The following is a 288,358-nucleotide window of genomic DNA, read 5'->3' on the forward strand; positions in this document are numbered from 1 at the left end:
TGTGACAGTTTTTGATCGCATTTTATTCCGATTTTTGTGAGGCAGATTGACCAAAAACCAGCTATTCATGAATTTCTTTTGGGGGAGGCGTTTATACCGTTCCACGTTTGGTAAAATTGATAAAGCAGTTTTATTCTTCGGGTCAGTACGATTACAGCGATATCTTATTTATATTTTTTTTAATGTTTTGGCGCTTTTATACGATAAAAACTATTTTATAGAAAAAATAATTATTTTGGCATCGCTTTATTCTCAGGACTATAACTTTTTTATTTTTTTGCTGATGATGCTGTATGGCGGCTCGTTTTTTGCGGGACAAGATGACATTTTCAGCGGTACCATGATTATTTATATCTGTCTTTTAGTAGTCCACTTTTTGTTTGGCAGTATGATAATAAAGCGTTGTTTTTTGCCTCGTTTTTTTTTCTTTTCTTACGGTGTTTACTGAAGGGGTTAACTAGTGGGACAGTTTTATAGGTGGGGTCGTTACGGACGTGGCAATACTAAATATGTGTACTGTTATTGTTTGTTTTTTTTTATTTAGATAAAGAAATGTATTTATGGGAATAATATTTTTTTTTCTTTATTTAGGAATTTTTTTTTTTTTTTTTACACATGTGGAAATTTTTTTAAAAACTTTTTTACTTTGTCCCGGGGGGACATCACAGATCGCTGATCTGACAGTTTGCACAGCACTCTGTCAGATCAGCGATCTGACTTACAGCACTGCGGGCTTACCAAGCGCCTGCTCTGAGCAGGCACTTGGTAAGCCACCTCCCTCCCTGCAGGACCCGGATGCCGAGGCCATTTTGGATCCGGGCCTGCTGCAGGGAGGAAGGTAAGAGACCCTCGCAGCAACGTGATCACATCGCGTTGCTCCGGGGGGTCTCAGGGAAGCCCGCTGTAATGTATTGTACATAGTCTGTTAAGAGTCTTGTGCTTGGGTGCGAGGAAGACACAGGAGACAGAGGTTTAGTTATAACTTGCTTGTATTACTTCATACAAGTAGGTCACAGGGAAAAGGGCTTCACACAATTGCAGGTACACAGGCAGGAGACACGGCAGATGGCACGGCAGGTCGGAGTAAACATTAAGTCCAACATTTAGCACAAACTGGTTCCAAGTCTCTCTCTGTTACTTCCCTTGCAAATGTAGATCAGCATGCAGTAGAGTTCCAGTGTCCAGAGATCCTCAGTAGTAGATGGAGAGTCCAAGGCTTCCAGGAGTAGGTAACAGGCTGACTGCAGACATGATTCAGAAGCACTGACTGAACAGCTGAGGCTGCTTAAAAAGGCAAGAGGCTGAGAACAGGGCGGAAACACAGAAGCTAGAAACTCCATACTGACTCAGGGCAAAGTAGCTGCAGCAGGACAAAGCAAAATGGCCGACAGAAAAACCAGGTTACAATAACAGAAAATCACAGCAGATATAACAAAGAGACCGAGAACCTTACACCCGCAGGGAGCCCCCTCCCTGTGCGATACTTCCCTGTACCGCCGGCACACTGCGATCATGTTTGATCGCGGTGTGCCGGGGGTTAATGTGCCGGGAGCGGTCCATGACCGCTCCTGGCACATAGTGCCGGATGTCAGCTGCGATAGTCAGCTGACACCCGGCCGCGATCGGCCGCGCTCCCCCCGTGAGCGCGACCGATCGCATATGACGTACTATCCCATCGGTGGTCATACGGGCCCACCCCACCTCGACGGGATAGTACGTCATATGTCAGAAAGGGGTTAAAAAAAAAACAAAAACAGAAAAACTAGCAACCTAGTAATACATATGCAAATCAATATAGGGAAAAAACTCTGGTAAAAAAAAACAACACAATATAATTTGTAGTTAATCACTTAATAACCACGCCATTGCTACAATTCCCCTGAGGCTGGAAACCTGCAGGGTGTGCAGGGCCTTCTATGATGGAGATGAATCTTGAGCATTAGACCACGTGCACATGTTCAGTATTTGGTGAGGTTTTTACCTCAGTATTTGAAATATTAAGCAATAAAGGCCCTTGTTTCTGTCTTTAACATGGCATCTCCTCAGTATTAGGCCGGGGTCACACTTGCGAGTGCAATGCGAGAAACTTGGATGAGTCTCTCGCATCAATACCCGGCACTGCCACCGACACTCGGGAACGGAGTGTTCAGCTGCATAGAAATACATGCAGCCAGACACTCTGGTCCCGAGTGGCAGCGGCAGTTACGGGTATTGATGCCAGACATTCGTGCGAGTTTCTCGCATTGCACATGCAAGTGTGACACCGGCCTTACTAACACATCCAGCCTAGAGGATACTATTAAAAATTAACTTTTAATTAAATGATAGCTAAAAATGTCAGCTGAGCAGCAAGAGCCCAAATCAATACTTCACTCTGCCCTGTCGTGCCCTCTGCAGTGGCTCCTGCCCTAACCCTAATTGGGAGGCACCAGCAGAGTGTTGTTACCCAGAGGGCACGACAGGATAGAGTGAGGGATGCTTCTACCCATATGAACGTGACTCAGATACGATAGCTAGCATTCTTACTAAAGGATAGGAAATTTTTTTGTGGTTTGTAGTACGGTATATTGATAGTAGGTGTTAAGTTTGGATTTAGGCTGTTGCTGATCTACTGAATTTTTAAGCTGTGATTTAAATAAAAGTTAATTTGTAATAGTATCCTCTAGACTGAATGTCTCAGTATTTGTAAGCCAAAACCATAAGTGGGAGAAAAATACAGATGTGGTGAATGTGATGTGTTTCTATTAGACTTTTCCTCTGATTGTTCCACTCCTGGTTTTGGCTTACAAATACTGAAGTAAAACACTGACCAAATACTGAAAGTAAATGTGGCCTTAGGCTGGGTTCACATTGCGTTAATAGCAGCCCGGTCAACACATACGTTAACGGGCTGCTGTTAACGCAAGTACAGTTATGGCAGCACGCTAGCGCAGATAGAGCATCTGCTAGCTCTATCTGCGCTAGCGGTGACAGACCCGGAAACACTGCAGCCCGCGTCTCGGGGTCCGTCACTCAATGACGGCACATTGCTAGCGCACGGCCATTGTGGGCGTGCGCAAGCGATGCCTCCGACATTGGACTCAATGGCGGTGTTAACGGACTACGTTACACCGCGTTAATGCCGCGGTGTAACATAGTCCGTCTAACGGACGCGCCCAACGCAATGTGAACCCAGCCTTAGAGTTGTTCTGGTGTTGCAAGGGTTAAGCTGTGCAGCTTTCCCTTGCTCTGCTGTTGCAAGGGTTAAACAGTCGTTTATCTCCTTGAGCTCTTGGTCCTGAGTTATTTCAGCTGTTATGAGTTCTCCACTCCCCTCTGGTATAAATACTCACCTCTTAACTTGAGTAGTTGCCAGTGATAGCTTGCTATGACCTGGTTTGGAGCTGGAGTTGTGAGTTGTGTGAAGAGAGATCATCTAGTTTATTTGAGTGTCTTCCTTTACGTTATCTCCTATTTGGTTTGCCTCAACTTACCTTTATACTAATATTTAGTTTGGGTGCGTGTTGAGTGATTGTCGTTTCTTTTCCCCTTGTCTGTTTCCTTTTCATGCCTTTATCTCAGAGCAGGACAAGTGCTCCTGCTGCCCCATGCACTAACCAGGGCCTTGCTTAGGGATAAACAGGGATAGGAATCCATGTACCACGTGGGGTGAATCAACCAGTCTAGAAATGTCAGGGAGCACAGGGCTGCGCACGGCAAGTTTTAGGGGTTGCCCTTCCTATCTCTCCCTAGTGGCAGTGTTTCCCTTCCTAACCATCTTGCTGCGCATCATCTGGCTCCTTGGTGGAGCATGACAATTACTTACTGTCTACTTCTCCAGCTGTTCTCCCTGCCTCTGGTCTATATTGCAGTGGTGGTTTCACATCAACAGCCAAATATTGGGCTTAGTAATTCTGTCAATGCAGATAGCATGAGCCGCTGAGCCCAATAATTGGCTGCAGCACTGATGACTTGACAGCACTACTCCAACCTGACGAAACTGGAGAGGATTTGCAAGGAAAAAATGGCAGTGGATCCCCAAACCCAGGTGTGAAAAATGTGTTGCATCACTCCCAAGAAGACTCATGGCTGTACTAGCTCAAAAGGGTGCTTCCACTCAATACTGAGCATACAGTCTGAATACGTATGACCATGTGATATTTCAGATTTTCTTTTTTAATAAATTTGCAAAAATTTCTACATTTGTTTTTTTCAGTCAAGATGAGGTGCAGTGTGTAGATTAATGAGAAAAAATTAACTTTTTTGAATTTACCAAATGGCTGCAATGAAACAAAGAGTGAAAAATTTAAAGGGGTCTGAATACTTTCCGTACCCTGTGTATGACTTATTGATGTTAACTCCTTTGTTCCACTCACTGTACAGAATAACATGTTGCTTGTTTTTCTATGGGTTGATACTATTATACATTCTCAAATATATATGTTATTTTTGTCACTACCACTTTTTTCATAGAAAAACTTATTTTCAGTGGTTGCAAATTTAATAACTTTTTTCATTTTTCTGCCTGTTACAAGTTTGAGTTAACGAACTATTGTGTTACCATCTCGATCTGTGATTCATGGTCTCTATTGTACCAATGGATTTAGTCACAAATCTGTCACTCTTATTTATATGGTAATATTATGTTTATGATTATGTGCCTTCAATAAAGTTTATATAATTTTTTGTAAATTTTGCTGGCTACTTTTTTGACTCATGGTTCTCCTATTTTTGATACTTACATTCCGGTGTCTGTCGTGTCCCCCGGCGTCAGCTTCCCTGCACTGTGTAAGCGCCGGCCGTAAAGCAGAGCGGTGACGTCACCGCTGTGCTCTGCTTTACGGCCGGCCGGCGCTGACACAGTGCAGGGAAGCTGACGCCGGGGGACGCGACAGACACTGGAATGTAAGTATGTAGTGTTTTTTTTTTTTACATTTACAATGGTAACCAGGGTAAACATCGGGTTACTAAGCGCGGCCCTGCGCTTAGTAACCCGATGTTGACCCTGGTTACCCGGTGACTTCGGCATCGTTGGTCGCTGGAGAGCTGTCTGTGTGACAGCTCTCCAGCGACCACACAACGACTAAACAGCGACACTGCAGCGATCGGCATCGTTGTCTATATTGCTGCAGCGTCGCTAAATGTGACGGTACCTCAAGAGTTGGGCAGATATCTGTCAGAGTTTGATCTGAGTGTCATCTGAGTGTGATCTGATTCTCTCGCATGTGCAGGTGTGGAGAAGATCTCAATTTCTCCATCTTCTCCTTTGTCTGTGTCTGCGGTAATTGTACTGTACGCCGATGACATCCTAGTGCAGTCCAATGTTTCACATTTACCCATACACTTATATCGGTGAGTGCAATCCGAATATTGGAGCCACTGAGGCCCGGGTGTTCATCTGAGAACCTATTGGCCCTCCAACGATGCAATTGTGTGGAGCTGATGGGTTGCCATTGCATCCAGGGACCAGCTGAAAGCCCCAGTCACTGCCATGTTTGTTCTCATGTGAAGTCCAGCCACAGGCTGGGCTTTTTAAGAGAACATGATTATTACTACTGTATAAACAGCAATATTAAAAAAAAATGTTGTATATAGTACAAGCGATTGCAGCTTTGCAACCCCTACAGTGACTGGGAAAAAAAAGAAAAAAATTAACTGAAAAGGTTTTAAAAAATGTTTAAAAAATATAAAATTGGAAATCACCTCCTTGTTCAACAGTGAAAAATAAAGAAGGGTAAAAAATAAAAAAAATAAGTTTGGTATTGCCGTGTTCGTAAAAATCCATTCCATCAACACATAAAATTTTTAACCCCTGCAGAAAATGTAAAGAAAAAACATCAAAACACCAAAATTGCGGCTATTTTGTCGTCTTATCTCCCACAAAAAAATGCAATAAAAAGAGATCAGTATGTACCCCAAAATAAAATAATTAAAATCAGCACAGTACGCAAAAAAAAGTCTTTATACAGAGTTATCAACGGAAAGATGAAAATGTTCTTATGGGTCTTGCAAAAAGGCATTGGAAAACAGTAAGAAAAACCTTACACATGTTTGGTTTGGCCGTAATCAGATCGACTTAGAGAATTATGTTTTCAGGTTATTTTACTAAAAATTAAATACTGCATCCAAAAATGAAGGAGTTACATTGTTTCCACCATTTTAACGCATTTGGAAACATGGTTTCTCCTTTTTTTCACTATATTATAAGATAAAGTAAATGGTGGAAAAATGAAAACTTGTCCCGCAAAAAAAAACAGTCCTGATTTCTATGTTGATGGAAAAATTTAACCCCTTCAACCCGAAGCCTGTTTTCAATTTCCTGACAGTGTATTTTTTTCAATTCTGACCACTGTCACTTTATGAGGTTATAACTCTGGAACGCTTCAACGGATCCCGGTGATTCTGAGATCGTTTTCTCGCGACATATTGTACTTTATGGTACTGGTAAAGTTTCTTCGATATAAATTACGTTTATTTGTGAAAGGAATGTAAATTTGGCAAAAATTTAGAAAATTTCGCAATTTTCAAATTTTGAGCTTTTATACCCTAAAATCAGAGACATGTGTCACACAAAATAGTTAATACATAACATTTCCCACATGTCTACTTTATATCAGCACAGTTTTGGAAACATAATTTTTTTTTGTTAGGAAGTTATAAGGGTTAAAAGTTGACCAGCGATTTCTCATTTTTACAACAAAATTTGCAAAACCATTTTTTTAGGGACCACCTCACACTTGAAGTGACTTTGAGTGGCCTATATGACAGGAAATGCCCCAAAGTGACACCATTCTAAAAACTGCACCCCTCAAGGTACTCAAAACCACATTCAAGAAGTTTATTAACCCTTCAGGTGCTTCACATGTATTTTGGAAATGTTTTAAAAAAATGAACATTTAACTTTTTTCACAAAAAAAAAAAAATTCAGATCCAATTTGTTTTATTTTAATAATGGTAACAGCAGAAATTGGACCCTAAAAGTTGTTGTACAATTTCTGCCGAAAACGCTGTTACCCCATATATGCAGGTAAACCACTGTTTGGGCGCATGGCAGAGCTTGGAAGGGAAGGAGCACCATTTGACTTTTCAATGCAAAATTGTCTGGAATTGAGATTGGACGCCATGTTGCGTTTGGAGAGCCCCTCATGTGCCTAAACAGTGGAAACCCCCCACAAGTGACACCATTTTAGAAATTAGACCCCCTAAGGAACTTATCTAGATGTGTGGTGAACACTTTGAACCCCCAAGTGCTTCACAGAAGTTTTAGAATGTAGAGCCGTAAAAATAAAAAATCATATTTTTTTTCACAAAAATTATTTTTCGCCCCCAATTTTTTACTTTCCCAGGAGTAACAGGAGAAATTGGACCCCAAAAGTTGTTGTGCAATTTGTCCTGAGTATGCTGACACCCCATATGTAGGGGTAAACAACTGTTTGGGCACATGGCAGAGCTCAAAAGGGAAGGAGCGCCATTTGAATTTTCAATGCAAAATTGGCTGGAATTGATATCAGACGCCATGTCGCGTTTCGAGAGCCCCTGATGTGCCTAAACATAGTAACATAGTTATTAAGGTTGAAGGAAGACTAAGTCCATCTAGTTCAACACATAGCCTAACCTAACATGCCCTAACATGTTGATCCAGAGGAAGGCAAATAAAAACCCATGTGGCAAAGAGTAAGCTCCACATTGGGGAAAAAAATTCCTTCCCGACTCCACATACGGCAATCAGACTAGTTCCCTGAATCAACACCCTAACAAGGAATCTAGTGTATATACCCTGTAACATTATACTTTTCAAGAAAGGTATCCAGTCCCCTCTTAAATTTAAGTAATGAATCACTCATTACAACATCATACGGCAGAGAGTTCCATAGTCTCACTGCTCTTACAGTAAAGAATCTGCGTCTGTTATTATGCTTAAACCTTCTTTTCCTCTAGATGTAGAGGATGCCCCCTTGTCCCTGTCTCAGGTCTATAATTAAAAAGATCATCAGAAAGGTCTTTGCACTGTCCCCTCATATATTTATATATTAAAATAAGATCACCCCTTAGCCTTCGTTTTTCCAAACTAAATAGCTCCAAGTGTAATAACCTATCTTGGTATTGCACACCCCCCAGTCCTCTAATAATCTTGGTCGCTCTTCTCTGCACCCGCTCTAGTTCAGCTATGTCTTTCTTATACACCGGAGACCAGAACTGTACACAGTATTCTAAGTGTGGTTGAACAAGTGACTTGTATAGAGGTAAAATTATGTTCTCCTCATGAGCATCTATGCCTCTTTTAATGCATCCCATTATTTTATTTGCCTTTGTAGTAGCTGCCTGACACTGGCCACTAAATGTAAGTTTGTCATCCACCCATACACCCAGGTCTTTTTCATTGACGGTTTTGCCCAGAGTTTTAGAATTAAACACATAGTTATACATCTTATTACTTCTACCCAAGTGCCTGACCTTACATTTATCCCCATTAAAGCTTATTTGCCATTTGTCATCCCAAGCTTCTAGTTTACATAAATCATCCTGTAATATAAAATTGTCCTCCTCTGTATTGATTACCCTGCAGAGTTTAGTGTCATCTGCAAATATTGAAATTCTGCTCTGTATACCCCTACAAGGTCATTAATAAATATGTTGAAAAGAAGAGGGCCCAATACTGACCCCTGTGGTACCCCACTGCTAACCAGTCCGAGTGTGCTCCATTAATAACCACCCTTTGTTTCCTATCCCTGAGCCAGCACTTAACCCACTTACACATATTTTCCCCTATCCCCATTATTCTCATTTTATGTATCAACCTTTTCTGTGGCACCGTATCAAAAGCTTTTGAAAAGTCCATATACACTACATCCACTGCGTTCCCTTAGTTCAGTCCGGAACTAATCTCTTCATAGAAATTGATCAGATTAGTCTGACAGGAACGGTCAGAGGCGTATCTAGGGTTTCTGGCAACCGGGGCAAGAATTCATTTTGGCGCCCATCCCCCCCCCAGGATATATGTGATTTGCACACTTAGGCATGTACCGACGAGCTCCTCTCCCTAATGCTCTCAATATTCAGTGAAAAACTGAGAGAAGTAAAAGAGAAGCTCGTTTTCACAGGACCATAAGTATGAAAGATGCATATGAGTGAAGTGTCCATGTGACGACTACTGGAACCTGCAGAGCGGAATCCTGACATCGCAGCTTCTGAATTCTCACAACTAATGCACTGCACACTTTTATGATTCTCCCTTGCCGGTGGACAATCATGTCAGCACAAGCATGCGATTTGTATACTTCTGATCACATTCCGACTAGACGTGCTCGGCCTCGCTCAGTTCATTTTCATTGAGTGAGGCCACACATATCTAGTCAGCACGTGACTGTACGTATGTAAAATCACCATCACGAGAGAATTCTGACAGTGTGCAGTGCGCACTGTGAGAAGTCAGAAGTCTGCAGTCACAAATAATGACTGCAGACTCATTACAAACCTGGACATCCCCTTTAATACTCCGAACATAAATAAAAACATGAGAGTTAGTTAGTATCACAAATAACATTTACATCCAGGTACCTTGTAGATGACGTAGTCTCTGGAGTCATTCTCCTTTTCTTCATCTTGTCCAGATCCCATGATGAGTTTTCTCATCCACAGCCGTCTCTGCAGACCTCCATCTTCTAAGCTCTTTTGCAGAAAATCTCCACATGATGCCCTTAAAGATACAAGTGTCATTATAATGCTCCTGAATAAAAAATTGCCCCTCACTATATTGTCTGCACAAAATATGACCCCCACACTTTTCCTCTTATGGTACATGCTATTCACACTGACCTCTCCTTTCCATACCGGCCCCCTCTTCACACTGTCCTCTCACCCTGTGTCCCCCCTATAGGGCCCAGTATTTATACTGTACTCTCATCACACTCCTCCTCCTTGGTATACTGTCCGCTCCTGACTGTGCCCTTACACTGTCCCCCCATGCTACGAACCCACTACTCAGTTTCTATTCTGTGCCCACTCACTTTCTCCCCATACTGTCTCCTCACACTATTCCCCTCCCTCCTCATACTGTCTCCTCTCACATCCCTCCTGTTCACCAAACTGTCTCCTCATATATTTACCCCCTCACTTTCTATACTGCCTGCTCACCTGACTCCCTATACTGTGTCTGCACACATCCCATCACCCTCACTCCCCATACTCTGTCCAAAAACATTTTTCACATCGCTACTCATACTGTGTCCACATACATTCCCCCGTTCGCTCCTCATACTGTCTGCACCCATCCCCCATACTGTTTCCTCAGATATGCCCCCCATTCTACTGTACTGTTTCCTCATACATGCCCCCAATTCCTCAGTACTGTTTCCTCGTACATGCCCCCCTGTTGTGAATTCTGTGGTCAGGCTCCCTCCTGTGGTCATGAGTGGTACTTCGGCTGGTTCTGTCCATGAGCTTCCTTTGGTGGATGTGAGTGGGGCTGCGGCTTCTGAGTTTCCTTCCTCAGGTGACGAGGTTAAGTCGTTAGGTGCTGCTCTATTTAACTCCACCTAGTTCTTTATTCCTGGCCTCCAGTCAATGTTCCAGTATTGGTCTTGCTCTCTCCTGGATCGTTCTTGTGGCCTGTCTGTCCTGCATAAGCTAAGTTCTGCTTGTGTTACTTTTGTTTGCTATTTTTTCTGTCCAGCTTGCTATATTGGTTTGTCTTGGCTTGCTGGAAGCTCTGGGACGCAGAGGGAGCACCTCCGTACCGTTAGTCGGTGCGGAGGGTCTTTTTGCGCCCTCTGCGTGGTTGTTTGTAGGTTTTTGTGCTGACCGCAAAGCTATCTTTCCTATCCTCTGTCTATTCATTAAGTCGGGCCTCACTTTGCTAAAATCTATTTCATCTCTGTGTTTGTATTTTCATCTTTACTCACAGTCATTATATGTGGGGGGCTGCCTTTTCCTTTGGGGAATTTCTCTGAGGCAAGGTAGGCTTATTTTTCTATCTTCAGGGCTAGCTAGTTTCTCAGGCTGTGCCCGAGGCGCCTAGGTCTGGTCAGGAGCGCTCCACGGCTACCTCTAGTGTGGTGTGATAGGATTAGGGATTGCGGTCAGCAGAGTTCCCACGTCTCAGAGCTCGTCCTATGTTATTAGTAACTATCAGGTCATTTTCAGTGCTCTTAACCACCAGGTCCATTGTGGTTCTAAATCACCAGTTCATAACAGTACTGGAGGCCCAAAGTACTAATGCTTCTCAATAGAGGGAAAAGAGAAGTTCTGAGACCATTTTTTTTCTCTGCACTGTGTTTTGTCTTTCTTTTCCCCTAGACATTTGGGTGATTCAGGACACAGGTGTAGTGATGGACATTAAAGGCCTGTCTTCTTGTGTGGATCATCTCACTGCAAGAGTACAAAATATTTAAGACTTTGTGGTTCAGAATTCTATGTTAGAACCTAGAATTCCTATTCCTGATTTGTTTTTTTGGAGATAGAGCTAAGTTTCTGAGTTTTAAAAATAATTGTAAACTATTTCTGGCTTTGAAACCCCGCTCCTCTGGTGACCCAGTTCAACGAGTTAAGATAATTATTTCTTTATTACGTGGCGACCCTCAAGACTGGGCATCTTCCCTTGCGCCAGGAGATCCTGCATTACGTGATATTGATGCGTTTTTTCTGGCGCTCGGATTGCTGTATGATGAACCTAATTCAGTGGATCAGGCAGAGAAAAATTTGCTGGCTCTGTGTCAGGGTCAGGATGAGGTAGAGATATATTGTCAGAAGTTTAGGAAGTGGTCTGTGCTCACTCAATGGAATGAATGTGCGCTGGCAGCAATTTTCAGAAAGGGTCTCTCTGAAGCCCTTAAGGATGTCATGGTGGGATTTCCTATGCCTGCTGGTCTGAATGAGTCTATGTCTTTGGCCATTCAGATTGATCGACGCTTACGTGAGCGTAAAACTGTGCACCATTTGGCGGTATTATCTGAGCATAAACCTGAGCCTATGCAATGTGATAGGACTTTGACCAGAGCTGAACGGCAAGAACACAGACGTCGGAATGGGCTGTGTTTTTACTGTGGTGATTCCACTCATGCTACCTCCGATTGTCCTAAGCGCACTAAGCGGTTCGCTAGGTCTGCCACCATTGGTACGGTACAGTCGAAATTTCTTTTGTCCGCTACTTTGATCTGCTCTTTGTCATCCTATTCTGTCATGGCATTTGTGGATTCAGGCGCTGCCCTGAATTTGATGGACTTGGAGTATGCTAGGCGCTGTGGGTTTTTCTTGGAGCCTTTGCAGTATCCTATTCCATTGAGAGGAATTGATGCTACACCTTTGGCCAAGAATAAGCCTCAGTACTGGACCCAACTGACCATGTGCATGGCTCCTGCGCATCAGGAGGATATTCGCTTTTTGGTGTTGCATAATCTGCATGATGTGGTCGTGTTGGGGTTGCCATGGCTACAAGTCCATAACCCAGTATTGGATTGGAAATCTATGTCTGTGTCCAGCTGGGGTTGTCAGGGGGTACATGGTGATGTTCCATTTCTGTCTATTTCATCATCCACCCCTTCTGAGATCCCAGAGTTCTTGTCAGATTACCGGGATGTATTTGATGAGCCCAAGTCCAGTGCCCTACCTCCGCATAGGGATTGCGATTGTGCTATCGATTTGATTCCTGGTAGTAAGTTTCCTAAAGGTCGACTGTTTAATTTGTCTGTGCCTGAGCACGCCGCTATGCGGAGTTACGTCAAGGAATCCTTGGAGAAGGGTCATATTCGCCCGTCGTCGTCGTCATTGGGAGCAGGGTTCTTTTTTGTGGCCAAGAAGGATGGTTCGTTGAGACCTTGTATTGATTACCGCCTTCTAAATAAAATCACAGTCAAATTTCAGTACCCCTTGCCACTGCTGTCTGATTTGTTTGCTCGGATTAAGGGGGCTAGTAGGTTCACCAAGATAGATCTTCGTGGTGCGTATAATCTTGTGCGTATTAAACAGGGCGATGAATGGAAAACAGCATTTAATACGCCCGAGGGCCATTTTGAGTACCTGGTTATGCCATTCGGGCTTTCCAATGCTCCATCAGTATTTCAGTCCTTTATGCATGACATCTTCCGAGAGTACCTGGATAAATTCCTGATTGTATACTTGGATGATATTTTGGTCTTCTCGGATGATTGGGAATCTCACGTGAAGCAGGTTAGAATGGTGTTCCAGGTCCTGCATGCGAATTCTTTGTTTGTGAAGGGGTCAAAGTGTCTCTTTGGTGTTCAGAAGGTTTCATTTTTGGGTTTCATTTTTTCCCCTTCTACTATCGAGATGGACCCTGTTAAAGTTCAGGCCATTTATGATTGGACTCAGCCGACATCTCTGAAGAGTCTGCAAAAGTTCCTGGGCTTTGCTAATTTTTATCGTCGCTTCATCAATAATTTTTCTAGTATTGCTAAACCGTTGACTGATTTAACCAAGAAGGGTGCTGATGTGGTCAATTGGTCTTCTGCTGCTGTGGAAGCTTTTCAGGAGTTGAAGCGTCGTTTTTCTTCTGCCCCTGTGTTGTGCCAGCCAGATGTTTCGCTCCCGTTCCAGGTCGAGGTTGATGCTTCTGAGATTGGAGCAGGGGCTGTTTTGTCGCAAAGAAGTTCTGATGGCTCGGTGATGAAACCATGTGCCTTCTTTTCCATGAAGTTTTCGCCTGCTGAGCGTAATTATGATGTTGGCAATCGAGAGTTGCTGGCCATGAAGTGGGCATTCGAGGAGTGGCGTCTTTGGCTTGAAGGAGCTAAGCATCGCGTGGTGGTCTTGACTGATCACAAGAACTTGACTTATTTCGAGTCTGCCAATTGGTTGAATCCTAGACAGGCTCGTTGGTCGCTGTTTTTCTCCCGTTTTGACTTTGTGGTTTCGTACCTTCCGGGCTCTAAAAATGTGAAGGCGGATGCCCTGTCTAGGAGTTTTGTGCCTGACTCTCCGGGTTTGCCTGAGCCGGCGGGTATTCTCAAAGAGGGGGTAATTTTGTCTGCCATCTCCCCTGATTTGCGGCGGGTGCTGCAAAAATTTCAGGCTCATAGACCTGACCGTTGCCCAGCGGAGAAACTGTTTGTCCCTGATAAATGGACGAGTAGAGTTATCTCTGAGGTTCATTGTTCGGTGTTGGCTGGTAATCCTGGAATCTTTGGTACCAGAGATTTGGTGGCTAGATCCTTTTGGTGGCCGTCTCTGTCGCGGGATGTACGTTCATTTGTGCAGTCCTGTGGGATTTGTGCTCGGGCTAAGCCCTGCTGTTCTCGAGCCAGTGGGTTGCTTTTGCCCTTGCCGGTCCCGAAGAGGCCCTGGACACATATCTCTATGGATTTTATTTCGGATCTCCCCGTCTCTCAAAAGATGTCGGTCATTTGGGTGGTTTGTGATCGCTTCTCTAAGATGGTCCATTTGGTACCCTTGTCTAAATTGCCTTCCTCCTCTGATTTGGTGCCATTGTTTTTCCAGCATGTGGTTCGTTTACATGGCATTCCGGAGAACATCGTTTCTGACAAAGGTTCCCAGTTTGTTTTGAGGTTTTGGCGAGCCTTTTGTGCTAGGATGGGCATTGATTTGTCTTTTTCCTCGGCTTTCCATCCTCAAACTAATGGCCAAACTGAACGAACCAATCAGACCTTGGAAACATATCTGAGATGTTTTGTTTCTGCTGATCAGGATGATTGGGTGTCCTTTTTGCCTTTGGCTGAGTTCGCCCTTAATAATCGGGCCAGCTCGGCTACTTTGGTTTCGCCGTTTTTCTGCAATTCTGGTTTCCATCCTCGTTTCTCTTCAGGGCAGGTTGACTCTTCGGACTGTCCTGGTGTGGATACTGTGGTGGATAGGTTGCAGCAGATTTGGACTCATGTGGTGGACAATTTGACATTGTCACAGGAGAAGGCTCAACGTTTCGCTAACCGCAGGCGCTGTGTGGGTCCCCGACTTCGTGTTGGGGATTTGGTTTGGTTGTCGTCTCGTTATATTCCTATGAAAGTTTCCTCTCCTAAGTTTAAGCCTCGTTTCATTGGTCCGTATAGGATTTCTGAGGTTCTTAATCCTGTGTCTTTTCGTTTGACCCTCCCAGCTTCTTTTTCCATCCATAATGTATTCCATAGGTCATTGTTGCGGAGATACGTGGCACCTGTGGTTCCATCCGTTGATCCTCCTGCCCCGGTTTTGGTTGAGGGGGAGTTGGAGTATATAGTGGAGAAGATTTTGGATTCTCGTATTTCGAGATGGAAACTCCAGTACCTGGTTAAGTGGAAGGGTTATGGTCAGGAAGATAATTCCTGGGTCTTTGCCTCTGATGTTCATGCTGCCGATCTGGTTCGTGCCTTTCATTTGGCTCATCCTGGTCGGCCTGGGGGCTCTGGTGAGGGTTCGGTGACCCCTCCTCAAGGGGGGGTACTGTTGTGAATTCTGTGGTCAGGCTCCCTCCTGTGGTCATGGGTGGTACTTCGGCTGGTTCTGTCCATGAGCTTCCTTTGGTGGATGTGAGTGGGGCTGCGGCTTCTGAGTTTCCTTCCTCAGGTGACGAGGTTAAGTCGTTAGGTGCTGTTCTATTTAACTCCACCTAGTTCTTTGTTCCTGGCCTCCAGTCAATGTTCCAGTATTGGTCTTGCTCTCTCCTGGATCGTTCTTGTGGCCTGTATGTCCTGCATAAGCTAAGTTCTGCTTGTGTTACTTTTGTTTGCTATTTTTTCTGTCCAGCTTGCTATATTGGTTTGTCTTGCTTGCTGGAAGCTCTGGGACGCAGAGGGAGCACCTCCGTACCGTTAGTCGGTGCGGAGGATCTTTTTGCGCCCTCTGCGTGGTTGTTTGTAGGTTTTTGTGCTGACCGCAAAGCTATCTTTCCTATCCTCGGTCTATTCAGTAAGTCGGGCCTCACTTTGCTAAAATCTATTTCATCTCTGTGTTTGTATTTTCATCTTTACTCACAGTCATTATATGTGGGGGGCTGCCTTTTCCTTTGGGGAATTTCTCTGAGGCAAGGTAGGCTTATTTTTCTATCTTCAGGGCTAGCTAGTTTCTCAGGCTGTGCCCGAGGCGCCTAGGTCTGGTCAGGAGCGCTCCACGGCTACCTCTAGTGTGGTGTGATAGGATTAGGGATTGCGGTCAGCAGAGTTCCCACGTCTCAGAGCTCGTCCTATGTTATTAGCAACTATCAGGTCATTTTCAGTGCTCTTAACCACCAGGTCCATTGTGGTTCTAAATCACCAGTTCATAACACCCCCCATTCTCCTGTACTGTTTCCACATATATGCCCATTATTTTCCTCTACCCCACCCCATCACTGCTCTCTTCACCACCTCCATCTTTGCCTTCTCCACCACCACTATCATTGGTTTCTCCCCCTCCCCTCCATCATTTCCTCCTTTGCCTTTTCCACCATATCCATCATTTTCTCTTCTCCAACCATCCCCATCTTTGCCCTTTCCACCACCATGATCATTGTCCTTTCCGCCGCCATCACCATACTTGCCCATTCTACCACCTCCATAATTTTCTCCCTCTCCAATTGTCACGGGGAGCCTAGGTGGGCTAAAGCTAATAACCCGGGCCCCTGCGATATCCCTCAGACTAGGAAACCCTGTCTGTCCCTCTCCCAGAGATTACACTGATGGTGTGCTTGTCTGGGCCGCCAGGCCTGCCCCTGACTCCTGTTTAAGTACTAATCTGAAACGTCCACCCACCACCCAGTGATAATTCCTCACACCAACCCCTACAGAAAGCACAGACAGGGAAAACCAAAAATGCACCACGCCGCAAACACACTCAGGAAAATACTATAATGTGCACAGGGCAAAACAAAACACAAATAGGAAGGAGAAATATGAGAAAGGATCATACACCACCAGATATGATATTTCCACTCCAAGACCACCACTCCGAACCGAGATCACCAGGTACAAGACACAGGCTATAATCGGCGACGCCCAAAGTTCAGAAGAACTATTTAAAGGCCGTGGGCGTGACCCAGTCTCCAATCCGAGTACCAGCTAGATTAACCCCGGAACAACCTAGATAAAATTTAGCCGGCGCCACTGAGTGCATAGTGGACGAATGCAGAATTACCGCTGTCTGTTGGACGCCCTAGTGTGAATAGCGTCCGACATGACAGTACCCTGCCTTCTACGAGTGACCCCAGGGCCCTCACGACTTATAGGACCCGGCTTGTCCGGATGGCGGCGGTGAAACATACTGACCAGCCAGTCCGCATGTATGTCCGAAGCTGGTACCCAAGACCTCTCCTCTGGCCCATAACCACGCCAGTGTACCAGGTACTGTAATGTGTGGCGCACTATACGAGAGTCAACCACCTTGGAGACTTCAAACTCCAAATTGCCATCCACGAAGACAGGAGGTGGCATCGGCGCCGCGTCCACGGAACCCACCACCTTCTTTAACAGAGCTCTGTGAAACACGTTGTGTATTTTATATACAGTAGGAATCTCCAATCGGTAGGCTACCGGGTTAATGATGGCGGCGACCCTAAATGGACCAATAAACCTAGGACCCAATTTCAGGAATGGTACTTTGAGCTTTATGTTTTTTGTGGACAACCACACCCAATCACCCACACTCAGGTCCGGACCTGGCACACGTCTACTGTCAGCCACTCGTTTGTACCTAGCACCCACACTCAGCAAGCGCTGTTTCACTCTCCTCCAAACAGATGACAGTTGTGCTCCTATCTGGTCCTCCTCAGGAACGCCAGAAGCCACCCTGATGCAGAGTACAAAATTGAGGATGGTACCCGTAAACACAAAAGAATAGGGACTCCCAAGACGATTCCTGGTGGTGATTGTTAATGGCAAACTCAGCCAAAGGAAGGAACGTCGACCATTCCTCCTGGTTGTCAGAAACAAAGCAGCGTAAGTACTGCTCCAAATTCTGGTTCATACGCTCAGTCTGACCATTTGACTGAGGATGAAACGCCGAAGAATGCGACAACTTGATCCCTAGCCATGAGCAAAAAGCTTTCCAAAACTTCGCCAAAAAATGAGTACCCTTATCAGACACTATGTCAGACGGGACCCCGTGAAGTCTGACCACCTCCTGCACAAAAACCTGAGCCAGAGTCTTTGCGTTAGGCAACGAAGGCAAGGACACAAAGTGCGACATCTTTGAGAACCGATCAACAACCACCAAGATGACCGTGTTCCCAGCAGAGGAAGGTAGGTCTGTAATAAAATCCATGAAGATCTCTGTCCATGGCCTACTGGGTACCCCTAGAGGATGTAATGAGCCAGCAGGACGGGAGCGAGGCATCTTAGCCCTAGCACACGTGGTACATGGTGATATGTACGAGACCAAGTCCTGTCGGATTTTGGGCCACCAAAACCGACGTGACACCAACTCCAAGGTACCCCTAACCCCTGGATGGCCAGCCAGAACAGCATCATGATGCTCACCCAACACCTTTAGGCGAAGATGGAGCGGTACAAATGATTTGTTAACGGGAAGCTCTGGTGGTACTTCCTCCTGAGCCTCAGCAATCTCTGCCTCAACCTCTGTCGTGAGAGCCGAGACCACTACACCCTTTTGGAGGATGGGTACCGGATCTTCCCGAGGTTCTCCCCCCGGAAAACACCTGGATAAAGCATCTGCCTTAGTGTTCTTAGACCCCGGACGGTACGTGACAAAAAAGTTGAACCGCGTGAAAAACAATGCCCAGCGAGCCTGCCTGGGGGACAGACGCTTGGCTGACTCTAAATAGAGCAGATTTTTATGGTCGGTGATAACTGTAACCTGGTGGACTGCCCCCTCCAAGAAGTGTCGCCATTCCTCAAAAGCCAACTTGATAGCAAACAACTCCCTGTTGCCGATATCGTAGTTACGTTCGGCGGACGACAGCTTCTTGGAAAAGCAGGCGCATGGATGCAACTCGCCCAAGGATGAGCCTTGTGACAGCACCGCCCCCACTCCAACCTCAGACACATCGACTTCCACGGTAAATGGTTTTGATACGTCTGGTTGCACCAGAATGGGGGCCGAAGCAAAATTGTTCTTCAGAAATTCGAATGCACGCACAACAGCCTCCGAAGGCCTGATGTGCCCTTTGCTCAGACTCTCAGCATTGTAGTCCTTTAGGGCTTGCCTCTCAGGACCAGAGATGTTAAACATCCTAGCTTTCGGCAACTTGGCCCCTGGTTTAAACCTAATAGTACAGTCATAGGGTCGATGTGGTGGCAATTCAGAGCAACCCTTCTCAGAGAACACATCTGCGAAATCCAGCAGTGACTCAGGAATGCTGGAAGTCACAGCATATTATACTATACAGTATAATAGGCCCCACACAGAGGCAATTCTCCTGGCAAAATCCGCTCCACTGAATAATATCCTGAGTTTTCCAGTCAATCACCGGGTTGTGCATAGACAACCATGGAAAACCCAGAACCATTTGTGCAGGAAGATTACGGAGCACCCTACATGTAACTTGCTCAGAATGTAGGACCCCAATGTGGAGTTTAACCTCAGCCACAAACTCAGTAATCTCCCCCTGTGGGAGTGGAGTAGCATTGATGGTGACCACCCGGATAGGATGAGGCAGTTTATCGACCGTGAACCCGGCCGTGCGTGCAAGCTCCGCATCAATGAGATTAGTGGCCGACCCACTATCCACAAAAACAGTGATTGGCAGCTCTCTGCCAGCGACAATAACTCTGGCAGGGAGCATACATTGAGAGACCCCCATGGAGGATATGCATAAGCTCAGATTGGCCTCCTTCACACCCTCTGAGCTTAGAAGTTTTCAGCCGTTGCGCTTTTCTTAGAAAACAGAGGGCAAGCATTTACATAATGCCCTTTTTTACCACAGCAAAAACAGGCTCCCTGCTTCCTGAGTGAGGAGGCAAGATGGTGTGATACCCCTGAGATTTGCATAGGCTCCATGGGCTCACCTGCAGCAGCCACATGTGCACCTACGCCCTCCCCCATAGACGGCGTCTCTTGCGCCCCCTGACACAAACGGCGATCAATGCGGACAACCAGACTCATGGCAGACTCTAGAAAAGCAGGAGTCTCATACATCAGGAGGGCTTGTTTAACCCTTCTCGAAACCCCATGTACAAATTGACTCCGCAGCACAGGGTCGTTCCATTGTGTGTCCACTGCCCAGCGGCGAAATTCAGAACAGTAATCCTCCGCCATTCGCTCCCCCTGGCGGAGAGCGCGCATTTTAGACTCTGCTAGAGCCAGTCTGTCAGGATCATCATATATGAGTCCAAGAGCAGAAGAAAAAAAATCTCCACTGAGTTAAATGCAGCTGAATCAGATGGTAATGAAAACGCCCATGCTTGGGGGTCTCTGTTCAGTAATGACAATACCAGGCCCACACGCTGAGCCTCATTACATGAGGAAACCGGGCGCATACGAAAATATAATTTGCAAGCTTCACGAAAAACAACAAATTTACTGCGTTCCCCAGCAAACCTCTCAGGTAAAGGGATCTTTGGCTCTGCAACTCTACCTGCAGTTTCAGCTTGCACATTAAGGTACCGTCACACTAAGCGACGCTGCAGCGATACCGACAACGATCCCGATCGCTGCAGCGTCGCTGTTTGGTCGCTGGAGAGCTGTCACACAGACAGCTCTCCAGCGACCAACGATGCCGGTAACCAGGGTAAACATTGGGTTACTAAGCGCAGGGCCGCGCTTAGTAACCCGATGTTTACCCTGGTTACCATCGTAAAAGTAAAAAAAACAACCACTACATACTTACCTACCGCTGTCTGTCCCCGGCGCTGTGCTTCTCTGCACTCCTCCTGCACTGGCTGTGAGCACAGCGGCCGGAAAGCAGAGCGGTGACGTCACCGCTGTGCTTTCCGGCCGCTGTGCTCACAGCCAGAGCAGAGAAGCAGAGCGCCGAGGACAGACAGCGGTAGGTAAGTATGTAGTGGTTGTTTTTTTTACTTTAACGATGGTAACCAGGGTAAACATCGGGTTACTAAGCGCGGCCCTGCGCTTAGTAACCCGATGTTTACCCTGGTTACCAGCGAAGACATCGCTGAATCGGCGTCACACACGCCGATTCAGCGATTTCAGCAGGAGATCCAGCGACGAAACAAAGTTCTGGACTTTCTTCCCCGACCAGCGATATCACAGCAGGGGCCTGATCGCTGCTGCCTGTCACACTGGACGATATCGCTAGCCAGGACGCTGCAACGTCACGGATCGCTAGCGATATCGTCTAGTGTGACGGTACTTTTAGACACTACAAGACTTTGTTGCTGAACTGCCCCTTCAACTCAGTGACCTGTAAGGACAACGCCTCCAACTGGCGGGTTATAGAAGTCATGGGATCCATGGCATCCAAAATTTATTTGGGCCGATTATAATGTTACAGGGGTATTGGGTAGACTAAAGGTGATTACCGGGGCCCTGCGATATCCCTCAGACTAGGAAAAACCCTGTCTGTCCCTCTCCCAGAATTTACACTGATGGTGTGCTTGTCTGGGCCGCCAGGCCTCACCCTGACTCCTGTTTCAGCCCTATGCTGAAACCTCCATAATGACTATTATTATAATATTATATAATATATATATATAATATAATATTTGACAGTTTTTTTATTATCGCCCCCATTGTGTACACTTTTAAAAAGTGAAATTATGATGTGGATTTTATATGTAAAGTTTTTTTTTGCTGCGCAAGTGTGAAGATTTTTTTTGCCGGCACTGTACATCCGGGGCTTTTCCTGGCGCACTCAGTTGGCTGGTGGCACCTGCACCTGACTGTGGGAGGATACACGAGTGGGGTGAAGGCATGGTGTAGTGCTGAGCGGCACATCAACCAATCACATCACTGTTTGCATTTACTAACCAGGACAGAAAATGAGAGCTGGAATGTGATTGGTCGCTGCGGGCAGCTGCTATAAGGCTACGTTCACATTTGCGGTGCGTAGGGCGCAACCGCGGCGAAACATGCGCCCCTATATTTAACATGGGGGGGCGCATGGACATGCGTTGTGTTGCGTTTTGTGACGCATGCGTTTTTTGGGCGCAGAGGACGCTGCTTGTTGCATTTTTTTTGCGCTATAAAAATGAACGCATGCGTCACAAAACGCAGCGTTTTGCATGCGTTGTGTCGCAGCACACAACAACGCAAATGTGAACGTAGCCTAAACTCGCACTGAGGCAGACTGGCAGCAGCATGAGGTGACGCCGCGCCGTGTGTACACTGCTGACACCGACCCCATCCATCACCGCCGCCGCCTCCCCTGTGACTGAGGGAGAGCCGCCGCGGTGCATGCTGGGCCGGGACAACCCCCATCCCGCGCCGCCGTGTGAGCCGCAGAGTCTGCGCTGCCGCCGCCATGTTGCCAGCAGCCGCTACCGCCAGGCTCTAGCTGTGCCCCCGCTTCTGTCCTCCATTCCCCCCCTCCCTTCGCCTCTCCCTCCCTGAAAAAGAGCCGGAGCCACTAGGAGGAGGCCGCCGCGGAGTCACTACAGCCGGGAGAGGCCCCGCAGCCTGAACCATGTCCACCAAGGACGGTAAACACTCCACCACCGAGCGGGCGGTTAAATGTGAGTCTCGTTTGTGTCGGTGTGCCCCCCTACTATGTCCTGTCCCCTCCCGTCCGATGACAGCTCTCCCTCCTCAGCTGTGATAAAGATGGCGGCCCCGCAGCCGAGACCGGACTGGGGGAGACGGAGCGGCGGCGGCCTGGGGTCTCCGGGAATCCCCCACATCGTGTCACTGGGGGCTGCCCGGCACCGCAGGCGTTAATCTAGTGACAGGTCCATCCAGCAGGCAGTAACCATGACAACAGCGGCCCAGTGTGCGAGTCCTGGACGGAGGGGATTCCTCCGTGTGTTATTATTGGTGTCATCCTACCCGGGGAAACTGGAGACGGACGGATGGCTGGGAGTCCAGCAGCTGCGCCCGGGGGGCTGTCAGTGCTCCCCTCCCCCTGGGGGGCAGATAGTGCTGGGATCAGACTGGTGTCTGGGGCAACCACTACGAATCCGCACCGTCCTTTATTTTATTGGCTGCTTTTTTGCGGTTTAATATGACTATAATTAATATATATATCCACAACTCCTGGCTGCTGTTGTCTCCCACAGTGCTAGACATGTGAAGTGTGTCGGCGTCTGCAAGTTAACGCATTTGTTTCTTTTTTGGCTCAGGCCGTACACGTTATTCTAAACTTGATTAAAATGTTTGATTTTAACCTAAAACCATTTTTTTTAAGACACCCAAAGACTTTTATTTGTCAACTAGATGGTGGCCCGATTCTAACGCATCGGTTAGTCTAGTATATTGCCCAGCCGCGGAGTGTATTGCACAGCGACGGAGTATACAGCACAGAGCCATGTAGTATACAGACTTAAAATAAAAAATAAACATATACTCACCCTCAGTTGAAGTCCTGGCCCTGTGTGTGCTGCACGCGGCAGCTTCCGGTCCCAGGGTTGGTATGGGCGCAGGACCTGTGATGACGTCACGGTCACATGACCGTGACGTCATGGCAGGTCCTTGTTGCATACCATCCTTGCCACCGGAACCTGCCGCTTGCATGGAGTGGTCACCGAAGCGTCGCGAGGAGCGGGAAAGGCGCCGGAATGTGAGTATATGGGCGGCACGGTGGCGCAGTGGTTAGCACAGCAGCCTTGCAGCGCTGGAGTCCTGGGTTCAAGCCCCACTAAGGACAACATCTACAAAGAGTTTGTATGTTCTCTCCGTGTTTGCGTGGGTTTCCTCCGTGCACTCCGATTTCCTCCCACATTCCAAAGACATACTGACAGGGAATTTAGACTGTGAGCCCCAATGGGGACAGCGATGATAATGTGTGTAAAGCGCTGCGGAATATGTTAGCGCTATATAAAAATAAAGATTATTATTATTATATGATGATATTTTTTTTTATTTTTTATTTTTAACATTAGATCTTTTTTTACTATTGAGGCTGCATAGGCAGTCTCAATAGTAAAAAAGTTGGTCACACAGGGTTAATAACTGCGTTAATGGAGTGCGTTACACCGCGGCATAACGCGGTCCATTAGCGCTGCCATTAACCCTGTGAGGGCTGACTGGAGAGGAGTACGGAGCGGGCAATGACCGTGGGGAGGAAGGATCGGCCATGTTGCCGCCGGACTGCGCCCGTCGCTGATTGGTCGTGGGCGTTTTGCCACGACCAGTCAGCGACTTGGATTCCATGACAGACAGAGGCCGCGACCAATGAATATCTGTGACAGAAGGACAGACAGAAAGACGGAAGTGACCCTTAGACAATTATATAGTAGACTAGATGGTGGCCCGATTCTATTGCATCGGGTATTCTAGAATATGCATGTCCACGGAGTATATTGCCCAGCGACGGAGTATAGAGCACAGAGCCACGTAGTATAGAGACTTTAAAAAAATAAATAAACATATACTCACCTATAGGCCGTTGAAGTCCTGCTATACTTACCGTCCGCCGCCTTTCCCGCTCCTCGCCACGCTCCCGGGACGGCTCCATTGCAAGTGTCAGCCTCCGGTCCCAGGGCTGGTGTGAGCAGGACCTATGATGATGTCATGGTCACATGACCGTGACGTCACGGCAGGTCCTTGTAGCACACCAGCCCTGGGACGGGACCGGAAGCTGCCGCTTGCAATGGAGTGGTCCCGGGAGCGTGGCGAGGAGCGGGAAAGGCGGCGGTGGGTGAGTATAGCAGGTTTTTTTTTTAATTATTATTTTTTTTTAAATGACATATTTTTACTATTGATGCTGCATAGGCAGCATCAATAGTAAATAGTTGGGGACACACAGGGTTAATAGCAGCGGTAACGGAGTGCGTTACACCGCGAGCCGTTACTGCTTCCATTAACCCTGTCTGAGTGGTGAGTGGAGGGGATTACAGAGCGGGCGACGGGCAGTGAGTGCAGGGTAGTAGGGGAGGGACTAATCGGACTGTGCCCGTCACTGATTGGTCACGGCAGCCATGACAGGCAGCTGCCGAGACCAATCAGCAAACGAATAACCGTGACAGGACAGACAGACAGACGGAAGTGACCCTTAGACAATTATGTATATAGATGTTTATCGTTTTGCCTGCTGTCATTTAATCGTGTGTGTAATAGAGATAATACACACACACACACACCCTTAAGGTACCGTTACACTAAACGATTTACCAACGATCACGACCAGCGATACGACCTGGTCGTGATCGTTGGTAAGTCGTTGTGTGGTCGCTGGAGAGCTGTCACACAGACAGCTCTCTCCAGCGACCAACGATCTGGGGAAAGACTTCGGCATCGTTGAAACTGTCTTCAACGATGCCGAAGTCCCCGGGTAACCAGGGTAAACATCGGGTTACTAAGTGCAGGGCCGCGCTTAGTAACACGATATTTACCCTGGTTACCATTGTAAAGGTAAAAAAAAACAGTACATACTCACATTCTGATGTCTGTCACGTCCCCCGGCGTCCACAGGGTTAAAACTGCTTTCGGCAGGAGCACTGCTAATGCACGCACTGCTAATGCACGCGCTGCTGCAGAGAGCTTTCCTCCACTGACTGTCAGTGCTGGCTGTAAAGCAGAGCACAGCGTTACAGGTTAACACATCGCTAGATCGGCGTCACACGCCGATCTAGCGATGACAGCGGGGTGATCAGCGACCAAAAAAAGGTCCTGATCATTCCCCACACGATATCTTTAAATGTGGCAGCAACCACTGTCGCACATAAAGATATCGTTAGCGGGATCGTTTCTACGTCACAAAAAAGCGTGACTTTGCAACGATATCCTTAACGATATCGTTGTGTGAAGGTACCTTAATTGTGCAGTACTTCTCTTCCTCCAATCCCACGCTGCTTCACTCCCACTGATGTTTACTTTGGCTTGTTGTGAGGTCATCGCTGCAACCAAAGTTCTCGTGACCGGTGCAGCCAATCACCGGGTTCCGCAATTCATGCCATCTATGTCGGCATAGACCAGTAGAGAAAAGGCAGGGCTGTACCTTTTTTATGAGTGGGGTATATCTGACTTTATATTCTAAGATTCTATGAACAAACGCCTGTTTACGTAGCGTTTTTTTATCCGCATCAGCTTACGCACGACTGCAAAAAAACGCTGCTTGTGCATGCGTTTGTATTAGTTTTTTTTGCCTGCGTTTGCATTTTTTTTTATGCGCATGCGTTCGATATTTCCAGTAGGGCGAGTCTCAATCAGTTCCTGGACATGCGCAGTCCGAAGTACGAACGCATGCGTACGCAAGAACATGCATACATACGCATGCATTCCCATAGACAGTAATGCATTTTTTTAACACACTCGTCCGCATGCCTGTGCATATTTGACAGATTTTTGACGCCTCCAAAAATGCAACATGCTACGTTCGTCGCAAAAAGATGCATGTGTACGCAAAAGTATGCGTACACCTAAATATACGTACGCTTGACGCATGCGGAAGTATGTGGATCAAACGCTGCGCACACAGACACAAATGTGAAACCAGCCTTAGTTGGCATCTGTCTCTTAACAGCAGTTGCTGGAGCCCCTTTCCGATCTATTTGGATCGTGCAGTCAATCACTGACACCACTGTGATTGTGTTGAGCTATGGGTTGTCATAGCAGCCATTTATTTTACTCACATAGCGCCATTCCATAGCGCTTTACAGACGACATCCGCATCATCACTGTCCCCATTGGGGCTCACGATCTAAATTCCCTATCAGTATGTCTGGAGCATGGGAGGAAATCTACACAAACACGGGGAGAACATACTAACTCCTTGCAGATGTTTTCTTTTGGTGGGATTTGTCTTCCTATGAAGCTCGGCCAGAGTATGGGCTTCATAGAAGAACTGGAATCACACTATTTTCAAAATACTGTTGCATTATAGTATAAGTGATTGAACAGTCACAGGAGGTTTAAGTCCCATAAGGGGCGCTAAAGAGTTTTGTGATTCTTTTTTCATAACATATTGTACTTTATGATGGTAAATTTGTCAATATTTTCTGCATTTATTTATAAAAATATCAGAAACTTTACAAAAATTTAAATTAACATTTTTTTGAAATTTGAATGATTATTCCTTTTAATACAGGTAGTCACACAAAAACACTAATAAATAACATTTCCCTCATGTCTGCCTTACATGAGCACCATTCGTAAAATGTTGTTTTATTTTGTTACATTTTTAAACATTCTAAAATTCTAACAGTACTTTTACATTTTTTCAATGAAATTTACTAAACTTACCGTCTCTTTTGGATTATAAGACATACTTTTTTCCTCCAAATTTGGGGGGAAAATGGTGGTGGGTCTTATAATTCGAACATATCTTACTGGCTGTGGTGGAGCAGGGTCGCTGCTGGAGGAGGCAAAAGTGGCACGTTGGCGCAGGCTGGGATTAGGGGGTGTTTGAGGTGCGACACTGCCGGTGTTAGTTGGTGCTGGGGCCCCACTGCCATTTTGTGAAAGCCTGAGACCCCTGCATTTCCATGATTTACTTTGCGGTGGACTCCGGTAAAGCATGCACAGATGGAAATCTCGGCACCAAGATCTCGGGAGATAAAATCTCAGCACCAAGATCTCCATCTGCGCATGCGCCGCCCCATCAGCCATTTTCCCAGAGTCCACCGCAAAGAAAACCATGGAAGTACGGGGGCTCCCAGCTTTCACAGAATGTCGGTGGAGCCCCCTCACCACCGAACACCTGCAGTGTTGGACATACGAACACCCCTTTCTCCCAGTCTGGGGTCCGCAGCATCGCCCCACTTCTGCCTCAGCTAGCTGTGACCCTGCTTCACTGCAGCTACCACCCCTGGTAAGCAATAAGACGCATGGATTGTAACAAGCACCACCATTTTATTTAAAAAAAAAAAAAAAAAGTGCGTCTTATAAACCGCAAAATACAGTATTTTTTTAGGGACTTATTAACCCCTTGATGACCCAGCCTATTTTGACCTTAAAGACCTTGCCGTTTTTTGCAATTCTGACCAGTGTCCCTTTATGAGGTAATAACTCAGGAACGCTTCAACGGATCCTAGCGGTTCTGAGATTGTTTTTTCGTGACATATTGGGCTTCATGTTAGTGGTAAATTTAGGTCAATAAATTCTGCGTTTATTTGTGATAAAAACGGAAATTTGGCGAAAATTTTGAAAATTTCGCAATTTTCACATTTTGAATTTTTATTCTGTTAAACCAGAGAGATATGTGACACAAAATCGTTAATAAATAACATTTCCCACATGTTTACTTTACATCAGCACAATTTTAGAAACAAAATTTTTTTTTGTTAGGAAGTTATAAGGGTTAACCCCTTAATCCCATATGACGTACTATCCCGTCCAGGTGACCTGGGACTTAATTCCCATGGACGGGATAGTACGTCATATGCGATCGGCCGCGCTCACGGGGGGAGCGCGGCCGATCGCGGCCGGGTGTCAGCTGCCTATCGCAGCTGACATCCGGCACTATGTGCCAGGAGCGGTCACGGACCGCTCCCGGCACATTAACCCCCGGCACACCGCGATCAAAGATGATCGCGGTGTGCAGGGAAGCATCGCGCAGGGAGAGGGCTCCCTGCGGGCTTCCCTGAGACGATCGGTACACGGTGATGTGCTCACCGTGTACCGAGCGTCTTCTCCCTGCAGTCCCCGGATCCAAAATGGCCGCCGGGCTGCATCCGGGTCCTGCAGGGAGCACTTCCGGGTCAGGATCAGGCTGCAGCTGCAGCTCTAATCCTGCCCGGCTGTATGTCAGATCACCGATCTAACAGAGTGCTGTGCACACTGTCAGATCGGTGATCTGTGATGTCCCCCCCTGGGACAAAGTGAAAAAGTAAAAAAAAAAATTTCCACACTTGTAAAAAAAAATAAAAAAAAAATTCCTAAATAAAGCAGAAAAAAAAAAATATTATTCCCATAAATACATTTCTTTACATAAAAAAAAACAAAAAAAACAATAAAAGTACACATATTTAGTATCGCCGCGTCCGTAACGACCCGACCTATAAAACTGGCCCACTAGTTAACCCCTTCAGTGAACACCGTAAGAAAAAAAAAAAAAAAACGAGCCAAAAAACAACGCTTTATTATCATAACGCTGAACAAAAAGTGGAATAACACGCGATCAAAAAGACGGATATAAATAACCATGGTACCTCTGAAAACGTCATCTTGTCCCGCAAAAAACGACCCGCCATATAGCATCATAACCAAAAAAATAAAAAAGTTATAGTCCTGAGAATAAAGCGATGCCAAAATAATTATTTTTTCTATAAAATAGCTTTTATCGTATAAAAGCGCCAAAACATAAAAAAAATGATATAAATGAGGTATCGCTGTACTCGTACTGACCCGAAGAATAAAACTGCTTCATCAATTTTACCAAACGCGGAACGGTATAAAAGCCTCCCCCAAAAGAAATTCATGAATAGCTGGTTTTTGGTCATTCTGCCTCACAAAAAATCGGAATAAAAAGCGATCAAAAACTGTCACATGTCCGAAAATGTAACCGATAAAAACGTCAACTCGTCCCGCAAAAAACAAGACCTCACATGACTCTGTGGACCAAAATATGGAAAAATTATAGGTCTCAAAATGTGGAGACGCAAAAACTTTTTTGCTATAAAAAGCGTCTTTTAGTGTGTGACGGCTGCCAATCATAAAAATCCGATATAAAAAACTCGCTATAAAAGTAAATCAAACCCCCCTTCATCACCCCCTTAGTTAGGCTAGGTTCACATTGCGTTAATGGGTTAACGCTAACGGACAGCGTTGCACGGCGAAAATGTCACAACGCCGTGCAACGGGTCCGTTAGCACAACCATTGACAGCAATGTGATTTTCGGGTGTAGCGCATCGCTAGAGCGTGCCATTTTCGGCTCGCGCTAGCAAGGTGCCGTTCTTTTGTGGCGCGCCTCAGACGCTGCTTGCAGCGTCCGCGGCGCGCCCGAGGTCCGATCCCCGATCTTCCAGAGCGGGGACGTTAACGCGACCACTAAACACGACACCTAAAAAGACATTGCGTTAGCGCAATCCGCTAGTGCTAAACGGATTTCCCTAATGCAATGTGAACCTAGCCTTAGGGAAAAATAATAAAATTAAAAAAAATGTATTTATTTCCATTTTCCCATTAGGGTTAGGGTTAGGGCTAGGGTTAGGGCTAGGGTTAGGGTTTGTATTACATTTACGGTTGGGATTAGGGTTGGGATTAGAATTAGGGGTGTGTCAGGGTTAGGTGTGTGGTTAGGGTTACAGTTGGGATTAGGGTTAGGGGTGCGTTTGGATTAGGGTTTCAGTTATAATTGGGGGGTTTCCACTGTTTAGGCACATCAGGGGCTCTCCAAACGCGACATGGCGTCCGATCTCAATTCCAGCCAATTCTGCATTGAAAAAGTAAAACAGTGCTCCTTCACTTCCGAGCTCTCCCGTGCGCCCAAACAGGGGTTTACCCCAACATATGGGGTATCATCGTACTCGAGACAAATTGGACAACAACTTTTTGGGTCCAAGTTCTCTTGTTATCCTTGGGAAAATAAAAATTTGGGGGGCTAAAAATCATTTTTGTGGGAAAAAAAAGGATTTTTTATTTTCACGGCTCTGCGTTGTAAACTGTAGTGAAACACTTGGGGGTTCAAAGTTTTCACAACACATCTAGATAAGTTCCATGGGAGGTCTAGTTTCAATATGGGGTCACTTGTGGGTGGTTTCTACTGTTTGGGTACATCAGGGGCTCTGCAAATGCAACGTGACGCCTGCAGACCAATCCATCTAAGTCTGCATTCCAAATGGCGCTCCTTCCCTTCCGAGCTCTGCCATGTGCCCAAACAGTGGTTCCCCCCCACATATGGGGTATCAGCGTACTCAGGACAAATTGGACAACAACTTTTGGGGTCCAATTTATTATGTTACCCTTGTGAAAATACAAAACTGGGGGCTAAAAAATAATTTTTGCGAAAAAAAAAAAAAAATTATTTTAACGGCTCTGCGTTATAAACTGTAGTGAAACATTTGGGGGTTCAAAGCTCTCAAAACACATCTAGATAAGTTCCTTATGGGGTCTAGTTTCCAAAATGGTGTCACTTGTGGGGGGTTTTAATGTTTAGGCACATCAGGGGCTCTCCAAACCAACATGGCGTCCCAACTTAATTCCAGTCAATTTTGCATTGAAAAGTCAAATGGCGCTCCTTCCCTTCCGAGCTCTGCTATGCACCCAAAAAGTGGTTTACCCCCCACATATGGGGTATCGTCGCACTCAGGACAAATTGCACAACAACTTTTGTGGTCTAATTTCTTCTCTTACCCTTGGGAAAATAAAAAATTGGGGGCGAAAAGATCATTTTTGTGAAAAAATAAGATTTTTTATTTTTACGGCTCTGCATTATAAACTTCTGTGAAGCACTTGTTGGGTCAAAGTGCTCACCACACATCTAGATAAGTTCCTTAAGGGGTCTACTTTTCAAAATGGTGTCACTTGTGAGGGGTTCCAATGTTTAGGCACATCAGGGGCTCTCCAAACGCAACATGGCGTCCCATCTCAATTCCAGTCAATTTTGCATTGAAAAGTCAAATGGCGCTCCTTCCCTTCCGAGCTCTGCCATACGCCCAAACAATGGTTTACACCCATATATGGGGTATCAGCGTACTCAGGACAAATTGGCCAACAATTTTTGAGGTCCAATTTCTTCTCTTACTCTTGGGAAAATAAAAAATTGGGGGCGAAAAGATCATTTTTGTGAAAAAATATGATTTTTTATTTTTACGGCTCTGCATTATAAACTTCTGTGAAGCAATTGGTGGGTCAAAGTGGTCACCACACATCTAGATAAGTTCCTTAGGGTGTCTACTTTCCAAAATGGTGTCACTTGTGGGGGGTTTCAATGTTTAGGCACATCAGTGGCTCTCCAAACGCAACATGGCGTCCCATCTCAATTCCTGTCAATTTTGCATTTAAAAGTCAAATGGCGCTCCTTCCCTTCCGAGCTCTGCCATGCGCCCAAACAGTGGTTTACTCCCACATATGGGCTATCAGCGTACTCAGTACAGATTGTACAACAATGTTTGGCATCCATTTTATCCTGTTACCCTTGGTAAAATAAAACAAATTGGAGCTGAAATAAATTTTGTGTGAAAAAAAGTTAAATATTCATTCTTATTTAAACATTCCAAAAATTCCTGTGAAACCCCTGAAGGGTTAATAAACTTCTTGAATGTGGTTTTGAGCACCTTGAGGGGTGCAGTTTTTAGAATGGTCTCACACTTGGGTATTTTCTATCATATAGACCCCTCAAAATGACATCAAATGAGATGTGGTCCCTAAAAAAAAATGGTGTTGTAAAAATGAGAAATTGCTGGTCAACTTTTAACCCTTATAACTCCCTAACAAAAAAAAATTTTGGTTCCAAAATTGTGCTGATGTAAAGTAGACATGTGGGAAATGTTACTTATTAAGTATTTTGCGTGAGATATCTCTGTGATTTAAGGGCATAAAAATTTAAAGTTGGAAAATTGCGAAACTTTCTAAATTTTCGCCAAATTTCCGTTTTTTTCACAAATAAACGCAAGTTATATCGAATAAATGTTACTACTAAAATGAAGTACAATATGTCACGAGAAAACAATGTCAGAATCGCCAAGATCCGTTGAAGCGTTCCAGAGTTATAACCTCATAAAGGGACAGTGGTCAGAATTGTAAAAATTGGCCCGGTCATTAACGTGCAAACCACCCTCGGGGCTTAAGGGGTTAAAATTTGACCAGCGATTTCTCATTTTTACAACGAAATTTACAAAACCATTTTTTTTAGGGACCACCTCACATTTGAAGTCAGTTTGAGGGGTCTATATGGCTGAAAATACCCAAAAGTGACACCATTCTAAAAACTGCACCCCTCAAGGTGCACAAAACCACATTCAAGAAGTTTATTAACCCTTCAGGTGCTTCACAGCAGCAGAAGCAACATGGAAGGAAAAAATGAACATTTAACTTTTTAGTCACAAAAATTATCTTTTAGCAACAATTTTTTTATTTTCCCAATGGTAAAAGGAGAAACTGAACCACGAAAGTTGTTGTCCAATTTGTCCTGAGTACGCTGATACCTCATATGTGGGGGTAAACCACTGTTTGGGCGCACGGCAGGGCTTGGAAGGGAAGGAGCGCCATTTGACTTTTTGAATCAAAAATTGGCTCCACTCTTTAGCGGACACCATGTCACGTTTGGAGAGCCCCCGTGTGCCTAAAAATTGGAGCTCCCCCACAAGTGACCCCATTTTGGAAACTAGACGCCCCAAGGAACTTATCTAGATGCATAGTGAGCACTTTGAACCCCCAGGTGCTTCACAAATTGATCTGTAAAAATGAAAAAGTACTTTTTTTTCACAAAAAAATTCTTTTCGCCTCAATTTTTTCATTTTCACATGGGCAGTAGGATAAAATGGATCATAAAATTTGTTGGGCAATTTCTCCCGAGTACGCCGATACCTCATATGTGGGGGTAAACCACTGTTTGGGCACATGGCAGGGCTCGGAAGGGAAGGCGCGCCATTTGACTTTTTGAATGGAAAATTAGCTCCAATTGTTAGCGGACACCATGTCGCGTTTGGAGAGCCCCTGTGTGCCTATGCATTGGAGCTCCCCCACAAGTGACCCCATTTTGGAAACTAGACCCCCCAAGGAACTTATCTAGATGCATATTGAGCACTTTAAACCCCCAGGTGCTTCACAGAAGTTTATAACGCAGAGCCATGAAAATAAAAAATAATTTTTCTTTCCTCAAAAATGATTTTTTAGCCTGGAATTTCCTATTTTGCCAAGGATAATAGGAGAAATTGGACCCCAAATATTGTTGTCCAGTTTGTCCTGAGTACGCTGATACCCCATATGTGGGGGTAAACCACTGTTTGGGCGCACGGCAGGGCTCGGAAGGGATGGCACGCCATTTGGCTTTTTAAATGGAAAATTAGCTCCAATCATTAGCGGACACCATGTCACGTTTGGAGAGCCCCTGTGTGCCTAAACATTGGAGATCCCCCAGAAATGACCCCATTTTGGAAACTAGATCCTCAAAGGAACTAATCTAGATGTGTGGTGAGGACTTTGAACCCCCAAGTGCTTCACAGAAGTTTATAACGCAGAGCCATGAAAATAAAAATAAAAAAATATTTTCTCAAAAATGATCTTTTAGCCTGCAATTTTTTATTTTCCCAAGGGTAACAGGAGAAATTTGACCCCAAAAGTTGTTGTCCAGTTTCTCCTGAGTACGCTGATACCCCATATGTGGGGGTAAACCACTGTTTGGGCACATGCCGGGGCTCGGAAGTGAAGTAGTGACATTTTGAAATGCAGACTTTGATGGAATGCTCTGTGGGCGTCACGTTGCGTTTGCAGAGCCCCTGATGTGGCTTAACAGTAGAAACCCCCCACAAGTGACCCCATTTTGGAAACTAGACCCCGAAAGGAACTTATCTAGATGTGTGGTGAGCACTTTGAACCCCCAAGTGCTTCATAGAAGTTTATAATGCAGAGCCGTGAAAATAATAAATACGTTTTCTTTCCTCAATAATAATTATTTAGCCCAGAATTTTTTATTTTCCCAAGGGTAACAGGAGAAATTGGATCCCAAAAGTTGTTGTCCAGTTTCTCCTGAGTACGCTGATACCCCATGTGTGGGGGTAAACCACTGTTTGGGCACACGTCGGGGCTCAGAAGGGAAGTAGTGACTTTTGAAATGCAGACTTTGATGGAATGGTCTGCGGGTGTCACATTGCGTTTGCAGAGCCCCTGGTGTGCCTAAACAGTAGAAACCCCCCACAAGTGACCCCATTTTAGAAACTAGACCCCCCAAGGAACTTATCTAGATATGTGGTGAGCACTTTGAACCCCCAAGTGCTTCACAGACGTTTACAACGCAGAGCCGTGAAAATAAAAAATCATTTTTCTTTCCTCAAAAATGATGTTTTAGCAAGCATTTTTTTATTTTCACAAGGGTAACAGGAGAAATTGGACCCCAGTAATTGTTGCGCAGTTTGTCCTGAGTATGCTGGTACCCCATATGTGGGGGTAAACCACTGTTTGGGTGCACGTCGGGGCTCGGAAGTGAGGGAGCACCATTTGACTTTTTGAATACAAGATTGGCTGGAATCAATGGTGGCGCCATGTTGCGTTTGGAGACCCCCTGATTTGCCTAAACAGTGGAAACCCCTCAATTCTAACTCCAACACACCCCTAACCCTTATCCCAACTGTAGCCGTAACCCTAATCGCAACCCTAACCCCAACACACCCCTAACCCTAACCACAACTCTAATTCCAACCCAACTCTAGCCCTAAGGCTATGTGCCAACGTTGCGGATTCGTATGAGATTTTTCAGCACCATTTTTGAAAAATCCGCGGGTAAAAGGTACTGCGTTTTACCTGTGGATTTACCGCGGATTTCCAGTGTTTTTTGTCCGGATTTCACCTGCGGATTCCTATTGAGGAACAGGTGTAAAACGCTGCGGAATCCGCACAAAGAATTGACATGCTGCGGAAAATACAACGCAGCGTTCCCGCACGGTATTTTCCGCACCATGGGCACAGCGGATTTGGTTTTCCATATGTTTACATGGTACTGTAAACCTGATGGAACTCTGCTGCGGATCAGCAGCGGCCAATCCGCACCGTGTGCACATAGCCTAATTCTAAAGGTATGTGCACACGCTGCGGAAAACGCTGCGGATCCGCAGCAGTTTCCCATGAGTTTACAGTTCAATGCAAACCTATGGGAAACAAAAATCGCTGTACACATGCTGCAGAAAAACTGCACGGAAACGCAGCGGTTTACATTCCGCAGCATGTCACTTCTTTCTGCGGATTCCGCAGCGGTTTTACAACTGCTCAAATAGAAAATCGCTGTTGTAAAACCGCATTGAAATGCGCAGAAAAAACATGGTAAATCCGCCATAAATCCGCAGCGGTTTAGCACTGCGGATTTATGAAATCCGCAGCGGAAAAATCCGCAGAGGACCAGAATACGTGTGCACATACCGAAACCCTACCCCTAACCCTACCCCTAACCCTAGTTCTTACCCCAACCTTAGTGGAAAAATTTTTTTTTTAAATTTTTTTTATTGTCCCTACCTATGGGGGTGACAAAGGGGGGGGGGGGGGGGTCATTTACTTTTTTATTTTATTTTGATCACTGAGATAGGTTATATCTCAGTGATCAAAATTCACTCTGGAACGAATCTGCCGGCCGGCAGATTCGGCGGGCGCGCTGCACATGCGCCCACTATTTTGGAAGATGGCGGCGCCCAGGAAAGAGGACGGACGGTCCCCGGGAGGCCAGGTAAGTATAAGGGGGGGGAGATCAGGGCACGGGGGGGGGGGGGGGCATCGGAGCACGGGGGGGTGGATCGGAGCACGGGGGGGGGAATCGCTGTGCGGGGGGGATCGGAGTGCGGGGGGGTTTGATTGGAGCACGGGGGGTGTGATTGGAGCACGGGGGGAGCGGGCATGAGGACGGGGGAGCGGAGCACAGGACCGAGGGGAGCAGACCACAGATCGGGGGGCTGGGGGGGCGATCGGAGGAGTGGGGTGGGTGCACATTAGTGTGTCCAGCCATGGCCGATGATATTGCAGCATCGGCCATGGCTGGATTGTAATATTTCACCATTTTTTTAGGTGAAATATTGCAAATCGCTCTGATTGGCAGTTTCACTTTCATCAGCCAATCAGAGCGATCGTAGCCACGAGGGGGTGAAGCCACCCCCCTGGGCTAAACTACCACTCCCCCTGTCCCTGCAGATCGGGTGAAATGGGAGTTAACCCTTTCACCCGATCTGCAGGGACGCGATCTTTCCATGACGCATATGCTGCGTCATGGGTCGGAATGGCACCGACTATCATGACGCAGCGTATGCGTCAAAGGTCGGGAAGGGGTTAAAGCAAACCTGTCACCAAGTTTGGCTAATAAGAGATACGGCCATCACTAGTGTTGAGCGATACTTTTCCGATATAAGGAAATATCGGTATCGGATTGGATCAGCCGATATCCAAAAAATATCGGATATCGCCGATACCGGAAACCAATGCAAGTCAATGGGACAAAAATATCGGAAATAAAATAAGCCCTTTCTTTCCTTGTAGGTTAATTCTACATGAAGGAAAACAACTAAGAATAATGTAGGATGTATTGGGGGAGGTGGAGACATTAAAGGCATAGAGGTTTAGCCCAATCAAATGGAATAGCAGGAATAATTTTTTTTTTTTTTTTTAAAGAAGTTCGGAGTTACAAAGATATTGACTATGTTAAGCTTTTTTATATTTTGTCAGATATTTGTTTCACTACTTCCATGCTCTTCACCTTCTTTTTTACTTCTCCCACACTTTCTTCTTCATCATCCTCAGCAGCAGCATCTTTTTCATCTACATCTTCTTCACCTTCTTCCTATTATTTTTTTTACATTCTTCATATTCTTTTTATTCAGCTAGTCTTCTTCATATTCTTCTTCATCAGATTCTTATTTGTGACAGGCATTCTTGTAGTTATCTATAAAAGATTAAAGATTACACCTTCCGTTCTGCCTGTCACAAAAGATTTACAACAGGATTTGTCTGCGTTCAGTTTGGCCAGCAGCAGGTTTTTTCCAGGGGCACCACAAGGAGGAATGGACTCACCCCCATACACTGCTTAGTCATCTTCTGCTTATAATTTAGATAATATCTTTTGCTCTGATTTTTAGTCTTATGCTTAATGTTCTTCTGCTTTTTGTTCTGCAGCTTCTTGTTCTTCTGTATCTTGGTGGTTGTCTTCTTGTTCTTTGTCCTTTTGGTCATCTTCTTCAGGGTCATCTTCTTGGTCTTCATCGGGGTGGTCTCCGGGGTCGACTTCTTCGGGGTGGTCTTCAGGGTCGTCGTCTCCAGAGTCGTCGTCTTTAGGGTCGTCGTCGGGGTGATCCAGAGTGATTACCAAAAACCATTTCAAAAAGCTTGAACTTGGAAATGTAGCAGAAGGTACAAGAGCCAATGGAACTACAGAGGACCAGCTGACGGTACTGGAACCCGGTTACTAAGCAGGAGATACCCATGCCAGAAAGCACTACCAAGTACCACCAGACATTGGTGGAACTCGAATACCGAGAAGGAGGCACATAAGCCAAAGGCTCTGCCTGGAACCAGCTGATGGTACTGGAACCCAGGAGGACCTATTCAAGATTAACTTCCAAAGAACCAACTAATGGTGCTGGAACTCAGATAGGCAGCAGAAGGTCCACATGAAAAAAAAATAGTAAGGCCGCGAGCTGGCCGTAGTTACCGAAAACCCACAGTCCTACAGGGGGAGCTTGTCCTATTGGCACTACTGAACCAGCCTTGATTGCCAGATCCCGCAGCCCACATAGGAAGCACCTAAACTGCAGGCACCATAGTCTGCTAACCCAACCGCAACCCGACAGGACAACGTATTGGAGACAAAGTAACATAGTAACATAGTAACATAGTTAGTAAGGCCGAAAAAAGACATTTGTCCATCCAGTTCAGCCTATATTCCGTCATAATAAATCCCCAGATCTACGTCCTTTTACAGAACCTAATAATTGTATGATACAATATTGTTCTGCTCCAGGAAGACATCCAGGCCTCTCTTGAACCCCTCGACTGAGTTCGCCATCACCACCTCCTCAGGCAAGCAATTCCAGATTCTCACTGCCCTAACAGTAAAGAATCCTCTTCTATGTTGGTGGAAAAACCTTCTCTCCTCCAGACGCAAAGAATGCCCCCTTGTGCCCGTCACCTTCCTTGGTATAAACAGATCCTCAGCGAGATATTTGTATTGTCCCCTTATATACTTATACATGGTTATTAGATCGCCCCTCAGTCGTCTTTTTTCTAGACTAAATAATCCTAATTTCGCTAATCTATCTGGGTATTGTAGTTCTCCCATCCCCTTTATTAATTTTGTTGCCCTCCTTTGTACTCTCTCTAGTTCCATTATATCCTTCCTGAGCACCGGTGCCCAAAACTGGACACAGTACTCCATGTGCGGTCTAACTAGGGATTTGTACAGAGGCAGTATAATGCTCTCATCATGTGTATCCAGACCTCTTTTAATGCACCCCATGATCCTGTTTGCCTTGGCAGCTGCTGCCTGGCACTGGCTGCTCCAGGTAAGTTTATCATTAACTAGGATCCCCAAGTCCTTCTCCCTGTCAGATTTACCCAGTGGTTTCCCGTTCAGTGTGTAATGGTGATATTGATTCCTTCTTCCCATGTGTATAACCTTACATTTATCATTGTTAAACCTCATCTGCCACCTTTCAGCCCAAGTTTCCAACTTATCCAGATCCATCTGTAGCAGAATACTATCTTCTCTTGTATTAACTGCTTTACATAGTTTTGTATCATCTGCAAATATCGATATTTTACTGTGTAAACCTTCTACCAGATCATTAATGAATATGTTGAAGAGAACAGGTCCCAATACTGACCCCTGCGGTACCCCACTGGTCACAGCGACCCAGTTAGAGACTATACCATTTATAACCACCCTCTGCTTTCTATCACTAAGCCAGTTACTAACCCATTTACACACATTTTCCCCCAGACCAAGCATTCTCATTTTGTGTACCAACCTCTTGTGCGGCACGGTATCAAACGCTTTGGAAAAATCGAGATATACCACGTCCAATGACTCACCGTGGTCCAGCCTATAGCTTACCTCTTCATAAAAATTGATTAGATTGGTTTGACAGGAGCGATTTCTCATAAACCCATGCTGATATGGAGTTAAACAGTTATTCTCATTGAGATAATCCAGAATAACATCCCTCAGAAACCCTTCAAATATTTTACCAACAATAGAGGTTAGACTTACTGGCCTATAATTTCCAGGTTCACTTTTAGAGCCCTTTTTGAATATTGGCACCACATTTGCTATGCGCCAGTCCTGCGGAACAGACCCTGTCGCTATAGAGTCCCTAAAACCTTGACAATATCCGGAAACTGGCGTGGTGGAACCAGGCTGGGCAGGAAGGGAGTACCCGTGCCAAAGACACTTCTGAGCAGCAACTGGCGGTGTTGTAGCCCAGGGATTACAGGAGAAACAGAGTGTAGGCAGAGGCCTAATTGGAGCAAGTTGAAAGGGAACCTGTCACCCTCCCAGGCGTTTGTAACTAAAAGAGCCACCTTGTGCAGCACTAATGCTGCATTTGGACAAGGTGGCTCTTTTAGTTATGCTCCTTGCACACGCTGAACTAAACAATTATAAAATGTGCCCCCTCATACCGTGAAACCGTCCCGGAGGCGGGACTTTCCTTTTTAATCAGACGCAGCACAGCTGTCATTCATACCCCCTTGGCGCCGGGTGCCGCCTCCTGAGCATTGTTTGAATCTGTCCCAGAGCCTGCGCTGTTATGTTATGCCTTGGGCATGCGCAATTAGCTCTGCCTGTCTTCTGACATCATTTGATGTCAGGCTGACTGGGTCTGTGCGGCCGCGCTGCCCGAGATCCCGCCCCGCAGTGTTTTCTGACTTATTCTCACTGCCTGGGATTCATGGGCATGCGCAGTGCACATCTTTGCCTCTCACTCCTCTCCCTCCGCCTTCTTCAGACTGTGCGGTGTCAGCTGATCCCTAAGCGCATGCCACGGCAATAAAAACAAAACAAAAAAAAAATCGCTTTGCATTCGGACCAATGTTAAGCTATGGGGCAGCTCCCAGCAGCCGACTTTGTCGGCCGTTTTCATCGGTCCGAGACTATCGCAGCATGCTGCGATTGTCTCGGACCGAGGAAAACTCTCGGCTCACTCGCACCCATATAAGCCTATGGGTGCGAGTGAGACAGCGCACACCACTCGGATAACATCCGAGTGATGTGCGTTATAAGCGGACCCCAGCAATGGAGGAGATGGAGAAATTCATTTTTCCGCCTCCGCAGCTGTGCTCCGATGCTCCCTGTGCGAGAGAATCGGAGCACAGACGCATGATACTCGGCTCCTGCTCTGCTGCGAGCAGGAGCCGAGTGTCCTTAGCATATCACATCCAATGATCTCGCATCGGATGCAATACACCAGCCTAAATTGCATAATTAAACAGAGCCCAGGGCAGGGCTGCTGTATGTGTGTACAGCAGCCTATCAATCACAGGAAACACAGAAAGAATGGTGCACGTGACCAGGCGCGCACGGCTACAGTGGTGGTCAGCCACGGACCAATATCGAAGCAAAAAAGGGGAGAAGCCACCGCTGCCTATAGTCAGAACGCAATACATAAAGTGCAAATGCACATATTGATTTCTAACTGTATTTCAAAATGAGACATTTAGCAAACAATTGATCAATTCTTTGAGCTACCCCGCCACGGATGTGAGTGAGGTTGCCTCGGCCTAGAGCTGCCACCAGATTTCGGCCATTGTCACACACTACCATGCCTGGCTGGAGATTCGTTGGCACAAACCACACGTCGCTCTCCTGCTTGATGGCATTCCAGAGCTCCTGTGCTGTGTGGCTTCGATTTCCCAAAGAAATTAATTTCAATACGGCCTGTTGACGTTTGGCCACAGCTGTGCTCATATCGGTCGTAACAGGTAAGCGTTCACGGATCCATGTGGAGGTAGACTGTGACGGCTCCTGCAGCGCTGATTCAGAGGAACTGGAGTATGAGGAGGAGTCAATGTGTACAGACCGGATTCCTGCAATCCTTGGAGTTGGCAGAACACGTACAGCGCCACTCTCAAGATCTGTACCCGGCTCCACATCATTTACCCAATGGGCAGTGAGGGAAAGGTATCGTCCTTGGTGACTGGTCCACGCATCGGGGATCAAGTGGTCCACGCATCGGGGATCAAGTGGTCCACGCATCGGGGATCAAGTGGACCTTGCTACTGACGGCGTTTAGTAGCGCGTGTTTAATGTTTGCCTCCACATGCTTTTGCAGGGCAGGGACTTGCCTGCTGAAATAAAAGCGGCTGGGCACGTTGTGTTGTGGGACTGCCAATGCCATGAAGTTACGGAAGGTGTCAGCCTCCACCAGCCTGAATGAGAGCATTTCAAGGGACAGTAGTTTTGCAATGCCAGCATTCAGAGCCTGTGCTCGGGGGTGGTTTGCAGAGTATGGGCGCCTTTTCTCCCATGTCTGTTCTACCGATGGCTGTAGACTGGGCTGGGAGTGTGAGGATGACAGGGAACGTGGTGCTGTGGGTGGAATTACACTGTGTCTCTGTACAACAGTGCCAGAGGTTCTTCCATGGCGATCCTGTGAGGAAGCCGAACAAGCTGTGTGTGAGCTGGAGGAAGAGGCTACAACACGAGCTGAAGAGGTGGTAGGTGGCGCTGTAGGTTGGCCTAGGTCTTCAGTGTGTTTTTGTAACTCCACCACATGCTTGGTCCGCACATGTTTCCACATATTTGTGGTATTGAGGTTGGTGACACTTTTCCCTCCTTTGACTTTCTGATGACACAGCTTGCATTTGACAAAGCAAATGTCATTTGCAACTGTGTCAAAAAAGGACCAGGCACTGCAAGTCTTGGGAGTGCCCGTTTTGGAAGATGCATGCTCCTAATGGGTGTTGAAGTGGAGGCTACAGGCAACCCAGTCTGCTCCCTCCCTCTACCTCTTTTTAGGGCCGTTCGGGGAATCTCTTCCTCAGAGCTGCTCCCACCACCTTCCTGTACCTCACGCCATGATGGGTCAAGGACCTAATCATCTACACTACCCTCTTCCAACAACTGCTTCTCCTGGGTAGTCTCGGCAGCACAGTACGCACCAGAAAGTGGCACCTGAGTCTCATCATCAGATGCGTACTGAGGTGTGCTGACCGTAGGCACTGGCCTACCCGCCTCTTCACATTCAGAGAGACAAAGCAGTTGCGCATCACTGCATACTGCCGCCTCTTCCATTTCTCGAATGCTGCTTGGCTGGCCCCCTCTTTCCAAGCCAAGAGATTCAGAGAACAGAAGTAGAGATGGCTCCTGTCCAGGGCTCTCTGACTGCCTGGGCAATTTGGCAGGTGGTGAAGAGGCACATGGGTGCTCTTCAGTGCTCTGGACCTGAGAGGATGTGGCACTAATTGAAGTCGATGCGTTAGCTGCCATCCATCCGACAACGGCTTCAGTTTGTTTGTCCCACAGCAGTGGGGTACGGCAAGCTCCTACAAAGCTGTGCTTAACCCTGCTGTTCTGTTGGTCAAAAATGACCGACTTTGAACTTCAATATTCTTTAAAATATTCAAGATGCGGCTCTGAAACCCGTGGCCGACCGACCCATCCTCATTTAAGTCAATCAACCACAAGTTTCAGAACCGCATCTTGAACACCCCAAAAAATACCAAAGTTCAAAATAGGTCTCCCCAGACCGAACAGAACAGCAGGGTTAAAGGACTGTTCCCTGGTAAAACTGGGGGATGCTGAGTCACTGGTGCTCGCAGCAGGCACAGAATCCCTACATCCTCTCCTTGCAGAAACTCCACGACCACGTTCCTTACTCACTGCCTTCTTCAAGTGGTAGACTGATAAAGATAGGCAGAAAAGAACTAAGGGCTTAGTGTGCTTATTCCTGAACAGCTGCTAACAGGTATAAGAAACACTAATTTTAGAAAGTGTGGACTAGACTTTAATATGAGCTAATGTGGCCTACACAACTGTAAAGTGGAGTGTTTGGTGAACTGTATTTGTTTTTTTTTTTGACAAAAAAATGGATGTGCCCAAAGATGTAAAATGAGAATGGGGATAGGGGAAAATATGTGTAAGTGGGTATAGGCTACGTTCACATTAGCGTTTCGCTAATGTGCGTCGCTGTTGCGTCGGCGACGCAGCGGCGACGCGCCCCTATGTTTAACATGGGGGACGCGTGCGTTTTTTTGGTAGCGTTTTCCGACATATGCGTCGTTTTCGACGCTAGCGTCGGACGCAAGAAAATGCAACAAGTTGCATTTTTCGTGCGTCCGATTTTCGTCAAAAAACGACGCACGCGTCGCAAAACGCAGCGTTTTTGCCCGCGTTTTTGGTGCGTCGTGCGTTGCGTCGCCGACGCACCGGCGCGCAACGCTAATGTGAACGTAGCCTAAGAGCTTGCTCAGGGATAGGAATCAAAGGGTGGTTATTAATGGAGCACACTCGGACTGGGTCGCGGTTAGCAGTGGGGTACCACAGGGTTCAGTATTGGGCCCTCTTCTTTTTAACATATTTATTAATGACCTTGTAGGGGTATACAGAGCAGAATTTCAATATTTGCAGATGACACTAAACTGCAGGGTAATCAATACAGAGAAGGACAATTTTATATTACAGGATGATTTATGTAAACTAGAAGTTTGGGCTGATAAATGGCAAATGAGCTTTAAAGGGACACTGTCACCTGAATTTGGAGGGAGCAATCTTCAGCCACGGAGGCGGGGTTTTTGGGTTTTTGAATCACCCTTTCCTTACCCGCTGGCTGCATGCTGGCTGCAATATTGGATTGAAGTTCATTCTCTGTCCTCCATAGTACACGCCTGCGCTGTGCAAGATTGCCTTGTGCAGGCATGTACTACGGTGGACAGAGAATGAACTTCAATCCAATATTGCAGCCAGCATGCAGCCAACGGGTAAGGAAAGGGTGAATCAAAACCCCCCAAACCCCGCCTCCATGGCTGAAGATTGTTCCCTCCAAATTCAGGTGACAGTGTCCCTTTAATGGGGATAAATGTAAGGTCATGCACTTAAGTAGAAGTAATAAGATGTATAACTATCCGCTTAATTCTAAAACTCTGGGCAAAAACCGTCAATGAAAAAGACCGGAGTGTATGGGTGGATGACAAACTCATGTTCAGTTGTCAGTGTCAGGCAGCTGCTACAAAGGCAAATAAAATAATGGGATACATTAAAAGAGGCATAGATGCTCATGAGGAGAACATAATTTTACCTCTATGCAAGTCACTAGTTCGACCACACTTAGAATACTGTGCACAGTTCTGGTCTCCGGTGTATAAGAAAGACGAAGCTGAACTGGAGCGGGTGCAGAGAAGAGCAACCAAGGTTATTAGAGGACTGGAGGGTCTGCAATACCAAGATAGGTTATTACACCTTGGGCTATTTAGTTTGGAAAAACGAAGACTAAGGGGTGATCTTATTTAATGTATAAATATATGAGGGGACAGTACAAAGACCTTTCTGATGATCTTTTTAATCATAGACCTGAGACAGGGACAAGGGGGCATCCTCTACATCTGGAGGAAAGAAGGTTTAGGCATAATAACAGGCGCGGGTTCTTTACTGTAAGAGCAGTGAGACTACAGAACTCTCTGCCATATGATGTTGTAATGAGTGATTCATTACTTAAATTTAAGAGGGGATTGGATACCTTTCTTGAAAAGTATAATGTTGCAGGGTATCTATACTAGATTCCTTGATAGGGCGTTGATCCAGGGAACTAGTGGGATTGCCATATTTGGAGTCGGGAAGGAATTTTTTTTCCCCCAAAGTGGAGCTTACTATTTGCCACGTGTTTTTTTTTGCCTTCCTCTGGATCAACATGTTAAGGCATGTGAGGTTAGGCTATGGGTTGAACTAGATGGACTTAGTCTTCCTTCAACCTTAATAACTATGTTACTATGTAAACCGATAGTATCACAAACTTTTTGTAGCTATTACAATGCAGGAAGGTAACCTACAATACAATAGATGAGGCTCCAAAAAATAGGCTAATACTAATCTGGCTGGGGCTGCAGGGCACAAGGCTGCAGAAAGGCTCCTCTATCTACTCCTGTATAGTGCACGCAATCTAGCTGGATACGGATGGAAACACACCACTAATAGGAGAAATCAGGAAAAATGGGCTGGACTAATGAAGAAAAAGGACCATGTATGAGGCAGTGACGCACGCTGAGCGGACTACAACCAGATGTGGCTGCAGAACACACTGCAGCTAGAGCTGCACTCACACACAGACCTTGCAGACAGCCGTGAACAGCGCTGCAAGGCTGCAGAAAAGCTCCTCTATCTACTCCTATATACAGGTCCTTCTCAAAAAATTAGCATATAGTGTTAAATTTCATTATTTACCATAATGTAATGATTACAATTAAACTTTCATATATTATAGATTCATTATCCACCAACTGAAATTTGTCAGGTCTTTTATTGTTTTAATACTGATGATTTTGGCATACAACTCCTGATAACCCAAAAAACCTGTCTCAATAAATTAGCATATTTCACCCATCCAATCAAATAAAAGTGTTTTTTAATAACAAACAAAAAAACCATCAAATAATAATGTTCAGTTATGCACTCAATACTTGGTCGGGAATCCTTTGGCAGAAATGACTGCTTCAGTGCGGCGTGGCATGGAGGCAATCAGCCTGTGACACTGCTGAGATGTTATGGAGGCCCAGGATGCTTCAATAGCGGCCTTAAGCTCATCCAGAGTGTTGGGTCTTGCGTCTCTCAACTTTCTCTTCACAATATCCCACAGATTCTCTATGGGGTTCAGGTCAGGAGAGTTGGCAGGCCAATTGAGCACAGTAATACCATGGTCAGTAAACCATTTACCAGTGGTTTTGGCACTGTGAGCAGGTGCCAGGTCGTGCTGAAAAATGAAATCTTCATCTCCATAAAGCATTTCAGCCAATGGAAGCATGAAGTGCTCCAAAATCTCCTGATAGCTAGCTGCATTGACCCTGCCCTTGATGAAACACAGTGGACCAACACCAGCAGCTGACATGGCATCCCACACCATCACTGACTGTGGGTACTTGACACTGGACTTCAGGCATTTTGGCATTTCCTTCTCCCCAGTCTTCCTCCAGACTCTGGCACCTTGATTTCCGAATGACATGCAAAATTTGCTTTCATCAGAAAAAAGTACTTGGGACCACTTAGCAACAGTCCAGTGCTGCTTCTCTGTAGCCCAGGTCAGGCGCCTCTGCCGCTGTTTATGGTTCAAAAGTGGCTTTACCTGGGGAATGCGGCACCTGTAGCCCATTTCCTGCACACGCCTGTGCACAGTGGCTCTGGATGTTTCCACACCAGACTCAGTCCACTGCTTCCTCAGGTTCCCCAAGGTCTGGAATCGGTCCTTCTCCACAATCTTCCTCAGGGTCCAGTCTCCTCTTCTCGTTGTACAGCGTTTTCTGCCACATTGTTTCCTTCCAACAGACTTACCATTGAGGTGCCTTGATACAGCACTCTGGGAACAGCCTATTTGTTGAGAAATTTCTTTCTGGGTCTTACCCTCTTGCTTGAGGGTGTCAATGATGGCCTTCTTGACATCTGTCAGGTCGCTAGTCTTACCCATGATGGGGGTTTTGAGTAATGAACCAGGCAGGGAGTTTATAAAAGCCTCAGGTATCTTTTGCATGTGTTTAGAGTTAATTAGTTGATTCAGAAGATTAGGGTAATAGGTCGTTAAGGGTACCGTCACACAGTGCAATTTTGATCGCTACGACGGCACGATTCGTGACGTTCGAGCGATATATTTACGATATCGCAGTGTCTGACACGCTCCTGCGATCAGGGACCCCGCTGAGAATCGTACGTCGTAGCAGATCGTTTGAAACTTTCTTTCGTCGTCTAGTGTCCCGCTGTGGCGGCATGATCGCATGGTGTAACATATATCGTATACGATGTGCGCATAGTAACCAACGGCTTCTACATCGCACATACGTCATGAAATTATCGCTCTAGCGTCGTACATTGCAAAGTGTGACAGCAGTCTACGACGCTGGAGCGATATTGTTACGATGCTGGAGCGTCACGAATCGTGCCGTCGTAGCGATCAAAATTGCACTGTGTGACGATACCCTTAGAGAACCTTTTCTTGATATGCTAATTTATTGAGACAGGTTTTTTGGGTTATCAGGAGTTGTATGCCAAAATCATCAGTATTAAAACAATAAAAGACCTGACAAATTTCAGTTGGTGGATAATGAATCTATAATATATGAAAGTTTAATTGTAATCATTACATTATGGTAAATAATGAAATTTAACACTATATGCTAATTTTTTGAGAAGGACCTGTAGTGTTTGCACGCTATCTAGCTGGATACGGATGGAAACACACTATTAGGAGAAATCAGCAAAAATGTGCAGCAGCACAAATGCAAAAAAGGACTATGTAACAGTATGAGGCAGTGACGCACGCTGAGGTAACTACAACCAGATGTGGCTGCAGAACAGACTACAGCGTGAGCTGCACTCACACACAAAGACCTTGCAGACAGCCGTGAACAGCGCTGCAAGGCCAAAAAAGGTTCTCACACAGTGGTTGCTACAGTAACCTGGGTAAAGCACAATGAAGCAAATCGCTATCTCAAACTATCCTTCAGTCAGAACAGCAGCGTCCTGTCCCTAACTGAATTCACAGCAGAGTGAATCCAAAATGGCGGCGGCTTTAATAGTACATCATGACATCATTTCAGCAGCCAATCACAGCCATGCCAGTAGTTATATGCCTGACATGCATAACATGATGTGCCCACACTTCTTAGGATTCCTCATTGGCTGAATTAAATCAAACTGGCTCATAGCATTATGGGAACTTCCAATTCCGGTATCCGATATTGCAAAAGTATCGGAATTCTGATACCGCGAATATTGGCCGATACCCGATATTGCAATATCAGAATGCTCAACACTAGCCATCACCTTTCAGGGCTTATATAATGCTGTATATCAGCCCCCAACCCGACCTGTAAGAGAATAAAAATAACTATTCTACTCACCTGCGGGTCGGTCCGGTCTGATGGTTGTTGCAGGTTTTAGTCCAGCGCCTCCCATCTTCTTACAATCCCTGTTGTCCTGCTTGCTTTTTGTGGATGATGCGTCCCTTCATCATCCACACAGTCTCCTCGGCACTGCGCTCCTGCGCAGGAGTACCTCTCTGACCTGTCAAGGGCAGAGAAAAGTGCTGCAGTGCGCATGTGTTGGGGCTCTTTGACCTTTCCCGGTGCCTGCGCACTGCAGTTCATTGCTCTGCCCTCAACAGGTCAGAGAGGTACGCATGCGTTGGTGCCAAGGAGACGTGTCATCCACACATAGCAAGCAGATGGGAGTCGCTGGACCAAACATAGCGACACCCCTCAGACCTTACCGCCCCCCAGGTGAGTATAAGTTATTTTTCTTCTCTTGGAGGTCAGGTAGGGGGCAGATATACAGCATTATAGAATGCTGTATATCAGCCCTGAAAGGTGATGGCCAATGCTGACAGGTTCCCTTTAAGTTTTGAAATGACTTTGGGGGTCCTATATATTGGGTTTCCCCTCCAAAGTGATACTATTTTAAAAACGGGTCCCCTTAATATATTCAAAATTGCTTTCAGGTAGTTTATTAGCCCTTCAGGTACTTTTCAGGAATTAATGCAAATTTGCATAACAGGAATGAAGAAGTTTATTTTTATCATCTAAATGTTGATAACTTCTGAACAGGCTGCTAAAGCCAGCAGACTTTATTTGGCCATTAATTGCCAAAGCAAACAGGACCACAAGATCAAGATATCAGGGTGCCCATGGGGTTAAAGAGGGAGCCCTCACACTGTTAACCATCTAGATGCTGTGGTGATTACTGACAGCAGCATTTAAGGGGTTAAACGACCATAGTCTGTACCAACACTGATTGTGAGTGATGCAGCAAGTTGTTGGCTATGGGGTACAGCACCAATAAAAAATTGGATTGCATTCAGACCAATGTTATTCTATCATTGTGTTCACCTGCGTTTTTTTTTTCCAGCTCAGATCACAATCGGACTGGAAAAAACTTGCAGCATGCTGCGATTGAAATCGGATTGCATCCCGCAATAGAAGTCAATGGGTGCGAGAAAAAAATCACACAACACTCGAGCATGCGAGTGCTGTCCGGTTTTTACACACCGATCTCCTTTGAAGATATATTTATTACATGGATAAAAGAAAGACAGCAGTTTAGCAGCCACGTACTGTAAAATCACAGCAGGAGCCGACAGGCTAGAATAGATGGATTACATAAAGTATATACACACAGTATAGATAGTTTATTTAAATTTATAGCCTCAACCCCCTGACGAAGCCAGTCAAGCTGGTGAAACATGTTGGTGAGGCTTAGGAGCTTGTTTTAATTGCTAGTTAGAATGGTTTTGGGGAATTTTCAAATGGGATTATATGATTATCGGTAACACCATTAAATCCTAATCCTAAAATGAGATATTAGATGTCGGTATTTATTTATGGTCCCAGTATGATGTGATCTCTGCATATCAAGAAGACTTCCTTGTCAGGGTATAATACCTAATTGAGATATTAAGATAAGAAGCAGTATAATCATAAGACATTACTGACTAAGCAGATTTTAAAAGTTTTTTCCCTTTAAATAGTCTAATAAAAAGTTAATTTTTATAGCCTTTAGATGGGGTTTATTTACCTTTGGCAATCTTAATAATTGCTCTATGTAAAAGCTCATGTTAAAATCGCATTGCAATCTGATGGCAATCGCACTGCATTTGGATGTAAATCAAATTCTAGGTGTGAAAAACGCATTACACTTGTCTGACTTTCCAGGAACAAAATCGGACCAATTTTTTAAATCTCTAGTGTGACTACCGTCTTTTTTTTTTTTTTTTTACTGCAGAAAAAGGCCTCGTGCTGAGTGACAGATTGTAGCATGAGGCCTTTTTCTGCTGAAAAACAGCTGCATTTTGCAATAAAGGCATAAGTCCTGACTTTTCATGACTGAATTCGAGCGCTGCATCATTTTTTTACAAATTTGTAGCATGTAAGTTCTTTCAGTAATTTTGCAGCTGTTTTCACACCGATTTAAAAAAAAAAAAAAAAAAAAAAAAATGCAGAGTGCAAAAAACCTACCAGAACTTTTGTGCTTTTTTTGCGGTTTTTTTTTTTTTTGTGAAAAAGAATATGTTCACACTGCGTGTTTTTGCTGCTTTTTGTTATGCTAATTTTCAGCTGAGTGAGAAAACTCACTCCGTCCAAAGCGCCGCCCTCTTCTGAATGCGTGGTGATTCCGGATGTGTTCATTGCACACATCTGGTATCTCTGCACCCCATTCATAGGGCCCTGTGAATTACCTTGCAGCAACGCTGCTTCGCCGCAAGGTAAACAGACATGCTGTGTTCTAAAAAGACGCGCCGCATGTCCGTAAACGCACGTCCGCCGGGTTCGTGTTTGCACGCATAGTGAAGAAGGGATTTCATAAAATCCCCTCCACTATGCTGTAACATCTGGACGCTGCGGGTTGAACCCTGCGGCTGTACACAGCGTCCAACCCGCAGCTAATCCGGATGTAATCCGGACAGTGGACACGCACCCTGAGAGTACCAGCAAAGCCTATGAGATTGCAGAAATATCATTCACACAGTTTTTCTTGTCATCAGTATTTTGTGCTTTGTATGTTTTTTTTGGACAATAGAGTACCTTATGTCACTTTTTTAGCGGTTGATTTGAATGAGTGTTGAAAGGTATCATGTTTTGCTGCGTTTTTTTTTTTTATGCTAAAACCTGATTATATGAAATAGGACTTTTTTATTTTTCTTCAACACTAAACTTTCAGTGTACAGGTTCCAAACTTGCATGCCAAGACTGCTGCAAAAAAAAAAAAAAAAAAACTGGAGAAAAACATGCTTAGTGTGAAATTGCCCTAAAATTATATATATATATACATACTAGATTGTGGCCCGATTCTAACGCATCGGGTATTCTAGAATATGCATGTCCCCGTAGTATATGGACAATGATGATTCCAGAATTCGCGGCAGACTGTGCCCATCGCTGATTGGTCGAGGCAACCTTTATGACATCATCATCGCCATGGCAACCATTATGACATCATCGTCGCTGTGCCCGCTGCTGATTGGTCGAGGCCTGGCGGCCTCGACCAATCAGAGACGCGGGATGTCTACGTCGATGCTGTGCCGGTCTCTGATTGGTCGAGGCCTGGCGGCCTGGACCAATCAGAGAGCAGGGATTTCCAGGACAGACAGACAGACGGAAAAACCCTTAGAATATATATATATATATATATATATATATATATATATATATATATATATATATATATATATATATATATATATATATATATATATATATATATATATATATACTAGATTGTGGCCCGATTCTAACGCATCGGGTATTCTAGAATATGCATGTCCCCGTAGTATACGGACAATGATGATTCCAGAATTCGCGGCAGACTGTGCCCGTCGCTGATTGGTTGAGGCAACCTTTATGACATCATCGTCGCCATGGCAACCATTATGACATCTACGTCGATACTGTGCCCGTCGCTGAATCAGAAACGTGAGATTTCTACGTCCTTTATGACATCATCGTCACTGTGCCCGTTGCTGATTGGTCGAGGCCTGGCGGCCTCGACCAATCAGAGACGCGGGATATCTACGTCCTTTATGACATCATCGTTGCTGTGCCCGTCGCTGATTGGTCGAGGCCTGGCAGCCTCGACCAATCAGAGACGCGGGATTTCCTGGACAGACAGACAGACAGAAAAACCCTTAGACAATTATATATATAGATCAGGAGGACTGATCAATATAGAAGTGTCAGGAGGACTGATCAATACAGAAGTGTCAGGAGGACTGATCAATATAGAGGTATCAGGAGGACTGATCAATATAGAAGTGTCAGGAGGACTGATCAATATAGAAGAGTCAGGAGGACTGATCAATATAGAGGTATCAGGAGGACTGATCAATATAGAGGTATCAGGAGGACTGATCAATATAGAGGTATCAGGAGGACTGATCAATATAGAGGTATCAGGAGGACTGATCAATATAGAATGTCAGGAGGACTGATCAATATAGAAGTGTCAGGAGGACTGATCAATATAGAAGTGTCAGGAGGACTGATCAATATAGAGGTATCAGGAGGACTGATCAATATAGAGGTATCAGGAGGACTGATCAATATAGAAGTGTCAGGAGGACTGATCAATATAGAAGTGTCAGGAGGACTGGTCAATATAGAAGTGTCAGGAGGACTGATCAATATAGAGGTATCAGGAGGACTGATCAATATAGAAGTGTCAGGAGGACTGATCAATATAGAAGTGTCAGGAGGACTGATCAATATAGAAGTGTCAGGAGGACTGATCAGTATAGAAGAGTCAGGAGGACTGATCAATACAGAAGTGTCAGGAGGAATGATCAATACAGAAGTGTCAGGAGGACTGATCAATATAGAAGTGTCAGGAGGACTGATCAATATAGAGGTATCAGGAGGACTGATCAATATAGAAGTGTCAGGAGGACTGATCAATATAGAAGTGTCAGGAGGACTGATCAATATAGAAGTGTCAGGAGGACTGATCAATATAGAAGTGTCAGGAGGACTGATCAATATAGAAGTGTCAGGAGGACTGATCAATATAGAAGTGTCAGGAGGACTGATCAATATAGAAGTGTCAGGAGGACTGATCAATATAGAAGTGTCAGGAGGACTGATCAATATAGAAGTGTCAGGAGGACTGATCAATATAGAAGTGTCAGGAGGACTGATCAATATAGAAGTGTCAGGAGGACTGATCAATATAGAAGTGTCAGGAGGACTGATCAATATAGAAGTGTCAGGAGGACTGATCAATATAGAAGTGTCAGGAGGACTGATCAATATAGAAGTGTCAGGAGGACTGATCAATATAGAAGTGTCAGGAGGACTGATCAATATAGAAGTGTCAGGAGGACTGATCAATACAGAAGTGTCAATCAGAGACGCGGGATTTCTACGTCGATGCTGTGCCGGTCTCTGATTGGTCGAGGCCGCCAGGCCAGGTCCTGTGTGTGGCACCACTGTGTGGTGGTCAGTGTTAGATTGTGGCCCGATTCTAACGCATCGGGTATTCTAGAATATGCATGTCCCCGTAGTATATGGACAATGATGATTCCAGAATTCGCGGCAGACTGTGCCCGTCGCTGATTGTTCGAGGCAACCTATGACATCGTCGCCATGGCAACCATTATGACATCTATGTCGATACTGTGCCCGTCGCTGAATCAGAAACGTGAGATGTCTACGTCCTTTATGACATCATCGTCGCTGTGCCCGTTGCTGATTGGTCGAGGCCTGGCGGCCTCGACCAATCAGAGACGCGGGATTTCTACGTCGATGCTGTGCCGGTCTCTGATTGGTCGAGGCCTGGCGGCCTCGACCAATCAGAGAGCCGGGATTTCCAGGACAGACAGACAGACAGACAGACGGACGGAAAAACCCTTAGGCAATTATATATATAGATATAGATATATATATATATATATACTAGATTGTGGCCCGATTCTAACACATCGGGTATTCTAGAATATGCATGTCCCCGTAGTATATGGACAATGATGATTCCAGAATTTGCGGCAGACTGTGCCCGTCGCTGATTGGTCGAGGCAACTTTTATGAGATCATCGTCGCCATGGCAACCATTATGACATCATCGTCGCTGTGCCTGTTGCTGATTGGTCGAGGCCTGGCGGCCTCGACCAATCAGACGCGGGATGTCTACGTCCTTTATGACATCATCGTTGCTGTGCCCGTTGCTGATTGGTCGAGGCCTGGCGGCCTCGACCAATCAGAGACGCGGGATTTCTACGTCGATGCTGTGCCGCTCTCTGATTGGTCGAGGCCTGGTGGCCTCGACCAATCAGAGAGCCGGGATTTCCAGGACAGACAGACAGACAGACAGACAGACAGACAGACAGACAGACAGACAGACAGAAAAACCCTTAGGCAATTATATATATAGATATATATATATTCCAGCTGCAAAATCCAATGCTGTCAGGAAATACGTTGCTTAACCCTTTCACCCCCGCAGCTTTTTCCGTTTTTTCATTTTCGTTTTTCGCTCCCCTCCTTCCCAGAGCCATAACTTTTTTATTTTTCCGTCAATATGGCCATGTGAGGGCTTATTTTTTGCGGGACGAGTTGTACTTTTGAACGATACCATTGGTTTTACCATGCCATGTAACAAAAAACGGGAAAAAAATTCCAAGTGTGATGAAATTGCAAAAAAAGTACAATCTCACACTTGTTTTTTGTTTGGCTTTTTTGCTAGGTTCACCAAATTCTAAAACTAACCTGCCATTATGATTCTCCAGGTCATTTCAAGTTCATAGACACCTAATATGTCTAGGTTATTTTTTATCTAAGTAGTGAAAAAAAAATTCCAAAGTTTGCAAAAAAAAAAAAAAAAATTGCGCGTTTTTTCCGATACCCGTAGCGTCTCCAATTTTCGTGATCTGGGGTCAGATGAGGGCTTATTTTTTACGTGCCGAGCTGGCGTTTTTAATGATACCATTTTGGTGTAGATACGTTCTTTTGATCGCCCGTTATTGCATTTTAATGCAATGTCGCGGCGACCAAAAAAAAGTAATTTTGGTGTTTTGATTTTTTTTTTCTCCCTACGCCATTTAGCGGTCAGGTTAATCCTTTGTTTTTATTGATCGGGAGATTCTGAACGTGGCGATACCAAATATGTGTATGTTTGATTTTTTTTTTTTTTGATTGGTGCGAAAGGGGGGTGATTTGAACTTTTATATATTTTTTATTTTTTTTAATATTTTTAAACACTTTTTTTTTTTTTTTAATTTTGGCATGCTTCAATAGCCTCCATAGGAGGCTAGAAGCATGCACTACACGATCGCCTCTGCTACATAGAGGTGAAGTACAGATCACCTCTATGTAGCAGAAATGCAGGTGTACTTTGAACGCCGACCACAGGGTGGCGCTCCAAGCAATCGGCCATCAACAACCATAGAGGTCTCAAGGAGACCTCTGGTTGTTATGGCAATGCACCACTGACCCCCGATCATGTGATGGGGGTCAGCGGTGCGAGCACCTCCGGCCGCGCGTCCGGGAGCGCTAGTTAAATGCCGCTGTCAGCGCTTGACGGCGGCATTTAACTAGTTAATGGGCGTGGGCGGATCGCGATTCCGCTCGTGCTCATTGCGCGCACATGTCAGCTGTACAAAACATTTTTCACATTCATTTGAATGGTTGAAAGAGCTGACTTGCTTCAGATTTTTAAACACACATTAATTCAAATCTCCAAGGAAGCAGCATACAGTGGGGCAAAAAAGTATTTAGTCAGTCAGCAATAGTGCTAGTTCCACCACTTAAAAAGATGAGAGGCGTCTGTAATTTACATCATAGGTAGACCTCAACTATGGGAGACAAACTGAGAAAAAAAAATCCAGAAAATCACATTGTCTGTTTTTTTAACATTTTATTTGCATATTATGGTGGAAAATAAGTATTTGGTCAGAAACAAACAATCAAGATTTCTGGCTCTCACAGACCTGTAACTTCTTCTTTAAGAGTCTCCTCTTTCCTCCACTCATTACCTGTAGTAATGGCACCTGTTTAAACTTATCAGTATAAAAATACACCTGTGCACACCCTCAAACAGTCTGACTCCAAACTCCACTATGGTGAAGACCAAGGAGCTGTCAAAGGACACCAGAAACAAAATTGTAGCCCTGCACCAGCCTGGGAAGACTGAATCTGCAATGGCCAACCAGCTTGGAGTGAAGAAATCAACAGTGGGAGCAATAATTAGAAAATGGAAGACATACAAGACCACTGATAATCTCCCTCGATCTGGGGCTCCACGCAAAATCCCACCCCGTGGGGTCAGAATGATCACAAGAACGGTGAGCAAAAATCCCAGAACCACGCGGGGGGACCTAGTGAATGAACTGCAGAGAGCTGGGACCAATGTAACAAGGCCTACCATAAGTAACACACTACGCCACCATGGACTCAGATCCTGCAGTGCCAGACGTGTCCCACTGCTTAAGCCAGTACATGTCCGGGCCCGTCTGAAGTTTGCTAGAGAGCATTTGGATGATCCAGAGGAGTTTTGGGAGAATGTCCTATGGTCTGATGAAACCAAACTGGAACTGTTTAGTAGAAACACAACTTGTCGTGTTTGGAGGAAAAAGAATACTGAGTTGCATCCATCAAACACCATACCTACTGTAAAGCATGGTGGTGGAAACATCATGCTTTGGGGCTGTTTCTCTGCAAAGGGGCCAGGACTACTGATTCGGGTACATGAAAGAATGAATGGGGCCATGTATCGTGAGATTTTGAGTGCAAACCTCCTTCCATCAGCAAGGGCATTGAAGATGAAACGTGGCTGGGTCTTTCAACATGACAATGATCCAAAGCACACCGCCAGGGCAATGAAGGAGTGGCTTCGTAAGAAGCATTTCAAGGTCCTGGAGTGGCCTAGCCAGTCTCCAGATCTCAACCCTATAGAAAACCTTTGGAGGGAGTTGAAAGTCCGTGTTGCCAAGCGAAAAGCCAAAAACATCACTGCTCTAGAGGAGATCTGCATGGAGGAATGGGCCAACATACCAACAACAGTGTGTGGCAACCTTGTGAAGACTTACAGAAAACGTTTGACCTCTGTCATTGCCAACAAAGGATATATTACAAAGTATTGAGACCAAATACTTATTTTCCACCATAATATGCAAATAAAATGTTAAAAAAACAGACAATGTGATTTTCTGGATTTTTTTTCTCAGTTTGTCTCCCATAGTTGAGGTCTACCTATGATGTAAATTACAGACGCCTCTCATCTTTTTAAGTGGTGGAACTTGCACTATTGCTGACTGACTAAATACTTTTTTTTTTTTTTCTGTGGCAACAACTCAACATGTGAACAAGCCCTAACAACTGCATGCTTTAGGTGACAGCCCAGCACTCATGTGACATTAACTGTGCAGCCAGAACCCACGTTTTTAATGGTGTTTTTACGTCATAGTAACCTTAAGTAGCATTTTTCTCTACCAGTGAAAACATATGTGGCTTCATGAAACATATGGATGCTGAATGCACAATTTTTGTATGTGAATATACAGCCCAAATAGGAGTAAAGTAGTGGTTCTTTTGCTGTTGACTCTGCAATTTATTACTCCTATTGGCCATCAAGATGACAATTTTAGCTTGTGTTACACATACACTGTTATTGAGAAACAACTTAAGAAAACTATTTTTTCTTATTATTCATAGGCTTCTTTTTGAAGCAATCCTCTTTGGTTGTACCATGATCTCGTGAGTGAGCCTGCTTCTACGACTAATAGTTATATAGTAGGGTCATAGGGAACAAATTTTTACTAGCACATGCTATAGAGATAACGCTGCAATCGCACAACCATGTTTTGTCGTGTGAGTACGTACTCTGACGCACCCTCCGGCCACAGGTCTGTACTCCGAAACTCAGCAGGCTATTGGGCATGTAGAAGCTGTCATGTTTGTGTCAGGGTATTCGAGACTAGTCCGCACTTGTACCATGACAATCTGATGTGTGATGAACGCCAGTGTAATGAGGACTTAAAGGGTTGTACAGAAACTAGCTGCCTCCCCCTCCCCCAGGAACAGGGATGTTTTTTGTCCTTGAGTAGGATCTTGTGTTGCAGCTTATCTTCTTTAAGGCTGTGTGCACATTTTGCGTTTTTTTTTTTCGCGTTTTTTTCGCGTTTTTCCCGATAAAAACACTATAAAACCGCAAAAAAAACGCATACAATAAGCATCCCATCATTTAGAATGAATTCCGCATGTTTTGTTCACATGATGCGTTTTTTTCCGCGTAAAAAACGCAGCATGTTCATTAATTTTCCGTTTTTTTTGCGGATTTCCCACTACAAAATGCATTGGGAAGTGTCCGGAAAAAAACGCGGCAAAAAACGTGTGCAGTTTTTTTTGCGGATTTCTTGCAGAAAATGTCTGGTTTTTCTCAGTAATTTTCTGCGAGAAATCCTGAACATGTGCACATAGCCTTAAAATGTGAGTTTGGCTGTGGGAAGATGTTGCTGCATGCTGAAAGAGAAGGGCCACATAATGCTTATGAACAAGAATGGTGTAATGTTTGGGGAAATAAAAAAGCTGATCCTTTTTTTGTCTTTGAAACAAACCTCTTTAGGGCCGTGATCACAAGTTGTAGAATATTTCTGTTGCATATTTATTTACATATTCACAATGAATTCTCTGACAAAATCTACATGTTACTTTGCGGGCTTAGTTCTTAGTGCAAAATCTGCAACAGATACATGAAATTCCTCAGTAGGAATGCCTTCATATTTTGATTTATACTGTAGCTCCATATCGCCACAACAAATATGTGAACATACCCTAAGCAGGATGTTATGTCAGCCCACATGTCATACTGGTTTTTGCTGCCCTTTATATGGAACAGTCGTTAAAAAACCACTCGTACACATAACATGTCAAAATAAGCTGGGATATATATATGTGTGTGTATATATATATATATATATATACACACACACACACACACACACACACACACACACACACACACACACACACACACACACACACACACACACCCACCAAAAGCTTGGACACACCTTTTCTGTATTTTTATGACCATGAATATTGTACATTCACACTGAAGGCATCAAAACTATGAATTAACACATGTGGAATTATATACTTAACAAAAAAGTGTGAAACAGCTGAAAATATGTCTTGTATTCTAGGTTCTTCAAAGTAGCCACCTTTTGCTTTGATGACTGCTTTGCACACTCTTGGCATTCTCTTGATGAGCTTCAAGAGGTAGTCACTGGGAATTGTCTTCCAACAATCTTGATGGAGTTCCCAGAGATGCTTAGCACTTGTTGTCCCTTTTGACTTCACTCTGCGGTCCAGCTCACCTCAAACCATCTCGATTGGGTTCAGGTCTGGTGACTGTGGAGGCCAGGTCATCTGGCGCAGCACCCCATCACTCTCCTTCTTTGTCAAATAGCCCTTACACAGCCTGGAGGAAATGTTCCCGGAGGCGGGTCTTTCCCTCCTAATCAGACGCAGCACAGCTGTCACTCCGAACCTGTGAGCGCCGCCTCTTGCTGCATTATCGTCCCCGGCGCCTGCGCTGTAAGTACGAAGGGCAGCGCAACTGCGCGCATCAGGAAAAAAAACCTTAATGCGCAGGCGCCGGGGACGATAATGCAGCAAGAGGAGGCGGCGCCCGGCGCGCACAGGTCCGGAGCGACGGCTGTGCTGCGTCTGATTAGGAGGGAAAGACCCGCCACCGGGAACATTTCACCGTATGAGGGGACACATTTTATAAACGTTTATTTCAGCGTGTGCAGGCATCATAACTAAAAGACCCACCTTGTGAGAATGCAGCATTTGTGCTGCACAAGGTGGCTCTTTTAGTTACAAACGCCTGAGGGGGGTGACAGGTTCCCTTTAAGCCCCAAAGGTGGTTTGCACTTTAATGACCGGGCCAATTTTTTCAATTCTGACCACTGTCCCTTTATGAGGTTATAACTCTGGAACGCTTCAACGGATCCTGATGATTGTGACATTTTCTCGCGACATATTGTACTTCATGATAGTGGTAAAATTTCTTCGATAAGACTTGCGTTTATTTGTGAAAAAAATGGAAATTTGGTGAAAATTTTGAGAATTTCGCAATTTCCCAACTGAATTTTTAGGCCCTTAAATCACAGAGATATGTCACATAAAATACTTAATAAGTAACTTTTCCCACATGTCTACTTTACATCAGCACAATTTTGGAACCAATAATTTTTTTTTTTTTTGTTAGGCAGTTATAAGGGTTAAAAGTTGGCCAGCAATTTCTCATTTTTACAACACCATTTCTTTTTTTTGGGGGACCACATCTCATTTCAAGTCATTTTGAGGGGTTTATATGATAGAAAATAACCAATTGTGACACCATTCTAAAAACTGCACCCCTCAACGTGCTCAAAACCACATTCAAGAAGTTTATTAACCCTTCAGGTGTTTCACAGGAATTTTTGGAATGTTTAAATAAAAATGATCATTTAACTTTTTTTCACACAAAATTTACTTCAGCTCCAATTTGTTTTATTTTACCAAGGGTAACGGGGAAATGGACCCCAAAACTTTTACAATTTGTCCTGAGTACGCTGATACCCCATATGTGGGGGTAAACCTCTGTTTGGGCGCATGGCAGACCTCGGAAGGGAAGGAGCGCTATTTGACTTTTCAATGCAAAATTGACTGGAATTGAGATGAGATGCCATGTTGCGTTTGGAGAGCCACTGATGTGCCTAAACATTGAAACCCCCCGCCATTTTGGAAAGAAGGCCCCCTAAGGAACTTATCTAGATGTGTGGTGAGCACTTTGACCCACCAAATGCTTCACAGAAGTTTATAATGCAGAGCTGTAAAAATAAAAAAAATTTTTTTCTCAAAAATGATCTTTTCGTCCCCAATTTTTTTTATTTTCCCAAGGGTAAGAGAAGAAATTGGACCCCAAAAGTTGTGCAATTTGTCCGGAGTACGCTGATACCCCATATCTGAGGGGGAACCACCGTTTGTGTGCATGGCAGAGCTCGGAAGGGAAGGAGCGCCATTTGGAATGCAGACTTAGATGGATTGGTCTGCAGGCGTCACGTTGCGTTTGCAGACCCCTAATATACCTAAACAGTAGAAACCCCCCACAAGTGACCCCGTATTAGAAACTAGACCCCTCAAGGAACTTATCCAGATGTGTTGTGAGAACTTTGAACCCCCAAGTGTTTCATTACAGTTTATAACGCAGAGCCGTGAAAATAAAAAAATCATTTTATAGTGACAGATCGCTTATCTGACACTTTGCACAGCACTGTGTCAGATCAGCGATCTGAAATGCAGGGCTGCAGGCTTACCAGCGCTTGCTCTGAGCAGGCGCTGGTAAGCCACCTCCCTGCAGGACCCGGATGTAGCCCCGCGGACATTTTGGATCTGGGCCTGCAGGGAGAAAGAGGTAGGAGACCCTCGGAGCAACGCGATCACATTGCGTTGCTCCGAGGGTCTCAGGGAAGCACGCAGGGAGCCCCTCCCTGCACGATGCTTCCTTATGCCGCCGGAACACTGCGATCATGTTTGAGCGCAGCCGATAGCATATGACGTACAATCCCGGCCCTGGGAATTAAGTCCCAGGTCACCTTGACTGGATTGTACGTCATATGGGATTAAGGGGTTAAAGGGAGGGGGGATAGCATGAGTCAGTCATGCTACTGAGTCATGAACCACTCTGAGAATAAGGGTATGTGCACACGTCAGGATTTTTTCCTGACAAAATCCTGAGAATTCTGCCAGAAATCCGCGTGCTTTTTTCGCGCGGAATTTGCGCGTTTTTTGCGCGGATTTTTTGCGTTTTTTATTTTTATTTTCCGGAATGACCTTTTTGATAGGAAATCCGCAAAAAATCCGGAAAAAGATAGAGCATGTCCGGATTTTTTGCGGTATGCGTTTTTTTTGCGGAAAAAAAGCTAACATCTGCACAAAAAATGCGGAATGCATTCTAAAAGATAGGATGCATAATGTTAGCGTTATTTTACCGGATTTATAGCGTTTTTATAGCGAAATTCTGCAAAAAAAAACGCTAAAAATCCTGACGTGTGCACATACCCTAAAAGTTAATGAATACTACAAGACAAAAAAAGCCCCCCTCCCTCCAAAACAAACAATGAATGTGGCTCTATGGAGCCATGTGCTGTTCATTTATTCCTTTAGTGACCACCAATACATCTTTTTACTGACCTGAGAATAGCAGCCTCCAACAGGTGACGATCCAGCAGCTTTCTGCTGCACACGATATCTGACAGCTTGCTGCATCAGCCATGATCAGTGTTGGCACAGTCTATGGTCGTTTAACCCCCTAAATGCTGCTGTCAATAGTGACTACGGCATCTTGATGGTTAACAGTGTGGGGCTTCCTCTTTAACCCCATTGGCACCTTGAGATCTTGATCGCGTGGTCCTGATGTTTCCCATGGCAGTTCACTGCCAAATAACTGACTTGGAGTCTGCCAGCTACAGCGGCCAGTTGAAAAGTTATCAAAATTTAGGTGGTAAAAATAAACTCTTGCATTAAATCCTGAAAAGCACCTGAAGGGTTAAAGAACTAGCCAAAAGCAATTTTGAATACGTTGAGGGGTACGGTTTTTAAAATGTCCCTTTTGGGGGATTCCAATATGTAAGACCCCCAGAATCTCTACAGAACAGATCCCTAGAAAAAAATGTTTAATAAATTTCCTTGAAAAAATGAAAAATTACTGCTACATTTTTCAGGGTATGTGCACACACTGCGGATTACTCTGCTGATTTTTCCGGACTGATTTTGGTAAATCCGCAGGTAAACCTCACTGCGGATTTCCTGCGGAATTACCGTGGATTTACCGTGATTTTTTTTTTTGCGGATTCCACCTGCGGTTTTAGGCTAGGGTCAATTTGCGTTTTAGTGTGAGCGCTAATGGACAGCGTTGCACGGCGAAATTAACACCATTCAACGCGCCCGTTAGCGCTCCCATAGCCCGCAATGTAACCAGCGCATTGCTAGCGTGTGTCCTTTTCGGCACGCGCTAGCGATGTGCCGGTCTTTTGCAGCGCGCCTCGGATGCTACTTGCAGCGTCCGCGGCGCGCCCCAGGTCCGTTCCCCGCTCTCGCAGATCGGGGATCTGCGAGAGCGCGGACGTTCACGCGACCCCGAAATGCGGCCCCTTAAAAACATTGCGTTAGCGCAATCCGCTAGCGCTAAACGGATTGCCCTAACGCAATGTGACCCTAGCCTTACACCTGAGGATTCCTATTATGGAGCAGGTGTAAACTGCTGTGGAATCTGCACAAAGAGTTGACATGCTGCTGAATAAACAATGCTACGTTTCCACGCGTTTTTTTTCCGCAGCATGTGCACTGTGGATTTTGTTTTCCATAGGTTTACATGGTACTGTAAACTCATGGGAAAACTGCTGCGAATCCGCAGCGGCCAGTCCGCTGTGGATCCGCAGCAAAATCCGCAACGTGTGCCCATAGCCTCAACCTTCTAAAATGCTAACAAAATAAAACATTTTACAGATGGTGCTGAAGTGATGCAGACATGAGGGAAATGTTATTTATTAATGTTTTTTTTTCTGTGGTATGACTATCTGGGTTAAAGGGATAATCATTCAAAGTTTGAAAATTGTTTTTCTTTAGTTTGTCAAATTTCTGCTATTTTTATAAATTAATGCACAACATATCAACCTAAATTCCCCATTATCATAAAGTACAATGTGTCGCAAAAAAAACAATCTCCAAAATATGTGGGGTATGTTGAGGCTTTCCAGAGTAGTTATTTCATAAAGTGACACTGGGCAGTTTGAAAAAAAAAAAAATGTTCAGGTCACTAAGGGGTTAAGAATGGACACAATATGGACATGTTCAAGGGATGTGTGAATGCAGCTTTTTTCTGGCCGTTTTGGACATCCACTTGTCAGACAGTGATTAATTATTTATGAGGTTTCTATTTGTCCTGTTGGTGGCCACAAGTAACCATCCTCAGTGTTGTGTGTTCTCATTGTACATGTGTCTTAGGCTACGTTCACATTTGCGTTCTGCCGGGCTGCGTCGGGCGCAGCCGCGGCGACGCATGCGCCCCTATATTTAACATGGGGGCGCATGGACATGCGTTTGCATGCGTTTTGCGATGCATGCGTCTTTTTTGCCGCAAGCGTTAGGGCGCAGAGGACGCAGCAAGATGCATTTTTTTGCGTCCAAAATCCGGCAAAAAAAGGACGCATGCATCGCAAAACTATGCGTTTTGCATGCGTTCTTGTTTGCGTTGCGTCGCCGACGCAGCCCCGCACAACACAAATGTGAACGTAGCCTTACATAACACACAGTTTGTGCTGTGAGCTGGTGATAGTAAAGCCTTTGGCTCATCCGTTTCTATCACAGAAATGTCAGCACATGGCATATTCATCTATATGGGGCAGACATCTCTGTACGTGCTGCGGAGTAGCCCTTTTCAAATGAAGCTGAGTTTGTCCCATACATTTCTGCAACTAATCAGCCACATGGGATATGTCTTAAATACGGTGTATTGTGCTTAGAATCAGACAACTTCATATTGTGACACAATGTTGCTCCTGTTGCAGTCTGTGAACGTGGAAACTCGCATATCAATTTGCATGAGTAATTTATGACATTCCAAAACCGAACTATTTTACATTGAATCTATTTATAGAATCCGAAGTCAAACATCAAAGTGAATAAAACATGGCATTTCTTAGCGAATGAAGTAAAATATGTTTACTAATGTAGTAATGCCGGTACTAAAAAAGCAACTTTCTCTCCATACCTTAGGAAATGCTCATGTTGGGCTTCGTTCAGATGACAGTGATTTTAATTTTTTTTTTTTTTCGCGCATAAAGGCCATGTTCACACGATCCTTTTTTTCATGCGGAATTGCCGCGATTTTCCCGCTGCGGGTCCGCAGCTGTTTTCCATGCAGGGTACATTACATTGTACCCTATGGAAAACAGGAACTGTTGTGCCCACAATGCGGAAAATAAAAAAAAAAAACGCGCTGAATAGCTGCGGGAAAAAAGAAGTACCATGTCACTTCTTTTTTCGGAGCCACAGCGGTTCTGCACCCATTGACCTCCATTGTGAGGTCAAACCCGCAGTAAAACCCGCAGATGAAAAAAATATCTGCGGGTTTTACTGCGGTTTGTGGTGCCGAACCGCTGCAGCAGGAAGTGCGGGGAAGCGGGCGGAAGTGCGTGGGCGGAGTGTGGCTGCCCCCCCGTGCTCCGATCCCGCCCCCCCGTGCTCCGATCCCGCCCCCCCGTGCTCCAATCCCACCGCCCCGTGCTCCGATGCCGCCCCCCAGTGCTCCGATGCCCCCCCCCTGTGCCCTAATCTCCCCCCCTTATACTTACCCGGCGTCCCGGTGTCTGTCCGGCCGTCTTCTCCCTGGGCGCCGCCATCTTGCAAAATGGCGGGCGCATGCGCAGTGCGCCCGCCGAATCTGCCGGCCGGCAGATTCGTTCCAAAGTGCATTTTGATCACTGAGATTATATCTCAGTGATCAAAATAAAAAAAAATAGTAAATGACACCCCCCCTTTGTCACCCCCATAGGTAGGGACAATAAAAAAAAATTAAGAATTTTTTTTTTTTTCCACTAAGGTAGGGGTAGGGGTAGGGGTACGGTTAGGGGTAGGGTTAGGGTATTTTCAGCCATTTTAACTGCATAGAAAACTGCATAAAAAAAAGGATCAAAAAAAGGATCAAAAAACGCATCAAAAAAGGACAAAAAAAGGACCAAAAAAAAGGACCTGCGTTTTCTGCCAAGAGCTGCAGTTTTTTAAAAAACAGTCCTGAAAAAAAAAGGATGGAAATCAGGAACGTGTGAACATACCCAAAGACTGTTTGCGTGTCATCAGGGTTTGGTAATTGTTTTAGTTTTTATCACCACTGATTTTCCTGCATGAAAAGATAAATTGCAACACAGACATTACCCGAGATGTCTGGGAGCAGTGTTTTCCCTCTTCTGCCTTAGGAAACGTGTACGTAGAGCTTTTTGTTTTTTTGTCAAGACACAATTTTGTTGTGTGCGTGATAGTAAATTTCTAGTCTAATCCCAGTATCTGAATGGAATTTAGTTAGATCAATATTGTTATGCCTTGGTAGTAAAAGTGTTAGTCCCGCATGTTTTCACATTTTTGGTAAAATTGGAAGGACTGTGTCTTTACACTCAGTGCTGTAGAGTCTGTAAAACAAACCACTGTCTCAGACTCTGACTTCTCAATGTCATTGACTTCTGACTCCACCACCCTGGTCACTACTGAGCATGTTCATAATGTGCAGCACAGATTCATCTCAACTAAAAGCTGAGATCCTTAGATGAGGAACGGAACAGACATTTATAGGATATTTCATAACTTACCCAAATTCTTATGAAAACCTTAACAGCACATCCTGCTTTGTACTACTGTACCCAATTTATTATACAGGATGGGCCATTTATATGGGTACACCTAAATAAAATGGGAATGGTTGGTGATATTAACTTCCTGTTTGTTGCACATTAGTATATGGGAGGGGGAACTTTTCAAAATGGCTGCCATGATCACCACCCATCTTGAAGTCAGCCATTTTGGATTCAGCTTTATTTTTTCCAATGGGAAGAGGGTCATGTGACACATCAACCTTATTGAGAATTTCACAAGAAAAACAATAGTGTGCTTGGTTTTAACGCAATTTTATTCTTTCGTGAGTTATTTACAAGTCTCTCTTGGTTTACAGCCATCGACATGTCGCAGAGGTTAATTTGAGGAGTGGATATAAATTGTGTTGAAGTCTGGTGAAAGCAGTACCCGGGTCATTGCAGCAGCCTTCAGTGCAAGATACCCTATAAAAGAAAGCCGTCACCATTTCCATTTAATTTAGGTGTATCCCTATAAATGGCCCACCCAAAAAAGTTTTCCTCATCACTGAACATAATGTTCTGTGTAAACTGAGGGTCCTGTTCCGTTTTTTGTTTTGCCCATTTAGGTCGCCGATCTGGGTCACTAACCATTCCCATTCCATATAAATGGCCCACCCGGTATAGATTTTAGGAGCGGTCCATTTTATACCAACACAGATTCCACAGTCCTGTTTACACTGTACACTACACTCAACATTCATGGCTGAAATGAAAATCTGTCTACAGTATTTTGTCAGCCACGTTTGCCTAGGACCACAGAAACAGGCTGTTCTTGCCATTGCTGAAACTAAAGGTACCGTCACACTAAGCGACGCTGCAGCGATACCGACAACGATCCGGATCGCTGCAGCGTCGCTGTTTGGTCGCTGGAGAGCTGTCACACAGACAGCTCTCCAGCGACCAACGATGCCGGTAACCAGGGTAAACATCGGGTTACTAAGCGCAGGGCCGCACTTAGTAACCCGATGTTTACCCTGGTTACCATCGTTAAAGTGAAAAAAACAACCACTACATACTTACCTACTGCTGTCTGTCCTCCGGCACTGTGCTTCTCTGCCCTGTGTGAGCACAGCGGCCGGAAAGCAGAGCGGTGACGTCACCGCTCTGCTTTCCGGCTGCCCGGCGCTCACAGCCAGAGCAGAGAAGCACAGCGCCGGGGACAGACAGTGGTAGGTAAGTATGTAGTGGTTGTTTTTTTTACTTTAACGATGGTAACCAGGGTAAACATCGGGTTACTAAGCGCGGCCCTGCGCTTAGTAACCCGATGTTTACCCTGGTTACCAGCGAAGACCTCGCTGAATTGGCGTCACACACGCCGATTCAGCGATGTCAGCGGGAGAGCCAGCGACTAAATAAAGTCCTGGCCTTTCTGCCCCGACCAGCGATATCACAGCAGGGGCCTGATCGCTGCTGCCTGTCACACTGGACGATATCGCTAGCCTGGACGCTGCAACGTCACGGATCGCTAGCGATATCGTCCAGTGTGACGGTACCTTTAATGTTTGTGGAAACATCGTAGCGCAAGCCGCTCACCTGATCGTATAATTGTGTTCCTCTCTGGTTGGTTTAGGAACAATTTTGGCAAGCCTGACCTAAGCAGGGTCTTTGCACATAGAACGTTCAATGGAAGCTGTAATCGGAAAATTATGACTTGTTAAGATGAGGTGTTTGTTAAATGTATTTTTGAGTACAAAATAGAATTCTTGCAATTTTCACAGTGGCCACACTTTTAGACTCTAACTTCCTGTAGTTTCAGGAAACACGTGTACGTAGCCACAATGGTCAGGCCCCAACTTTGTTTTGTTTTGAAGTGACTAATGAGCCTGTGCAAGGGCCATTGTGAAAGGATGGAGAGCAGGGTCTGCTGTGACTGCCTATTGTGAATGTTGGATACTGTGCTATCAGTTGTCTCATTGATCTAGCACATCTGAGTGTGATTACGAAGTCCGGGTGCACACGATTTGGAATTAGCAGCCTTTTGGATGCAGCATGTGTTTGCTGCATCCAAAGCGCTGCCGTCTATGCAGGTGAATCTGCATGTGATAACTGAGTCCAATACATTCTATTGGTGAAATTTCTCTTGCGTAGACTCGTGTCTCCGCAAGAGAAATTGACATGCTGTGGTCTGGCAAGACACAACGCATGTCTGTCTCCGTGGGTGATCTGCGGGTGTCAGACACATAGTGGACATGGGATTTCTCGAAATCTCATCCACTATGCTGTAACATTTGGAAGCTGCATAAGTATACGGCGCCAAATCCGCAGCGATTTCTGATCATGTGCACATACCCTTACACTTCTTCAGATTTCACCTCACATCAGCCAGTGTGGTGGAGGGACAGTAGAGCAGAACTGACCGCACTCTTGAGAGAAGAGCTGCAGAAGTGTTTGTAATGAAATTAAAAAAAAAAAAAAAAGCTGTGCTGTACCACCCCCATCTTCTGCCCCGTACACACACCTGTGCTCCTGGCACCCTGTAATCACACACATCACTAATGAGCAGACTGTCATTACATGTCTCACACTGAGAAACCTGCTCTAGGCTATTGTGGAAGTGTGTTGCTGCCTGCTTATGATTGGTCGTCCTCATTCAGGGGAATCAGTACACGCCCCCTAACGTCCCCTTGGAAAATATGACCTAAACGTTACAAGTTAATGTCTTCATAATTTAGGGGAGAAATGTAAAACATGTTTTTTTTTACTTGTTTTTGCAGCCACTATTCCATGATTGAGTCAGTTTAACATGCTCAAACTGGTATATAGTCCTCTTTATTATATAGCACTGTGTACTTACAATTGCTCATTTTACCTTTCTATCCAGCTAATTCTTCTTTTCCATTAAATCTAAGACCACAGTGATTTAAAAATTGACGAGCTGAATCCTACTAAACTCTTAATAGAAAAATGAAGTCAATTTCACTGTCTTCAAAAACACTTGCAGGTGGGAGGGAGCAACTGGGTCAGGAGTTGACAAGGGAATGATTTTTGCAAGATAAAAAGACTTCTGGTTTAGAGAAACTAACTGGGCAGAAAGGCAAAATTGGCAATTGTAAGTCCACAGTACTATATAAAGTTTGTATATTCTTAGTATATGGCAATCATTAAAGGGCCACTGTCACCCCCTCCAGCCGTTATAAACTAAAAGAGCCACCTTGTGCAGCAGTAATGCTGCATTCTAACCAGGTGGCTCTTTTAGTTTTTGGTGCATTTATTCCCAAAATAAAGCGTTTTATAACTTCTCCAAAATACCTGTCTTTAGACAGGGAGGCAGGTCCTCACCCCCGTGCTTGAAACGCCACACTGCCGTCACTCAAATCTTCAGGGGCGCCGCCCCCTCCGCACTGTTTTCCCATGAAAACCGGCGCCTGCGCTGTGTAGTACTGACCGGTGCAGGCGCAGTGAGCTCTGGCCGTCTGACGTCACAGCCAGGCTTGCAGACTGCGCCAGTATGGCCACCCACCTTGGGAATCCCAGCCCCGCAGTGTGCATAATGCATAACACACTGCGGGGCTGGGATTCCCAAGGTGGGTGGCCGCACAGGCCCAGTCTGCAAGGCTGGCTGTGACGTCAGATGGCCAGAGCTCACTGCGCCGGCACCAGACAGTACTACACAGCGCAGGTGCCGGTTTTCATGGGAAAACAGCGCGGAGGTGGGCGGCGCCTGGCGCCCCTGAAGATTCGAGTGACAGCAGTGTGGCGTTTCAAGCAGGGGGGTGAGGACCTGCCTCCCTTAAAGACAGGTATTTTGGAGAAGTTATAAAACGCTTTATTTTGGGAATAAATGCACCAAAAACTAAAAGAGCCACCTTGTTAGAATGCAGCATTGCTGCTGCACAAGGTGGCTCTTTTAGTTTATAACGGCTGGAGGGGGTGACAGTGGCCCTTTAATGGGAGGAGGGCTTCTTTAACCCCTTTCTGCTCTCGGATGGAATAGTACGTCCGAGAGCAGAACCCCAGGTTTGATGTGGGCTCCGGCGGAGAGCCCGCATCAAAGCCGGGACATGTCAGCTGTTTTGAACAGCTGACATGTGCCCACAATAGGCCTATTAACTAGTTAAATGCCGCTGTCAAACTCTGACAGCGCATTTAACAAGCGCATCCGGCTGGAAATGCGCGCATCGGTGACCCCGTCATGTGATCGGGGGGTCATCGGCGAATTGGCATAACAACCAGAGGTTTCCTTGAGACCTGTATTGTTGTTGATGCCGGATTGCTATGAGCACCACCCTGTGGTCGGCGCTCATAGCAATGCTTTTCTTCTGCTATATAGGGGCGATCTGAGCATCGCGTTCATGTAGCATAGCCAATCAAGTTGTGAAGCATGACAAAATTTAAAAAAAAAATAATAATAAAAAAAAAATCTAAAAGTTCAAATCGCCCCCCCCCTTTCGCCCCATTCAAAATAAAACAATAAAAAAATACAAACATACACATATTTGGTATTCCCGTGTTCGGAATCGCCCGATCAATAAAAAAGATTATCCTGATCGCTAAACGTCGTAGAAAAAAAAAAGTCGTAAAATAAAAAAAAAAGTTCAAAACGCCAGAATTGTTTTTTTTTTGGTCACCACAACATTGCATTAAAATGCAATAACGGGCGATCAAAGGAACGTATCTGCACCAAAATGGTATCATGAAAATCGTCAGCTCGGTACGCAAAAAATAAGCCCTCGCCCAACCCCCAGATCATGAAAAATGGTGACTAGTGATGAGCGAGTATACTCGTTGCTCAGGTGGTCTCCGAGTATTTGTTGGTGCTCAGAGATTCAGTTTTCGTTGGAGAATTAGTTTTCGTTGCCGTAGCTGCATGATTTACGGCTGTTTGTTAGGGAATTCTCACAAGTATTCAGGCTGTGCAGCAGCTGTAAATCGTGCAGCTGAGGCACTGAAAACTAAATCTGAGCACTAACAAATACTCTGAGACCACCTCGAAAACCCGAGCAACGAGTATACTCGCTCATCACTAATTGAGACGCTATTGGTATCGAAAAATGGTGAAATTGTTTTTTTAAAGCAAACTTTGATATTTTTTAGGTAAAAAAGAATCTAGAAATGTTTGGTGTCTATGAACTCGTAATTAGTGATGAGCAAGTGTACTCGTTGCTTGGGATTTCCCGAGCACGCTCAGGTGGTGTCCGAGTATTTTCTAGTGCTCGGAGATTTAGTTTTCATTACCTCAGCTGCATGATTTGCGACTGCTAGCCAGCTTGAATACATGTGGGAATTCCCTAGCAATCAGGCAACCCCCACATGTACTCAGGCTGGCTAGCAGCCGTAAATCATGCAGCTGAGGTAATGACAACTAAATCTCCGAGCACTCACAAATACTCGGGGAAAACCCGAGCAACGAGTATACTTCCTCATAACTATTCGTAATGTCCTGGAGAATCATTATGGCAGGTGAGTTTTAGCATTTAGTGAACCTAGCAAAAAAGCCAAACAAAAAACAAGTGTGAGATTGCACTTTTTTTTGCAATTTCACCGCACTTGGAATTTTTTCCCGTTTTTGAGTACACGCCATGGTAAAACCAATGGTGTCGTTCAAAAGTACAACTCATCGCGCAAAAAATAAGCCCTCACATGGCCAAATTGATGGAAAATCAAAAAAGTTATGGCTCTGGGAAGGAGGGGAGCGAAAAACGAAAATGCAAAAACGAAAAAAGCTGGGGTCATGAAGGGGTTAAAGGGAATCGGTCAGCTGATCAGTTATTTAAGATAGTAATCATTGGAGTATTCTAGAACCAAGAACTTGTGAGCTAAACCTAATACCCTAATTTCTTTGTAAATGTTTGTTTTAATACCAAATCCAAAACCCATGACCGTGAAATTTATATAAAACACCTAAATATTACAGAAACACACACAATAAAATCTGTAGGAAAGACAAGAAAACCTTATGTTGCCTTGGAAATAAAATAACTCCTCTACTTATCAAAGACCATGATCACCAATATGTGGTACTAGATGGTGGCCCGATTCTAACGCATCGGGTATTCTAGAATATGCATGGCTACGTAGTATATTGCCCAGCCCACGTAGTATATTGCCCAGCCCACGTAGTATATTGCCCAGTTACGTAGTACAGTTATATGAAAAAGTTTGGGCACCCCTATCAATCTTTTTTTTTTTTAAATTTGTTTATTTATTAATCACAATAAAATACAGTATAAATGTTTGTCTTTGTTATTGACTTGCACGGTTACATTTACAAAAAAGAAAAAGACATCAGAGCATACATATACCAATCATTTGTATATATACGGAATAAGACATATACGTGAAATTATGGAACTGTCAGTATGCAGAGTTCCTAAACTATAATCAAACTAAACTAAACTAAACTAGACTAAGCCTCCAAAACTATTACTACGTCGCCTTTTAGCAGTAACATTATACTCTCCATTGCGCAATATCTGCAGAACAAGAAATCAAATAAACTGTATCTTTATCAATCGGTTAGATCACAAAGTGAGATGGGAGGCATTCCACCTATCCCAGATTTTATTGAATTTGCCCGGGCAACCCCTATTCTGGTAGAGTGTGCGTTCATATGGGACAATTGTGTTCACCAGCTCAACCCAGGACCTAAGTGTAGGGGGTGACCTTCCCATCCATCGCAACGCCAACATCTTTCGTGCCAAAAATAATACTTTTCGTAAAAAAATCCCAACATAATGTTCCCAAACCTCCTCATCCCACACTCCAAACAGACAGATCAGGGGTTCAAGAGGGACCGGGATTGACAATAGTGAAGTCAATAACGACGTTACCTCTTTCCAATATTGAAAAATAATTGGGCACTGCCATATCATGTGTATGAAATCAGCATCCGGTGAGTGGCAACGCAGACATTCCGACGTCGAGTATCGACCCATCCGAAAAAGTCTCACTGGGGTCAAATATGACTGATGAATTATATATAACTGAGTCATCTTGTTATTAATTGACGGGGATACTTTAAGGGGAGAGTCAAGAACGTCCTCCCACGCCTCACTCTGCATATCAGGGATAAGTCCCTCCCACTTGCCCTTAACCAAGTCTATAGCTGAGTTCGCTCCCATTGACAACAGATATGTGTATAAGGATGAAATAAGACCCTGAGGTCCCTGTGATTTAAGAATGCCTATCAGTGGCAAAGATGAGATGTTGCGGTTTGACCCCTATCAATCTTAAGCTTAATGTTTTATAAAAATAGTTTTTTATGCAACAGCTATTTCATTTTCATATATCTAATAACTGTTGGACACAGTAATGTTTCTGCCTTGAAATGAGGCTTATTGTACTAACAGGAAATGTGCAATCTGCATTTAAACAAAATTTGACAGGTGCATAAGTATGGGCAGCCCACCAGAAAAATAACAGCCTCTAGTCACTTCCTGTAGCTTTTAATGAGTTCCTGGATGAAGATATTTTTGACCATTCCTCTTTACAAAACAATTCCAGTTCAGTTAAGTTTGATGGTCGCCGAGCATGGACAGCCCTTTTCAAATGATCCCACAGATGTTCAATGATATTCAGGTTTGGGGACTGGGATGGCCATCCCAGAACAGTGTAATTGTTCCTCTGCATGAATGCCTGAGTAGATTTGGAGCGGTGTTTTGGATCATTGTCTTGCTGAAAGATCCATCCCCTGAGTAACTTCAACTTTGTCACTGATTCATGAACATTATTGTCAAAAATCTGCTGATACTGAGAGGAATCCATGCGTCCCTCAACTTTAACAAGATTCCCGGTGCCAGCATTGGCCACACAGCCCCAAAGCATGATGGAACCTCCACCAAATTTTACTGTGGGTAGCAAGTGTTTTTCTTGGAATGCTGTGTTTTTTTGGCCGCCATGCATGACGCCTTTTTGTATGACCAAACAACTCAATCTTGGTTTCATCAGTCCACAGGACCTTCTTCCAAAAAGAAATTGACTTCTCCAAATGTGCTTTGCATACCTCAGCCGACTCGGTTTGTGGCGTGCTTGCAGAAACGGCTTCTTTCGCATCACTCTCCCATACAGCTTCTCCTTGTGCAAGGTGCATTGTATAGTTGACCGATGCACAGTGACATCATCTGCAGCAAGTTTATGCTGCAGCTCTCTGGAGGTGGTCTGAGGATTGTCCTTGACTGATCTCACCATTCTTCTTCTCTGCCTTTCTGATGTTTTTCTTCGCCTGCCACTGCTGGCCTTAACAAGAACTGTACCTGTGTTCTTCCATTTCCTTACTATGTTCTTCACAGTGGAAATTGACAGGTTAAATCTCTGAGACAGCTTTTTGTATCCTTCCCCTGAACAACTATGTTGAATAATCTTTGCTTTCAGATCATTAGACAGTTGTTTTGAGGAGCCCATGATGCCACTCTTCAGAGGAGATTCAAACAGGAGAACAACTTGCAAGTGGCCACTTTAAGTAGCTTTTCTCATGATTGCATACACCTGGCTATGAAGTTCAAAAGTTAGAAAACCAAAAAAAAGTGCTTTAGTAAGTCAGTAAAAAGTAGGTAGGAGTATTTAAAACAAGAAAATAAGGGTGCCCATACTTATGCAACTGTCAAATTTTGTTTGAATGCAGATTTTTTGTTGGTACAATAAACCTCATTTCAAGGCAGAAACATTACTGTGTCCAACAGTTATTAAATATATATAAAACTGAAATAGCTGTTGCAAAAAAACAACAATTTTTTATAAAACATTATGCTTAAGATTAATAAAGGTGCCCAAACTTTTTCATATAACTGTATATTGGCCAGTGACGTAGTATATTGCCCAATGACGTAGTATATTGCCCAGTGACGTAGTATACAGCACAGAGCCACGTAGTATATTGGCCAGTGACGTAGTATACATCACAGAGCCACGTAGTATATTGCACAGCGAAGTAGTATACAGCACAGAGCCACGTAGTATGATGGCCAGTCACGTAGTATATTGCCCAGTTACGTAGTATATTGCCCAGCTAGGTTTGTCACAGGTTAAAAAATAAACATATACTCACCTTTCCGAGGGCCCCTTGTAGTCCACGGCAGCTTCCAGTCCCAGGGTTGGTATGAGCGCAGGACCTGTGATGACGTCGCGGTCACATGACCGTGACGTCATGGCAGGTCCTTCTCCCATACCATCTTTGCCAACGGAACCTGCAACGGACGATGGCGGCCAGCGCGAGCGACCACGGAGGGTGAGTATAGCAGGTTTTTTTTAAAATTATTTTTAACATTACATTTTTTACTATTGATGCTGCATAGGCAGCGTCAATAGTAAAAAGATGGGGACACACAGGGTTAATAGCGGCGGTAACGGAGTGCGTTACCCACAGCATAACGCGGTCCGATACCGCCGGCATTAACCCTGTGTTAGCGGTGACCGGAGGGGACTATGCGGGCGACAGGCACTGACTGCGGGGAGTAAGGAGCAGCCATTTTCTTCCGGACTGTGCCCTTCGCTGATTGGTCGCGAGACCAATCAGCGAATGAATAACCGTGACAGACAGAAGGACAGACGGAAGTGACCCTTAGACAATTATATAGTAGATATATAGATTCCTAGATTTTAAGGGCAGGGTATATCTATATACTTGAGGGAATCTCTGTATATTATCGAAAAGGTGAAAATAGAATTAAAAATATTTAGAAATATGTGGTATTCCCAAGTTACAAATAAACTTTTCTCGATGAGAAAGAGAGATGCCATATACCCCTATTCACAGCAGAAGTTCTCGCACGAAAATACAATGCGGTGCTTTAGAAAACCCTAAAGCTAATATGCACTGGGAAGAATGTTGATATATCAGTCGATCAAAGCGAACCATCCGTATAGTGCATGTAATCTGCAGTGTATCACTTGCACCGTAATATAGATAACTTATGACTATTTATGGTGGGTACAAAAAGGTATGCAAGTCCTGGAGCTTCAGTTAGGCTAGGTTCACATTGCGTTAGTGCTGTCCATTTTAGCGCATATGCTAACGGACTGCGTTAACACAATTGCCAAAAACGATCGTGTTATGCGATCGCGCTAGCGCAGATGCTCTATCTGCGCTAGTGGGAACAGACCCCAAAACGCTGCAGACAGCGTTCGAGGGTTCGTCACAAAATAACGGCACATCACTAACACATGCCAATAATGGCATGCGTTAGCGATGCGCTACATAATTGCGGTCAATGGGTGCGCTAACGGATCCATTACATAGCGTTAGTTCCGCTATGTAACGGATTCCGTCAGCGGACACCCACTAACGCAATGTGAACCTAGCCTTACTTGTGTTCTATCCCATCATATTTCCATCTCTTCCTTTCCTTCAAGGAGATCATCAGTGGGTTCAATGAGGGTTAGAAACCTCTCGGCTTATTCCGACTCCGGCTGCGTTATTTGAGTCCTGTGTGTTTTTCTTTGAAAAGCTTCAGCCTTTTCAGAGAAAACCTACTTTGAAAAGCCAGATGGTGATGAGGCATCTCGGATGTCCCATTAAAGGACTTTCTCCTACCGGCTCCACTACACTAACAGGTATATCCCTATGTATGTGTATAGTGAGAGACCCTTCAGTCATATGGAGCAAAGCCATCAGGGAACTGCTTTGACTTAGTCATCCGAGAAGCATCTTCCATGGCTTTTTTAACAGTGATTTCTCCGAAACGTCTGCGTAGTTTCATAGTAAAGCATACTGCTGGAATACCGCAGCCAGAATTTGTCTCCTGCTGCCTGTGGCTTCCCTTCTAATGGTTTGTGCAGCTGTTTTATTGGTGAAAAGCCTAGTGCTAAATCCTGGGGAGTACAGGCATAAATGAAATCTCTGAACAGAGCCCAAATAACATCACCTGGTACCTGGCTTCAGATGGCTGAAGCTGCTGCGCTCTCCTTTCCTTAGTAGTTTTTGTTTTTCCTGTGTTTTCTGTTGGTAAGTTAGGTTTAGTCCTGTGCTTTTTGGGTGTTTTACTATAAATTAACAGCCACTTTCTTTTTGCAGCTGTCCCTTTTCCTCCAACACACCGATTAACATCCGAAGAAGTATTTGATGTTGATGGAAAACCTAGAGTGGACGTTTTGAAGAACCACTTAATAAAAGAAGGTCGGGTAGATGAAGAAATTGCACTTCGGATCATCAATGAGGGTGCCGCAATATTACGGAGAGAAAAGACGATGATAGAAGTTGAAGCACCTATAACAGGTGAAGATTTTACTTTTGCATGAACCAACAGTCAGGGATTTCCATGTATTTTCTCAATCGCTTCATTGGGGGACACAGGAACCATGGGTGTATGCTGCTGCCACTAGGAGGCTGACACTATGCACAAAAAAGTTAGCTCCTCCTCTGCAGTGTACACCCCACAGACAGGCAATCAGGAATTCAGTTTAGCTTAGTGTCAGTAGGAGGTGGACACAGGTCTTACCTTGGACCCATATCTACCTCAATGTGCGTTGTTCCTTTTTGGGTACCCGGAGGGATACAGTGTGAAGTCACAACTGTACTCCCACAAAAGACTGAGTACGGCGTGTACTGCCACCCCGTATCCTCATAGATCTGGCCGGCAGGACCATGGACCCTAACACAGAAGCGTGTTTAGGATATTTGGATGGTCCTAGCCCCGTCTCTTACCCACTTGCCCACCGGAGCCTGTCGGTTGGAGGAGATGAGGATGTCCATCAGACAGGTTTTCTTCAGGACTTCCCTACTTTTCCTGGATGATGAGGTAGTCTTCTCTTTCCCCAGGTGTGTTTTTCCACGAGTTAAGTGCACAGATGAAGGTGAGTATCTGCCCCCTCCGGAAGGTCCCTCTTCCCTTTCTGCTACTATCTCTCAATCCCTCTCCTATGAGGGGGTAGACATCTCCCACTCAGCTGGGGGTCCAGGGCTCTTACCTCACCCTGGATCTCTTTGGGTTCCTCAGGTAGGGGGCGATCAGGTGCAGGGTGCAATGTTCCTGTACACTTCTTGCGGCTTCCGACTCCTAATCTAGGCCTAATCTTATTCCCCCCCTGTCCTTTTTCTCGGGCGGGCGCGTCTCCAAGGCCGCCCATGCTGCTTCCTCCCCCCCAGTCTCCGGATTATAATCTAGGCCCCGGCTTTTGTCGGGTGGGCGGGTGCGTTCTAAAGGCCTCTGCGCAGCTCCCTCCTCCCTGACGGTCACCGGACGCTAATCTAGGCCCCGCCTTCCGTCGGGGCTTAGTTCCGGTCTGGCTCCGCCCATCTTTTTCTCAATAGAGCAGGCTTTTCTCCCACCCGTTCTCCACCTTCCCGCTCCAAATCGCGCGATTGAGAAGGAGACTCCCCGCCCATGACTACTCCTGCCTTCAGCGCTGGTTTATTCAGCACTATCTTTTCCACCCTGCGTCGCTCGATGGACTCCACCCCCCTCAGAGAGCGGGCTTCTCTACACAGCAGAAAGCTTTTTTTTTTTTTTGCCGTGAAGCTGCTGCAGTCGCCATTTCCGACTTTTTTTGGACCCGGTGGTGATTCTACTTCAGGGCCTGTCCCATATACCGATCTTCACAGCCTCTACTGCCGGAAGCTGACTTCAGGACATCTGCTGTGAGTAGCTCTGCTCTGCAGACTGACACTCTCCTTGGCTATTCTGTCCCCCAACCTTCTGGCATGTTTCAGGGGTCTGTCTATCACGTATAATTCTAAGGGACAATGTTCCCGTCCGCCTGCTTCTTCCTCTTCCCCTGCTTTGGTCAAACACTTTGCGTGTTCGTCTTGTAAATGCAGGCTTCCCTGAGGTCAGTCCTCTCCCCTCTCTCAGGACTGCAGCAACCCCACTGTACCCACCGCTCAAGAGCCCCCTTCTGTCCCAGGTGATAGTGAGACCCCTATCCCAGGGTGGGCTTCCTCTCTGTCTCAATCTGTGGCGGATCTCACCAGGGTATCTCAGACCCTGGTGTCCGTACTTGATAAGTTGCCCCTGCAGACTCCCGTGGTAGCCAACGGGTCACAGGATGCCCCGTCTGAGCCTGCCAAGATAAACCACAAAAGATCTAGACAGGAACGCCGGTCTGAGTCCTCTTCCCGTTCCATCTCGTCCGTCGCAGCGATCCGTTTCTTCTCGATCCTCCTCTCCCGAGTCAGGCGAAGCTTTCTCGGGCGTGCCTTCAGAGGATGCTTTGGAGCTGGACTCGGACCAAATTGCTTACATGAGAGATATGGTCCAGAGCCTCATTGGAGCAATCAATCAGACCAGTGGCATCAAAGATTCTGCCACGGAACCCGCGGATCAGGAGGTTTCATTTAGACGGTCTAGACCTCCTTCCAGGGTCTTCGCTCCTCATTCCGAATTTGAGAAGCTTTTGGCCAGAGAGACAGAGAATCCGACCAGACGTTTTCAAAGAGGAAAACACCTTGGTGTATTATATCCCTTCTCTCCGGAACTCCCCGCCAACTGGACCGCTTCTCCCTCCGTGGACCCGCCAGTTTCTAGACTGTCTACCAATACGGTCCTTCCTCTTTCAGTTGCAGCATCTCTGAAAGATTCTAATGACAGAATTATAGAATCCTTTGCGAAGTCAGCCTTTGAAGCAGCTGCGTCTACCCTGTGTCCGGCCTTCGCTTCCACTTGGGTTTCAAAGTCCGTAGCCAAATGGGCCAGACAACACCTCCAGGGTATTCTGGCTGGGGCTCAACCACAACAGCCAGCGGAGCTGGCCGACCAGATTTCTCACGCAGGTGAATATTTGGTTTCTGCCTCCCTGAATGCTGCATCTTGCGCAGCTCAGGCGTCCAGCAACGTTGTTGCCATCTGGCGGACCGTCTGGCTTAAGGCCTGGCAGGCTGACTTGTCATCAAAGAAGTCCCTTAGCAACCTGCCTTTTCAGGCATTACGTCTTTTTGGTTCCAGGCTGGACCAAATTATCAAGGACGCCATCGGGGGCACAAGTTCTCTCCTTCCCCAGTCCAAACCTCGCCGGCCTCCTCCGTAGCGGCAGTTTCGGCCCTTTCGTCGCTTCGCGACAGACTCCTTTTCCCACCAGCACAGGCCGCAAGCGGGCCAAGATAGGAATGTCTCCTTTTGGCCCACCTCTTCCTGGCGCTCTCACTACCCCCAAGGTAGATCCACCAGATCTAGATCTGGAAGGTCTGCCTTAGCATGACTCGCGACGGGCCCCCAGCGCACCTCCCAAGCTGGGCGGCCGTCTTCTTTTCTTCAAAGACGCTTGGATTGCCTCAGTGGAGGACTCTTGGGTCAGGGAGGTTGTATCTTCAGGATACAAAATAGAGTTCTCTTCTCGGCCCCGGGATCGATTCTTCGAATCCCGCCCTCCAAGAGACCCCGCTCTGGTTCCAGGGTTCTTTGCGTCCATCGCTTCCCTCCTGGATTCTAGAGTAATCGTCCTCGTTCCAGCAAGAGAACGTTTCACAGGTTTCTATTCAAACCTGTTAGTGGTGCTGAAAAAAAGACTGTAAGGTTCGTTCCATCCTCGACCACAAGTTACCGAACAAAAGGGTTCGTCTGCGACATTTCAGGATGGAATCTCTTCGTTCAGTAATCCCTTCCATGGAGGCACAGGAATTTCTGTGCTCCATAAACATCCAGGACGCCTATCTCCATGTCCCTATATTCCCGGGACATCACAGATTCCTGCGTTTTGCAGTAAATCAGGAACATTTCCAGTTTGTCGCCCTGCCGTTCGGTCTCGCAGCCGCTACCAGGGTTTTCACGAAAATCATGGCAGCATTGATAGACATTTTGAGGATCAGAGGTCTGGTGCTCTTTCCGTACCTCGACGACATTCTCATCAAGGCTCCGTCTTTGTCTCTGGCCCACGAAAGTCTGGCCATGGTACTCGACACCCTAGCCCGTTTCGGGTGGCTTGTCAACAGGTCGAAGTCCTGTCTTGTCCCCTCTCAGCACCTCGATTTCCTGGGCATGCTTTTCAACACCCGTCTGTCAAGAGTCTACCTTCCCGAAGAGAAAACAGCCGCTCTCCGGGAAGTTTCCTTGCTTCAGGGGCCTCGGCTTCCATCCTACCAATCGGCCATGAAGGTCCTGGGTAGAATGGTGGCAACAATTAAGGCGATTCCTTTCGCCCAATTTCATACAAGACCCCTTCAACAGGGGATCCTCTCCCAGTGGGACAAGTCTCCCTTTTCCCTGGATCATCTGATTTTGTCCCGCGTCAAACGCTCTCTCAGATGGTGGCTGACGTCATCTCTCATCTCCCAGGGCTGGTCCTTCCCATCCACTGGCAGGTGATTACGACGGACGCCAGTCTCCTCGGCTGGGGCACACTCCTTTCTTGGAAGGTGGCCTTTCTTGTGGCCATCACCTCCATCCCCGCGTCTTGGAGTTGGCGGCCCTTTCTTGTCGACCTCCTTTCTTGCTTATTCACCAGGATAATGTGGTCTTGCAGCCTCCACCTTCCTTTCTCCCTAAGGTGGTATCCTCTTTCCACCTCAATGAAGACATTGTGCTACCTTCTTTTTGTCCTCCTCCGACTCATCCTCTAGAGCGTTCCTTGAACAATCTCGATCTGGTCAGGGCACTGAGGATCTGTCTAGAACGGCTTCCTTTTGGAACATGGACTCTTTGTCATTCCAGATGACATGCGTCGAGGTCTGCCGGCATCAAAGGTGACAATTGCTCGCTGGATCAGAACGGCAATTTTGGAGGCTTACCGGGTCAAGAACAGAGTGCCCCCTCCTGGGATTAAGGCTCACTCTACCCGGGCAGTCAGTGCCTCCTGGGCATTGCATCACAGGGCTCCCGCCCTACAGCTTTGCAAAGCGGCAACCTCGACTTCCGTCCACATGTTCGCCAAATTTTACAAGGTCCATACCTACGCTTTGGCGGACGCCAGCCTAGGCAGAAGGATCTTGCAGGCGGCAGTGGTGAGTCCCCTGACCTGATGGAAGTCTGTTTTTTCCCACCCCAGGGACTGCTTTGGGACGTCCCATGGTTCCTGTGTCCCCCAATGAACCGATAGAGAAAACAGGATTTTTAATTGCTTACCATAAAATCTGTTTCTCGGAGCCTCCATTGGGGGACACAGCACCCTCCCATGTTTCTCAGTTCCTCTGTGTTCTGTTCTTTGTTCTATGTTTACAGTTTATTATCTGTAGTTGTTTCTCCTACTGCTTTCTCGCTAACTGATTTCCTGATTGCCAGTCAGTGGGGTGTACACTGCAGAGGAGGAGCTAGCTTTTTTTGTGCATAGTGTCAGCCTCCTAGTGGCAGCAGCATACACCCATGGTTCCTGTGTCCCCCAATGAAGGCTCCGAGAAACAGATTTTACGGTAAGCAACCAAAAATCCTGTTTTTTTTTTTTTTTTTTTGCCTGCTTGTTTGATCACAATCTGACTTTGTTTCTTGCCTTTTCTCCAGTTTGTGGTGATATTCATGGGCAGTTTTTTGACTTGATGAAGTTGTTTGAAGTAGGAGGATCGCCAGCGAACACGAGATACCTCTTCTTGGGCGACTACGTAGACAGAGGGTATTTTAGTATAGAGGTAAATCTTTTTGTATCTCAATATGACTTTATAAAATTCAATATTGGCATGCATGTGTTATGATAAATTGTACTTTCTATACCAGCTTAACCCCTTAATGACCAAGCCAATTTTTACAATTCTGACCACTGTCAATTTGAGGTTATAACTCTGGAACGCTTCAATGGATCCCACTGATTCTGAGATTTTTTTTTTCTCTCTCGACATATTGTACTTCATGTTAGTGGTAAAATTTCTTCGATAAAACTTACGTTTTATTTATGAAAAAAAATTGAAATTTGGCAAAAAACTTAATTTTTGTGCCCTTAAATCAGTCATGTCACACAAAATAGTTAATAACATTTCCCACATGTCTACTTTACATCAGCATAATTTTGGAAACATAATTTTTTTATTTTTTTTTTGTTAGGACGCTTTAAGAGTTATAAGTTGACCAGCGATTTCTCATTTTTCCAACAAAATTTCCAAAACCTTTTTTTAGGGACCACCTCACATTTGAAGTGAGTTTGGGGGGTCAATATAACAGAAAATACCCAAAAGTTACACCATTCTAAAAACTGCACCCCTCAAGGTGCACTTCACAAGAACTAAAGCAATGTGGAAGAAAAAAATGAACATTTTACTTTTTTCACAAAGAATTACTTTGGAACAATTTTTTTATTTTTACAAGGGTATCAGGAGAAAATGGACAAGAAAATTTGTTGTGCAATTTCTCCTGAGTACGCCAATACCCTGTATGTGGGGGGAAAGCCACTGTTTGGGCGCATGGTAGGGCTCAGAAGATAGGGAGCACTGTTGGACCTTTTGAACGCAAAATTGGCTGGAATCAGTGGTGGCGCCATGTCACATTTGGAGACCCCCCCTGATGTGCCTAAACAGTGGAACCCCCCACCAATTCTAAAGGTACTGTCACACTTAGCGACGCTGCAGCGATACCGACAACGATCCGGATCGCTGCAGCGTCGCTGTTTGGTCGCTGGAGAGCTGTCACACAGACCGCTCTCCAGCGACCAACGATGCCGGTAACCAGGGTAAACATCGGGTTACTAAGCGCAGGGCCGCGCTTAGTAACCCGATGTTTACCCTGGTTACCATCGTTAAAGTAAAAAAAACAACCACTACATACTTACCTACTGCTGTCTGTCCCCGGCGCTGTGCTTTCCTGCACTGACTGTGAGCACAGCGGCCGGAAAGCAGAGCGGTGACGTCACCGCTCTGCTTTCCGGCTGCCCGGCGCTCACAGCCAGCGTAGAGAAGCACAGCGCCGGGGACAGACAGCGGTAGGTAAGTATGTAGTGGTTGTTTTTTTTTACTTTAACGATGGTAACCAGGGTAAACATCGGGTTACTAAGAGCGGACCTGCGCTTAGTAACCCGATGTTTACCCTGGTTACCAGCGAAGACATCGCTGAATCGGCGTCACACACGCCGATTCAGCGATGTCAGCGGGACGTCCAGTGACGAAATAAAGTTCTGGCCTTTCTTCCCAGCGATATCACAGCAGGGGCCTGATCGCTGCTGCCTGTCACACTGGACGATATCGCTAGCCTGGACGCTGCAACGTCACGGATCGCTAGCGATATCGTCTAGTGCAGGGGTCCCCAACTCCAGGCCTCGAGGGCCGCCAACAGTGCAGGTTTTCAGGATTTCTTTAGTATTGCATCAGTGGTAATGTGATCATCTGCACAGGTGATGATTCCAACCCCTGTGCAATACTAAGGAAATCCTGAAAACCTGCACTGTTGGCGGCCCTCGAGGCCTGGAGTTGGGGACCACTGGTCTAGTGTGACGGTACCTTAACTCCAACCCTTACACACTTCCAACCGTAATCCCAACCCTATTTCTCTCTCCTGGGAAATCTGACTTTTTTTTTTTTTTTTTCCCCGAGACCCTGGAGAAATTCAGAGTCTGGGGGGTGCTACACCCTTTGAAAAGCGGCGCTGTGGTTTAAGTACCCTTAACTGCTGCTGTTAAAAGGTGTATCGGTGGTCATTAAGGGGTTAAAGTGGTAAGTTTTCAGATCCTGTTGATTACTGTATTTGTGTAGTATAGGATATTAGTCGTGGTGACTATGTAGCGGTAAGCAGTGTACACTCTGCCAAGCATTCTTTTATTTGAATGCAGCTTTGCATATATAGTGGTGTACTACAAATGTCTCCCCCTAGTATATCACGGAAAGCTTTCTTTGTGGGCTTAGACCACGGCTACACATGAATCCTGCTATTACAGGGGCAATCTTTTTTTCAAATGTCGCTCTACTGGAAAGAGTGAATGATCCTTCAGGGCTTGAAGCGCTTTTTGGTGCAGTGATAGATTTGGGATAATTACAGAACACATGTTCAGGCGTTTTAAGTAAATAATGCTTACAGGGCATATACCTTACATTACAACTTTATATAAAAAGATCTACTCAACATCGGTGTTTTTTAAACTTTTTATACTTTGTCCTAATTATTTAATTCATTTAGATGCCATCGAACAAATACTACTGCCATACATCACATACCATTGTGTCTCCACCGAAGCATTAAACAAAATCTATAGTACATTACCACTGGCCACAGCATTATCCCCCTTCCCACCTGCCCCCCACCGGTAGCTGCTGATCATGGCAGGGAGAATCCAATGAAAGTATGCCAGGTTTACCGCATGGTCATGATGTAAGTGTAGGTCTTTCTCCTCCTTCTGCACTGACAAAACACAGCCGGTATTATCTGCACAGTCCCTGACTTGTTTGTGCGGACCATCAACAGGGATCCGTGCCTCTCTCCATAACATGCTGAGTAGCCTTCTAAATGTTGTATTTTTCTGACTATAGGACACACCTGGGTTTATACATGAGAAAATGGGAAACATACTCCTTCTTGGGTCGGATTCACACATTCGTGCTTCACGGTTTGAGTACTGACCGCGATGAACAAAAGGGCTGTGGGTAACCTGACTGAGAAGAACTATATACGTTTATATTTGAGGGTGTTGAGTTGGGGTTAGAAGACCTACGCCAAATGCACCAAAGATCCCAACTGGTCTACAGAAAACTGTGTTAATAATTTTGAGAAAATTACGTTGGATGGTTTACTCTTTTTCTTTTCCTAACAGTGCGTGTTATATCTATGGGTCCTGAAGATTCTGTATCCCAATACGCTCTTTCTTTTAAGAGGCAATCATGAATGCAGGCACCTTACAGAATATTTCACTTTTAAACAAGAATGTAAGTAAGAACCCCCTGCGGTATGTTACTTTCTTTTGGGATTCATGTTATTATTTTTGAATATTAGACTTTGGGTCATTCCATGTCAAGTGAACCAATGATTTTTACCACTATATTTTTAATTCTTTTGAGATTTTGTTATTTGGTAATAGTGTGTCAGGGAATGCAAAATATAAAGAAAAAAAATTCTAGATTTTTTTTTGAATTTTTTTTTTATTGATTTTCAAAGTTTGGAAAAAGTGCGAATTTCGATGTTGCCTGCCTTTACCTTTCTCCCCATAACTCAGGCTAGAAAAAAAGAGAAACAAAATAAACACCATTCTACTCAGAACTGTACAGGCTTTCACCAGATATGTCACAAGAGTATCTTTGATTAAAAAAACGTTTAATTTAAAAATTTCAAAAACTGCACAGGTGGCTGCTGTGCTCTTAGCCCCATCTGTACCAAAATACAAGCTGGGATCATGATGGGATCATATTTTAAAAAATAAAACTATTACAGTGTCAATTCGAAAATCTCGCATTCAGATCTGTTCAGCCTGTGGTGTAACAGTGTGGGGTCTATATTTACCAAATAATCCATGATTTTTAGATATTACTGTATTATGTTACAGCTTAGAAGCAGGAGAGGACAGAGGAGAAAGCTTTGTTAGGGCTGAGAATGAGCAGGGATAGACAGTGACTGCAGAGCAGATGATCGGCCGGCAGCTCCAGCCTCCAGAGGCCACATTCACACCAAATCTTATCACCCAGGAAACTCCTCAAATGGAGGGAGAAAAAATACCGTATATACTCGAGTATAAGCCGACCCCCCCCTAATTTTGCCACAAAAAACTGGGAAAACTTATTGACTCGAGTATAAGCCTAGGGTGGAAATGCAGCATTTACCGGTGAATTTCAAAAATAAAAATAGATCATTATTTCCCCATAGCTGGGCCATATAGTGCTCTGCACCGTTCATATTGCCCCATATCTGTGCCCCATATATGCTCTGCACCGTTCATTTTTGTCCCATAGCTGTGCCCCATATAGTGCTCTGCACCGTTCATATTTCCCCATAGATGCTCCACATAAATCTGTGCCATGGCTGCTGCTGCTGCAATAAAAAAAAAAAAAAAAGCCATACTCGCCTTTCTTGCTTGCAGCTCCCGGCGTCCGGTCCCAGCGTCTCTCCGCACTGACTGATCAGGCAGAGGGCGCCGCGCACACTATATGCGTCATCGCGCCCTCTGACCTGAACAGTCAGAGTGCAGAGACGCCGGGAAGATGGAGCGACGCCCGGCGTGTGGAACGCGGACAGGTGAATATGACATACTTACCTAGTCCCAGCAATCCTGGCGCTCCCCGCCTGTCCCACGGTCTTCGGTGCTGCAGCCTCTTCCTCTATCAGCGGTCACCGGCACCGCTGATTAGAGAAATGAATAGGCGGCTCCACCCCTATGGGAGGTGGAGCCGCCTATTCATTTCTCTAATGAGCGGTCCCACGTGACCGCTGAAGAGGGGAAGAAGCTGCAGCACCGAAGACCGTGGGACGGCAGGGGGAGCGCCAGGATCGCTGGGACTAGGTAAGTATGCCTCAGCGCCCTCACCCCCTCACCCGCCGACCCCACCGCTACCGTGACTCGAGTATAAGCCGAGAGGGGCACTTTCAGCCCAAAAATTTGGGCTGAAAATCTCGGCTTATACTCGAGTATATACGGTATTCTTAGCATCCAGTTCATATATTGTACAAACCAGGACTAGGAAGAGGAGGAGAGTTTGTGAAAACCTCGGTTACAGGAAGCAGAAAGGGGACTCGGCAATACCCACTGTCATCCCATATAGTGACACAGAAATAAAAACAAGGGTTTTTTCATTCAGCAAAGAGGGTGACGTCCATGACGTGGTAGAAGGCGGCACAAGATCGGCAATGGATGGCATAACTGGTGATGTGACATGTGAATATGATCGGCGCTGATGGCGGCTACTGGACTCTCCAAAGATTGTGAAAATGAAGAAGTAGAAAGGACTTTTCTGCAGCTTGTGGTCCAGCGCCGTCCTTTGTGTATCCAAGGAAACCAGACATTGTAAGAGTTACAAAAATCAGATATTGACTCAGGTGGAGCCGAACACCATGACAGGCCGTACATACTGACACAAAAGGAAACGGCCATTGCTAGTAAGCGCTGATGGGACAAGATCACATTTCACCCACTAGAAGGGACACATTGATGATAACAGGCCGTGTAAAAACCTACTATTAATTATTTGATTAGTTCATATTTTATAAAACGAGGATTTAACTCCTGGACTATTCTTCTTAAACACTTCATAAATGACCTGTTTAGTGATATAATAGAAAAAAAATTGTTACATGTATAAATAGGTGGTAGAAATATTGGTTCTTTTAATCTTGTTTTTAACATATAATTAGGATGAGACTGTATTTGGAAACTCACACTTGAGGATGTGATCACCGTTTTTCTTTTGCCTTGTTCAATGAATTCAGGTTGAAAATGCTGAACAAGTTGTGTTATGATGATTAAGATGTATTTATTCTGGCACTTCGGTATTTGTTTTTTGTGTTTCTTTATTGTTACATATAAATGTTGAATTCAATAAGTTGTAATTTGAAAAGAAAAGGGGAAGAAACTCACACAAACATAAAATCAGATAATTCAAGGCTTAAAATATCACCCAAATATGATGGGTCCCAAGTTGAATCCCTGTGCAAATATAAACAAGAACACAAGTAACACACATGCATGTTTTCACAATTTTAAAACCTACGTTTTTTTCACAATTGCGCATCAAAATGTTGAATTTGATTTCTCCAAAACAAAATATCAAGAAACAGTCTTGTGACATATCAAATGAAAGTTGGTACCGTTCTGAGAACAATGATGCCTCTCCGACCTCTATATCTTAATTCTAGCCCGAGATATGATAAAAAATGTAAAGCCATACCAGGCCAAAATCCGCACTTTTTCAAAACTTTAAAAATCTGTAAAAAATTAACTGATGAAGAGAAAAATTCTAAACTTTTAATTTGTAATTAACTAAAGTTGTACTTCATAAAAACAAAAAATAAAAAAAATCTAAAGACGTCAGGTAAAAAAAAAAAAATTCATATTTGGATCACTTGATATGGAATGACCCCTTTGCAAACGTCTCAAGTCCTATTATAAGCACTGTTGTATTAATGATCACCTACAGCAGACATGGCATGCAACATCTTTGAGTGATTTGCTGTAATAAAGGATAATCACAAACTACACAATTATAATTGTTTTTGTGTTACTTGGAGCTGAAAATGTGTTGCGCTTTTCTTAGTACACTGCTCAAAAAAATAAAAACACTAAAATCCCACATCCTAGATATCACTGAATGAAATATTACTGTTGTAAATCTTTATTCATTACATAGAGGAAATTGATTGTCAATCACTGTTGCTTCCTAAGTGGACAGTTTGATTTCACAGGAGTTTGATTTACTTGGAGTTATATTCTGTTGTTAAAGCGTTCCCTTTATTTTTTTTGAGCAGTGTATTTGCAGGATTTCCTACATTGTTGGAGGCTCACTACTGTGGGTAGTGGCTGTATCCGGTATTACAGTTTACTGCCACTTCATCCTTTTCAAGTTAGTGTGACTGAACTGTATTGCCAGGCACAATTGCGTCTGAAGTATGGAGCTAAACTTGGTAATCATTAAAGCATTGCCACTTACCGAAGTGTTACAACCCCTTGGATCAGCTGATCATGGGAATGTTTAGAGTCTGAATCCTGACGATCTAAGGGCGCAGTCAGACGGTTGTATTTCTTGTGCTAGCGTAGCATATAGCTCCTCTCCTCGAGAACTGATTGCCAGTCCAAGGATTGCAATGGAGGAATATGGCCATCTGACTATTTCCTAATACTGATAGCCTATCGTACGGATGGGTCATAAATTTTAAAGTCCCAGGCAAGTCTTTCAAGATTACATTCTGACAACACAAAATCGTGGCTGTAGCTGCCTCATCTCTAGTGTGTAGGATGGAGCTGAATGGTTACATATACCCTGCGTCTCAGATGTCTACACTGATGCAGTGTACAAAGCATGTGATTCTGCAGCACAACAGGATGCAGCATCGCTGTGTCACTGCATTGCATTCACTGTTCAACCTTAACCCTTTCAAGAAGTTTTTAAATGACATTAACCCCTTAGCGACCGCCGATACGCCTATTAACGGCGGCCGCTAAGGGTACTTAAACCACAGCGCCGTTAATTAACGGTGCTGTGGAAAAAGTCCATAGCGCCCCCCAGAGGCCGATTTTCTCCGGGGTCTCGGCTGCCGAGGGTAGCCGAGACCCCAGAGAACATGATTCGGGGGGTTTTTAACCCACCCCGCATTTGCGATCGCCGGTAAATAACCTTTTACCGGCGATCGCAAAAAAAAAAAAAAAAGCGATCTCTTTTTAATTTCTCTGTCCTCCGATGTGATCGCACATCGGAGGACAGAGAAAAGGGGTCCCAGGTGGCCCCCCAACACTCACCTAGCTCCCCCGATGCCCCTCGTGTCTCCCGGTGGGCGCCGCCATCTTCAAAATGGCGGGCGCATGCGCAGTGCGCCCGCCGGCCGGCACCGGGAGAATCTTTGGGGTCTCGGCTGCCGGGGGTAGCCGAGACCCCAAAGAGCACGATCGGGGTCGGTATTACCGACCCCTGTTTTGCGATCGCCGGTAATTAACTGTTTACCGGCGACCGCAAAAAAAAAAAAAAAAGTAAAGTGTAATTCTCTGTCCTCTGATGTGATCGCACATCAGAGGACAGAGAAATGGGGGGATTCGGGGACCCTAGCATACTCACCTAGGTCCCTGGATCCTCTTGCTGCTCCTCCTGGCCGCCGGCAGCAGAACATGGCGGACGCATGCCCAGTGCGCCCGCCATCTGTCTCCATCTGCCGGCCGGCAGGAGAACAGCAGTTGGGGCTAAAATTAGGGGTAGGGTTAGGGGTAGGGTTAGGTTAGGGGTAGGGTTAGGTTAGGGGTTAGGTTAGGGGTAGGGTTAGGTTAGGGGTAGGGTTAGGTTAGGGGTAGGGCTAGGGTTGGGGCTAAAGTTAGGGTTGGGGCTAAACTTAGGGTTAGGCTTCTTTCACACTTACGTCGGTACGGGGCCGTCACAATGCGTCGGCCCGACATACCGACGCATGTTGTGAAAATTGTGCACAACGTGGGCAGCAGCTGTAGTTTTTCAACACATCCGCTGCCCAATCTATGTCCTGGGGAGGAGGGGGCGGAGTTACGGCCACGCATGCGCGGTCAGAAATGGCGGATGCGACGTACAAAAAAACGTTTCATTGAACGTTTTTTTGTGCCGACGCTCCGCCAAAACACAACTGATCCAGTGCACGACGGACGCGACGTGTGGCCATCCGTCACGATCCGTCGGCAATACAAGTCTATGGGCAAAAAACGCATCCTGCGGGCACATTTGCAGCATCCGTTTCTTGTCCAAAACGACGGATTGCGACGGAATGCCAAACGACGCAAGTGTGAAAGTAGCCCTAGGGCTAGGGTTAGGGTTGGGGCTAAAGTTAGGGCTAGGGTTGGGGCTAAAGTTAGGGTTAGAGCTGGGATTAAGGTTAGGGTTTGGATTAGGGTTCGTATTAGGGTTAGGGTTGGCATTAGGGTTACGCTTGGGATTAGGGTTAGGTTTGGGATTAGGGTTAAGGTTAGGGTTGTGATTAGGGGTGTATTGGGATTAGGGTTAGGTTTGAGGTTAGGGTTGAGATTAGGATTAGGGGTGTGTTGGATTTAGGGTTTTGATTAGGGCTATGGTTAGGGTTGACATTAGGGTTGTTTTGGGGTAAGGGTTGTGATTATGGTTAGGGTTAGTGATGAGGTTGGGATTAGGGTTAGGGGTGTGTTGGGGTTAGGGTTGGAGCTAGAATTGGGGGGTTTCCACTGTTTAGGTACATCAGGGGGTCTCCAAACACGACAGCCAATTTTGCGCTCAAAAAGTCAAATGGTGCTCCCTCCCTTCCGAGCTCTGCCGTGCGCCCAAACAGTGGTTTACCGCCACATATGGCGCATCAGCGTACTCGGGATAAATTGGACAACAACTATTGCAGTCCAATTTCTCCTGTTACCCTTGTGAAAATAAAAACTTGGGGGCTACAATATCTTTTTTGTGGAAAAAAAAATATTTTTTATTTTCACGACTCTGCATTCTAAACTTCTGTGAAGCACTTGGGCATTCAAAGTTCTCACCACACATCTAGATAAGTTCCTTGGGGGGTCTAGTTTCCAAAATGGGGTCACTTGTGGAGGGTTTCTACTGGTTAGGTACATCAGGGGCTCTGCAAACGCAACATAATACCCGCAGACCATTCTATCAAAGTCTGCATTCCAAAACGGCGCTCCTTCCTTCTGAGCTCTGCCGTGCGCCCAAACAGTGGTTTACCCCCACATATGGGGTACCAGCATACTCAGGACAAATTGGACAACAACTTTTGTGGTCCAATTTCTCTTGTTACCCTTGTGAAAATAAAAATTTGGTGGCTAAAAAATCTTTTTTGTGGAAAAAAAAAATATTTTTTATTTTCACGGCTCTGCATTATAAACTTCTGTGAAGCACTTGGGCATTCAAGGTTCTCACCACACATCTAGATAAGTTCCATGGGGGGTCTAGTTTCCAAAATGGGGTCACTTGTGGGGGGTTTCCACTGTTTAGGCACATCAGGGGCTCTCCAAACGCAACATGGCGTCCGATCTCAATTCCAGCCAATTCTACATTGAAAAAGTAAAACGGCACTCTTTCTCTTCCAAGCTCTGCGGTGCGCCCAAACAGTGGTTTACCCCCACATATTGGGTATCGACGTACTCAGGAGAAATTGCACAACAACTTTTGTGGTCTAATTTCTCCTGTTACCCTTGTGAAAATAAAAATTTGTGGGCAAAAATATCATTTTTGTAGAAAAAATGCAATTTTTTTTTTTCACGGCTCTACGTTATAAACTTCTGTGAAGCACTTGGGGGTTCAAAGTGCTCACCACACATCTAGATAAGTTCCTTAAGGGGTCTAGTTTCCAAAATGGTGTCACTTGTGGGGAGTTTCCACTGTTTAGGTACATCAGGGGCTCTCTAAATGTGACATGGTGTCCGATCTCAATTCCAGCCAATTCTGCATTGAAAAAGTCAAACGGCGTTCCTTCACTTCTAAGTTCTGCGGTGCGCCCTAACAGTGGTTTACCCCCACATATTGGGTATTGGCGTATTCAGGAGAAATTGCATAACAAAATTTATGGTTACATTTCTGTTTTTACACTTGTGAAAATAAAAAAAATGGTTCTGAATTAAGATGTTTGCAAAAAAAAGTTAAATGTTCATTTTTTCCTTCCACATTGTTTCAGTTCCTGTGAAGCACGTAAAGGGTTAATAAACTTCTTGAATGTGGTTTTGAGAACCTTGAGGGGTGTAGTTTTTAGAATGGTGTCACACTTCATTATTTTCTATCATATAGACCCCTCAAAATGACTTCAAATGTGATGTGGTCCCTAAAAAAAAATGGTGTTGTAAAAATGAGAAATTGCTGGTCAACTTTTAACCCTTATAACTCCCTAACAAAAAAAAATTTTGTTTCCAAAATTGTGCTGATGTAAAGTAGACATGTGGGAAATGTTATTTATTAACTATTTTTTATGACATATCTCTCTGATTTAAGGGCATAAAAATACAAAGTTTGAAAATTGCAAAATTTTAAAAATTTTCGCCATATTTCCGTTTTTTTCCATAAATAATCGCAAGTAATATCGAAGAAATGTTACCACTAACATGAAGTACAATATGTCACGAAAAAACAATCTCAGAATCAGCGGGATCCGTTGAAGCGTTCCAGAGTTATAACCTCATAAAGTGACAGTGGTCAGAATTGCAAAAATTGGCCTGGTCATTAAGTACCAAATTGGCTCTGTCACTAAGGGGTTAAAGCACCACTCCAACGTTTTTTGTTTTTTTTTCTAGTTATTTTAATATATACAGTTGTGGCCAAAAGTATTGACAACCCTGCAATTCTGTCAGATAATACTCCGTTTCTTCCTGAAAATGATTGCAATCACAAATTCTTTGGTATTATTATCTTCATTTAATTTGTCTTAAATGAAAAAACACAAAAGAGAATGAAGCAAAAAGCAAAACATTAATCCTTTCACACAAAACTCCAAAAATAGGCCAGACAAAAGTATTGGCACCCTCAGCCTAATACTTGGTTGCACAACCTTTAGCCAAAATAACTGCGACCAACCGCTTCCGGTAACCATCAATGAGTTTCTTACAATGCTCTGCTGGAATTTTAGACCATTTTTCTTTGGCAAACTGCTCCAGGTCCCTGATATTTGAAGGGTGCCTTCTCCAAACTGCCATTTTTAGATCTCTCCACAGGTGCTCTATGGGATTCAGGTCTGGACTCATTACTGGCCACCTTAGAAGTCTCCAGTGCTTTCTCGCAAACCATTTTCTAGTGCTTTTTGAAGTGTTTTGGGTCATTGTCCTGCTGGAAGACCCATGACCTCCATGGTCTCCATGAGGGAGATTCAGCTTTCTCACACTGGGCCCTACATTATGCTGCAAAATTTGTTGGTAGTCTTCAGACTTCATAATGCCATGCACACGGTCAAGCAGTCCAGTGCCAGAGGCAGCAAAGCAACCACAAAACATCAGGGAACCTCCGCCATGTTTGACTGTAGGGACCGTGTTCTTTTCTTTGAATGCCTCTTTTTTTCTCCTGTAAACTCTGTTGATGCCTTTGCCCAAAAAGCTCTGCTTTTGTCTCATCTGACCAGAGAACATTCTTCCAAAACGTTTTAGGCTTTTTCAGGTAAGTTTTGGCAAACTCCAGCCTGGCTTTTTTATGTCTCAGGGTATGAAGTGGGGTCTTCCTGGGTCTCCTACCATACAGTCCCTTTTCATTCAGACGCCGACTGATAGTACGGGTTGACACTGTTGTACCCTCGGACTGCAGGGCAGCTTGAACTTGTTTGGATGTTAGTCGAGGTTCTTTATCCAACATCCGCACAATCTTGCATTGAAATCTCTTGTCGATTATTCTTTTCTGTCCACATCTAGGGAGGTTAGCCACAGTGCCATGGGCTTTAAACTTCTTGATGACACTGCGCACAGTAGACACAGGAACATTCAGGTCTTTGGAGATGGATTTGTAGCCTTGAGATTGCTCATGCTTCCTCACAATTTGGTTTCTCAAGTCCTCAGACAGTTCTTTGGTCTTCTTTCTTTTCTCCATGCTCAATGTGGTACACACAAGGACACAGAACAGAGGTTGTGTCAACTTTAACCCTCCGTCACATACAACTGATCTGACAGGCGCTTCTCTTTTACTTTCATTTCTCCTTCCTCACCAGATTGTGAGGAAACCCCCTCCCTCCAGGTAGTCTCCTGTCTCTTGAAGGTCTGTGAAACCTGATATCACAGTTGGATTTCAGAGCTTCAGGGGAGAGGATATAGCTGCACAGATCTCTCAGGCTCATTGTATGTGAATACGTCACATTCAGTAAGGTTGGTATTTTATGTTTTTATTCATCACAATAGTTTTAGCTTGTTTTATGAATGTATAGCACAAAATGTGAGGATATTTCATAGAAATAAGGGAGATTTTATAAAAGAAAGTGTGCTGCTCAGGCATATACAGTAGTTCCCTAACATATTCCTTCTCTTGCTTCAGATTATCTGCTGAAATGGAGAGGAAAATGTACAATTTATCCAAACAACTTAATGTTGAGGAAGTAACAAACATGCTGTTAGATGATAGAGACCTCACACTGAATGAGGATTTAGGAGAGTAAAGTGGTTTACAAGTTGTGATCTGATTGATTATCTGAAAATTCAGAAGCTGTCATATGTGGGAACTGTAAGAAAAAACAAAAGGGAATTGCCGCCACAGTTTGTAAGTGTGAAAGAGAGACAACAGTACAGCAGTATGTTTGCATTCCATAATGGAAAGGCTTTAGTTTCCTATGTACCACATGCCAAAAAAATCGTACTTCTTCTATCAACACTTCATGATGATGCTGCCATCGATCCTGGGACTGGGGCAGAAAAAAACCCGGAGATAATTACATTTTACAATGCCACCAAAGGGGGTGTGGATACAGCAGATCAGATGTGCTCCACTTTCAACGTCAGCAGAAACATCAAACGCTGGCCAGTGGTCATATTTTTTGCTATGTTGAATTTGGGTGGTATAAATTCACAAGTAATTTATCTTGAAAACAAGCTTGAACCACTCCGTAGACGATTGTATCTGAAAAAATTGGCCCATGAACTAGTACTTGGAGAGCTACGCAGGAGAAGCGTGAAAACAATCGGTATCCCCTCTCGCCTTCAAGTTCAGCTCAAAAGGTTCCGCCCAGAAGATGATGGTGAAAAGTCACCATCTGCACCACCTCACAAAAGAAGGAGATGCACCACCTGCCAAACGGAAAGTGGAACCAGAAGGCTTTCAAATTATGAATGTCTCAAATGTCATAAAGCAATTTGCCTGACACATGCAAAAATGGTGTGTAATTCTTGCTATTTGCTCTGCAAGTGTGACTTTTCTGGGGAAACCTCAGCATCTACTTCTGATTGAATATGTTTTTAATAGTACTTAAGGTACCTTAAAATTAAGTTTGTGTTCAAAAATTTTCTTTGTACATTTTTTTGAGAGAGTCGAACTGGGGACTATTTGGCGGGAGTTTTGAAAAGTTTGTATTTCATAGTTATTAGTTTTATGTTAAGTAAATGTTTTTTTTTGCAACTGATTGTGTAGTCTCTTTTATTACATCCCTATGAAGGTCACTGATCACTTTTAGAGCACTGAAATTGCAAACATTAGATATTATAGGTATTTTTCCAGCAGGCGCCTGACAGGCACATTGTATGTGAACTCGTTAGTCCGAATATTGTATGTGACGGAGGGTTAATCAATATCAACTGGCTGCAAGTGTGATTTAGTTATTGCCAACACCTGTTAGGTGCCACAGGTAAGTTATAGGTGCTAATAATTGCACAAATTAGAGAAGCATCACATGATTTTTCGAATAGTGCCAATACTTTTGTCCACCCCCTTTTTTATGTTTGGTGTGGAATTATATCCAATTTGGCTTTAGGACAATTCTTTTTGTGTTTTTTCATTTAAGACAAATTAATTGAAGATAATAACAAAGAATTTGTGATTGCAATCATTTTCAGTAAGAAACTGAGTATTATCTGACAGAATTACAGGGGTGTCAATACTTTTGGCCACAACTGTATTTTACTGATGTAGTGGTGTCAGTAATCTAAGTTTTTCATCTTTTATGAGTGCCGCTGCTCTGGTCGATCTTTTTCAGGTTCAAAGTAGTAATTACAGCACAACTTGGGTACATTTTTAAAGAGCTTAATTTTGTGTGCAGGCCATCCAAAAATGAAAGACATTTCGGTCTTCTAATGACCTTCATCAGTCAGACAGATGTTGGTGCTTTAAACGGAGGAAGGGAAAACGTAAAAAATTGTCTTCATAATAAATTTTTGTAAAAAAACATGGATCTCTAAGAGATGCTTATGCATGTCAAGCCTGCTGCATGGGCTCCTAGGCCAATTTCACAGTAAGTTTTAATCTGCTTTCTGATCTACATCAAGGGGTTTGGAATAGCACTGCATAAAAAGATTCAGAATAGGCAAAAAAAAAAAAAGTAGGAACAGCCAGCTCACGCAGTTGCCTGGTCTGGCTGGAGCATGAAATCAACATGGCTGCCACCAGCGATGCTGATCAGAAGTAAGTAGTGAGGAATCCAGCTCAATGGTATAAACGCTTCAGCCCAATTTGTATTGGATTAACCTCTTCCTGTGCATGCATGTCAAGAGGTTTTGATTGTCTAGAAATAAAGCTGAAGATTTTATACTGTTAAGCAGGATTCCTCCTACTGCATTCAGATTGAGCCCCCTACAAAGCCATCGAGTCCAAAGGGTGCAACGTCGGACTCGAGTTGACTTTTTTTCCTAGAGTGTTCATCTTTTAGGCCATTATTATCAAATTGCCAAAGGCAAAAAAAATCCCTAACTAAAGACTATGAAAATGTAACTTTTATTTACATTATTAACCCCTTCATGACCAGGGGATTTTTCGTTTTTCCGTGTTTGTTTTTCGCTCCCCTCCTTCCCAGAGCCATAACTTTTTTATTTTTCCGTCAATTTGGCCATGTGAGGGCTTATTTTTTGCGGGACGAGTTGTACTTTTGAACGACATCATTGGTTTTAGCATGTCGTGTACTAGAAAACGGGAAAAAAATTCCAAGTGCGGTGAAATTGCAAAAAAAGTGCAATCCCACATTGGTTTTTTGTTTGGCTTTTTTGCTAGGTTCACTAAATGCTAAAAATGACCTGCCATTATGATTCTCCAGGTCATTACGAGTTCATAGACACCAAACATGACTAGGTTATTTTTTATCTAAGTGGTGAAAAAAAATTCCAAACTTTGCTAAAAAAAAAAAAAAAAAAAATTGCGCCATTTTCCGATACTCGTAGCGTCTCCATTTTTCGTGATCTGGGGTCGGTTGAGGGCTTATTTTTTGCGTGCCGAGATGACGTTTTTAATGATAGCATTTCGGTGCAGATACGTTCTTTTGATCGCCCGTTATTGCATTTTAATGCAATGTCGCGGCGACCAAAAAAACGTAATTCTGGCGTTTCGAGTTTTTTTCCCGCTACGCTGTTTAGCGATCAGGTTAATACTTTTTTTTATTTGATAGATCGGGCAATTCTGAGCGCGGCGATACCAAATATGCGTAGATTTGATATTTTTTTTATTGATTTATTTTGATTGGGGCGAAAGGGGGGTGATTTAAACTTTTATGTTTTTTTTATTTTTTTCACATTTTTTTAAACTTTTTTTTTTAACTTTTGCCATGCTTCAATAGCCTCCATGAGAGGCTAGAAGCAGGCACAAGCCGATTGGCTCTGCTACATAGCAGCGATCTGCTGATCGCTGCTATGTAGCAGAATTGCACGTGTGCTGTGAGCGCCGACCACAGGGTGGCGCTCACAGCGACGGGCAATCAGCAACCATAGAGGTCTCAAGGACCTCTATGGCTACAATGGAGACGCATCGCCGACCCCCGGACATGTGACGGGGGTCGGCGATGACGTCATTTCCGGCCGCCCGGCCGGAAGCGGTAGTTAAATGCCGCTGTCTGCGTTTGACAGCGGCATTTAACTAGTTAATAGGTGCGGGCAGATCGCGATTCTGCCCGCGCCTATTACGGGCACATGTCAGCTGTTCAAAACAGCTGACATGTCCCGGCTTTGGTGCGGGCTCACCGCGGAGCCCTGCATCAAAGCAGGGGAGCCGGCATCGGACGGTATAGTACGTCCGATGCCGGTAAGGGGTTAATATGAATACTAGATTAAAATTTGCAGAGGTCAGTACCTGGTTTGGACACATTGGGGGATAACAATCTTTATCTTACTTCATTGGTAGACTGATATGTTCCCCAATTACGCAAATTTGTATTTACATGCAGATCAGTGTAGCCGCGGACCTACACTATCCTATATTTTTATATTCGTTATCCTCATAACTGACTAGCGCTATTAAGAAACAGTCCTAAGTCTGGAGGTTCATGTTTTGGTTTATGTAGGGGAGGGAGGGTTTGGGGATACAATATCATTAATATTGTTACATTACTGTATTATCAACATTGGACATGTATGATTTGTACTGTTTTATAAAACTCTAATAAACAGATTTTCAAAAAAAAAGAAACAGTCCTAAGCTTCCCCTTGTACAAGGAAATTTGTGTGATTGGACCACCAATGAAGCAATAGAAATATATTGTTGTTATTCCCTAATTTGTCCAAACCAAATACTGGCCTTTGCAAATTTTAATCTGTTATTCCTGTTAATAGTGTAAATAAAAGTTAAATTTTAATAGTCTTTAGGGATTTTTTTGCCTTTTGGCAATTTGATAATTGTCTTTACCCTACCGGGGAATACACCTAGGCCGGGGAATAGCGGGTGGACAGGTGGATTAGTCGAGCAGCTGAGTTTAGAATAGATTGGATGGGTGCGAAAGTGTTCGAGGGGAGGCCGCAGAGCAGGAGGTTGCAGTAGTCAAGGCGGGAGATGATGCGTTTTAGTTAACCAGGATTCCTTGCTGTCTTCTTGTAGGCCTCTTTCTCCAAGTATGGATAATGGTGAGTGGTTCTGGAATATGTACATGAACTCTCCTGCTGTAAATGGGGGCATCCTATGTGATAGACATTTTAAAAATTGGCATGATGTGATTGGTGGATACAGATAAGATGAAATTCTGGAAACTCCTGAATGGTGGTCTTTTAAATTTGTTTGCAGAAAATTCCTTTTATGTCAGTGCAAACCCTATTCTTTTTGTTTCTTGACAGAAATTGTGTGATAACTCGTGGGTTTTTTTTATTTTTAGGTAAAATAAAATATTCAGAAAGAGTTTATGAAGCCTGTATGGAAGCATTTGATTGTCTTCCCTTAGCTGCACTTTTAAACCAACAATTTCTTTGTGTCCATGGGGGACTATCTCCAGAAATACACACGTTAGATGACATTAAAAGAGTGAGTATCTTCAGTGAAATATTATGTATGCTATAACAATAATTGAATGTGGGTTTATGTGTATTTGTTTGTTTTTTGTCTCTTGCACTCAAGAATGTTGTCTCCTACCCTTATCTCCAAAGTATAAGGGTACCGTCTCACAGTGGCACTTTTGTCGCTACGACGGTACGATCCGTGACGTTCCAGCGATATCCATAAGATATCGCTGTGTCTGACACGCAGCAGGGATCAGGGACCCTGCTGAGAATCGTACGTCGTAGCAGATCGTTTGGAACTTTCTTTCGTCGCTGGATCTCCCGCTGTCATCGCTGGATCGGTGTGTGTGACACCGATCTAGCGATGCGTTCGCTTGTAACCAGGGTAAACATCGGGTTACTAAGCGCAGGGCCGCGCTTAGTAACCCGATGTTTATCCTGGTTACCATCGTAAATGTAAAAAAAAACAAACACTACATACTTACATTCCGGTGTCCGTCAGGTCCCTTGCCGTCTGCTTCCCGCCCTGACTGACTGCCGGCCGTAAAGTGAAAGCACAGCACAGCGCGCTGTGCTGTGCTTTCACTTTACGGCCGGCAGTCAGTCAGGGCGGGAAGCAGACGGCAAGGGACAGACACCGGAATGTAAGTATGTAGTGTTTTTTTTTTTTACACTGGTAACCAGGGTTAACATCGGGTTACTAAGCGCGGCCCTGCGCTTAGTAACCCTATGTTTACCCTGGTTACCCGGGGACCTCGGCATCTTTGGTCGCTGGAGAGCTGTCTGTGTGACAGCTCTCCAGTGACCACACAACGACTTGCCAACGATCACGGCCAGGTCGTATCGCTGGTCATGATCATTGGTAAATCGTATAGTGTAATGGTACCCTTAGTCACCTGGCAATTCCAAGTTTGTAAACTTGGGTGATGCTGACTCTCCCAGTGTCCGGTGCTGTGCCTCTGTCACAACTAGAGATGAGCGAATTTGCTCGAGACCCTGCAGCTTATTTGGTAAGCTATAGAACTTGCCGAATAAGCTGCAGAGGAAACTCTGTTTCCTGCTGATCGTCTGCACAGCTGCATGTGTCGTGGCTGTGTGACAGGCATGACACATGCGTAGAGATCCTGTGTGTTGGGCTCTCTATGTATGTGTTGTGCCTGTCACGCAGCTGTGACACATGCAGCTGCGGAGCCGAACAGCTGATCAGCCGGCGCGCTCCAGATATCCGGGTTCCCTCTGCAGCTTATTCGCTAAGTGCTATAGCTATCCGAATAAGCAGAGACCCGAGCAAATTTGCCCAACTTTAGTCACAACTACAGCACGCGTCTGAGCTCTGTCACTGGCTGAAGCGGTCACGTGTGCCATAGTTGTGATGTCATTGCTGGATTCTTAATCAAGGCAGCAGTGAGCAATAATAAGTTATTTTTACTTAATGGAATCTGATGGAAATGTAAGTCCAAGAAAACCTTAACTACATTTGCATGATAAAAATATACTTAAAAAAAAACAAAACAAAAAAAAAACTATTTGTAAAGTTACACCCTTTTTGCAGGTGCAGCTGTCCGGGCTTTTTTTTTTTTTTTTTTTTGTGGGATGAGCACTTTGGGGTGCATATAAATTTGGTTTTAATTATGCTTAATAGAGCAATATCCAGGAGCAGCCACTAAACTCAATGATGGAGTGATGCTGCTCTGTGCGCTGTTTTACATCTGGCCCAGTGCTGGACCTGCTTGCTGGTGATCGATGGGTGTCTGACACCACGCACGCACACACCTCTACGCCAGTGTGCTATTTTTTACTTTATGCTAGGACATGGACATTAAAGCAGTGGAGAACCTTCTTGAGGAGTTGTTTGCCAACTTCATCGTTCCAGTCACACAGGTTTGGCTAATCTAATCGTAAACTGTATTTTGGTTTCTAGTGGTAAACAGCATTTTGGTTGACAAAATAGACGACCTTTCTCTATCACAATAATGAAGAAAGTCTGCGTGACTGATAAAACCTCTCAACCACGTACCATCTGCCCTGCTTTTGGTCTTTATTTACCCCAAGCCCTGTATGTAATAGATTGTGTGCCTGTGCAATAAGAACCCATTTGCTGACTCGTTAACTCTAATGCCGCAGTATTGTAACACGCATGCCCTCTAATCTGGTTGTAGTTAGACAGGTTCAAGGAACCTCCAGCGTTTGGCCCCATGTGTGACTTGTTGTGGTCGGACCCTTCCGAAGATTTTGGTAATGAGAAGTCGCAAGAACACTTCAGTCATAACACGGTCAGAGGATGCTCTTACTTCTATAGGTATGTTACCTTTTAAGAATGTTTAGGGGCTTCATAATGTGGACTGAATATCATTAAATTATTAATATTCTTATTTCAGTTACCCAGCTGTTTGTGAGTTTTTGCTGACTAACAACCTGCTGTCAATTATCCGGGCGCATGAAGCACAAGATGCTGGGTAAGACTATGGAGTGTTAGCTTGTTTTTTTACTGATATGGTTTCAGTTTTTGCTTGATCTCATGTTTTTTTTTTGTTACTGCAGTTATCGAATGTACAGAAAAAGTCAAACGACGGGGTTTCCTTCTTTAATAACGATATTTTCAGCTCCTAACTACTTAGATGTCTATAATAATAAAGGTATGCTTATGTTTTTCTGTTTTCAATGTTCATTTTTTATAATTTGCTAAGTGAGTGGAAAAGTGATTAATATCATTAGTGCCAGTAACGGTTCTAGCTTTCACCCACATCCAGCATGATGGAACTAGTGCCATTTTTTTTTTTTTTTAAAGATGTTGTCCAATACCCGGGTAACTCCTCTTTTAAATAAAGTGGGTCCCATTTTATGAAATATAAAATCAGAGCATAAACTGTCCTCCCGTGCCGATGCAGTTCCAGCCATGTTGGCGCCGGGCCTCGCGTGACAGTCACGTTACTTTAGCTCTGCAGCCAATCAGCCGCTGATATTGAACTGCTGTGCACTCGATCTTTCGTCCGAACCTCGGACACATTGAAGTTGTGTGAGTGCATCAGCCTAATGGCGACTGTTGATTTGTTGCAATCCCCATGTATTATAACCATGCCACGTGAGCCCCAGCAACAACGTCGCTAGAATGGCACCAATACATGGGAGGTGAGTATGTTGTTTTTATTTTATAAGTGTGGTTGCTTTATTTAAAATTTTGTTGTCCAGGTAGTGGATAACCCCTTTTAAAACTTTCTACTGCTTATTCCTTGTCCAATGATAAAAGTATAAAATTGAATAACCTAAAAACAAGCTATAACAATGATTGTCTTTAATGATTTTCCCCACTCACATTATAGCTGCTGTATTAAAATATGAAAATAATGTGATGAATATCCGACAGTTCAACTGCTCCCCACACCCGTACTGGCTGCCGAACTTCATGGATGTCTTCACTTGGTCCTTGCCATTTGTCGGTGAAAAAGGTATAGCACTTATTTCTGCATTTTAAATAACCACAACATTGTGGGTGAAAAATGTCAACCAATCCATCTATATATAACAGATCTAATTATTTCAATTCATCTTTATCTCTGATTGCCTATTATCTGCTTTTATGTCCTCACCATTTACTTAATTCAGGCAGATACTATGACTTGCAAATCTTCTTTTACCTTCATGGCCTTCTGCATGTTCATATTATTTCATTTTGATAGCAACCCATGTAATTGCAGTATGTCCTTTTACCTGGATAGTTTGCAAAAAAGGCACACAGGATCCACTCTATATAGGGCAGGGGTCCCCAACCGGTAGCCCAGAAGCCACATGACCTTTTTACACCTGCGGTTTAGCTGTGGATTTGACTGACTCAGGGTAGAAACGCTGCAGATCTGCAAAAAGAATTAACATGCTGCGGAAAATAAAACGCTGAGAATCCGTGCAGAATTTTGCGCAGCGTGTGCACACCAATTCTGGATTCCTATTGATTATCATTGCCTGAGCTGTATTTGCGGATTTGGTGCAAATCCGCACGGAAAAAAACTCTCCAGATCCGCAGCAAAATCCACAACGTGGCACATAGCTTTAGTCTCCTCCAGACCTGGCAGGTCGCTCTCCACAATGACAAAACCTGCTCCTTATATATCTTGGTCTGATGTAGAAAGACATAAATCCATGGGCCACATTCTTTCTTGCACTGAGTGTGTTAAAGGTTGTTAGAAGTTTATACTTTTGTGTCTCTGAGGACTCTCAAATCTTAATATTTTCCTATCTACTGGAATATATACAGTTGTGCTCAAAAATTTACATATCCCTGCAGAATTTTTGCTTTCTTGGCCTTTTTTCAGAGAATATGAATGATAACACCAAAACTTGTGCTCCACTCATGGTTAGTGTTTGAGTGAAGCCATTTATTGTCAAACTACTGTGTTTTCTCTGTTTAAATCATAATGGCAACCCAAAACATCTGAGAAAGCGAAAAAATTTGGGATAAACTTATAACAACCTTTGACAGACCGTGTAAGAATGAATGTGTCCCATGGATTTATGTCTTTCTACATATACCGTATATACTGGAGTATAAGCTGACCAGAGTATAAGTCGAGGCACCTACTTTTGCCATGGAAAACTGGGTATGTATTGTCCCCTCATCCCCGTCCTGGTATGAATGCCTCTCAGTTCCGTCCCTGTATGCATGCCTCCTTATTCCCTTTCCCTGTGTGCATGTTTCCTATTGAAAAAAAAAGACATCATAGTCAACTACCTGCGCGCCCTGGGCGCTGGCACTGCATCTCGTTCCGGCCCTATGGGAGTGGAGACGTGTCCATATTCATCACCTTAATGAGCGGTACCACGTGACCGCTGAGCACAGGAAGAGCTGCAGGCGTTGGCGGTCGGAACGAGATGCAGTGCCAGCACCCAGGGCGCGCAGGTAGGTGAATATGATGTGTGCGCCGGCTCCTGGCATTTCTATTGCTTGTTGGGTCTTGTGTGTGAAGTTTTTTCACTGTTTTGCAAGTGAAAAGCCACCTATCCGCGTACACAGACTGCGGTGTTTAAGAGAAAACCTACTTGGAACCTACTACCTGTGCACCTTTGCATCATCTCCCTATAAACACACATAAGGGAGAGTACGAACCGTCTGAAGGAGCGGGGCAGGGAGAATCCATTGGGAACCTGCCTCGGACCGGTAATACGAGATGCATAGAGAACAGGCAGTGCTTTCTCTGAAACGCTGCGGCTTCTCTGAATGAGGCACCCAAGGCCGTAATATCGCAGCCAGTGTCTGATCCATGCCCATATTCTGGCAGCAGGAATCAGATGACGGCTACCCTTTCATTATACTATTCAATTTGTATTGTAATGTAAAATAAGCAAAGTTTCATGTAGCAAACAGTCCTGCAAACTGCTTTTATTTCATAGTGATCTATGGTGATCGTCTGACTAATTGCATGTGATTTTTGGATAAATTTTTTAAAATGTTTGAATTATTACTTTTTTACTGTATTTTTTTTTTTCTCTTTAAACAGTAACCGAGATGCTTGTAAATGTCTTGAGTATTTGCTCAGATGATGAGTTAATGACTGAAGGAGAAGACCAATTTGACGGTAGGAACTTTGTAATATTCCTAGTTGCTAATTCTTTTTATACAGGCAGTCGGTGCATGTGTGCAAGTCATCGCCTTAGAAAACTGTAACCATGAAGCAAAGGGCAACATCATAAATGATTTTATTGATCATTACACTTAGCATTTTTATGGTAATATTGTGTAGTTGGGGTTTTCCTGGAGCTCAGGTTTCAGTGCACGAAAAATTGTTTTGATTTTCTTGAAACTTTTTTTTTTTTAAATCTAGGAATGTGAAAGGTTACTGTTCCCCATGGTGAATGTCACCATTTTAAGTGATTTCCAAAGTTTAACGTGTCATTTAGTTACTTGAGAATATCTCCACATTGGGAGTGTGTGAGCTGAGAATTTGCATGGGAATGATGGGAAAACCCCTGTCCATAAATTAAAGAGATATTTACCCCCTCCACCCCCTTGTCTGTTCTCCGCCTGATCTGTCCACTGTTGATTACGTTGTGAGAGTGAAGTGGAAGGCGCTTGTGTCTAATAGGTTGACTCTAGCTGTGGACAAATTTGGGAATTTTCTGAATTTTCTGAAGTTCTCTAGGTTTTCACTTATATCATTGAACTCATTGGCAAGTGCTTCTTGTTCCTGATTGGGGTTAAGAACTAGTGTCCCCGTCTTTTTTTTGTGGGATAGGCATGGCTTACTCATTGGCTGGAATTGTGATCACTGGAATTAAAGGGACCCTGTCAGGTCAGATAACGCTATTAAAGGGATTGTCAATACAGAATGACCAAACGAGGTCCCGACCATCGGTGCTTCCCACCTTCCTCCTTGCTTATTTTCCTTCTATTTCCCGCAAGAGAATGGCGGAGATGGATGGAAACAAAGCAGATGAGAAGGTGTATATACATGATTGGCCTTGCCGTGAAGCGCCGAGCGTCTGTACTTGGTTTGAACAGGAATTTTGTGCTGACAGTCCCTTTAACCTGCTGGTATATAGCATTAGGAAAGTGCCAGATACTGTATTGAAAGTGTGGCACCCGGCAGAAATGTATTCCTCCCGGGAGTTGCCAGCTTTCAGTCACACAGGCGTGCCGCTCACATACGACATTCACATGAAATCTACACCGCTAGAAATACTGTTGACTGACAGCCGTTTCTGTGCTGCTGCGCTAGACCGTGCTGAGAGCAGTGACTGTATCTGTGCCTGTAGGACTAAAAGCCGGCACCTCCCTGGAGGAATAATGGCTGCCGGGCACTTTCCTAACGCTATTAACCTGCATGTTAACCCTATATTTCTAGGTTAATAGCTGTATCCGTCGTGAGAGGTACGGTATTCTTGAAAGGAACATTAATAAGTCATATATAGTTCGCTTCTCTGTATGTTCCTGGAAATGAGATCTTACCTTTTCCCTTTTTTCTTCACACTGGCTTGTTTGGCTGTAATTCAACGGCCTGCAGCAGGAGCCTCCCCCCTCTGCTCTGTATATAAAGATGTGAATGCCTCAGTTGCTTGTCATTGAGGAATTGTAATACCCAACTCAACTATAATGCCTATGTTCTCCACAGGATTACCACAAAATTGTTAGGTTTAAGGAAATGTAAAAAATCCTGCAGGCTGATCAGTATGGGCAAATGTTTTATCATTTCTAGGCTTGGTGTTGTTTTTTTTAATTTTTTTTTATGTAAAGTGATTGCATTCTTAATAAACGCGCAACCACTTCTCCGTGCTCCATGCCTTCTCTGACTCCGTGCAGGTACTTTACTTGTGTGATGTTGCAGCATCTATTGAGGAGTGACATTGGGCAGATGGAGTACCAAATTGGCTTTAGCACCTTCTTGGGTAGGGGTCCCAGAGTTCGGAGAGCCACTCCTCAGTGCTTTGCGGTACATTTCCCAGCTCTTGCTACTCCCTGGGTGTATTCTTGATGACAAAATGACCTTTCATTTGTGTTTGTAGTATTCACATACTTTGGATATTCACATAGTTATTTGATTAAAAACTTTTATGCTTCTAAACAAGAAATTCAAGACGTTCTAGTGGTGATAAATAAAGCCAAAAGCTCTAAGTTACGTCTATTACTACTGATTTTTCTTTTCTAATGTAGATAAACTAAGAATGATCAGTTAAACCTGCTTTTGTCCGATTTTCATCAACTAAAACGTCTTCTGCTATTGTCGCTTCTGGCCGTGCTGTAGAGGTGAAATATTTTCCTTTGGATGTGTTGATTCCGTTCATAGGAAAAATGTCAACACCATGGAAGTGCAATGTGTTGTATTCTGTCAGGTGCCTCGCAGCCAATACATCTAGAAATGGCTGTTGGGTTATTTTTTTTTATTGATGCTTACTCAAGTTCTTTTTTGCATCATTGCTAAGAGGAAAAAAAATCACTAAAACTGTCTCTTCAACAATGATCTACGCGACTTCTAAAATCTAAATGTATTTGTCCACCGCTGATGCATGGATTAGCATGCACTGTAGAGCCAGAAACTTCAAAAGTGGAGTTGTTCCCTCCCTTCAAAGGTAACCTCTTATGTTGAATATGTAGTTTGATCTACACCGTTTTAGAGCAGGAGGAGCTAAGGACATTAATGTGCAATTTTGTGGAAAGAGATTCAGTATTTTATGCATTTCGATCCATTCTCCTTCACTGCTTAGGAGTCTGTGGGTGGTCCTATTGCTTGATTGACCGTTTCCCCCATTTGAATGTGCATTTAGAGGACGCTGTCAATCACCTCGTAGAACCGCCCACTGGACTCCTAACGCAGAAAATTAGCAAGGATTTAATTTCATGTTCTGCTTAATCTTTTCCCACAAAGCTTTACATGAGTCTGCTCAGCTGTAACTTGTTTCCCCACAGATCAGACTGCATGTTGGCATTACGGGTTCCCGATAAAGTATCTCTTGATAAGCTATTGCTGCTCAATCAGCAACCAAATAAAGATGATTTCTTCACTGTTATGAAGGAGTAGAGCGAATTTGATCGGGTCCCTGCTTATTTGGCACGCTATAGCACTTACCGAATAAGCTACAGCGGGAACCCGGATACATGGAGCGCGCCGGCTGATCAGCTGTTCGGCTCAGCAGCCGCATGTGTCGCGGCTGTGTGACAGTCATAACACATGCATGGAGAGCCCAACACACAGGCTGTGTTTTGACAGTGACAGATGCAGCTGCGGAGCCGATCAGCCGGCGCGCTCCATGTATCCGGGTTCCCGCTGTAGCTTATTCGGTAAGTACTATAGCGTGCCAAATAAGCAGAGACCCGATCAAATTCGCTCATCTCTCCTAAGGAGTCTCTTTTGGTTTTCACATTTGAACTAAGTCTAAATAGCCATAAAATCTAATTTGTTAAATCTATCTTTTTTGGATAACTTTTTTTTTTGTTTGTTTATTCCTCTTTTTATGTTTGAATTACCCAATTGTATAATTCAAAAGATAAAAAAAAAATCTTTGACTGTAAAGTTGTTTGTTTTTAAATCCTATCGTTTATGCCATCAGTATTTGTATCTTTTTTTCCCTATGAGGAATGGAAGAATGTGACCATTTATTCTATTCCTGTTGATCGGCTAATGTAACTATCTTAACATCTGTCTAAACTTCGGATCACAGTATAAACCTATGTGCCCTCGGTAATCTCTGACTGAAGAGTGGATGAGCTCGCAGTATTTCTGATGAGTTGTGAAAAGTTACCTTTCACTGGAATTCATTTTTTTAAATTTATTTTGCAAACCATTGCCGCCAATGAAGTACACAGCTCCGTGCACCTTCTGTCTGTCACACATTCACACTTTTTTAGTGAAATATTGTAAAGCACAAATGCCTGCTTGACTTGCTGCGCTGATGTATGATGCTTATCCCATTCTTTTGTGCAACCACATTTATCTGCTCCGTGATCATTGTACTGTTACCTGCATTTACTGTGATAACCTATTTAATAAGTATTTGCATTTCTAGGATAGTCATCGTTTTGTTATCACACCTGAACTTTTTCATTTCCCATGCCCCCCATCCTCTATATTTTTTTACACAGTTTATCTTCTTTCCATATTACAGTGGCAGGCAAGTGACGCAGGCTGTCAAGATGTTTCATAGAGCAACATTGGGTGTGGGTTTTTTTTTTTTTTGGGAAATATTATCCCGTGATCCGAAATCTTGTGCTGCTGATGGCATGTTTATATTCTTAACCTTACAGCGTCTAGAGATCTGTCCTTTTTCTTGCGTTTTTTTTTTCACTTAACCCAACTGCAGCACACCTAACAGCACGTTGATGGCTCTGTGGCCAATAAGGGGTTAACAACTTGTAAAACACTCCTGCCCGGCACCAAGTTCAATATCTATACATTTATTGCCACCATTATAGAGTCCCAGAGTTGCAGCATTTCTCTATTCCTTTTTTTTTCTTCTTTTTTTTTGCCAGTCCACCCTCATTCATTCTTGCTGCTGCCGAGTAAAATATCTTATTTTTTTTTAATTTGTCTCACTCCCCTCTTTCTCCATCGTTCACTTCCTTTTTTTCTGGACTCTCCATCTGAAGAACGACTCATATATGGCAATAGAAAAGGTACAGACCAGACAGAGCACCATTGTTTTGAAATATGACTTCCCAGATTTTTTTGAAGTTGCTACACGACACATTTAAACAATGTTACACGTCAGTTAAGTGTAGCATTTTCTTCCTTAGATGTCTTTTTCTTTCTTTCTGGCTCACACTTTTTAACCATGAGCATTAAATATAATTTGCGTTTTGCATTGTTAGAAGTCATATTCCTAGACATCTGTCTTTCTGTGCATGGCATTTTCTCTTATGTTTCTTTCCATTCCTTCCATTCGTAGAGTCCATCCTCTTTGTCAGTGTCTTAACATTCCGTATCATTGGCCCTGCATGACTGGGGGGACGCTTTCATTTGTGTGTGTTTCTGCTTCATGGTTTTAGTACCATTTTTGTTTTCCTTTGACATTTCTGCATGTGATGTGTTTTCAAAGAATACGATCACTTTATATTTAGATTGTTGTGCGAGAGATTCTGGGGGGTAAAGACTGGATGTGTTGCCAATATTTTAGTTGATGATGAGTAATGTAATTTATGTGGTATGTTAAAGGGAATCTCGGCACAAAGTGATTGTTCAAACCAAGCACATCTTTGGTGTACTCTTGGTATGGGGAACAGCTCTGTGCTCCTTCCCACAAACTTTTTTTTTTCATCCATCCTCCGTTTCCTCTGGAAACACCAGAGTTGGGCAGAGATGGGTGGAAAACAGGTAGGTGGGAAGATGCACTAAACCTTGGGTATACCCTTGGTGCACAGATCACATTTACTTTATTTGAACAGTTTGTGCTGACACTCCACTTTTTCTTTTCATGCAACTTTTAATTAGGTATTTGACTATTTATGATAAGTAAGACATAAGCATTTCTTCAATTGCAGTTGATAATACATTTTCCATGTGTATTTTTTTTTCTTGGCCAAATAGCAGTTTTGTGAGAGAGTTCCTAAAGGGTTTGTTTCATGAGCAAAATACAATCAATAGACCTTAAAATGCAAATGTTTCTCAATCGGATGTGTTTAAAGAAAAAAATAAAGAATGTTCCTGTGCTGAGATAATCTTAGAAATGCAGCTATCTGTATACTCTTTCACTTTCTCTTTGGCCAGATGCTGTTGTATGTTAAGACTAAGTTCTTGCACAGACAGTCCTATGTAATACATAGCAGGGGAAATATATACACACGCACACTCTCACTCACACACACGCTCTAAAACAGGGGTCTCAATCACGCGGGCCGCATGCGGTCCCTCCGACTGCTTCATGCGGCTCGCAGGCATATAGGTCCCGTAACGATCGCGCTCGCTCCGGCAGCCGCCGACATCCGCGCTGTAGTGCAGTGTATTGCCGCGCAGAGACCGGCTCTCGGCACAGCAATACTAGTGTCAGCCGCCGGCCTATCAGAGGCCAGGAGCTGAAATCTGCGCATGGCATTGACGTCATACGCCGCTGCGCCGGGACACAGATGTCAGCTCCTGGCCTCTGATAGGCCGGCGGCTAACACTAGCATTGCTGTGCCGAGAGCCGGTCTCTGCACGGCAATACACTGCACTATAAGGCCACATTCACACGTTCCTTTTTATCCTGTGGGTTCTCCCGCAGCGGATTTGATAAATCTGCAGGGCAAACCCGCTGCGGTTATCCCTGCAGATTTATCGCGGTTTGTCCTGCGGGTTCCGCTGCGGGTTCCGCTGCGGGATTTTACCCCTACTATTGATGCTGCATATGCAGCATCAATAGTAGTGTTAAAAATAATAAAATCATGGTATACTCACCCTCTGACGTCCCGATCTCCTGGGCGCTGCAGGCGGCGGTCCGGTTCCAAAGATGCTGTGCGACCAGGACCGCGACGTCACCGAAGGTCCTGGTCGCATAGCAAACCTGAGACCGGACGGCCGCGTGCAGCGCTGAGACTTCAGAGGTGAGTATAGCATTATTTTTTATTTTAATTCTTTTTTTTTTTTTTTACTCAAATATGGTTCCCGGGGCCTGGAGGAGAGTCTCCTCTCCTCCACCCCGGGTATAACCCGCACATTATCCGCTTACTTCCCGCATGGTGTGCACAGCCCCATGCGGGAAGTAAGCGGATCAATGCATTTCTATGGGTGCAGAATCTCTGCGATTCTGCACAAAGTGACATGGTCCTTCTTTTTTTCCGCAGCAATTCAGCGCGTTTTTTTTCGGGTTTTTCAGCATCATGTGTAACATTGTACTGTACCCTGCATGGAAAACAGCTGCGGACCCGCAGCGGCAAAATCGCTGCAGTTCCGCATAGTGTGAACATGGCCTAACGCGGATGCCGGCGGCTCCTGGACTGGGCAGCGATCATCAAGGGGTCTATGTGCCTGCGGGCTGCAGGAGCAGAAAGGAGGACACCAAGGGAATGGAGGACAGAAGAATCTTTTTTTTTTTTCTTCTTCTTCTTCTCTGTTATGTCTATGTGAAAATGGGGGGGACCTGGATGGGGGACCTGTCTGCAATATATGGGGGGGACCTGGATGGGGGACCTGTCTGCAATATATGGGGGGGACCTGGATGGGGGACCTGTCTGCAATATATGGGGGGGACCTGGATGGGGGACCTGTCTGCAATATATGGGGGGGACCTGGATGGGGGACCTGTCTGCAATATATGGGGGGGACCTGGATGGGGGACCTGTCTGCAATATATGGGGGGGACCTGGATGGGGGGACCTGTCTGCAATATATGGGGGGACCTGTCTGCAATATATGGGGGGACCTGGATGGAGTGCCCGTCTGCTATATAAGGGGGGGGGGGTCCTGTCTGCAATATATGGGGGGGGGACCTGGATGGGGGACCTGTCTGCAATATATGGTGGGGACCTGGAAGGGGGACCTGACTACAATATATGGGGGGACTTGTCTGCAATATATGGGTGGGACCTGGATGGGGGACCTGTCTGCAATATATGGGGGAGGGGCCTGGATGGGCGACCGGTCTGCAATATATGGGGGGGACCTGTCTGCAATATATGGGGGGGGGGGGCCTGGATGGGCGACCGGTCTGCAATATATGGGGGGGACCTGTCTGCAATATATGGGGGGGGGGGGGGGCTTGGATGGGCGACCTGTCTGCAATATATGATAATAAACTATTTAAAGAATAAAGTCACCGCATCAGTCATACTAGAATATAAACCGCTTTGATCAGTCCCTCTGTTATTTATTTTGGGAATGTGCGAATATATTGACATGTGGGTGTTGCCTTTCTCCTTGTCCGGTGCTTGTGAACCATCAGTCTGATAATGTTAGCCCTGACTGGGCAATGTACGAGTGTTCCAGGACAAGCTCCTTTGAATGAAATTAAGGAATAAGTAATTGCACGAAAACTGGATAGAATAGAAGAAAATAACTGGAAGCCCTTTTCACTTCTGGAGATACAAGCTGTAGGCTAGTGCGTCAGTGAGCTTGTGGTGTTTCATTGTGACATCAGACCTATAGACTGTCTATGGTTTCACATTGCAATCTACCACAACATGGCGACCTACCACTGTAGCAAATGTTTGATTTTCTGTCCCTGATTGCAAGTCCACATGCAGAGACTACAATGCCAGAATCATGTGACTGCGTCCCGTAGTAAAATGCATAACGGGGTGGGGGTAGATTGATGTTGTGCTAGTGGCACATGATCAAAGTGCACAACCAATGCATCACCGCTGTAGGCAGTTGGCTATGATGTACATATTAGGCTTTGACGAAAAAAGAAAAGTGGAAAAAAAATTGGGTAAACTTATTTTTTCCTTAGTATTACGTTCAGTTTTCTGAATCAGAATAGTGCAATGTGTTTTGTAGCCTCTGGTGTTTTCCATAGGTCACTTTGACACCAAACAGTGTAGGTTTAGCAGCAGATTACTGATCCTGCTAGAATATAAAGCCTCTGTGTGCTGCTGTTTAGGCTCTATACAGTGCGGTATTTACAGAGGTATTCTCCCATAGCATCAATGCTTTTACACGGGTTTGTAGAGAATGGAACAGAAAAACTATATACAGTCATGGCCAAAAGTTTTGAGACTGGCACCAATCTTGCTTTTCACAATTTGCCGCTTCACTATTTTTAGATGTTTTATTCAGATGTTTTCTACTCTTAGTTATAATCATTTCATAAGTTTTTACACTTTTTTGACAAATACATCACATTTATGCAAAGACTGAATATTTACAGTGTTCTCCCTTATTTTTCAAGATTTCTGCAATTCTCCCTGGCAGCTGGATTTCAGCTTCTGGGCCAAATCCAGACTGGTGGTAACTAGTGATAAGCGAGTGTACTCATTTCTCGGGTGGTCACCGAGTATTTGTGACTGCTCGGAGATTTAGTTTTCGTTGCCACAGCTGGATGATTTACGACTGCTAGACAGCTTGATTACATGTGGGGACTCCCTAGCAACCACGCAACCCCCACATGTACTCAGGCTGGCTAATAGCTGTAAATCATGCAGCTGTGTCAACAAAAACTAAATCTCTGAGCAGTGACAAATACTCGGAGGACACCCGATCGTGCTCCGGAAAACCCGAGCAACGAGTATATTCACTCATCACTAGTGGTAACCCATTCTTGTTAAATCAGTGGTTGGTATTTATCACAATCGGTGTATTTCTTTATCTACCCGCTTTTTGAAGATTGACCACCAGTTCTGATTTGGATTGAGATCTGGGGAGTTTCTTGGGCACGGACCTAAAATTTCAATGCTTAGGTTCACCAAGCCACATATTTTACCTTGTGATTTGGTGCTCCATGTTGGGGAAAAACATTGTTCATCACCAGATTGCTCCTGTGTTATTGGGAGAAATTTCTCTTGAATGATTCATATGATTCTTAGACAAAATTGTGAGTGAGCTCACTGGATGGAAAGTCATCCCATACATGAATGGCCTCTGGATACTTTACTAATGGCATGACATAGGACTCATGCTTGGTCTCATCTTTTGTTCTTCAATCATTCTTCAAGATGTTCCTTATAATCTGTGTCCTTGATGCCTTTCTTGGAAAGAAGTGGCTTTCCTGTCACCAGGCCACTCTCCAAAAGGTTTTGCCTCCCTTTGCGTGCAGATGCACTGACACCTGTCTGCTGCCATTCTTAAGCAGACTTTGCACTGAATTCTTGAGACAGTGCTACCACTTGCTGGACTTTCTTGGAGCCGTGAAGCTTTCTTCACATCAATTGAACCTCTCACTTTGAAGTTGTAGATCAGCATTTCACAAACTCCAGTCCTCCCGACCTCCAACACATCATGTTTTCAGGCTTTCCTTACTATTGCACATCTCTGAAAACACTCGTGATGGGGGCATTCACCCCTTCCCTCCTCTTGTCGCACACAGATTTCTAATAGCAAAAATAGTTTACAGTCTGAGTCTCTTAGAAGTAGACTGGTACAATAGACATAAGGAAGTAGGAAATTGGGCATAGTTGGATAGTGGCAGTCCTAATTAACATGCAGGTAGCTCCTTTTTGAAGTAACAGACCCCCCGGCAGTGGCAATGAGGATGTCTATTGTACATAGACAAGGGTATATAGATTGGACAGGAAATTAAGGCAGCATACCTATTGTCTCTCCAAAAAGAACATCCTGCAAAGCTTTTTTCCCTCATGGGAAATGTTAGATCTTCAATACCCAGATTTGGGGTCGCTAAAAGAAAATTATGAATATTGGGGCTTGTATAGATCCGAAAGTGATGGGACATACATTTTCAGCTTCAAGACAAATCAGGGAAGAAGATGCATATTTTGTAATAACTGTAACCCCTGACTGTAGACCTCAAGTCAATAGTGGGCAGATGACTGGCAACAGCCATGTCATGCTTGGTCTCTGGGGAAAGGTAAAATCCCAATAAAAAATATGCCGATCATCTCGAATGTCTGCAGTCATCAGAGGACTGAGGACTGGACTTGGGAATCACTGTTCTAGATTATGAAATGGTTGATTGATAGGCAATCTTGCAAGCAGCAATGTCCTTACCTGTAAAGCCCTTTTGATGCAAAGCAGTGATAACTGCAAAACAAAATATATTTAGTCTTAAAAATTTTGCAAAAAAAAATAAAAAATTTCCAGCATACAGAGAACAAAAATTAGTATAGGTGTCATGTAGTGGTTCTGTACAGAGCCTTAATATGGTCTTGTACGTGACCTCTATTATGAGCTTAGTTTGCATCACTAGTTGTAAGAAGCCAGCATGTACAAAGTCAGAAAAAGCTTATACCTGTGGCGTGTTGTTTTATTTTTTCTTATCATTTTCTTGACTTGTGATATCAGCTAGCTTCAGCGTATAATTTCCATGAATGGTGGACAAATTAGATTGAAGTATTTTTAGTTTTCTTCTATTTTGTATGTAACAACTGAGCTCACCTACAATGTTGTGGTTTTAGTCCTCAGAACAGGTGAGTGGAATAGAAAGATGAAGGGGAAAAAAAATCCAAAAACTTAGTTTTTCTCCAAAACATGTAAGAGCCTAAGGTTGTATGTTCCATGTAGTCCTCTACACATACCTTTCTACGCTTCTCTCAGATCATTCAGTGTTTTAACGCCTTATCTGAATGTCACATGTTCACATCTACAATTGACTTAAAGCTCTTAACAGCAAGAATGCTTACAGTTCAGCAATCCTTTTTCCTCTGGTTTGTATTATATCTTGCTTTATCAGTGTACTTAACCAAAAACGATTGTAAGTTTGTAAAAACAAACTTTATAAAGCGTGTGGTGGTGTGTTTTGTGTAAGATTTGTTGTAATCTGTGAACTGTCTATTCTTGAGCTTGAGATTCTTTTTATTCCATTGAAAGTAGGTACAGCTGCAGCTCGTAAAGAAATAATCAGGAACAAAATACGGGCAATTGGAAAGATGGCGCGAGTCTTCTCTGTGCTCAGGTAAGTGGAAATGTGCCTCTCATGCAAATACCACTATGATCGGGACAAGTTGGACATATTTTCTTTCTCGCTTGGTTATTCAAATTACTATGGCATCTTTTTTTTTTTTTTCTTTTTTTCCGTGACACTTCCCCATTCTTTAGGGTATGTTCACACGTTCCTGATTTCCATCCTTTTTTTTTTCAGGACTGTTTTTTTTAAAAAACTGCAGCTCTTGGCAGAAAACGCAGGTCCTTTTTTTGGTCCTTTTTTTGTCCTTTTTTGATGCGTTTTTTGATCCTTTTTTTTTATCCTTTTTTTGATCCTTTTTTTTATGCAGTTTTCTATGCAGTTAAAATGGCTGAAAATACCCTACCCCTAACCCTACCCCTAACCCTACCCCTAACCCTATTCTAACCTTGGTGGAAAAGAAAAAAAATTCTTAATTTTTTTTTTTATTGTCCCTACCTATGGGGGTGACAAAGGGGGGGGGGGGGGGGGGTGTCATTTACTATTTTTTTTTATTTTGATCACTGAGATAGGTTATATCTCAGTGATCAAAATGCACTTTGGAACGAATCTGCCGGCCGGCATGCGCCCGCCATTTTGCAAGATGGCGGCGCCCAGGGAGAAGACGGCCGGACGGACACCGGGACGCCGGGTAAGTATAAGGGGGGGGAGATTAGGGCACGGGGGGGGGGGGGGGGGAGGGGCATCGGAGCACTGGTGGGGGGGGGGGGGGGGCATCGGAGCACTGGTGGGGGGGGGGGGGCATCGGAGCACGGGGCGGTGGGATTGGAGCACGGGGGGGCGGGATCGGAGCACGGGGGGGCAGCCACACTCCGCCCACGCACTTCCGCCCGCTTCCCCGCACTTCCTGCTGCAGCGGTTCGGCACCACAAACCGCAGTAAAACCCGCAGATATTTTTTTCATCTGCGGGTTTTACTGCGGGTTTGACCTCACAATGGAGGTCAATGGGTGCAGAACCGCTGCGGCTCCGAAAAAAGAAGTGACATGGTACTTCTTTTTTCCCGCAGCTATTCAGCGCGTTTTTTTTTTTTTATTTTCCGCATTGTGGGCACAGCAGTTCCTGTTTTCCATAGGGTACAATGTAATGTACCCTGCATGGAAAACAGCTGCGGACCCGCAGCGGGAAAATCGCGGCAATTCCGCATGAAAAAAAGGATCGTGTGAACATGGCCTTAAACTATTTCCTATACAGTGCTCATCATAATTGAGTACACCTCCTTTGAAAAGTAATATTTTAATCAGTATCTCACTGAATACAAGAACAATTTCTCAAATTTTGCAAGATGGAGTTTCATAACTTTTTTTTAACCCATTACCCCTTAACTCCCGGAAGTAGTTTTGGTTTTGCATTTTCATTTTTTTGCTCCCCTTCCCAGAGCCATAACTTTTGTATTTTTTTGCGGGACGAGTTGTACTTTTGTTAGACACCATTGGTTTTAACATATCGTGGAATCGAAAATGGGAAAAAATTCCAAGTGCGGTGAAATTGCAAAAAAAAAGTGCAATCCCACAGTTTTCTTGTTTTTGCTTTTTTTTTTTTTTTTTTTTAATACTAGGTTTACTAAATGTTAAAACTGACCTGCCATTGGGATTCTCCAGGTCATTTCGAGTTCATAGACACCAAACATGTCTAAAAATTCCAAATTTTGTTAAAAATTGCTCCATTTTCCGATATCCATAGCGTCTCCATTTTTTGTGATCTCAGGTTGGGTGAGGGCTTATATTTTGCGCACCGAGCTGACATTTTATTGATACCATTTTAGTGCAGATACGAACTTCTGATCGGCCATTATTGCATTTTAATTAGTGATGAGCGAATATACTCGTTAAGTATTTTTTATTGCTCGGGGATTTAGTTTTGCTTGCCGCAGCTGAATGATTTACATCTGTTAGCCGGCATAAGTATGTGTGGGGATTCCCTAGCAACCAGGCAACCCCCACATGTACTTAGGCTGGCTATCCGATGTAAATCATTCAGCTGCTCGAGAAATCTCGAGTAACGAGTATATTCGCTATTCGCTAATCACTAGTATTAATGCAACTTTGCGGCGACCAAAAAAACGCAATTCTGACATATTGACTTTTTTCTCGCTACTCCATTTAGCGATCGTGTTAATCCTTTTTTAGATAGACAGATCGGGCGTTTTTGAACGCGGCGACACCAAATGTGTTTTGATTTAATTTTTTTTGAAAGGGGGGGTGATTTGGGAAAAAATCACGTCTGTTCCCTGACGCCGGCAGCTTCTTCCTGTAGTGAGCGGTCACGTGGTACCGCTCATTACAGTAAAGAATATGGACCAGACTCCACACCCATAGGGGTGGAGTCTGGTCCATATTCATTACTGTAATGAGCAGTACCATGTGACCGCTCACTACAGGAAGAAGCTTCCGGAGAATCAGGGACCTGCAGGGACAGCACCAGGAGCAGGTGAGTATTATTACACAGCTGCTGCTCCCCCTCCCCTGCCGACCCCAGGGTATGACTCAAGTATAAGCCGAGAAGGTTATTTTCAGCCCAAAAAAGTGGGCTGAAAATCTCGGCTTATACTCGAGTATATACGGTATATATTTATATATATAAAAAAAAGTTAAGCTTTTTTTTTTCCTTTTTTTTTTACCTTTTGCATGCTTCAATAATCTTCATGGGAGTCTAGAAGCTGCCATGACCCGAACGCCTCTGCTACATACAGGTGATAATGATCAGAGCGCCTGTATGTAGCAGAATTACTCACTTGCTGTGAGCGCTGACCACCAATCTCGCAGAGGTCTGCAGGAGACCTCTGGTTGTCATGCCAAACCATTGGTGACCCATGATCACGGATAAGTGGATTACCGGCATGCTTACAGGAAGCGCGTGTTAAATGCCGCTGTCAGAGTTTGACAGCAGCATTTAACGGGTCAACAGCGGTGGGAGGATCGCTATTCCTCCCGCGGATGTTAGCGACACATGTCAACTGTTCAAAACAGCTGACGTGCCGGAAAATATGTGGGCTCACATCAAAGGGAGGATATCCGACATCGGTCTGTTATTACGCCCGGTGTCGGAAAGGGGTTAATTTAACTTTCATTGCAAATTATGGGGTAAAAAATGATCTATGAAACGGTCTTGTCAATTTTGGAAATTGTTCTTGTGTACATTAAGAGTGATTCAAATCTTCTTAAACTGGGAGTACTCATTTATGCTCCGCACTGATCTCATATATATTTTTATTAATATTATTATTATTATTACTGGAGATGGTCATGGTTCTTGTAACAGTGGTTCAGATTGGATTTTTTTTTCTTTTTATATAAAACAAGAGGGGATTATAGGGAGAGAAATGGGAAGCGTAGACTTATGAGTGTAGCAGTTAGTTTCCAAAGGGGTATACTCAGTGTGAATCCACTCACCTTTTTAGTGTCTTGAGATACTGCGTATAGATCCAATCCATGGATTACTCCATTCTTCTTTGCATTCAGTTTGCCGCAGAGATCTGGGAACTGATGAGCGCACTGAACAGTGCTTTTATAGGCGATAACACTTTGTAAATATTTTTCCCAGCAATATGTGGTCCTGAAGGATGATGATGGAACTCGATATTCTGATTCAAGGATGATTTTTATTTCAAACTAGAACAAAAGCGTATATTACTGGGAAAAATATTTACAAAATGTTTTTTTTTTTTTTTTTTTTTAATATAAATTTATTGCTGCTGCCCTCTGTTATAAACCTGTCCTCCTGCTTTTAAGATGGCCAAATCGGTTAATGTCATGGTGAGTGCAATGGTAAGTCTGAACCAAGGCTCTCCTGCCTTTCCTGAGCTATGGGATCAGTAGTGTAACTACAAAGTTATGGGCCCCAGTGCGAACTTTCAAATGCCCCCCCCCCAATGCCAAAATATTTTCCACCCAAATTCACGTTTTCCCTATTCATTTTGCACACTATAGCTTTGTTGCGATGTTGTATAGTCTGACGTCAGTGGTGTAAATATCCGGTGCCCCATCCTGTTATATATTTGTCCCCCGTACAGCCGTTGTTCTGTAATGCATAAAAGAAAATAAACCATTATACTCATCAGGGGCTTACATTGAAGTCATGGGGATCCATATAAGAAGTATAATGCACCCCCATAGTCCTCCATATAATATTATGGGTGTCGTGGGCAGATGCGGCCCACCACCAGACCACCTATCTGGCATTTGCTAGTATTTCCATATTTCCAGATGACCAGTCCAATGTTGATGGGAATGGAGCGGTGGTCTCTTGTGTGCTACCGCTATACCAATATCTATGGGACTGAAGGAGGTAACCAACTACTCTTCCCCATGGACTGCCCTGTGTGAGGACCCCTAGTCTAGAGATCAGTGGGAACCTTGCGATCCCACATATGTCACTGTGTGGAGGGGAGATGCAGGTTACCATTGGCCCACCTTATTGAAACATCCAAAAGAGAATGAGTTACAATAACGGTATATTCCACGTTCCAGCCCTGCAGAACATATAAGAGATCACAGCACAGTTACAGATGGTGACTTGCTGCTGACGTTCTTTCTGATGAAGTTGTCCACTTTTCCAGTCTTTTCCATCTGGCCCAGACCGACACAACTTCTTCCATCCAGGACTCGTCTGCAGAGAATACAACAAAGACACATTTCACTACTCATATTCCAGCCATCACCATCTATTCCAAACCTGCATAAACTCCTCATCCTGCTGATATCCCAATACTGAGCAACTACTGCCGTATGTGTCCCTATTACTGCACCTGCTGTGTGGTTCTCTGTGCCCTCTAAATTCTAAAGCAACCCTCTAGAATGTAGTAATGCCGGGTGCAAGTGCCCTAGAAAACAGTGCCCATATTTTGCTCCCTAGAAAGTAATATTGGCCTATGTGCCCCTTTGATAGTCACAGTAACCTGAGTTCCCCTATAACAATAAGTGCCCACGTAATATTGAATAATGTCCCGAGTCTCCGCCCTGAACAGCTCCCTTATACACAGCATGATGCTCTCTTATACATAACATGATGCCTCCTCACTGTAATGTACCCCCACACAGTATACTGACTCCTTGGTAGCCCCCAAACTGCGTGATGGCCCCTTCACTGTAATCCCAACACTGTATGATGGCCCCCTAGATAGCCTCCATATAGAATAATGTGCCAAATAGTCCTCAATATAGTGTAATACATTCCCCATAGGCCCGTATAGTATAATGCATTCCCCACAGGCTTGCATAGTATAATGCACTCCCCATAGGCCTGTATAGTATAATGCACCCCCATTAGACAGCCTGTATAGTATATTGCACCCTCATTAGGCAGTCTGTATAGTATATTGCACCCTCATTAGGCAGTCTGTATAGTATATTGCACCCTCATTAGGCAGTCTGTATAGTATATTGCACCCTCATTAGACAGTCTGCATAGTATATTGCACCCTCATTAGGCAGTCTGTATAGTATATTGCACCCTCATTAGGCAGTCTGTATAGTATATTGCACCCTCATTAGGCAGTCTGTATAGTATATTGCACCCTCATTAGACAGTCTGCATAGTATATTGCACCCTCATTAGGCAGTCTGTATAGTATATTGCACCCTCATTAGGCAGCCTGTATAGTATATTGCACCCTCATTAGGCAGCCTGTATAGTATATTGCACCCTCATTAGGCAGTCTGTATAGTATATTGCACCCTCATTAGGCAGTCTGTATAGTATATTGCACCCTCATTAGACAGTCTGCATAGTATATTGCACCCTCATTAGGCAGTCTGTATAGTATATTGCACCCTCATTAGGCAGTCTGTATAGTATATTGCACCCTCATTAGGCAGTCTGTATAGTATATTGCACCCTCATTAGACAGTCTGCATAGTATATTGCACCCTCATTAGGCAGTCTGTATAGTATATTGCATCGTCATTAGGCAGTCTGTATAGTATAATGTGCCCCCATAGGCAGTCTGTATAGTATATTGCACCCTCATTAGGATGCCTGAAGTCCAGTGTCAAGTACCCACAGTCAGTGATGGTGTGGGATGCCATGTCAGCTGCTGGTGTTGGTCCACTGTGTTTCATCAAGGGCAGGGTCAATGCAGCTAGCTATCAGGAGATTTTGGAGCACTTCATGCTTCCATTGGCTGAAATGCTTTATGGAGATGAAGATTTCATTTTTCAGCACGACCTGGCACCTGCTCACAGTGCCAAAACCACTGGTAAATGGTTTACTGACCATGGCATTACTGTGCTCAATTGGCCTGCCAACTCTCCTGACCTGAACCCCATAGAGAATCTGTGGGATATTGTGAAGAGAAAGTTGAGAGACGCAAGACCCAACACTCTGGATGAGCTTAAGGCCGCTATTGAAGCATCCTGGGCCTCCATAACATCTCAGCAGTGTCACAGGCTGATTGCCTCCATGCCACGCCGCATTGAAGCAGTCATTTCTGCCAAAGGATTCCCGACCAAGTATTGAGTGCATAACTGAACATTATTATTTGATGTTTTTTTTGTTTGTTATTAAAAAACACTTTTATTTGATTGGATGGGTGAAATATGCTAATTTATTGAGACAGGTTTTTTGGGTTATCAGGAGTTGTATGCCAAAATCATCAGTATTAAAACAATAAAAGACCTGACAAATTTCAGTTGGTGGATAATGAATCTATAATATATGAAAGTTTAATTGTAATCATTACATTATGGTAAATAATGACATTTAACACTATATGCTAATTTTTTGAGAAGGACCTGTATAGTATATTGCACCCTCATTAGGCAGTCTGTATAGTATAATGCACTCCCCATAGGCCTGTATAGTATAATGCACCCCCATTAGACAGCCTGTATAGTATAATGCACCCTCATTAGGCAGTCTGTATAGTATATTGCACCCTCATTAGGCAGTCTGTATAGTATATTGCATCCTCATTAGGCAGTCTGTATAGTATAATGCGCCCCCATTAGGCAGTCTGTATAGTATAATGCAGCCCCCATAGGCAGTCTGTATAGTATAATGCACTCCCCATAGGCCTGTATAGTATAATGCACCCCCATTAGGCAGCCTGTATAGTATATTGCACCCTCATTAGGCAGTCTGTATAGTATATTGCACCCTCATTAGGCAGTCTGTATAGTATAATGTGCCCCCATAGGCAGTCTGTATAGTATATTGCACCCTCATTAGGCAGCCTGTATAGTATAATGCAGCCCCCATAGGCAGTCTGTATAGTATAATGCGCCCCCATTAGGCAGTCTGTATAGTATATTGCACCCCCATTAGGCAGTCTGTATAGTATATTGCACCCTCATTAGGCAGCCTGTATAGTATAATGCAGCCCCCATAGGCAGTCTGTATAGTATAATGCGCCCCCATTAGGCAGTCTGTATAGTATATTGCACCCCCATTAGGCAGTCTGTATAGTATATTGCACCCTCATTAGGCAGCCTGTATAGTATAATGCAGCCCCCATAGGCAGTCTGTATAGTATAATGCGCCCCCATTAGGCAGTCTGTATATTGCACCCCCATTAGGCAGCCTGTATAGTATATTGCGCCCTCATTAGGCAGTCTGTATAGTATATTGCACCCCCATTAGGCAGTCTGTATAGTATAATGCAGCCCCCATAGGCAGCCTGTATAGTATAATGCACCCGATTCTTAAAAAAAAAAAAAAAATACTCACCTTTCTTCCTCCTTGTTCCTGCAGTGCTCTGAGCGCCCTCTCATCTCCTGACAGCGGCGCCCAGTACTGACGTCATTGCTACCCCCTGTTGGTGTCGGTGACGTCAGACGCTGACAGGGGGATGATGGGAAAAGGAGCATAAAGCTCCCTCTCTCATCAAGCTGACCCTGCGATGACAGGCAGGGGGGCCACTGCTGGCACAGGGCCCCCCACCGCCTCCTCAGGGGCCGCACAGCGGTGGAGATCGTGTTTCCCTGCTCAGCTGCAGAATGTAACTAAATATGTGTGCTGTGAATGCCGTTACAGTAGCGTAGCTCCGGGTAGGCCCCCTCAGAGCACGGGGCCCTGGGCCACCGCCTCTCTGCCCCTCCGGTAGCTATGCTACTGTATGGGATGGATTAGTGCTGCCCAGCCATCCTCTTAGCTGCTCAGCTGGAACTCCTTGGGTGGAGATGACCTCCGAGGGGAGCACATAGCCGGAATGGACATGGTGATGATGCAAACTGCTGATTCTTCTCACAGTACAAGAAAGAGGCGGCGTAGTTCAGGTTTCCTTCTTCACTCCCCAGGCCATTGTGGCCATCTTGGAAGCAGGAGGGCTGGAATATTAACTTGAAAGAAGGAGTCAGAGGGAGGCAAATGCATCTTCTAGTGCCCTCCATGATAAATGTATAGTTACTTTTCCGTCCCCGGTTAATCATGATCTAATAAGACAATTTAATTATTTTCATTTTTTTAATGGTAATGTAAGCAGTGCACATAAATGGCAACACATAATTTTTCTGCAATCACATAAAATAAATGTCCTATCGTTAGGAGAATGCGATTTCATCTGCATCATTTAATGACATTTTTCACTTGTGACTTTCTCATGTTTCATTGTTTTATGATGGGGGAGTAAATAGAGTAATAGCTTAGCCATAGTAAATCATAAAGGTTGTTTTCTGGGAACAGCTAACGCCACCATCAATATATTTTTCCTTGGTAACTTACCTTGGAATTTGCTCGGATTGGAGCTTGTACAGACATCTGTCGTGGACTCTAGACAGCAGCCACTGCCTGTGATGGCCACACCATAAGCTCTGAGCGGACCCTGTAACAGCTGATGGGTGGGTACAATATCCAGGATTGCATCTCGGTTATGATTTGGAGAAAATCCTGACAACTTGCTCTGCATGCTCATTCTTTTTGATCCTATGTTTTATTTTTTTTCTTTGACATTTGTAAAATTCATTGAACTTCCTGTTCATTTCTTGTGGAGTGCACCTCTCTATAGTCTGATTACTCGGCACATGCTCTTTACCGCTCATTTTCAGACTGATCACTCTTTCAGGCCTCGTTCACGTGGCCGTTTTTCGGTCACTGATATTTATGTATTCAACTGACAGCACTCTAACCCAATACTAATGATTTTCCACATGGAAAAATCACAGCATGCACTATTCTGGTTCATTTTCCAGATCCGAATAGTGCAAGAAACATCATGGAGCTCCTACACTCATGCACTTCGTGGTCGAGCACACCATGCCATTCACATCTGCAGTTTGCGGATATGACTGGCCTGATTTTTACAATGGTTTTAAGAACCTTGCCTAACACAGTACAAGTAACATAAATTGAGAAGTACAACATGGCCTACATCAGAATGAATGGTTTTGTTTGTAATTATTTTTATCACAAGTACAAAAGAATTAATACTTCTACTATAGCAGTTAATTACACAACTCACTAGTTTTCTTCTCGATAATTGAAATAAATTTAAAAATGAACACGTAATAGTGTATGGGTAAGAGCACAAAAAAACAAGCACAATTTTCAAACCCTTTTTCTACTGTCATATACCACTGAAAGGTGATGGAAAGCACACAATACTGTATGGATGAGTAATCGAATAATCCTGAACTATTTTACTACTCTTTTTGTACGTTTTACATACCACCGTAATGCAACAATAGCCATGTTAAACTGTATAGATGTCATTGAATCCATAACATTTTGAACAAAATTTTTTTGAAATTTGTAGTTGATGCACCTATACAGTCATAAAGACTGTGCAGAAGGTGCAAAGCCTGACAGAAAATATGATGAGGGTCATCCATACAACCCTGAAGGGCAACAGCTGGTAGGCTACATTAAAATATTTAAAACACTTTGTGCTGCTGTCATCTGGTGGTGTGGAAAAGTGTCGGCTAATTGAGGCTTTGTTCATTTTTAGGAGAGTGAACCTGTCTGCGTTCTCAGTTGATAGGCGAAAGCGCCTGTTATGAACCACTCCAGTGGCACTAAAAACCAGCTCCAACAAGACGCTAGTGGCATAGCAGAACAATACCTTCAAGGCATAGAGAGACGGCTCATGCCACGTCACCAATTTTGAGACCTAATAGTTAAGTCACAGCAGAATTAGGGGGTGTGCTAGTTTGGTTGGCCAGGTATTGCTTGACCATCTTTAAAAACTTTTCCCTCCTTGTCAAAAATACCTGGTCATGAGGGCCTGAGCTAGTGTCATGAAATTGGCCCATGCCTTTGACAGAGTACCCCCTGCCTCTGCTGTGTGTCTCCCTGGTCTCTTCTGCTTGGTTGGGAAAGGAAGCTTGCACCTTGCCGCTAGCATTGTCTGATGGGAATTTTTTCAACATATTTTATACTATGGCCTTCTGGTATAGCACCATTTTAGAAGAATCCCACTACCTCAGGAAGGAGAGATGCAACATTCTCCTTGTACTGTGGGTCCAGCAGGGTGACGGGAAAGGCAGCAGTATATAAAGTGGACCATATGTTCCAAGCTCCACACAGCCAACACTTCCTTGTCTCCACCATGATGATCACTCTCAATCTCCTCCTCCTTCTGTTCCTCATTTGCATCCTTGGCCCATCTACGTAGGAGAGTCAGGACGAAGGTTGTGTGGCTACTAACCTCTGTTGCACTAGCCACCAGGTCCTCCTCCTTAGCGTCCACCTCCTCTTGTCGCTTTTGTTCACTTTTAGAAATCACAGAAATATTCACAGACCACGTAACGCTGTACGTCTGAGAAATGGAAGCCTACATAGAGATCACAAAAATTTACTCCACACTACAGAATAGTGTATGGCTGAGAAATGTAAACCAGGAAAATGTCAATGATTTTTGGATGTGCTATATAACCTAAAAAAAGGACCTCAAAGCACGTAATACTTGACAGACCAAAATATATTCAACTTGTCCAGCACGCACAAAAAAACTGCAGCTATATATTTGCCAACGGACTGCACAGGCCTAATCCTTGTCTACAGACTGGATTCTGTCACTCTTCCCTGCTCCTGGGATGCTCCCTCCCTAGGCGTGGGCGGCGCCATCTTTGAGGAGGATTTTTTCCCCCTTCCCTAGTAAGATGGTGCACCGACGCATTCGCAGTAGCAGCTATCGGATCACCTCCATACAGCATCAATAGCTGCTACTGCGCAGGTTCCATTTTAAAATGGAATTTTTTTAATACTCTCGGGAAAACATAAAGCACATTTTATTAACTGCACATTAAACATGCAATTATGCTGCAGCGCAGATGCCACAGCTGGCGCCTACCTGCAGAAGGGTTGTTTTTTTTTTTTTTCCATTATGTAAACTAGAGGCAGGTCAGTGAGAGATCAGTGACCTGTCAGCAGTCTGCATTATGAATACCTAATCAGAGAACAACATGAAGACCCCCACACAGGGCGCCCCGGAGCATGAATACCATATATACTCGAGTGTAAGCCGAGATTTTCAGCCCATGTTTTTAGGCTAAAAGTGCCCCTCTTGGCTTATACTCGAGTCATTGTCCCAGGGGGTCGGCAGGGAGAGCGGCAGGAGTGGTGGCTGTCACATCATACTCACCTGCTCCCGGCACTGTCTCTGCACGTCCCTGCTTCTAAGATGGTCTCCGGCGCCCACAGCTCTTCCTGTGTTCAGCGGTCACGTGATACCGCTCATTAAAGTAATGAATATGGACGTGACTCCACTCCCATAGGCGTGAAGCACATAGTCATTACTTTAATGAGCGCTACCATGTGACCGTTGAACACAGGAACAAGCTGCCGGCACCAGAGACAATCGGAGTAGCAGGGAACGCACCAGGATGGGGTGAGTATGACAGGGGAGGGTGGGCCAAGCGATATTCACCTGTCCCCGTTCCATTGCTGGGCTCTGTCTTCCGCGTCATCTGGCTGTGAGATTCAGGTCAGAGGGCGTGATGACGTTTTTAGTGCGCACCCTCTGCATGGAGGGAGCATCTTATGGGGCCATCAACCTTTGTGCAGCATTATATGGAGCATAATAGTCTATAGAGCATCTTATGGGGCCAACAACCTTTGTGCAGCATTATATGGGGCATATTATTCTGTGGAGCATCTTATGGGGCCATCATTGGCCCTTTATGAAGCATTATATGAGGTGTATTTTGTATGGAGCATTTTATGGAGCCCATCATGAACTTTATGGAGCATTATATGGGGCTCCTGATTCAATGTGGATATTCAAAAACACTTAACCTACTGATATCTCAATCAATTTTACTTTTACTGGTATCTATTTTTATTTTTGAAATTTACCAGTAGCTGCTGCATTTCCACCCTAGGCTTATACTCGAGTTAAGTTTTCCCAGTTTTTTATGGCAAAATTAGGGGTCTCAGCTTATACTCGTGTCAGCTTATACTCGAGTATATACGGTATATCATTAACTCAAAACTGAAAATAAAGATTAAACAAGACTGATTTCATCACCAGGTATCATTGTAATCAGTATAACGGCGCCAACCTGACACTGTAGGTTACTATGCACAATCCTGCTAACGGGTTCCCTCTAAAGCCGCACATAATTTTTTAAAAATTTCATTTGACACTTTAAGTATCGTGTGTAAGTGTTATGAGGGTATGTATTAAGTTGTCATCTTGTCCCACGCCAGCAGCATTCTGGTCCGCTCCGGGACCACCTGAGCACATCTGTAACTTGGGTCGGGGTCACATGAGTTATGAATTATGGTAATGACGCTTGGCTCAATTTCTGATCAGTGTTTGAGTCCAGTGTCAGTTTTCTATGATCCGTTTTTCTCACGTGAGCAAATCATATTGCAGATGCGGAGAAGACAGAAATTAATTTCTCCATTACCTGTGTCCATGTAAATCGGAGTGCACTCACATCACATCTGAATGCAGTGCAGTCCAATGTTTTACTCACCCATAGACTTAAATGGGAGCACGTGATGTGATTTTGTGGAGCCACTCGCAGCATGCTGCCCTTTAGTATAACATTGAAGCTGGTGCTGTCCAACAAAATATCAGCACTTGTCCGAGTTCTGCTTGTGTGAAGGATGCACTGCAGTAATAGGCGCCACATTAAGAGTTCCTAGGGAATTTGGCACATCTAGCAGATTCTGTTGGCTGGAGCTGGTGGAAACAAAATGACAAAAGATGCTACATTTTTGCAAGAACTGTCAGATGTGCAAAAATGTTGCAACATTTCGGGGAACTTTACACCAGAATTATGGTGAAATGGTTTGATGAATTGAGATGTAAGAATGGTGAACTAGTGACCAGCTAGTAATAGAATATCAGGGTCGTGTGAAATAGGTTTAGGTTTACCCTTCTACCACCAGATGTAATGCCATAGGTGACCAGCATCCCTATCAATCCTCTCTTCTTCTTGTTTGGTGTTGACTTTTTCTTGATTCTGAAACTATTAGAGCATGGGGTGCCTCTGCCAATTGTAAAATGTGGAATATATAGATCGTTTGCACTTTCCTGCTTTCCTAGGTCCTGTCACTATATCAGCAATATCTGGTTACACTGATCCAGTTAGTCCTCACAAATGTCAAATATCCTTTTTTTTTCTTCAAGGGAGGAGAGTGAAAGTGTCCTGACACTGAAGGGTTTAACCCCAACTGGAATGCTGCCAAGCGGGGTGCTGGCTGGTGGACGGCAGACCTTACAAAGTGGTAATGATGCGCTGCTTGCTGTACCTCGGATGGATTGCTGCACAACTTGCTTCCTATTCGGCCCTACACATAATGCTTGCTGGGAACATCTAATGCTTTTAGCAGCTGATGCTAGTGCATTTCACAAGTTGTACTAATGCAATGGGACTAGGCAGCCGTACCAGGGTACAAACCTGCTAGCAGTTCCCCCATTATACTTAATGAACCAGTAATTGAAAAGACCAGACTGACCACAGTTTATGCTGCCAAAGCTGTGTATTAGTAGATACATACGTTTTGTACCCTGGTGGAGCCTGTAAAGTGTCAAGTTAAGTGGTCTCTGTAAATTGTCTCTGCTTACCCTCCTTGTTCTTATTCATTCTTCTTTCTCTAAGGTCTGGGTTCTTCTAACTGTACTAATAATTCTGCTATATATGTACAAATGTCTGTTTTATGTTTAACCAATAGACATGTTGCCTTTGAGGGCTGCTCAACACCTCGTATGTGTTTACATGTAATCTAGGTGTTAAGTGAGGAATCTTGTGTATAAAGGCATGGAGGTAGGTTGGTTGTGGTAAAGAAGATTGTCAGAGATTCAGTACCTATAACATATCCCTTCCACTGATCATGGGAACAAGGGTCGCCATTCGCTATCTGAATTGAACAGTTCTCAACAGCAGTTTCTTTATAACGGGGGTCACAGGACCTCCATTCTCATGATGGTGGTGGATCCGCCAGTGATCAGACACATCCCTTGTCTTGTGAATAGGTGGCAGGTATTGATTTTTGAGAAGCCACTTCAGTATCTGTCATCTGTATTGAATGAAGCCAAAGATGAATCTTGATACTAGAGAAGCATCCAGAACCCCCAAAATTCTGATAAAGCATCACTTGAGAAATGGAGCAGCGAAAACCAGCTGGGAGTTATGGTTAAAGTTGCAGCAAAATAATTATGGAATTAAAGGTGTTATCTGGGATATTGGTATTGATGACCTGCTTAAGGGTATGCCCCTGAATGTTAATCGGTGGGGAGGCGATACCAGGCATCTCCACCAATCAGCTGCTCCCAGTGCCAGATGTGCATAGTTATGGATTACAGCTCCATGCCTGCATAGTGGTCGCAGCGGGGTACTGCGCACACACTCTGCTAGGGTTGGATGTGCAGTAACATGGCCTCTGTGGCATGGCCACTATGTATTTGAGGGCGCTGTTCTGTGCAGCTCCACAACTGTTCATGCCCAGCCGGTACTTTTGAACAGCTGATCATTTGGGTGGTGCCGGGTGTCGCATCCCCACTAAATTGGTCTTAATAACCTATCCTAAGGATGGGCCATCAATATTAAAATACCGGACAACCGCTGTAACATGAGTCTGCTTTATAGCTTCACATTCTATAGCAGTCCTATAAGCCAGACAATTTAATTTTGCACCCATTATGTCTTATTGATAGGAATTTCTATAAAGTACTACATATTAGGTTTTTCTGAACAAGTCTACAACTGGTATTGTATTTCCTACAACTGTGACACTAGAATACTAATGTATTGTAGTTCATGGCAAAATTGGCTTAGTAGTTATTCTCAAAACGTTATTGCACATGACTAAGATGCACCTTCACTTCATGATCTGTGAGGGTCTGATCTGTTACACCCGCCAGTGCCAAGAATGAGGGGCCACAATGCTGGTGTAAAGGTACCTTCACAATGAGCAACTTTACAACGAGAACGACAGCGATCTGTGACGTTGCAGCGTCCTGGATAGCGATCTCGTTGTGTTTGACACGCAGCAGCGATCAGGATCCTGCTGTGACATTGCTCTGAAAGTCCAGAACTTTATTTGGTCGTCAGGTCGGCGTGATTCGTCATGTTTGACAGCAAAAGCAAAGATGCCAGCAATGTTTCTTCATGGAGCTAACAACCAGCGAGAACAAGAAGTACGTCACTGGATCGCTCCTGCATCGTTCTGGAGTTGCTGTGTTTGACGTCTCTACAGCGACCTAAACAGCGACGCTGCAGCAATCTAGTTTAGGTCGGATCGTTGTCTATATCGCTGGAGCGTCGCTAAATGTGACGGTACCTTAACACTCACAGCTGCTGGAAAAAACAGTGAATGAATGATAAACAAGGGTTGTGCCCATTAATTCCTAGCATCAGTGAGGATTGGGCCCAAACTGATCATCCATTGATTGTTTAGGAATACCCCTCCAAAAAAGCATTTATCTTCTGATAGAGGATCATCTTAACCCCTTAATGACCACCAATACGTCATTTTACTGACCTGAGATATTAGAGAATATCATCCCCATACAGGTGACAATCCAGCAGCTGCCGGCTGTGCACTATAGCTGACAACTTGCTGCATCAGCCACGATCAGTATTCACATCGTCCATATCTGTTTAACCCCTTAGATGTTGCTGTCAATACTGACTACATCATATAAATGGTTAGCAGAGTGTGGGGGCTTCCTCTTTTAACCCCATCGGCACCCTGATACCATATGTTGTGTGGCCCTGATGTTTGCCATGGCAGTTCATCACCAAATAGCGGCCATAGAGTCTCCTGGCTACAGTGGCTTGTTCAGAAGTTAGCAACATTTAGGTGGTAAAAATACGTTTTTATTCCTGTCATGCCACTTTGCATTAATTCCTGAAAATCACTTTAAGGCTGCCGTCACACTAGCAGTATTTGGTCAGTATTTTACATCAGTATTTGTAAGCCAAAACCAGGAGTGGGTGATAAATACAGGAGTGGTGTATATGTTTCTATTATACTTTTCCTCTAATTGTTCCACTCCTGGTTTTGGCTTACAAATACTGATGTAAAACACTGACCAAATACTGCTAGTGTGACGGCAGCCTAAGGGTGTATGAACTACCCGACTGCAGTTTCAATATGTCGAGGAATTTTTTTTTTTTTTTTTTAAATGTTATCACTTTTGGGGGTTTCCCAATATATAGGACCCCCAAAGTCACTTCAAACTTAAATATGTCCATGAAAAAAAAAAAATTCCTTGGAAAAAAAATGAAAAACCGCTGCTACATTTTTAACCTCCTAAAAGGCTAACAAAATAAAATAACATTTTACAAATGGTGCTGATGTAAAGCCGACATGTGGGAAATGTTGTTAATAATGCTTTTCTGTTTTATGACCATCTGGATTAAAGGGATAATCCTTCAAAGTTTGAAAATTGCAAAAATTTTTTAATTTTTTTACATTTGTCAAATTTCTGTATTTTTTTGTATAAATAAACACAGAACATATCCACCTAGATTTACAAATATCATAAATTAGAATGTACCACAAAAAAAAAAAAAAAAAACTCAAAATCGCTGGGATTTGTTGAAGCATTTCAGAGTTTTTACCACATAAAAGGGACACTGGTCAGATTTAAAACATTTGGGCCGGTCACTAAGGGGTTAATCTCGGTTGTCTGGGGAGCTCCTGAAAGTCCTTGCATAAAATCATGAGAGGCAACGGATTTTCATTTTAGAAACCATTCACTGGAGTTTTTTTTTTTATAAATGTAGTTGTGAATGGTCTATGAAGTGGAATATGTTCTTACTGTGATGTACAGTATTGTTGGGGTGTAACTTGGAAAGACACGTCCCTAAAGGTACTGCTGTCATCTATTAGGTAGTTCTTAAAGGGAACTTGTCAGGTTTTTGCTACATCATCTGAGAGCAGCGTAATGTAGGAAAAGAGACTCTGATTCTAACAATGTATCACTTGGTATACTGGGTGCAGCAGTTGTCAGTTTTTTTTATGTATCCTGCAGCAGAGCTCAGAAAGCTGCCCAAACCACAGTGTTCTATGCACATTGTCTATTGACAGGGAGTTGCTTATCAGAGGAGGTGGCGTGGTCTGACCAGGGCTCACAGGAGCATTAGTCCGGCAGTGATAATCGCCTAATGATAAAACATTCATTGTATGCAAACGGCAAATAGCCTAATAAGTGACACATCCCTGAAATCTGTGTCTCAGCCCCTACCTCATGCCATCCTCAGATTATATTTCAAAAACCTGCTGACAGATTCCATTTCATTTGTTCTAGATTTTCCTTTTTATATAGAGCCAAACAAGAACTGGAGACTGCCTCTACCTCTCGCTGCACAGGAGGGGATGGGTAGTTTGTGAAATAAAATGTTTAAATCATGGTGCACTAGTAGGGGTCCAGCCCTTGTATACTGTCAATCCAAAGAACTAGGCATTCATAGAGAGGGAACGTATTTTCAATCCAAAAGCGAGCGTACAACATCTGGGCCTTTGAGGTCCACAGCTGTTTATTGCAGAGACTTGGATCAAGGTGTCCTATAGCTGTACAGGAGAAACAAAGGATGCCTGCAGCGGTGAGAGCACACCCAGATGATGAAAAATAAAGGACGTTTTGTACTTATTTCCATTAACATTTATTCTATATTGTATAGATTTATAAAATAAAAGGACACCTTTCTTTAAACTTTTTTTTTTTTTATGCAGCATTCTTGAGATTTTCTGGCAAACCCTCTAATGCAGCATATTCCCTACCATCATAGCTGCGACATCTAGAAAGCAGAGATTACTTTCAGCAGGCTCCTCATTGTGGCAGCTGTAGCCTTCCTCTGCCTGCACAGCTGTCACTAAAGGTACCGTCACACTCAGCAACTTTCCAACGATCATGACCAGCGATACGACCTGGCCGTGATCGTTGGAAAGTCCTTGTGTGGTCGCTGGAGAGCTGTCGCACAGACCGCTCTCCAGCGACCAATGATGCCGAAGTCCCCGGGTAACCAGGGTAAACATCGGGTTACTAAGCGCAGGGCCGCACTTAGTAACCCGATGTTTACCCTGGTTACCATTGTAAATGTAAAAAAAAATAACAACACATACTTACATTCCGGTGTCTGTCACGTCCCCCGCCGTCAGCTTCCCGCACTGACTGTGAGCGCCGGCCGGCAGTAAAGCAGAGCACAGTGGTGACGTCACCGCTGTGCTTTACAGCCGGCGCTCAGTCAGTGCGCGAAGCTGACGGCGGGGGACGTGACAGACACCGGAATGTAAGTATGTAGTGTTTTTTTTTTTTTTTAACATTTACAATGGTAACCAGGGTAAATATATTTACCCTGGTTACCAGTGAAGACATCGCTGGATCGGCGTCACACACGCCGATTCAGCGATGTCAGTGGGAGATCCAGCGACTAAATAAAGTTCTGGCCTTCTAGCTCCGATCAGCGATGTCACAGCAGGATCGAGATCGCTGCTGCGTGTCAAACACAACGAGATCACTATCCAGGATGCTGCAACGTCACGGATCGCTATCGTTATCGTTGTAATGTTGTGAAGGTACCTTTAGGGAACAACCAGGTTGGGGGGGGGGGGGGTGTGTTAGGTTTTTCTCTCCCCCTCCCCCAATAAAAAGTTTGCGCATCATCTCGGGGGTCACCTAGTAGACTTATGGGTAGGTCACCCTAATATTACAGATACTGGAGACCTGGGATCTTTGGGTCGTAGGAGCCTCTAGTATTATTTCCAAAAGAAGTTACCTTTTCCTGTCTTTTACCTGAACAAGTAAAGATGTTTTAGTTTTTTTTCCCCAACCTTAGGTTGTTGCCTTTTGTTTAAACATACCATAGACATTACTAAATACTCATTTCTTTTGCATAATGTATTAATGTAATGTGCATTTTCCTTTTTCATTTTTGCTATCAAACTGAGCATTGCGAATCTAACCAACTTGCTTTTTGAACTGCATCTGCTTTGTCTGAGAAAGTGAATATTTGTATGAACCATACTTTTGGCTTTATAACTATAGAATTGGTCATTGCCTTTTTTTGTTATCGATTTTACACTTTTCATCTTTTTCATTCATTTTGCATGCATCTGCTCACTTCTGTACAGCCACAGTTGAGGCAATTGAGGCTGATAAAGGTATGCTTAGTGCCTCTGCTACCAGCAGAGATTTCTTTGGGTTGGGGAGTCAAATGTTTTATGTAGTTCTGACCCTGTTTTAACTTGCACAACCAGAGATGGATCTTTTGACTGATCCGTCTGTATTTTCTGTACTCCCAGATGAATTATCTGTGTTTTTATGTTCTCCTTGTGGCATGGTTCTGTAGAGTAAATTGGATCTGTTTTGTCCTTATTTTCTATCCTTTACACTTCACTAGAACTTTTTTGTGTACTTGTGTTCTGTGTTGTGTGGTAGAAGGAAAGATCTAATATTTCTAGATCCATTTCTTGAAGTTTAATTTATGCATGACCCGACATCCCAATTATCGTGCTATACCCCTCTTTTATGTGGTTGTACAGCTGTTCTGGTGGTGCAAGGTATTATTGTTCTGTATTCTGTTTTTTAACCTTTCTATTTTAGCCTACTTGAAGCAACTACTGTTGTGATGGAAAATTAAACATTTTTTGCTTGGGGGGAAGGTCATTTCTATGCCACGTACTTTTTTGGGTTACACACAAATGTACAGCATTATTATCTGCATTGTATGTACAGGGTTCCTTTCAGTTAGTGCATAAATAAAAAAAACTTTCAAGAGGTCGTAAATAATGATGAGAGAATATACTCGTTACTCGAGATTTCCCGAGCACGCTCGGGTGTCCTCCGAGTATGTTTTAGTGTTCGGAGATTTAGTTTTCATCGCCTCAGCTGAATGATTTACAGCTATTAGCCGGGCTAAGTACATGTGGGGGGTTGCCTGGTTGCTAGGGAATCCCCACATGTAATCAAGCTGGCTAACAGATGTAAATCATTCAGCTGCGGCGAAGAAAACTAAAACTTCGAGCACTAAAAAACATACTCGGAGGACACTCGAGCATGCTCGAAAAATCTCGAGTATATTCGCTCATCACTAGTTTTAAACCTTAAAGTTGTCATGGAGATGGTATAAAATAACTATTATGAATCTGTTAAATGTGCGGCTGCTTTAGTAATAAATACTCTGTGGTCTTGCAGCAAAACACACACACACACACACACACACACACACACACACACACACACTTGACCTTTGTTGCCAGTCATTGGCGATGCTTCCATTTTCAGCATGTGGCTACCAGGGCCAGTCATTGGCTGCAGCGGTCACGTTGCTGGTTTTTAAATGATGCCTTTTTTTTTTTTTTTACATTTTGGCCAACCCCTTTGGGTATATTTTTCCCAGATTTTTCATGCTGCACATATGGTAAGACATTACTATTCCCAACAGAATCGTAACCCCCAATTATAGTTACTTTCTCAGAAATGTCTACTTCTAAGACATCTCCAAAAAATCACTTGAAGATCAATGAATGATATTGGCCCTCTTTTTTTTTTTCTGATATAACTGTTTGGGGTTTACTGTCCATTCAGACATTATACCAAGATATGTAGCATATACAGTACTGTAAAGCCAGCTTGAATATGCACACTAAATACTTGCAAGTTTGGAGGCCCTATGTATTGCAATGGGCGGACTCGACTGCTGCAAAAGTCTGCAACATATAGAGCATGACGGCCAAAAAGGAAATCTTTCCCAAACCCTGGTTGTATGACCTATAGAGTATGCTAGAATACACTATAGATATTTTTTAATCTGCATTTGAATAGAATAGATTTTGCAGCAAAAAAACAAACAAATTGTAATGGACTCCTGCCCTGCATACGAGCACTATTGAGCTGATGTCTAAGAGGAGCTGTGTGTTTACAGTACGTTATAGTAACAGTATTTGCTGAAGCATGGAGCTGTAATTGTACGGAAGGATTAAAATAACAGCTGAAAAAAACGGATCACACTGCAATAAGCCTTACCTAACTTTCCCTATTTATATTTTAAGCAATACGAGGATTCTCTCCGCAACACAAAATCTGCAGCTTTGAAGAAGCCAAGGGATTGGACAGGATCAACGAAAGGATGCCTCCCAGGAAAGATGCCAGGCAGCAAGACGGTATTAATTCAGTAAATACAAATGCCAAGGAAAATAACGGGACTGGTAACAACAACGCCCAGTGACTGCTCCATGTCCAGGTTTACTCTCACACCTTGCCTGAGAAGTCCTAGATTCCTGCTTTGTGATAGAACAGCTTCAATAGCCGTGGAGAACTAGAAGACCGAAGAGACAGCCGACCGTTCTGGAAACCACAGCAGATTCCCATGTGTCAACTGTAAAGGTCTGGAATCCTACATGGGCAAGTCCCCAACCTGCCTGGTGACGGTCTCTGATCACGGGAAAGCATTGGGCTGTTTTTCATGAAAGCACATCTAGTGTAGCATCTCACGCTTATCATTGTCAACACTTAAGTTTACAAATGGAAATCTGTTTTTTGTTCACTAGCTAGAATTTTTTTTTCTTCTTCGCGCTCTTTTTCAATCAGAATTGAAGTACATCCCTTTAAATCCTCTATTTATTTAAGACATTTGTTTATTAAATGTCTTTAAAAGATTAGACTTGTCTTACGTATACCGAGGCTGCAAGACGCACTTTGCAAACCTACAAAGCGCAATGCCAAAATCCCCGTTGGCTCTCCTGGCGTGCTGACCTCAGGTGTATTAATTAGATGTCGCTGATTATGTATTATATATTCACTGTATTTTATAGTTTAAAGGATTACCGAAGATTTCTACATAGGAACATTTATTACTTGAACGCCGATCAAACAGATAATTTAATTTCAATACTTTGTGCCCAAACTTTGTGGAGATTTTTCTTTTTGTTTGTCTTCTTCTTCTTCTCAGCCCTTTAAAGTATAAAAGACAAAAAGATTTTCAAAAAGGATAACAATAAAAAGAAACCAACTTAATTCTAGGGTACTTTTAATTGAGCAATGTACATTCTGTTAAAGTAAATTTTGATTCATATCAAGTCTGTAAAGCTTTGCATTGTATTTTGTGTATGCATGTTTTCTTTTTTGCAGATATTTAATATATAAACCTATGATGTACAGGAACTGCATCTATAGGTTACATAGATGTTATGGATACTTTTTAGTTTATTGTGAGTATTAAAGTTGCTTCTATGGCTGATCACATGACTGCGTAGCTGCAGAGCTTTGACACGACTTATTTCTGCAGAGACTTTGCGGAGCCTTTGCCGAACGTAAGGAAGTTGCTCTGTCCAGCCGTTACAACATTAGTGACTGTAAATCCAAGACTGCATGTTCATTTCTTTTGATATTTGCTGGACTGCTAAGTTTCAACTCCAACAATTTACTACTTTGTTCCACAAATGAAATGTACTGATTTCCATTGTATTTTTGGTATATATTTTGACATTTTACCTTTGCGACATCACTTGAAAATATGACTCCATTACGGTTCCCTGCCCCTCCAGCCCTCACCCCTTCATTTCCATGCTTTACAAATTGTACATATTCCTCATCCAGGTTGAAATTTTATGCATGTTCTGAATTATCTAAGAGTTTTATAAAACTGTAGCACACGATACATTTTGTGCATGGGCCGCTGCTCTGAACAGTGTGTCAATTTTTGTATGTTCCTGCCCTTTTGCTTTTTAATATAAGAATCTAGAATAAATTGAAAAAAAAAAAAAATCGATTTCCCTAATGACTTAAAAGGAAAAACTGTTAATTGCCACATTACCATGCAGCGAAAATGACCGGACTCAGTATAATTCTCCATCAAAAACCTGTAGATGTGTAAGCCCTCTATGATAAAATGTATGTTTCTTCTATACTGCCAAACTTCTTCCTCTACAATATGCAACCTATTTGCAGGCGATAATGTATGATGTTCTCCCAAATAAAATGAAAATGTATTTAACAATAAATGATTCTTGCTGTTTGTCAGTACAGACAAGACTTACGGAGTGTTGTGGTCCTTACTTGGAAGCCCAGCTGGTGATATACTGGTGGCCTGGTCACTGATGTCGGTGGTATAAATGGTAATTGTGGGGTGTTGGGATTGGGAACGGGGAATTCCACAAGAAAGGAAAAGACAAGCGCACTTAGGGTAGTAGCATTTGGTGTGTATAGTTATGCACTATTTTTTTTTTCTTTGAAGTTTAGCGGGATTAATGCATGCAGAATGGACTCTGAAGGGCAGATCTCAACAAGTATTGGTGCCCTCCTTTAAATGTAGATACCCCAACGTTTGTTGACCCTTGTAGGTAGTTTAATTTGAGAAAGAAACGAGTACGAACTGGAAAGAATTAGTAAAAGTACTTAAAGCACAAGTAAAAGTGTGAAACCACGTATACCCTGAGCTGGGAACTCCTCCAATACCCAAAACCGATGTTGCATAAGATGTCAGAAGATAAACTTGTGTCCTACCCCTAGAGAACGAGGGGAGTCTGTAGTTTTGCTTCCTTTGTGCCGGTTACAGATCCTGGTTAACAACTGCCAAAACAACACAGCGGAAGGAGGATTCATGCTGGTACGGCCAAATCAGACGAGTTACTGAGAGGTGGGTAGAAACTAATTTGTGCAGGTGTGTTGGAAGCGAAGTGTGTGACACTGGTGGGAACTGTACCTGACATTATTCCATGTTCAAGAGTTGTACAGCTGACTGAGCCCTAGATATGTGGTGTAAATGTAATCATGACCACTATTCAAAATGGGTGGGAAACAGGGCCGTTCCCTGATAATGGATCAGTAACATCGCATTCTTTTCTGCTGAAATTGTGATTTAAATGCACAATTTCTATGTCAAAAGATTTGGCTCAATTCATCAGTTTCGCATGTTGAACTATCCCATGTCACCATGCACTATTTTAATAAACGTAGACCCTTTTTTTTTTTTTGCAGACCCTTTCATGAATCTTATAACCATATAGCTGTCAGTATGTGCAGTTGGTTTGTATATCTTCTCATCCCCTTACTTCCCCAAAATGGAGACCAACTGAGCCAAAATGTAACTGGTGTAAAGATTTTTAACTTCTAAAGCTGAACGAGCTGATCACTCCTGTTTCCGGATACATGTGAATACCCTGCTCGATATATGCACATATCAATATTTTTTTCCACTTATCGCAACTTTTCAAATTATGAGAGTGGATTTGATGGGCGCTCTGCTTCCTGAAGTACAATGTCTGAGTCCAAGGTACCAGAGATGGGCTAAACAGTGGAATCTTGTATATTGCATGGGTAGGAGCTTGTTATGGGCTACTTATATACGGTATAATATTGGGAAATTGTGTTCTAATTTATCCTGGAAATTTTTTTAACCACATGTTTAATTTAGGTATTAAATTTCCTCCATAAAACATTACAAAGCATGGCGTGCGTTCTGACTGGCAGAGTCAGACTGATTAGTTACAACAATTGGAACTAATGTCTTAATAAAAAGTGCCGAATACCAAATACACTCTGCCATTGCTCGGTAGCCTGCACAATATTCTTTGTGCCCCTTGAGTTGATATGATGTATACTTTCCTGCACATTTTGACTGTGGTCTCTCTGAGCAGTACAATGGTCTTAAAGAAGACTAGATGCATTAATTTAAATGGAGTGCATCCTCCCGCTGGTGCTCCTCCACAGATTCTGAAAGTTTTTCTTCTGTGCCCCTCTGTTCCAAAGTTCTGCCCCCCTGGTATGAAATACAAATGTTCTCAACTGGGCGCATGTCACAGAACTTTTTTGTGGTAATTTTTGCTTTTTCTCTTCTATCGCTCATTAATCAAAACACAGCCATGTCACAGAAGAATAAATCAAACTCCCATAAGGATGTGCTGTGGTATACGCATAGCTGAACATGGAGCTGAAAATTTCAGTTGCAACCCGGCTTTGCATGTTCTCCGGAGGTGAGATTTGTCCTATGACCATTCTCAGAACTCCAATGCCCACGGCCCTTCCTACTGGTGCAGCGCTCCACATTGTCAAAAGATGTACTTGCAACAAGAGGCTGAGCCAGGCTGCAGCTGTGACCTCTGAGGGCATTTGCTTTTTTCTCCTGTATAAGCATGGTCTAACAGGCTCAGTCAGTAAGACACTGACGGGTCTCAGGCACTGCAGTAGACGAGTACTGCAATGCATGAGACCAGCGATTAGAAGTAAAAATGTATTCATGTCCTACAGTGGGGCAAAATTTAAAAAGTAAAAGTTAAATGGTAAAAAACACTAAACAAACGATACATGATTGGTAGTGATGAGCAAGTGTACTCGTTGCTCAGGTTATCCCGATCTTTTTTGTCCAATCTTATAACATTTTGTGATGCAGTTTGTGGGTTAAAAATACATGGCATCTGCAGTCTTGTTTCTGCCAAATTAGACTTCCAAAATTCAAATGATGCTTCTTCCCTTTTTCCAAACAGGTTTCTGACCACAAGTGAGGGGGTATCAACATAAACTCAATTACGTGTGTAACAAATTGTGGGGTCCATTTTATTGTGAGGTCCCTTCTAAAAGTGAAAAAATTGGGGCTAAAGCAACATTTTAAAGGAAAATTTTCAATTTCTATTTTTTCCTTTTCACTTTGCATTAATACCTGTGTAGCACATGAAGGGTTAACATTTCCTGACAGTAGTTTCTATGTATTTGAGGGGAGCGGTGTTTAAGCCCTTCACTCGCCAAGCCTGTTTTCATCTACATGACCAGGCCAAATTTTATCATTCTGACCAGTGCCACTTTGTGGTACAGGAAAAAATATGTATCTTTGTACCATGTTAGGCTACTTTCACACTAGCGTCGGTACGGGGCCGTCACCATGCGTCGGCCCGACGCACGTTGTGGAAAAAAATGAACAACGGGGGCAGCGGATGCAGTTTTTCAACGCATCCGCTGCCCCATTGTAATGTCCGGTGAGGAGGGGGCGGAGTTCTGGCCACGCATGCGCGGTCGGGTATGGCGGACTCAACAGACAAAAAAAAGTTACATGTGACTTTTTTTGGGCCGAGCGTCTGCCAAAACATGACGCATCCGTCGCACGACGGATGCGACATGTGGCCATATGTCGCAATGCGTTAGCTAATGCAAGTCTATGGAGAAAAAACGCATCCTGCGGGCAACTTTGCAGGATGCGTTTTTTCTCCAAAACTGCGCATTGCGACGTCCATCACACAACGCAAGTGTGAAAGTAGCCTTAGCCAGTAGATTCAAAAATATTAACATTTGAGAGTACTCAGTGGTTGATACCATCTTTCCAGTTAGCCATTATAAGGGTAAGTTCACACAGGACATTTTTGCTGTGTTTTTTTTATGCTAATTTAGGTGCGTTTTTGGTGCATTATTTGGTGCGGGTTTTTTTTCTCTTTTTCCAGCCTAATGTCTTTGGATTTTCAGAAGAAAAAACGAAGCAAATAATGATACCTGCGTTTTTGCTGCGTTTTTTTCAACACCCATTCAAGTCAATGGGTGAAAAAACGCAGCAAAACCACTGAAAGAAGTGACATGCTCTGTCAAAAAAAACGCAGCAAAGCACAAAATACTGATCAAACAAAAAACCAATGTGTGTGCATGAGAATTCTGAAATCTCATAGGCTTTGCTGGTACTGTAAAAAGCAGCTGAAAATTGGCATAAAAAAAAGCAGCAAAAAAGTCCTGTGTGAACTTACCCTAAGGCTATGTGCACACGTTCAGGATTTCTCGCAGAAAATTCCTGAGAAAAACCAGACATTTTCTGCAAGAAAACCGCATGCGTTTTTGCCGCGGTTTTTTCCGGACACTTACCAATGCATTTTGTAGTGGGAAATCCGCAAAAAAAACCCCGCAAAATTAATGAACATGCTGCGTTTTTTACGCGTAAAAAAACGCATCATGTGCACAAAACATGCGGAATTCATTCTAAATGATGGGATGCTTATTGTATGCGGTTTTTTTTTTTTGCGGTTTTATAGCGTTTTTATCGGGAAAAACTGCGAAAAAACAGCAACGTGTGCACACGGCTTAAGGGTAACAAACTGCAAGCTTTCAAGACTACTCCGGTCTCCAACAGGGATAGAATAACACAAAATCTGAAGTCACATATTTATGCACAGGTATAAGGCAATAGATTTGACGTGAAGAATAATCGGTAAGGGAGAAACAGTGGCAGCTGTAAATATTGGAACAGTTCATGGATAAGGAGTGTGAAAGTTTTTTATTGTTCTGTGATTAACCCCTTCATGACGCAGCCTATTTTGACCCTAATGACCTGACCGTTTTTTGCAATTCTGACCAGTGTCCCTTTATGAGGTAATAACTCAGGAACGCTTCAACGGATCCTAGCGGTTTTGAGATTGTTTTTTCGGGACATATTGGGCTTCATTTTAGTGGTAAATTTAGGTCGATAATTTTTGCGTTTGTGAAAAAAATGGAAATTTGGCGAAAATTTTGAAAATTTCGTAATTTTCAAATTTTGAAATTTTATTCTGTTAAGCGAGAGAGTTGTGACACAAAATAGTTACCCACATGTCTACTTTACATCAGCACAATTTTTATCACAGTGATCAAAGTGTACCTGTAAGGCTACGTTCACATTTGCGTTGTTGGGCGCAGCGTCGTCGACGCAACCCACAACGCATATACACAATGCTGCGTTTTTTGATCCATCGTTGACATAAACTAGTAATGTTCATGAATTTCGGCGCAGGGAAAATGCTACAAGTAGCGTCGTCCGTGCCCTGTCTGGTGTGTCAAATTGACGCATGCGTCGTAAAACGCAATAACGCATACCGGCGCATATCCATGCCCCCCCCATGTGAACGTAGCCTAACGAATCGGCCGGCAGATTCGATGGGCGCACTGTGCCCGCCATTTTGGAAGATGGCTGCGCCCATGGAGAAGATGGAAGGACACCGGGAGGCTCGGTAAGTATGAGGAGATCGGAGCACGGTAGGGGTGGGATCGGAGCCTGGGGGGAGCGCACAGGAGGACGGGGGAGCAGACAGGATGACGGAGGGGAGCGGAGGACTGGGGAGATCGGTGGCGGTGGGGCTAAATAGGGTTTCCAGCCATGGCCGATGATATTGCAGCATCAGCCATGGCTGGATTGTAATATTTCACCAGTTTTCATATGTGAAATATTACAAATTGCTCTAATTGGCTGTTGAAAGTGAAACAGCCAATCAGAGCGATCGTAGCCACGGGGGGGGGGGGGGGGGGGCCTGGGCTGAAGTAGCACTCCCCCTGTCCCTGCAGATTGGGTGAAATTGGGGTTAACCCTTTCACCCGATCTGCAGGGACGCGATCCCTCCATGACGCCACATAGGCGTCACAGATCGGATTGGCCACATGCAGATCTATTTTTTGGAGCAGAAAAAGGAGGAAAATCCAGCTTCCAAAAAAATTCCAAATTTATTGTGAATAAAAAAGCAAATCCAGTCGCATGAAATCACATAATAGTAACAGACAACGCGTTTCGGATAACAGCTTGTTCTTTCTCAAATCCGACTGGATTTGCTTTTAATCGGTCGTCCATGACAGCACTACGAAGAGAGGGGATCCGCCCTTCAGGAACAGGAAACCTACAGATGCGTAAGGGCGGCACCTCTACCACGCATCAGTTGGTTTCCTGTTCCTGGAGGACAGGATTCCCTTCAGATATGACTTCGTTCACCTATCAATACCCAGGCTGGCTGTCCGACACAGGTAGCGAGGGGGTCTCCTACCTCGGGCAGTGCGGGTCCCTGAAAGCGCCATGGTGGGTCCGGGTAGGACTCCATGACAGTGAGCGGTGCAGAGTGGAGTGGCGTCCGGAGGAGGTCTGTCCCCAGAGGCCAGCGAGGTATGTCCCCCCTCCAGGGTCCGTTCACTCTCCTGGGCCTCTGTCTTCCCCGCCTCGGTGCGGTGCAGGCTTCCGGGAGCGCCCCTCTTCGGTTCGGAGGTCAGCAAAGCCGGGTGTCGGACGCCAGCTACTGCCGCGATCGCCGTTGTGCCGCGGCCGCAGCGGGGTGGCATACCGGTGGGCGGCTGGGTGGTCCGGCGGCGCCGCCATCCCCTTCTTCCGGTCGCATCCCTGAGCGCACTGCCCGATACCGGAAGGGACACGCAGGGGGCGGGTCCGGGACCGGAAATCAAACGCCGGCCGGCATTAACTGGGAACGCCGCTGTCCTGCATGCGGTGGGGGGGGAGAGTGATCGGAGGCAGAGGGGGGTGGAGCAGGGATCTGCACGTGTGTGGGGGGGGGGGATTCTTGCCACTCACCTGCACATGTTCCGGATCCGGGGGAAGGGCTATATATAACCGAACAGAATGCTGCAGGGCTGCTTGTGAGCCCATCTGCAGCTATGGATGAGCCGGAAGCTACGTCGGTCTGCTGGAGCAGGACAGCCTCGGAGAGGTCTCATGCAAACCCCCAGTCGAAGACCCGCGGACGCAGTAACCAGCCCAGTCGCAGATCTAAACAAGGATCTGGACCGACCCACCAGTAATCCGGTACCTACCGCTACTGCCTGGGTAAGAAATCTTTGTGAACGTACCCTGATGCAGTAAATTACATAAATACATAGCCTTTTTCTCCGCTCCCATAGGTGGCGGAAGAGTCTCCTGATTTTACATCAAACCTTAGAGAGATTATCAGGAAGGAAGTGAAAGATTCCCTGAAATCCCTGTCCCGGGGGGAGCCTTCCAAAAGGGAGCCTAGCGCCTCAGATTCGGATTCGTCCGCTGGCCCTAGAAGGGAGAATGATTCAGAAACCTCTTTCCTCTTCAGAAGAGGATTCTAATCGTTTCTGCTTCCCGCTGGACCAGATGGACAAGCTGATTAAATCAGTTAGATCCACCATGGGGGTGGCTGACTAAAGGCCAGAACTTTCAGCGCAGGACCTAATGTTTGGCGGACTAGACTCGAAAAAGCGTAGGTCATTTCCGCTTTATGACAAGGTTCAGAACCTTATCAAAAGGGAATGGAAAAAGCCAGAGAAGAAAGGCTCCTTTCCACCGCCCTTTAAACGTAGATATCCCTTTGAGGACCCCCTAGTGAACACGTGGGATAAGGCACCAAAATTGGACGCAGCGGTGGCTAAGGCGTCTAAAAAAAAATCATCTATTCCCTTTGACATGGCTTCCCTAAAGGATCCTCTCGATAAGAAGGCAGACTCGTTTCTTAAAGGGACATGGGAGATGTCGGCAGGTGCCCTAAGACCTGCGGTAGCTGCGACATGTTCAGCCAGATCAATGATGGTCTGGCTGGATCAACTAGGGTCCAAATTGGAAGAGGGAGTCTCCAGAGATTCCATGTTAAAATTCCTGCCAACAATTCAGAATGCCGCGGCCTTTCTCGCGGACGCATCTGCAGATTCTGCAAGAATGGCGGCAGGATTATCGAATGCGGCACGCAGGGGCCTATGGCTGAAATGTTGGACGGGTGACCTTCAATCCAGATCCCGTCTATGCTCTATCCCATGCGAAGGGGAATACCTGTTCGGTCCAGTCCTAGACGAACTGCTGGAGAAAGTCAGAGACGAGAAAAAGAAATTTCCCAGTCTACCGACTACTTCTTACAGGCGTCCCTTCGCAGGGAAAAGGTTCTTTCGAAGAAGACCAGCTAGAGACCAGAGCAGATGGGACGATAAAAAGAAGAAAGGTACTGGATTTATGTTTGGAAGTGGGGGACGTCAGGAGCCATCCCGTGAGGTAAAAAAACCACCCCAATGACTAGTTGCCCCGGTGGGAGGTAGACTATCTGCCTTCTACCCGGCCTGTAGCGATTGGATTTTGGGAATAATAGCTACGGGTCTGCGGCTAGAGTTCTCCTCTATCCCTCAGAATTTCTTCAGAATTACCCCACTCAGGTCCTCTCCAGCAGAACAGGCGGCCCTGGAAACGGAAGTTCACGACTTTCTCAATAAGAATGTCGTATCAGAGGTTCCGGAAGGAGAACAGGGTAGAGGATTCTACTCTCCTCTATTCCTGATACGTAAACCTGACGGCTCCTTCAGAACAATTATTAACTTTAGGGCTGTTAACAATTTTCTGACCGTACAATCATTTAAAATAGAGACTATTAACACCGCAATAAAGCTACTGTTTAAAAACTGCTTTATGGTAGTATTGGATTTAAAGGACGCCTATTACCATATCCCCATTTATGCAGGACACCAACGATTCCTGAGGGTGGCGGTACGGTTGGATGGGGTAGTCAGACACTTCCAGTATAGGGCCCTCCCTTTTGGTATATCGGTCGCCCCTCGGGTGTTTACTAAGGTAATGGCTGAAGTTATGGCACACCTACATGAGTCTGACATTCTAATAATCCCCTACCTGGACGATCTCCTTATCGTAGGTAAAACGGCGGATCACTGTCTGGAACAGTTACATAAAGTAATGTCTGCCCTAGAGCGTCTGGGGTGGATGCTAAATGTCAAAAAAATCACGGTTACAGCCCATGACGGTGCAGCAATTTTTAGGCCTGACCCTGGATTCCCAGGTTCAGGATTGCCGTTTGCCTCACGAGAAAATTGATCGCCTGCACCTTCAGGTGCTAAACGCCTCTAAAAACCCCACCATATCCCTTAGAAGAGCCATGTCTCTGTTAAGCTCTCTCTCGACCTGTATTCCAGCGGTCCGATAGGCCCAGTATCATACGAGGATACTTCAGGGCGAGGTGCTGTTACAACAAAAAAGGTTTGGGGGATGTCTGGAGAGCCTGCTGACCCTATCCCAAGATGCTATTGTATCCCTCGAATGGTGGCTAGACCGAGAGAACCTGTCCACGGGGGTCCCCTGGGAATATAATGTAACTCGTATAGTCACCTCAGACGCTAGCCCTTCTGGGTGGGGGCTCACATGGGGGATATATTGGTCCAGGGGCTTTGGGATCAGCCTCAGATGGAAATGTCCTCCAACCTGAAGGAGTTAATGGCAGTGGAACAGGCAGTTAAAACACTCCTTGTCTATCTACAGGGCCACCACGTGCGGGTATTCTCGGACAATCGGGTCACCGTAGCATATATAAACCACCAAGGCGGGACCCGTTCCAAATCCCTAATGTACGTACCAGATCGTCTGTTCCAGCTAGCAGAGCAACATCTCTCATTGACGGCTCTTCACATAAGAGAAGCAGAAAACACTGGCGGATTTCTTAAGCCGCAACACATTGAGGCAGGGAGAGTGGTCCCTGAACGGCTCCATCTTCAACCTCATCGTGGAAAGGTGGGGTCAACCGAAGGTAGATCTGTTGGCCACAAAAGAAAACAGAAAAGTGACACAATTCTGCTCTCTGAACCCCAGAGAAAATCCTCTGTCAGTAGACGCCCTCCTCATAGACTGGAACTTCAGGCTAGCCTACGCCTTTCCTCCCCTGTCTCTACTTCCTCTGGTGGTGAGGAAAATCAGGAAGGACAAGGCCACAGTGATAGTAATTGCCCCCTTCTGGCCCAGAAGGACGTGGTTTCCATGCCTAAGGGCTATGTCAATATCCAACCCATGGGTCTTGCCAGACATCCCGGATCTCCTATCCCAGGGCCCAGTCTACCATCCTCGAGCAGTTGGCCTTCATCTGACGGTGTGGATTTTGAGCGGGCGCTGTTAAGATAGGGGGTTCTCTCCGGGCCTCATTAACACTCTGCTGAAGAGCAGAAAAATAATCACCACAAAAATTTGTCAGAATCTGGAAGAGATTTCTTCAGATCTCGGGGGTAATAGCTGGTCAGTCATTACCGATAGACCAGATTTTGGAATTCTTACAGAAGGGGTTAGATATGGGGTTATCCCCAAATACTCTTAAAGTGCAGGTATCAGCCTTAGGGGCCCTCTTTGGCTGCAACATTGCTGAGAATTACTGGGTCAGCAGATTCATCAGGGCGACAAAACGGTCTAGGCCAATGGTGAAGAATAGGGTCATGCCATGGGACCTGAACCTAGTCCTCTCAGCCATGACAGAGGCCCCATTTGAGCCAATTTCTTCAGCCTCTATTAAAAATCTCTCTCTTAAAGTATCCTTCCTGGTGGCCCTAACATCGGTGCGTAGGATAGGCGACATCCAGGCATTATCCAGGGTTCCCCCTTACATGCAGCTTAGGGATGATAGAGTGATACTGTCCCCTGATCCAGCATATCTTCCTAAGGTTGTGTCTAGATTCCACAGAACACAGGAGATAGTTCTTCCATCTTTCCTCCCCAATCCTACTAATGATAAGGAAAGGAAACTACACACTTTAGATGTAAAAAGATGTACCCTGGAATATCTAGCAGTGACTGATCCTTGGAAGATAGATAACGCCCTATTCGTGTCCTATCAGGGTAGCAGGAAAGGTCATAGAGCATCGAAATCTACATTAGCTAGATGGATCAGGGAGGCTATCTCGCTGGCATACATCTCAAAGGGCAATCCGGGTCCTGAAGGTCTAAAAGCGCATTCCACTAGAGCTATGGCGGCTTCATGGGCAGAAAGATTGAAGGTGTCGATCGACCAAATTTGTAAGGCTGCTACTTGGTCTTCTCCAAACACATTCTATAACTACTATAGATTGAACCTGGGTGCCTCTTCTGACCTCTCTTTTGGTGTAAGGGTGCTGCAAGCCGTAGTCCCTCCCTAGTTAGATTCTCTCTGTAATTCTCTCTGTAGTGCTGTCATGGACGACCGATAGTCTTAGTTACTCACCGGTTTAACGGTGTTTTTCGGAGTCCATGACAGCACCTGTACATACCCTCCCGTCTTTTTAAGTTCTGGGTGTACACCTCTTCCTTTGTTTATATAATTCACGGGTAGTGAATAGTTAGTTATTGTAACGTTGTTTATTAAGTATGTTATTAACCTTGGTGGCCCTCTTGTGCTCTGTAAACCAACTGATGCGTGGGAGAGGTGCCGCCCTTATGTATCTGTAGGTTTCCTGTTCCTGAAGGGCGGATCCCCTCTCTCCGTAGTGCTGTCATGGACTCCGAAAAACACCGTTAACCGGTAAGTAACTAAGCCTATTCACAATAAATTTGGAATTTTTTGGAACCTGGATTTTCCTTTTTTTTTTGCTCCATTTGTTCCATGTGCTTCCGCACAACACATGCCTAACAGGTGAGCTGGTTTTTCTACTGTTAGATCTATTTTTTCTTTCATTGTGTGGCGATGAGAATTCATCCTAGTTCTAAGCTTTTGCCGTCTCCCCCATACAGACCCCCAGCTGGATATTTGGTATTTATAATCAAGTACACTACATTAGATGTGACGCAGCTGAAAGTACCTGGTATTTTGTAGTCCTGATGTGAGCTTGGGGATCTTTTATTTTATACATGGTCATTATAAGTGGACAGGTTTTACGTTTTTCTGGTTGCAGGGAAAGGTTCCTGTAGCTGTTGGAGAAGACAATGCTTTAGATTTGGGGACTGGCTAAAACACAAGTGGGAGATATGGAAATATAGATTGTATTCAGGCATCTTTTTGCAATAAAGGTTGTAGTTTCTGTGCAGTTCCCCTCAGCGCCTCCAGATTTGGGTTGGAGGTGACTACTAGAGGCACCCGGTTGCTTTCTGGTTTAGTTTTGCAATGTAGCAGGTGATTCCTTGATATTCTCGTGGCTCTTGCAATCTGGTTTTCAATTGTTCTTGATGGTAGCCCTGGTTCAAAAAGTTTTTTCTGAGGCCACCAAGGTGTTTTTGTCTGTCCATTGGGTTGGAACATAACCTGTTGTATCTGATTGCTTGGCTGTAGACAATTTGTGTTTTGGATGGAAACTGTCCCATTTAAGGTACACTGGATGGTCAATTGGCCCCTGAAGTCATCACAGGTGGAGACGGAGAGCGGATGTGTGAGGTGTGGCCCGTGGACCTCTGTTTTCCAGCCCCTCGGCTGTCTCGTTCCGTGGGACAGACTAAGACAGCCAAAGGGCCAGATGTGGCTTGCGGGCCACACTTTGCCCAGGTCTGGCCTAAACTGTGGAGACCCATGCACGACCCTATTTTGGAAACTAGTCCTCTCAAGGAATGTATCTAGATGTGTGGTGAGCACCTTGAATCCCATTGTACAATGTTGATCTGTGGGGAAAAAAAATCCTATAAAAAAATGTGTTTACCTCCAAATTTTCATTTTAACATTAATAGCAGGATAAAATATACCCCAAAACTTGTGCAATTTTTCCTGAGTATGCAGATACCCTATATGTGATTGAAAGTTACATTTGAGTGCAAAGCTCAGAATCGAAGAAGTGCCATATTGGACTTCAGATTTTGCTTGCTTCGTTTGAGGGTGCCATGTTCACAGAGCCCCTGAGGTGCCAGAACAGAAACACCTCATATGTGAAGTAATTTTACAATCTACACCCCAAATGAATTCATCTAGGGGTGCAGTGATCATATTGTCACCACAGGTGTGTCACACAATTTTTAATTTTTACCACCAAAATTTTGTTTCAGCCCCAGATTTTACATTTTCACATGGGGAAGTGTGTAAAAATAGTACCCAAACTTGTCCCACAATTTCTACTGAACGTGGCAATACCAAATATGTGGCTGTACAGTACTGCTTATCCACACAGTGAGACACGGGAGGGACAGAGCACTATTTGCATCCAGAAGGGCAGATATTACTGGAATAGTTTGCAGACTCCATATACAGAGCCGCTAAGTGCTAGAAGAGCAGAATACTCCCTGAAGTGACCGCATTTTGGAAATTATGCCCCTTTGGCAATTTATCTACAGGTGTTGCAATGATTTCGACTCCATGGGTGTTTTCCAGAAACAAGTAGTAGTGGATGTTATTGAGGGAAAATTGCAAACTGCCATTGTAGTAACCAGTACGCTGTAGTGACCAGTACATCATGCCCAGCTTGGGCTGCTGGAGACCAGTACCTGTAACTTATTCAGGCTCTCTTCGCTACAGAAATGCCAAACATGTGGATGCTAGATGTGGTTTATACACATTGTGTGGCTGGGGGCACAGAATTTGTTTTTTCTTTTGGGGTACAAGGAGCCATTGTGCTTTTCCACAGCCTTTGTGCTACCAGTAACGTGGAAACGCCCTTTATTTCCATTCACGGATGACAGACCAGAGTGGGGGCTTTTTTTGTGGATTGATTTTGAACATTTTACATAACATTTTGAATCACATCCGACGCCCTACGGTGAGCACTTTGGGGGTTTCCATCTAAATCTCTGATGTGATTTCAGATGAAACCCTAAGGGATCCAGTCAGCAGAGTTACTCTGAACTCCGTCTGGCATCTGTTCAGTGTTGTACTTCTTCAGAAGCGCACAAAACTGTGGTTGACCGGCCTTTTTTTGCACGCTAAAAATGACAGATTCCGCTGGCCAGACTGCGTCCACAGTGACCCTATCTGCCTCATTATAGAGAATCTTCCACCTGGGGTTCCTTCTGAATCATGTTGTGGTTTCTTTTTTCATTCCAGAGATTTACATGGAAATGCTGATGTAAGCGCTCAGTGCAGGGTAAATGTGAGCTGAGCCTTACTAAGATCTTTGGGAGGCAGAATGAACAAATCAACAGCAGGTGATTGGCGAAGAATTGGTTTTATTTATTTTCAACGCCCTTCCTCGTGCGGTGTAAGTGATTTGGTGCGATTACAGCGATACCAGACTTATATCGGGTTTTTATGTTTGGCTGCTATCGCACACTAAAAGATATTTCTTTTTATGCAAAATCAGTTTGTGCATCACCATATTTGAGAGCTATAATTTTTCCATATTTCGACCAGCAGAGTCATGTGAGGACTTGTTTATTGTGGGGATAAGTTGATGTTATTGGTACCATTTTCAGGAACATAACTTTGTTCTGGAGCTTTTATACAAACTTTTATGGTATTTTTACATCACTTGAATTCTGAGAGCTATATAAAAAAAATATATATATATTTTGTCCGCTGATAGAGCTTTATGGCTGCTTGTTTTTGCTGGATAAGATTGAGTGTTTCAGAGATACCATTTTTATTTACATTGGTCTTTTTGATCTTGTTTTATTCAGCGGTATGATAAAGCATCGGGTTTTGCCTCGTTTTTTACTGAAGGGGTCAGCTAGTTACATTTTTAGGGTAGGTTTCCACGTTCAGCACTTGCTGCAGATTGGACGCTACATACAGCCACATTGTACAATCCACAGCGGCCAGATGTTACAGCATAGTGGATGGGATTTTATGGAATCCCACATCCACTATGTGATCAAAGATGCAGGTGTCAGACCTGCATATACGCACATGTGGCACGTCCTCCTAGACCGCAGCATACAGGACTCTCTGAAAACTAGTGGTGTGGCTGTTTTAAGATGCACATTAAGAAGGAACTTGAAGAAAAATGGGTTGCATTGGTCGAGTCACCAGAAGAAAGCCATTACTGTGCAAATACAAAGAATCGTGCCTACAATATGCAAAACAGCACAGAGACAAGCCTCAGAACTTCTGGATCAAGGTAATTTGGAGTCATGAGACCAAAATTGAACTTTTTGGCCACAACTATAAACGTTACATTTGGGGAGAGGACAACAAGGCCTATGATGAAAGTAACACCATTCCTACTTTAAAGCATGGCGGCGGATCACTGATGTTTGAGATGTGCTGCATTCATCTTTACTTCAATTTTGACTAAGTTTCCTGTGTCTTTGTAGCTCACATTATCAGCAAATACTGGAGGCAAATTTGTACCCATCAGCCCCGAAGCTGCGCATGGGACGTACTTGGATGTTCCAACATGATAACTATCCAAAACACAAGGCCAAGTCGACCTATCATGGGCTACAGCAGAACAAAGTGAAGGTTCTCAGTCTCCTGACCTCAATATCGTTGAGCCACTCTGGGGAGATGTCAAGCGCGCAGTTTATGGTAGACAGCCCAGGAATTTACAGGAACTGGAGGCTTTTATTAAGAAGAGTGGACAGCTTTACCATCTGAGAAAATAAAGAACCTCATCCACAACTACTACAAGACTTCAAGCTGTCATTGATGTTAAAGAGGGCAATACATGTATTAAGAAATGGGGTATGTGAACTTTTTATCAGGGTCATTATGATGTAAAGAGAGAAAACACAGTATTTTGACAATAAAATGGCTTAACCCAACCACTAACCATGAGTGGAGAAAAGTTTGTGTTATTCATATTCTCTGAAGAAAGGCCAAGAAAGCAAGAATTCTGCCTGGGTATTTAAACTTTTGAGCACAACTGTAATAGGAGTTTAAATTTTTGTATTGAACTGAAATTTACTTTTTGATATCCTAATTTTGTGAGAAGCACCTGCAAGTTTTCAAATAAATCTGCAGCAAACAGCCCAGTAAGTGCTACATCACTGGAATCAGGGTCTCTGGCCTTACCTCATGCAGCTCTTAGTGACAGGGTAGCAAAATCATGAGGTATATTAAAGGGAATCTGTCATAATCAATGGTTATTTAAAAAAAAAAAAAAAGGCACTCACCAGTCCTTTTAACCCTTTCCCGACCCATGACGCCACGTAGGCGTCATGAAAGTCGGTGCCAATCCGACCCATGACGCCTTATGTGGCGTCATGGAAAGATCGCATCCCTGCGGATCGGGTGAAAGGGTTAACTCCCATTTCACCCGATCTGCAGGGACAGGGGGAGTGGTAGTTTAGCCCGGGGGGGGGTGGCTTCAGCCCCCCCGTGGCTATGATCGCTCTGATTGGCTGTTGAAAGTGAAACTGCCAATCAGAGCGATTTGTAATATTTCACCTATTAAAACTGCTGCAATATCATCGGCCATGGCTGGAAACACTAATGTGCCCCCCCCCCCCAAGCCACCGATCTGTCCGGTACACTGCTCCGGCTCCCCTCCGTCCTGTGCTCCGCTACCCCCGTGCTCTTGTCCGCTCCCCCCGTGCTCCAATCACCCCCCGTGCTCTGATCCAACCCCCCTGCACTCCGATCCACCCCCTTCCCCCCCCGTGCTCCGATCCACCCCCCGTGCTCCGTTCCACCCCCCCATGCTCCGATCCCCCCCCCCGTGCTCCCCACCACCCCATCATACTTACCGATCCTGCCGGGGTCCGTCCGTCTTCTCCCTGGGCGCCGCCATCTTCCAAAATGGCGGGCGCATGCGCAGTGCGCCCGCCGAATCGGCCGGCCGGCCAATTCGTTCCAAAGTGCATTTTGATCACTGAGATATAATCTATCCCAGTGATCAAAATAAAAAAAATAATAAATGACCCCCCCCCCCCCCCCTTTGTCACCCCCATAGGTAGGGACAATAAAAAAAATAAAGATTTTTTTTTTTTTTTCCACTAAGGTTAGAATAGGGTTAGGGTTTCGTTATGTGCACACGTATTCTGGTCCTCTGCGGATTTTTCCGCTGCGGATTTGATAAATCCGCAGTGCTAAACCGCTGCGGATTTATGGCGGATTTACCGCGGTTTTTCTGCGCATTTCACTGCGGTTTTACAACTGTGATTTTCTATTGGAGCAGTTGTAAAACCGCTGCCGAATCCGCAGAAACAAGTGACATGCTGCGGAATGTAAACCGCTGCGTTTCCGTGCAGTTTTTCCGCAGCATGTGTACAGCGATTTTTGTTTCCCATAGGTTTACATTGAACTGTAAACTCATGGGAAACTGCTGCGGATCCGTAGCATTTTCCGCAGCATGTGCACATACCTTTAGAATTAGGCTATGTGCACACGGTGCGGATTTGGCTGCGGATCCGCAGCGGATTGGCCGCAGCGGATTCGCAGCAGTGTTCCATCAGGTTTACAGTACCATGTAAACCTATAGAAAACTAAATCCGCTGTGCCCATGGTGTGGAAAATACCGCGCGGAAACGCTGCGTTGTATTTTCCGCAGCATGTCAATTCTTTGTGCGGATTCCGCAGCGTTTTACACCTGTTGCTCAATAGGAATACGCAGGTGAAATCCGCACAAAAAACGCTGGAAATCCGCGGTAAATCCGCAGGTAAAACGCAGTGCCTTTTACCCGCGGATTTTTTTAAAATGATGCTGAAAAATCTCACACGAATCCGCAACGTGGGCACATAGCCTTAGGGTTAGGGTTGGAATTAGGGTTGTGGTTAGGGTTGTGATTAGGGTTATGGCTACAGTTGGGATTAGGGTTAGGGGTGTGGGGGGGTTAGTGCTGGAGGTAGAATTGAGGGGTTTCCACTGTTTAGGCACATCAGGGGTCTCCAAACGCAACATGGCGCCACCATTGATTCCAGCTAATCTTGTATTCAAAAAGTCAAATGGTGCTCCCTCACTTCCGAGCCCCGACGTGCGCCCAAACAGTGGTTTACTCCCTCATATGGGGTACCAGCATACTCAGGACAAACTGCGCAACAATTACTGGGGTCCAATTTCTCCTGTTACCCTTGTGAAAATAAAAAAATCCTTGCTAAAACATCATTTTTGAGGAAAGAAAAATTATTTTTTATTTTCACGGCTCTGCGTTGTAAACGTCTGTGAAGCACTTGGGAGTTCAAAGTGCTCACCACATATCTAGATAAGTTCCTTGGGGGGTCTAGTTTCTAAAATGGGGTCACTTGTGGGGGGTTTCTACTGTTTAGGCACACCAGGGGCTCTGCAAACGCAATGTGACGCCCGCAGACCATTCCATCAAAGTCTGCATTTCAAAAGTCACTACTTCCCTTCTGAGCCCCGACGTGTGCCCAAACAGTGGTTTACCCCCATATATGGGGTATCCGCATACTCAGGAGAAACTGGACAACAACTTTTGGGGTCAAATTTCTCCTGTTACCCTTGGGAAAATAAAAAATTGCAGGCTAAAAGATCATTTTTGAGAAAAAAATTTTTTTTTTTTTTCATGGCTCTGCGTTATAAACTTCTGTGAAGCACTTGGGGGTTCAAAGTCCTCACCACACATCTAGATTAGTTCCTTTGGGGGTCTAGTTTCCAAAATTGGGTCATTTGTGGGGGATCTCCAATGTTTAGGCACACAGGGGCTCTCCAAACGTGACATGGTGTCCGCTAATGATTGGAGCTAATTTTCCATTTAAAAAGCCAAATGGCGTGCCTTCCCTTCCGAGCCCTGCCGTGCGCCCAAACAGTGGTTTACCCCCACATATGGGGTATCAGCGTACTCAGGACAAACTGGACAACAACATTTGGGGTCCAATTTCTCCTATTACCCTTGGCAAAATAGGAAATTCCAGGCTAAAAAATCATTTTTGAGGAAAGAAAAAATATTTTTTATTTTCATGGCTCTGCGTTATAAACTTCTGTGAAGCACCTGGGGGTTTAAAGTGCTCAATATGCATCTAGATAAGTTCCTTGGGGGGGGGTCTAGTTTCCAAAATGGGGTCACTTGTGGGGGAGCTCCAATGTTTAGGCACACAGGGGCTCTCCAAACGCGACATGGTGTCCACTAACGATGGAGATAATTTTTCATTCAAAAAGTCTAATGGCGCTCCTTCCCTTCCGAGCCTCACCATGTGCCCAAACAGTGGTTTACCCCCACATGTGAGGTATTGGTGTACTCGGGAGAAATTGCCCAACAAATTTTAGGATCCATTTTATCCTGTTGCCCATGTGAAAATGAAAAAATTGAGGCTAAAAGAATTTTTTTGTGAAAAAAGTACTTTTTCATTTTTACGGATCAATTTGTGAAGCACCTGGGGGTTCAAAGTGCTCACTATGCATCTAGATAAGTTCCTTGGGGCGTCTAGTTTCCAAAATGGGGTCACTTGTGGGGGAGCTCCAATTTTTAGGCACACGGGGGCTCTCCAAACGTGACATGGTGTCCGCTAAAGAGTGGAGCCAATTTTTCATTCAAAAAGTCAAATGGCGCTCCTTCCCTTCCAAGCCCTGCCGTGCGCCCAAACAGTGGTTTACCCCCACATATGAGGTATCAGCGTACTCAGGACAAATTGGACAACAACTTTCGTGGTTCAGTTTCTCCTTTTACCATTGGGAAAATAAAAAAAATTGTTGTTAAAAGATAATTTTTGTGACTAAAAAGTTAAAATGTTCATTTTTTCCTTCCATGTTGCTTCTGCTGCCGTGAAGCACCTGAAGGGTTAATAAACTTCTTGAATGTGGTTTTGTGCACCTTGAGGGGTGCATTTTTTAGAATGGTGTCACTTTTGGGTATTTTCAGCCATATAGACCCCTCAAACTGACTTCAAATGTGAGGTGGTCCCTAGAAAAAATAGTTTTGTAAATTTTGTTGTAAAAATGAGAAATCGCTGGTCAAATTTTAACCCTTATAACTTCCTAGCAAAAAAAAAAATTTGTTTCCAAAATTGTGCTGATGTGGGAAGGCAGAAACATTACTATAAATTTTTGGTCCCCCTAGAGAGCTATGAATGGGGAATGTAGATGATAAGACTGAGCTATTGATTATACTGAGCTGAAATGACGGTTATTACCAGAAATTAGTACAAAGCAAAGACAAGTGTAGGTAGAAAACCATAAGGAATAAACATTTATTCGTGCAATATGCAGATTTTATATGAATTATGCAGAGTATGGGAATACATGATAACATTCTAGTTTTAAGTATAGTGTGTAATATTTCTCAAAGGGAACAAATACTAGAAATGCCTAAAATGTGTCCAATTTCCTGGTAATGGACAAGACTGAGAAAATCCCAGGAAAAGTGGTTTTATAAATGTTTGATGGGTAATAAGACACCATACATACACGATCACCTGCTACCCGCCTCCTGTACAGACACCTTCAGAACCATTATAAAACATATAAACCCATAATCGCCAGCACACTGCAGTGACAGGATGGACACTATTGACCAGTAATGGCAAGCAGCATCTTTCTGTAGTCTCCACTGGTATCACCTGCGATCATGGAGGCAAGGCTCTTCTGGTACATTTGTACAAAGGCTTGTTTTATCTGCACAAGATCAATCTGAAAAGACAAAAGATTTGGAACAGTAAGAGTCAAGACCAGCTGCAATATCGCAATGCAAATCATTGTGATCCAAACCAAGCAGCATCAAGGATATGGAGGATGCATGAAAGAAAGTGAAACATTACACCCTGATGCAAAATGCCACCCGTAAGTATAAAGTATTGGGTCTGAGGGTGCGAGTGCGCGTCGGTGAAGTCCTTCCAGCAAAGGGTTAACAGATTATAGGAAAATTACATTATTTTTTGTTACATTTCGAGCTACTGCTTAGTGGCCTAGATGTACATTGTGGTTTCCTTCCTGCCCATTTGTGGGGCTGTTCCAAGCATTTAGGCTGCGTTTCCATGATGAGCATTTGATAGGTGCCAAAAATCTGCACTGTTAGGTGACTTGTGGTTTTAGGAGTGGGATTTCTATACATGCGGTTTTATCGAGTTTTTCATGCTGTGGTTTGTCTCTTTTTGGTGTGTCAGATTTCAAATGGCTTTGACTATCTTTATTGATACAGATGTGCGGTTTACACGCATTTACAATGCGCTTCCATAGCCATATGCAGATTTTTACCAACGAATGCAATTCTGTGGGAAAAATCTGCACGTAACACTCAGCGTACCCAAAAGAGACTGACATGTTGAAATACACACTGCAGGTCAGTTTACACAGGATACTGTATTTTGCAAATTATAAAAACGCACCCAAAATTCTAAGGCAGAACATAAGAAAACTATTTTATTTTTTTTTAAACGGTGGTGCGTCTTCTACTCTGGTTTTTATGGTAGCTTACCTTGGGTGGGAGAGCTGGGGCAGGGTTGCTGCTGCAGGAAGCTGGAGGCAGGGAATCCTGTGGACCCCAGGCTGGTAGGAGGTGATGTTCGGCGGTGCAGGGGCTCTGCCGAAATTTTGTGAAAGCCTGGACCCCCGCACTTTCCATACAGTAGACTCCAGGAAAATGGCAGTCAAGATTTTGGTGCAGAGATCTCAATCTGCGCGTGTGCTGCTACTCCGGTGGCTTTTTTTTTTTTTTCTTCAGGGAAATTAATGGGAGGTGAGGGGGACACAGATGTTTTGCAAAAGCCGAGGGCTCTCAGCATCACTCCCACTCCCAACAGCTTCCTGCAGCAGCGACGACCTTGCCTCACGTGACTCCGCTCCAAAGCCGCCACCTTTCTGGTAAGCTACTGCAAAATTGGACTAAGACGCACCCCCATTTTATTACAAAAAACATTTGTTTCCTTATAGTCCGCAAAATACGGTAATTACGGGGCACATTTAAAACGGCACAAATTAATGACTACATTATTATAAATCTACTTTGTATACTAGTGGGTACAATCACAATGGCACAGTATAGCTGTGCTATTACTACACAGTAACTTATTGTTATTTAAAGACTGTGGTCGCATTATTCAAAGTGAAGATTGTGCAGTTCATCTTTTAAAGACCGTACAAAATTTGCCACTTGTAGCATCAGCTAAACCGGTAATATTCCCCATTATTCTACATATCAATCTATGCATCTATGATAAAGGCTGGTCACAGCCGAAACGTTGCCACACCATATGTGCTCTTAAAGTCCACTTTTTCCTACCAGTTTTTGGAGTGCTGTCTGCCTTTTTTTATTGCTATCATTACTACAAACAGATAGGGGGCCTTGAATCCATTATTTATATGTACGGTGCTGTTCCAATTCTTTGCCGTTTGTCTACTAAATAACACCACTTTTGTGAAATGATAAATGCATTTATGTTCTTAGCAAAATCAGATACATACCTCACTGCGGGTTACGACGACCCTGATCAAAGTAGAGTCTTTGGTACCTGCTCCTTTCATGGCCTTATAAAGTCTCTCGGCAAAATAGGCTTGACGGTTTATGGCACATTGCACTGTAAAGAGATACAAAGAGCATTGAGACACAGGAACGGCTGCAGCAGCAGGGTGGATTTTACACTGTCAGCTGCTCAATGTTAGCAGAAAATTTTCTATTCACAGACTACAGGGAAAAACAAAAACAGGAGAGAATAAAACAAAAAGTACACACTTAGCCGGGCTGATTCGCTGTGAACTAGTGTTATGGGTTCAAGGTTGAGACACCTGCTAAGTTTGTGCAAGACGTTTTGTACAAATAGATACATTTGCCATGGGTGAATTAAATGTTGCAGTGTTTTAAGCCTAATACACAACTTTTTAGTATGTATGACAAAAGGTTAAGTGTCAAGTATGACCTTTATTGACTGGTTTTATAAAAAGGCATGGAAGTTGGAACACTCCATTTATTTGTAACCATTTTTAACATGAACAGTCAGTCACAATTTACACAATTCTAATTGTACGACTTGAAACATTCTAAACATTGGGAAGCATGATTTTTTTTTCCCCCCAGGGAAGGTCATCACAAAATAACTTCTTGTTCAAAACCCAGTTTTTGCAGTGTATGTATTTTTTACCTTTTTTGACTTCAATACAGATTGTGATATGGAGAAAATGATAAATGCTGCAGTTTTCAGAACTTTTAGTTTTCAGCAAGCTTATTATCAGAGGAAGGATTACAATGACCAGGCACATCTCTATTCACAGCTGATCGCCCACGATCCACCAAAAACAATAAGTGGTCAAAACTGACCATCGTCCCTCCACCTCATTCACAAAGCCTAAAATAATGGCCAAGTATGTGGCACTTCCTAAAAGTATCAATCCAAAACAAGGAAGCATAAGCCAATGTCAAAAACTTTTCACAAATAATTCTAAAAGTAAATGAGAAAAAAAAAAAAAAAAACGGAGACACCAATACAAAAAGACTGCCTACCAGATACATTTTAAGTTCCTAATAATCAAAATTACTCATAAAAGGAACAAAAAAAGCCTGATCATTTCACACTGTCAAGGTATCCTATTTTTGAAGAAAATTTATACACTGCTCAAAAAAATTAAGGGAACATTTTAAACAATAGAACTCCAAGTAAATCAAACTTCTGTGAAACCAAACTGTCCACTTTGATTGTCAAACAGTGTTGTTTCCTATTTCACATGCGGTTGTGCAAATGCAATAGACAACAGATGGAAATTATTGGCAATTATCAAGACACACTCAATAAAGGAGTGGTTCTGCAGGTGGGGACCACAGACCAAAACATCAGCCAGAAAGCATTGGTACTGAGATGTGGTCACTTTTGAATGTTGGTTGTGTTTTCAAACTCGTGGTAGCATGAGACGGACTCTACAACCCACACAAGTGGCTCAGGTAGTGCAGCTCATCCAGAATGGCACATCAGTGCAAGCTGTGTGTCAGCGTAGTGTCCAAAGGCTGGAGGCGCTACCAGGAGACATGAGGTGGCCGTAAGAGGGCAACAACCCAGCAGCAGAACCGCTACCTCAGCCTCTGTGCAAGGAGGAACAGGAGGAGCACTGCCAGAGCCCTGCAAGACGACCTCCAGCAGGCCACAAATGTGCATGTCTCTGCACAAAACAGTTAGAAACAGACTCCATGAGGATGGTCTGAGTGCCCGACAACCACAGATAGGGGTTGTGCTCACAGCCCAACACTGCAGGGCGCATGGCATTTGCCACAGAACACCAGGATTGGCAAATTCGCCACTGGCTCCCTGTGCTCTTCACAGATGAAAGCAGGTTTACACTGAGCACGAGACAGATGTGACAGAGTCTGGAGACGCCGTGGAGAGCGATCTGCTGCCTGCAACATCCTTCAGCATGACTGGTTTGGCAGTGGGTCAGTAATGCTGTGGGGTGGCATTTCTTTGGAGGGCCGCACAGCCCTCCATGTGCTTGCCAGAGGTAGCCTGACTGCCACTAGGTACCGAGATGAGATCCTCAGACCCCTTGTGAGACCATATGCTGGTGTGGTTGGCTCGGGGTTCCTCCTAATGCAGGGCAATGCCAGACCTTATGTGGCTGGAGTGTGTCAGCAGTTCGTGCAAGATGAAGGCATTGAAGATATGGACTGGCACGCCCAATCGTTCCCCAGACTTGAATCCAATTGAACACATCTGGGACATCATGTCTCGCACCATCCACCAAGGTCACATTGCACCACAGACTGTCCAGGAATTGGCGGATGTTTTAGTCCAAGGTCTGGGAGGAGATCCCTCAGGAGACCATCCGCAGCCTCATCAGGAGCATGCGCAGGTGTTGTAGGGAGGTCATTCAGGCACGTGGAAGACACACACACACTACTGAGCATCATTTTTGTCTTTAGGCATTTCCACTGAAGTTGGATCAGCCTGTAACTTCATTTTCCACTTTGATTTTGAGTATCATTCCAACTCCAGATCTCCATGGGATATTAAAGGGAACCTGTCACCCCCAAAATCGAAGATGAGCTAAGCCCACTGGCATCAGGGGCTTATCTACAGCATTCTGTAATGCTGTAGATAAAGCCCCGATGTATCCTGAAAGATGAGAAAAAGAGGTTAGATTATACTCACCTGGGGGCCTCCCATCTTTATAGGATGATGTCCTCTTGTCTTCACGCTGCGGCTCCAGTGCAGGCATACTTAAGTACTGCAGTGCGCAGGCACAGCGGGACCGCCCCTGAGTGAGTATAATCTAACCTCTTTTTCTCATCTTTCAGGATACATCGGGGGCTTATCTACAGCATTACAGAATGCTGTAGATAAGCCCCTAATGCCGGTGGGCTTAGCTCATCTTCGATTTTGGGGGGTGACAGATTCCCTGTAATTGTGATTTACGTTGATCATTTTTAGGTTTTATTGTTCTCAATACATTCCACTATGTAATGAATTATGATTTATAACTGGAATATTTCATTCAGTGATATCTAGTATGTGGGATTTTAGTGTTCCCTTTATTTTTTGAGCAGTGTATATTAAAAGGTGCACATTGCATCCAAAGAAGCAGAATATATAGTCACATCCAAAATTAGGTTACAATCTGTTCAGGTGCACATTACATCCTAAAGGTCAGAGTATGTGATCACTTCCAGAAATAATTTAGCCATCAAATCAAGGTTAATCCTAATTCTGCCTGATAAACTGCTAAGCAAAATATAATTTATTGTAAGTACATATGCTGTATAAAGTGCATAGTGCTTTAAATAGATGTGCCTAAACAGGCTCCAAATGGCTACAAGAGCATAAGAATGCGTGTGTATGAGAATCAACTGACAAATAGCCAATGTAAATATAGCAGCAAGAGTTTACAGCATAAGTATAGCAGCAGAGTTAAATACAATGCATTAGCAGCAGCAGTAAGTAAGGTGCATAGGCTGATAAGGGGTTAACCTGGTAGCGCAATGCAGATCCCCGACGCGCGTTTCGCATGCTTCTTCCAAAATTTGGTACGTAATTTCGCCCGAGTTCGTTAATACCCCATATGTGGTCGGATACTACCCTTCAGTCACAGTAGGAGGCTCAGAAGAGAAGGAGCGCCATGCGAATGCATATTTGGCCTGGAATGGTTTGCGGGTCTCATGTCACATTGGCAGAGCCTCTAAGGTGTCAGTACAGCAGATCTTTATATTGCGTGCGGTGCTCTGCTTCCCCTGTTTTTAATTGCATGTTATCTCCTTTATTATCATGTCTTTTTTCTATTTTAATCTTGTCTTGATTGGTTTAGTTTTTTTATGTATCAGACTACTGCCGACAACTGATACTCCATGGAGTATGAAGAGGTAACAATCACTCACTTCACAATTTTAATCACCCTCCATGCATCAGTCACATATCAAGAGTAACTTTTTTTTTTTCCTTTTTTTTTTTTACTGAATTTACTATAAGAGTACCTTAGATGTTTTTACATACCAATTGCTTTTAATCCATCTTCTATGTGTCCAGAGAATTCTCTTCCTATGGCACTTACCAAGTCACGCTTTGAAATCTGAAACAGATAATGAAATTAGCTTTATAATAAAAAAATAATAATAATTGTTATATTAATGGACAAAGTTTCCCCTTGGCACAAATACCTTTGAGTTGTAAAAAAATGTTATTAACATCACTCTGCATTGGCCCAGACTGACATTTATAAAATGTCCTTATAGGGTACGCAAGTGTTCCAGTTGTAACAAATTTTAACTTAGATTTTTTCCTCCGATACTTTGTGTAATCTTTTCACTTGTCACGTTTTGGCCCCTTTCACACATCAGTTTTTTTTGCAATCCGTTGAATTTTGAAAAAAAATTAAGGATCCAGCGACTGATGCCGCCAGATCCTTTTTTTTTTCTCATAAACTTGTATAAGCGATGATTGCGACTGATGGCCTCGCGTTTCATCCGTCATTTGCCGGATCACTTAAAAATTGTCTGTCCGGTGGCCGGAGACAACGGACAGAGTAATGTTTTTGTCTCCGTAAAAGAAAACAGACAGCGACGGATCCATTGCTGTACGTCGTTTGCTAGAATGGAAGACTATGGCGCCAGATCCGTCAAATGACGGTATCTGGGGACAGATTCCGTTTTTTGTTTGTTTGTTTGTTTTTTTTTTTAAAACTGAGCATGCTCCCCTTTTTTCGGATCCAATTAGCCTGATCCGCTAGTAGGATCCATCCAAAAAAAAAAACGATCCGTCGCATCAGTTTTTCATAATCTGCAACGGATCCGACGAGCCAACGGATTGTGACTGACCACAAGAAACTGATGTGTGAAAGGGGCCTTTATCCAATAGTCCCAAGAACAAACTGCACTTAAAGTGTGCCTGATTTATTTTTCACTAATAAGTTACAGAACGTAGAGTCGAAAATCCAGTCCGATTACATGATCAGTGTAATTGCAAATCATTCAATTAAATCTTTGACACAAACATTTACTTACTCTGGCATATGCGTCTGCCACAGCCTTCAACTGTGGGAAGCTGCGACTTGCCAGTACCAAATTAAAGGAAGACTCATCTGTTCCCATTTTTCCTTCACCAGCTTGGTATAGACGCTGGGCATCTTGCTCAGCTTGTTGCACGTTAACAGTCTGGCTTTCATCTCTATTTCCCTGAGGGAAGAGATTAGATCATTTAGAAAACAGCATCTAATGTGTTGTTACATCAGGCAAAGAAAACACAAAACAAAAAAAAAAAAAAAAAAACATGAAGTATGTCAGGTTATGTTTTTTTTTTGTTTTTTTTTTAATACAAAAATTTGAACCCCTTAACCCCCGAAGCTTTTCTCGGTTTTGCGTTTTAGTTTTTTGCTCCCCTTCTTCCCAGAGCCATAACTTTTTTATTTTTCCATCAATATGGTCATGTGAGGGCTTGTTTTTAGCAGGACGAGTTGTACTTTTGAAGGAAATCATTGATTTTACCATGTAGTGTACTAGAAAACGGGAAATAAATTCCAAGAGCGGTGAAATTACAAAAATAAGTGCAAACCCACACTTGTTTGTTTATTTGGCTTTTTTACTAGGTTCACCAAATGCTAAAACTGACCTGCCTGCCACTATGATTTTCCACGTCTTTACGAGTTCAGAGACACCAAACATGTCTAGGTTCCTTTTTATCTACCGTAAGTGGTGGAAAAAAAATTCCAAACTTAAAAAAAAAAAAATGCCATTTTCCGATACCAGTAGAGTCACCATTTTTCGTGATCTCGGGTCGGGTGAAGGCTTATTTTTTTGGGTGCTGAGCTGACGTTTTTAATCATACCAGTTTGGTGCAGATACATTATTTTGATAGCCCGTTATTGCATTTTAATGCAATGTCGCAGCAACCCAAAAAAAACTCCCAAAAATGAAATTTTGGCGTTTTGACTTCTCGCTATGCCGTTTAGATATCAGGTAAAAAAAATTTTTTTTTTTTTTTTTTTTTTTATTGATCGGACAAATTCTGAAAACGGCAATACCAAATGTGTATGTTTGATTTTAATTATTTTATTTTGAATGGGGCGAAGGGGGGAGGATTTGAACTTTAATTTTTTTTTAAATATTTTAACAATTTTTTTTTAACTTTTGGTATGCTTTAAACGTGTGAATATATAAAAACAAATGTTAGGCTAAGAGACAATAGGCAAGGGTGCCCAACCACACAGATTTCTTCCCGAGACCAATGGTCCCCATGACTCCTCCTTGAACACCTCCCAAAGCAGTAGTGGGGCTACAGTAGTTCCAATCTTTATAGCTCGTGCACACTACCACTATTATTCTATGGGGCTGTGCAAAGGTCATATTTTTAATTCAGAGTGAGTGATCCAAGAAAAAAAAAAAAAAAAAATAGTAAAACATGTCCAATTTGGATCCAACACTCGGATCAAAATTGGCAATGCAAGTGTATATGGATCTGTGAAAAACATTAAACTGCACTGATTAACGATATCCGAGTGCAGTCCGATTGTCACGGAATGACAGAATGGAGAATTTTTTTCCCCCTTTCCAGCTGAAATACTGAGGCCACTGATTAGTCTGATCTGAATAAAATTGAACTTATTTTTTTTTCCTTCTTCGGATGGAGAGAAAACATGTCCAGATAATTCCGGTACCGGAGAAATCGGTACCGGAGTTATACGTGTCCGTGTGCTCACGTGGCACATCAGTGTGGCACACCTGCAGAAGCCGTGTGCCGCCTGAGGACCACACTGACCGTGCAGGAGAGACAGCGCTGTCCCCTGCGTGTGGTGCTGAAGCCGCCATTCATCCCTTCTGTCCTGCTCAGCTGAAAGCAGCGCTTGCAGGAGAGAAGGGATGAAAAATCAAGTTTATTTTGTTAAAAATAAAGTTTGGGGTCATCTCCCGCCCGTCCCCTAGCAGAGAAATACTCACCCAGCTCCCACGATGCCTCCTCTCAGCACCGGCAGCTTTGTCCTGTGTGAGCGGTCACGTGGTACCGCTCATTACAGTGATGAATATGCGGTTCCACCTGCCATAGGGGTGGAGCCGCATATTCATCACTAATGAGCGGTACCACGTGACCGCTCACACAGGACAAGCTGCCGCCGCTGAGAGGAGGCATCGCAGGAGCTGGGTGAGTATTTCTCTGCTAGGGGTCAGACGCGCGGGGGGTGGGGAGGGGTGGTAGGCGGGAGATGACCCCAAACTTTATTTTTAACAAAAAAAAAAAAAACAACTTGATTTTTCATCCCTTCTCTCCTGCAAGCGCTGCTTTCAGCCGAGCAGGACAGAAGGGATGAATGCCGGCTTCAGCACCACACGCAGGGGACAGCGCTTAACTGTAGCGCTGTTTCTCCTGCGGCGGTACGTGCACACGGAGGAGCGTGCACACTGTTCTCAGTGTGCGGGATGCTTTGCGGACAGTGCTGCCAGAAGAAAAAAAAAAAAAAAGGACATGTCTCCGTGTTTTGCACACGGACACACGGTCCGTGAAAACATGCAGGCATGTGCATAGACCCATTCGTTTGAATAGGTCTACGTGTGTCAGTGTCTCCAGTACGTCAGAAAACTCACTACACGTACCAGAGCAACTGACATGTGAAACCGGCCTTATGCTGAAAACTATACCTCCAGAGCTCCCCAGCGCTTCTCCTGGGAGAGGAGAGAAGCTTTGCCCTCCATTGAGATCCTAATCTTATATACCTCAGAATCCTCTTTCTTGCTGCATGCGTTGGAATACAATGTCAATCATGCCATAGGGTGAAGGAATGTCAGTGAAGATGTACGGTCAACATGGCAGTGCTTTGGGGACACTGTACCACGTGACGTCAGAACAGGATTACATTGCAGGTGTGAGGGGAGTCTTTGGAAAGTGGAGCAGCAAAGTGACCTGGCCTGCTAATTCCAAGTCAATGCAAGAGGAAAAATAAGAAGTGAAAGGGGACAACCCCTTTAAATCAAAGCATTGAGAGAGTTACTCAGCTCACCTGGCACATAGACACTAAAAGCCTCTCAAAATGACCAGAGGTATCAGATCGCACATCCTTCTCAATGTCTCGCCCAAACTCTGACTTGTAACATGCAACAATGTTCCGGATTTCACTATTCGTCCTGCTGCACAAGATCTCAATGAGCACACCTTCCTTCGTTCCTGCTCCCTAGAATAGGGGGGAAAAAAAGAAACACATTACAAATACAATACATAAAACACAGTTACTTTCACAATGCCTACAAGGGATGATCATGAAGAACACACAAATCGCATGTAACAACATTTTAGTGCACCACTCTAGTGTTTGTTTTTCGTTTCAGTGCTGGAGTGGTGTTATTAATCCAAGTTCCCTGATCTAAGTGTTATACTTATCAGCCGTCATCTTCAGCTCTTCCCAGCGCTGTGATCTCGTGACTGCTACACTTCACTGGCCGGATGTCACAGGTAACGGTCACAAGCTCTCAGTGTAAATCTACGAGAGCCTTGTGCTGGCCTCCTTCTGGCCCTCATTGAATTACCCTGAGCTGTGACTTTCGGATAGCCCAGCAAACACTGGAGAGATCCAGCAGGTCACAACCTGCAGAAGATGACCAGAGCGGTTATAAAAGATGAAGACGGCGGCTGTAAATATTAATCCTGGAGGCAGGGAACTTTAATTAGTAGCACCACTCCAACTCTGCAATAAGGAAACATAAAAGTGGTGCAATATGCTTAAAAGTGTAACGGTCGTGTCTTTATTATGTGTGACATCTTAAAAGAATTGTGCATGGTCATTAAGGGGTAAATGGTCAAATTTTTAAACTGGTTAAGTATTTCGGTAAGAGTAACAGCTAAAAAACACAGAAGACATAAGGACACCGCCAGTATCCGGCTAACTGTTATACGTGTGAAGTCAAATGAGATTCATGTACACCGTAACATTTACTCTGCCATGCGCACGGTGACGTAGGCTTTGCCCTTTTCAAAAGGCTGTTACAATACAAGTGTAATATGTAGCATTACCTTCATGGCATGGTGCAAGCTCCAGGCATCATAATATGTTGGAGGCATAAAGAGTGCGATGATGAGTTCCTCAACATGGCCGCTCAGTTCAGACTTCAAATCTTTAATCAAATCCTACATATAAAAAAAATAAATATATAGTGATCAAAGACAAGCATATATCCAGAGAGTCTAAATAACAAATCTAGCCTGCAAACAGCATCATCAGGTTTTGCTTACACAGAATTCGCTCATGTATGCCGCCAGCCCCGGCATCTGGGCACATCCCATTGTGACGCCCAATGGTCACGAGGTTTTGAAAACAAATAGTGCAGTTATTGTGCATCGCAGCGGCCGAAGGTTCAGACAAGAGCAATGAGTGCAATCACTAATTATGCAAAATAACAAAAACAAACAAAAAAAACAAACTCTTTTCCCACAATGGTGAGCAAAATTAATTATATTGAAGAATGTAATAAGATATTAGAAAAAGTAATAGATTGGCCATCAACCTATGGTGCCTTATGAAAAGGGCTACATAAATGAAGGGTGGGTTGGAGGGTGTAGGACCACTCTCCAAACAAGCGAGAGAAGAAAAAAAAAAAAAAAAAAAACACAAAACCACAGATCTAGCTAAATAAATCCATCACAGTTTTTTGCTGTTTTTTTTGTTTGTTTAGCCCCTTCCCAACTTAGGATGTACGGATACATCATGGCGATATGGATCACAACATTTAGAAGGCAGGTAGATTGAGAGGGTGCCCCCTCCCCGCCTCTGCAAAGTCAATATTGCTTGGTGACCTGGATCATCAAACTAGGGTAAACCTCTTAGACCATGTCGAAGATCATTGTCTAAGGCTTGTGTCAGTCCCACAGAGGGACCAAGAAAAAAAAAAATTAGATAGCGCACACTTTTTTTTTTCTTTTTAGTGTTCAGTGCACTTTGTGTGCGTGCATAAACACACACACACACACACACACACACACACACACACACACACACACAAAAGTACACATAATTGCTGCTAGAATGACCCAACCTGTAATACTGTCACCCCCTTCTGTGAACACATAAAAAAAAAAAAGTGTGCTTTTTCACCTTACAGCTGAACAAAAAGTGGAATGGAACGCAATCAAAAAGATGAATGCAAATAAAAATGGTGCCACTGAAAATACTATCTTGTTCAGCCAAAAAACAAGCTGCCATAAGGCTTCATCAGTGGAGAGGGCGGTGGGAAGTTATAGCTTCCCAGAATAAAGTGATGCAAAAATAATCTTTTTCTATAAAATAGATTGTGTAAAAGCTCCAAAACAAACAAAAAAATTATATAAAATGGGATATCGCTGTCATCATACCAACCCAAAAAGTAAAGCTGGACACATGGAACGCAATATATGGTATATAAATAAATAAATAAATAAAATAAGCTAAATCCCGAATTGCATTGAAAATAAAGCAATAAAAAGTCATGTGCCCAAAAATGGTACTGATAAAAAAAAGTCAACTTGTCCCGCAAAAATCAAGCCATAACATGACTGTTGGCAGAAATATGGAAAAATTATACCTCAAAATATGGTTATGCGCAATATAAAAAAAATTCACAACATGCTACTTCATATGGTACGTGCCCATGATCCGAAACAGCAGCGATTTGGATGCAGCTCACCTGCGCTGTGTCCAAAATGCTGCGTTCTACATTGCAAGCACAGCGGATGTGATTTACTGAAATACCATACCCACTGTGCTTCTATTTGATGCTGTGTAACTCACCCGCGGTGTGGGTTTACAAGCCACAATATGTAAATTATCTGCAGCAGAAACGCCAGCTGTGTGCATGAGAACTCTGAAATTTCAGACTTTGCTGTTACTGTAAAACGCAGCAGTATAATTTGCATTAAAAAAAAAAAAAACATGCATCAAAAACGCCTTGTGTGAACATACCCTAATGGCACCAACCCAAAGAATAAAAGTCGTCTAATCACTTATACTGCATGAGAAACTGCAAAAAAAAAAAAAAAAAAAAAACAAATACGTGATTCAGACGGAACCTCATAATGGTGGATGCATCCTTCTGTCCAAAGGCGGGATGGGCGGCACCTGTGCAGTGTGGCTCCAGAGTCAGTGAGTGCGCATACCGTGACCGTGGCGCCATTTTATTGAAGACACTATATGCAAATTCAGTGTCTTCACAAAAACTGTGCCAGATAGCGGTGGGCGAGTCTGTCCGAAACCAGGATGTGCGCCCAAGTCAACGCATGCACATAACATGATCTCAGCGCCATTTTGTAGAAGACACTGTATATGCAAATTCGAAGACAGTGTCTTCACAAAAACAGCACCAGATTTTTTTTTCAGCACTTAAATAAAAAAGGAACCTATACATGTTTTGTATCTGAATGAACTCTTAATGACCAGGGGAATCGTAATGGCAGGTCAGTTTTAGCATTTAGTGAACTTGGCAAAAAAAAAACCAATATAACTACTTTTTTTGCAATTTCATCACAAAAGTACGTCACATCCTGCAGAAATCAAGCCCTCACACAGCCGTATTAAACAGGAAAAAAAAATGTTATGGCTCTGGGAAGGGGAGCAAAAACAAGATGCAAAAATGGAAAATCCCAAGTTTGTGAAGGGGGTAACCATGGTGCTAAAATAAACAAACAAATAAATAAAGGGAAGCATTAAAAAACACTTCTGTGAATCAACCTGTCCAGTTGTGAAGCAACACCGACCAATTTCTCCTGCTGTTTTGCAAATAGAACAGACAACAGGTAGGAATGAAAGGCAATTATCAATACAACTCCTATAAAATGAGTGATTCTGCAGGGGGTGACCACAGACCATTTCTCTGTACTCATCCTTTGGCTGTCTTGGTACCTTTTGCATTTGGTCATTGCTCTCACCCTTAAAAATACTGTACAGTAGCATGAGGTGGTGTATACAACCCAAAGAACTTGCTCAGGTAGTGCAGCTCATCCAGGATAGCACATCAATGCAAGCTGTGGCAAGAAGGGTAGTGGTGTCTGTCAGCAGTGTCCAGAGAATGGAGCAGATACAAGGAGAAAGGCCAGATCAGGAGACGTGGAGGGGGCTGTAGGAGGGCAACAACCCAGCAGTCGGACCGCTACGCCCTCCTTTGTGCAAGGAGGAACAGTGCCAGAGCCCTGCAAAATGACCTCCAGCAGGCCACTAACATCCATGTGTCTGCTCAAACTGTCAGAAACTGACTTCATGAGGGCTCGACATCCACAAGTGAGTGTTGTGTTTACAGCCCAACACCGTGCAGGGCGACTGGCATGTGCAGATTGGTGGATTCGACATGGACACCCTGTGCTCTTCACGGCTGAGAGCAGGTTCACACTGAGTAAGTAACGGAGTCTGGAGACGTGGTGGAGAACGTTCTGCTGCCTGTAACATCCTCCAGCATGACCGGTTTGGCAATGGGTCAGTAATTGTGTGGGGAGGCATTTCTTAAGAGGGACGCGCCGCCCTCCATGTGCTAGCCAGAGATACTGGTACCCTAACTGCCATTAGGTACCGGGAAGGGGGTAGAGATCCTCAGACCCATTGTGAGACGATATGCAAGTGCACTGGGCCCCGGCTTCCTTCTGATGCATGACAATGCTAGGCCTCACTTGGCTGGAGTGTGTCAGCAGTTAATCATGCTGAAGGCATTGATGCTATGGACTGGCCCGCCTGTTCCCCAGACCTGAATCCAATCGAGCAAATCTGGGGACATGTCTCATTCCATCCACCAACGCCACCACGTTACCCCCCACAGACTGTCCAGGAGTTGACTGGTGTTTTAATCTAGGTCTGGGAAGAGATCCCTCAGAACATCCGCCGCCTCATCAGGACCATGCCCAGGTGTTGTAGGGAGGTCACATACACTACTGAGCATCATTTCCTTGTCTTGAGTTGGATCAACCTGTAGTTTGATTTTCCACTTTGATTTTGAGTATCATTCCAAATTCAGGCCTCTATGGGATATTAATTTTGATTTACATTGATCAATGTAATGTTTTATAGTTCTCAACACATTCCTCTATGTAATGAATAGATTTGCAACTGGAATATTTTATTCAGTGATATCTAGGATGTGGGACTTTAGTGTTTTTATGAGTAGTGTATTTTGGGCATAAGAATTAAAAGTTTATTGCGGAATTTCAAAAATATTTACAAATTAACACAAGTCATATCGAACAAATGTTACCACTGTCATAAAAGTACAATATGTAAAAAAAAAAACATCTCAGTCACCGGGATCCGTTGAAGCGTTCTAGAGTTATTACCTCAAAAGTGTCAGTGGTCAGAATTGTAAAATTTGGCCTGGTCATGAAGGTGAAAACAGGATGGAGATTAAAGGGGGTGTGTGAAGTGGCTCATTTCCGCTCTGCAGTGGTGTCAATGTAGGTTGCCTGCCCCTAGTAATATACTCAACAGTTGCTCTTCCCAGGGCCACTCCAGTCCCGCCATCTTGTGACAGAAACGTCTGACTGAAAGCCAGAGGTAACGTCACAAGCTCAAGGGAGGTTCAACGTGGTTTAGAGTCTGTTTACCAACGTCTTTTTCTTTTTTGTGGTGGCAGATTTTTCATAAAAATGGACACGCAATGTTCGATAAGTTGAAAACGTTACAATGCTTTTACTTTGCTCCTGCCGTACAGTTGGAGTCTGGTGGATTCATTAGGACACCCCCACTGTGTTTCCCTACCCACTGTGACTGCTAGGGAAACAAATTACATACACAGCAGCCAGTTATCAGCACAAACTAGACATCAAACATTTCCCTGCATAATAAGGTCACAGGCAGCTCTCGGTATCATGGGCCAGGGAAGAACCAACAGTGGGATTCCTGACCCAAAATGGACAGCCTCAGTTATATAAGAGGCTATCACATTTGGGTCAGGAGACCAGTGGCCAGTCAGTGCATTACAGCCCACACACAGACCGTGATACAAGGATGTCTGACTAAGGCATATCCCCAAAATATACACTACCAACCTCAGTCAGCATATGCTGGACATATACCTTCATCCTATAAATATAAACGTGGACTAAAAGATCAGGTTACAACAGACTCTGGGGTCCGGCGACTCGTCCAGTAGTTTTCTCCTGTATTCTAGCCTGAGTCTGTAAGTCTATTTTAAAGGTTGCACCAATTTTGGTTTCGTGAAAATTTTGCAAACATTTTCTGACTCTTGGCATAGTTACAACAGTCCTGGAAAGTTCCAAGTTTTAGAAAAGTGAGCAGGGCAAAGTGCATGGAATGGATTTATAATTAATACCCCAGAAGTGGTGTAAATTACGACAGAATGCTCTCCTGTCCGCGATTCAAGCAACGTTTCTGGTGATGCTGCAGAGCGGTTGAAAGACACATGTACTCATAATGACGTTGACATACCTAAGGCTAGGTGCACAGTGTGCTCTCCACTGAGCGCCATGCAAACAGGGATCTGTAGGAAACTGACAGCCCTGATGGAGTCGAAGTAATTAAGCCGATGGAGTCACTGGACACAATCTGCCTATGTCCTCACAGTATTCTTCACACATGCACAAAAAAGTGGTCTGCCACATTTTTGTGAAGGTCAGAGAGAGAAATGCTGCCAGTAAAAACACACAACATTATAGGAGGTTTGGTAACCACATAATCTTACTGACCTGGAAACAACTTCACAATGAACAAAAATGGCAGAATTGAGACTTAATTTTTTTCCTAGGTCCTTAAAGGGTTAAAAACTTACTTAAATCTTAAAGCACAGAAACTAAATACTCTAGAGCTGGCACAGCAACCATTACCATCACTCCATTATTTGCATAGGAGTTGCCTAAGCAAATGTTTTATTACCAATCTCTCCCACCTGTATTCAAATATTCTTCAGGATGAGCAGGAAACCCCTCCCCCCCATCCTTCCAAATAAATAAAAAAATCCCCACCCTGAAGTACAGCGGTGTCCGAGACCCTAGCAGATTGCTTACCTTTCCGTAGGCGGTCTTGAACGCCGCCTTAATCTTCTGCCTTTGATCATTAGAACGATTAGAAACAACGTCAATTATGGCTTGCTCATCAGTTCCTATGTGAAAGGCACAAAAAAAAAAAAATATATATCATATTGTGAGGTGTTACGCAGGAAAACACAGGGCTCGGGGCAAAGGAAGTTAAAATCCATACCGAATCCCTTCATTGCCTTTCTCAGCTTTTCGGCATCGGCCAGTGCATCAAAATTTGATGCAGCTCTGATAGTCCCCTGGGTGGCAGTCATTGCAGCAGCAAAAGGCTGGAAAATCATCGCCATATATTAGGAGAGGAAGTACAGTAGTGATAAATATACAAGACTGAGGTTTTTTTTTGTTTTTTTTTTAAATTATGAAACACAAAATGTTTTGTCTCATAACACTCAGATGAGGAGTGTGGAACAACAAGACCAAACATACAGCCAGCAGACAAATGTAGATGCTGGAGATTTACGGGTCACCAGCTGTACACCCCCTAACCGTAAGCCTGGGCCAGTATACACCTGGATTATGTGCTGGAGTAAAACATGGCAGTTTAAAGGGAACCTGTCACCAGGTTATTGCCACCCCATCTGTAGGGGCTGATGTGCTGATTCCAGCCAGGCGTCACTAACTGGGTTGCTTGCTCCATTTTTGTTAAGCGTTTTATACTTTTTTGTATATGTAACAGAACTAGCAGTGCTCTGAATGCTGAGCTCTGTATAACCCCGCCCACACCACTGATTGGCAGCTTTCAGTCTATGCACTGCAGTGATGAGCGAACATGCCCAGATTACACGTTATCCTAGTGTCTCGTGCGTGCTCGAATAAGGTGTTTGAGTCCCTGTGGCTGCAGGTTTCACGGCCTTTAGACGGCTGTAACATATGTGGGGAGTGCCCAACAAACAGGCAAGCAACACATGTCTAACAGCTACAAAATATGTAGCTACACACGAGATACTAGGATAACACCAGCGCATGCTCGCATAACATGCGATATATCAGGGGCACACTCACTCATCACTAGCGCTGCCAATCAGCTGTGGGGTTATACAGAAATCATGACTATGGAGGGCTACATGGCAGCAGTTTACTAGTGAATCTCCAGTGATTTTATCAAAACTACAGCAAACAGCCTAGTAAGTGACAGTGCTGGAATCAGAATCTCTGCCTTTACATTATGTTGCGTCCAATCTAGGTGGCAAAAACCTGTTGATAGTTCATTACAACCCATTTAAAGGGAATCTACCATATTGATGACCTAGTTATGAGATAGATCATCATCAATATGAGATCAGCAGGGATATCATCATACAACAGCCCACGATCGGCTGATTGCTCAGTAAATAACTGCTCTGGCAGCAGCAGTGACAGTCTATGGGACTGCCAGAGTCCAGCGCTTGGTTGTTATCACTCCTTTATTCAGACAGGGCTCTGCAGAGGCTGGTTCTTGTGACTGGTGGGGTCCCTGCGGTTAGACCCCCTTTGATCACACATTTACCCCAGTTCCATTTAAGATACACATTGAAAATGATCATATCAGACACGCATGACAATACAGGATGTTAACTTTCCAAGAAACTCATGAAAATGCACACACACGAGTTTGCGTTGAGTGGGGGAGATGTGTACTGTACAAATGCTTTCTGAACACAAACATGCAGCTGTATTTTCTATACACTCCCAAAAACCAGTGCACATGACATGCAGTCACCTTGCTCCGACAGGCTCTACACCACATAGGGCATTACGGCATAGAGTCATTAGGAAGACAAAGGAGACATAAGGGAGAATTAGGGGAAGCAACAAAATTATTGATTTCAAAGGGTTTTGCAAAGCTCAGCACATTTATAGCACAATAGAGTCAGGCCATTTCACTCTACAAAGCAAAAAAAAGGACTATATTACCTAGAAAAAAATAAAACTATTGATGCATAAAAAAAAAAAAAAAAAAGTGTTCAGATTCGTGCAGTATGCACACTGTGATTAAGTAAAGTATGGAGTAGCAATGCATTACATACCTGATATTGAACACTAACCTACAATATGCAATGAAAGCTAGTTTATCTACTGTTCATTACTTACAGGTTAAAAACAATAAAATTAATATTCACAAAACGCCTGTCAATCCTGCTACAGTCAGCTTGGCTTTTCAAATAATTAAATATTAAGAAAATGGAGATCTACAAACCGCAGGTTGCTGTCCAGGTGCTGGTCCTGATGGAAATCCACCTAAGACAAAAAAAAAAAGTTAATAGCAATATAGAGTGAAAGAAAATTGAATTTAATCAGTTTTATAGAAGGTCACACTATAGACATAATATCTAGTATTGCAGATTTGATAGAAGAAGACCATAAAAATCTACAGCACAGCATAGTATAGATGTAACAACCTGCGTGCTCTGTTTGAAGACAAGTTTTACCTTCCTCTTCCTTTTACCCATCATATACGTAGCTCTAGCCAAATGAGGCTATCAAATATTCATGCTCGGAGAAAGGCTGAACCTGCTTGGCTGGGACGCTTCTCACATATCATGTAACATGGGCTGCCCACGCTTCACAACTTTCATTATACAGGGTCCTCTTGTTTTTCTTTTTGTTTTTTTTTTATTATAAGTCAGCATATACTCTACTTTTATGGTATGTCCTATACAAAATCTTAAGTGTACAAGTTGGGAATACCCACTTTAAAAAAGTTATAACAAATGTTTTCATCAGAAACCTGTACGTCAATCCTTTCTTTTTCTGCTCTATGGCAAACCCCCAAATGAAAAATAAAAAATCAGGATGTAAAACAGCATTATACAACTGGCCTTTGATAACTGTTGCGTTACACAGCTGCGTGGTCTTATTAGACTAGACTGCTGGCATCATCTCCTGTAGAATCAAACAATGATTGCAAAACAAGTTCCATGTAAGAGTCCACCAACCTGGTCCTCCACCTCCATAGTTCTGAGCACCGGGCTGTTGGTATCCGCCATAGCCAGGGGCAGCACCTGGAGGTGCTCCATAGCCACCGGCTGCAGGTGCTCCATATCCCCCAGGTGCTGGAGCTCCGTAGCCACCAGCAGGAGCACCAAAACCAGACCCACCATACCCAGGAGCACCCTGTGGTGCTCCATAGCCTGGTGCTTGACCTGGTGCTCCATATCCTGGTGCTTGACCTGGTGCTCCATATCCTGGTGCCTGACCTGGTGCTCCATATCCTGGTGCCTGACCTGGAGCTCCATATCCAGGAGCTAGGGATAAAAAGAAAAGAAAAAAAAAAAAAAAAAAAAGGATTAATAAAGTCATTTGTAGTGTACATCACAGATTAATTCACCACTGTCACGCAGTTATCGACCCATTTAGCAGCTTTACCGGCATGCTAGTATGTAAAACTTTTGCAAGGGAGATTTTGTAAAAACGATCAAGTTATATTCTAGTGCCTACAATATGCAAATTCCTGCCCAGAGTAATCACCAGCAATGAGTATTTGGGGTGTGCCTTTTCATGTGCAAAAAAAGAGGCTTTATTTATTTTGCTCACAGATTACGGTATATATATTTATCTGTATTATATATTACCATTATTATAATAAATAGTATCCTTTACACAAGCCCCACACAATACACATTTAAAAGTACCACTTACATAGACACATCTCCAGAGTTTTTAAAAATTAAATTAAATAATGGCCCATTCAGCAAGACATTATTGGAGGCATATGCTTTCCTTGCCTCCTCACAAAGTTCCAGCCAGTGAGAAAAATCCCACATTCCTCCTCCTCATCATCTAGTAAGGAGGAACCCCAGCAAGGCGCCCCAGGACCCAAGCAAACCCCTACAGCAATCGATCTCATATGGACTGCACCCCCCGAAAATTATCAGACTTATTCCAGATTTCATGGGCAGTTCAGGGATCTAGATTGTTGTTACAGGAAATGGACTTTTTAAAATTCTTTTTCAGCAAGGAAATAAATCTTATGGTGGCCAAGACCAATTTATATGCCCATCAATTTTTTACCCAAAACCCCATGTCAGCATGCACCAGATGGACCCCTGTAAAAGCAGCAGAGATGGATTTTTGGGGAATTGGGCTACATATGGGCATAGTGAACAAATATTACTGGAGTACTAATATGCTCTACAGCACACTGGTATTCTCTACGCCCATGACAAGGACACGATTTGGAGCAATCCAAAAAAGGTTTGCATTATAGTGATAATGCGCAGTGTCCTCCCCAAGACGATCCTAACTTTGATAGTCTATGCAAAATTCAGCCAGTAGTTGAACATTTCAGCAGAACATTTGAATTAATGAACCTGTTAGCAGGATTTTGCTCAGTAAACTACATTCCATTAATTCCTGTGAAGCACCTGAAGGGCTAAAACTTTTTGAATGTGGTTTTGATCACGTTGAGTGCAGTTTTTAGAATGGTGTCACTTTTGGGTATTTTCCGTCATATAGCCTCCTCCAAGTTACTTAAAATTTTAACTTTTTTTTTTTCTGTAAGGCTGTGTTTCCACGGTCAGGAAACTCTGCGTGTTTGACGCTGCGTAGAACCGCAGCGTCAAACACGCAGCGTCCAGATATTACAGCATAGTGGAGGGGATTTCATGAAATCCCGCCTCCACTATGCGGTAAGAGACGCCTGCGGCAGACCCACGTAAACGGACATGTGGCGCGTCTTTTCAGAACGAAGCATGTCTGTTCACAATGTGGCGACGCTCCGTCGCCACACCGTAAATTTCCGATAGACTATTATGAATCGCCCCCAAGGGCTAGGGGTTACTCGGTACCGGGCCCTTCGGTTCTCAATGGGGATGTCACGGTGGCTGACCCGGTCCGTGGCCCACGCGAGGTCCGTTGATGAAATGGTGGGGGGGGGGAAAGGTCTTTAAAGGGATAATGTTCGTGACGCCACCTGTGGTATTCGGTCAGGGTGACCGACGCCGCTTAGGGGTCCGCTGGGGTGATGTGATGGCAGCTAGATGGTATACCTTCCCGCAGGTGAAGTATGTCCCCAGGGCTTCCCAGAGTGTAGATGATGAATGGTGGATGTTGTAAGGCGCAGTGAATAACGAGGACACAAGGTTGCAGTCTCTTTACCTTTACTGAAGGCTTCAGCATCCACAGTCCAGGGTAGGGACCACAGGGTAGGCAGAGTCCGGCCGCTCTGAAGGCAAATCCAAAGTTCCCTTATCCAGGTGGAATTCAATAGCCTTCCTCTAGCGCCTGGGCGTTGTAGTACCTCCCTGCTGAGCAACTCGTAAGGTCCTCACAACTATTGTACATGTTAAGTCTCTTCTCTCTGTCCCCGACGGATAGGACAAACCCGTATGACTGGTGGCCTGAGGCTTTTTACAGGGACCCTAGTGACGTCGCGGCCCCCACAAGTTGCCACCCTGCCTCCTGGGTATATGGTCGGGCAGCTAACGTGGAATGAACTGTCCTGCCAGTCTCTGAAGTAACAGCATAGAGCTCTTTACTCCCTCGATGTTCTGGCTACCGGTACTGCGCTTCAGAAGGAGGCAGCTTGCTTCTAGCTGGGCTCCCTCTGATGTTTCTCTCTTGTTGCTAGGACTTCATTGCTCACTCACTGCAACACAATTCCTTTTATGTCCTTTCTTAGTATGCTGCCGCATGGGGTGCAGGCGCATCTCCGTGTACCTTCTTCCACAGGCCGCAGTCTGGAGCTGGCTGGAACCCACTCCAACCAGTCTCTGCCAAACTCGGTCAGGACTCACTGACTATCTCCTACTCCCTCCAGTCAGCTTCTGTCTAGGTCGATGCCCAGACAGCTTCTGTCTAACTTCCTAAACCAACCCACCAGTTTTACCTAAGTGTGAGGAGTGCCCTAATAAATAGAAGTACGGCTCCCCCTGGCGGACTGGAGTGTGAAGTGTGTTTTGTGGCTGCGATACCTGGACAGAAGATCTCCTTCATTGCCTTCAGACGTAACATCACTCCCCCTGGTGGAAGAACAACATTACTGCAACGAACCAGGACTTTGGGGCGCTGCATTTAGATGCAGTAAAACCGCATCTAATGATTAGTCACATGCGTGACTAACGCAGCTTACTACGCATGTCTACTACTATTTTACACACGGTCTTACCTGTCCCACCGCCGGAAGTCCGCGTCCACTGCAGTTCTCGTGGTAAGCCAAGTTCTCGCAATAACTTACCGCGAGAACTGCCGTGCACGTGACTGGGGGTTTTCTCCGGTCACTAGTCTGGTTGTCACGGTCAGCTGATCAGCTGATTATGAGAATGCTGCAGTGTAGGTGATCGCAGGAGAGTTATCTCCAGCGATCATCTACAAGCTCTGCTATGTCTGAATGTCAGGCATCCAGATGTAGCAGAGCTGGACTCGTCGTGGGACACTCGTTATTAAATGGATCACGTCGGACACGAAGTATACTGTTGGTTTATTATTTTTTTTATTTTTTTCCAGGAGAATGAGGGTGTCACAGGAATGAGCGTACAATAAAGATATCAAAACTGTGGGTGTGTAAAGAGTGTGTAAAGAGTGTGTAAAGAGTGTGTAAAGAGTGTGTAAAGAGTGTGTAAAGAGTGTGTAAAGAGTGTGTAAAGAGTGTGTAAAGAGTGTGTAAAGAGTGTGTAAAGAGTGTGTAAAGAGTGTGTAAAGAGTGTGTAAAGAGTGTGTAAAGAGTGTGTAAAGAGTGTGTAAAGAGTGTGTAAAGAGTGTGTAAAGAGTGTGTAAAGAGTGTGTAAAGAGTGTGTAAAGAGTGTGTAAAGAGTGTGTAAAGAGTGTGTAAAGAGTGTGTAAAGAGTGTGTAAAGAGTGTGTAAAGAGTGTGTAAAGAGTGTGTAAAGAGTGTGTAAAGAGTGTGTAAAGAGTGTGTAAAGAGTGTGTAAAGAGTGTGTAAAGAGTGTGTAAAGAGTGTGTAAAGAGTGTGTAAAGAGTGTGTAAAGAGTGTGTAAAGAGTGTGTAAAGAGTGTGTAAAGAGTGTGTAAAGAGTGTGTAAAGAGTGTGTAAAGAGTGTGTAAAGAGTGTGTAAAGAGTGTGTAAAGAGTGTGTAAAGAGTGTGTAAAGAGTGTGTAAAGAGTGTGTAAAGAGTGTGTAAAGAGTGTGTAAAGAGTGTGTAAAGAGTGTGTAAAGAGTGTGTTTAACCCTTTCATAACTATAGAATTAGTAATGGTAGGGATCTTATTGACGCCTCTCCATTATGAAGATTATTTTCACAAACAAACGCAAGTCATATCAATGAAATGTTACCACTATCATGAAGGACAATATCACTGATAATACAATAATACGCTGGGATCCATTGAAACGTTCTAGAGTGATTGCTTCAAAGCGACAGTGGTCAGAATGAAAATAAATTAATAAAAAATTGGCCTTGTCAGGAAGGAGAAATCAGGCTTTGGAGTGATAGTGTTAGATAAACATTTTTGGTTTATTTGTAAATTTGTTCAATATTATTGACAGTATATCCCCATGTACTTTTTCACATGTATGCACTTGTGATTACTATTGCTATTTAAAAAAAAAAAAATAACAGCAATATAATGTGATGCTCGTTCAAAATTACCTGTGGCAAATAACAGGTGTGGGCAATATGAAAATCACATCTGAAACCAGATTAAAAAAAAAAAAAAAAAAGGGAGAAGCTGACAATCTTTGCCATCAGTGTGTCAAGAGTGGGAAGAGAGGGTTGAACTGACAATCCAACACAATGGGCAGCACTTTGAACACATTTTGTAAGTGGTCATAAATTTGTAAATAATTCATGAAAGAATAAAGTTACAGTGCCGGCAAAAAAATCTTTACAAGTTCAGTGAAATCACAAAATCTTAATATTCAAGTGGATTCAAGTGTTTTATTGTGGATATTTTATTACAATTAGTATTTTGTCATGTCACCCTTACATTTTATCACCATCTGCAGTCGTTTAGGCATGGATTCAGCACCCCACACCATCACACTGTCATGGTGTTTAACAGTCTTAACGGTATATTTTGGGTCATACCGTGACACGGTACTCGGACGACGCACGACCTTTGAGCCTCCCCTGACCAGCCTGAAAGTGCTCTCATCACTAAACATCACTTCCTTCCACTCTTCAGATGTCCAATCTTGATATTTCTTACATAAGGCAAGCCTTTTCTTCTTCATTGCTGCTGTGAGCAGGGGCTTCTTTGCGGCACGGCAACTTGGTAGACCCAGGTCCTTCTGCAGGCGGTGACGAATTGTCCTAGTTGCGATGTTCTGGAGGAGCACAGGGTACTTGTTTTTTAGTTCAACAACAGATATAGAAGGATGTGACATCACTTCACGCTTCAGAAGCTTATCAGTCCTTGGTGAAGTCTTCTTAGGTGCGCCAGAGCCTGACTTCCTCTGCGGTACCATCCCAGGAGGCAATGATGCCGCTGACCGCTTCAGTTGATAAATTGCTTCTCTTGACACTCCCAGATCTCTAGCTACAGCAATCACTGAATCCCCCTTCTCGAGCAGAGTCAAGGCACGGGATTTCTCTTCCATTTTAAGCTTCTTTCGACCCATTGTGGGAGATAATAAAAAACTGAGGGAGATAATAAAAGACTGTCTAATAGCAAAACTGGCTGAGCTGCACATAACCACCAATCAGAGTGCAGCTTTCGCTTAACCAGAGAAGTGAAAACTGAGCGTTGATTGGTTGATATTTGCAACAAAGCCAGCTTTAATATTAGACAGTTTTTTTATTATCTCCCCCATTGTGTACACTTTTAAAAAGTGAAATTATGATGTGGATTTTACATGTAAAGTTTTTTTTTTCCTGCGCAAGTGTTAAGGTTTTTTTTTGCCGGCACTGTACGTTAAAACCAAACACACCATTGTTTTTCTTGTGAAATTCTCAATAAGTTTGAGGTGTCACATAACCCTCTTCCCATTAGAAAAAATAAAGTTGGCTCCAAAATGGCCGCCATGGTCACCACCTATCTTGAAAAGTTTCCCCCCTCCCATGTACTAATGTGCCACGAACAGGAAGTGGATATCAACAACCATTCCCATTTTATTTAGGTGTATCCATATAAATGTCCCACCCTGTAAATATTTATAACCTCCTACGATAGCCATTAGTAATATGTGTATACACACACCAAAACTGAGGGGGAAAAAAAATAATGGACAAGTGAAAATCCCTATAGAATAAGGAGTTTTGTTGGATCGCACTCGGTAGGAAATACAGTGATGTGAGCGAGTCTTACATCAGAAGCCTGTACTGTTCCTTCATGCTCCAGGCCTTGATGTCAGACCCACAGACCCGCATTGGCATGTGTGCCAGGACATGACGCATGTGATTACAGCTCACAATCACTCACTATTCCTTGAAGCGGCCCCACAAGACTACCATTTAGGGTAATTAGTAGTGATGAGCGAGCGAGCGTGCTCAGATACCGTGTTCTCAGAGCATGCTCAAGTAATATGTTCAAGTCACCGAGGCTGCATGTTTAACAAATAGGCAATCCGTAGCTGTGGACATCCTGTATGTGCTGCGGATGTCGAACAGCCACGAATTATGCAGTCGTGGGACTTGAACATACCACTCGAGCACACCCAATAACATCCGAGTAGGCTCTGATAACACGATATCCGAGCACACTCGATGATCGCTAGTAATTAGCATAAGGCAAGCACCATAAAAGACTTTAACCCCTTTCTGACAAATGACGTACTATCCCGTCGAGGTGGGGTGGGCCCGTATGACTACCGACAGGATAGTATGTCATATGCGATGAGCGCGGCTGAGTGTCAGCTGACTATCGCAGCTGACATCCGGCGGTTACGGACCGCCCCAGGACATTAACCCCCGGCACACCGCGATCAATCATGATCGCAATGTTCCAACGGTACAGGAAAGCATCGAGCAGGGAGGGGGCTCCCTGCGGGCTTCCCTGAGACCCTCAGCACAAGGCCATGTGCTCACCTTCTACCGAGCGTCTCCTCCCTACAGGCCCCGGATCTAAAATGGCTGCGGAGCTACATCCGGGTCCAGCAGGGGGGTGGCTTACCAGCGCCTGCTCAGAGCAAGCGCTGGTAAGCCTGCAGCCCTGCATGTCATATCGCTGATCTGACACAGTGCTCTGCAAAGTGTCAGATCAGTGATCTGACCCTATAACATGATGTCCCCCCCTGGGGCAATGTTATAACGTTAAAAAAAAAAAAGTGTGTGTGTGTGTGTGTGTGTGTGTGTGTGTGTGTGTGTGTGTGTGTGTGTGTGTGTGTGTGTGTGTGTGTGTGTGTGTGTGTGTGTGTGTGCGTGTGCATATATATATATATATATATATATATATATATATATGCGCGTGCGTGCGTATATATATATATATATATATATATATATATATATATATATATATATATATATATATATATATATATATATATATATATATATATATATACACACAGGTCCTTCTCAAAAAATTAGCATATAGTGTTAAATTTCATTATTTACCATAATGTAAATGACCTCAGGGTCCGGTCTCCTCTTCTCGTTGTACAGCGTTTTCTGCCACATTGTTTCCTTCCAACAGACTTACCATTGAGGTGCCTTGATACAGCACTCTGGGAACAGCCTATTTGTTGAGAAATTTCTTTCTGGGTCTTACCCTCTTGCTTGAGGGTGTCAATGATGGCCTTCTTGACATCTGTCAGGTCGCTAGTCTTACCCATGATGGGGGTTTTGAGTAAAGGCCCCTTCACATTTAGCGACGCTGCAGCGATACCGACAACGATCCGAATCGCTGCAGCGTCGCTGTTTGGTCGCTGGAGAGCTGTCACACAGACCGCTCTCCAGCGACCAACGATGCCGGTAACCAGGGTAAACATCGGGTAACTAAGCGCAGGGCCGCGCTTAGTAACCTGATGTTTACCCTGGTTACCATGCTAAAAGTAAAAAAAAAAACAAACAGTACATACTTACCTACAGCTGTCTGTCCTCCAGCGCTGCGCTCTGCTTCTCTGCTCTCCTCCTGTACTGTCTGGGAGCCGGAAAGCAGAGCGGTGACGTCACCGCTCTGCTTTCCGGCTCACAGCCAGTACAGGAGGAGTGCAGAGCACAGCGCTGGAGGACAGACAGCGGTAGGTAAGTATGTACTGTTTGGTTTTTTTTACTTTTAGCATGGTAACCAGGGTAAACATCGGGTTACTAAGCGCGGCCCTGCGCTTAGTTACCCGATGTTTACCCTGGTTACCAGTGAAGACATCGCTGGATCGGTGTCACACACGCCGATCCAGCGATGTCTCCAGGGAGTCCAGCGACGAAATAAAGTTCTGGACTTTATTCAGCGACCAACGATCTCCCAGCAGGGGCCTGATCGTTGGTCGCTGTCACACATAACGATTTCATTAACGATATCGTTGCTACGTCACAAATAGCAACGATATCGTTAACAATATCGTTATGTGTGAAGGTACCTTAATGAACCAGGCAGGGAGTTTATAAAAGCCTCAGGTATCTTTTGCATGTGTTTAGAGTTAATTAGTTGATTCAGAAGATTAGGGTAATAGGTCGTTTAGAGAACCTTTTCTTGATATGCTAATTTATTGAGACAGGTTTTTTGGGTTATCAGGAGTTGTATGCCAAAATCATCAGTATTAAAACAATAAAAGACCTGACAAATTTCAGTTGGTGGATAATGAATCTATAATATATGAAAGTTTAATTGTAATCATTACATTATGGTAAATAATGAAATTTAACACTATATGCAAATTTTTTGAGAAGGACCTGTATGTATGTATGTATGTATGTATGTATATATATATATGTGTGTGTGTGTGTGTGTGTGTGTGTGTGTGTGTGTGTGTGTGTGTGTGTGTGTGTGTGTGTGTGTGTGTGTGTATGTATGTATATATATATATATATATAATTTTTTATATTGGCCAATTTATGCGCTAAGAATCTTCATTTTATCTATAACTAAGTTTTATGGAGAAAAATTTTTTTAAAAAATTAAAAAATATTTTTGAGAAGTATGATTCATAACGAACATTTGTCTGTTTTCACATGGCCTAGATTCATGTACATGTGCTGCTGTGATAGATATTATCACGCCGAACAAAAAGTGAAATAACACGCAATCAAAAAGACGGATATAAACAACCATGGTACCGCTGAAAACATCTTGTCCCACAAAAAAAACGAGCCGCCATACAGCATCAATGAAAAAATAAAAAAAAGTTATAGTCCTCAGAATAAAGCGATGCAAAAATAATTATTTTTTCTATAAAATAGTTTTCATTGTATAAAAGCGCCAAAACAAAAAAAAAAATACGCTAAAAAACCCGCTATAAAAGTAAATCAAACCTCTCCCTTCAACACCCCTTTAGTTAGGAAAAAGAAATAAAATTAAAAAAAAAAAAAAAAAAAAAACGTATTTATTTCCATTTTCTCATTAAGGCTAGGGTTTCAGTTATAATTGGGGGGTTTCCACTGTTTAGGCACATCAGGGTTCTCCAAACGCGACATGGCGTTCGATCTCAATTCCAACCAATTCTGCGTTGAAAAAGTAAAACAGTGCTCCTTCCCTTACGAGCTCTCCCATGCACCCAAACAGGGGTTTACCCCCAACATATGTGCTATCAGCGTACTCAGGACAAATTGGACAACAACTTTGGGGTCCAATTTCTCCTGTTACCTTTGGGAAAATAAAAATTTGGGGGGCTAAAAAAAACATTTTTGTGGGAAAAAAAAGATTTTTTATTTTTACGGCTCTGCGTTATAAACTGTAGTGAAACACTTGGGGGTTCAAAGTTCTCAACACATCTAGATAAGTTCTTTGGGGGGTCTAGATTCCAATATGGGTCACTTGTGGGGGGGTTTCTACTGTTTAGTTACATCAGGGGCTCTGCAAATGCAACGTGACACCTGCAAACCAATCCATCTAAGTCTGCATTCCAAATGGCGCCCCTTCCCTTCCGAGCTCTGCCATACACCCAAACGGTTGTTCCCCCCCACATAAGGGGTATCAGGGTACTCAGGACAAATTGGACAACAACTTTTGGGGTTCTATTTCTCCTGTTACCCTTGAGAAAAATACAAAACTGGGGCTAAAAAATAATTTTTGTGGGAAAAAAAATATATATATTTTCACGGCTCTGCGTTATAAACTGAAGAAGTGAAACACTTGTGTTCTGAGAGCTTTGAACCCCCATCTAGATAAGTTCCTTAGGGGGTCTACTTTCCAAAATTGTGTCACTTTGGGGGGGTTTCAATGTTTAGGCACATCAGGGGCTCTCCAAACACAACATGGCGTCCCATCTCAATTCCTGTCAATTTTGCATTGAAAAGTCAAACAGCGCTCCTTCCCTTCCGAGCTCTGCCACGCGCCCAAACAGTGGTTTACCCCCACATATGGGGTATAGGCGTACTCAGGACAAACTGTACAACAACTTTTGGGGGTTCATTTTCTCCTGTTACCCTTGGGAAAAAAAAATCAAATTGGAGCTGAAGTAAATTTTGTGTGAAAAAAGTTAAATGTTCGTTTTTATTTACACATTCCAAAAATTCCTGTGAAACACCTGAAGGGTTAATAAACTTCTTGAATGTGGTTTTGAGCACCTTGAGGGGTGCAGTTTTTAGAATGGTGTCACACTTGGTTATTTTCTATCATATAGACCCCTCAAAGTAACTTCAAATGAGATGTGGTTCCTAAAAAAATATGGTGTTGTAAAAATGAGAAATTGCTGGTCAACTTTTAACCCTTAGAACTCCCTAACAAAAAAAAATTTGGGTTCCAAAATTGTGCTGATGTAAAGTAGACATGTGGGAAATGTTACTTATTCAGTATTTTGTGTTACATATCTCTGTGATTTAAGGGCATAAAAATTCAAAGTTGGAAAATTGCGAAATCGAAGAAATTTTACCACTACCATGAAGTACAATATGTCACGAGAAAACAATGTCAGAATCACCGGGGTCCGTTGAAGCGTTCTAGAGTTATAACCTCATAAAGGGACAGTGGTCAGAATTGTAAAAATTGGCCCGGTCATTAACGTGCAAACAACCCTTGGAGGTAAAAGGGGTTAAAAAAAAATAAATAATTTTAAAAATCTCCTTTGCAAAATTTTTTTACATAGTGTAATATTAGGGTAGTGGTGCGCCTACACATGAAATTAATGTTTCAAGTTTTATGTAATAAAAAAAAAAAAAAATTGCATTTCAAACTTTGTGGAAGACAAACTTAAAAATGACAAATGTGAACTTAAGGTGACATTACATTGAATAAAAAAGAGGACATGGGTAAATAAATTGCTACACACCACCCGACAGTCCGGTAAAATGCATTATAAAGTGGGGGGCGTGGCCTAGCGAGCGATGTGAGCGGACGTGCGACGGATCTCTCTCCCCGCACCGCTCCTAAATCCTCACCCTTGAAGGCGCCGCCGAGCGCCGAAAACCGGGCGAAGTTGCTCCGCAGGACCCCTGGGCACGGAGGAGAGTGCCGGAGGCAGCGAAAGGAGAAGAGCGGTAATGCCGCGTAAGAGACAGTCAGCGCCCGCGGCTGGCGCGAAAATCCAAGATGGCGCCGTGGCAGAGGAGGAGGCGGCCAGAGCCAGCACCGCATACCGCCGGAGGCTTGAGGTAATCGCCCGGCTGGAGCGGTTTGCTCGGACAGAGGAGGGGGGTGCCCTGCTGCTGGGCCCTGAGGGGCCAGATGAGGAGGAAGTCCCGCAGAGACAGGAGAGAGGAGGGGATGACACCCTCAGTGTGGTGGAGGAGCGGCTTTCTCCAAGGAAGAGGCAGGAGATGCAAGAGACAACTAACATGTCACCCACCGCCAGTCCAGTGCAGGCTAAGGACTCTGAGGGTGCGCAGCAATCAAACGGGGGGGAACCTACACTGCAGGACATTTTCTCAGTCGTTATACACTGCAAATCTGCCCTGGCTGCGCTGAACCTAAGGGTAGACGATTTAACAGTTGAAATGAAGTCCCTTAATTCTGCTATGCGTAAAGTGGAGAAAAGAGGAGGTGGTGGAGGAGCGTGTGGGCAGTGTGGAAGATCAGACAAATGAACTGTTGAAAAGAGAAAAGAGATACATTCAGCGCATTGCAGAACTGGAATTTAAAACAGATGACCTGGAAAATCGTTCCCGTAGGAACAATCTAAGAATAATTGGGGTGCCGGAGAAGGTGGAGGGGAATAATCCTACGGAATACATTGAGGCATGGCTCAAAAACTCGGTGGGAGGAGCAGACCTTACCAACCACTTTTCCGTGGAAAGGGCCCATAGAGTCCCCACCCGGCCCCTGCCGCCTGGATCCCCCCCTCGAGCTCTGCTGGCAAAAATTTTGGACTATCGGGACCGGGAAACCCTACTAAGGAAGGCCAGGATCAGTGACGGACTGAGCATAGATGGAAATCGGATCTCCATTTATCCGGACTACTCGGCATCGGTGCAGAAACTGAGAATGAGGTTCGGCGAGGTCAAGAGGCGGCTCCGAGACCTGGACCTAAAATATTCGATGTTATACCCGGCTAAGCTCAGGGTGGTGGCGCTGGACCGTGTTCATTTTTTCCAGAACCCGGAGGAGGCTATGCACTGGCTAGATACCAATACTAAGAAAATTGGCGTGGATCGGAGCCGATGAGACTGACGCTGAGACTTCGTCACTCATTTGTTTATACCCCCTGATGGTGATTTTTGAACTTGTCTTACAGAATGCACCCAAAAGTTTGAAATAGTGTGCTCGGCGGCGCAAAGAATATTTCATGTTGATAGCGGTGGGAGGGGGAGAGATGGACTGCAAGGGGCTCAGTTCTAGGTTGTATCAAGAGCTCTCAGTTCTCATACAGAGAAAGAAAGTTTGTACTAGTTGAATTCTATTGAGTTTTAGATGGGGAAGTTGGGAAAGGGGGATGGGAGGGGGTGGGGGGGTGTCGGGGGAGACCTGAAGGAGACTGCTCTAACTCATTGTTTTTTCTCTAGAAAATGGGAGGGGACGTTAATATTATAAGCTGGAATGTTAGGGGGTTAGCGGACGCCACTAAGCGCGCGGCAATATTTCAGTATCTTCTGAAACAGAGGCCCTCGGTGATCTGCCTGCAAGAAACCCACCTAGTGGAGGAAAAAGTTGATATATTACAGAAACGGTGGGTGCGCAAGGCGTATCATTCGACGTTCTCTAGTTACGCGAGGGGAGTATCAGTCTTAATTCACACTAATACCCCATTTGAGGAAGTTGAGGTTAAAATTGATACGGATGGTCAATACGTTTTGCTAGTGTGTAAAATCTTTGACTGTTTAATGTGCATAGTATCATTGTATATACCTCCGCCATACTCTGGAAGGAAGATCCAGGACATATTGGAGGCTATAAGAGGTTGGGATGGGATCCCCCTTCTGGTGGTGGGTGATGTAAACAATATAGCAAATGACCACTGGGACAAGAGTAACCACGCATCACAGCGCAGGGACGGTAATGACACTCCCTTTGGTAACTATCTCAGAGAAATTGGTTGGATTGATTTATGGAGGGTCCGCAATGCCAATACATATTCCTATTCCTGTTACTCGACTACATACGGCTCGATGTCAAGAATTGATGTTGCCTTGGGTAACGATAGGATGAACGAACTGTTAAACGGGGTGGAATATAATCCCAGGATTTTATCAGACCATAGCCCAGTTCGGGTCTCTCTAAAGTTGTCAGGTCAGGTTGGTTTGAGGAGGGCGGGTTGGAAAATTCACCCAGTCTGGCTACAAATTTTGGACATGGCAAAGGTGGGAGTAGAGATAGAGGAATTTTTCAAAATTAATGAAGGGAGCGCGGAATGCCATGTAGTGTGGGACACCATGAAAGCTTATTTAAGGGGAATTTTGTTTAGGGATATCTCAAGACATAAGACAAGGACCAAAGAGCGGGATCAGGGCGTTTTAGAGGAGTTGAAAGCAGCAGAGGCGGCATTGGGGGAACATCGTACCGGGGAATCTCAGAGTCGTATGAGGGCAGCTCAGCGGGAGGTCGATCAGTTATTTTTGAAAAAGGCGGAGAGGTTGAGGGCCTTCCAGAGAGAAACTTTCTACTCGGAGGGGGAGAAAGTGGGGCACTTGCTCTCGGTAGTGGCATCCGCGCAAAGAGACTCTTCACATGTTTACTCTATTAAGACGGAGGAGGGAACGTTGGTTACTCAGGGGGAGCAGATCCTGGAAGTGTTCAGGAAATTTTATGGAAAATTATATACGTCCAGTGTGGAGAAGGGATCCGAGGATATGGAGAGGTACTTGGAAGAAATTGATATGCCCCGGTTGAGTAGAGAGGAGTGTGAATTATTGGAGGAACCGATTGGGGAGGAGGAATTGGGGGTGGCTTTGGCAGGTGTTGCGGGGGGTAAGGCCCCGGGAGCGGACGGCATTCCAGCTGAGGTTTATAAGACCTTGAAAGAAACTCTGTTGGCCAGGCTGGTGGGGGTGTACAATAGCTCGCTGGAAAGAGGGGAGTTGCCTTTGTCGATGAGAGAGGCTATAGTGGTGGTTATTCCTAAGGCTGATAAAGATCCACTGATGCCAGAATCCTATAGACCAATTTCACTATTGACTGCCGATATTAAGATTTTGGCAAAAGCCTTGGCAAATAGGTTGAGTAGGGTGATAGACAAATTGGTGCACCCTGATCAGTCAGGCTTCATGCCTAACAAGTCAACGGCAATCAACCTGAGAAGGTTGTTCTTAAATTTACAAATCCCTTCAGATAATGCTGGCAAACAGGTTGTGGCATCTTTGGACGCCCACAAAGCCTTTGACTGTGTGGAGTGGAGTTATCTGTGGACAGTGTTGGAACGTTTGGGGTTTGGACCTAGGTTCATCTCATGGGTGCGGCTGCTGTATTCTTCCCCGGTGGCAAAGGTAAGGGTGAATGGCGTCCTCTCTGAGACTTTCTCTTTGTCTAGGGGGACTAGACAGGGCTGTCCTTTGTCCCCACTGCTTTTTGCCCTGGCGGTGGAACCCCTTGCTGCAAAAATTAGAGGTTCCCGGGAGGTGAGGGGATTTATGTACGGGGATTCGGAAGAGAAGGTAGCGTTATACGCAGATGATATTTTGCTCTTCTTGGAGGATTCGGGGGAGTCCCTGACAGGGGCGGAGGCCATTATTGAAGAATTTGGGAGCTACTCTGGCCTGAGAATCAATTGGGAAAAGTCCAATATGATGTTAGTGGATGGGGATTATGAGAATAGTGCTATGAGGGAATCTCATGCAAAGTTGAGGTTGGTGGATAAATTTAAATATTTGGGGATTCAGATTGCGTTGCCTCTGACGAGTTTTGAGGAACTAAATTTGGCGCCACTATTGCGGAAGATACGTATTAAGGTTCAGGCGTGGAAAAAGTTACACTTATCGGTCATTGGTAGAATAAATCTAATAAAGATGATTGTGATGCCGCAACTTCTCTACGTGCTGCACAACTCCCCTATATGGATATCGCAGAATAGATTTCGGAGGATTAGATCTCTATTTGGCGAGCTGATTTGGGGAGGGAAAAGTCCTAGATTTAAACAGGAAATCCTACAAAGACCAAAGACGGAGGGGGGAGTGGCACTGCCCAACCCATGGTTATATTTTTTGGCTTCACAATGTCAGCATTTTAGGGGATGGGGTGTGGAATCGGGTTGGGAGTGGACACCCTGCAGTCTGAGGAAACTGATTGGGTCAAGGGTATTAGTTGAGGGTTTGGAGGGTGGGCATTTCCGAGAGAAGGGGACTAAATTTTGCACTGTTAGGCTCATCCATAAGGTTTGGGACAAAGTTAAAGGAATTAGGGGTGTGAGGGCACTTACTAGGTTTTCGCCCATATGGAATAAATTGTCTCTTGCAGGAGTTTAGACAGATGGAGGGATTCCATGTTTGGAAGGGAGCGGGAATTTCTCGGATAAGCCAAGTTTTGCACCAAGGTAGAATTAAGAATTTTGAAACACTACAGGAGGAATTTCAGCTGCCAAGCTCTGAATTGTACCAATACAACCGCATCTCTCATGCATATCGGGCACAATGTAAGAAGGGGCCTATGGAAATCCAGGTGGATCTAATGCTAGATTTTATCCTCATAGGGGAAGGCACGAAGGGGGTGATCTCAGGAATATATGAATTTCTTCTATTTTCCTTTTTAGAGGGGCACCCTATCAGAGCTAGAGCAAAGTGGGAGGCAGACCTGGGGGTGATTGACGGCGATCAGTGGGACTCAATATTGGAATACGTGCCCAGGATCTCGATGAGTGAGCCTGGGAGGCTGTCACAGCTGTTGGTCATTCATAGGGCTTATAGAACTCCGGACATGTTGTATAAAGCTGGTCTAAGACCTAACTCCGAATGCCCTAGGTGCTCGCAGTCCGAGGCGGGTATCCTCCATATGATGTGGCAGTGCCCCAGGTTATCATCGTTTTGGATCGTGGTGCTAAATAAAGTGGGACTAACATACAAATGTTCGATACCACGGGATCCTTTGGTATGCATATTGGGTTACGTAGAGGAGATTGTAACTGATAACTCGTACAAAACAGTCATTGCAAGATTGCTGTTTATTGCTCGAAAGTTGATCGCTAAGTTTTGGATAAGGGTAGAGCCACCAACGAGAAGAGATTTCATGACACAAGTGGACTATATCGTGGCATTGGAGAAGAGCATTTATTCTAAAAGAAACAAGATGGACCTTTTCAACAAGTTGTGGAATCCTTGGCTCAAGTCGGCGTGATCTGGAGATTGTTTTCTAGTTTTTTGGGTACTCTGCCCCCGTGGGAGCAGTATTGACATGACACCTTCTTGTTCTTGGTTAAGGATAGACGTTTGGGAGGATCGGAGTGGTTCTTCTTGGGTCTCCGGGGATGGGGGGGAGGGGAGGGGAGGGAAGCTGGTTTGGGATTAAAAAGTTTATTGAAAATGCAGAACATATGTATGTACTGTTTACAGTAATGTAATCTACTTATATTTTTCTTACTGTTTAATAAAAATATTTGATTAAAAAAAAAAAAATGCATTATAAAGTAAATCAGCCAATTTATTATCAGGTGCAATATCCCTAATGGCTTCCCATAGGGTTATAAATGTCACAGTTAGAAGACATTACGTAGATTTAACAGTACAATATCTCACAGGAAACAACAGTGCTCATTGCTTAATACAAAAGGAACAATGACTAAGAAAAATGTGAAAGTAACATAAAACACTTGCCTCCAGGATAGGACGGCATTGCACCAGGATAGCCACCGGGTGCAGGGAAGCCCCCTGCTGCAGGGTATCCTCCACCAGCGGCAGGTGGATAAGCACCACCAGGATACTGCCCACCAGGAAATGCCTGCTGCCCAGCAGGGGGGTATGACGGATCATTTCCCTGCAAAAAGATATTTTCAAGCAAAAATTAAGGAAGAAAAATTTTTTTTTTTTTTAAATTGCTACACACGGATTGGTGTATGCCATGTTAAAGCCAATGAGCGCCGTTTTGTAATGCAGTTTGTGGCAAATAAAGCACTTGTTTACATGAGCTTTAACTACATACAATTTGTTTAGTTTTGAGTTCAAATATGGATTCAAGAGAACCTGGCATGTCCGCTTTAGCAAATACATATATTCCTCTAAATAATTCTGATGCATCTTTTCTTAAAGCTCCGTGGTAAATTAACAATGTAGCGTTACCATTCTCCTTGCAAACAGGAGGTGACCAAACACGCACTATCCAACAAGTGCAGACACAGTGACAAAGGCAATGCTCAGCTGTCAGTGCGGCCATATAGGGGGAACAGTAACACGATGAGCTCAACAAAGTTGTCTTTTTTTTTTCCGGATTCCATCATTTACCGATGAAACAATAATAAAAGTTAGAAGGTAAAATAGTCGCTTTTCAAGCAGAGTAATAAGATCATCACTCTGCTCAGTACATAGATACTGTTATTTGCATAATATTGAATTTCATGTCATCCAGAACTATTTTAAATATATGCAAAAAAGCTTTCTATACGAGTATATCAGATACAGAATGCAGGCAGGCAGAATACTTACTGGGAAGCCTGGATATCCTGGGAACCCCGATGATTGGTATGGGTACGCCATTCTGCAACAGAGGAAACAAAACACATTGCACCTAAAAGTCACGTTGGGGAGGGGGGAGGGGGATTTCACTCTCTAATTTTAGACACTGCTATTCATGGCTGGACAGAACTTACAGCACCTGTCCTGGATTACATTAGTCCCCCCCCCACAGCCTATTATCTGAAACCCTTGACCACCCAATCACTTGCACACAAGTGGAGTTTACCTCGCCCTATGCCCGACACCAGAGCACTAAGGCCGCCATTCCTACAATTCACTCCCTTCCTCACTAAGCACAATAGTGTTATGGAAACATCCTTTGTTGCTTGGGGGAAAAAGAAAAAAAACCTGGAACAGACCTCCACCCTGTGAATTAGTCAGACTTCAGAATAAAGGCCATACAGCCTTGACACTGTACTACGCCAACTGTACAAATCTGCAGGAACAAACTGGACACAAAACGAGCAATTTATATACATAATTGTCTAAGGGGTACTTCTGTCTGTCTATCTGTCGCGATTATTTGTTCGCTAATTGGTCTCGGCAGCTGCCTGTCATGGCTGCTGTGACCAATCAGCGACGGCCACAGTCCAATTAGTCCCTCCCCTACTCCCCTGCACTCACTGCCCGGCGCCTGCTCCAGAATCCCCTCCACTCACACAGGGTTAACGGCAGCGGTAACGGCCCGCGGTGTAACGCACTCCGTTACCGCTGCTATTAACCCTGTGTGTCCCCAATTATTTACTATTGATGCTGCCTATGCAGCATCAATAGTAAAAATATGTCATGTTAAAAATAATAATAATAAAAAATAAAAAAATAAAAAAAAAAAACTTGCTATACTCACCCTCCGCCGCCTTTCTCGCTCCTCCCCACGGTCCCGGGACCGCTCCATTGCAAGAGGCAGCTTCCGGTGAGGTCCCGTCCCAGGGCTGGTGTGCGACAAGGACCTGCCGTGACGTCACGGTCATGTGACCGCGACATCATCATAGGTCCTGCTCACACCAGCCCTGGCACCAAAAGCTGCCGCTTGCAATGGAGCGGTCCCGGGATCGTGGCGAGGAACAGGAAAGGCGGCGGATGGCAAGTATAGCAGGACTTTAACGGGCTATAGGTGAGTGTATGTTTATTTTAATTTTTTTGTAAGTCTCTATACTACGTGGCTCTGTGATGGCCAATATACTACGTGACTGGGCAATATACCGTACTACGTGGGCTGTGCAATATACTACGTGGCTGGGCAATATACTATGCATATTCTAGAATACCCGATGCATTAGAATCGGGCCACCATCTAGTACTTGTATATTGTGCTAAGAGAGCAGAACCATGAGAGCCTGGACGGCAGCACACACAGGGGCTGGACAGGAATTGCTTCAGTACACAATGTTTTTCTTTTGTGTTCTATGTAAGAACTAGATGGTGGCCCGATTCTAACACATCGGGTATTCTAGAATATGTATGTAGTTGATTTATGAAAATTTAATAATAATGCAATGAATACACAGGATTCGGCCGGCCGCGAGTGACCAATGAGCGAAGCATGGTTCAAATCCCACACCAATTCGCAGCCAGACTGCGCCTGTTGCTGATTGGTCGCCCTCGGCCGGGCGCAACCAGTGAAGCCAGGGCCGGCTCCAGGTTTTTGAGGACCCTGGGCGAAAATGGGCTCCCCTCCCTTTAACATACCACAATTCATGATGCACAGATACAGCAGAGAAATATAGCACAGCCCAAGCAGCATATAGCAGTGTGGGCACCATATTCCTGTTAAAAAAAAAAAATAATAATTAAAATAAAAAATAGTTATATACTCACCTTCCGGCGGCTCCCGGATCGAGCCCAGGCCTTTAGCGATGCTTCCGCCAGGTCCATTCCCAGTAATGCTTTGCGGCAATAACCCGTGATGATGTAGCAGTCTCGCGAGACCGCTACGTCATCTGGTGTCATTACCGCAAAGCATTACTGGGACCGGAGCATCGCAAGGAGCGGGAAAAGCTGCCGGGGACGCCGAAGGTGAGAATATCAAGATTTTTTTATTATTTTTAACATGATATTTTTTACTGCATAGGCAGCATCAATAGTAAAAAGTGAAGTGGTGTTTAAATCTCGCCCCAATATTGCTGATTGATCCCAGCTGGCCAGGAGCGACCAATCAGTGATGCGGGATTTCCGTTCCAGACAAACAGACGGAAGTGAACCTTAGACAATTATATATACTAGATGGTGGCCCGATTCTAACGCATCGGGTATTCTAGAATATGCATGCCCACGCAGTATATTGCATAGCCCACGCAGTATATTGCCCAGCCACGCAGTATACAGCATAGAGCCACGTAGTATACTGCCCAGTCACGTAGTATGCACCATGTCCCTGTTAAAAAAAAAAAAAAAAAAAAAAAGAATTAAAATAAAAAAAATAGTTACTCACCTTCCTGAGCCCCCAGATCGAAGCGGCCGGTTACCGATGCTCCTCGCGCACTCCGGTCTGAAGAGTGAAGACAGCACGTCATCATTTCGCGAGACCGTAATGCATGGTCACCAGGGCGTCGCGAGGAGCATCGGTAACTGGCCGCTTCGATCCGGTGGCTCAGGAAGGTGAGTATGTAACTATTTTTTTTATTATTTTTAACATTAGATCTTTTTACTATTCATGCTGCATAGGCAGCATGAATAGTAAAAAGTTGGTCACACAGGGTTAATAGCAGCGTTAACCGAGTGTGTTACACCGCGGTCAACGCTGCCATTAACCCTGTGTGAGCGCTGACTGACTGCAGGGGAGTACGGAGCGGGCACTGACTGCGGTGAGAAAGGAGCGGCCATTTTTCCGCTGGACTGTGGCCGTCGCTGATTGGTCGCGGCCGCCATGACAGGCAGCTGGCGAGACCAATCAGCTACTTGGATTCCATGACAGACAGAGGCCGCGACCAATGAATATCCGTGACAGACAGACGGAAGTGACCCTTAGACAATTATATAGTAGATAGATGGTCTATATGCCCATACATGAAATCAGAGGTAGACTGCATTGGATGGGCCCATACACCTGTACGGATGTTATAATGTGGCTCCACGTAAAGCCACATGCACATGGTCAGTAAATTATCTCAGTTTTGTAAGTCAAAACCAGGAGTGGGTCAATCAGAGGAAAAGTATAATAGAAACCCGTCACCACTTCTGTATTTATCACCCACTCCTGGTTTTGGCTTTACAGATACTGAGGTAAAAACTACAGACATACGGTAATAATGGACTGTATTAGCCTTTAGTTAGAAAGACAAGGTTTTTTTTCTATGCGTCAAACTGACTCAATTTCATGACAGTTCGCACTGAAGTACAAAACTTGCAAGTCACCTTATCACGCCCTCAGGGGCACGGTAACATTAGTAGGTGACTAGTCTGTGGAAACAAACACCTTAATGACTAGTCTGAGGCCAATTAGAATATTGGAAATAGATTTTTAAACAGTCTTATTGCCACACACTGCAAGCACTTACAGATAAAATTACCGTACACACCTCCATTCTCTGTAGGTGGGAAAACATACAAAATCAGCAGAGTATCAAATACATATTTTTACCACGGTACAAAGGGCTTGTTAAGCAGGGTGCCAATATAGGAATCAATAGATGATGGCAGTTCGGGGGGCATGGGGGCTGATATACACACACCCGCTATAAGCTGCCCCTGAGGCCAGCTGTGCCACAGTTTAATACAGGCGATTCTTCTATAACATGAGAACTAAGCCATATGAACACGTTCAGGAAAGCGTGCAGAATTTTCCTGAACAAAACCAGACTTTTTCTGCAGGAAATCCACATGCGATTTTTTCCAGAGCTTCCCAACGCAATAAATAGCAGTAAAAACGCAAAAATCTGCAAAATTAATGAACATGCTGCGTTTACTGCAATGAGTTGTTTTTTTTGCGGAAAAAAAACGCAGCATGTGCACAAAAATTGTGGAATGCATTAAAAGTGATGTGATGCTTATGTATGCTTTTTTCAGCAGAAAACGGCTGAAAAAACCTGAAAGTGTGCACATAGCCTTAGAGACTGAACCGTTTTCTCCTCTGACAAGAGACATGCAGCCCTGTTGTCTTTTGATGGGGTTTCACATGAAACAGATTTAACTATTATTTTCTCTCTCGATTTCCCCCAAATGAGGGAAGTGATTTTATTCCATTCAGTGCACATAAGCGACTATTGTTCTTGACAGGGAGAGTCCTGTTTATGCAGGAGGGGGCTTTTCAGTGAATGATTTGTCTTTTGTGCAGCACAAGAGATCATTTCACCTGATAAATGGGTATTTTGCAGTGTAAGGGTACCGTCACACAGTGGCATTTTGATCGCTACGACGGCACGATTTGTGACGTTCCAGCGATATATCCGTGACGTTCCAGCGATCTCGCTGTGTCTGACACGCTCCTGCGATCAGGGACCCCGCTGAGAATCGTACGTCGTAGCAGATCGTTTGAAACTTTCTTTCGTCGTCTAGTGTCCCGCTGTGGCGGCATGATCGCATGGTGTAACAAAGGTGTGCACGATATTGTATACGATGTGCGCATAGTAACCAACGGCTTCTACATCGCACATACGTCATGAAATTATCGCTCCAGCGTCGTACATTGCAAAGTGTGACAGCAGTCTACGACGCTGGAGCGATATTGTTACGATGCTGGAGCGTCACGGATCGTGCCGTCGTAGCAATCAAAATGCCACTGTGTGACGGTATCCTAAGGCTATGTTCACACGTTCCTGATTTCCATCCTTTTTTTTCTGCACTAAAAACCGCAGCTCTTGGCAGAAAACGCAGGTCCTTTTTTTGGTGCGTTTTTTTATGCAGTTTTCTATGCGGAGTCTGTGTGTTTTCTAGGGAGTTTTTTAGGGTTAAAATGGCTGAAAATACCCTAACCCTACCCCTATTCTAACCTTAGTGGAAAAAAAAAAAAAAAAAAAATTTCTTTATTTTTTTTATTGTCCCTACCTATGGGGGTGACAAGGGGGGGGGGGGGGGGGGGTGTCATTTACTATTTTTTTATTTTGATCACTGAGATATAACCTATCTCAGTGATCAAAATGCACTTTGGAACGAATCTGCCGGCCGGCAGATTCGGCGGGAGCACTGCGCATGCGCCCGCCATTTTGGAAGATGGCGGCGCCCAGGGAGAAGACGGACGGACGGACACCGGGAGGCCGGGTAAGTATAAGGGGGGGGGAGATGAGGGCACGGGGGGTGGCATCGGAGCATGGGGGGGTGGGATTGGGGCACGGGGGGCAGCCACACTGCAGCGGTTCTGCACCACAAACCGCAGTAAAACCCGCAGATATATTTTTCATCTGCGGGTTTTACTGCGGGTTTGACCTCACAATGGAGGTCAATGGGTGCAGAACCGCTGCAGTTGGTACTTCTTTTTTACTGCAGCTATTCAGCGCGGCTTTTTTTCCCCCGATTCCCGCATCATGTGCACAGTGGTTCCTGTTTTCCATAGGGTACAGTGTACTGTACCCTGCATGGAAAACAGCTGCGGAGCCGCAGCGGCAAAATCGCGGCGGTTCTGCAGTAAAAAACGCACTGTGTGAACATGGCCTAAATGTTCCCTTAAAGAGATTGTCTGGCCTTACAAGTCTGCTGTCATGTAACCGCAGGCTTGCGAATCCTCACGCTACACCCGTGGTGAGGATGCACCAGAAGCAGGCTGTCATGTGATCGCAAGCGTGCAACTTGCATACTTTCGGCCACATTCCAATTAGCCGTGTCCAGCCTCACTCAATACCCTTGCAATGAGGGGAGCTGTGCATGCATGTATGTATGTATGCGAATCCGATAGTTGTGGTCGCACGTCTGCCGCTGCAGTCACCGGAGAATCCTGACAGTGCTTAGTGTGTGCAGATTAACGATCCTGCTTAGTCTGCAGACTTGTACCCCAAGGCCAGATCACCCCCTTTAAATTGTGAGGAAACATTAAAAGAATTGCTCTCATTCAGCCTGCAGTGATCCTGAAGTTACTGAACCGCCGCACAACCTGCCCTACCCTCTCCTAGTGTTTCACCACCCATCCCCTGCAGACTGTGAGCCCTCGCGGGCAGGGTCCTCCTTCCTTATGTACCCGTGTGCCTTGTTATCTGCTCATGTTTAATGCATTTGTCTATATTTGCCTCGTATTCACATGTAAAGCGCCATGGAATAAATGACGCTATAAAAATGTATAATAATAATTTAGTCTTGAAAAGAGGCTGTTAGGCTGGTTTCACATTTGCGTTTAAAAACGCAGCGTTTTAAACGCATTTGGTGCAAAAACGCGTTTAAACACTGCGTTTTTTAGACGCAAGCGTTTTTGTATGTTTTAATACAAACGCGGCGTTTTGACGCGTTTACATGCGTTTTTCCTGCGTTTGCATTTTTGAAACGCATGATGAGAAGTGTGTGACAGCTGCCAATCATCAAAATCAACAAGAAAACCCACTATAAACAGAAATAGCTAGGGTTAGGATCCCTAGTAACCCTAGGGATCCTAACCCTAAGGGATCCTAACCCTAACCCAAACCCAAACGCTAAGGGATCCTAACCCTAACCCAAACCCAAACGCTAAGGGATCCTAACCCTAACCCAAACCCAAACGCTAAGGGATCCTAACCCTAACACAAACCCAAACGCTAAGGGATCCTAACCCTAACACAAACCCAAACGCTAAGGGATCCTAACCCTAACACAAACCCAAATGCTAAGGGATCTTAACCCTAACACAAACCCAAATGCTAAGGGATCATAACCCTAACCCTAAGGGATCCTAACCCTAACACAAACCCAAACGCTAAGGGATCCTAACCCTAACGGATCCTAACCCTAACCTGGGTTAGGGTTAGGATCCCTGAGAGTTTGGGTTAGGATCCCTTAGGGTTAGGATCCCTTAGGGTTAGGGTTAGGATCCCTTAGGGTTAGGTGTTTGGGTTGGGGGTTGGCTTATCAGTGTTTTCTTATGTTTTTCTATTAAAACACATGCAAATGCATGTGCTTAAAAACACATGCGTTTACATAGACATCAATACGTTTTTTTGCCGTGAAAAAACGCATGCTTTTTTTGCAGCAAAAAAACGCCGCTAGAAATTACTACATGTTGCATTTCTGCAACAAAACGCATGCATAGAAACGACGCATGCGTCGTCAAAACGCACGCAAAAAGACGCATGCATTTTAATGTTGAGTATAGGGGGAAAAAAAACACCAAAAAAAACGCAAATGTGAAACCAGCCTTAAGGGGTGACCTGATTATTTTGTACAAGTAGATAAATGGCCACCAAAAAATATGTTTTTTACATGATTTCTTCCAAAAACGGGATCTGTCGCCGAATTCCATCAGTTCAACTCATGTTTCATCAGTTTTTCGCCTGATCCAGCGATGTGCGTTTTTTTGCCGGACAGAAAAAAAAAAAGCGTTCCTTTGTATGTTTTCTGCGGCCGCTGGAAAACTAATTTTTGACGGATCCGGCAAAAAACGGATGAAAAGTCTCAATCCGGCTGTAATACAAGACTATGAGAAAAAAGGAAAAAAAAAAGAAAAAAAAAAATCGCCGGATTGTGCCTGATGGCAAAAACCTGATGTGTGAAAGCAGCTTTATTTAGTCTACGTTCCCACGGTCAGTAACCGGCAGCACATGTCCGCTCCATCCAAAGCGCTGCCGGCTTATGAACGCAGGAGATTTCATGTGTGTTCATTGAACCGTGCGGAATCACCGCATCCAGTACATTGGACGAGTGAAATTTATCTTGCAGAGACTCATCTCCGCAAGATAAATAGATATGCTGCGGTCTGGAAAGACGTGCCACATGTGACTTACCTGCAGAGACGGACAGGCGTCAGTGCACGCAAAGTGGGCATGGGATTTCTTGAAATCCCATCCACTATGCTGTAACATCTGGCCCCTGCAGATGTACACAGCGTCCAAACCACAGGGTCTACTGACCATGAGAACATACCGTGCTCAAGCAAGATGCATATTGGGCTGCCCATACACAACAGAAATACCTACGTTCACTATGACACCGTATAGAAAGACCTACTAGTATTTATTTATGCATGGCAAAAATCTGTTGGGCTGTGGGAAGCCATAGCCACTCTTAGGCTGTGTGCACACGATGTGGACTTAGTGCGGATCCGCAGCATTTTTTTTTCCCACGCAGAAACGCTTCAGATCCACAAAGCGATTTACAGTACAATGTAAATAGAAAAAAAAATGCTGTGCTAATGGTGCGGAAAATTCCGCATGGAAAACGCTGCAGATTAAAAGAAGGAGCATGTCACTTTTGTGCGGATCTGCAGCGTTTCTGAACCATTCCATTATAGAAATCTGCAGTGGTAAAAAACACATAAAATCCGCACCAAATACGCACAAAATCCGCATAAAAAAAGTGTCAAATCTGCACCTGCGTTTTCTGCCAGATGTGGATTTTGTGCAGAAAATTCTGTACCCCAATCCGCAACGTGTGCACATAGCCTTAAGCACTTTTTAGAAAAGTTGGCATGGCCAGCCTGAAATCTCAAAATTTAAGTACAAATAAAAGTTACACCAGAAATGTTGATGCAGGAAAACCTTCCATTAATTGCTTCCCAATGGCCATAAGACCTTGCAAGAAGGCAGCAGAGGGTTATTACCACCTCTCCCTTTCATTAGGTACACGGTGATCAATTCAGTGACTATTGTGAGTAGAGGAAGGTTCCTCTGCATCACTAGAGTAGTCTTCATCAGTGAAGCAAAACAAGTTCCTCTAGACAGTGTGTGAACACCTACATGCTGGTGTACCAGAATCCAATAGGTGTGACGGGGGATCATGTAAGAGGGTCGTTATGTGGATGTGCAGAGAAACATACTGAATCCGCTGGAGAGCAGAGTAGTTACAGCCACAGCCGGGGTACAATGCAAAATAAGAGAGTGTAGACTTGGCCAAACTATTTGACCAGGCCAGATTTAGGAAAACCTGACAAGGGCTTTAATTTTTGTAGAGATCTGTAGGAAGGTACTGGGACAGATCTCTCCCTCCACTCCGGGTCTTGGGAGGCACCCCTGTCCATGATTCTCATATAACCTTCAGTTAAAGGGGTTGTCCGGCCAAAACGGATATTTCTGCAGTCACTGTGCGCGACTGCTGATTTATGAATCTACCAGCACATGCACGGTGGCGCTGTGCGGATTTGCCGGTTTCAGACAGGGTAATGGAGAGAATGTCTGAGTTATACATACTCCTGGCCTGTGGGCATGGCCTCGCTCCATACCCTTGTATGGAGGACAGTTATTTTTTGTAAGTTGCCAAAATAAAGACCTTTAAGTTGAACTATCCTGGAGTTTGCAGATGTGTCACGTGTGTATTAAATTCAGGTTGTCCCTTACATTTCTAACCTGTGGAGGCAGAGATAGAAGGACAATAATGATAACTGAACTGCTCCAGCAATACAAATGGGGCACTGATCGAGCCTCTCTGTGCTGATAAATGGAGGAGTATAAGTGAAAACTGACAAGAAAAAACAAAAAGGAACCCAAAAAGTGATTTTAGGTTGGGAAAACCCCGTTAGTGACTTTTACTGGGTTTTTTTTTTTTTTTTTTACACAAAAAAGAGAAAACGGAAGTCAGATACAGCATTAACACAGATCATACCTTGATATCCAACTTCAGGGTTTCGCCTTACAAATACTGATGTAAAATATCAAAGCCTGAATATGACATTCAACTCTTGAGATTTTTTTTTTTCCCCCACAAGCAGCAATTTCTCAGACTCTACATGTGACATTCTACATAAAATTGAGATTTGACCTTGAAAAATAAAGAAAAATAGAATAAAAAAAAAGTGAGAAAGAGTAGAGAAGGCCTAAGAAACAAGTGCGGCTGAGAGCACATACGGGTCATTCTAAATCAAGTGATCCAAATATGAATTTTTTTTTTTACCTGACGTCTTTAGATTTTTGTTTTTTTTGTTTTATGAAGTACAACTTTAGTTAATTACAAATTACAAGTTTAGCTTTTTTCTCATCAGTTAATTGTTTACAGATTTTTAAAGTTTTGAAAAAGTGCGGATTTTGGCCTGGTATGGCTTTACATTTTTTATCATATCTCGGGCTAGAATTAAGATATAGAGGTCGGAGAGGCATCAATGTTCTCAGAACGGTGCCAGCTTTCATTTGATATGTCACAAGACTATGTTTCTTGATATTTTGTTTTGGAGGAATCAAATTCAACATTTTGATGAATTGTGAAAAAAAGTTATGTTTTAAAATTGTGAAAACATGCATGTGTGTTACTTGTGTTCTTGTTTATATTTGTACAGGGATTCAACTTGGGACCTATCATATTTGTATATATATATATTTTTTTTAAGCCTTGCATCATCTGATTTTATGTTTTTGAGAGTTTCTTCCCTTTTTCTTTTCAAATTACAACGTATTGAATTCAACATTTATATGTAACAATAAAGAAACACAAAAAACAAATACTGAAGTGCCAGAATAAATACATCTTTATCATAACACAACTTGTTCTGCATTTTCAACCTGAATGCATTGAACAAGGCAAAAGAAAAACGGTGATCACATCCTCAAGTGTGAGTTTCCAAATACAGTCTCATCCTAATTATATGTTAAAAACAAGATTAAAAGAACCAATATTTTTACCACCTATTTATACATGGAACAATTTTTTTCTATCACTAAACATGTCATTTATGAAGTGTTTAAAGGGAGGGTGCCGTGATTTTAGTTTTTGTATTAATAATTATTGATTAATCAATTATTTTTAATACAAAAGTAAATGTACTACTTTAATACTTTTTTATTTATTCATTTTTACTTTTGCCACTGGAGGCCGCCATTTTCATTAGTGTGGGTGTAAGTGTCTGGGCACGACACTTGCACACCTCACTTACGGCAGCCATGGGCATAAGAGCCAACAGTCGGGCTCCGACCGCTCCTCCTGCCTCTCAGCTGTGACTTGGGCATGCCCCCTGGGCTGCTACGTCACAGCTGTGAGAGGAGATCGTGGCCATTTTGTTTTTTTCCTCTGTCATCGCACACACAGCTCAGTGTGTGCGATCATAGCAGGAGCTGCCAGGGAGAAGCTGCTGCTGGGAAGCGAGGTTCGAGGTGAGTATCTGCAGCCAGGAGCGGTGATTGCAGCCTGTACTTATTATTACAGCACAGGCTGCAATCACTGCTCACTGCCGTTCAGAGCAGAGCAGGGAGATCGTCACACTGCTCTGCCCTGAACATGACTCAGCACTTCCTGGGAGAGGACTGAAGGTAAGTACAGAGTTTTTATTTTCTTATGCATCTACCACTGCTACCTGTCCCTATATACCACTGCTACCAGCCCCTATATACCACTGCTACTAGCCCTTATATACCACTGCTACTAGCCCCTATATACCACTGCTACTAGCCCCTATATACCACTGCTACCTGCCCCTATATACCACTGCTACCAGCCCTTATATACCACTGCTACTAGCCCCTATATACCACTGCTACCAGCCACTATATACCACTGCTACTAGCCCCTATATACCACTGCTACTAGCCCTTATATACCACTGCTACTAGCCCCTATATACCACTGCTACCAGCCCCTATATACCACTGCTACCAGCCCCTATATACCACTGCTACCTGCCCCTATATACCACTGCTACCTGCCCCTATATACCACTGCTACCTGCTCCTATATACCACTGCTACCTGCCCCTATATGCCACTGCTACCTGCCCCTATATACCACTGCTACCAGCCCCTATATCCCACTGCTACCTGCTTCTATATACCACTGCTACCTGCCCCTGTATACCACTGCTACCTGCTCTATATACCACTACCTGCCCCTATATACCACTGCTACCTGCTCCTATATACCACTGCTACCTGCTACTATATACCCCTGCTACCTGCTACTATATACCCCTGCTACCTGCCTCTATATACCACCTTCCACTGCTACCTGCCTCTGTATACCACCGCTACCTGCCTCTGTATACCACCGCTACCTGCCTCTGTATGCCACCTAACACTGCTGCCTGCCTCTATATACCATCTACCACTGCTGCCTGCCTCTATATACCATCTACCACTGCTACCTCTGTCCTGTGTAGCTAATCTAGTCCTGTGTAGCTAATCTAGTCCTGTGTAGCTAATCCTGTCCTGTGTACAGTATCACACAGGACAGGATTAGATACACGGCTCAGCAGTCAGTATCTAATCCTCTCCTATGCACTCCTCTCCCCCCTGCGTGTCTTTCCCCATTGTGGTTTATTAATTTTGTTGTGGGAGATGAGGGAGTCGAGGATTATGCGTTCGGTATGGTATAAAAAAGATTAATAAAGGACTTTATTCTGGCCGAGTCTTTATTTACAATACATGTGAGATCTATGTGGCGGCATTATGGGTGATCTATATGGCGGTATTATGTGAGAAGCATATGGTGGTATGTGAGAACACTGGCGGTATTATGTGTGATCTATATGGCGGTATTATGTGAGAACACTATGGCAGTATTATCTTCAGAAAGCGGACCCATTCTATGGTGGTTCTGGCTGAGCACCTGCACGCGGGTCTGGGGTAATAGAGGGTAAAGCATGACCTCCAGTTAGGTGCAGTCAGGGGAAGGCTGGTGAGGCAGCTGAAGAGAAGCGTCTCATTTTTATCGTTACTATATGGCTACATTTCCTTCCCAGCGTCACCCCAGACTGCGCCTGTCGCCTCGCTTTCACACATCGCCAGGACAGGATGGGGAAGACAGGATCTGAGGAGGGGAATGGGGTCTGCATGCAAAGTCTGGATCAGACCAGGCCATCAATCCGCAGAAATGTTTCCTGGATTTCTGTGGAGCAGACGGTCCATCCATGTGTATAAAAGACAGCGCTCTATGTACAATCCCTGGCTGCTCCGCACACCGAACAGGGGGCCCCTATAGACCAGCACACTGCTCTCCTGAAATACTCTGTGCTGCTGTCACCCTGCTCCCTCCACCACATATCTCCTAGAATCCTTGCTGCCTGCCATCCTTGGTGACTGTCTACTTGTCAGTATAAGGCTGCCGTCACACTAGCAGTATTTGGTCAGTATTTTACCTCAGTATTTGTAGCCAAAACCAGGAGTGGGTGATAAATGCAGAAGTGGTGCATATGTTTCTATTATACTTTTCCTCTATTTGTTCCACTCCTGGTTTTGGCTTACAAATACTGAGGTAAAATACTGACCAAATACTGATAGTGTGACAGCAGCCATACTCTGCAGTCACCAACAAAATGGCTGCTCACTGGGTTCCTGAATATCATCCTCTCTAATCCCTTAGCAAACACCCAGAAGGGGAGGAGAGGAGACATCACACACGTCAGCAGACTCCGCCCATAATTACTGCAGTGCAGTAATGTGAGCTAGTTGTACACTAGGTTTTTCTGAAATTTCAGCAGCTGCTCCCCCTAGTGTTTAAAAGTGGAAATTCCAAAACTTTTCAAATTATTTTTCATATTTACTAAATTATAAACAAATGATAATATTTTTTAAGAAAATGTAATCATTAATTCTTTACATTTTTACAATTTCTGAAAAAAAAAAATTTTTGGACGGCACCTTCCCTTTAAGAAGAATAGTCCAGGAGTTAAATCCTCGTTCTATAAAATATGAACTAATCAAATAATTAATAGTAGGTTTTTACACGGCCTGTTATCATCAATGTGTCCCTTCTAGTGGGTGAAATGTGATCTTGTCCATCAGCGCTTACTAGCAATGGCCGTTTCCTTTTGTGTCAGTATGTACGGCCTGTCATGGTGTTCGGCTCCACCTGAGTCAATATCTGATTTTTGTAACTCTTACAATGTCTGGTTTCCTTGGATACACAAAGGACGGCGCTGGACCACAAGCTGCAGAAAAGTCCTTTCTACTTCTTCATTTTCACAATCTTTGGAGAGTCCAGTAGCCGCCATCAGCGCCGATCATATTCACAGGTCACATCACCAGTTATGTCATCCATTGCCGATCTTGTGCCGCCTTCTACCACGTCATGGACGTCACCCTCTTTGCTGAATGAAAAAACCCTTGTTTTTATTTCTGTGTCACTATATGGGATGACAGTGGGTATTGCAGAGTCCCCTTTCTGCTTCCTGTAACCGAGGTTTTCACAAACTCTCCTCCTCTTCCTAGTCCTGGTTTGTACAATACATGAACTGGGTGTTAAGAATATTTTTCTCCCTCCATTTGAGGAGTTTCCTGGGTGTTAAAGGGACACTGTCACCTGGATTTGGAGGGAACAATCTTCAGCCATGGAGGCAGGGTTTTGGGGTTTTTGATTCACCCTTTCCTTACCCGCTGGCTGCAATATTGGATTGAAGTTCATTCTCTGTCCTCCATAGTACACGCCTGCGCAAGGTAAGATTGTCTTGTGCAGGCATGTACTACGGAGGACAGAGAATGAACTTCAATCCAATATTGCAGCCAGCGGGTAAGGAAAGGGTGAATCAAAAACCCCAAAACCCCGCCTCCATGGCTGAAGATGGTTCCCTCCAAATTCAGGTGACAGTGTCCCTTTAAGATTTGGTGTGAATGTGGCCTCTGGAGGCTGGAGCTGCCGGCCGGTCATCTGCTCTGCATTTTTACTGTCTACTCCTGGTCATTCTCAGCCCTAACAAAGCTTTCTCCTCGGTCCCCTCCTGCTTCTAAGCTGTAACATAACACAGTAATATCTAAAAATCATGGATTATTTGGTAAATATAGACCCCACACTGTTACACCACAGGCTGAACAGATCTGAATGCGAGATTTTCGAACTGACATTGTAATAGTTTTATTTTTTAAAATATGATCCCATCACGATCCCAGCTTGTATTTTGGTACAGATGGGGCTAAGAGCACAGCAGCCACATGTGCAGTTTTTGAAATTTTTAAATTAAACTTTTTTTCGGAAATGCATTTTAAAGTTTTGCGCTTGCGTTCGCATAGGTAAAATATTATTGAAGATACTCTTGTGACATATCTGGTGAAAGCCTGTACAGTTCTGAGCAGAATGGTGTTTATTTTGTTTCTCTATCTTTTTTCTAGCCTGAGTTATGGGGAGAAATGTAAAGGCAGGCAACACTGAAATTCGCACTTTCAGAACTTTGAAAATAAAAAAAAATAAAAAATCTAGAATTTTTTTCTTCACATTTTGCATTCTCTGACACTATTACCAAATAACAAAAACTCAAAAGAATTAAAAATATACAGGTCCTTCTCAAAAAATTAGCATACAGTGTTAAATTTCATTATTTACCATAATGTAATGATTACAATTAAACTTTCATATATTATAGATTCATTATCCACCAACTGAAATTTGTCAGGTCTTTTATTGTTTTAATACTGATGATTTTGGCATACAACTCCTGATAACCCAAAAATCCTGTCTCAATAAATTAGCATATTTCACCCATCCAATCAAATAAAAGGGTTTTTTAATAACAAACAAAAAAACCAACAAATAATAATGTTCAGTTATGCACTCAATACTTGGTCGGGAATCCTTTGGCAAAAATGACTGCTTCAATGCGGCGTGGCATGGAGGCAATCAGCCTGTGACACTGCTGAGATGTTATGGAGGCCCAGGATGCTTCAATAGCGGCCTTAAGCTCATCCAGAGTGTTGGGTCTTGCGTCTCTCAACTTTCTCTTCACAATATCCCACAGATTCTCTATGGGGTTCAGGTCAGGAGAGTTGGCAGGCCAATTGAGCACAGTAATACCTTGGTCAGTAAACCATTTACCAGTGGTTTTGGCACTGTGAGCAGGTGCCAGGTCGTGCTGAAAAATGAAATCTTCATCTCCATAAAGCATTTCAGCCGATGGAAGCATGAAGTGCTCCAAAATCTCCTGATAGCTAGCTGCATTGACCCTGCCCTTGATGAAACACAGTGGACCAACACCAGCAGCTGACATGGCACCCCACACCATCACTGACTGTGGGTACTTGACACTGGACTTCAGGCATTTTGGCATTTCCTTCTCCCCAGTCTTCCTCCAGACTCTGGCACCTTGATTTCCGAATGACATGCAAAATTTGCTTTCATCAGAAAAAAGTACTTGGGACCACTTAGCAACAGTCCAGTGCTGCTTCTCTGTAGCTCAAAAGTGGCTTTACCTGGGTAATGCGGCACCTGTAGCCCATTTCCTGCACACGCCTGTGCACGGTGGCTCTGGATGTTTCCACACCAGACTCAGTCCACTGCTTCCTCAGGTTCCCCAAGGTCTGGAATCGGTCCTTCTCCACAATCTTCCTCAGGGTCCGGTCTCCTCTTCTCGTTGTACAGCGTTTTCTGCCACATTGTTTCCTTCCAACAGACTTACCATTGAGGTGCCTTGATACAGCACTCTGGGAACAGCCTATTTGTTGAGAAATTTCTTTCTGGGTCTTACCCTCTTGCTTGAGGGTGTCAATGATGGCCTTCTTGACATCTGTCAGGTCGCTAGTCTTACCCATGATGGGGGTTTTGAGTAATGAACCAGGCAGGGAGTTTATAAAAGCCTCAGGTATCTTTTGCATGTGTTTAGAGTTAATTAGTTGATTCAGAAGATTAGGGTAATAGGTCGTTTAGAGAACCTTTTCTTGATATGCTAATTTATTGAGACAGGTTTTTTGGGTTATCAGGAGTTGTATGCCAAAATCATCAGTATTAAAACAATAAAAGACCTGACAAATTTCAGTTGGTGGATAATGAATCTATAATATATGAAAGTTTAATTGTAATCATTACATTACGGTAAATAATGAAATTTAACACTATATGCTAATTTTTTGAGAAGGACCTGTAGTGGAAAAAAATCATTGGTTCACTTGACATGGAATGACCCATACACTGCGCATATTACAGTAGTCAACATGCAAAGGAGAGCAACACAATTACTGTGGAGTGAGGGGACGTCTGGGAATTTTACCAAAAATGATTAGATAAAATGTTATTTAGGGCGGCAGCCAAGTAGGTTCTCTGATCATGGCGAGGCAGCGTTTTAGACAATTTCCGGGCAGAGACTTGCCACATCAGTAAAGACGGAGTTTACAAAAACACAAACAACATTTTTACAAAAATTATAACTTTAACGTTACTTTGAATCCGCATCTAAGGGCGAATTTACACATGCCGACCAGCAGCCTTTAAAATGCGGATAGGCTACATGCAAACAAATCTTTAATGATTTAATAGCAGTTTAGACAGGTCGGCAGCTCTTCCATGCAATCAGAACCATAGTTACATTGATCATTCCGTGCACATACAAAAATGATATTCTAGGCAGCACGTGTTCTGTGTACACAGGACGATGTGCTGCTGAGAAGAATGATTTTTAAGCAAACTTGAAAAACGCTCTATTTTATCAGGCGATTGGCAAGCCCACAACGCTCGTTCCACTGTAAATGCTCCCTAAACAACTACAACAATTTCCAAATTCAACAGGGTTGTCCATATTTCAGGACTATTAATTTTTTTCACATATGTTCATAAATTTAGGGAGAAAATTTTTCACAATAAGGTTCCATTAAAAATAAAAAAATTATACATACATACACCCAATACCAAAAATATCTAGGATAGAGGTCCGTACCGCACTCATCACCGGGTTGTAGTAGCGGTCACGTGGGTCACTATGTCAGACAGGTCCTGCACACCAGCCGGAATTGCCGCTCGCACCACACGCGTCGCCGACACTACTGGACCCCGCTATCATCTGCAGCCTGGTGAGTAGTGGCTGCTACCGGCCGGGGCAGCCACTAACTCCGTTAAAGACTTTACCTGACTTTTATTGCATCTATCGCCGCATGGAAGAGCCAAGCCACTTGTATCCAGGAGAATCTCAGCACGGCGGGTAAGAGAACACTTCTCCCACCGACACGTACTAACATTGCCTGCGAGTTGACTACTGTTAGGCCATGTTCACACTATGCGGTTTTTATTGCGGAACCGCTGCGAATTTGCCGCTGCGGGTCCGCAGCTGTTTTCCATGCAGGGTACAGTACAATGTTACCCTATGGAAAACGGAAACCGCAGTGCACATGATGCGGAAAAACCCGAAAAAGAACGCGCAGAATTGCTGCGGAAAAAAAGAAGGACCATGTCACTTCTTTGTGCAGAATCGCAGCGATTCTGCACCCATAGAAGTGCATTGATCCGCTTACTTCCCGCATGGGGCTGTGCCCACCATGCGGGAAGTAATGCGGATAATGTGCGGGTTATACCCGGGGTGGAGGAGAGGAGACTCTCCTCCAGGCCCCGGGAACCATATTTGTATTAAAAAAAAAAAAAAGAATTACCGTAAAATAAAAAAATCATGTATACTCACCCTCAGAAGTCTCAGCGCTGCACGCGGCCGTCCGGTCTCAGGTTTGCTATGCGACCAGGACCTTCGGTGATGTCGCGGTCACATGACCGTGACGTCACCGAAGGTCCTGGTCGCACAGCATCTTTGGAACCGGACCGCCGCCTGCAGCGCCGAGGAGATCGGGACATCAGAGGGTGAGTATATAATTATGTTATTATTTTTAACACTACTATTGATGCTGCATATTGCTGCATATGCAGCATCAATAGTAGGGGTAAATCCCGCAGCGGAACCCGCAGGACAAACCGCGATAAATCTGCAGGGATTACCGCAGCGGGTTTGCCCTGCAGATTTATCAAATCCGCTGTGGGAGAACCTGCAGAATAAAAAGCAACGTGTGAATGTGGCCTTAGTCAGTTTTTAGGGATATTTTTGTGCTATTTTATTGGAATCACTATTTATATATTGAAGCTTCTTTACATACGCGTTATCATGGTTCAACCTAGACCTATTCAGACTGGGTGATTGTAGGCATTACCAACTTGTGGACACCTATTTAGACAACCAGTGGCTTTTTCCCTAGCGCGAACCTTATATACCTATGTATATTTTTGGTATTGAATCTTAATATTTACAATTTTTTTTGTGGGAAATTGTTGGATTCGCTGCAGGATTTAGCCCTTCCGACACAAAATAAATTTGTGTATATATATATATATATATATATATATATATATATATATATATATATATATATATATATATATATATATATATATATATATATATATATATATATATACAGTGGGGCAAAAAAGTATTTAGTCAGTCAGCAATAGTGCAAGTTCCACCACTTAAAAAGATGAGAGGCGTCTGTAATTTACATCATAGGTAGACCTCAACTATGGGAGACAAACTGAGAAAAAAAATCCAGAAAATCACATTGTCTGTTTTTTTAACATTTTATTTGCATATTATGGTGGAAAATAAGTATTTGGTCAGAAACAAAATTTCATCTCAATACTTTGTAATATATCCTTTGTTGGCAATGACAGAGGTCAAACGTTTTCTGTAAGTCTTCACAAGGTTGCCACACACTGTTGTTGGTATGTTGGCCCATTCCTCCATGCAGATCTCCTCTAGAGCAGTGATGTTTTTGGCTTTTCGCTTGGCAACACGGACTTTCAACTCCCTCCAAAGGTTTTCTATAGGGTTGAGATCTGGAGACTGGCTAGGCCACTCCAGGACCTTGAAATGCTTCTTACGAAGCCACTCCTTCGTTGCCCTGGCGGTGTGCTTTGGATCATTGTCATGTTGAAAGACCCAGCCACGTTTCATCTTCAATGCCCTTGCTGATGTAAGGAGGTTTGTACTCAAAATCTCATGATCCATGGCCCCATTCATTCTTTCATGTACTCGGATCAGTCGTCCTGGCCCCTTTGCAGAGAAACAGCCCCAAAGCATGATGTTTCCACCACCATGCTTTACAGTAGGTATGGTGTTTGATGGATGCAACTCAGTATTCTTTTTCCTCCAAACACGACTAGTTGTGTTTCTACCAAACAGTTCCAGTTTGGTTTCATCAGACCATAGGACATTCTCCCAAAACTCCTCTGGATCATCCAAATGCTCTCTAGCAAACTTCAGACGGGCCCGGACATGTACTGGCTTAAGCAGTGGGACACGTCTGGCACTGCAGGATCTGAGTCCATGGTGGCGTAGTGTGTTACTTATGGTAGGCCTTGTTACATTGGTCCCAGCTCTCTGCAGTTCATTCACTAGGTCCCCCCGCGTGGTTCTGGGATTTTTGCTCACCGTTCTTATGATCATTCTGACCCCACGGGGTGGGATTTTGCGTGGAGCCCCAGATCGAGGGAGATTATCAGTGGTCTTGTATGTCTTCCATTTTCTAATTATTGCTCCCACTGTTGATTTCTTCACTCCAAGCTGGTTGGCTATTGCAGATTCAGTCTTCCCAGCCTGGTGCAGGGCTACAATTTTGTTTCTGGTGTCCTTTGACAGCTCTTTGGTCTTCACCATAGTGGAGTTTGGAGTCAGACTGTTTGAGGGTGTGCACAGGTGTCTTTTTATACTGATAACAAGTTTAAACAGGTGCCATTACTACAGGTAATGAGTGGAGGAAAGAGGAGACTCTTAAAGAAGAAGTTACAGGTCTGTGAGAGCCAGAAATCTTGATTGTTTGTTTCTGACCAAATACTTATTTTCCACCATGATATGCAAATAAAATGATAAAAAAAACAGACAATGTGATTTTCTGGATTTTTTTTTCTCAGTTTGTCTCCCATAGTTGAGGTCTACCTATGATGTAAATTACAGACGCCTCTCATCTTTTTAAGTGGTGGAACGTGCACTATTGCTGACTGACTAAATACTTTTTTGCCCCACTGTATATATATATATATATCCCTGTTTGGCTTTTAGCCAAGACGGCTGACCGAAGCTCAGAAAGACGGATAAAACAATTAGAAATTCCCTGTCAGACCGTCTATGTAGACTGACTGATTCTCCATTGAAGGTAGTCTGTCAGCAGGTTTTTGCAAACTAGTCTGAAAGCAGCATAATGTAGAGACAGAGACCGTGATTCCAGTCATCCATCCATTTATGTGTCACTTATTTGGTCTCTTGCTGTAGGATTGATAAAAATCACAGTTTTATCAGCAGATTGTCACTACTAAACCTGTTCCCAGGTAGTCCTCTGTATTCATGAGCTCTGTATAACTCTGCCCTTACCAGCTGGTTGGCAGCTTTCTGCCTATGCAGAGTATACACAATTGAGAAAGGAAAATGGTTCAGCCTCTGGAATCAAAAGGTGGAAGACAAAGCTATGTCTTTTATTGGTGATTGTTGTTATAAATCCATACACATTGCAATGATGGGGGTGAGAAGAGACCTCCACCCATCGTTGTAAAGTGTATGGATTTTAACAAAATTCACCAATAAAAGACATGGCTTTATCTTCCACCTTTTGATCCCAGAAGATGGACCTTTTCCTTTCTCCATTGAGTATCTTTAAAATCCTGTACAGGCGACCTTGTGTTTCCAAGTAATCTGGATTTATTAAGAAAGGGTGAGCTGGTACTATTACTTCATGCACACAGTGTACACAGTAAGCTGCCAATCAGTGGTGTGAGTGGGGTTATACAGGGCTCAGCATTCAGAGAACTGCAGCAGACAAAATAGTCATTTATCAAAACTACAGCAAGGAGCTTAGCAAGTGACATCTCAGGAAACTCTAGCCCTTAATCATGCTGCTCTCTGGATAACAAAAAGCTGGTGGCACATTCCCTTTATCTCATGCTACAACAGAGACTCTACATAAAGCAAAACTATACTACATTTTTAATGAAACCCAATTTCAACAATGATTTTTAGCCCAAAATCTGCACTGCGTTTCACCTGTGGATTTCCTGCGTTTTTTGTGCGGTTTTACACCTGCGGTTTCCTAGGTGTAAAACGCTGCGGAATCCACACAAAGAATTGATATTCTGCGGAAAATAATCCACAGCGTTTCCAAGCGGTATTTTCCGCACCATGGGCACAGCGGATTTGGTTTTCCATAGGTTTACATGGTACTGTAAACCTGATGGAACACTGCTGCGAATCCGCAGCGGCCAATCCGCACCGTGTGCACATAGACTAATTCTACAGGTATGTGCACACGCTGCGGAAAACGCTGCGGATCCGCAGCAGTTTCCCATGAGTTTACAGTTCAATGTAAACCTATGGGAAACAAAAATCGCTGTACACATGCTGCGGAAAAACTGCACGGAAACGCAGCGGTTTACATTCCGCAGCATGTCACTTCTTTCTGCGGATTCCGCAGCGGTTTTACAACTGCTCCAATAGAAAATCGCAGTTGTAAAACTGCAGTGAAATGTGCAGAAAAACCGCGGTAAATCCGCCATAGGCTGTATTTCAGTCAGGCATGATTGACTCCGAAATTATATACCGTTTCAGGCGAAGAAAAAAAAAACAAACACAATTTGAAAAGCCCCACAGGACTGAGGCTGCTTTCACACATCAGTTTTTTGCAGTCAGACAATCCGACGAATTTTGAAAAAAAAAAAAAAAAAAAAAAAAGATACAGCAACAGTTGGCGTTGCATCCGTTTTTTCTCATACACTTTTATTAGCACCGGATTGCAACAGATGGCCTCACGTTTCATCCGTCAAAAATTCGTTTTCCGGTGGCCGGAGAAAACGTACATAGTAACGTCTATGTCCGTTGAAAAAAAAAAACAGAAACCGTAAGGTCGAATGATGGAATCCGGTGACGGGTTTTTTTTTTTGTTTGTTTGTTTTTTTTTTTTAAACAAATCATGCATCATTCCATTCTGGAGTCAGTCTCTCTCTCTCAAAATAGCCGGCAGATCCACAAGCTCGGATCCGGGGGAAAAAGAAAAAAAAAAGTCTCACATCTGTGTAAATAAGAAGAAGAAAATAAAAAAGCGCATATTCATCACTGTAATGAGCGGTACCATGTGACCGCTCACACAGGACCTGCTGCCGGCGCTGAGAGCATACATCGCAGGAGCTGGGTGAGTATTTCTCGGCAAGAGGGCGGGCGCACAGGGAATAAGAGGCGGGAGGTGACCACAAACTTTATTTTTAACACTTGAGGGCAGAGGATAGTACTGCAGTGCGCAGGCGCCGGAAAGGTCAGAGGCCCGGCGCCTGCGCACTGCAGTACTTTGTCTGCCCTCAACAGGGCAGAGCAAAGTACGCCTGCGCCGGAGCCGTGGCTGAAGATCAGAAGAGGATGTCTTGTAATGAAGATGGGAGGCGCCGCAGCGGACCAGAGACGCCCATCCGACCTGACCAGCAGCGGGACCGCCCCTGGGTGAGTATAATATAACGTCTTTTTCTCCTTTTTCAGGTAACATCGGGGGCTTATCTACAGCATTACAGAATGCTGCAGATAAGCCCCTGATGCCGGTGGGCTTACCTCACCCGCGATTTTCGGGGTGACAGGTTCCCTTTAATGGGGTCCAGCATCACCTGACAGTTTACAAGAATGTGAAGGTGAGGCACAAAGCTACTAGAATGAAGAAAATGCAAAATCAAAGTATTGTGATGTCTCAGTCTTAGGGTAAGCTCACACAGGGCGTTTTTTTATGCTAATTTTCAGCTGCTTTTTACAATACCAGCAAAGCCTATGAGAGGAGTGTGTGTCTGTGCTGTCTGCTTTCAGGAGGGGAGCGGCCCCTGCAAGGAGCAGTGTGTTGTGTGATCCATCCAAGCATCTGCAACAGGCTGCCAGCTCCTGTGTATGATGAATACAAGAGTCAGAAACTGTGAAACAAGAGGGCACCTGTCCAGGGCAGTGCAAGGAGCAACAACCTGCAGCATCCGGAACCAAACAGACATACGGTAACTTGAGAAAGTCATGTTAGCCGAAAATTTGTAAATATTGAGGTCTGTATTTATCGTTTATTCTTCATGAATACATCATATTGGAATCACAAATAAAAAGGTTTAGCTCAAAAATATTTTTTTGCCTGAAGAATATCTCTCTTGCTTGAAGATTACATTTGAGTGCCGGAGTTGATCTATATTTACGGTACCTTTTTTTTCTCCAGAGCACCAACTTTATAAATATTTTGAGCACCCCATAATTTATTCAGTTCTATTACAATAGATAAGACGGATGCCAACCCCATCTCCTATGACCATGGGGTGCTGTATTAGGACACTGATAGCGTCCTGCTTCTACTGTGAAAACAAGATGTCGGCCCCCAGTGCCTTCTTTAAACTCCTATAACACACGAAATATGTTTCAAATGCATTCAAAACTTGGTTATAACATCATGTTATGCTACATTACATTGATTTATTTATTAATGATATACAAACGCGGTACCTTCCCTTTAAGTGACAATGGCAAGGTTTCAGAAATTTGGCCCAGTCATTAAGTGGTTAAAGGAAAGTGGACCCCAAAAGCTCGAAAATAAACAGATTACGTACTTGCTCTCCCTAGGTACTGTGAAGGCTCGCCGCTACCGTTCGCTTCTTGGTTGAAGCATTAACATCACATAGAGCATTCGACCGCTGCAGATAATCACTGAGCTCAGTGCAGTCTACATGGACACAGACCTTGATCTTAGCAATTGGCAACAGAAACGATGTGGTCTGTTGACATACACCGCTTCAGCCAAAAACACAGAAGAGAACAGCTAATAATAATAAATAATGCAATCAGCTGCATGGGAGAATATTATTAACAGTGTGAACACAAGGCCTTAGGGTATGTTTCCACGTTCAGGAAACACTGCGTTTTTTACGCTGCGTTAACCCGCAGCGTCCAGATGTTACAGCATAGTGGAGGGGATTTAATGAAATCTTGTCTCCACTATGCATTAAAAGACGCATGCGGCAGACCCGCAGAAACGGACTTGCGGCACATCTTATAAGAACGCAGCATGTCCTTACATTGCTGAAACAACGCAAGGACAACGCAGGTGACCTGCCAGTGACCTCAGGTGCAGATTTGGTCAGGATTTTACCTGCATAAAATCCTGACCAAATCCTGATGCAATCCTGAATGTGGACACGTACCCTAAGAGAGATGAATAAAATAGAATTAGACTTACCGGTAATTCGGTTTCTAGGAACCTTCCACGACCGCAGTATCGGAACCCTAATTGGGGACAGGAAACAAAGGTTAAATACCCTCCCCTTCCTGCAACCACCAGTGTTTTTTCTGGACACAGTAGCATGTATAGTTACTACTCAAGTGCAGGAATCATCCAATAAGAATATCAGATAGGGAGGGAAATTAGTGCTGTTGTGGAAGGTTCCTAGAAACCGAATTACCGGTAAGTCTAATTCTATTTTCTCCAGTCACCTTCCACGACAGCAGTATCGGAGTGATACCAACAGCTAATTTCTTTAGGGAGGGACAACTGCCTGCAGAACACGTCTGCCAAACGATAGGTCAAATTTAGCCTGTAATGCCTGGTGAATATATGGACTGTCGAACAGGTGGCAGCTCTGCATATCTGCTCAGACTATGCGTTCCCTCTCTCTGCCCAGGAAGTCGAGACTGAATGGGTAGAGTGAGCTTTTAGCGATGCCGGGGGTGCAAGCTTCCGGGATGAATATGCAAGACAAATGGCCTGTTTGATCCAGTTAGCGATCGTACTTTTAGCTGCTTTTTTGCCTTTATTCCGTCATGAAAACTGGATGAATAGGTTTTGGTCTATCCTCCAACCTTCCGTTTGTTGGAGGTAGCAGAGGACCACCCTGCAGACATCCAGGGTGTGAAAGGCTTCTTCCTTTGGATTAGAGGGATTTGGACAGAATGAGGGTAGAATGATATCCGGACTTCTGTGGAAGTCCGAGACCACCTTAGGCATAAAGGAATGGTCTAGCTTAAGGATTATGCCATCCATGGTTATGGTTAAATATGGCCCCTGTACTGACAAAGCCTGTAGCTCTCCTATACGCCTAGCGGTAATGATTGCTACTAGGAAGACAGTCTTGAGGGTCAGGATTTTTAAGCTGATGGCTGATAAGGGCTCAAAAGGTTTCCCCCGTCAGACTATTTAGTACAAGGATCAAATCCCAAGCAGGGGTCTGGACATGGAGCCTAGGGTGAATCCTAGTTGCAGATGTCATGAAACGTCTAACCCAACGGTGGCCTGCTAAATCCTGATCAAAAAAGGAACCCAATGCCGACACCTGAACTTTTAGGGTGTTAGGCGAGAGTCCTAACTCCAGTCCCTTATGGAGAAATTGTAAGATTTGTGCGATATTGGGATGGAATGGATCAGTTTTGTTTGGGAAACACCAGGATGAAAAATGTTTTCAAACTTTGCCATAGATGGCGTTAGTTATTGGTTTACTACTTTTTTGTAGGGTTTGAATGACGTCATCTGAGAGACCTCTGGCTCTCAGAATCTCAGCCTTAGTAACCAGGCCGCCAGTTTCAGTCTGTGTAAGTCTGGGTGTAGCAATGGTCCCTGCTGAAGAAGGTCGACTATCTGAGGTACAGTAGAAGTATCGTGCCTTCCAGAGACATGTCTGCTAATGCGCCGTACCAGCTTCTTCCTGGCCACATCGGTGCTACCAGAATTGTTGTGACTCAGTCTGCCCGGATCTTTTGTAACATTCTTGGTAACATTGGCATACGCCTTCCCGCCAATTCCGGAGAAAAATTCCAAGGATGGGAGAAGGCATCCAGTCCCTGTGCTTTACTTGAGGGGGTTGAGGGAGAAGAAAGTGCTCGACTTCGTGTTCTGACTGTTGGCAAACAGATCCACATTGGGACTTCCCCATCTCCGGACCAGGGATAGGAATACCTCTTGGTTTAGAGACCATTCTCCAGGATGGAAATCTCTCCTGCTGAGGAAATCCGCCTGGGCATTGTCCGATCCCTTTATGTGCACTGCCGAGATGGACAGGAGGTGTTTTTCTGCCCAGGGAAAAAAAAAAAAAAAAAAAAATCCTTGCAGCAGTTAACTTCAGGCTGGTGTATTTCATGCCTCCTCGGTGTACGAGGTAGGCCACTGTAGTCGTGTTGTCGGACATTACACGTACATAGCGACCTTGGATGAGGATAGATGCAGCTTTTAGCACCTCCTCCACCGCTTTTAGTTCCCTCAGATTCGAGGATCTGGACCTGATGTTTGGGGGCCACAACCCTTGGAAGTGGGAACCTTCCATTATGGCGCCCCAACCTCTCTGGCTTGCATCTGCTGTGAGCACCTTCAGAGGAATTTGATCCCAGCTGACTCATCGTTGAAGGTTCTGGGAGTTCAGCCACCATGAGAGGGAGGATTTTACGTGAGTGGGAAGAGGAATCCTCCTGGTTAATGCATTCTGGCGTCCTTTTGAATGCATCAGGATGTGGGACTGAAGGACTCATGTGTGGGCCTGGGCCCAGGAGACTGCTTGGATGCAAGACGTCAATGAACCCAGGATTGACATCGAGTCTCTTAAGGTTGGAGTCCTCTGACTCCTGAACCTGGAGATCCTGTGGACAAGATGACTTGACGGTCCCTGGGTAAAAAGGACCTTCTTTTCCTCGAGTCCAGAAGAACTCCTAGGAATTTTTTCCTTGAAGATGGATGGAGGTCTGACTTCTCCAAGTTCGGAATCCACCCCAGTGATTTCAGGATATCCAGGACGTTCGTCACATCCTGATTCAGACGAGGAATGGATGGAGCGACAATAAGAAAATCATCTAGGTACGGGATGATACAGATCCCTTGTTGTCGGATGAAGATTACTGCTTCTGACATGATCTTGGTAAAGACCCGTGGAGCTGATGAGACTCCGAATTGAATTGATAATGGCTGGTTCGATGGTTTTGGGCCACTGCAAATCTGAGGAACTTCCTGTGGTCGGGATGCATCAACACATGATAGTATGCGTCCCTCAGATCTAACGTAGCCATTACCCAGTCCTGACCAATCAGCCGGATTGCTGATCTGATTGATTCCATTTTGAATCTTCGATATTTGATCACTTGATTTAGGGGTTTCAGGTTTATGATAACCCGGTCTTTCCCAGAGGGCTTTTTCACCAAAAATAGTTGAGAATAGTGACCCTCTCCTATTTCCTGATGAGGTACCCGGGAGATTACTCCTGCCTGAAGCAGACCGAGAATATCTGCATTGAGGGATTCCCGAAGGTGTGGAGACTGTAGGGAGGTAATTGTTACACGTGAGGAGGAGGACTCTCGAATTCTAACGTCAGGTCTTCCTGTATGGTACGCAGGACCCACTGATTTGTGGCGATGGCCTGCCATTGGGAAAGAAAACCTGAGAGTTGGCCTCCGACCAGAGAGCAGTCATTGTTTCTCAGGGGTCTGCTGGGGTTGGGGGACGAGGATGTTCCTGGTTTTAACCCCTTTGGGGTAGCTCCACCGACCGGTTTTACCTTTACCCCTTTAATTTCTCTGGGGGACTTGATCACAGGAGGGACGAAAAAAGCGTTTCCTAGAGCTTCTTTGCTCTGGAAGAGCTTTCTTTTTATCTGTAGCCTTGTCTAGGATGTCATCGAGGGCTGGCCCGAACATATAATGTCCCTGAAAGGGAATACCACATAGTTTGGACTTAGAAGTTATGTCACCTCCCCAGGATTTAAGCCAAAGAGCTCTCCTAGCGGCTACCCGCACAGATTCAGCGGAAGCATCCGCAAGGAACCCTGTTGCCTTCTGAAGAAGTGGTAGGGAATTTAGAATCTCCTCCCTTGATGTCCCCTGAGAAAGGTGATTTTCTAAAGGTACGTAACCAGAAAAATAGGGATCTGGCAACACATGCAGAGGCCACATTTGTCTTCAGTAGATTAGTAGATGTGTCCCAGGATTTCCTTAGAAAGCTCTCGATTTTTCGATCCATAGGATGTTTGAGCTGCGAGGAATCCTCAAAAGGGTAGGGCCGTTTTTTTGGTTACCCTGGACACCTGTACATCTACTTTAGGCATTTCCCCATAAAGAACAGTCCCCATCAAGAGGGAAACAATTCTTTAATTTTGATGGGACACTCAAACCTTTCTCAGGTAGGCCCCACTCATGAAGGACAAGATTTTCAAAATTCTCATGTATAGGGAACCCCTTTGGTGTCCTAAGCATTAACCCTCCAATCATATCCTGAACGGAGTGACTCGCTACCCCCTCCTCCACCCCTCACCATGGAAATTAGGCTACGTTCACATTTGCGGTGTTGGGCGCAGCGTCGACGACGCATACCGATGCATGCGTCATGCGACCCTATCTTTAACATGGGGGGGCGCATGGACATGCGCCGGTATGCGCTGTATTGCGATTTGCGACGCATGCGTCATATTAACGCACAGAGAGGGCGCAGAAAACGCTACTTGCAGCGTTTTTCCTGCGCCGAAATTCCTTCTCTGTACGATCCTATGACAACGCATGCGTCGCAAAACGCTGCGTTGTGTATTTGCGTTGTTGGTTGCATTGCCGACGCTGCGCCCAGCAACGCAAATGTGAACGTAGCCTTAGCTCTTCCATATCTTCGGAAGAGAAGAGATATTTGATATTCCCTGGACCTCTATATGCCCCCTTCCCCCACCCCCGTATTTTTACCATATGCTTTGGAAATGCTAACATGTACTTAGTCCTGCCAATAAAGCTCATTTGAATTGAATTGAATTGATATTTTTTATTATCAGATTTGGGGGTGAAAGTAGAACCCTCATTCTAAATATAAAAGCGACCAGGGGCGCTGCATAAAATGTGTATTAATACTGGTAGTACTCCTGCTGCGAATAAACGGACAACTACCTAAACTGTCCGATGTAAAGTGAAAAAACACCAACGAGATATATATATATATATATATATATATCCGCGCTGGAGGTACCATAGGATCCAAACATAATCATAGAAAAACTTTCTAAATAAAGTATCTATCCTAACATGAATAAGCAGTGACCATATTGGGAAATGTTGCAGCATTTACCTTGCATATAAGATGTAAATTATTACCGGATATTAACATGCAGGTGTCTCCTAATCCGGAATTCCCAAATGTTTGCCCGATGGTAGAGAAATCTTCTGCTATCTTTCAAACAAGTATGTGAGGGTAGGGTGTAAAAAAAGCCTGTCCCGGCCGGTGACAGACACCCTCTGCCTCACAAGTGTTGTTACCTGATCTTCAGCGCAAGACGGCGCTTACACACGCCGATTGCCGGCGAGGTGCAGGAAGTTTGCAGGACCTCGCGTGACGTCACATGCACGTGATGCTTCACGTGAACGGCTTACGGAATGCACACAGTGCCAAAAAGGTTCTATCCAACGCGTTTCGGAGTCTGCGGACTCCTTCCTCAGGGATGGATCGGTGCATGTCGGAAGTACTTCTTATATTATGTAGCGAGTGGTAGCGCTGGGTTCGATTGGTTGAAGATAAGGAGTTAAAAACTGCTGTAAGCCCATCATATGGAGAGTGGAAGCATTGGGTTCTAATTGTTGAAAGCGAAAAGTTCAATCTCGCTATTAAGCCCATTCGGAATTAATGCGTTTAATTCAAAGATCCATTTGCTTTCCTCCCTTGACATCTGGTGGATGAAGTTACCTCTCCGCCAGTTCCTTTTTACAGTCTTGATCCCAGTGACCACGATATCTTTTATAGAGCCCTCATGATATTCCTCAAAATGTTTTGATAGGGGATGACCCGCAAATTTTTTGTTAATATTGCGTAGGTGTTCCCCTATACGCTATACGTGTGCTCATGGGACGGATAGTGCGCCCTATATACAATTTTCCACACGGGCATTTTATGCCATAGATCACTCCTCGGGTGGAGCAGGTTATGAGGTCCTTAATTTCTACCTCATTATCTTTATAAGTGATGCTCAATTGTTTTTCCGTATTCAATTTTCTGCACGGAAGGCACTTTTTGCATGGAAAAAAGCCAGACAAGGTTTGTGATATATTTCAAAAACCTGACCTGCACATCCAAACATAGACTGAGTGTGAACAGGTGCTGAACCCAGAGTCGCCAACTCGTATATAGTTAAGTAAAAAGGGCAGCACACTGCAGCGCCAAAACATGCAAACTTGAAAACACGAAATTTGAACTGCATTACTGCACTAGAAATATGAAAAATGAGAGCTTTTAGCGCATAAAAATGGCCATATTTATGTGTACCTCGTAGCCACTTTACGGCATCTCTCTTATACGAGGTCCTACGCTTGACCTACCTCATTGAGAATAAACGTCTCCATCTGAACGGGTACATGTGCCGTAAAGTGGCTACGAGGTACACATAAATATGGCCATTTTTATGCGCTAAAAGCTCTCATTTTTCATATTTCTAGTGCAGTAATGCAGTTCAAATTTCGTGTTTTCAAGTTTGCATGTTTTGGCGCTGCAGTGTGCTGCCCTTTTTACTTAAGGTTTGTGATATAGACGGTAGTGTGGGCGGCGTCGGTTTACGAACAGATGGAGCTAATATGTTACCTAAATTGCTAGCCCTCCTATAAATAAATCGTGGATATTCTGTTAATGTGTTACCGATTACCCTATCTTCCTTAAGTAAACTCCAATGTTTATTAACGATTTTTTTCAAAAAATAACTATTGGAGTTATATGACGTTATTATCAGTATCACTTCATTTCCCATGGTGTTACTTTTTTTCTTTTTTTGTTCAAGAAGTTTTTGTCTTGGCTTTTTCTCCACTTGTTCCTTAACCCGTGTCAACGTCTCCTCATCATATCCTTTCTGACAAAACTTCTCTATCAGAGTATTTGTCTCCTTTTTGTAGTCCTCTGATTTAGAGCAGTTTCTATGGGCTCTTATAAATTGGCTCTTGGGTACGTTCAAGAGCCAACTAGGTAAGTGGCAACTGCTTAATGAAATGTAATTATTTGAGTCGGTAGGTTTGTGATATAAAGTGGTTTGGATTCTATTCTCCTCTATAAAAAATTTTAAATCTAAAAAATTTATTTCTTTATTACTTGTGGTAACTGTGAACTTTAAAAAATAATTATTTTTATTAAGACTATCAATAAAATCTAGTAATGAAACTGGGCCTCCCGACCATATAAAAACTATGTCATCTATATTCTCCCAAATGTCCTCTGAACCCGAGGTATGGATCTCGTCAGAGTCAGAATCAATAGGAGTCATCTTCCTTTTCTTAGGAGGAGGGGGCTGTGGTGTCGGGGCCTGGGACAGGGTCACCATAGAGGAGTGAACCTCCTGTCTGATGAGGGTTCTGAGGCTGTCCAGAAGAAAGGGCTGTTCACTACGCAGCACTTCATCCGTGCATTGTTGGCAGAGCTTTTTCTTATAAGCGAGGGAAGCTTGGACGTACATGCACCACACTTGCGGCTGGGCATCTTATCTTTTCTAAGGGCAGGGACCTTGTCTCCCTAAAAAGAGAAAGGTGGACTAAGCCACTTCATAAATAACTGGACAGCAAGCGACCTCATCCTCTACTTACAGTAGGAGGGTGATGCTAGGCTCTGCAGAAGCAGAGTGCAGGGGGTTTGTCGCCGTCCATAGGGTCAGTCAGTCACCGGTCACAAAGGGACAGACAGAGGCCTTACCTGGAGGCTTCCCCCGAACAGGAATATACGTGCATTGAGGTCGCCAGCGAATTTAGTGCTCCTCCTCCTCCCCAGGGTCCGTAGGGGGCGATGTCAGTAATCGCCAGTCATGGCTGCCGCAGGATTTTTAGGACGCCGGCCGGCGCGCGCACGCGAGCTCCAGCGCATGGAGACAAAACCGGAAGTTCTGACGCGTCACTTCCGGTGCGCACGCGCGGCCTCCGGCAGCAGCGAGGAGGGAGGAGAGAGCCGGGGGAGCTACAGGAGGACCCTGGTGCGCTTCACCGCCTTGCTTTGCCCCACGAGGAGGCACAGGAAGAGCGGGATAGGGGTCCCAAGTCACACGGTGGACGCGGAGATGGGAGCAGTCACAGGAGGAGGAGAGCGGAGCCCCCGACCTCGACTAAGGTAACAGTGCTCCGACTGCCGGCCACACTATCAGAGAACCTCTTCATGCCCCATAGGGGACAGGAAACAACACTGGGGGTTGCAGGAAGGGGAGGGGTAATTTGTTTCTTGTCCCCTAATAGGGCGGGGAGACATCCTCCGATACTGCTGTCGTGGAAGGCGACTGGAGAAAAAAAGGCTTCCTTTTTTACAATGCAATCTTCAGCCATTAACATAAAGTATAGGTAGATTCCAGGTGTAATGACAGATTATAGGTGTAAGATATGGGTAATGGACTGACCGGTGATGTTTGAACAGCAGCTTACTATTGATCCCTATTCCTTTAGCAAACACCACGAGACCCAGGATGTTGCTCCACTTTACGACACTGATCTTTCACAACAGGCTATTCACAGCATTCAGAATATCCAAGAACAACTACCACTAAAGTGACAGATGTTCGGCGTTAGTGAGAAAGCACATACATGCATGAGTAAGCCATGGGAGACAGTTCTGCATAACTGGAAATGTTGGTAGATGAGCCTAGCCCTTGGGCTATGCTCACACAGTAGGATTATAGGTCGCACCTACAATAGATACCTGTGATTATAAAGGATTTGTACCATGGCAATTAGAGAAGACTGCATAGGACGTCAAGAATCAACTAAGGTCTGCACCCAATGCTTTCGGCCACACAAAACACCAACAGGGACGCCTTAATTATGTGACTGCAAAATCTAGATAAACAGATTTTCATTTTTTTTTCTTAGATTTTAGCATAATAGAGAAATGTAAGATATACCATAATCGTGTAAGGAGTCTATTATATACCACAACCACACATAAATGTTACAGCTGGTCAGCTCTGTAGACAGCATTAAACTTCAAGCTCAGAAGTGTGACATGAACGCTTGTCACAACCATTCCTCCACATATATTGTGTATCAGATCTGCAGCATCAGATACACAAGCACGCTGCCACATGTGAACATGGCCTGAGGCAGAGTTCAGTACGATGAAGATCAGAAGACATCAGTCGTCTCATGCCTTCTATTCATAGCCACAAGATCTAGATGTGACTGAGCATGCTGCTTCACCAGTGCTGCTCCAAGTGTAAAGTGCAGCAGCCCATGTGGACGATGGAGGGATGATATGCTGGATGTACCAACATCTCATCTAATGACTACTGAATACTAAAAGTGCAGCTGATCAGCAGCAGCCGATTGGCTGCAGTGGTCACCACACAACAGTACGATGTCACCGCAGGGGGGGCAAAGAGTCAACGTTGGAGGAGTGGTGCCGGTCTAGGTGAAAAGTACAGTATATGTTTTATTATGGTCACTTTAGCTTTTGAGAAGGGATTGTTCAGTAGTTACCAACTTCCCACAGGGTAGACCCCAACCCCTGCCTAGATCAGTTATTAATTCTGGATGAGATTTGCAAGCACTACTGTCCTGACCTCCCTCTCACACAAGATGTTTGGGAAGGCTGGGAGAGTCAGGCTGTTGAATTTACACCCTGATGCCATTGGGTAACATCAGCTTTCTCTCATCTCTATACAGAACATGGGCAGGATTGGCCGACAATATGTGTATATGAATGTTTGCAGTAACTAGCTGTCGGTCAATACACAAGCGTGAGTCCATTTCTCATTTAAAGAGACCCTGTCAGCACGATTTTATAATGTACAGTAAAGACATGGGTGTAATGTCGCTGTAATACTGATAACTACGGTAATAACAAAATCCTCTTTGTTGCTTCTTTTTAATCAGCATTTGACGTGTTCTGCTAATTAGATCTCAGTGCACATGGGGTCTTCTCCCAGTCTGTTTCCTCAAACCCTCTGCAGCCTCCTGTTTGAAATCTCAGCAGTGACCGGTCATTCACAGACCAGAGGCAGGCGGAGGTGCCGGGAGGGGGTATGTGTCCACGGGCCGTTTTACATCCGGACTAGCTGAGGACTGAACGCTGCATAGAGCCGCAGCGTTCAATCCGCAGCGTCCAGACATTACAGCATAGTGGATATTATCAGTTTTAAGCGTGCCCTAAAAACTCATTTGTTCAGACTGGCCTACCGCCTCAATGCATTAACCTAACGATCCCTGTGTGGCCTAATTATAATAAAAAAAAAAAAAAAAAAAAAAAGGTTCCTCGCATCATGTTCTCATACACTTTATGCAGTATTAGCCCTCTGTGTCTGTACTGCTACATACTTAGGCAGTTAACTGGTTCATGCAGCTTTATATGAACACCCGAGCCTTACACTATGGCTGGTCCGAATAACTAAAGCAATTGTTACCATCCACCTCTCGTGTCTCCCCTTTTCCTCATAGTTTGTAAGCTTGCGAGCAGGGCCCTCATTCCTCCTGGTATCTGTTTTGAACTGTATTTCTGTTATGCTGTAATGTCTATCGTCTGTACAAGTCCCCTCTATAATTTGTAAAGCGCTGCGGAATATGTTGGCGCTATATAAATAAAAATTATTATTATTATTATTATTAAATCCCGTCTCCACTATGCGTGGTAACACGCACCCGGCGGCCCTGCGTTTCCGGACATGCGGCACATCTTTTTAGAACGCAGCATATCTGTTTACCTTGCGGCGTCGCTGCGCTGCAGCAAGGTAAAACACAGAACCCTATGTGTGGGGTGCGATGATTCCGGATGTCTGCCATGAACACATCCGGCATCATCGCGTCTACAGAAGGGGGCGGATCGAGTTTTCCGCTCCGTCCAAAGAGCTGGCCATCCTGAACGTGGACACGTACCCTAAGGTGTATGATCATTTAAAGGGAATGTCCAGGACTCCCATATTGATGACCTATCCTTACGGTAAGTTATCAATATAAGATGGAGGAGGGTCAGACACCCGACACCCCCACAGACCAGCTAATCTCATCTGACCCGATAGAAGCAATGGGTGAAGCAGAACACAGCAGCTCAGAGCATTGTGTAGTGGATGCTGACGATTCTTGCAATTTATATCCAATTTGCTTGAAAGTGACTGTAATACTCAGCATTATCCAACATACAGTGCAGGAGCTGTGGAGATCTATCGCTCATATCCAACCACTGCAGATAACAGCGGATTTGGTGGGGGTCAGACATCCATTACCACCTGACATAATACAGATCAGGACTCACCCATTAATGACCTGATGACCCCTTTAAATACTCACCAAGATGTCTCACATGCCATGAATTGCTCATGACAAGTTGAACTAGGGAGGAATTCACCTCTGCTATGCATCCAACTGACAGATTTACAGGGCAATGATGGGACCAGAAATGGGTTATGACAGGACAGTCCCCAGTCTGTTCTGATCTCAGGTGCAGAGTGACAGCTGTATGATTAGAAGATCAGTGTGTGAATTTGCCGGCCCACAGGCGCCCAGCGCACAGTCGGCCCACAGGCGCCCAGTCGGCCCGCAGGCGCCCAGCGCACAGTCGGCCCGCAGGCGCCCAGCGCACAGTCGGCCCGCAGGCGCCCAGCGCACAGTCGGCCCGCAGGCGCCCAGCGCACAGTCGGCCCGCAGGCGCCCAGCGCACAGTCGGCCCGCAGGCGCCCAGCGCACAGTCGGCCCGCAGGCGCCCAGCGCACAGTCGGCCCGCAGGCGCCCAGCGCACAGTCGGCCCGCAGGCGCCCAGCGCACAGTCGGCCCGCAGGCGCCCAGCGCACAGTCGGCCCGCAGGCGCCCAGCGCACAGTCGGCCCAGCAGGCGCCCAGCGCACAGTCGGCCCGCAGGCGCCCAGCGCACAGTCGGCCCAGCAGGCGCCCAGCGCACAGTCGGCCCGCAGGCGCCCAGCGCACAGTCGGCCCGCAGGCGCCCAGCGCACAGTCGGCCCGCAGGCGCCCAGCGCACAGTCGGCCCGCAGGCGCCCAGCGCACAGTCGGCCCGCAGGCGCCCAGCGCACAGTCGGCCCGCAGGCGCCCAGCGCACAGTCGGCCCGCAGGCGCCCAGCGCACAGTCGGCCCGCAGGCGCCCAGCGCACAGTCGGCCCGCAGGCGCCCAGCGCACAGTCGGCCCGCAGGCGCCCAGCGCACAGTCGGCCCGCAGGCGCCCAGCGCACAGTCGGCCCGCAGGCGCCCAGCGCACAGTCGGCCCGCAGGCGCCCAGCGCACAGTCGGCCCGCAGGCGCCCAGCGCACAGTCGGCCCGCAGGCGCCCAGCGCACAGTCGGCCCGCAGGCGCCCAGCGCACAGTCGGCCCGCAGGCGCCCAGCGCACAGTCGGCCCGCAGGCGCCCAGCGCACAGTCGGCCCGCAGGCGCCCAGCGCACAGTCGGCCCGCAGGCGCCCAGCGCACAGTCGGCCCCCAGGCGCCCAGCGCACAGTCGGCCCCCAGGCGCCCAGCGCACAGTCGGCCCCCAGGCGCCCAGCGCACAGTCGGCCCCCAGGCGCCCAGCGCACAGTCGGCCCCCAGGCGCCCAGCGCACAGTCGGCCCCCAGGCGCCCAGCGCACAGTCGGCCCCCAGGCGCCCAGCGCACAGTCGGCCCCCAGGCACCCAGCGCACAGGCGCCCAGCGCACAGTCGGCCCACAGGCGCCCAGCCGGGCGTCCCCTCCCCATGGCAGGTCAGCAGGAGAGGATTTCTCCCAATATCAGATCCCCTGTACGGCCCCAATATCCTCCTGTAGACCAGCACCGGCTCCTCTCAGCTGATCCCACAGGTTACATACAGAGGATATATAGACTCTCCCTCAGATGTAGCAGAGCTGAGCTGGTCCCTGTGGTGCAGGATGCAGACACGTCTCACAAGCAGCCAGCACACAGGTGTAACCTTTGGCCACATACTCAGCTCTGCTAGACACACAGGGTGTAGTGTGGGCTCCCTGCTCACCAGAACATGTTCTGCAAGTTTCTTCCTCCCAGGGAATAACCTTCAGGGTGTGGTAACAAGTGGAAACACTGACGTACGAGCCACCCGGCAGCGCTGCCATGTTACACACCCCTGCCGCCCAGTGTCATGGCAGAATGTAGCAGAGCGGAGTTTGTCACCCAACAGGACTGCACATAATAAATAACAGCCAAGTCACAGAGTCAGCTCTGCTATATGCGCAGGTCTGCCGAGCGCGGCACGTACCCGCCTCACTACAGGATAATGACGCCACAAACTTCCCAGGAACTTGCGCCCCCTCCCAGCACTGAGCTATGTGCCCCCCGAGGAGGCACAGCCCCGGAGCCGCCTCACCTTGTCCCCGGTGCCGCACCGCTGCAAACAGGAGGAGGCTGACAGGACCCGCAGCTGCCAACACCGAGACGTCAACACCAAATCCCTCGGGTGGGAGGTAACTATGCTGAACGTACCCCTACCCGGAAGACAAGGTGGTTCTGCCCATCACGTGACGTCCCCTCCAAGAAATGTGTGCAGGGCGGGACAAGGGAGGGTTTCGTCTTCTGAAGGGCCGGCGTGTACCATGGCAACCACTGGGGGGCGGGGCTGCTGACAGAGAATAATATCCTTATTATAGGACACTAGATGGTGGCCCCATTCTAACGCATCGGATATTCTCTAGAATATGCATGTCCACATAGTATATTGCCCAGCCTCGTAGTATATTGCCCAGCCTCGTAGTATATTGCCCAGCCTCGTAGTATATTGCCCAGCCTCGTAGTATATTGCCCAGCCTCGTAGTATATTGCCCAGCCTCGTAGTATATTGCCCAGCCTCGTAGTATATTGCCCAGCCTCGTAGTATATTGCCCTGTGATGTAGTATATTGCCCAGCCACGTAGTATATTGCCCAGCCACGTAGTATATTGCCCTGTGATGTAGTATATTGCCCAGCCACGTAGTATGTTGCCCAGCCACGTAGTATATTGCCCAGCCACGTAGTATATTGCCCAGCCACATAGTATATTGCCCAGGCACGTAGTATATTGCCCAGCCACATAGTATATTGCCCAGCCACGTAGTATATTGCCCAGTGATGTAGTATATTGCCCAGTGATGTAGTATATTGCCCAGCCACGTAGTATATTGCCCAGCCTCGTAGTATAGTTCCCAGCCATGTAGTATATTGCCCAGCCACGTAGTATATTGCCCAGCCTCGTAGTATATTGCCCAGCCTCGTAGTATATTGCCCAGCCTCGTAGTATATTGCCCAGCCTCGTAGTATATTGCCCTGTGATGTAGTATATTGCCCAGCCTCATAGTATATTGCCCAGCCACGTAGTATATTGCCCAGCCATGTAGTATATTGCCCAGCCTCATAGTATATTGCCCAGCCACGTAGTATATTGCCCAGCCACGTAGTATATTGCCCTGTGATGTAGTATATTGCCCAGCCACGTAGTATATTGCCCAGCCACGTAGTATATTGCCCAGCCACGTAGTATATTGCCCAGCCACGTAGTATATTGCCCAGCCACATAGTATATTGCCCAGCCACGTAGTATATTGCCCAGTGATGTAGTATATTGCCCTGTGATGTAGTATATTGCCCAGCCACGTAGTATATTGCCCAGTGATGTAGTATATTGCCCAGCCACATAGTATATTGCCCAGCCACGTAGTATATTGCCCAGTGATGTAGTATATTGCCCAGCCATGTAGTATATTGCCCAGCCTCGTAGTATATTGCCCAGCCATGTAGTATATTGCCCTGTGATGTAGTATGTTACCCAGTCACATAGTATATTGCCCAGCCACGTAGTATATTGCCCAGTGATGTAGTATATTGCCCAGCCATGTAGTATATTGCCCAGCCACGTAGTATATTGCCCAGCCACGTAGTATATTGCCCAGTGATGTAGTATATTGCCCAGCCATGTAGTATATTGCCCAGCCACGTAGTATATTGCCCAGCCATGTAGTATATTGCCCAGTGATGTAGTATATTGCCCAGCCACGTAGTATATTACCCAGCCACGTAGTATATTGCCCAGTGATGTAGTATATTGCCCAGCCACGTAGTATATTAGCCAGTCACGTAGTATATTGCCCAGCCACGTAGTACATTGCCCAGCCACGTAGTATATTGCCCAGCCACGTAGTATATTGCCCAGTTACGTAGTATATTGCCCAGCCACGTAGTATATTGTCCAGCCTCGTAGTATATTGCCCAGCCATGTAGTATATTGCCCTGTGATGTAGTATATTGCCCAGCCACATAGTATATTGCCCAGCCACGTAGTATATTGCCCAGCCACGTAGTATATTGCCCAGTGATGTAGTATATTGCCCAGCCACGTAGTATATTGTCCAGCCTCGTAGTATATTGCCCAGCCATGTAGTATATTGCCCTGTGATGTAGTATATTGCCCAGCCACATAGTATATTGCCCAGCCACGTAGTATATTGCCGAGCCATGTAGTATATTGCCCAGCCACGTAGTATATTGCCCAGCCACGTAGTATATTGCCCAGCCACGTAGTATATTGCCCAGCCATGTAGTATATTGCCCAGCCACGTAGTATATTGCCCAGCCACGTAGTATATTGCCCAGTGATGTAGTATATTGCCCAGTGATGTAGTATATTGCCCAGCCACGTAGTATATTGTCCAGCCTCGTAGTATATTGCCCAGCCATGTAGTATATTGCCCTGTGATGTAGTATATTGCCCAGCCACATAGTATATTGCCCAGCCACGTAGTATATTGCCCCGCCACGCAGTATATTGCCCAGCCACGTAGCATATTGCCCAGTTACGTAGTATATTGCCCAGCCACGTAGTATATTGCCCAGCCACGTAGTATATTGCCCAGTCACGTAGTATATTGCCCAGCCACGTAGTATATTGCCCAGCCATGTAGTATATTGCCCTGTGATGTAGTATATTGCCCAGCCACATAGTATATTGCCCAGCCACGTAGTATATTGCCCAGTGATGTAGTATATTGCCCAGCCATGTAGTATATTGCCCAGCCACGTAGTATATTGCCCAGTTACGTAGTATATTGCCCAGCCACGTAGTATATTGCCCAGCCATGTAGTATATTGCCCTGTGATGTAGTATATTGCCCAGCCACATAGTATATTGCCCAGCCACGTAGTATATTGCCCAGTGATGTAGTATATTGCCCAGCCATGTAGTATATTGCCCAGTCACGTAGTATATTGCCCAGCCACGTAGTATATTGCCCAGTGATGTAGTATATTGCCCAGCCATGTAGTATATTGCCCAGCCACGTAGTATATTGCCCAGCCACGTAGTATATTGCCCAGTGATGTAGTATATTGCCCAGTGATGTAGTATATTGCCCAGCCACGTAGTATATTACCCAGCCACGTAGTATATTGCCCAGTGATGTAGTATATTGCCCAGCCACGTAGTATATTAGCCAGTCACGTAGTATATTGCCCAGCCACGTAGTATATTGCCCAGCCACGTAGTATATTGCCCAGCCACGTAGTATATTGCCCAGTTACGTAGTATATTGCCCAGCCACGTAGTATATTGCCCCGCCACGCAGTATATTGCCCAGCCACGTAGTATATTGCCCAGTTACGTAGTATATTGCCCAGCCACGTAGTATATTGCCCAGCCACGTAGTATATTGCCCAGTCACGTAGTATATTGCCCAGCACAGAGCCACGTAGTATAGAGACTTAAAAAAAAAAATAAACATATACTCACCTTTCCGAAGGCCCGTTGAAGTCCTGCTATACTCACCCTCCGCCCCCTTTCTCGCTCCTCTCCACGCTCCCGGGATCGCTCCATTGCAAGCGGAAGCTTGCGGTCCCGTCCCAGGGCTGGTGTGAGCAGGACCTACGATGACGTCGCGGTCACATGACCGTGACGTCATGGCAGGTCCTTGTCGCACACCAGCCCTGGGACAGGAGCGGATGCTGCCACTTGCAATGGAGTGGTCCCGGGAGCGTGGAGAGGAGCGAGAAAGGCGGCGGAGGGTGAGTATAGCAGGGTTTTTGTTTATTATTATTTTTATTATTTTTAACATGACATGTTTTTACTATTGATGCCGCATTGGCAGCATCAATAGTAAATAGTTGGGGACACACAGGGTTAATAGCAGCGGTAACGGAGTGCATTACACCGCGGGCCGTTACCGCTGTCATTAACCCTGTGTGAGTGGTGAGTGGAGGGGATTACGGAGCGGGCGCCGGGCAGTGAGTGCAGGGGAGTAGGGGAGGGACTAATCGGACTGTGCCCATCGCTGATTGGTCGCGGCAGCCATGACAGGCAGCTGCCGAGACCAATCAGCGAATGAATAACCGTGACAGAAGGACAGACAGACGGAAGTGACCCTTAGACAATTATGTATATAGATATATTGTGGACTAGATGGTGGCCCGATTCTAACGCATCGGGTATTCTAGAATATGCATGTCCACATAGTATATTGCACAGCCACACAGTATATTGCCCAGCCACGTAGTATATTGCCCAGTCACATACTATATTGCCCAGCCACGTAGTATATTGCCCAGTCACGTAGTATATTGCCCAGCCACGTAGTATATTGCCCAGCCCACATACTATATTTCACAGTCCACATAGTATATTGCCCAGCCACGTAGTATATTGCCCAGCCACGTAATATATTGCCCAGCCCGCATAGTATATTTCACAGTCCACATAGTATATTGCCCAGCCACGTAGTATATTGCCCAGCCCGCATAGTATATTGCCCAGCCACATAGTATATTGCACAGCTACGTAGTATATTGCCCAGTCACGTACTATATTGCCCAGTCCGCATAGTATATTGCCCAGCCACGTAGTATATTGCCCAGCCACGTAGTTTATTGCCCAGTCAAGTAGTAGATTGCCCAGTCACGTAGTATATTGCCCAGTCACGTAGTATATTGCCCAGCCACATAGTATATTGCCCAGCCACGTAGTATATTGCCCAGTCACGTGGTATATTGCCCAGCCACGTAGTATATTGCCCAGTGACGTAGTATATTGCCCAGCCACGTAGTATATTGCCCAGCTACATAGTATATTGCCCAGTGACGTAGTATATTGCCCAGTCACATAGTATATTGCCCAGCCATGTAGTATATTGCCCAGTCGCGTAGTATATTATTATTATTATTATACATTTTTATAGCGCCATTTATTCCATGGCGCTTTACATGTGAATACGAGGCAAATATAGACAAATACATTAAACATGAGCAGATAGCAAGGCACACGGGTACATAAGGAGGGAGGACGTATATTGCCCAGTCACGTAGTATATTGCGCAGCTACGTAGTATACAGCACAGAGCCACGTAGTATATTGCCCAGTGACATTATATTGCCCAGTGACATAGTATATTGCCCAACCACGTAGTATATTGCCCGGTGATGTAGTATATTGCCCAGCCACGTAGTATATTGCACAGCAACGTAGTATACAGCACAGACATGTAGTATAGTGCCCAGCTACGTAGTATATTGCCCAGCCACGTAGTATATTGCCCAGCCACGTAGTATATTGCCCAGCCACGTAGTATATTGCCAGCCACGTAGTACATTGCCAAGTCACGTAGTATATTGCCCAGTCACGTAGTATATTGCCCAGTCACGTAGTATATTGCCCAGCTACGTAGTATATTGCCCAGTGACGTAGTATATTGCCCAGCTACGTAGTATATTGCCCAGTGACGTAGTATATTGCCCAGCCACGTAGTATATTGCACAGCGACGTAGTATACCGCACAGACACGTAGTATACCGCACAGACACGTAGTATACCACACAGACACGTAGTATACTGCCCAGTCACGTAGTATATTGGCCAGTCACGTAGTATATTGCCCAGCTATGTAGTATATTGCACAGCCACGTATGTAACAGGTTAAAAAATAAAAAATAAACATATACTCACCTTCCGAGGGCCCCTTGTAGTCCTGTCGCCTGTGTGCGGTGCACACGGAAGCTTCCAGTCGCAGGGTTGGTATGAGCGCAGGACCTGTGATGACGTCGCGGTCACATGACCGTGACGTCATGGCAGGTCCTTCTCGCATAGCATCCTTAGCACTGGAACCTGCCGCTTGCACTGCCGAGGATAGGACGCGACGTCGGAGGGTGAGAATAACCTTTTTTTTTTATTATTCTTATTTGTAACATTAGATCTTTTTACTATTGATGCTGCATACGCAGCATCAATAGTAAAAAGTTGGTCACACAGGGTTAATAGCTGCGTAACCGGGGAGCGTTACACCGCGGGCCGTTACCGCTGCCATTACCCTGTGTGAGTGGAGGGGAGTATGGAGCAGACACTGACTGCAGGGAGGAAAGAGCGGCCATATTGCCGCCGGACTGTGGCCGTCGCTGATTGGTCATGTCAATGGTCGTGGGCGTTTTGCCACGACCAATCAGCGACTTGGATTCCATGACAGACAGAGGCCGCGACCAATGAATATCCGTGACAGACAGACAGAACTTATTTTTCCTCCTAAGCACCAGCTGGTATTGTGTGCGGGTGACCCTGGTCATTTATATTAGACAGACAGAAGGACAGATAGAAAGATGGAAGTGACCCTTACACAATTATATAGTAGATTCAAACGGCTGAATGTGTCAGACTCGGTAGTAACGTACGTACATGTAATATCGTACATACATGCCTATACGGCGGCCTAGTGCGTAACATAACGTACATACACATCTATACGGCAGCCTAGAGCGTAACATAACGTACATACACATCTATACGGCAGCCTAGAGCGTAACATAACGTACATACACATCTATACGGCGGCCTAGAGCATAACATAATGTACATACACGTCTATACGGTGGCCTAGAGCGTAACAACGTGCATACACATCTATACGGCGGCCTAGTGCGTAACATAACGTACATACACATCTATACGGCAGCCTAGAGCGTAACATAACGTACATACACATCTATACGGCAGCCTAGAGCGTAACATAACGTACATACACATCTATACGGCGGCCTAGAGCATAACATAATGTACATACATGTCTATACGGTGGCCTAGAGCGTAACAACGTGCATACACATCTATACGGCGGCCTAGAGCGTAACATAACGTACATAAACGTCTATACGGCAGCCTAGAGTGTGACATAACGTACATACATGTCTATACGGCGGCCTAGAGTGTGACATAACGTACATACATGTCTATACGGCGGCCTAGAGTGTGACATAACGTACATACATGTCTATACGGCGGCCTAGAGTGTGACATAACGTACATACATGTCTATACGGCCGCCTATAGTGTGACATAACGTACATACACGTCTATACGGCTGTCTATAGTGTGACATAATGTACATACACGTCTATACGGCGGCCTATAGTGTGACATAACGTACATACACGTCTATACGGCTGTCTATAGTGTGACATAATGTACATACATGTCTATACGGCGGCCTAGAGTGTGACATAACGTACATACATGTCTATACGGCGGCCTAGAGTGTGACATAATGTACATACACGTCTATACGGCTGTCTATAGTGTGACATAACGTACATACATGTCTATACGGCGGCCTAGAGTGTGACATAACGTACATACATGTCTATACGGCGGCCTATAGTGTGACATAACGTACATACACGTCTATACGGCTGTCTATAGTGTGACATAACGTACATACATGTCTATACGGCGGCCTAGAGTGTGACATAACGTACATACACGTCTATACGGCCGCCTATAGTGTGACATAACGTACATACACGTCTATACGGCTGCCTATAGTGTGACATAATGTACATACACGTCTATACGGCCGCCTATAGTGTGACATAACGTACATACACATCTATACGGCGGCCTAGAGTGTGACATAACGTACATACACGTCTATACGGCGGCCTATAGTGTGACATAACGTACATACACGTCTATACGGCCGCCTATAGTGTGACATAACGTGCATACATGTCTATACGGCGGCCTATAGTGTGACATAACGTGCATACATGTCTATACGGCGGCCTAGAGTGTAACATAACATACATACAAGTCTATACGGCGGCCTAGAGTGTGACATAATGTACATACACGTCTATACGGCGGCCTAGAGTGTGACATAACGTACAAACACGTCTATATGGCGGCCTAGAGTGTGACATAACGTACATACACGACTATACGGCGGCCTATAGTGTGACATAACGTACATACACGACTATACGGCGGCCTAGAGTGTGACATAACGTACAAACACGTCTATATGGCGGCCTAGAGTGTGACATAACGTACATACACGACTATACGGCGGCCTATAGTGTGACATAACGTACATACACGACTATACGGCGGCCTATAGTGTGACATAATGTACATACACGTCTATACGGCGGCCTAGAGTGTGACATAACGTACATACACGACTATACGGCTGCCTATAGTGTGACATAATGTACATACACGTCTATACGGCGGCCTAGAGTGTGACATAACGTACATACATGTCTATACGGCGGCCTAGAGTGTGACATAACGTACATACATGTCTATACGGCGGCCTAGAGTGTGACATAACGTACATACATGTCTATACGGCGGCCTAGAGTGTGACATAACGTACATACACGTCTATACGGCTGTCTATAGTGTGACATAATGTACATACACGTCTATACGGCGGCCTATAGTGTGACATAACGTACATACACGTCTATACGGCGGCCTATAGTGTGACATAATGTACATACACGTCTATACGGCGGCCTAGAGTGTGACATAACGTACATACACGTCTACACGGCCGCCTATAGTGTGACATAACGTACATACACGTCTATACGGCGGCCTATAGTGTGACATAACGTACATACATGTCTATACGGCGGCCTAGAGTGTGACATAACGTACATACACGTCTATACAGCCGCCTATAGTGTGACATAACGTACATACACGTCTATACGGCTGCCTATAGTGTGACATAACGTACATACACGTCTATACGGCCGCCTATAGTGTGACATAACGTACATACACATCTATACGGCGGCCTAGAGTGTGACATAACGTACATACACGTCTATACGGCGGCCTATAGTGTGACATAACGTACATACACGACTATACGGCGGCCTATAGTGTGACATAATGTACATACACGTCTATACGGCGGCCTAGAGTGACATAACGTACATACATGTCTATACGGCGGCCTAGAGTGTGACATAACGTACATACATGTCTATACGGCGGCCTAGAGTGTGACATAACGTACATACATGTCTATACGGCGGCCTAGAGTGTGACATAACGTACATACACGTCTATACGGCTGTCTATAGTGTGACATAATGTACATACACGTCTATACGGCGGCCTAGAGTGTAACATAATGTACATACATGTCTATACGGCGGCCTAGAGTGTGACATAACGTACATACACGTCTATACGGCCGCCTATAGTGTGACATAACGTACATACACGTCTATACGGCGGCCTATAGTGTGACATAACGTACATACATGTCTATACGGCGGCCTAGAGTGTGACATAACGTACATACACGACTATACGGCTGCCTATAGTGTGACATAACGTACATACACGTCTATACAGCCGCCTATAGTGTGACATAACGTACATACACGTCTATACGGCTGCCTATAGTGTGACATAACGTACATACACGTCTATACGGCCGCCTATAGTGTGACATAACGTACATACACATCTATACGGCGGCCTAGAGTGTGACATAACGTACATACACGTCTATACGGCGGCCTATAGTGTGACATAACGTACATACACGTCTATACGGCGGCCTATAGTGTGACATAACGTACATACACGTCTATACGGCGGCCTAGAGTGTGACATAACGTACATACAAGTCTATACGGCGGCCTAGAGTGTGACATAACGTACATACATGTCTATACGGCGGCCTATAGTGTGACATAACGTACATACACATCTATACAGCCGCCTATAGTGTGACATAACGTACGTACACGTCTATACGGCTGCCTATAGTGTGACATAACGTACATACACGTCTATACGGCCGCCTATAGTGTGACATAACGTACATACACATCTATACGGCGGCCTAGAGTGTGACATAACGTACATACACGTCTATACGGCGGCCTATAGTGTGACATAACGTACATACACGTCTATACGGCGGCCTAGAGTGTGACATAACGTACATACACGTCTATACGGCGGCCTAGAGTGTGACATAACGTACATACACGTCTATACGGCGGCCTATAGTGTGACATAACGTACATACACGTCTATACGGCGGCCTAGAGTGTGACATAACGTACATACACGTCTATACGGCGGCCTAGAGTGTGACATAACGTACATAGACGTCTATACGGCGGCCTATAGTGTGACATAACGTACATACACGTCTATACGGCGGCCTATAGTGTGACATAACGTACATACACGTCTATACGGCGGCCTATAGTGTGACATAATGTAAGTATTCGGACAGAAATCCGAGAGTGGACCCTCTGGGTCGTGACTCTAGAGCCCCCGGGGTCGAGCGGACCAGATGGAATCACCCCCTATACAGGGAGTGTTAGGAGCAGGACCTCGGGGGAATGGAGACACAACAGCTAGAGCTAAAGGGACGACCAAAAATAAAGAAGGAAACCACAGGCTATAAGGATGGCAGAGAATAATAGGAAAACAAGACTTAACTGAAAGAATGTCTGGAACACGGAACGGCAGGACTCAGCAGGAACACGGACCGGCAGGATACAACAGGAACACGGACTGGCGGGATACAGCAGGAACACGGACAGGCAGGATACAGCAGGAACACGGGCTGGCAGGACACAGCAGGAACACGGACTGGCAGGATACAGCAGGAACACGGACTGGCGGAATACAGCAGGAACACGGACTGGCGGAATACAGCAGGAACACGGACTGGGAGGATACAGCAGGAACACGGACTGGCAGGATACAGCAGGAACACGGACTGGCAGGATACAGCAGGAACACGGACTGGCAGGATACAACAGGAACACGGACTGGCAGGATACAGAGACAAAGCAAGGACTGGGCTGAGAAAAGACACTGGTACAGGGGAGCCTAGGGCATAGGGACACTGACGGCAGACAGTGCACCTACAAAGCAAAGGCGTCTTACCTAGGAAGACGCCGGGAAGAAATACCCGATGGGCGCCGCCATGTTGGGGCGGAGCCACCGGGTCGCGACCTCCCAGAAGGCTCAGCGACGGGGGAGACGCGACCGCGCATGCGCGAAGAGACCAGACGCCGAGAGCCGGCGAAGGAGGAGGCAGAGCGGCGCGGGACAGGATCGTGAGCGCGCCGAGGGATGGGAGAAGCCGGGTAAGTATGTGCGGGCGTGACAGTACCCCCCTCCTTAGTCCCCCTCCTTTTAAGGCTAGAAAGGAATCTTTTCATGATGAGGGGAGCGTTGATGTTCTCTCGGGGCTCCCAGGACCTCTCCTCAGGGCCAAATCCCTCCCAATCAATCAAAAAATAAGTTTTACCCCTAACTACTTTTTTGGCAAGAATATCTTTAACATTAAAGATTCCATCAGAAGTACAGAGCTGAGGAGAGGAAGAGGTAGCGGAGTGAAAACAATTAAAGACTGCGGGTTTAAGAAGAGACACATGGAAGGCATTGGGGATGCGCAAAGAGGCAGGTAGCTTCAACTTATAAGAGACATCATTAATGCGACTCAAGATAGGAAAAGGACCAATGTAGCGAGGACCCAGTTTGTAAGAGGGAATTTTAAGCTTGATATAGCGAGAGGAGAGCCAAACTTTATCACCCGGAGAATATGGCGGAACATCCAAACGCTTCTTGTCAGCAAACCTTTTCATATTAAGGCTAGCTTTCTCAAGAGCCACTTTGGTCTCATTCCAAATCGTAGAGAATTCCCGGGACAAGAAATCCGCTGCCGGTACCCCCGAGGAAAGAGAAACAGGAAGAGGAATGTTCGGATGTTGACCATAGACTACGAAAAAGGGAGATTTGGAGGAAGACTCGCTGGGAAGATTGTTGTAAGAGAATTCAGCCCAAGGGAGAAGAGAGACCCAGTCATCTTGGTGTGCATTGGTGAAGTGTCGCAGATATGTAGTCAGAACTTGATTAACTAGCTCCACTTGTCCGTTGGACTGAGGGTGATAGGCGGAAGAGAAGTCCAAGTTAACCTTTAATAGACTGCAGAGAGCTCTCCAAAAACGTGAGGTAAATTGTACTCCACGGTCTGAGACAATATGATGTGGAAAACCATGAAGACGGAAGACTTGGTGTAAAAAGATCTTTGCCAACTCAGGAGCGGAAGGCAGACCAGGCAAAGCGATGAAGTGAGCCATTTTAGAGAACCGATCTACAACAACCAAGATGACAGAGCAATTCAAGGAAGAAGGTAGATCAGTGATGAAGTCCATAGCGATATGACTCCATGGAACGGAAGGCACAGGTAGAGGATGCAGGAGACCGGAGGGAAGCTGCCTAGGGACTTTATTTTTAGCACAAGAAGGACAAGAAGCGATGAATTTGGTGACGTCTTGACGGAGAGATGGCCACCAGTAGTGCCGAGAGATAAGAGACAGTGTCTTCTTGACTCCTACATGTCCTGCAATTTTGGAGGAGTGACCCCAACGTAAAACTCTCTCCTTGTCTTGATTAGCCACAAGAGTCTTGCCAGGAGGAGTAGGAATCACTCTTAGAGGAGCGAGAGTGACGATCCTCGCAGGATCAATGATGTGAGCCGGAGAATCCTCCATGTCCTGAGGTTGAAAGGATCTCGAAAGAGCATCTGCTTTGACATTCTTATTTCCAGGTCGGAAATGAAGTTCAAACTCAAATCGTCCGAAGAATAAAGACCATCTGGCTTGTCGTGGATTTAGTCTTTGGGCAGACTGAATATAGGCCAGATTCTTGTGGTCAGTGTAAATGATGAATGGATGAAGAGACCCTTCAAGAAGATAACGCCATTCTTCCAAGGCTAGCTTAATAGCCAATAGCTCCTTATCCCCTATAGAGTAGTTACGCTCAGGAGCGGAAAAAGTTTTAGAAAAGAAACCACAGGTCACCAAACGTCCGGACGAAGATCTTTGCAAAAGTACTGCTCCAGCTCCAATAGAAGATGCGTCGACCTCAAGGACAAACGGTCTATTAGCATCAGGACGATGAAGCACAGGGGCCGTAGCGAAACTAAAAGACTCTTCAGCCTCAGGGGTCCAAAGGCTGGAATTGACTCCCTTGCGAACCAGGGCAGAGATAGGCTTGGTCATGGAAGAAAAATGAGGAATAAATTGTCTATAGTAGTTGGCAAAGCCAAGAAAACGTTGGATTGCTTTTGTTCCAAGAGGACGAGGCCAATTCAGGACAGCAGAAACCTTCTCTGGATCCATCTCTAAGCCAGATCTTGAGACAATATACCCAAGGAAGGGAAGAGAGGACTGTTCAAAGACGCACTTTTCAATCTTAGCGAACAGATGATTCTCTCTTAGCCTTTGCAGGACTCGGCGGACATCTCGCCTGTGAGTGGAGAGATCCGGAGAGAAGATGAGGATGTCGTCAAGGTAAACCACGACTGAGGAGTAGAGAAGATCCCGAAATACATCGTTCACAAATTCCTGGAAAACCGCGGGGGCGTTGCAGAGACCAAACGGCATAACCAAGTATTCGTAGTGACCGTCACGAGTATTGAAGGCGGTCTTCCACTCATCGCCTGCACGAATACGAACCAGATTGTATGCGCCACGTAGATCTAATTTGGTAAAGATTTGCGCACCCCGAAGACGGTCGAAGAGTTCCGGAATGAGTGGCAGAGGATATTTGTTCTTCACCGTGATGTTGTTTAGGCCTCGATAATCAATGCAGGGACGGAGGGAACCGTCTTTCTTCTTCACGAAAAAAAACCCTGCTCCGGCCGGAGAAGAAGACTTGCGGATGAAACCTTTAGCAAGATTTTCTTGAATGTACTCAGACATAGCTTGAGTCTCAGCAGGAGAGAGAGGATAGATTCTGCCCCTGGGCGGGTTAGTTCCAGGCACGAGATCTATGGGACAATCATAGAGACGGTGAGGCGGAAGCTCCTCAGCCTCCTTCTTGTTGAAGACATCAGAAAAAGCGCTGTAGACAGAGGGTAAGGCGGGAAAGGAAGAAGAAGGAGAAGAATTAGAGGAATATCCCACAGGACGCACCGGCAGCAGACAACGTTCCCGACAAAGCTCACCCCAGCGCAAGATATTACCATTGCGCCAATCTAAAATGGGCTCGTGGCTCCGTAACCAAGGAAGACCTAAGAGCATAGGATGAGACAGACCCGCTAAAACATAAAATGCAATTCTCTCCTTGTGCAGAGCCCCAACCTGAAGTTCCACCTCAAGTGTCACTTGAGTAATGGTCTCCTGTAAAGGTTTACCATCCACAGATGCTAGAATCACAGGAGCCTCTAAGGTTCTGACTGGAACGGAGAATTTCAAAACCTCTTCCAACCTAATAAAATTCCCTGCAGCGCCCGAATCCACATACGCATCCAGAGAAACGCCCTTGCCCGCAATATGCAAAAGAACGGACAAAGTAAGGGGTTGAGAGGAATCACACACACCTAGGGAGGCCTCTCTTACCTGACCTAGGCGGAGGAGTTTTCGGACGTTCAGGGCAAGAGCGCAATAAATGAGCAGCACTTCCGCAGTAAAAACATAACCCCTGAGTGCGCCTCTCTTTACGACGTTGTTCGGACATTTTAAGACGGTCCACTTGCATAGGTTCCGGTGCGGACGCCTGAGAGGAGGTTCTAGGCTGTGGACTGAGTGGCTTACGGGTGGCAGAAGAAGGACGAAGAGACCTCCGCTCGCGAGCGCGTTCTTGGAACCGAAGGTCAATACGGGTCGCTAAGGAAATTAATTCCTCCAAAACCGTAGGGGTGTCCCGACCAGCTAACTCATCCTTTATGCGCCCAGAGAGACCCCGCCAGAAAGCACCCACTAACGCCTCATTGTTCCAGCCCAAGTCAGAGGAGAGGGTGCGGAACTGAATAGCGTACTGGCCTACGGATAACGATCCCTGATGGAGAGAGAATAGGGCTTCAGTTGTAGAGGCCAGTCGTCCAGGTTCGTCAAAGACAAGACGGAAAGTCTCCAAAAATTCAGACAACCGGGAGACTAGGGGATCGTCTCGCTCCCAGAGTGGATTAACCCATGCCAAGGCGTCACCCTCTAGATGGGAAATCAAAAACGCAACTTTGGACCGATCCGTCGGGTAATGCTGGGGCAGAAGCTCAAAGTGAAGACGGCATTGGTTTAGAAATCCTCGGCAGGACTTAGGATCCCCATTGTACCGAGGCGGTTTAGCCAAGCGGGGTGGAGGGTGGGAAGCAGGAGCAGACGTAGAAGCGGCTGTCTGGATGGAAAGCAGCCGATCGTCAATAGAAGACATATAACTAAGTATATGGGCCTGGGTGTCACGCTGCTGAGCTAACTCTTGCTGTAAGCCAATGAGTAGAGCGGCGTTGCCAGGATCGGAGGACTGGAGCGTGGACAAACGAGAATCCATAGCCTTCATAAAGGACATCATACGGGACTGATTCTCCCGCAAAAAGAGTAGCTCTTTTTGCGTAGCAGAGGCCCCAGCGGGGTCCATGGCCTTTGCTTCCTGTAAGTATTCAGACAGAAATCCGAGAGTGGACCCTCTGGGTCGTGACTCTAGAGCCCCCGGGGTCGAGCGGACCAGATGGAATCACCCCCTATACAGGGAGTGTTAGGAGCAGGACCTCGGGGGAATGGAGACACAACAGCTAGAGCCAAAGGGACGACCAAAAATAAAGAAGGAAACCACAGGCTATAAGGATGGCAGAGAATAATAGGAAAACAAGACTTAACTGAAAGAATGTCTGGAACACGGAACGGCAGGACTCAGCAGGAACACGGACCGGCAGGATACAACAGGTACACGGACTGGCGGGATACAGCAGGAACACGGACAGGCAGGATACAGCAGGAACACGGGCTGGCAGGACACAGCAGGAACACGGACTGGCAGGATACAGCAGGAACACGGACTGGCGGAATACAGCAGGAACACGGACTGGCGGAATACAGCAGGAACACGGACTGGGAGGATACAGCAGGAACACGGACTGGCAGGATACAGCAGGAACACGGACTGGCAGGATACAGCAGGAACACGGACTGGCAGTATACAACAGGAACATGGACTGGCAGGATACAGAGACAAAGCAAGGACTGGGCTGAGAAAAGACACTGGTACAGGGGAGCCTAGGGCATAGGGACACTGACGGCAGACAGTGCACCTACAAAGCAAAGGCGTCTTACCTAGGAAGACGCCGGGAAGAAATACCCGATGGGCGCCGCCATGTTGGGGCGGAGCCACCGGGTCGCGACCTCCCAGAAGGCTCAGCGACGGGGGAGACGCGACCGCGCATGCGCGAAGAGACCAGACGCCGAGAGCCGGCGAAGGAGGAGGCAGAGCGGCGCGGGACAGGATCGTGAGCGCGCCGAGGGATGGGAGAAGCCGGGTAAGTATGTGCGGGCGTGACACATAACGTACATACACGTCTATACGGCGGCCTATAGTGTGACATAACGTACATACACGTCTATACGGCGGCCTAGAGTGTAACATAACGTACATACAAGTCTATACGGCGGCCTAGAGTGTGACATAATGTACATACACGTCTATACGGTGGCCTATAGTGTGACATAACGTACATACACGACTATACGGCGGCCTAGAGTGTGACATAACGTACAAACACGTCTATATGGCGGCCTAGAGTGTGACATAACGTACATACACGACTATACGGCGGCCTATAGTGTGACATAACGTACATACACGACTATACGGCGGCCTATAGTGTGACATAATGTACATACACGACTATACAGCTGCCTATAGTGTGACATAATGTACATACACGTCTATACGGCGGCCTAGAGTGTGACATAACGTACATACACGACTATACAGCTGCCTATAGTGTGACATAATGTACATACACGTCTATACGGCGGCCTAGAGTGTGACATAACGTACATACAGGACTATACGGCGGCCTAGAGTGTGACATAACGTACATACACGACTATACAGCTGCCTATAGTGTGACATAATGTACATACACGTCTATACGGCGGCCTATAGTGTGACATAACGTACATACACGTCTATACGGCGGCCTAGAGTGTGACATAACGTACATACACGACTATACAGCTGCCTATAGTGTGACATAATGTACATACACGTCTATACGGCGGCCTAGAGTGTGACATAACGTACATACACGACTATACGGCGGCCTAGATTGTGACATAACGTGCATACATGTCTATACGGCGGCCTAGATTGTGACATAACGTATATACACGTCTATACGGCGGCCTATAGTGTGACATTTAACAAAAGAGAAACTATTGAAAGTGTAGGGACCTGGCTACGGTCCTAAATCTTAGTGGCTGCCGCAGAGTGGCAGAGTCATGGCACTTGACCTGCGTCTGCATCCACTGACCTGGCTAGCCTAGCCAGACTTAGTACCGTCCCTGTACCTAATGCTTAGCTTATGCGGCAGCCTTCTCCGATCCCAACAGAAGCTTCTAGGCGCTACCTATTCAGCTATATGATCGCTCCTTCAGATTAGATCAGATGAGAGTTTGTTCAGCTACCTTTGAGGAAGGAGGCGGAGCCACGATGTTGGCACAAGAAGAGGATTCTCCACCACGGAGCGTGGCGGGACTTCATTCTGGATCTTCAGTCACTGAAGATCCAGAGGTGAAGTGGTTCAGTCTCCACAGTGTCGCAGTGGGTGATTATGATCTCTGTCTGTGTGTGTGTCTATGTGTGTGTCTGTCTGTGTATCTTTCTTGCAGCTCCTGTCCTAAACAGTACCATATTGTATATACAGATCCACACTATATCCTGCATTACAGTGCCTGGATTGTAAAAAATGAATGATTTTACCTGAATTACTCCGCGTAAATGATTTCTGTAAATAATCTTGCGTTCGTTTCACTTTGTGTTTTTATATACATATTGCAACACCTTGAAAAATGGTGGCCCTGGGGAGAATATCCATAGTCCCTTCCTAGGCTATTAATATCCCACAGCTGTCTGCCTAGCGTTGGCTTTTTATTAAATATAGGGGGACGCTACGTCATTTTTTTAGGGAGGTCCCCCATTTCAATAACCAGAAAAGGCTAAGTATACAGCTATAAGCTGATATTAATAGCCTGGGAATCTCCATGGGTTTTACCCCCTTCCCAGGCTATAAACATCTGCACCCAGCTGTTTGCTTTTCCTCTGCTGGTTAATAAAATGTCCGGGGATCCCACATCATTTGTTTCCAAAAGGAATTTATTTACTAAAAAACAAAACATACAGCAAGCTACACAAACAAACACTCATTATATATCTCACTCATATATATATATATATATATATATATATATCTTTGTGTATGTAGCTATAGCTCTCTCTCTCTATATATATATAGTAATGCAGCGCATTCACATAGTGTGATAGAGAGGCAGTGACCCAAAAAAGTTCAACATAAAATGTTTTTATTTCCAAAGCTCACAAAGTAAGGTAAACCTTGTCCTCCGTATCGCAGCTGGGTCAACCAAACAGTCTGTATCAAAATCTGGGGCCGTGGACGACTGCATCGCCATATACCTCTCGGGGAAAACCTTTGTTTTCCGTGGCTCTGTGTTAACCTCACACAGGCCTTTATTGCATAGATCCTCCTGCTCTGCAACTTGCAAACAAAACAATCACCCACACAAAGCTCAACACAAAGCTTAAATGTGAATTGTGGACATGGGCTACTATCAAAACCCGGAGTGGAGGGAGACATTCACCCAACTACCAAATCTGGAAATCTCCACAAAAATAAAAGCGCATGTCGAGTTTTCTTAAAAATCTGACTTATTCAAATAGTTTGACCAAATCCATAGTCTCTTTTATTCTGACATGTGCCACAGGTGTATCTGAGAATACAATGGACTCCAGTGGGTTCAATATACTTGTATGCGCGTCCTAGGGGATACATAACGGTCCTCAAATATGACTCGCCTCGGAATACATATATACTGTATATATCTTGAAGAATGTTTCCTTGGAACACTATGTGTAAATGACATAGAGAATTGCTCTATGTAAAAGCTCATGTTAAAATCGCATTGCAATCGGATCGTATTCGCATCTAAATCGAATGTAAATCGGATGCTAGGTGATAACATTGTACTCGCATGAAAATTGCATGACACTTGCATGGACCGAAATCGGAATGCTTTTTTTTTAATGGTGATGTGTTAGAGCCAAAATAGTGTTATTTTGAGCCCCAAAAAACATTGATTATAAGCATAATATTATTATCAGAGTACCTGTACAAAAGTGTCCGTGCTAAATACGAGTGTAAACATAAGTGCAAGGCATCTACAGCACATATATCAAGGCATATATAAGTGGTGCATACTATAAGTGCAATACAATAAGGTAAAACCACTACTAGAAAGTGTATGTGATGTGCAACAAGGCATATAGGCTTATTTGCTATCTTATGGTGGTTATTCTTGTCTCCTTTTCCATCTCATTATCTTCCAATAGCACGAGTTGGTTTGTATTTGAAATATTAGTATTACCATGTATTGCAAATTGTGGAGTTTGCTTTTCAACTTGTAGCTGGGGACAGAAATGGATATTTAGCACTAGTGTACATCTTATATTGCATTATAACGTACATGCATGTCTACAGAAGTGGTGTCATGACCAACACGGGTAAGCTCAGCGGTGCGTGTGGTACCCAGTGGGCACACGGGCGGCACACGTGTGCCGCACGTGTGCCACACTGATGTGCCACAGAAACGCACGGGCACACGGACATGGATAATTCCGGTACCGATTTTTCCGGTACCGGAATTATCTGGACGTGTGGGACTGCCCTAATGGAGTGACCAGTCACCAGATCTCAACCCCACTGAGCTATTGTGCGAGCAGCTTGACTGTATGGTACGCACAAAGTGCCCATCAAGCCAAACGAACTTCTGGAGGGGCTTCTGGAAGCATGAGGTGAAATTTCTCCAGATTACCTCAGCAAATTAACTGCTAGAATGCCAAAGGTCTGCAATGCTGTAATTGCTGCAAAGAGAGCATTCTTTGACGAAAGCAAAGTTTGAAGGAGAAAATTATTATTTCGAATAAAAATCTTTTTTTCGAACCTTGTCAATGTCTGGACTAGATTCTGGACTAGATTTTTAATTCATTTGGCAACTCATTGGATTAATAAAAGTATGAAAAACACAAAATTGTCTGGGTGACCCTAAACTTTGGAACCGTAGTGTACATACACATCTACAGAAGTGGTGCAGACTGTAACATAACGTACATACACATCTATAGAAGTGGCGCAGACTGTCATATAGTGTACACTCACGTCTACAGAAGTGGCACAGACTGTGATATAGTGTACACACACGTCTACAGAAGTGGCACAGACTGTGATATAGTGTACACACACGTCTACAGAAGTGGCACAGACTGTGATATAGAGTACATACACGTCTACAGAAGTGGCGCAGACTGTGATATAGCGTACATACACGTCTACAGAAGTGGTGCAGACTGTGACATAACGTACATACACGTCTACAGAAGTGGCGCAGACTGTGATATAGTGTACACACACGTCTACAGAAGTGGCACAGACTGTTATATAGAGTACATACACGTCTACAGAAGTGGCACAGACTGTGATATAGAGTACATACACGTCTACAGAAGTGGCACAGACTGTGATATAGAGTACATACACGTCTACAGAAGTGGCACAGACTGTGATATAGAGTACATACACGTCTACAGAACTGGCACAGACTGTGATATAGAGTACATACACGTCTACAGAAGTGGCGCAGACTGTGATATAGCGTACATACACGTCTACAGAAGTGGTGCAGACTGTAACATAATGTACATACACATCTACAGAAGTGGCGCAGACTGTGATTTAGAGTACATACACGTCTACAGAAGTGGCGCAGACTGTGATATAGCGTACATACACGTCTACAGAAGTGGTGCAGACTGTAACATAACGTACATACACATCTACAGAAGTGGCGCAGACTGTGATTTAGAGTACATACACGTCTACAGAAGTGGCGCAGACTGTGATATAGCGTACATACACATCTACAGAAGTGGTGCAGACTGTAACATAACGTACATACACATCTACAGAAGTGGCGCAGACTGTGATTTAGAGTACATACACGTCTACAGAAGTGGCGCAGACTGTGATATAGCGTACATACACGTCTACAGAAGTGGCGCAGACTGTGATATAGCGTACATACACGTCTACAGAAGTGGTGCAGACTGTGACATAACGTTCATACACGTCTACAGAAGTGACACAGATTATAACATACATACACGTCTACAGAAGTGGCACAGACTGTAACATAATGGAGATACACATCTACAGAAGTGGCGCAGACTGTGAGATAACATACTTACATGTCTACAGAAGTGACGCAGACTGAAACTTAACCTACATATGGATCGCCGCCGTGTAGGGCAATAGGGTACTCGGTACCGGGTCCTTCGGTTCTCAAGGGGGATGTCACGGTGTCTGACCCGGTTCGTGGCCCTTGGGAGGTCCGTTATAAAAAAGGGAAAGGTCTTTAAAGGGATATCTTTGTGACCTGTGGTATTCAGTCAGGGTGACCGATGCTGCTTAGGGGTCTGCTGGGGTGATGTTATGGCAGCTAGATGGTGTACCTTCCTGCAGGTGAAGTGTCCCCAGGGCTTCCCAGTGTGTAAGATGGTGGATGGTGAAAGGCACAGTGAAGAACGAGGACACAAGGTTGCAGTCTCTTTACCTTTTTACTGAAGACTTCAGCATCCACAGTCCAGAGCACCAGATCACAGGGCAGGCAGAGTCCGGCCGGTCTGAAGGCAAATCCAGAGTCCCCTTATCCAGGTGGAAATCAGTAGCCTTCCTCTAGCGCCTGGGTGTTGTAGTAACTTACAGCTGAGCCTCTCATAAGGTCCTCACAACTGTTGTAGATGTTCTAGATGTTATGTCTCTCTCTGTCCCCAAGATGGATAGGACAAAACCGTATGACCGGTGACCTGAGGCTTTTTACAGGGACTTTAGCATGCCCCAGCCTCTAATGGGTGCCACCTTGCCTCCTGGGTATGGGGCGAATCAGTAACGTGCAATTAGCTGTCCTGCCGGTCTCTGGAGCAAGGCATAAAGGACTGTTGCTCCCTCAGTGTTCCGGCTACCGGATCCTGCGCCTCAGAAGGAGGCAGCTGGTGCGGGGCAGAACTTCTTCTGGTATCCTCTCCTTTTGCTATGACTTCTCACTCTCTACAATACAGTTCTCTGTTCGTGTCCTTCCTTAGGAACTGCCGCACGTGGGGCAGGTACAGTTCTGTTTCCCTCTGTCTGGGCCTCTGACAGGATCCCATCCCTGTCAGGGACCAACTACCTGAACCGAAGCTCAGCCAGCAACTGCCTGAGCAAAGCTCAGATAGCATCTGCCTAACTTCCTCTCCAGACCACCAGTTTTACATAATTGTGAAGAGTTCCCTAATAAATAGGAGCATAGCTCCCCCTGGCAGACTGGAGTATGAAATGTGTTGTGTGTTGATGTTACCTGGTAAAGAGATCTCCTTTATTGCCTCCAAATGTAACATCACTCCCCCCTAGAGGAGAATGATATTACTGCAACGACCAGGACCCTGGGGCGCTGCACATACACATCTACGGAAGTGGCGCAGACTGTGACATAACGTCCATACATGTCTACAGAAGTGGTGCAGACTGAAACTTAACCTACATACACATCTACAGAAGTGGTGCAGACTGTGACATAACGTACATACACGTCTACAGAAGTGGCGCAGACTAAAACTCAACCTACATACACATCTACCGAAGTGGTGCAGACTGTGACATAACGTACATACACGTCTACAGAAGTGGCGCAGACTAAAACTCAACCTACATACATATCTACAGAAGTCGTGCAGGCTGTGATATAACGTACATACAGTACATTCACGTCTGCAGAAGTGGGACAGACTGTAACATAACATACATACATGTGTACAGAAGTGGCGCAGACTGTGACTTAATGTATATACGCATCTGGAGAAGCAGCGCAGACTGTAACATAACATTTATACACTTCTGCAGAAGTGGCGCAGATTGTGGCAAGATTCTTAAAAAGAGGAATATACTAAAAAATTTAATTTTATCTTCTTTTTAATTGTAGTTGCTAAATCTGAAAAAAAGAGACGCCGTGCAACCTCCAGAGAGCAGTGGCAGATTTTCATACCACTGCCCAAACCTCCTATAATGCAGTACTTAGGAAGGTTTCTTGTTTCAGTCATCACATGGAGCTCCGACATCTACGCAGTCAGAGGGCAGGAACAGGATGTGTCTGAAAAGTGGTGGGGGCAAAATTTCAACTTCACGCACTTGACGACCCTCCTGGATAGCTGGGCCCCTAACTTGACAAGTTTGATTTTCATGGAGCTTACTTGCAAATTTAGCGCATCAAATGCAAGTCTGTGGGGAAAATCCGCACAGAAAATTCAGCATTACTGCAAGAGAAATTGACATGCTGCAGATATGAAACGTGCACAGCAGGTCAGATTACAATAAGTAAAAGAAAAGGCACAGTGGGCATGATATTCCCATCCACTTTGCTGTAACTGTAAGACTCTGCATTTTCTGAGTACTGATCATACACAACATCAAAAACTCATTGTGGGAACTTATCCTATATACTGTATATAGTATTATTATTATATTATTATTATTATTTCTTATTATAGCAGCATTTATTCCATGGTGCTTTACATGAGAAAAGAAGTTTAAATAAAAAAACACGTACAAAAATCATGAATAATACAAGTCACTGGCTGGTACAGGAAGAGACAGGAACCTGCCTGGGAGGGCTCACAATCTCTTAGAGATGTTTGAGGATACAGTAGGTGAGGTTAGAGCTGGTCGTGCAGTGGTATGATGGAAGATGGTTACTGCAGTTTCTCCCATTGCCGGAAGAGGTAGGTCTTCAGGTTCCTTTTGAAGGTTTCCATGGTAGGTAAGAGTCTAATATGTTGTTGTAGAGAGTTCCACAGTAGAGGGATGCAGGAGAAAAATCTTGTATGCAATTGTCGTAAGAATAGATAAAGAGTAGAGAAGGAGATCTTGTGAGGATCGGAGGCTGTGTGCAGGTAAGTATCGGGAGACTAGATCAAAGATGTATGGAGCAGACAGGTTGTGGATGGCTTTGTGTGTCATGGTTAGAGCTTTGAACTGAAGATTCTGGGCAATAGGGAGTCAGTGATGGGATTGACAGAGAGGCGATGCTGGGGAATAGTGGGGGGCAGGTGGATTAGTCAGGAAAGTCTAGGGTAGATTGGAGGGTTGCAAAAGTGTTAGAAGGGAGGCCACAGAGCTTGGAGTTGCAGTAGTTGAGGCGGGAGATGATGAGGGCATGCACTAGTGTTTTTGCAGATTCTTTGTTAAGGAACGTACGGATCTGGGACATAGTTTGCACTGTGAGCTGTGAGGTCACATGCACGCTCACCAGTTCTTAAATGGTAAGCACGCACTACTGAGGTGTTACCAGCCAATAGCTAAGTGTTTAATGCACGTTTCCTTGCAGGGAGATGCCTGAGCAACATGAGTGTTTAGTAAGTCGTCAAGCTGCTAAGTCTGTTCTCAATTCCCTGTTGCTGAACCTGTCCGGTTTGTACCTGAAACCTATCCCTGAACCTGTCCTGTCTGAATAGAACCTATACCTTGAGTCCGTCCTGTCGGAATCTGCCATCCAGATCTGCCTGGACCCTGACTCTGTCAGTTGATCCTGAATCCACACCATCTGAATCAGCTTCAGTCCTTTCTGAGACCGTGATCCTGTTTCTGTATACCAGCTACTCCTAGTTCCTACCTTTGTCCCTGTTCCTTATGGTTAGCTGTTGTGGTACCGGCGTCTATCCTGGAGTGGTACGTGGTGACCACCTGCAGCTCTAGTCTAACTACACCTTCATGGGCCCTAGTGAAATTCCAGGTGGTTACTTAGTTATGCCCCTCCAGTCTCTCCCTGGATAGTGATGCAGTGGGTCCGCACCCACCAGCGTGACCCACTATAAACAAATTCCATTATCTGTTCAACTTGATGGACAAATAAACAAAAAATATTGCCATAGTAAATACTGACAGATTTCATTGACAAGTCATCCAACATATATACTTTTTCTATTGTGAATGCAAACATCGTGTTGCACTATGTGAAGTGAGGCTGGTTTGACAAGCACCTTAGAAACAGTAGGAACAGTAGCTATAATTAGGTTTTAGTTTTGTTGTGGAAACATCGGCGATCTTTAGGTTTCAGTTTTGGCATATGACGGAGCATTTTTGCTATATTTACTGTAATGCACAAATGAGTCAATATTGCAGAACAAAAGAAATACATTTAGTAATGTTACAATAATCAAAGAAATGTGATAAATATCTATCTAGTAGAAACCAACAAAACTCTCCTAGAAATAACTGCCATTCATGTTACTTAAAAAAGAAACATAAAAGGGCACTCTGAAAAAGATTCCAATAAATGAGATGTTGTTTATGATAGGGATAACAAAAGTCAAATAGCACCATAACAAAGATAGGATAGGTAGAGGGGACTCATTATTTCTCTCAAACCTAACCTGTACCTACCTAGCTGAAGTTGTCCCTTCTTCTGTTAGGCAGAGTGTCTGGGACAAGAAAATACTCCAACGGGAAACTAGGCAGATTCTCAGTATGGAGCCCCTTAGTCCTAAGGGGCTGAATGAACAACTTAGCTTCACTAGCTTTATCCGACTTTACACTGCAATACGGTATATATATATATATATATATATATATATATATATATATATACATATATATATATATACACACACTGTGATGCCCTATATGTTTAGGATCATCGATTTCTATATAGGCCCTAGTGGCAACTGTGGGTACATATATTAGCCATTTGGTGTATTGGAGTTCTAATAATATATTTGGATACACTCTTGATGATTTGTGGGACATTTTTTACCATCCTTTTATTATATGTAATGTTATGGGGCACCATAATTCTCTTCAAGCACATCAATTTCTCATTGTACTTTTGCATACTTCCCTTATCTATATTATCATGAGATTCACTTTAACTTACTGTACAGGTCCTTCTCAAAAAATTAGCATATAGTGTTAAATTTCATTATTTACCATAATGTAATGATTACAATTAAACTTTCATATATTATAGATTCATTATCCACCAACTGAAATTTGTCAGGTCTTTTATTGTTTTAATACTGATGATTTTGGCATACAACTCCTGATAACCCAAAAAACCTGTCCCAATAAATTAGCATATTTCACCCATCCAATCAAATAAAAGTGTTTTTTAATAACAAACAAAAAAACCATCAAATAATAATGTTCAGTTATGCACTCAATACTTGGTCGGGAATCCTTTGGCAGAAATGACTGCTTCAATGCGGCGTGGCATGGAGGCAATCAGCCTGTGACACTGCTGAGATGTTATGGAGGCCCAGGATGCTTCAATAGCGGCCTTAAGCTCATCCAGAGTGTTGGGTCTTGAGTCTCTCAACTTTCTCTTCACAATATCCCACAGATTCTCTATGGGGTTCAGGTCAGGAGAGTTGGCAGGCCAATTGAGCACAGTAATACCATGGTCAGTAAACCATTTACCAGTGGTTTTGGCACTGTGAGCAGGTGCCAGGTCGTGCTGAAAAATGAAATCTTCATCTCCATAAAGCATTTCAGCCGATGGAAGCATGAAGTGCTCCAAAATCTCCTGATAGCTAGCTGCATTGACCCTGCCCTTGATGAAACACAGTGGACCAACACCAGCAGCTGACATGGCACCCCACACCATCACTGACTGTGGGTACTTGACACTGGACTTCAGGCATTTTGGCATTTCCTTCTCCCCAGTCTTCCTCCAGACTCTGGCACCTTGATTTCCGAATGACATGCAAAATTTGCTTTCATCAGAAAAAAGTACTTGGGACCACTTAGCAACAGTCCAGTGCTGCTTCTCTGTAACCCAGGTCAGGCGCCTCTGCCGCTGTTTATGGTTCAAAAGTGGCTTTACCTGGGGAATGCGGCACCTGTAGCCCATTTCCTGCACACGCCTGTGCACGGTGGCTCTGGATGTTTCCACACCAGACTCAGTCCACTGCTTCCTCAGGTTCCCCAAGGTCTGGAATCGGTCCTTCTCCACAATCTTCCTCAGGGTCCGGTCTCCTCTTCTCGTTGTACAGCGTTTTCTGCCACATTGTTTCCTTCCAACAGACTTACCATTGAGGTGCCTTGATACAGCACTCTGGGAACAGCCTATTTGTTGAGAAATTTCTTTCTGGGTCTTACCCTCTTGCTTGAGGGTGTCAATGATGGCCTTCTTGACATCTGTCAGGTCGCTAGTCTTACCCATGATGGGGGTTTTGAGTAATGAACCAGGCAGGGAGTTTATAAAAGCCTCAGGTATCTTTTGCATGTGTTTAGAGTTAATTAGTTGATTCAGAAGATTAGGGTAATAGGTCGTTTAGAGAACCTTTTCTTGATATGCTAATTTATTGAGACAGGTTTTTTGGGTTATCAGGAGTTGTATGCCAAAATCATCAGTATTAAAACAATAAAAGACCTGACAAATTTCAGTTGGTGGATAATGAATCTATAATATATGAAAGTTTAATTGTAATCATTACATTATGGTAAATAATGAAATTTAACACTATATGCTAATTTTTTGAGAAGGACCTGTATGTCTGCCCCCTTTATTTTCTACATTATGCACACATTTGATTTGCACATATTGTTTATGTTAATAACTTTAATGCCTGCGGGAAGATTGGTGAGGTGAGGTTTTTGATTAAATTAACATATTTTTGTTATTGGCTTTGATGAATTTGTGTCCAGGTAGCCCATGCGCTTTTTCCTAATGTGATCTGGCATGCTGCAGATGGGGGTGAGTACATTGGTGCTCCACCATGCGAGGTTCCACCTGTCGAAAGCACACTGCATTCCAAGCCTCTTTTACACGTCACCCAATGAGATCTGGCGCACACGTGACGGCGGTAGAACGCATTTGCGCTTCACCGTGTGAGGTTCTGTTTGTGGAACGAATATTAAATTCCAAGCCTTCTGGTGCAAGCGGAAGGGAACTCACTCCTTGGCTCCTTATAACGGCGGACATTTTCTAATGGCTTTGCAGACATCATCTTTCCTTATTGCGTTGGATTGTCAGCACTTCTTCATGTCTGGTTTCTTAATAAAGGTAGTTCCTTGATGAAATTTGAGAATTATTGTGAGAAAACATGTCAGTACACAGGATCAGGTTAAGGGTTGATAGGGGCAATTGGTCCCCTCTTCCTAGCCTGTTTTTTATAGTGGTATTTGCTTTTTGTTATCCCTATCACCACGCATATCTCTTTAATTGGAATCTTTTTGAGAGTGCCCGTTTTTGTTTGTTTTTTAGGTATAATTAATAAAAGTTATTATTTAATGTTTTTTTTCTGTGTTAGTTTCTATCTTATATTGGACCCCGTCCATACTATACTGTATATTTTTTCGGTTGTTTCCTAAATCTCTGTCTATCCTGTCACTAAAATGAAGTGTAAGTGTGTACCGAGCTCCGGAGTATAATGGCACTTATGGTAATATTAATATTGTGTTTTTCTATTAATGATCAGTATGGTAATATTCAGTCACTATGTGGTGGTAATATGTGGCCTGGTCATGGGGTGGCGGTATTTGTACCTTGTATGTGGTATTATTGATAATTTTAAAACATATTACCTTAAAGAAAAATAAAGAATAATATACCTAAAGAGAGTATTGGATATTTTAAGAAATGTTTAATACCTATGTTAGAGTAGAGTAGGGTTCGGCCAAAAATGTCTACCTTGTCGAGGTGACAGCTTAAAAAATCTTTTGCTGATAGATATGTATGTGATCTGGTGTTCGATGGGAACTGTTAATGTGTGATTGGTGAGGACGTGGTGCAGATGTGGAGTTTTTCCAAGAGTGGGCAGTGGGACTGTGGAATGGTCGACGGGTGGAGGTGGAGCCTGGACTCAGTCTCAAACGGGCCCGAACATTTGGCCAGTATGGTGCCCTGAAATTCTTGGTGGCCACCGTGCCTGACAGTGTGATAAATCAGGATGGATGTCGAGGCATCCACTCATCACAGGGACCCACTGTAAAGAAACATACCATTTGGAATAGATTTCTTTGCATTGGCCCTCTGTGAAGGAAAGCACAGTCTGCTGAACATTCTTGTACAATTAAACAAATGGAATACAAGTGCATTCTGGCTGTACGAAGGCCAAAGGAACACACTTTTAGCCTCCGTCTGGAGAATGGTCGTCTATGGTGACATTACAATGAATGTCAGAAAAAAGCTCCCTAACTAAACTGAAGGCAAGGTGCACAGATGCAGTGAGGAGTCCTCGCTGCACCCTTGATGTGGCTATGGGCTCGTGCACCATTCTGTCAATTACAATCCTCCGCTCCTCACCTTATGTTGATTGACGGTGCTCACTTTGGAGTGCTGTCTGAATTGAATACTCACCTTGCACACACTGATACTGCAGGAGCTCTCTTCCCTCTCTCCTGTCAGCATCGGCTGCCTGTTACATATTATCCTCTGTGCAGCAAGCAGCCGCTGGACAAAGGAGAGGGAAGAGAGCCCAAAGTGAGTGCAGTCAATCAAAATGAGGGGAAGTGTGGAGGATTATAATTGAAGAGGCGGAATGGTGAACTGAGCCCTTGAGCAAGCTAATGGTGCATCGAGGACCCCGCGTTTATATATCCAATAACATTATTTTTATGTACGCAGCAAACAGTAGAATTTGCAGAACAGGTAGAATTTTTATAGGAGATAAGTTCTCTATATAAATAGAGAAATGCTTTAATTTGAGGTTTTTTAGGTTTAAAAATAAAATTGATGTCTTTTTTTGTTTATTTTGTCTGTCAAATAATATAATAAAAAGTAATAAAAAATAACATGTAACACAAATTGGGTAAATGAAAACTATAGGTTGCCATGCAAAAAATAAGCCCTCATGCAGCTCATCTAACGGAAAATTGTAAAAGCATACAGTATATTTATTGTGCAAAATTCTAAAGCGTAAATATCACTATATAAATTTGATATCATCACACTTGTACTGACCTACACGATAAAGTTAACATTTTATCTGTGCATATCATAACTTTTAGGGTATGTGCAGACGATCCGGAAGTGGCAGCGCTTTGGACGCAGCGCATGTTCACTGCATCCAGAGCGCTGCCGTCTATTGAACGTAGATGAGTCCGCATGTGATCACTAAGTCGTGCGGATTCACCACGTTTAATACATTCTATTGGAGGCATTTCTCTTGCGGAGACTAGCGTCTGGAGAGATGCCTCGCATGTGTGTCTCCGCGGGTGAGCCATGAGCATTTGTGGACGCATAGTGGGCACGGGATTTCATCCACTATGCTGTAATATCTGCACAAGTACTCAGCGTCCAACCCGCAGCGTTTACTGATTGTCTGCACATACCCTTAAGATGCAAAAAAATTACTGTCAGAATTACTGTTTTGTTTATATTCCTCCAAATAAAGAATTTGTTAATAAATTGATGTGCCTCAAAATGATTACACTAACAAATACAATTCATCCAGAAAAAAAAAGTCCTCATATGACAAGTCAATGAAAAAAAAAAAAGTTATGACTCCTGGAACATGACAATAAAAAAAGTGAAGGAAAAGAATGGTGTATCTTGAAGGCCAAAATCTGGCTGTGATGCCAAGGGTTAAGGGCAATTTCAGAGGTGATAATTCTGTCATTATTTGCAATACAAGGTTACCTTGTAACCATACAGCCATGGAGCTCAGTGCTTGGCTACAGCAGTGATGCATGCCCTTGACATAATGTCACCGCCGAAGCCAAAACATTGAGACCTTGGCAGTGGCGGGAAGCCAGCGCTGGACCCGGGGAGGTTGATTTCCTTTTCTGTTTGATACTTTAGGTATTTTAGTGCTTCTTGGGTCCACTTTCCTGAAAATGAATTTTTTTTAAACTTTTAACTGAGTGCTAGACAAAATTGGGTATTATGAGTTTTCCGTGGACTATTGCTATTTTACATATAGTACATTTTCATATATTTGTTCAGAGTATTATAAACAGATCAAAATCTAGAAATAGTTGAAGAGTTCATGAATAATCAGCCACAATATCAAATGTCTATCTGGTAATGCATTAATTCATGCTATATCAGAAAACAATAACCCGATGGACAAGGATCAAAAACGGGAAATCATACAAAGATACCTAGAGACTTTGATTGCTGATAAAAATACTAAAGGAAACATTACTAACTTGTTATTTTCCACAGAGGACAGAGACAAATGGTATAATCTGTTCCGTAACCATTATGCATCCATCAAGGAGAAATTTACAAATCGAAATGCAAGAATATTGGAAGTCAAAAATCAAGAGGGTGTGAAACACCTAAAAATCCATATCTATAACAATGGGATAGTAATGCTGCTAGGAACAGACGAAATATTGAAAGGCTTTTAAATAATCTTCATGAACCTTAAAGCAGCCTCAGCGAGATTGCCAGGAAGGGAAAGAGAGCAGCAATAAAGGTGAAGAGGAAACAAACAAAATCACTGACGCTACGGGAGACAAGGAGCACCGCAACAGAACTACAACCTAGGACTTCTCTGCTTCGTTCTCCGATTTGGATTAGATATAACTCTGTCCATTCTTTTTATTTTATGTGTTTTCCTCTTATTCATAAACAGCAAAGATAACCTAATATGATATTTTATAGGAAATGCAGGTATTTACTGAAGCAGAGATATTGATGATAGATCTTCTTTAGTCTTAACTCTACTATTGCCTTCAATATGTATACATGTATCCTCTGTCATGATCCAGTTCTGAGATTATGTTCAGCCCTCTTGTCTCTGGACTGGTCATGTGGGAGTTAATCCTCTCTGCCTCACCCTGGAGCTGGCTGAGCTATTTAAGTCCTCTGCTGCCTGTGGGCCAGTGTCAGCTATAGTTCATCCTGCACTGTTTGAGCTCCTGACCTGGATCCCTGTTCTAGTGTTCCTCTTTGCCTCTGACTGCCTGCACCCGTTTGTTACTTGTTCTGACCTTTGGCCTGTACCCCGACTCCGTCTTACGTCTCACGTTTTGGTTACCACGTTCCCGGTAGGTTCTGACATCTTGCTTGTCCCCGACGATTCTCTGCTCACCCCTTCTGTACCGCGCTGCTATCTCCGTGTATGACCTTGGCTTGTTTCATGTCCCTTTCATTACCTGTGACACCTGTGTTGTTGTTCAGTGTTGCTGTGCTGTGTGTGCAGCTTCCTTTCCTTAATCAGCATCCCCTGGTGGAGGGTGCTCTATACTGCACTGCAGCAGCACATTACATCCTCAAGCTTCTGCTACACTCACTGACACCTGCAGTTTTCATCTTCTAGATACAGTCTGTTAGGGCTCATGCACACGACCGATTATATGGGACGAGTGCTATCTGTGGTTTTAAAGGATAGGATATCAGCTATGGTGTGAGGTTCTCACCACCATTCAAAATACCCTCAGGGGTTAACTACCAAATATAGCCTGGAGGGGTCGCCAAATATTAAAACATAACCTTTAATCAATTATTAAAAGGACAAATATCACAAACAAACCAAATAAAGTGCTCGAGCAAACCAGAAATACTGATGCCACTGTGATTATACTCTGATCAAACTTTCATCAGATTCTGAACAGAATAATCAGAGGAAAAGTACAGCTCTGGCAAAAGTTATGAGACCACCACATCAAAACCCTGTCATGGGAAGCCCAATCTCCAGACCTGAACCCCATTGAAAACCTCTGGAATGTAATTAAAAGGATGATGGATAGTCACAAGCCATCAAACAAAGAAGAACTGCTTTAATTTTTTGCGCCAAAGTCGGATTGCACTCACCCCAATGTTAACCTATGGGGCAGCTCACATCTGCGATTATTTTCTCATGCCGATTGCACCTGAGAATCGGATTGGAAGCACCCATACATGTCTATTGGGACGTGTGAAACATCACATTGCACTTGGATATCACCCCAGTGCAGAGCGATTCCTGCCGACGCTGGCAGCAGAGGAGATGGAGGAATTACTTTCTCCGTCTCCTCCGCAGCTGTGCTACACTCCTGTCGTGCGAGATGATCGGAGCACAGAGCACTGACACTTGGATCACAATTGCAGCAGAGCAGGAGCCGAGAGTCATTAGCATATCACATCTGATGCTCTCACATAAGAGAATCATCGGATGCCATATGCAACCCAACCTTAGTTAGATCATGCACTGTGCATAATCTAACTTGCTAGTGCCCGGTGACCCAGATAGTGTCATGAAGACATCAGGTCACCATGGCAACGATCGATCCCCTGCTATGACGTCACGGGGTGCTGATCCAAGGGCAGAGGGGCTTTCTACCTGCCTGCTCGCTAAATGCTATGATTGCCGATATTGCAGCATTTAGATAGTTAAAGTGCCGGGAGTGGTGCGGGCACTGCTCCTAGCACTGAGAGCCGGATGTCAGCTGTCAGAATCAGCTGACACCCCGCGGCGATCATGCACTCACAGCCTCTGTGCGTTCAAAATCGCATGGATGTATCCATTAGTCCAAGGCCGGTATGTATCATGTGACCTAGACATGTGGATATAAACAGATTTTTTAAAGCAGACTTTACATAGGATGGAGACTAAATCAGAACTACATTCTTCTCATAGTCTGTTTTTACTTTCTCAAAAAAGGCTAATTTGTTTGTACTATACATACATAGTACTGTTTTTCTAGAAAAAGCTGTTATTAGACAATGTATTCATTGAATGTAATGTGCTTCATGTTTTACAATTATATAATCCAATAGCCTAGGCGTCAAATACAGTTGTACCATCATACGTATTTTTTCTTACAGCGTGTTTGTCTTTGATCATTTCTTTTTTTTTAATAAATTTATGTTCATTTAATTTCAAAGAAAAATACAAATACAATTGGAACGCCCTACCAGGGCCATGGGTACTCGGTGCCGGGTCCAGTCTTAAAGGGGATGTCACGGTGTCTGCAACCTAGTCCGTGGCACTGGGCGCCCAATTAAAGGGGAGCAGTCTTTTAAGGGGAATGGTGAATAAAGTCTATTTGCGTGACGCTACCTGTGGTTCTCGTTCAGTAGGGATCGACACCACTTAACCCCTTTCTGCCATTAGATGTACTATTCCATCCATGTGGGGTGGGCCCTACTTCCCAAGGACGGAATAGTACGTCCAGCGCGATCAGCCGCGCTCACGGGGGGAGCGCGGCCGATCGCAGCTGGGTGTCAGCTGACTATCGCAGCTGACATCCGGCACTATGTGCCAGGAGCAGTCACGGACCGCCCCCAGCACATTAACCCCTGGCACACTGCGATCAAACATGATCGCAGTGTTCCGGCAGTATAGGGAAGCATCGCGCAGGGAGGGGGCTCCCTGCGTGCTTCCCTGAGACCCTCGGAGCAACGCGATGTGATCGCGTTGCTGCGAGGGTCTCTTACCTCCTCTTCCCTGGAGGCCCGGATCCAAAATGGCCGCGGGGCTGCATCCGGGTCCTGCAGGGAGGCGGCTTACCAGCGCCTGCTCAGAGCAAGCGCTGGTAAGCGTCCCTGCTGTGCCTGTGTGATCGCTGATCTGACACAGTGCACAGCAAAGTGTCAGATCAGCGATCTGTCAATATAATGTGATGCCACCCCCCTGGGGCAAAGTAAAAAAGTGAAAAAAATTTTTTTTACATGTGTGGAAAAAAAAAATCCTAAATAAATAATATATTGTTCCAATAAATACATTCCTTTATTTAAATTTAAAAAAAAACAATATAAGTACACATATTTAGTATCGCCGCGTCCGTAACGACCCGTCCTATAAAACTGTCCCACTAGTTAACCCCTTCAGTGAACACAGTAAAAAAAAAAACCAAGGCAAAAAACAACGCTTTATTATCATACCGCTGAACAAAAATTGGAATAACACGCGATCAAAAAGACGGGTATAAATAACCATGGTACCACTGAAAACGTCATCTTGTCCCACAAAAAATGAGCCACGATACAGCATCATCAGCGAAAAAATAAAAAAGTTATAGTCCTCAGAATAAAGCAATGCAAAAATAATTATTTTTTCTATAAAATAGTTTTTATCGTATAAAAGCACCAAAACATAAAAAAATATAAATGAGGTATCGCTGTAATCGTACTGACCCGAAGAATAAAACTGCTTTATCCATTTTAAAAAATGTGGAACGGTATAAACGCCCCCCCCCAAAAAAAAAGAAATTCATGAATAGCTGGTTTTTGGTAATTCTGCCTCACAAAAATCGGAATAAAAAGCGATAAAAAAATGTCACGTGCCCGAAAATGTTCCCAATAAAAACGTCAACTCGTCCCGCAAAAAACAAGACCTCATGTGACTCTGTGGACCAATATATGGAAAAATTATAGGTCTCAAAATGTGGTAATGCAAAAAATATTTTTTGCAATAAAAAGCGTCTTTTAGTGTGTGACGGCTGCCAGTCATAAAGATCCGATAAACCCGCTATAAAAGTAAATCAAACCCCCCTTCATCACCTCCTTAGTTAGGGAAAAATAAAAAAAATAAAAAAATATATTTATTTCCATTTTCCCATTAGGGTTAGGGCTAGGGTTAGGGTTAGGGTTGGGGTTAGGGTTGGGGCTAAAGTTAGGGTTAGGGTTTGGATTACATTTACGGTTGGGAATAGGGTTGGGATTAGGGTTAGAGGTGTGTCAGGGTTAGGGGTTTGGTTAGGGTTACCGTTGAGATTAGGGTTAGGGGTGTGTTTAGATTAGGGTTTCAGTTATAATTGGGGGGGTTTCCACTGTTTAGGCACATAAGGGGCTCTCCAAATGCGACATGGCGTCCGATCTCAATTCCAGCCAATTCCGCGTTGAAAAAGTAAAACAATGCTCCTTCCCTTCCGAGCTCTCCCGTGCACCCAAACAGGGGTTTACCCCAATATATGGGGTATCAGCGTACTCAGGACAAATTGGACAACAACTTTTGGGGTCCAATTTCTCCTGTTACCCTTGGGAAAATACAAAACTGGGGCCTAAAAAATAATTTTTGTGGGAATTTTTTATTTTTTATTTTCACGGCTCTGCGTTATAAACTGTAGTGAAACACTTGGGGGTTCAAAGCTCTCACAACACATCTAGATGAGTTCCTTAGGGGGTCTACCTTCCAAAATGGTGTCACTTGTGAGGGGTTTCAATGTTTAGGCACATCAGTATCTCTCCAAACGCAACATGGCATCCCATCTCAATTCCAGTCAATTTTGCATTGAAAAGTCAAATGGCGCTCCTTCCCTTCCGAGCTCTGGCATGCGCCCAAACAGTGGTTTACCCCCACATATGGGGTATCAATGTACTCAGGACAAACTGTACAACAACTTTTGGGGTCCAATTTCTTCTCTTACCCTTGGGAAAATAAAAAATTGGGGGCGAAAAGATCTTTTTTGTGGAAAACTATGATTTTTTATTTTTACGGCTCTGCATTATAAACTTCTGTGACGCACTTGGTGGGTCAAAGTGCTCAACACACATCTAGATAAGTTCCTTAGGGGGTCTACTTTCCAAAATGGTGTCACTTATGGGGGGTTTCAATGTTTAGGCACATCAGTGGCTCTCCAAACGCAACATGGCGTCCCATCTCAATTCCTGTCAATTTTTGCATTGAAAAGTCAAATGGCGTTCCTTCCCTTCCGAGCTCTCCCTTGCGCCCAAACAGTGGTTTACCCCCACATATAGGGTATCAGCGTACTCAGGACAAATTGTACAACAACTTTTGGGGTCCATTTTCTCCTGTTACCCTTGGTAAAATAAAACAAATTGGAGCTGAAGTAAATTTTGTGTGAAAAAAAGTAAAATGTTCATTTTTATTTAAACATTCAAAAAATTCCTGTAAAACACCTGAAGGGTTAATAAACTTCTTGAATGTGGTTTTGAGCACATTGAGGGGTGCAGGTTTAAGAATGGTGTCACACTTGGTTATTTTCTACCATATAGACCCCTAAAAATGACTTCAAATGAGATGTGGTCCCTAAAAAAAATGGTGTTGTAAAAATGAAAAATTGCTGGTCAACTTTTAACCCTTATAACTCCCTAACAAAAAAAAAATGTGGTTCCAAATTTGTGCTGATGTAAAGTAGACATGTGGGAAATGTTACTTATCAAGTATTTTGTATGACATATCTCTGTGATTTAATTGCATAAAAATTCAAATTTGGAAAATTGCAAAATTTTCAACATTTTTGCTAAATTTCCATTTTTTTCACAAATAAACGCAGGTAATATCAACAAAATTTTACCACTATCATGAAGTACAATATGTCACGAGAAAACAATGTCAGAATCACCAGAATCCGTTGAAGCGTTCCAGAGTTATAACCTCATAAAGGGACAGTGGTCAGAATTGTAAAAATTGTCCCGGTCATTAACGTGCAAACCACCCTTGGGGGTAAAGGGGTTAAAGGGGTCATCTGGGGTGATGGTATGGTGGCTGGATGGTGACGCTTCCCACAGGTGAAGCTGGGTCCCCAGGGCTCCCAAGGTGTGTGGCAAGGATGTTGTATGCCGACGAATAAGTGGAAGACACAAGTTATAAAGTCTTTACTTGATTTACTGGTGGTACCAGGATGTTGTATTTCTCCATGGTGCTGGGTATTGGTCACTTTGTCTCCAGAGTATAAGTCACGGTCAGGGTGTCCCCTTAAGAGGTGTGATTCCACGTCCTTGCGGTTGACAAATAGTTCCCTGTGTCCGACTTGTTCCCTGATAAATCCCCATCCTTTGTTCAAGTTCAGTTCCTGTTCTGATGTGTCCACTATTTATTGATCTAGCTGTACGGGACTGGGCTTTAGCTAGCAGGTTCCTTTGTTCCATAACTTCTCATTTGGTTTTACGCTGTTTTTCCTCTGCTCCTAGTTTTTGTATCTGTCATCTGCATTAGTCTTCTGTATCAGTGATTTTAACACTATTAGCCGTAGATTGGGCCTCTATAGGGAATTCCATTAAGTCCATTTTTGGGTGCCTCCAATGGACAGTCTCTTTAGGCCTGCATGCCTTCAGGGGTGATGGTACAGGTGTCATTGGCTCAGTAAGTGCGTCTCCCATGTCAGTCATACGGTCCCAGGTTACTGTGACTGTTATTGTCTGACCAGATGGTATAGTCGGTGGGAGTGCTAGTGGTCCCACTAGGGTGTCTTCAGCTACCGGGGCAGTTAGCGTACCTGTCTCACCGGTGCCGGTGTCTTCTTCAGACTCTGCTTGGGCCTGATGTGCTGGTTGCATGGCCTGGTGCTGCGGCGTGGTCATCTCCAATTGCGGCGTCTCGCTTTCCGGCTCCGATGAGGTCACAGGTGTGAGCTCCGGGTTCTCCGTCAATGTCGTCTCACTTTCCGGCTGCGCCTCACCCTCTGGCTCTGTCGGTATTACAGGTGCAGGCTCCGGATCTGTCACTGGTGCCATCTCCTGCAGCAGCGTTGCTCCCTCCGGCTCCGCTGGGGCTGAGCGCTGGTAGTGTGGTCTGAGGCAGTGCGGTCGTCATCCTCCAGATCAGGGATTCTTTCCAGGCAGCCACCACTGTCATCTGGGTCTGTAGGAGTTGTTGGGCCTGCTCCGCCATCTCCGCAGCGAGGAGCTCCGGGTCCAAGGTAGGCTTCAGGTCTGAGGTTTCTTGCCGCTGCGGACAGTGGGCATATTCACAGGTGTCGGTAGATTCTGGTCGCTCTCCACTGCTGTCCGCCAATGTCTTTACCAGGTAGCGTGCAACCATGCTGCTGCCACGCTTTCCCGCGTCTTTCTCTATCTCTCTACTTCATGGGCGGTCTCTTCCCCCTTTCCCGCCGGCCACCTCTGGGGGCGGATCCGTGCTCGTGACAGACATTTTTTTGGCATTACAGTCTCTGTAGGGGGGTGGATCCAGCTTTCGCGCCGGTTCTTGAGCTCCACCCATGGCAACACATCTTCTTCCTCCTTTATTCGCCTCGTGGTGCAGCAATGGTGGCCATTGACAATTTCACACAGTCCATTATAATCCATGGCACATAGGACCCATTCCAATGGGTCGGTCCATCCTGTTTGTGACGCCAGTTTGGAATGCCCTACCAGGGCCGTGGGGTACTCGGTGCCGGGTCCGGTCTTAAAGGGGATGTTACGTGGCTGCGACCCGGTCCTTGGCCCTGGGTGCCCAATTAAAGGGGAGCTGTCTTTTAAGGGGAATGCTGAATAAAGTCTATTTTCATGATGCCACCTGTGGTTCTCGGTCAGTAGGGACCGACGCCGCTTAAAGGGTCCTCTGGGGTGATGGTATGGCGGCTGGATGGTGATGCTTCCCACAGGTGAAGCGGGGTCCCCAGGACTCCCAAGGTGTGTGGCAAGGATGTTGTATGCCGATGAATAAGTGGAAGGCACAAGTTGTAAAGTCTTTACCTGGTATACTGGTGGTAGTAGTCCACAGTCCAGTCTGTGTCTTAGGCTTGTTTCACACTTCCGTCTGCTGGCGGGCGTCGTAATGTGTTGTTGTGACGTATCGACGTCCGTCGTGAAAATAGTGAAAAACATGTGTAACGCATCCAGTGTTTTGACGGATGCGTTGTTTGTGTTGTTGCCTGAATTTAAATGGAGAAATCTTAGGGGAGACGAGAGAGAGAGAGAAAGATTTCCCCAGACTAGAAAAATCCTTCCATGCTCAGAAGAGAAAAACGCAATACGTCGCTGGATTCCTGCTTTTCACAGGCAACGACACATCCTGCGTCCATAGGCTGCCATTATAGCCAACGACGTATGCCGCAGGATGCGTCGTTGCACGTTTTTCCTACGCTGACAAAAAATGTTTAATTGAACGTGTTTTCCAGACGACGGACCGCTATTTTCCGACAGATCCAGTGCACGACGGATGAAACGGATGGCTATCCGTCACAATCCGTCGCTAATACAAGTCTATGGGAAAAAGCAGGATCCTGTACAAAAATTTGCAGGATCCAGTTTTTTCAAAACTCGACAGATTTCGATGGGAGGAAAAAGACGGAAGTGTGAAAGAGCCCTTAAAGTCCCACAAAATCCTCGGGCTCCCGGTACCCGGTTTCTGCACTTTGGCTCAGAGGGTGCCCGGTCACAGTTCCCCTCTAAGCCCTGTTCCACTCCTGTGCTCCTTTCCTCAATGATCCACTGCATGCAACAACCTTTCAGGTTCTCTTCTTCTCAGGAGCAGCAGCACAGTCCTGGCTGCACTGCTCTGCTGTCTCCTCTCTCAGACTTCCTTCTCTTAGGTCTCCCTTGACCAACTGCCCTGCTTTGTCTCCCTGGACCAACTAACTTGCTTGGTCTCCCTGGACCAACTAACCAACTCCTCCTCTAGACCAGGATCCTTAAAGCTGGGGAAGCTCCCCTGAATCCGGGTCCTGAGCTCCCCTCCTGGCCTGGATTCAGAATGTGTTGAATGCGTGTGCTTACCTGGTAAAGAGAATCCGCCTTGCCTCCACGCGTGATATCGCCCTCCCCGATAGGAAGGCAACATTACTGTAACAACCGGTTACCTGGGGTGTTACACAATCATAAGGCACTAATAGTGCTGGGATTGGTAGTCAATCATAGCAACAGAGAAATAATAATAAACAGTATCATCACAGTATCTGAAAGCTGAATGCAATCAGGTGAACAATACATTGGGTTAACAGGATGTCAAATATTACCGGTGTCGTGACTCAAACTTAGCGTTATTACATAATATTGTGGAATAGGAAGTAAGAATAGGTGAAAAAGAAGAAAAGGAAAGCGGAAACATAAACACAAAAACACACAGAGAAAAGAGGGTGGGGGAAGGGAAGTAAAGGAGAGAGAGAATGGAGTGCTACGGGAAGACTCCAAGAGCACGGATTCCGATTTCTCCAATAAGGAAATCACAGAAATGTTTATGTGTGATGGTGCAATATGTTAGCATCTGGGACTCCATTTTTATCCCTTCACCACATGCGCCGTACATCTACGGAGCACGTCGTTTCTCTTCCTTTGATGTGGGCTGTTGGCTCCGGCACTGGAGCCAACATCTTTTCCGGCATATGTCAGCTGATTTGTCGCTAATCCTGCCCATCGGCATCCGTGTCACATGACTGCAGGTCGCCGATGGGTTGGAATGACAACCTGGGATCCGCAGCATTGCCAGATTGCTATGAGCGCCGCCCAGCGGTCAGAGCAGGGCTGAATCCCTTTGTAGCACAAGCGATCGGATGATCTCAGCTTCTAGTCTCCCATGGAGACTATTAAAACCAGTGTAAAGTTAAAAAAAAGTTCAAATCACCCCCCATTCGCCCCGTTTAAAATACAACAATAAAAAATACACATATTTGGTATCACTGCTTTCATAATTGTCCAATCTATCAAGATATTAAAATAATTAATCCGATTTGTAAGGGGCGTTGCAAAAAAAATCAAAACACCAGAATTATGGTGTTTTGGTCGCCACAACATTGCATTAAAATGCAATAATGGGGGATCAAAAGATCGTATGTACACCAAAATGGTTTTAATAAAAACCTCAGCTCAGCATGCAAAAATTAAGCCCTCTACCAACCCGAGATGTTATGGGTGTCGGAAAATGATGCAATTTTTTTCTGTAACAAACTTTGGATTTTTTTTCACCACTTAAATAAAAACAGCCTAGACATGTTTAGCTTCTACAAACTCATAATGAGAATCATAATGGCAGGTCAGTTTTAGCATTTGGTGAACATGGTAAAAAAAAAAAACAGTTGTGGAATTGCATTTTTTTTTGCAATTTCACCACACTTGGAATCTTTTCCTGTTTTACAGTATATGATATGTTAAAATCAATGGTCTCATTTAAAAATACAACTTGTCTCGCAAGTAACAAGCCCTCACATGGCCATATTGATGGAAAAATAAAAAAGTTATGGCTCTGGGAAGAAGGGGAGTGAAAAACGAAAATGGGCTGCGGCGTAAAGGGGTTAAACTTTTGCCCAGGGACTCACTTTGCCTAAAGCAGGTCCTGGATATAGAAATTAATGCTCAATGCACTTCTCTTACATTAATTCTTCATCTAAATGGAAATCTGCTAAAATATCAGTGCATTTCGAACTTTTAAGGAGTTATCAGGGACGATTTACATTTTTTTTCTAAAGAACAAATGAACTCACAGTTAAATATTTGCTAAGACCTACCTGTTGTGCCCGGCTCCGATCTCTGCCGCCTAAAAGCAGTTACGGAATGTCACCTGCTAGCGATTCTGGTGACATCACGTTCACAGTTTGCAGTAAGGAAGTGAGTGACTCATACAATTGTGAGCGAACGCTGCCATCTTGTGTGAGAAATTAAAGGGACGAGGAAATATAGGAAAAAAAGAAAAAAAAATTAAGAACTAAAAAGGAGGATGGCTGGTTGCAAGGCAGGAAGAAAAGGCTAGTTATATGGGGGCATGTGATCCACTGTGACACAGCAAGAAAAGATAAAACCCCTAGAGGAAAGCCAAGATGTCAGTCATTGCCCAGACTTGTATCAAGTCCCTTGTGCGGTGTCATCTGAACTCGCTTACAGCCGAATACAGAAGAGCGTGACTAAAGAATACAGCGGGTGAAATAGAGTACATATATTTCTAAACTTGCCATTGACATTAAATTCTTTCCAGATCTTGGTAACAACCCATCCAATTCACACAGGCAAATAAATCAAACCATAGATGTCCATAAATTAAGTTAAATATCCAAAATTGTCTCTTCAGAGAGGAAGAGGACTAGAACTCTAGTGTCACCTACTGGAAGTAGTGATCCTAAAAGTCAATATCGACTCTCCAACGAACCTTTCACCCAGCCAAACCAGATCTCATACTTTGCACTGAGGAGGGGAACTACTCCGAAACACAGTGTCTGCAAATTGAGATTATGGCTTGGCTTTTATCCAAAGTCATGTGGTAAGGTTCGTTGGAGGGTCGATATTGACTTTTAGGATTGCTACTTCCAATAGCTGGCAGTAGAGTTCTAGTCCTCTTCCTTTCTGATGAGACAATTTACATATTTAATTTCCCAGAGGAACATTGCAAGGCTTAAAAGTCTCCTCACCTTGACATGGCAGGCTTGTCACTCTCTGCTAGAAGAAACGTTACCTATTTAAAGGGAGGGAATTGGATCTGGTGAGCTGAAGACCAGGAGGCATAATTAAAGGGACTTGAGCTATGTTTTTTGAAACAAGCAACTGGAACAAGTCGGTAAAAGGAGGTCACAGTTGCCTACTTGCTGCCTAACAGGGAAGTAGAGCGGTATCCGCTAACGACCGAGAGGCTGGGTATCGGCACAGACTTTGTTGGACAACTCACCAGTGTATCTGTTACACCCGCTTCTGGTGCTACCCCCAGATCTGGTCCCTCACCTGCTCCCGAGACAGCCCTTGCACCTCTGCAAGGTCCCTGCCTGGATCATCACTCCCGTCTGTTCCTCAGTGTCCTGCTGCTGCTTCTCTCTCCCCCACTTCCTGGCACGCTGCCAGCAGACCTCTAGGGAGAATGCTTAGGACACACGTGCACGTTAGTCTCTAAAAGGGACAGCGCACATTCTTTGAAAATCTTAACTAACCAATGACCCCTCTGTCATAGGGAGGGCACCGGAGAAACGAGTATCTACTCCTGCTATTTCCGGTTTTGTTCCTGTTCTGACTGCGCTGTAATAGCATTCCGTTCTGCTTACACTGTTTGTTTCCACAGAATATCAGTGTCCAGTTGTTTGGCAATACTAAAACGACTCCTGCACCTTTATGCTCAAGTGCCATCCTGTTCCGCCACCCGCCATCTGTAGCCCTGGTCTACGCTAAAGGTGCCAGAGCCAACTTCCTCCCATTTACCCGGAATCTGACTACCCTCACCAGAGCCAGCTTCACATCTCATACCCGGTGTCTGTTGGTCTGCTCCACCATCTCTGTTATATTTGTTCACCTGTTTGTCCCGCTGGGATAGCTGCCACGTGTCTGGGGTCTAACTGGAGGTAGCACCTGTGTCCCCCAGGTGTTGCACTCTGGTCCTGTTCGAGGGATCTTACTATGGATACCTGGGGCTTACTAGTTATGCCCCCTTCAGAGCCCCCCGGACCGTGGTCCCGAGGTTCCACTCAAAAAAATAAAAAACGCATGTGAACTTCATCAGCTTTGCCTCCGCTTCCATTCGTTACAGATTGCTCCGGCCATGGAACCCACTGGATCCCAGAGATCCCTGACTGTGGAGTTTTGCCAAGAGGTGACCCGTCTAAGGGATCTACAGGATAAGATCACGAGTTCACGACTTATCTTCGCAGCTTTTCTACTAGCATGGATTCCCTGCTGGCCCCGACTGCAATTGACTCGTCCACCAGCACCCAGGTACCCGCCTGCATGGCAAGTAAAGGTCCTCGCTGCCAGCCCCCACCTGTTTCCATGTCAATTTGACAGCCGGCTCAGAGAACGGAAGAATCTCAGTGTGAGGGCATCAGAATTCTGCCGACGGGAGCCTCCACCTTCGACCGCCGCATCAGGCGGCCTGCTGGAGCCCCCCTGTCGGCTGCGCCCGGGCCACATGCCCCGGCTGCCCACCCTGGATACGCCACTGCTTCGTCTGGACTAAAAGCCATACAACGATTCCTGGAGTTCACCAACTACTACCGGCAATTCATCCCTCACTTTTCCACCCGAGTGGCTCCCATCACAACTTTAACCCGGAAAGGGGTAAACTCCAAGAAATGGTCTTCTGAGGGAGAGGAGGTCTTTGTTTCTCTCAAAAAAGCCTTCTGTAATGGGGTCTACCAAGCTGGGGTACCTCTTTCAGTACCACCCCGTGTTTCAGAAGGTCCACTCTGGCTTTTGCTAGATTCTGAATGAATGACGCTGGCAGGAATCTCTTGATTACATGAGAGCATATAAAAGCTGCCTGCTTCTCCACGTATTTCCAGTCTAAGACCACCCTTTATTTACAGCACACAGAATATATAACACAGATACACAGGGCCGGCCAATAGGAAAACAGCAGGCCAGACATACATTACAATAGCCGCAGGGGGCCGGAGCCTGCCGCTATTTACTGTGGGAATTACAAAGGTGGGGGGAGGTCAGAAAGAGAATATCTTGTCCAGGGGCGCAGCCTGTGGACTGATGCATTTCACATGGAAACTATTATACATACATATACTGCATAACATTTTTGGTGCTTGGGGGTTCTGTAACACCTTCGCTTCTGCACCCATTCTCCATCGTCCAAATTCTAATGAGCCATTTTTCCTTGAGGTAGATGCTTCCTCCATAGGTGCAAAAGCGGTTCTCAGCCAAAAATCATCTACCGGTACGACGGTCTCCTGTGGTTTTTTTTAAGGTTTTTCCCCCGCATCCGCAGAGAGAAACTATTTTGTTGGAGATCGGGAATTGTTGGCTATCAAAATAGCTTTGCAAGAATGGTGACATCTTCTAGAAGGAACACTTCATCAGGTAGTCATGTTCACCGATTATAAAAACCTTGCATACCTTCAATCCGCATAGAAGCTGAATTCCCGTCAGGCCTGGTGGGCCTTGTTTTTTGCTCATTTTAATTTTGTCCTTCATTTCCGTCCAGCTGACAAAAATGTCAAGGCATATGCACTCTCCAGTGCCTTTTTGCCTCCTGAACTGGAAGAAGAACCTCAGCACATTATTGAACCTTCTAGGTTAGTTTCTGTTGCTTCTATTGATCTTTCCCGGCTTCCCCCAGGGAAAACTCTCGTGACCGCCTCGAAACATAATTGTGTGCTGCAGTGGGATCATTCTTCCAAGTTGGCTGGCCATGCTGGTCAGAAAAAGACTCTGCAACTCATCACCCATTACTACTGGTGGCTTGCCATGGGTAAAGATATCCATGAGTATGTCCCAGCCTGTCCTTCATGTGCCTGTAACAAAATTGATAAACGCCTACCAGCCGGTAGGTCACAGCCTCTTCCGATTCCGTCCGCTCCCTGGTAGCACATCGAGATGGATTTCATCACTTATCTTCCTATTTCTTCTGGCTGTTCTGTGGTATGGGTTGTGGTGGACAGCTTCTCTAAGATGGCTCATTTCGTTCCACTACCCGGTCTCCCATCTGCTCCTGAACTTGCGGATCACTTCATTCAGCATATATTCCATCTCCATGGATTTCCTCTCCACAACGTGTCTGACAGGGGCGTCTAGTTCACCTCAAAGTTCTGGTGTCAGTCAGTCATACCAGGTGTCAGTCGGTCTGCTCCACCATCTCTGTTATATTTGTTTACCTGTTTGTCCCGCTGGGAAAGCTGCCACGTATCCGGGGTCTAACTGGCGGTAGCACCTTTGTCCCCCAGGTATTCCACTCTGGTCCTGTTCGAGGATTCTTACTACAGATACCTGGGGCTCACCAGTTACGCCCCCATCGGAGCCCCCTGGACCGTGGTCCCGAGGTTCCACTCAAAAAATAAAAAACGAATGTGAACTTAATCACCTGTGCCTCCGCTTCCATTCGTTATAGTATCCTTTCAAATATCATTTGATGTGCTATGTAGCTGAAGTCTGTGGCATAGCTTGTGTTGTATAAGTCAGTGCGTGAATAACACAAAATAACGTTTATCTGTGTTAGGTAAAGTTAGGGAAATTTGAGTAATCTATCGGCGTTAAAACTTGCGATCCACTATTATTCAGAAGACAGTTCCTCTTCATTAGCATTTTGCCTGTACTATATGGGTAAGTGCACAGAGTCAGTAACCGGCAGCGCTTAGGACGCAGCACATGTCCGCTGTTTCCAAAGCGCTGCCGCCTATTGAATGCAGGTGATTCCGCAAGTGTTCAATGAACCGTGCGGATTCACCGTGTCCAATACATTGTACTGGTGAAATTTATCTTGGAGAGGCAAGCATCTCCACATGATAAATTGACATGCTGCGGTTTGGAAAGACGTGCTGCATGTCTGTCTAAGCGGGTGAGCCGCAGGGGTCTCTGGCAACATAGTGGTCATAAGATTTTGTGAAATCCCATCCACTATGCTTTAACATCTGGACGCTGTGGGTTGGACGCTGCAGATGTACGCAGCGTCCAACTTGCAGCGTTTACTGACCGTGAGAAAGTATACTATGTGCTGGAACTTCCATCCCCCTCACTTTCCATTGCAGTTTTGCTTGTCTACATGGAAAAATACAGCTAGGGCCAGAAATATTTGGACAGTGACACAATTTTCGCGAGTTGGGCTCTGCATGCCACCACATTGGATTTGAAATGAAACCTCTACAACAGAATTCAAGTGCAGATTGTAACGTTTAATTTGAAGGGTTGAACAAAAATATCTGATAGAAAATGTAGGAATTGTACACATTTCTTTACAAACACTCCACATTTTAGGAGGTCAAAGGTAATTGGACAAATAAACTTAACCCAAACAAAATATTTTTATTTTCAATATTTTGTTGCAAATCCTTTGGAGGCAATCACTGCCTTAAGTCTGGAACCCATGGACATCCCCAAACGCTGGGTTTCCTCCTTCTTAATGCTTTGCCAGGCCTTTACAGCCGCAGCCTTCAGGTCTTGCTTGTTTGTGGGTCTTTCCGTCTTAAGTCTGGATTTGAGCAAGTGAAATGCATGCTCAATTGGGTTTAGATCTGGAGATTGACTTGGCCATTGCAGAATGTTCCACTTTTTGGCACTCATGAACTCCTGGGTAGCTTTGGCTGTATGCTTGGGGTCATTGTCCATCTGTACTATGAAGCGCCGTCCAATCAACTTTGCAGCATTTGGCTGAATCTGGGCTGAAAGTATATCCCGGTACACTTCAGAATTCATCCGGCTACTCTTGTCTGCTCTTATGTCATCAATAAACACAAGTGACCCAGTGCCATTGAAAGCCATGCATGCCCATGCCATCATGTTGCCTCCACCATGTTTTACAGAGGATGTGGTGTGTTGGATCATGTGCCGTTCCCTTTCTTCTCCAAACTTTTTTCTTCCCATCATTCTGGTACAGGTTGATCTTTGTCTCATCTGTCCATAGAATACTTTTCCAGAACTACTTCACTGAGAGTGTTCTGGACTTCAGTTGATGTTGTGAACGGGTTCTTCTTCACCACATTAAGTATGCGGCGATCATCCACCACTGTTGTCATCCGTGGACGCCCAGGCCTTTTTGAGTTCCCAAGCTCACCAGTCAATTCCTTTTTTCTCAGAATGTACCCAACTGTTGATTTTGCTACTTCAAGCATGTCTGCTATCTCTCTGATGGATTTTTTCTTTTTTTCAGCCTCAGGATGTTCTGCTTCACCTCAATTGAGAGTTGCTTTGACCGCATGTTGTCTGCTCACAGCAACAGCTTCCAAATGCAAAACCACACACCTGGAATCCACCCCTGACCTTTTAACTACTTCATTGATTACAGGTTAACGAGGGAGACGCCTTCAGAGTTAATTGCAGCCCTTAGAGTCCATTGTCCAATTACTTTTGGTCCCTTGAAAAAGAGGACGCTATGCATTACAGAGCTATGATTCCTAAACCCTTTCTCCGATTTGGATGTGGAAACTATCATATTGCAGCTGGGAGTGTGCACTTTCAGCCAATATTATATATATAATTGTATTTCTGAACATGTTTTTGTAAACAGCTAAAATAACAAAACTTGTGTCACTGTCCAAATATTTCTGGCCCTAACTGTAAATACATACATATATACACTGCTCAAAAAAATAAAGGGAACACTTAAACAACAGAATATAACTCCAAGTAAATCAAACTTCTGTGAAATCAAACTGTTCACTTAAGGTACCATCACACTAAGCGACGCTGCAGCGATACCGACAACGATGTCGATCGCTGCAGCGTCGCTGTTTGGTCGCTGGAGAGCTGTCAATCAGACAGCTCTCCAGCGACCAACGATGCCGAAGTCCCCGGGTAACCAGGGTAAACATCGGGTTACTAAGCGCAGGGCCGCGCTTAGTAACCCGATGTTTACACTGGTTACCAGCGTAAACGTAAAAAAACCAAACACTACATACTTACCTTCCGTGTCTGTCCTCCGGCGCTCTGCTTTCCTCTGCACTGTCAGGGCCGGCCAGCCGGAAAGCAGAGCGGTGACATCACCGCTGTGCTTTCCGGCTGGCCGGCGCTCACAGCCAGTGCAGGGAAGCAGAGAGCCGGGGACAGACACGGAATGTAAGTATGTAGTGTTTGTTTTTTTTACGTTTACGCTGGTAACCAGGGTAAACATCGGGTTACTAAGCGCGGCCCTGCGCTTAGTAACCCGATGTTTACCCTGGTTACCAGTGAAGATATCGCTGGATCGGCGTCACACACGCCGATTCAGCGATGTCTGCGGGAGGTCCAGCGACAAAATAAAGCTCTGGACTTTCCCCAGCGACCAACGATCTCCGAGCAGGAGCCTGATCGTTGGTCGCTGTCACACATAACGATTTCCTTAACGATATCGTTGCTACGTCACAAAAAGCAACGATATCATTAACGATATCGTTATGTGTGACGGTACCTTTAGGAAGCAACACAGTTTGACAATGAATTTCACATGCTGTTGTGCAAATGGAATAGACAACAGATGGAAATTATTGGCAATTATCAAGACACCCACAATAAAGGAGTGGTTCTGCAGGTGGGGACGACAGACGATATCTCAGTACCAATGCTTTCTGGCTGACGTTTTGGTCACTTTTTAATGTTGGTTGTGCTTTCACACTCGTGGTAGCATGAGATGGACTCTACAACCCGCACAAGTGGCTCAGGTAGTGCAGCTCATCCAGGATGGCACATCAATGCAAGCTGTGGCAAGAAGGTTTGCTGTGTCTGTCAGCATAGTGTCCAGAGGCTTAAGTGTTATGATTAGGTAATTCAGTACCACAATGGACATAGAAGTCAGAGCACATACAGTGACCTGACAATAACCCAAAAACATAGAACGAGCTCTGAGACGTGGGAACTCTGCTGACCGCAATCCCTAATCCTCTCCAACCACACTAGAGGCAGCCGTGGATTGCGCCTAACGCTCCCTATGCAACTCGGCACAGCCTGAGAAACTAGCTAGCCTGAAGATAGAAAATAAGCCTACCTTGCCTTAGAGAAATACCCCAAAGGAAAAGGCAGCCCCCACATATAATGACTGTGAGTTAAGATGAAAAGACAAACGTAGAGATGAAATAGATTTAGCAAAGTGAGGCCCGACTTTCTGAACAGAGCGAGGACAGGAAAGGTAACTTTGCGGTCAACACAAAACCCTACAAACAACCATGCAAAGGGGGCAAAAAGACCCTCCGTACCGACTAACGGCACGGAGGTACACCCTCTGCGTCCCAGAGCTACCAGCAAGCAAGAAAAACCAAATAAGCAAGCTGGACAGAAAAAAACAGCAAACAAAATAACAAAAGCGGAACTTAGCTATGCAGAGCAGCAGGCCACAGGAACGATCCAGGAGGAAGCAAGTCCAATACTAGAACATTGACTGGAGGCCAGGATCAAAGCACTAGGTGGAGTTAAAAAGAGCAGCACCTAACGACTTCACCACATCACCTGAGGAAGGAAACTCAGAAGCCGCAGTACCACTCTCCTCCACCAACGGAAGCTCATAGAGAGAATCAGCCGAAGTACCACTTGTGACCACAGGAGGGAGCTCTGCCACAGAATTCACAACAGTACCCACCCCTTGAGGAGGGGTCACTGAACCCTCACCAGAGCCCCCAGCACGACCAGGATGAGCCATATGAAAGGCACGAACAAGATCGGGAGCATGGACATCAGAGGCAAAGACCCAGGAATTATCTTCCTGAGCATAACCCTTCCACTTAACCAGATACTGGAGTTTCCGTCTTGAAACACGAGAATCCAAAATCTTCTCCACAATATACTCCAACTCCCCCTCCACCAAAACCGGGGCAGGAGGATCAACAGATGGAACCATAGGTGCCACGTATCTCCGCAACAATGACCTATGGAATACGTTATGGATGGAAAAAGAATCTGGAAGGGTCAAACGAAAAGACACAGGATTAAGAACCTCAGAAATCCTATATGGACCAATGAAACGAGGTTTAAACTTAGGAGAGGAAACCTTCATAGGAATATGACGAGAAGACAACCAAACCAAATCCCCAACACGAAGTCGGGGACCCACACAGCGTCTGCAACCCCAACACGACCACATCATGCAGATTATGCAACACCAGAAAGCGAATAACCTCCTGATGTGCAGGAGCCATGCACATGGTCAGCTGGGTCCAGTACTGAGGCTTATTCTTGGCCAAAGGCATAGCATCAATTCCTCTCAATGGAATAGGACACTGCAAGGGCTCCAAGAAAAACCCACAACGCCTAGCATACTCCAAGTCCATCAAATTCAGGGCAGCGCCTGAATCCACAAATGCCATGACAGAATAAGATGACAAAGAGCAGATCAAGGTAACGGACAAAAGAAATTTTGACTGTACCGTACCAATGGTGGCAGACCTAGCGAACCGCTTAGTGCGCTTAGGACAATCAGAGATAGCATGAGTGGAATCACCACAGTAGAAACACAGCCCATTCTGACGTCTGTGTTCTTGCCGTTCAACTCTGGTCAAAGTCCTATCGCACTGCATAGGCTCAGGTTTATGCTCAGATAATACCGCCAAATGGTGCACAGATTTACGCTCACGCAAGCGTCGACCGATCTGAATGGCCAAAGACATAGACTCATTCTGACCAGCAGGCATAGGAAATCCCACCATGACATCCTTAAGGGCTTCAGAGAGACCCTTTCTGAAAATAGCTGCGAGCGCACCTTCATTCCATTGAGTGAGTACGGACCACTTTCTAAATCTCTGACAATATACCTCTATCTCATCCTGACCCTGACACAGAGCCAGCAAATTTTTCTCTGCCTGATCCACTGAATTA

General features: G+C 44.6%; 2 protein-coding genes across 13 annotated transcripts; one reads left to right on the plus strand and one right to left on the minus strand.

Annotated features, from left to right (window-relative positions):
• The first annotated feature begins 22,120 nt into the window (after nt 1-22,120).
• On the plus strand, nt 22,121-141,083 carry PPP3CB (protein phosphatase 3 catalytic subunit beta). Of its 8 annotated transcripts, none has more exons than XM_069753379.1 (14): nt 22,183-22,487; nt 77,552-77,752; nt 82,902-83,026; nt 86,125-86,236; nt 100,665-100,810; nt 102,945-103,084; nt 103,164-103,241; nt 103,327-103,421; nt 104,106-104,231; nt 106,275-106,352; nt 117,660-117,741; nt 131,263-131,360; nt 137,214-137,243; nt 139,134-141,083. In XM_069753379.1, the coding sequence occupies exons 1-14, from the start codon at nt 22,439-22,441 to the stop codon at nt 139,307-139,309; spliced, it is 1,536 nt and encodes a 511-aa protein (XP_069609480.1). In that variant the 5' UTR covers nt 22,183-22,438; the 3' UTR covers nt 139,310-141,083. The 8 variants fall into 8 exon arrangements, with proteins under 8 accessions (XP_069609481.1, XP_069609480.1, XP_069609479.1 ...); XM_069753378.1 differs by having other exon boundaries at nt 22,189-22,487; nt 117,657-117,741; XM_069753383.1 differs by having other exon boundaries at nt 22,220-22,454.
• Nucleotides 141,084-160,456: 19,373 nt separating this feature from the next.
• ANXA7 (annexin A7) lies at nt 160,457-278,692 on the minus strand. 5 transcript variants are annotated; one of them, XM_069753389.1, is made up of 14 exons: nt 236,609-236,749; nt 198,651-198,702; nt 197,826-197,985; nt 180,599-180,907; nt 179,860-179,900; nt 179,690-179,707; nt 177,847-177,952; nt 177,654-177,748; nt 171,696-171,809; nt 170,689-170,859; nt 167,705-167,875; nt 166,698-166,773; nt 162,694-162,806; nt 160,457-160,923 (listed from the first exon to the last, which is right to left on the minus strand). In XM_069753389.1, the coding sequence occupies exons 2-14, from the start codon at nt 198,699-198,701 to the stop codon at nt 160,801-160,803; spliced, it is 1,548 nt and encodes a 515-aa protein (XP_069609490.1). In that variant the 5' UTR covers nt 198,702; nt 236,609-236,749; the 3' UTR covers nt 160,457-160,800. The 5 variants fall into 5 exon arrangements, with proteins under 5 accessions (XP_069609490.1, XP_069609488.1, XP_069609492.1 ...); XM_069753387.1 differs by lacking the exon at nt 236,609-236,749 and adding an exon at nt 231,032-231,102; XM_069753391.1 differs by lacking the exons at nt 179,690-179,707; nt 236,609-236,749 and adding an exon at nt 278,674-278,692.
• Between the last annotated feature and the right edge of the window lie 9,666 nt (nt 278,693-288,358).

Source organism: Ranitomeya imitator, chromosome 2 (assembly GCF_032444005.1).
Source record: "Ranitomeya imitator isolate aRanImi1 chromosome 2, aRanImi1.pri, whole genome shotgun sequence".
NCBI classification, from domain to species: Eukaryota; Metazoa; Chordata; class Amphibia; order Anura; family Dendrobatidae; genus Ranitomeya; species Ranitomeya imitator.

Excerpts from the sequence above, each read along its gene's own strand:
- ANXA7 (XM_069753387.1), bottom strand. The coding sequence starts at position 231,066 with ATGCACGTATATTCCTGTTCGGGGGAAGCCTCCAG. Across the intron at positions 198,703-231,031 it reads TGTTCGGGGGAAGCCTCCAG|AATGGCGTACCCATACCAAT; the intron begins GTAAGGCCTCTG and ends CCTCTGTTGCAG. Across the intron at positions 166,774-167,704 it reads TGGCAGACGCATATGCCAGA|ATTTCAAAGCGTGACTTGGT; the intron begins GTAAGTAAATGT and ends TATCTGTTTCAG.
- PPP3CB (XM_069753378.1), top strand. The coding sequence starts at position 22,439 with ATGTCCACCAAGGACGGTAAACACTCCACCACCGAGCGGGCGGTTAAA. Across the intron at positions 103,085-103,163 it reads GGATGCTCTTACTTCTATAG|TTACCCAGCTGTTTGTGAGT; the intron begins GTATGTTACCTT and ends TTCTTATTTCAG. Across the intron at positions 131,361-137,213 it reads ACGGCAGACCTTACAAAGTG|CCACAGTTGAGGCAATTGAG; the intron begins GTAATGATGCGC and ends ACTTCTGTACAG.